The sequence below is a fragment of the Lacerta agilis genome, chromosome 17 (genome assembly GCF_009819535.1).
Source record: "Lacerta agilis isolate rLacAgi1 chromosome 17, rLacAgi1.pri, whole genome shotgun sequence".
In the NCBI taxonomy this organism is placed as follows: domain Eukaryota; kingdom Metazoa; phylum Chordata; class Lepidosauria; order Squamata; family Lacertidae; genus Lacerta; species Lacerta agilis.
In genome coordinates, this window is record NC_046328.1 from 31,444,221 (window position 1) to 31,682,601 (window position 238,381).

Genomic DNA, 238,381 nt, shown 5'->3' on the forward strand with positions numbered 1-238,381 from the left:
GCTGCAGTCCAATGATATATAGAGTAGCTTCTAGGCAGGAGAACAGGGAGGGGGACCCCATTGCCCTCTAGATGCTGTTAAGACAACAACTGCCATCAGCCTTGACCATTGGTTGTGCTGGTTGGGGGTTGATGGGAACTGTAACCCAACAATATCCGGAGGGCCACCAGAGTAGCTTCCAGGATGAGGGCCCCATTGCCCTCTGAATGCTGTTAAGTCTATGGCTCCTATCTTTCCTGACCATTGGCCATGCTGGCTGGCTGCTGGGAGATGGAACCCAAGAACTGAAAAAATAAACCTATGCTGCCAATATACCGGTCTACTACGGGAGATGGAATCCAGCAACATGTTCCCTTCTGGGCAGCCTTCCAGGGGCCACATGTCTGTGGTGGGTGGAGCCAGGGGCAAAAGTGGATGCTACCATCGTTCAGCAGGCTTGGTTTCTACACATATGCTCAAACGCCCCACTTCTCTAACCACTATCCTTAGAAGCAAGAGGCATGCTCAGAAACCAGCCAGGCAAAAACATAAGGGGCAGCTTGTGGGCTAAGATGGTCAAGCCAGGAGTATCCCAGACCCTGAGATTTCAGAGCCCAAACCTGAGACCTAGGGGTGGCCCCTGGTGATGTATTGTGGGGGGCTCTGAAGATTCTTCCTCTGTGCTTCCTCGCTCCACTGAGTCCTGGAGACAGAGGTTAATTGGGGGAGGGGAAGAAGGAGCGGACAAGAGCAGACCCCCCCCCCCCGAGAGTCTATGCAACAATTTGCAACCCATCCTGCCAAGCAGAAGCTTGCCAGCTCCATGCATAGTCTTCTTGATAAGAAATAATCATTAAAGGCACTCTCGCCCACCTGGAGATTCAAGCCCTCCCCCTGCCACCTGGAGGGGGAGTGAGGCAAACCTGGAGACTTCAGGTCAGTGTGTTGACACTCCGTCATTGTGGACAGTTTCAAAGGCCAAACAGAGTTGCCTGGAGGGTCCCTACCCTAGGTCCAAAAGGTGCCTTCGCTTTCCGGCTTAAACAAACTTCTATTCTCCTTCTATTCTCCCTCTCCTTCCAGGTTGGTGCCCTGCCCAAGAAACGCCAAGGCCACGTCTGCTGAGATGAGTAGCAACCTTTGGAATGAATTTCCTCTCTATTCACGGAATTATCACTGCCTGACACGCCCCTTTAAAAAAAATCATCTCAGTATCACACTCCTTAGGAAGGGGTGAGCATGTATGAATGGAAGGAGGGAGAGGAATTTTCTTTGTCTTTTTTATTACAGTGAAAGGACTCAATGGTGTTCCCACCCTTGTATTTGAGGATCAGGTCACTCAGCAGGAAAGAGGGCAGAGGACAGTCCTCCTTGTTCAAAACAGAGAGCTGGTTTAAAGGGGAGCACAGAAAGCTGCCTGACACAGAGACAGAGCCATTGGCCTGTCTAGCTCAGTACTGGCAACACTGACTGACAGCAGCTCTCAGGTTTGAATTATCAGCCTGTAAAACACTAGAGATGGGAACTGGGACATTCTGCACACAGAGCAGGTGCTCCACCACTGAACTGTGGCCCTTCCTCTAAATCATGGGTAGGAAAACTAAGGCCCGGGGGCCGGATCCGGCCCAATCGCCTTCTCAATCCGGCCCGTGGACGGTCTGGGAATCAACGTGTTTTTACGTGAGTAGAATGTGCCCTTTTATTTAAAATGCATCTCTGGGTTATTTGTGGGGCCTGCCTGGTGTTTTTACATGAGTAGAATGTGTGCTTTTATTCAAAATGGCTCTCTGGGTTATTTGTGGGGCATAGAATTCATTCATTCCCCCCCCCAAAAAAAAATATAGTCCGGCCCCCCACAAAGTCTGAGAGACAGTGGACCGGCCCCCTGCTGGAAAAGTTTGCTGACCCCTGCAATGTATGTGATCTCTGACTGGTTGGGACAAGTGTCAAGAAGATGCTACTGAACTACAACTCCCAGGAGCTCCAGACAGCATGATGATGGGAGCTGTATTTCCGCAACACCTGGGATGGCCAAAGGTTCCCCCACCTGCCTTACACAGTGCTTTACTTCACCCTCTGTGGATGAGTGACAACCATGGGATAAGTTGAGGCAGACATTTAGAGGCTCAGAAAGCAGAGAGGTGGAATCTGCAATCCGCCTTCGGCAACCGTCAGCTGTGGGGAGCTGACTTTGTACTTATCTGCCTCCATAGACCCTGCCATTTATTAGGACATAAAAATCCACCCTTGGTTCTGTGAGTGTGTTTGTGTGTGTGTTTTTAATCACATCAGAATATAACTTGGGCGGGGGTATAGTTGTGATATAATTTTTGACCCGGCAATATTTTGTAAATCATGCGATGTGCGTGCGCTATGCAAAAATGACAATGTGGGGAAAACTGTGAAGCCAGCCAACATTTCTACATAGCCCCATCCTTATTTCAGACATCGGGACATATCTGTATATTGCAATGTTTAGCTGGTGATACATCATGATGTTGAAAACCAGGTATCACCTGGCCCTAGAATCCAGATGTACCCGCATGCCTAAAAAAGCTGGCAACCCCCTGCCCTGGAAAGAAATAAACCCTCAGAACAGAAATCGTTGCAGATTCATTTCCCCTTGCTCTGTTGTCTCCTGTTGTGAGGTTTTCTAGACTGTAAGTGCCTCAGGACAGAGAACTGTCTCTCACTTCTTTCTTTCTTTCTATTTGTTTGTTTGTTTGGTATAGCGCCATGTATATAGATGGTGCAACAAAAGCCACAATAACAATCTGTATTTTTGGAACACTGTTTGTTCGTTCTGCATTTACAACATCTTACAATATCGCCACCTGATTTTGCGTAATTGTTCCTGAGATCAAGCAGCAGGTTTTTGTCTTTCTTTGGATACAACTGGGCACCATTTTGAATTAAGATGGTGGACTGACCCTTGCGCGGATTTTAAGCACTGATTTCAAAATTGCAATAATTTTTTGTTTGTTTGAATTGGCTGTGTTGGCTGATGGTAGTCCCATGAACATCTGGAGGGCCATCCCTGCTTTACACCTCTCTAAGTGCATTTCATATGTGATCCCTGATTGGTTGGGACATGTGTCAAGGACAGGGGTGGGGAACCTGTGGCCCTCCAGATGTTGAGGGGCTTCAGCGCCCATAAGAGCATCCCTGCTGGATCAAGCCAAAGGCCCATCTACCCCAGCATCCTGTTCTCACTGTGGCCAACAACCGCTGGCCACGCTGGCTGATGGGTGTTGGGAGTTCAAGCACATCTTGGGAGGGCCACAGGTTCCCTACAGGCCTGGTCTTATAGCTACTGAGCAGCAAAATGTGCATGCATGCTCACACACCAACACATGTGTAGGCGTGCATCAGGCATGGTTGGGGAAGGGCTGCTCACCTCTGCCCGCCCGCAGAAAGGTGGGTCGTGTGTTTGTGTCTATGCACGGATGGCTGGAAGTGAGTGAGGAGAGAGAGGCTGTTTAGATGCCTGTCAGTAGCCCCAGCTGGGAAGTGTGGTGGGGGGTGGGGAGTTGTGGGAAGGGAGGAGGCTGGTGAAACAAACGCGGAAAGACCAAAAAAAGCTTCAATTAATTATTCATCTGAGGAAGTGAAGTGTAGAAAATACAACATGGAAAAAAACAAGCTCTGAACGACTGGGCTGATGGTTGGAGCGGGCAGGGTGGCTGGGGGGGAGGTAGAGGAAGAGAGGAGGGGTGGAAGGTACAAAGGGAGGGGGCAAGGAGAGAACAGCAGTCCCAGAGGCTCTGTGTGAGTGAGAGAGAGAGAGAGAGAGAGAGAGATGGAGGCAGCTGGCCATTAACCCTTCGGGTGCTGACACTGCAAGCAGGGCTGTCAAATCCTTCAGGTGCTGCTGGATTCCCACCTCCTGTCACCCATGACCCTTAAGCCATGCTGGCTGCTCAGCCTGATGCATGTTTGGAAGTTCAGCAACAGCTGGGAGGGCTGCAGGGTTCCCCTCCCACCACACCCCTGTCCTAGACACATATCCCAACCAATTAGGGATCCCATATTAAATGCACTTGCAGAGGTGCAAAGCAAGGATGGGGAGGAGGGCTGGGCGATATCTGGTTTTCAACATCGCAATATATCACCAGCTAAACATCATGATATACCAACATATCACAATGTCTGGAATAAGGACGGAACTGTAGAGGCAAAAAGTAGGGCTGGGAGGTAACTGGTTTTCAACATCTCAATATATCACCGGCTAAACATTGTGATATACTGATATATCACAATGTCTGGAAAGAGAACAGAGCAATGTAGAGGCATTGGCTGGCCTCACACATCAAAATTATGAAACCAATATCATGATATGGACTTCAGACTGGTTTTGGACAATATATCACCCAGCCCTAATGGGGAGACCATAGACCTCCAGATATTCTTAGACTCCAACCCCTGTCAGCCCTAGCCAGCATGGCCAATAGTTCCATGCATGGCCAATAGCTGCTGGGTGACCTTGGGCTAGTCACACTTCTCTGAAGTCTCTCAGCCCCACTCACCTCACAGAGTGTTTGTTGTGGGGGAGGAAGGGAAAGGAGAATGTTAGCCGCTTTGAGACTCCTTCGGGTAGTGAAAAGCGGGATATCAAATCCAAACTCTTCTTCTTCTTCCAGGGAGGATGGGAGTTGTAGTTCAGCAACATTGGGAGGGGCACAGGTTCCCACCCCTGTCCTAGGCACATGCCCCAACCAATCAGGGATCACATATGAAATGAACTTACCCAGCCAATATAGCCAACCGTCAGGGAAGATGGGTGCTGGAAGTCCAATATCTGGAGGGCCATGAGCTCCCCAACTTGTGCTTTACACCTCCATAAGCGCATTGAACCTGTGAACCCTGGTTGGTTGGGACACGGGTAAAGGACAGGGGTGGGAAACACTGCGGCCCTCCAGATGTTGCTGGACTCCAACTCCCATCATCCCTGGCCAGGCTGGCTCAGAGGAGTCAGGAGTCCAGCAACATTTGGAGTTAAGCTCCAGCTGGAGGCCATGAAACACCCTGCGCACGCTCAGAGGCACTGCACTTTTAACCTCCTCACTTTTTCTGGATCTGAAGCAGGTATTCCGACCGCGTTTCTACAGCCACACGCCATGGCAAATAAAGCAGAGTGTTTTTAATGCCATTGCTGTTAGGGGAATCTGTATTTTGTTCTGTAAATCTTATTATTACAATTGTAATGATACAAATGTTCTGATCTTTATGTTGTATTGATATTATGCTACGTAGTGACATTTGCGTTGTATGTGGTGAAGCGCCCTGGGAACTTCTGTCGAAAGGCGGTATATAAATTTAATTAATAATACTAACAGTCTGGGGCTTAGGAACCTTTGAGACAGTTACAGAGGGAAGACTGAGAAGAGGTCTGTTTCCTCCTTAATCCAGTCCCCCTCCCAAAATGCAGGGATTCAGCTCTTTTGAGTCTCACCTCTGCCACAGACATGTTGCAGTTGCCAAAATAATTCTTTATACTGCCTCCACCCCGCCCCCCTCCAGCATGACGCAATTCATGATTTTGGCTGACATTGCAAGGTTGTCGTTTGCAAGATTGTTGCAAGGATTGCCAATCACTGATCCCCATTTCAGCCGCACCATTTCTACCCACAGAACAACCCAAGTGGAATAAATTAGGGTGAGAGAGAGAGCAAGTGGCCCAAGCTCACTCCATGAGCTTCGTGGCTGATTTGAACTCGGATCTTCCCAGTTTTCGCCTAACCACTGCCCCACACTGGAAGGTCAGGAACCGGCTTATACCTGTATAACAGATCTGAAGTAGGGTGAACCGACGCCTGGGAAATCTTGCAGACACCAGGATTATCAGGGAGCTTCAAACATCACCTAGTAAGCTGAATCTTGGCAGACAGATAGTCTGGGACACCCCAATTATTACAGAACAGTCTGAAAGCAGGATTATCTGTACACAGCTCCCTCAAAATGCTGGGGCTTGCATTTAAAGGACATTTCAAAGCACAGATTCACCCCCCAAAAAGAATCCTGGGAACTGTAGTTTGCCCCCCCCCCCCGGAGCTACATCTTCCAGTGCCTTTAAGAAATTACAGTTCCCAGGATTTGGGGGTGGGTGGGCAGTGGAAGTTATGTGCTTTAAAAGTATGGTGTGTACACAGCCAAAGGGTACCCCAAAACAGCTAAGTCATGTAAAAGCTAAAGAACACCACAGATATACGGTATTCCAAGACCTTCTGACCCCTAAAAAAAGAGAGCCCTAAAAAAATTTCCGCCTAAAAGTGGGGAGGGAGGGGAGAAGACCTGCCACCAAATTTGGCACACAGCAGTGAATGCTAGAAAAACAGAGAAAACGGAGCATTTCACTGTCAGAATGCAGGGCAAAGCATTCACCATGGAAGACGGTGTGGTGAGTGTCACTCTAGGACCTGTGAGTCCTGGGTTCGAAACCCTATTTAGTCATGGAACTCACTGGGTTGAACTTTGTGCCACTCGCCGCTTCCCAGCCTAACCTACCTCACAGGGTTTTTGCAGGGATTAAATTGGGGGGGGGGGAGCCACATACGTCACCTCGAGCTCCCCGGAGAAATATGTGGGATATGAATGCCGTAAAAAAAGAAGTATCTGAAGAAGAAGTGTGCATGCACAGGAAAGCTCATACCAAGAACAAACTTAGTTGGTCTCTTAAGGTGCTACTGGAAGGAATTTTTTTATTTTATTTTGTAAAAAAAAAGAAGGTAAGAAAAGCCCTGCTGGATCAGGCCCGTGGCCCATCTACTCCAGCATCCTGTTCTCAATGCGGCTAAACCAGGTACCCGTGGGAAACCACCAGGCAGTACCTGAGCACAAGACCATTCTCCTTGTGAGAGCCAGTGTGGTGTAGTGGTTAAGAGCGGTAGACTCGTAATCTGGGGAACCGGGTTCGCGTCTCCGCTCCTCCACATGCAGCTGCTGGGTGACCTTGGGCTAGTCACACTTCTCTGAAGTCTCTCAGCCCCACTCACCTCACAGAGTGTTTGTTGTGGGGGAGGAAGGGAAAGGAGAATGTTAGCCGCTTTGAGACTCCTTCGGGTAGTGATAAAGCGGGATATCAAATCCAAACTCCTCTTCTTCTTCTTCTCCTCTCTTGAGGTTCCTAGCAACTCATATTCAGAAACCACTGCTTCCTCCAGACACGGAGGTTGAGCACAGCCACTGTGGCTAGCTGCAGTCAATAGCCCTCTCCTCCATGAATCTGGATTTGTCTAATCCTCTTTTAATCCAGGTTGGTGGTAGTTTAACTAAATACTTTTGATAGATGATAGATAGATAGATGGAGGGATAGACAGACAGACCTCATAGGTCAGGGCTCCAGAACAGAGTCTGACACAGATGCGTATATATGGAACAGAATATTGGGATGGGAGAGGCTTCCACCAGTTTCGATTTGGAGTGAGTGGGGCACATGAACCCATAGTAGCCAGGAACTTGCATAACTTTGCAGAAAACAAGCTTCGCCAACGTATCTGCCCGAGTATAATTGTACATACAGATACGCACACACAACAAACCGCTGGTTTGTACCCCTTTGGAAAGCATGCTTGCACAAAGGATACAGAACATCCCCCCCGGTTTTAATTCAGCATGCCCGCCAGGGTACAGCATTTACCACCGCGGTGGAGCGATGTGACTGACGGGCGCTCCGGCAGCGGCGAGGCTGGCACCCTTCCTCTTGGCACCTCACCAGAGACAAGATTGAGGCACGCTGCCTGCAGAACCCCCCCACCCCACCCCCCTTGCGATCTCCCGCCCACAGCGCAGCCGTCAGGAACCGTGGCAGGTTGACGGCACAAGCAGTGCCGACAGCGAGAACGGGCAGTGCCAACGACGACGGTGGATGAGTTCGTTACAGGCAGTTTGGGGGGGGGGGAGGAGAGAGAGAGAGAGAGAGAGAGAGAGAGAGACAGAGGAATGGGATTCACAGCTGAAGCTCTGTAGCAGGGAGCTGCAAATGTGTTGGCTTTCTGTCTGCCTCTTTTGTGCCAGCCACCACCTTCTGCCACTCTGTGCCACCCTTGCGCAGCAGTGGGAATTTCTCTCTCCCTCCCCCCATCCGGCGATGTATGGAAATAACTCCCCCTACACAGCATTCTCCTGTGGATGAAAACACACATAAAAGGCACACAGACCTCCACATGCCGTTATAAACACACTACCGTCATGTGGAAGGGGAACACCAGGCCCAACACGGAGCCTGCATCATGAGTGCATTCCTGGGCCTTGGATCAGTGGCAGGGCATTACTATTATTATTATTATTATTATTATTATTATTACCCTGCCCATCTGACTGGTTGCTCCAGTCACTCTAGGTAGCTTCCAACAAACATAAAAGCACAATAAAACATCAAACATTAAAAACTTCCCAAAACAGGGCTGCCTTCAGGTGTCTTCAGAAAGTTGTGTGATTATTTATTTCCTTGGCACCTGATGGGAGGACATTCTACCGGACTGGTGTCATTACTGAGAAGGCCCTCGGCCTGGTTCCCTGTAGCTTCACTTCTCACAGTAAGGGAACCACCAGAAAGCCCTTGGAGCTGGACCCAGGCTGAACGATGGGGGTGAAGACGCTCCTTTGGGCACCTGCTCTGCGTGCAGAAGGTCTCAGGTCCAATCGCCAGCATCTCCAGGTATGGCTGGGAGAGAACGCTGCCCTAAAACCCTGGAGAGCAGCTGCCAGTCAGTGTAGTCAATACTAAGCTAGATGGACCAATGGGCTGAATCAGTATACAGTGGCTTCCTGTGTGCCTATCTCCTGATGAAGCTGAGGACATTCCCTGCCTGAAAAACCTCGAAAGAGTGCTGCTGCTGCCAGTCAGTGTATGCAATAGAGCGCTAGATGGACCAGTGGTCTGACTCAGAAGAAGGCAGCTTCCTAGGTTCGCTCTTCCTACAGCTCTGTGGAGTGAAGCAGCCTGCATTCCTAGGTCCATGTGGCACAAGGCACATGAAGGCGATTTCGGGAGACATGCCGGTTTCTTCCAGGGTGGCTGGGTTCTGGAGGTGCTCGAGATTGAACCTGTGACCTTCTGCATGCCAAGCAGAGGCTCTGCCACTGATCAGCAGCCGTTCCTCATGGGTAGGAAGGCGGCACACGCAGCCCAAAAGTGTCCCCTTGCCAGGTCCCGGAGGAACAACCCATGCCCGTTCCTTTGCTGACCAAGGGGGGAACAAATGCCATCACTCGGATTTGGCTCGGCTGAGCGCGAGGGGGTGGTTGTTTTTGTCGCTTTTTCGGCTCTGATTCATTTCCCCAAGCCGGTGGCAGGCGGCTCCGTTTCCACGTGCTGGCTCTGGGAGAACGCCAGGCTTACAACAACAACAACAAAATGGGGAGGGGGTGGGGTGGTCCGCCAACGGGTGGCAAGCTGCCGGCACTCGGCAGAGTTCGGCCCTGGGACGCCAGCAGCTAGAGAGAGCGAGCGCACACCGGGGACTAGGAGACTGACTGCTCAGGGAGGGGCAGCCAAAACGCTTCCCAAAGGCGTTTCGGAGGCACAATGGCACACATCACCAAAATGAAGGAGAAGGACCGGGTGCCTAGATGTGGTGGAAAGATTGAGGAGGACCTGCATCCAAATCTTGCCTCAGAGAAAAACTCCTGCAAGCCGGGCTCTCTCAGGCCACGTTCGCATCACACATTTAAAGCTGTATCATGTCACTCGAAACAGTCATGGCTTCCCCCCAAAGGATTCTGGGAGCTGTTGTTTGTCGAGGGCGCCAAGAGCTGTCTGCGGTCCGCCTGTGAGGGGAATCGGGGTCTCCGCACAACGGCACCCTTAACAAACAACCGTTTCCCAGGATTCTCCGGGGGGGAAGCCATGACTGGAACCACCACGCTTTAAATGCAGGGAGTGAACGTGGCCTGAATCTCTCCCTCGTGCGGCAGGGCCTGGATCCTGGACTCGGGTACTCTATACCTGCCAAGTGCCCCAGAGAAAACGGGCCGTCGCGATCTCGCATGCCCCTGTCTGGAAAAAGCCGTCATCTTGCATGTCACCAAAAAGCATGCGTTTTTGGGGTGCCACGCGAGATGCGCCCGAAGAAAAGTGTTTTTCGGCGGACGAGACTGCGGCGCGGGTCACATGACTTACCCCGGGAGCGCACCCCGGAAGACAAGCGTCCCTGTTTTTGATCAGAAAAAGAAGTATGGTACAGTACCCCTACCTCAGGGTTGGGGAACCGCTGGCTGGCATGTTTCCAAGGGGCATTAGGAGGAGGCCTGGGGTGTGTGTGTGTTTGCATCTTTGTGTGTGTGAACTGCCTCCTCCTGCCCTGGTTAATATTTAACTGTGGCTTCCTGTGACAGAACAGCTCCCAGTGTAGTGCATAGACAGTGTTCAATAAATCATTGCACAGGGCGGTGGAGGCAGGAGCAAAGGGGTGTGTGTGTGTGGGTTGGGGGGGTGCATTGCAGCTGGAGCGGGCGGTGGGCGATGGGGGGGGGCGCGTGATAATGGAGATTGCCGAGCAGAGAGCAGGATAAATTATTCATTAAATAAATAAACACGGAGCGAGCTTGCAAGGAGCAGGCGGGAGCGTCGCGGGGAAAGAGGCCTTGGCAAACAGGCCTGGCATGAAACCGTCACCCCCTCCGGGGACCCCCGGCGATGGAAACCTAGTCCACATAAAAGGGGGAGGGGTGAGGCACGCCCAAGGTGCTACGCGTGGCACCCGAGACGTGGAAGTCAAACCGCGGCTCCTCGCGATCCAGCCGTCGCCCGTTAAGTGCCGTGACCGGAGGAACGTGTCAAACAAATGTAGGACAAAAACCTGGAGTCTGTTGAACACATCGTACTTTTAAAGGACGTTTAAAGCACCTCCAAGGACCCTGGGAACTGTAGTTTACCCCCCCCACACAGCAACCTTTCTTAGCACACGTAACAAACCGCAGTTCCCGGGTTCCTTGGGGAGGAGGGGGTGTTTTAAATGCACACCCTACATTTAAAGCACACTTCCCTCCCGAAAGAGTCCTGGGAACTGTGGTTTTGGCCCCCACAGAGCTACGATTCTCAGCACCCCTAGTCAAACCACAGTTCCCAGGATTGTTGGAGGCGTGTGCTTTAAATGTATGGTATATGTGCAGCCATACTCTGCTTAATGGTATATGTCTTTGAATTAAAAAGCACATTTTTAAAAAATAAAGCGAAACCTAATTTTTCTAAATGTTAATCATTTTGATTCAAATAAAACGTCCCAAACAAAACTGGGTTTTAATTTTCTAAGCAGTTCCATAGTTTTATTTCAACCTAATACAAATAAAACACTGATAACCATAAAACATGAGTAACTGAGTAGACCAGGCTGAGCCCCACCCGCAGTGCCCCAGCCCAACTGCTATCACACCTCTGACTACAGTAGTCTCTCCACTGAAATGTGTGAGCACCAGAGAACCCCAAAAGAAAGTTGAATACATGCTTGCAGTTGGCAAATCATATTCAGGATGTTAAATGTCCAAATGTCAGCTTTTGATTTCAGCTGCGTCCACACCATATATTTAAAACACATTCCCCACTCAGAAGAATCCCGGGAACTATAGTTTCCCCCTTAGAACGCTACAATTCCCAGCACCCTTAACTACTGTTCCCAGGATTCTTTTCATGGGGTGTGCGATTTAAATGTATGGTGCTTATGCTGACTTTTTAAAAACCATTGTGGTCACATCCGCACCTTACATTTAAAGCAGTGTCATACCACTTTAAACCGCCATGGCTTTCCCCAAAGAATCCTGGGAACTGTAGTTTGTTAAGGGTGCTGAAAGTTGTTGGTAGGAGGCCCCTATTCCTAGAGCTGCAATTCCCAGATTTCGCTAGAAGGCAGGCTGATTGTTAAAACACTCTGAGAACTCTGAAAATCGCCTGGCATCCCTGCAGAACATTGGTCAATTGATTGATCAGTCCATTGGTCAATTGATTGCATTTCTATCCAGCTTTTTCTTCAAGGAGCTTAAAGTGGCATACATAATTCTACTCCCTCTCTTCATTTAATCCACAAGACAACACTGGAAGATGGACTAGCCCAGTGTTTTTCAACCTTTTTTGGGCAAAGGCACACTTGTTTCATGAAAAAAATCACGAGGCACACCACCATTACAAAATGTTAAAAAAATTAACTCTGTGCCTATACTGACTATATATAAAGTAATTCTCTTGAATTTTTCAATTTTTCCCACGGCACACCAGGCAACATCTCGCGGCACACTAGTGTGCCACGGAACAGTGGTTGAAAAACACTGGACTAGCCCAAGGTCACACCCAGTGAGCTTCAAGGCCAAGGAGGAAGTTGAACGCTGGTCCCTCCCAGGTCCTAGCCCGACACTCTACCACAATGGATAGACCTTGTTCTGTCATGCTGCCAGCCTGAATCTCCACCACAAACTCAGAAATGCTAGGACTGTATATCTCTGCACTGCAAAACCCAGACTTCCTTCCCACCGCCCAGCTTCAGAAGAGGGTGGCCGATGGGAGAGCACTGCGTCCCCACCCACCCCAGTTCACCCAGATCCCACGGTTAGGGGGTGGGTGCCTTTCTCCCTTCCCCTGCCCATTGTTCCATTTCCTGTTTCCTTTTTTAGCGCCACGGTGCCTATTAAAATTGAATGAGGCCCTCATGGCTCGTCGGGTTGAGTCAACGTCTCGCCAGCGCTGAGCCCGCTACGCTTCCCCGCCCTCCCAGCAAGGGTCCAGGGGGCTACGCTGAAGACGGTGGCAATACGGACCACCTCTCCCCAGGGCATCCATGGGGTTGCCAGCTGGCTATGGTGTTTTGCAAGCTCAAAACGGGGGGGGGGGGACTGTGTGTGGGCAGGAGGACATGCGAGGGTGTTAAGCCTCCAGGTGGGTTCTGAGAGGCTCCGCCTGCAAATCGCCAGGTATTGCATTAGCCCCACCCAGAGCCAACAGATCGCCCTGTGGCTCCACCCTTGGATTGGCTAACTTCAGCTCTCGCATTCTAGCTATTCAGCTGCTAGGTGGACCAAGAGTCAGACTCAGGATAAGGCAGCTCCTTCCTATGTTCCTTTGACCCGTGGCATAACATGGCATGAAACAGCCTCCCAGATTCCTTTTTGAATCAGCCTTTTTATTCAGAACCATGAGGACTAGCGTCTTGCTTTTTATTGGGCAGAAGGAGCCGCTGAGAAGAACAGGAGAGAGCACAAGAAGAGCTGCGGCTGGATGTCAAGGCGGGAGTCGGGAGCAAGTCGGCGATAACTCACAAGGTTGTCTGTGAAGTTAGCTCTTTATTCAAAGAAGCGAAACAGCGCAGGCCTAGTGAGCACAGCAACTCTTCCTGGCAGGTCTTGCCCGGGTGAGGCGGTTGTGAGGACGGAAAGTCCCCACCTTCCGCCGCTTTCTAAGGCTCCTCCGCTGCGCCCTTCCCCAGCAACCTGAGAGTCCTTTGTCTTGTCACTCTTTGCTCCACCCTCGTCATACCTCTTCTGGTTCTGGGAGACCAGGGGGGGAAGAGGAACTGGTCACACAGCAAGAGGGGGAGACTCCCTGGCTTCTTCAGCAGCCTGGCCACCCCCTCCTCTCCAGCCTCTCTGGACATCTCCTCCTCCCAGCCTGCTCCCTCTGACCACTCATCGCCATCCCAGCAACACTCCCCTGGCTCTGAGCCTACTTCCCTCCAGGGTTCACTTGCCTGAAAGCCTGGAGAGCTGCTGCCAGCCAGTGCAGACAATACTGAACTAGACAGACCAATGGTTGGACTCAGTGTAAGGCAACTTCCTACTCTATGTAGCACAAAACACCTCTCAGATCCAGGTTCTCCCTCTCTCCTCCATCCTCTTCTGAAATGATTCACACATGGATGGAGATTGAAGGTGGGGGTGGGGGGATATATAGACTCTATATTATATAGAGGGAAACAAGAGTATTGGGGAAGGGGGCGGGGGGGGGGCTTTACTCCTCCCCTTCCAGTCTACAGGCCACTAACTCAAAGGGGATTATGGAAAGCAGGGTAGGCTGGGGGGGGCTGAGGATTAAGCCCCCTCCCCTCATTGGGGCCACCTTTGGGTTTCAATAGCCCTGCAATCCTCAGGATCTGCATTTGAATAGGATCCAGCTACTTCCCATTCTCCTTGCAACTCCAAATCCATGGTCTTGGTGTATGGAGCCAGTGAGCTGGGGGGGTGGGGGAGTAGAGGGGGAATGAGGTGGCAGCCTCAGCAGTACATTCAGTTAATTTTAGATTCTGGACCAGGCTGAATGGTTTTTCCAAGTTGGGGGGGGGGGGGCGTGAAAACAAGCGGTTTTTATACCCCACCTGTCCTCCAAGGAGCTCAAGCTCTATTTTAATCCACAGAGCAGACCTGTAAGGTAGGTTACAGGTGGGTAGCCGTGCTGGTCTGCCATAGTCGAAACAAAATAGAAAATTCTTTCCAGTAGCACCTTAGAGACCAGCTGAGTTTGTTCTTGGTATGAGCTTTCGTGTGCATGCACACTTCTTCAGGGCTATTGAAGAAGTGTGCATGCACACGAAAGCTCATACCAAGAACAAACTCAGCTGGTCTCTAAGGTGCTACTGGAAAGAATTTTCTATTTTGTTTCGACTGTAAGGTAGGCTAAGCCTAGAGGCAGGGACTGGCCCAAGGCCACCGTAACCCTCTGTCTGGCAGGCTACACTTCCACCTTCATGGGTCCACCTAGCCTAGAAGACACGCTGCGGTGGTTAGAAGGCTGGGCTAGGGCCTGGGGGAGACCCAGGGGTTCAAATCCCTGCTCGGCCATGAAGTTCTTTCCCTATCACCAGTCTTGCGGCCTAACCTACCTCTCAGGGTTGTTGGGAGGGCGGAAAGGGGAGGAAGAGAACCACGGACGCCAGCCTGAGCCGCGTGGATTAAAAAGAAAAAAAGAAAGAGAGGTGGGAGATGAATGTCATAATAAAAGTAACGGATGCTGCAGCTAACGTGCGCTTTTTCTGCGGAGGCCGCAAGTCAGGGAAGGAAGGTGATAAGAGGCCTCCCTTGCTGCCTGTCTGAGCAGTGCATCCTCCTGGGGGGATTTGCCGGGGGGGGGGCGGCTGTGTGCCTTAACCCGCTCTTTGCCTCTGCCAGGCTGCCGGGCAGAAATAGAAAGAGAGACATCCAAGGATATGCCAGGCGAGGTGTGAAGAGAGATGGAGAAGGAGCCCCGGTGAAACCACGGATCTGGAGGGAGCGGCTAGACGGCAGGCGGCGGCAGGGAGGCGGCTGGCAAGACTCTCTGCAGGCTACCTAAGGGAGCCGACCTTTGGCCCTGCCTTGCCTGGCACGCGGGCAGAGATTCTTGCTTGCTAGGAGGAAGAGGAGGAGGAGAGGCCTTTTCTGCATGTGGAAAGTCAGGCGGGGAGGGAGGCTGGACGTTGCGCAGCGGTGGTTATAGCCACCTTTGCTAGCCTCTTCGTAGAAAATAAAAAAGGCTTCCCAAGCAACTAGCAGCGCGCCACAGATAAAAGGCCGTTTTAAAACGGGGGATTTCAAAAAAAACACCAAACAATAAAAATGGAGCGGCTTCTTCCGTGAAGGAAGGCTGCAGCGTTTGGGGGTTTTTAGAGAAAAGGCTGAATAACAGACACCGTGAAAGAATTTCAGAAAATGATGTGTGACGTGGAGAGAACGGAAAAAGTTGTTTTCCCTCTCATGTAATACAGCGGTACTTCGGTTTTGGGACATCTCCGTTGCCGAACGTCTCAGTTTTCGAACGTCGAAAACCAGGAAGTAAATGCTTCCGTTTTCGAACGCGCCGCAGACTTCCGCTGCGTGTATCTGTTGTTTTTCACAATTTTCTCTACTGAAATGGCAGACCGCCCTTTGTGCCTCGGTTTTCAAATGTTTCAGAAGTCGAACGGTCTTCTGGAACAGATTATGTTCTAAAATCAAGGTCCCATTGTAGTAGAAACAGTGGCCACCCAATGAGGCTGAATGTCTGAAGATTCAGGATAGATAAAAGAAAGTGCAGGCAAATCTCCGTTTACACGGGAATTGCGTTTCATTTAAGTGAAATCACGTATATTTGAAACACCGTTGGAAAAGCCTGCAAACACCCCATTCCGCCCCTTTTGGGGTCACTTCCAGGTTCAGTTCGGTGTGCGAATGTGCGGTTGTGAACATATTGAGCATGCGTAAATGGTGGGTTGCCTGCATTTTCTTTCTAAAAAGAAGGAAAACAAAGGGAAAAGTGGTGCGCACAGACAGAGCCATCTGACAGAGGTACCTCTTAACCCTTGTCCCACACAAAAGGTAGTGGACCCTCCCAGCCTCCCACCCTGGGAGACCTTCCCTTCCCTGCCTCTCACGCAGGGTCCTTCATCATCCACCCATCACCTTCCTGTATATATTCTCATTAAGTCTGAGTAAAGGTAAAGGGACCCCTGACCGTTAGGTCCAGTTGCGGACGACTCTGGGGTTGCAGCGCTCATCTCGCTTTACTGGCCGACGGAGCCGACATCCAGCTTCCGGGTCATGTGGCCAGCATGACTAAGCTGCTTCTGGCGAACCAGAGCAGCGCACGGAAACGGCGTTTACCTTCCCGCCGGAGCGGTACCTATTTATCTACTTGCACTTAGATGTGCTTTTGAACTGCGAGGTGGGCAGGAGCAGGGACCGAGCAACGGGAGCTCACCCCGTGGCGGGGATTCGAACCAACGACCTTCTGATCAACAAGCCCAAGGCTCAGTGGTTTAGACCACAGCGCCCCCCGCGTCCCTTAAGTCTGAGTAGAGGACATCAAAAAAACCGATCAAAACATGAGTATAGGTCGAGTTAACAGAAGAAGACAGAAGCTAGAAATAATAAAAAATAAAAACAAAAAGTGAGGCGATGACTGGATTTTTAGGTGTTGGCTTTTTTACACGTACGTAAGTGTAGCAACAAATGCATAAATAATGCCTGATCTCCAGCTTTTTCTGGATTTAATACAAGCTGAGACCTGGGTAGGAATGACCCAGGAATGTTAAACCCGTGGCCCTCCTAGATGTGTTGGACTTCCCCCATCCATCCTGATCTTTGGCAATTCTGGCTGGAGGGCTGATGGGAGATGGAGCCAAGCCACAGGTGGCCCCAGTCCCACCTTCAAAGAGCACAGCTCAGCCAGGGAGGTAGGGGTTTACAATGTCCTCTGCCCAGGTCTCTCATGTCTGAATGAGTCAGTGGGCAAAGCCAAGCAGTCTTTCTGGCCCAGGGGCAAGTTGCACCATTCAGTTGCTCAATGGCTGTCAATTGCTGATCTGGAGAGTCAGATAGCGGCAGCCACAAATCAAAGCTCATGGGAAGCTTTCCTGACTGTTAAGGTTCCCCTCACCTTTTCCTGGCAAACCACCCTTTCCCTTCCCGGTGCCAAGGAATCTGTAGCCAGTGCATTCCTGTAGGAAACATAACTCTGGGCTAAAAATTAAACCGGGAAATAAATTTACATGGTGCAGGTTTCTTGGCAAGGGCTGGTGAGAACTCGTGGGTGCCGAGATAGCAGCCCAGCAGGCAGAAATCCAACAGGAGGAGCATGGGAAGGAACAGAGGAAGCTGACATGTTGACCCATCTAGATCAATGTTGCCTGCGCTGACTGGCAGCAGCTCCCCATGGTTTTAGACGGGGAGGCTTTCCTTTGCTCTGCCTGTAGATACAGCTCTGTGAAGGGCAAACAACAGATCCCAGGATTCTTTGGGGAAGAGGGGAGAATGCTTCAAATGTACGATGTGTTCACTATAGTGTTGTCCCCTACTAAGTTATACTGTACTCAAGAGTCAATCCATCAAAATCAGTGGATCAAATAAAATAAAATAGATTTATTCAACTGTTTTTAGTTGGCAGCACAATGAGTCAGTGCACCTGGCTGTTAACCAGAAGGTTGGTGGTTCGAGCCCACCCAGGGATGGCTGTGGACAGGATTCCCGCACTGAGGGGGGGGTGGTCTAGATGACCCCTGGGGCCCCTTCCATCTCTACAATTCTGTGGTTCTATTTAATGTATTTATAGCTCGCCTTACCCCAAGCTGGGATTCAAGGCGGCTTCCAACATTTAAAAACATCGTTCTAGAATACAAAAATACAAATACACAAAAAAACCCAAACGAATTAAAAAGAATAGTGAAAACACACCAGAACACAACCAGAACCAAAAATTAAAATATGGTTTGCCCTGAGAGCAGCCCGGATTACTGGCACCTTAGTTTCCAAAGGCCTGTCTGAACAGGAAGGTTGGCCTGGTGGCGGAAGGATAACCAAGAGCAGAAGGATAGCCAATTTGATAGGCAATGCCGGTGGTGGAAGCATAGCCAATCTGACCTCTCTTGATAATTCCACAATATGGGAGCAGCCATGGGAAAGTCTCTGTCTCTGTCTCTGTCTCTCTCATCCCCACCGGCCATACTTCTGATGTCAATGGGAACTAGAGAAAGGTGCTCACCTGAAGATCTTAGCACCCAGGCAAGTTTGTATAGGGCAGGCATAGGCAACCTTCAGCTCTCCAGATGTTTCGGACTACAATTCCCATCATCCCTGACCACTGGTCCTGTTAGCTAGGTATCATGGGAGTTGTAGGCCAAAACATCTGGAGAGCCGAAGGTTGCCTATGCCTGGTATAGGGAGATACAATCTTTCAGTTAGCTGTATCTACCAATTTCAATGCCTCTGGTTCTGAGCAGGTCGAGTGTCGGGTACAACCCTTAATTACTTTCACTGCAATCTCTTGTCTGAAGTGAGCTGCCCTGGATGTGGGCCATAACAAACAATAAATGTGCTTTGCCGTGTTCTCGTGAACCTCGGCGCGGAGTGTGCTCCTTATATACATACGCACACACCCTTCCCTGTCAGAAACTGTGAGCACCCAGAAGCAGGCCAACCTATCAGCAATCCAAGTAATTCCCGACAGGAAGTACAAACAGGTGCCTCTGGGTTTGCTTGGTTTTCCCCTTTTTCTTTCCCCCTTTACTTTTTCCCGTCTTGATTTCCTCCCTGACTGCCGGCAGCAATGTCTGGGATCGGAGCCCTTGCTGCTAATTAGCCGGTGATTAATTGTGGCGGGACCAGGATATTGATGGCGCCTGCCATTCCCCAATCGGATTCATGTCGCTTAACGGGCTGACAACAGTGGTCGAAAGGCTGGATTGGAGAGACCCGCTAATGTTTCCTTTCCTAGGCTGGCCAGGTGCCTGTCAATCACACATGCATACCCACTCAGTGGTGTAGTGGTAATTTTGGAAATACCAGGGTCCCTTCCGGATGGTCACAGGAAGACCCCGCTCACAGCCATGCCCCTTCTTTTGTAAATATAGCGCATTATTGAGTTTTTGCTTATGTGTTACAAAAAAAGAAAAACATTGCACCATCAAAAGCTATTACTGCAAATAAGTAAACTTCCGAAAACGCCACCAACCAAGAGAGAATCAGGATCCACAACCCAAATCAAGGTGCAATATGAAATACGACAGTTTAATGAAAAGTCAAATTAATAAGTTGTCCATAGCAGTATTTGAATATTCAGGCGGTAGCTTTCGGATACCATTTTTTTTTTACAACGTTTCTGACCAGCATATACGGAAATATTAAAGATTTCCCCACGGGCTTCAGGATATCGGCACTGATTTATATATCGTCGGGACCACCCTGCCATGCACTCATGCATTTGTAAATTCAATAAAGGGAAACCAAATGGCCACAAATTGATCTCTTTCCCGTTGCCCCCTCATCACCTGTGGCTTGTTTCTCTAGCAAGGCGATGTGCCAAAGTTTATCACGCCGATTATTCAGACCTGTCAAATGCACACAATCCGTAGGTGCAGAGTCCCTTTGTGATCGTCACAGGCACCAACACCCATCGCAGCAAGGCCCCTTCTAAGATTACACAACAATCTCATAATTGTACAATAACAGGGAGGCTTTGCAGCGATCAATGCAGATCTCCATGTGTTGCCTTTCAGCCAGATCTACAATTTTCCGTGCACATGCAACAGCAAAGGATTTGGAGTGCTCCAGTATCTTATTTCAGAGCGACTTAAGTTGTGTTTCCCGCCTAGCTCCATTGTCTCATAGCAGAACTTGCACACCGTTCTCTTGAAACTGAAGCACCTTGAGTTTTCTGTGTTCTTAGACGCTTGGGTATGGAACATACAGAACATCTCCTCGCCTTTCTTCCCACACACCTTTTCCAGAGTGACCCGGAGAGCCCATCCTCAAGGGCTGACTCACCTGCTTTCATTCAAGATTGATTCCAATCAGCACAAAGACTGATAAGATTCTTCTTCAGAGGCTAAACGTCCCCCTTCCATGCTGGCTGGGCAGCTCTACGATGCTAGAGGCAGGGACCCTGCTGCAGAAGTAAAAATGGGACTCTGACCCCTGCAACCCAGAGCTCCTACACCATTGCATATGGAGAAGGAGAGGGTGCTGATTTCTGTATTCTAATTTCTGGATATAGATGCATTTAGAAATAGTAGCTGATAGGAACGTAAGAAGCTGCTTTAGCCCAGACCCTCCAAGTGTCCCTATTTTCCAAGGACAGTCCCATATTTACAGAAGCCGTCCCAGTTTCTGATTGGATCCCGGAATGTCCCACTTTTCCTTAAAGGTAAAGGGACCCCTGACCATTAGGTCCAGTCGTGTCCGACTCTGGGGTTGTGGTGGTCATCTCGCTTTACTGGCCGAGGGAGCCGGTGTACAGCTTCCAGGTCATGTGGCCAGCATGACTAAGCCGCTTCTGGAGCAGCGCACGGAAACGCCGTTTACCTTCCCGCTGGAGCGGTCCCTATTTATCTACTTGCACTTTGACGTGCTTTCGAACTGCTAGGTGGGCAGGAGCAAGGACCGAGCAACGGGAGCTCACCCCGTTGCAGGGATTCGAACTGCCAACCTTCTGATCAGCAAGCTCTAGGCTCTGTGGTTTAACCGACAGCGCCACTTTTCCTTAGGACGTCCCCATTTTCATCGGAGAAATGTTGGAGGGTATGGAATTATGTGACCCCTTGAGCCAAGGAGATAAGTAACTATACAACCTTTAGAAGACACCTGGAGGCAGCCCTGTCTAGGGAAGGCTTTTTTAAAAAATGTATAATGTTTTATTATGTTTTTATATATGTTGGAAGCCACCCAGAGTGGCTGGGGCAACCCAGTCAGATGGCTGGGGTACAAATATGGTGATGATGGAATAGGATGTGCCTATTTTTATCAGAGAAAGGTTGGAGGCTATGTTATATGAAGTCAGACCACTGGTCCATCTGGCTCTGTGTTGTCTGAACTGACTGGCAGAAGCTCCATCAGGCTGGGGGACACTCACACCCTCTAACTGGAGGTGCCTGGGATTGACCCCCCCCCCAGGGCCCTCTGCATGCAAAGCAGATGCTCTGCCATTGAAGTACAGCCTGTTCCTTCAACCGAGCTAGTTTGCCCCAAGCACTGGGGAAGTGCAGTGTGGACCAGCCTGGGGTGCATCGTGGGAGGAAGACTGTAACGCCAACTTCATCCGTGGATCTGAGCAAGCAATAATGTTCAGGTTGCAGTCCTTGTTCATTTTCTGCACATCCAGCTGTTGTTGAAAGCCACCAGAGCAGGCCAGACTGGTTTCCCCCCTGTAATTTGGCAACCCCTGTCCCATTGGACAATGCAGGCATGCAGGACGATCAGCTCCCCAGTCACCTGCGACCCAAAGGGCACCACAGGTACGTCTCCTGGCATTCAGCTCCCAAGATCCTAACATCTCCCTCTGTGGCCTCCCCAGGGTGGGGAATCTCAGGTGTCCAGGGACCACATGTGGCCCTCTGGGTCTTTCCATCTGGCCCTTGGCCCTCTCCTTCAGGCCACGCCCCTTGCTGGCCTTGCTTTGCACCTCCACACTACAAGGAGCTCATGCATGCAGAGCGGACACCCGACCGCTGAGCTTCATCCCTTCCCCCCAACGGAAAGCTGTCTTGTATCCAGTCAGGCCACTAGCCCATCTAGCGGTGTGTTGTCCGCACTGACTGGCAGCAGCTCTCCAGGATTGAAACTGGGGTCTTCCACACACCGCTGGGCAAACGCCAGCCAGGCAGAGGGTCACCCACCCAAATTGGGCCTCCCGCTCCTGCATGGCCATCGCCTTCAAAAAAAAAACATGGCCACCTTGGCCAGCTCCTTCGCCCTGCCACCTTCTCCTCCTCCCTGCTCTCTTTCAGCTTACTCCATCTAGCAATTTCAGCGGCCATGGGGAGAGCAGGCAAGGCGGGGGGGGGGGGGGTTTGGCTGGTTTGTTCCCTCAGCAGCCGGCGGCGCCAAGGAGAAAATGAGGCAATAAATAATCGGGGGATGGGAACGGATGAGCCCTGGCGCTGCGCTACGGTAATGCTGAAATATGGCTCCGCTGGGTTCAGGGGCGGTGCTTGCAAAGACTCTGTCGCAGAAAACCGAGGCGGGAGCCCGATGCTTCGTGCTAGCAAACTGGAATTGTGGGATGGTGCATAGGGTAGGGGGGACACAATGACATCAAATCTGGCCCGGAGAGAGAGAGAAATTTAGGGGCCTAACATCACCCTACAATCCCAGTTTCCTGGGTCAACCAACAACCGATGGCCATCGCAGCTAAAACGGAACCTCCAGGTCAGGGGCACTCTACCACGGAACAGCCATTGCTGGGTAGGGCGGGGGCAAAAGAGGCAGAGGGCTGCTGAATTCGTGCTCCACTTGCCAGCTTCCCAAGTGGAATACGGTTGGCCGCTGCAGTGGACAGGGCTGTTGGGCTAGCTGGGTCACAGAGTTGGAGGGGACCCAGCGGGTCATCTAGCCCAATCCCCACAATGCAGGAATCCCAGCTTTAAAATCCCTGGCAGAGGGCCTCCCAACATCTCTTTCAAAACTTCCAATAAAGGAGAGTCCACCACCTTCTAAGGGAGTCTGTTCCACTGGGTCTTTGGGGCTGACAAGGTCTCTATCCTTCAACCCATGACCCACCCTTCTGCTCCGTGGAGCAAATTTCCCCTGCTGAAGGAAGGTGCCTGTAACTGCTGGGACACCAGAAAAGCCCTTCAGGATCAGGCCCATGACCCATCTAGTCCAGCCTCTTGTTTTCACACAGTGGCCAACCAGGTGTCCCCTTAGCCAACCAGCTGCCTTTTGGGAAACCCCCTATCAGGACCTGAGTAGAAAAGTGCCCTCATACCCCACAACTTCCCCATTTTAAGTGGGACATCCCAGATCACAGAAGCCAATTCTGGCTTCTGTTTGGATCCTGGAATGTCCTGTTTAAGACAGGCACCTGTGCACAAGTCAGTAGGATTGTGTCCAACCGTGCTGATGAGTGCCAGGCCGCTGGGACCAGAAGGCGCTTTGGTGCGACCCTGCTGACAATTCTAGGATGGCACTTTGGGGATCGCCAAAGGGTCATGCCAAAGCACGCCTGGGAGGCTGCGCCTGCCACCACAGAAGGCTGCAGCGGAGGAGGAGGAGATGGGCAAACGAGGGGGTGAGTGGGTGGGCGGCAGTGGGAGGTGCCAGCGGGCACGCGATGGGGGCAGTGGATGGTGTATCCCAATTTGCTCTCCCAAAATGTTGGGGGGTTACGCACTTATGTACTCTCCCTTCCTTTGTTTTTCAGCAACTGGTATTCAGAAACAGCATCACTGCCTCCAACCAGGCATAGCCATTGTGGCCAGCAGCCACTGGTTGCCTTACCATTCTCCATTAGTTGGTCCAATCCTCTTTTAAAACCATCCAAGTGGAGTCACTGCCGAGTCCTGAATCTTCCCTCGAAATTATTAGCTGTGAGGATATGAGACTGTCCTTAAAACTTTTTACGTTTATTTTTTTTTTAAACTGTGTTGTTTTTTTTCCTGCTTTCCTGTTTGCATTTTGGAGGGAGGCAACGGCAGGACAGACATTTTTAGTAAATAAAGTAAAGACAACGGCGGCGGCCGTTACTTTGGAGTAAACACAGGGAGGATGGGGCCAGCAGTGTTTCTGGAAGTCTGCATTTTAATGTCAGCATATTGCGGAATGGATGGGTGGGGAATCTGCTCCATAAATGCGTTGCTGACCGGGCCCCTTTGGGGCCTGTGAATCTGTCACTGGGATGTGTCCATCTGCCCCCCACCACCAACTCCCCAACAGCCCCCTCTAAATTATTCACACCATCGATCCCGTTTCTTGCTGCTCAAGCGTCTGGCCTTGAGCTTGCCGGACCTGGCTGAGAAATGGTGTGTGTGTTTGTGTTGTTGAAAATCACAAACTAGCAAGAACTTCGCATTGCACCCCAACCAAGTGACACTCTCCGAGTAGGCCCACTGATATTAACAGATAATTTTGGGCAGGGCTTGGGGAACCTTTGGCCCTCCAGACATGGCTGAACTACAGCCCCCATCATCCCTGGCTGTTGGCCACACTTGCCGGGACTGATGGGAGTTGTAGTTCCAAAACGTCTGGAGGGCTACAGGTTCCTCCACATCTCATTTCATAGTAGCTCAGGGAGGGAACACCTGTTTAGCATGCGGAATGTCCCAGATTTAATCTTCAGCATCTCCAGGTAGGGCTGGGGGTGTCCCCTGCCCTGCCTGAAACCCTTGGGGAGCCACTGCTGGCCAGTGAAGACAATATTGAACTAGATGGATCGATGGCTTGATCCAGTTTGAGACAGCTTCCTATATTCCTATTTATTAAAGTAAAATTCCAGTCCTCGTGGTACCAAGTAAATAGGGTAGCTTCCTAAGTTCCTAATCATGTCCATGAATTTCAATGGACAAACCAATGCAGAAAGGTCTAGTGATGCCTAGAGGGTCATGGGCTCTTCCACCCACGCACCTTTGTGCATTTAATGTGTGATCCCTGATTGGCTGGGACATGTGCCTGGCAGAGGGGTGCGGGAACTGGTGGCCATTCAGATGTAGCTGGACTACAACTCCCATCATCACCCCTGACCACTGACCATGGCGGCTCTTCGGGCTCATGGGTGTTGGGAGTCTAGCCACAGGCATCTGGTTGGCCACTGTGAGAACAGGATGCTGGACTAGATGGGCCCACTGGCCTGCTCCAGCGAGCTCTTCCTAGGCTCTCCCGCAGGTTGAAGGAGGCTGCAGTTATGGGACAAAACACCACCCTAGTAGGCCATTGTTCCCTGGTTGTGCTGCAGCTAAAGCAGCACCTGTTGGATTTCTGCCTCCTTAAAGGCACACAGGTGCTAGGGCAGGAGGCCTGCTGCCCAAGCCAGAGACGACTTGAGGAGGCAGGCAGAAGTTGTGCCAGGGAAGGGGTTAACCCCCTGCTATCATTTGATCCAAGTAATTATTTTCCCTAATCCCCTGTGAGGCAGGCTCTGCTTTGAGGGGCTTATTCACAGATTGTCCCGGTGCCAGTGGGTAATTACCCTGCGATTACTCACCCGGTGACATGGCTGTGATTAAAGCCAATTAAACCAAGGGAAGGAGGGGTGGGCAGGGGAGTGGGTCTCAGGAGACCCCTTTCTTCCTTCCTCCTTACGAGGCTTGCGGGCGGGGTAGGGGTCCTTAGAAATAAACACACACACACACACACACACACACATATATGTTCTTCTTCTTTCTCATTCCTACATTACAGAAGCAGATATTTCTTTTTTATCATTCCTGAATCATCCTAACGTTTTTCTAACCTAATTATCCAACTTTGGTCCCCTGAAAGAAAAAACCAATGCGTCTCTTAAGTGATGGGGTAGTGCATGACTGCGCAAGCACCATGCATTCAAAGCTCATTTAAATCACACCAATAAGAATCCTGGGAAATGTAGTGTGTTAAGGGCACTGGGAATTGTAGCACTCCAATTAGTAAAGTACAGTTCCTAGGGTTCTTTGGGGAAAGCAATGGGCATAGATGTGATGTATGGTGTGTATGTGGCCTATATTGACTACCGTAAGTAGCTGAGCTTCGAATCGGGAAGTCCTGGGTTTGAATCTCAGTCTTGGATAAGCCGCATTCTCCCCCCAACTCCGTCTTTCAGATTCAACTCTGCAAAAGAGGGAAGGGCTGCAGATCAGAACGGTCTGTTGGCTCCAGATACTGGGGGGTCAGGGCTATCCAGGGATGGGGGATAAATTAGAGTCAGTTCGCATTCAACCTCACACTTTCCTAATTTGCAATTTCCAAAATAATCCAAGAACCAGAACCTTTGTATTTCATCCCTCCTACCTAATTCTGTCATGCAGTTGTCTAGCTAGCCAGCCCAAAAATGTGTACATAAATGCATGTACTAGGAGGGCAAAGCATGACTAACACGCATGTATTAGTGAACATAGAAATACGTGTTACATCAGGAGACTTGCTTTTCCAAAACACGTATACTGGCCAAAACTGTGTACGGAACTGTGTATTTCAGGAGAGATTTGCACAGGTGTCTTGACGCATTTTGATGAGTGTTATTTTGAAATGGCAAACTAGTGTGAAAATGACGACAAACTGAGACCACATTTACACTGTACATGAGACGACTTAAAGCAGAAATGGCTTCCTCCAAAGGATTCTGGTAGCTGCAGTTGGCTGAGGGTGCTGAGTGTTGTTAGGAGATAACCCTCCCCCCCAAAAAGAAATCCCTTCACAGAGCTATAATTCCCAGAGTTCTCTGAGAGGAGGGATTGATTCTTAAGCCACTCTGAAACTGTAGCTCTGTGAGAGGAATAGCAACTCTCGGCACCCTGAACGGTCATGGTTCCCGCTGAGGAATTCTGGGAGTTGTGGTTTGTTAAGGGTGCTGAGTGTTGTGAGGAGGCCCCTATTCCCCCCCCCCCAGAGCGACAACTTCCACAGCGGTTTAACAAATAAACCTTATTCACGCCGGACTCCGGGAACTGCAACCCTCTCGACGCCCTTAACGAACTATAGCTCCCAGAATCCTTTGGCGGAAACGGCGACTGTTCAGCGTGGCTTTGCTGCATAAGGTGTGAATGTGGCCTGATAGACTTTGCCACCCCCATCCCTAGGGCAAGGTGCCGTTCAAAGTGCTGAGGAGAAGGTCCCGGGTTCAAGCACAGCCCTGCCAGGCTTATCGGTAATTGCCGCAGAGAGGCCCGCAGCGAGACCTTCAGGATTGTACATGCTGGGCACATTAACACGGCAGGGCCCCAACCTAGAGGATAGCATCACTTCATTTCAGCAAACAAAGCCTTTCTGAGCACGCCGTCCTCAAAGCTCTGGAACTGCCGGCTTGGAAACAGCATGAGTTTTTGTCAGAGCAACTGATGAAGCCGGAACGTTTTGCCATACAAATAAGAAGGGGCCGGGGGGGGGGGGGACACACACCTCTGTTTTGTTAATCACAGCAACATTATTTTAGCGATTAACCAAGTCCTAAAAGGGACACAGAGAAAGTGGCGCTTGATGCTTTTGTAATGATACAGAATCACAGAACTGTAGAGTTGGAAGGGACCCAAGGGTCATCTAGACCAACCCCCTGCAATGCAGGAGTCTCAGAGGGTGGGTGTTTTTCTTCTAGGGGGGGGAATTGTGACAGAAAAAAATGATGGGCTATGCATCCCTCCCCTCTCCCTGGGTAGTTCCCACATAAGCACACTAAAGAGCCAGTGGTGGCCTAGCAGTTAGAGCAACCTTTATCAGCTGTGGGCCGGTCCACCGTCCCTCAGACCATGTGGTGGGCTGGACTATATTTTTTTTTGGGGGGGGGAATGAACGAATTCCTATGCCCCACAAATAACCCAGAGATGCATTTTAAATAAAAGGACACATTCTGCTCATGTAAAAACACCAGGCAGGCCCCACAAATAACCCAGAGATGCATTTTAAATAAAAGGACACATTCTACTCATGTAAAAACACGCTGATTCCCGGACTTTCCGCGGGCCGGATTGAGAAGGCGATTGGGTCGCATCCGGCCCCTGGGCCTTAGTTTGCCTACCCCTGGGTTAGAGAGTCAGGGTAGGAAATGGGTTCAAATTTCGACGCTCAACGGTCGTGAAGTTTGCTGGGTGGTGACCTTGAAATTCTCAGCCTTGCATACCTCGCAGGGTTGTTGTCTAGGTACACAGGAAGCAGCCTTATGCTGAGAGTCAGGACCTTGGTTCACCTGGCTCAGTACTGTATACACTGACAGACCCTCCAAGTGTCCCTGTTTTCCAGGGACACCCCTAATTTAGAGAAGCCGTCCCGGTTTATGATGTGATCCTGGAATGTCCTGTTTTCTCTTAGGATGTCCCTACTTTCATTGGAGAAATGTTGGATGGTGTGACGTTATCCAACCCCGAGCTGGCTGAAGGCAATCCTGTATAGCGAAGGATTTTTTAAAAAAAATATATTATATTTTTATATATGTTGGAAGCTGCCCAGAGTGGCAGGGGCAATCCAATAAGATGTGTGGGGTATAAACCAGTAAAATTAACATTATGGAATGCCAAGTCCCTATTTTCATCGGAGAAATGTTGGAAGCTATGCACTGACGGATAGCAGCTCTCCAGGGTTTCAGGCAGGGATCTCTTTCAGAACCTACTTGGAGATGTCACTGGAGACTGAATCTGGGGCAGATGCCCTATCACTGAGCTATGGATTTTCCCTATACAAAAACATAATAAAACTGCCTGCAAGGCAGCTCATGAAGTGGAATCTCATCTGAAACATCCTTAAAAAAAAAAAAAGTTGTCAACTATATATTCTATAGTAAAAAAACAGCAAAATCCCCCCCTTCCCAAATTCCTCCTCTGCTGCTTATCCTCACCTTCCAACAATAACCCAGGGCACTTCACTTGAAGAAGAGGGAGCTATTGACCCGCTCTGGTCAATATCACCTGCTGCAGGCATTGTGGTTGCCATTGTTTCTTAAGTGTTGGATAGGAGTGGGATTGCTTCAGAAGTCAGGGACAGAAGAAGCCTGGGCCCTGCCTTTTGATTCAGAGCTGGTCTCTTGCACACTCCCTCTCTGGCTGCTTGGACTCTTCTGGAGAGAGGCGGAGAGAAAGGAAGTCGCCTTCCTGCTTTCTATTCCCTTTACCCCCAGCTCTGGCCTGTGGTGGCTGCCCTGGGGCGAAGTCCTTTGAAGGCGGCTTGTGGCAGCTTTCTCCTCCAGGCCACATCTGCCCTTCGCTTCCACTCTGCATCCCGTCCGCCAGCGGGCTGGTCAAGGCGCGAGGCTAGCCTCCGTACGGAAAGGGGGAAGCGATGAGAAGGTGGGGACCGAGCCTCCAGGAAGACAGCACTTGCGAGGCTGCGTTAAACCCAAATCACCCATTAAAAGAGCATCGTAGCAGCTCAAGGCATTGCTGGCGTCCAGGGCGGATAGCTGCAAGGCACTCTGTGCGTGCTCACTCGACCGCTTTGGGCTGTGGAACAGGCACTGCAACCGGGGCCATACGATAGTTGTCCCGCAGCTATGCAAAATCAGTCACTTTGGAACTCCCTGCCTGTTGACACCAGGCAAGCGCCTTTGCTAAACTCTCCCCAGCGCCTGCTTAAAACATTATTTGTTCAGACAAGCCTATCCAGACAAGTAGCATGTTGCCAAGTTTCACTGAAGCATAGAATTGTAGAGTTGGAAGGGACCTCAAGTGTCTTATAATAATAATAATAATAACAACAACAACAACAACAACAACAACAACAACAATAATAATAATAATAATAATTTATTATGCATACATACATACATACATACATACATACATACCCCGCCCATCTGGCTGGCTATAAAAGCCAGCACTGGCCACTCTGGGAGGCTTCCAACAGAATATTAAAAACACAATACTGTAAAAGATCAAACATTAAAAACATCCCTAAACAGGGCTGCTTTCAGATGTCTTCTGAAAGTCAGATACAGTGGTACCTCGGGTTGCGGACACAATCTGTCCCAGGGTGCCATTCGCACCCCAAAAAGTCCGCATCCCGAGCGGGGATATCGCGCTTCTGCGAATGCGCAAACTGCGCATAACTCTTCTGCGCATGCGCAGACTGCACGGAGCGCTTCTGCGCATACGGCGAAACCTGGAAGTAAACACTTCCGGGGGTGCCACGTTTGCAACCTGCAAAAACGCAACCCGCAGCAGACGTAACCAGAGGTATGACTGTAGTTGTTTATTTCCTTGACATCTGATGAGAGGGTCTTCCACAGGGCGGGTGCCACTACCGAGAAGGCCCTCTGCTTGTTTCCCTGTAACCTCAATTAACGCAGTGAAGGAACCTCCAGAAGATCCTCAGGTTGAATGATGGGGGTGGAGACGCTCCTTCAGGTATACTGGACTGAGGCTGTTTAGGGCTTTAAATGTCAGTACCAACACTTTGAATAGTCCTTTCTGATTGATAATTTTAATACTTCTCATAAGCCGCTTAGAGGTTTAACTACAATCAAGTGGCATATACAATCAAGCAGTTTTGTTGACTCAATAAATAAAAATAAAATAAAATCGTTTGCAGCAGGGGTGGGGGATCTCAGGGGTTGGGACCTGTTGCGGCCTGCAATGATCCTCCTTAGGACACACTTTCTCACCAGCGTTAAGATTCCCCGTTTAAAAAAGAGTTAAAAACAGGCATTTCAAAATATTGAAAAGATGGGTTGAAATCAACGGTAGCTAAGAATTATTATTATGATTATTATTATCATTATCATTATTATCAACATCATCATCATCATCTTACTTTTCATCCCAAGGTCTCAGGGCAGGTTACAACAATTAAAACACAATGCTGAAAACAGTTTGGAACAGCTTGCAATCACAGAAATAAGGTTGGTCCTAAAAATACTCATCTCAGGTGTCAATAGCCAGGATGCTGCAGCACGATCGCTGACAGGAGTGAGGCCTTGTCAGCATGTAACATCTGTGCTCAGAGATGTGCCCTGGATTGCCAATTTGCTATCAGGCCAGGTTCAAGGTGTTACTCTCCGTATACAAAACCCTTTAACAAACTGGGCCAGTTTACCTGCAAAACTGTCTCGGCCCATATATCCCCACCCAACTGCTTTGATCAACAGAACTGGCGCAGCTATAGATGCCACACAGCACCCATTCTGCCTTTGCAAGAGCTTGAACTTTTGGTGCCTATTGGTGCCTTCGCTGCATTATTTTCGGCGCCTGCTAAAAACATTTTTGAAATATGGTCTGAAGCTCAACATCAAAAAAACTAAGATCATGGCCACTGGTCCCATCACCTCCTGGCAAATAGAAGGGGAAGAAATGGAGGCAGTGAGAGATTTCACTTTCTTGGGTTCCATGATCACTGCAGATGGTGACAGCAGTCACGAAATTAGAAGACGCCTGTTTCTTGGGAGAAAAGCAATGACAAACCTAGACAGCATCTTAAAAAGCAAAGACATCACCTTGCCGCCAAAGGTCCGTATAGTTAAAGCTATGGTTTTCCCAGTAGTAATGTATGGAAGTGAGAGCTGGACCATCAAGAAGGCTGATCGCCGAAGAATTGATGCTTTTGAATTATGGTGCTGGAGGAGACTCTTCAGAGTCCCATGGACTGCAAGAAGATCAAACCTATCCATTCTCAAAGAAATCAGCCCTGAGTGCTCACTAGAAGGACAGATCCTGAAGTTGAGGCTCCAGCAATTTGGCCACCTCATGAGAAGAGAAGACTCCCTAGAAAAGACCCTGATGTTGGGAAAGATGGAGGGCACAAGGAGAATGGGACGACAGAGGACGAGATGTTTGGACAGTGTTCTCGAAGCTACTAACATGAGTTTGGCCAAACTGCGAGAGGCAGTGAAGGATAGGCGTGCCTGGCGTGCTCTGGTCCATGGGGTCACGAAGAGTCAGACACGACCGAACGACTGAACAACAACAACACCCAGAAGCTTAGAAAGTTGGTGAGAGTTTTAATAAGTTTTTAGCCTATTGTTATTTAAACTTTTCGAATGTCTTAAATTATTGTTACTAATTCTTCTTGTTGTTTTATCTTTTCTTTTGTAAACCGCTTTGGGGGTTTATTTTACAACCAAGCAATGTACATTACATTTTCGGAAATAAATACAATAAATAAAAAGCCAGCATAACTTCCGTCTGTTTGGTTAGGCTTCTCTGAACAAAAGATAATGTTCTAAGTATGCGCCTCGTTCCCCTCGCTTCTGCTCCTCCTCCAGTATTGATGTTTCATATTGTAAGATCATCAGGGCAGGGACACTTCTCCTTCTACCCACATATTTGTGCTACTCTGTAAAAAAAATAAAAATAGTGCGTATTTACTGCACTGCCACAATCGCAACAAAGGCAGGCACATGCCTGAGGTTTTGTAAAAATTACAAATCTTCCAGAGGGAGAAGTGTTTGTCCTTTCTCCAAAATGCTAGATTAGAAGTTGGGGGCGGAGGAGATCCTGGAGGAAATCAATTGACAGTAAATCCCCAGCAGACGAGAGTTATAAGGACACTGTTCATACTGTAGAAAGGCAAGGCCTCACCAGCTCCACCAGCCCCCCGCCCCCAGGATTGATCTGCCCAGCCACCATCAGAAATCTTTCAAGATGGATCTATGCTCATACCGGAGAGAAGCAGAGTTGGTTCCATAGTCAATGTTGCTGTGTAATGTATGGCAATTAGCGCGGGGCTGTATCTCGGTTCCGATTACACCTATTGAAATTGATCAGCATGACAAACTGAGGTCCATTAATCTCAATGGGTCTACTCTATGTAGAATTTAGCTGGATGTCACCTACTGTACCCCAGGGAAGAGGAACCTCTTTTTTGTTTCTTTTAGCCTGAGGGCCGCATCCTATTCAAGGTAACCTTCCAAGGGCCATGTGCTAATAGTGGGTGGAGCCAGAGGTTAAGTGGGTGGAGCAACAAACAACAGTGAATTTTACCATTGTTACAGCAGGCTAGTTTCTACAGACACACCCTCTCTATCCTCCGTTCAAGCAAGCAAGAGCCCTGGCTCAGTTGGAAGAGCATGAGACTTTTAATCTCAAGCCACGTTGGGCGAAAGATTCCTGCATTGCAGGGGCTTGGACTAGATCAGTGGTTCCCAAAGTGGGGGGACTACCCCCTTGGAGCAGTGGGGGGGGGTACTGGAAATGTAAATGTCTGCCAGTCTTTGAAAAGATGGTAGTTCATCAGTTTTGCTGACTTTGGACTCAGCAAGATTGGTAAAGAAAAAGAGTTTTATATGTGTTGTATATGCATTATAGCACTGGGACACCAGATGGCGCTGCGGAGCTCCATTTTTGCCAAGGAGATTTCTCATACAAAGTTTTATATGTGTTGTATATGCATTATAGCACTGGGACACCAGATGGCGCTGCGGAGCTCCTTTTTTGCCAAGGAGATTTCTCATACAAAGTTTACAACACATTTTCCTGAAACGCTTATTTGATGTGTCTGGATCCAGCCCTAGTTAAGCTAAATAGTTTTAACTTGATTTTGAATACATGCACAATTAATTGTTATCATCTTAGCATTATTGTGTTATCATCTTAGTGAGTCGTGCAAAGTGCTATTCTGAATAGGGGGCGTTGGAGGTGAATTTATGGAAGCAAGGGGGCGCCCTCCCCCCAAAAAAGTTTGGGAACCACTGGACTAGATGACCCATGTGGTCCCGTCCAACTCTACAATTCTATGACATCATGGACACATTTCAGCCACGCAAAAACCCTCAAGGAGGGCATGAAGCAGAAACAGTGAAGCTCATGGTCTGCAGAGAAGGGGTGCAGTGCAAGGGAATCCCGAACCCCAGACAGAGAGGCTTAAAGCAAGATACAGATTTGGGTCTGAGCTTCCCCAACCCTGCTCTGTAGATCTATCACAGTCAATAGCTGTTGGGAGATCGTCAAATAATCTCTTTATCAGCAACCTTACTTCTTGTGACAGTGAGGTCCCCAAGTTAACCCAAAGTACAAATTAAGGGAGGGGCTGCAGCATCTACTCTGCGTGCAGAAGGTACCAGGTTCAATCCCCGGCATCTCCAGGGTAGAGCTAGGAGAGAATCCAGCCAGAAACCATGGCCAGCCACTGCTGCCAGTCAGTGTAGACAATATTGAACTAGGCAGACCAATGGTCTGTCTCGGCATAAGGCAGCTGCTTCCTGTACTCCTATTTATTGAGTACCATGAGGACTGGAATCTTACTTTAATTTTGGGGGAAAGATCATAGCTCAGCGGTACAGCACCAGCTCCTTAATGTTCCTTGCCTACAATACATGAATTAGTTTCACGAGCATCTCTCTTCCCAGGCATCCAACGCTCTCATTGGCCCTGCTGCAGTGATTCAAGAAAGGGAGCGTCCAAAATTTATTTCAGGAAGAGCTGGCAGCGGAGAGGAGGGGTTCAGTCCGCAATAAAAACCAGGTTGGTGTAAAGTTGAAAAGCTAATGCCGGGTTTTTTTTTCCGGGCGGAGGGGGGAAGAGAGAGAAATAAGAGGCCAATTTCTGCTGAATCGCCTCCCTCGCACAGCCCATTTCACGCCTCTAACAAAAACTGGGAGAGAGAGAGAGAGAAAAACTTTTGCCTACGAAAGCAGGCGCACCGCAATAAACCAGGCAGCCTCGAAAGCGCCGCAGAGTTTTTTGTCTCCCCCTCGGGGGCAATGAAAGGGGTTTAGCATGCGAGTGGCAGAAGAAGATGCGGCTGGATGCGGCCCTTGCAGCCACACTGGACAGCCCGGCACGTCCAGCCTGGCATAGCAGCAGGATTACCGTCCATCAGGCTTAGAAAACGGAGACAGGAGACAGGGGGGGCTTCGGTGGGGGGAGGCCAGACAGAAACGTGCTGAGGAATCAGGGGAGCCTGCTAGACACGGCCAGCGCTGGCTTCAAATGCCTCGTAGGCACCAAAAGGCCACAAGTTCCGCTTAATACATTTTTCCTGCCCTTTTTTCCACGTTTGTTCCCCCGCATTCCCCCGCTATTGGAAGAAATTCAGTAAGAGGCAACATGATTGAAGTTCATAAAAACTTTTTCCATGTAGAAACAGAACTTTCAGAATACATCCGAAGGCAGCCCCGTATCGGGAAGTTCTTAACATTTGACGTTTTATTGTGTTTTTATGTGGGTGTTGGAAGCTGCCCAGAGTGGCTGGGGGAACCCAGCCAGATGGGTGGGGTATAAATAATAAAATTATTGCTGTTATAGAGCAAAGTTCTTCTTTCTCTCTCAGGACACTAGAACGAGTGGACACTCCAGGAGGCTGAATGTTCGAAGATTCAGGACAGAGAAAAGAAACTGCTTCATGCGGCTCATAGTTAAACTATGGAACTCTCTCCCACTGGAGGCAGCGATGGCCTCCAATGGATGGGCTATGTTCGGCCTCAGCCGTCAGAGTAAGCAATGCTTTTGAATCCTAGCTGCTGGAAACCCCAGGAGGGGAGAGGGCTCTTGTGCTCAGGTCCTGCAGGTTTCTGTTTGGCCACTGTGGGAACAGGATGCTAGACTAGATGGGCCTCTGGCCTGTTGCAGCAGGGCCCTTCTTATGGGCTTGCCAATATATCTTTGAATTTTTTAACGCAGTTCTCCTGTTGAGTAATTGGGGGGGATACACAGACTGTGGTAAAGCACGTATCAAAAAGCATATAAAAATGCATCGTGTTGGGGGGGGGGAATCTGTTGCAGAAATCCGTACGGGTATATGAAAATGTTCCGATTGGGAGAAATTTGAAGTTAAAAATATGGATGAAAAACAGAGAAAGTGAAACTGACGGGTTCGTCCAGCCTTTCCACCCCCAGCCTTGCGTGCTTTAAAAACCACGTTCAGAGTCTAACATCTTTCCAGTTTAATCCTCAGTGGTTCCAAGGATGGCCAACCTACAAACATAAGCTTCCACGTCCCCCATCTGCCTGGCAGATCCTATTCACTTCCTGGTGAATAACAGGTGAGGAAGAGGCAACAGAAAACTATTTCTTTTAAGCTTAGCCCGCCTCCTTTCCATTAAAAAACTAAACAAGAAGAAGAAGAGTTTGGATTTGATACCCCGCTTTTCACTACCCGAAGGAGTCTCAAAGCGGCTAACATTCTCCTTTCCCTTCCTCCCCCACAACAAACACTCTGTGAGGTGAGTGGGGCTGAGAGACTTCAGAGAAGTGTGACTAGCCCAAGGTCACCCAGCAGCTGCATGTGGAGGAGTGGAGACACGAACCCGGTTCCCCAGATTACGAGTCTACCGCTCTTAACCACTACACCACACTGACTCTCAACAACAACAGCAACAACCCACCACTGTTCTCCACCAACACACACACATACCAGGGTCTCTGTACAACTGTCAAACTCTCTTTCGTGAGTGATATGCCCTACTAGGCCCCGTTGGCATGGCAACCCAATCCCCCAAGGAGGCTGCCACCTTTGCCACATACTCTTTCCTATTGGAACTGATGGGGCTAAAGTCCGGGGCCCTCATAAGACCATGAGAAGAGCTTTGCTGGATCAGGCCAGAGGGGCTCTTCTAAGTCCAGCGTCCTGTTCTCACAGTGGCCAGCCAGACGCCCCAGTGGGCAGCCCAAAAGCAGGGCCTCAGTGTGCCAGCAACTCTCCCCACCTGCGATTCCCAGCAACTTTTATTCAGAGGCACATTATTACAGTGGTACCTCGGGTTAAGAACTTAATTCGTTCCGGAGGTCCGTTCTTAACCTGAAACTGTTCTTAACCTGAAGCACCGCTTTAGCTAATGGGGCCTCCCGCTGCCGCTGCGCCGCCAGAGCACGATTTTTGTTCTTATCCTGAAGCAAAGTTCTTAACCTGAAGCGTTATTTCTGGGTTAGCGGAGTCTGTAACCTGAAGCGTATGTAACCCGAGGTACCACTGTACTGCCTTTGACAGTGGAGGTGGAAGACAGTCATCATGGTATATACAGCAATGCGGGGGGGGGGGGGGACACACACACCCCGTCTCAAAATGCAACCTCGCTGCGTTTTAAGCCACTAATGTGTACATATCCTACGTTTTTTTCTCACACACAAACTCCGATCTTGCAACCGCCAGGGGATGCTGGCGGAGGGGGAGGGAATGGAGGAAAGGAATTCCTAGTTCCTTAATAATCCCTAAGCCCAGGTCCTTCGTCCAATTAACCCACATTTAGAGGATTCGGCACCACACAGACTTCCTTGCAGGGGAGCCGGCATGCTACGGCAAAGTACATCCACAGGCGTGTCTGCATTCTCTGTGGAGGTCTAGAACCTTGCTGCATCAAGGCATGCTTGGGGATTTTGTTCCGCCTGTTCTTTTCCCTTTATTTTTTTAAGCAAACAGACCTGGTTTGCACCTCCCAGCTTGGATGGCTTTGAAAGGGGGATCAGGAAAATCCACGGAGGAGAAGGCTCTCTGTGGCCACAGTGGCGACGTCAAAGGCATTTGTAGGAAAACTAGAGACTTGGGAACAAACCCATCCAGATATTTGGATTAATTTGCAAAGGGTAACACTTGAGACACTTGGCAATTCCCAAATATTTATTTTGGAGAAAATGACCAAATCAAAAAGCCTTCCTTCCTCATCCCTTCTCCTCCCACATCCTCCAGGTGAAAAGAACTTTGAAATATTATTTTGAGCTTTGAAACACCTAGCCAGCAGTTTTGTGAATTCTGCCCAAGCTTAGTGCTAGTTTCACCAAGAAATGGAAACAAGGAGAGGCCTCTGCTGGAACAGACAAGTGCAGCTTAGAATGGTCCCTTTTGAGTTTCATATAAAACAGCAAATGATAGAGCTGGGGTAGCTCAGTCGGTAGGGCAAAAACTGTTCATCTCAGGGTCGTGAGTTTGAGCCCCACGTTGGGCAAAAGATTCCTGCATTGCGGGGGGCTGAACTAGAGGACCCTTGTGGTCCCTTCCAACTCTACAGTTCTATGATTCTATGAAGGCGGCACCCCTCTGAACCCCAGTTGCTGGGAACCGCAAGAGGGGAGAGCCGCTGTTTGCGGCCTTCCTGCTGAGGCCTCTGGTGGGCCACTGTGAGAACTGAGCGCTTGGTCAGATCCAGCTGGGCTCCTCTGTTGCCTCTGTTCTCCTCCAACCGACCTTCACCTATTGAAGGCCCAGCCTTTGAGGAAGCCTTCACCACAAAGGGGCCGAGAGTCTGCTCCCGCCAAGACCCGCTGCAGGGCTTAAGCCCCGTGTCCGTCAAGGTCGCTCCGCCACTCCGCAGCGGCCGGCAGCCTCTTGTTCGCCTGCCAGCTCCCATCTCGCGGTGTGTCGGCCGGAGAAAAGCCCCCCCGACACGCGGCATTAAGCACTCGACTGTGAGGCCTGTTCCGGGCCTGCGGGCAAAGCGCCTCAGGGGTCTGGCGGAAAATGCGCCCCGACAACCATGCCCGGCCTTGTGCAAAACACTAAAGTGTAGGGAATCTCTCTCCCCTTCCCAGTAGCCTGAGAAAGGGAGTTGAAAAGCTGTAGAAATATAGGGAGACTTTTGTGGGTTTGGGGAGGCAGGCAGGGGAAAAAGCGATTGTGAAACGACAATAATCCGTGGGACAAAAGGCCGCTTGGAAAAGAAACACACGGTTTCGCGCGCTTGGGTATGTGCACGGCTTAAGAGAAGGGACCCAAACCAATCGGCCCATTGTCCAGTGCGTCATTGCGGGAAAGAAGAAAGGAAAGCGGGCTCTGGGACAGATGAGTGACAGGGAGGAAAGTCCCTCGCCCAGCTCAAAGGAACCCTCTCCTGTGGTGGCGAATTCAGAAGGGCACAGTCCCTTCGTGATGGTCACAGCCACCTCATTTCCTAAGATTATACAACTTTCTGTGATTATACAATAATCATACAATTATAATCATTAGGGATGCATTGCAATGATCAATGCAGATCTCCACATGTTGCCTCTCAGCTAGATCTACTACTTTCGGTGCATGTACAAAGGATTTTGAGAGCTCCGTTATCTTAAGTTGTCTTTTCAGTGATGTTCCACTGGACATTACAAAACTTGCACCTCAATCTCTTGAAACTGATGCACCTTGTGCTTTCAGTGTTCCTAAATGCTTAGCTTTGGAGCAAACAGAACCAGAACTCCTCCTCGGTGTTCTTCCCGCACACGCCTTCTCCCGAGTGACCCCGGGAGCCCACTCTCAGTGGACAACTCGCCTCCTTTCACTCTGATTGCCTCCGATCAACACAAAGGGTGAAAAGTGCCCTGAAAGCTCCCCTTTTGTGCTGATTTGGTGTCTGTAGGATGCTGGAGGCAGGGACCCTGCTGCAGAAATAGTAAGGGGTCTTTGGCCCACTCCTGTGACCACGACATCACGGCTCCCATGCATATCCCAGACAGAGTGTGGCGGCTTTGCTTGGGATTGGACCAAAAATATCCATCTACTCTGCCATTCTGATTTTGCCAGTGTTCAGCCAGGTGCCTCTGGGAAGCCCACAATTAAGCATGAAAGCCACAAGCCTCTCCCCGTTGCTGTTGGTCACAGGAAAATATCACTGCCTGTGGGTACTTCCAAACAGCTATCGCAACTCACAACTGTTGCTAGCATGAATTTATCCACAATCTGATTCTTGTTGTCGTTCAGTCGTGTCCGACTCTTCGTGACCCCATGGACCAGAGCACGCCAGGCACGCCTATCCTCCACTGCCTCCCGTAGTTTGGCCAAACTCATGCTAGTCGCTTCGAGAACACTGTCCAACCATCTCATCCTCTGTCGTCCCCTTCTCCTTGTGCCCTCCATCTTTCCCAACATCAGGTTCTTTTCTAGGGAGTCTTTTCTTCTCATGAGGTGGCCAAAGTACTGGAGCCTCAACTTCAGGATCTGTCCTTCCAGTGAGCACTCAGGGCTGATTTCTTTAAGGATGGATAAGTTTGATCTTTTTGCAGTCCATGGGAGAGTCTCCTCCAGCACCATAATTCATTATTCTACTTTTCTTTCTTTCTTTCTTTCTTTCTTTCTTTCTTTCTTTTGAAAGCACTAAGAAGGAAGCCTTCGACTAGGGCATAGCTGTCAACTTTCCCTTTTTTGCGGGAAATTCCCTTATTTCCCATTGCAAAAAAGGGAAAATTGACAGCTATGGCCATTTCCCAATGCAAAAAAAGGAAAGTTGACGGCTCTGGACTAGGGTAGCCGGCCCCTGAAAATGGGAGGGCTCCTCCCACCTAGCTTCCCATACAGCTCTCCTCCTCCGCAAATTGTCCCTATCCCCTTTTAAAGCCTGTGATGGCCATCCCATCTTATAACAGCGTTCGGAGGTAGACTGCACCTGCACCAGCTGTTTTCAGTTAGCTGCAAAGGCTGGCAGCAGTCGCCGGACTTAACACTCCATGATCTTGCCTGTGATCTTTTCTGTCTTCAAGCACTAAGGAGGCAGCCTTTTGGTCCCCACCCGCTGCTTATTCAGAAGGTAGGCTGCACCTGAACAGGGAGGCTCCCCCTCCTGTGCACACACACACACATTCTGCACAGGGCTCCCTTCCTCTTCCGCAAATGCCTGCCATCCCCTTTTAAAGCCTGGGGCAGTCATCTCAGCAACGGAACAAAACAAAACCCTCTCTTTATTATATCCATGTACTTTGGTTCTTATGCATGCGCCAAACTTCAATGACACTGACTTTAATTCATCCCTCTCTCTCCCTCCGTGCGCCTCCCTCCCTAACACACACACCACAGGGAGCAGCGAGCCAAACGGAAGAAGAGATCTGGCTGACTCAGCACCTAATCCTGGCAGCCCCCTCAAGATGTACCAAAGCGGCCTGCTCTTTCTAGGTCAAGGCACTGCAGCGGGGAGGTGGGCCCGGGCACAATTTGCCGCCGCAAGGTGGGGCAGGGGGGGTGAAGGGTCAAGCAGCAGAGGCCCGGTCCCTCGCTTGGACAAGGCCGTAGAATATAAAGCACCATCTCGGCTGTGCTTGCATGTGGTACATTAACTCCACACAGAGTTGAGATTTAAAAAAATACGTTTGCTAGCTCAGAAATCTGTAGGAACGCAGTGAGTGCTTGCTGGATCAGGCCCATCGTGCAGCTTGTTCTCACAGTGGCCCTGCGGGAATCTCAGCTAAAGCATCCATGACAGACGGCCACCCAACCTCTGCTTTAAAACCACCACCTCCCGAGGTCCACCACCTCCCGAGGGAGTCCGTTCCACTGTCAAACAGCTCTGACGGTCAGAAAGTTCTTCTTGATATTTAGCCATAGATTAAGTGGGTTGGACTAATAGAGTTTGGATTTGGATTTGATATCCCGCTTTATCACTACCCGAAGGAGTCTCAAAGCGGCTAACATTCTCCTTTCCCTTCCTCCCCCACAACAAACACTCTGTGAGGGGAGTGGGGCTGAGAGACTTCAAAGAAGTGTGACTGGCCCAAGGTCACCCAGCAGCTGCATGTGGAGGAGCGGAGACGCGAACCCGGTTCCCCAGATTACGAGACTACCGCTCTTAACCACTACACCACACTGGCTCAATAGAGGAATGGGCTACCAGGATGGCTATGCTATGTCTCCATGGTCAAAGGCGACCATGCTTCCAGTTGATGGAAACCTAAGGAGAGGCCAGAGGGTTTCCCACAAGCATCCGGGTGGCCACAGTGAGAACAGGATGGCGGGATGGATGCGGCCACTGGCCTGATCCTGCAGGGTTCTTCTTGTGTTATGTTAAAATTCAATTAGGGGAAGATTTTTGGGGGGGAAATTCCCTCCGTTCGCTGAACACTGGCTGTGCTCCAACCACACACAGAGAAAAACAGTTATAAAAACAAGATGCTGTCATCCTCACTCAGTGAAGGGTAGGAGATGAATCTGCTTATTCATTTACTGCATTTACACCCCAATTCTCTTTCCAAGGAGCTCAAGTTGGCACACACGCATCTCCTTCTCTCTGTTTGATTCACAACAACCCTGCGAGGTGGGTTAGGCTGAGAGATTGCGGTTGGCCCAAAGTCACACTCAGTGAGCTTCATGGCTGAGCAGGGATTTGAACCCTGGTCTCCCAAGATCCTAGTCCGACACTCTAACCGCTATGCCATGTCTGGAACAGACACCAGTGAGCGGATAAAACCTGTATTTGCTGTTGTCTTTGCTTTCAGCCCACAAATGATATGCAAGCTAGATTACTCCCCCACCCCACACCCCCAGCATTTGCACTGGGTTCCCTCTGCAGAGTAACGTAAAGAAAATGGGATTTCGCCGCAGCGGACAGCAAGGCGAGTAACTGGGTTTTTGGCAGAAGGTGAACTGCGGCAGAATGGGGGCAACGCTGGATGCAATGAGCACAGGGAGGAAGGGAAAACCGCGGCTTCTTATATACCTACTCCATAGTGCAATGTGCAGAACTCAGGCAGACCCTCCCTAAATTTAAAACTGTCCCCAGTACGCTGGCTCTCAGGCCCACCTGTGGCGCTTTCTGTTTCCTTCCCTGTGAGGAAAGGGACTAAGAACTTGGACTAAGGTATTATTAGCTGCCAGAAGACCCCACAAATCAGAAGAGGAGATGCAACTGTGAATTGGCGTCCTTACCATCCGCCAGCCCTCACGCACACGCACACCCTACCAAGATCCACCTGCAGCTCCTTCTGGTCCCTAACAGAAATCTCTAATATTGGATTTTAATTGTTATAAGTTGCTTTGGGAACCGATTTTGACTGCAAGGCTGGAGCCTAAGTAAAAATAAAATCAAATATTGATGGCTGGAAATCAGGAGCCCTGAAACCCATTCCAATGCAGAGCTGAAAAGGATCCTATTTAAATTGTGTGTGTGTGTGTGTGTGAAGGGGTGGAGTGGGGGAGAAAGAGAAATATTGTAGAGATGAGTGTCAAAATCTGCCCTGGGGCTGGAGGGAGGGCAAACAGCTGCTTTAGAACAGCCTCAAAATGTGGGTCTGGGATTCTGGGTTTGCCAAACGAGAAATTAAAGATGCTTGTGCAGCATAGATCTGGTCAAAATACTTCTCATCCGGCTTCAAAGTCCTCGCCCTGATCCCAGGTGTGTGAGGTATGGCGGTGGTGATCAGTGGGGAGGGGGGACTACTCTGTACATGCTCAGCGAGTAGAGGTTGGTTCCCCTAACGTTTCAGAGCAAAACGCCAGCATTGAAAACCGGTTTCCAAGACTAAGCCCCTCTTCCTCCCCATTTCACCTTCACAACAACCCTGTGAGGTTGGTCGGGCTGAGGGTGGATGAGTGGCCTGAAGTCACCCAGTGAGCTCCATGGCCGAGTAAGGATTTAAACCCTGGTCTCCCGCAGGTCCTGGTCCGATGCTTTAACCACTGCACCACACTGCCCTCAACTCTCCTACGCTTGCCTTTGTCTGCCTGGTACGCAAGCCTGAGCCTCACCCTGTGTTCCACCTCGCCTCAGCACAGAGGCACCCTCCTCTCCCACTACGGCATGAAATAATGAGGCATGATTTCATGACAGATGGAAAGTCAGAGGCTTAGTCAGGGTAGGAGGTTAAGTGAGGAGGCGGAGGCGGGGGGGGGGGGGTGGCGGCAGGAAAGGCTGGCGCAGATGCTCACTGGCCCTTGTACCTGGAGTACAGCAAATCACGTCTGAATAGTGCTGGAGTGAGAAGAAGGAAGAAAACCAAGGAGGTACAAGAAAGGCCTCTTTTTTGTTATCAAACAACTTTGGGCAGGAGCAGTCTATCTGAATGCAACATTGGGACTAGGACCTAGGAGACCAGGGATCAAATACCTGCTCAGCTGCAAAGCTTGTTGAGTGACCTCGGGCCAATGGAGGCATCTCCTATTAACCTACCCCACAGGGTCGTTGTAAGGCTAGGAGAGAGCTGTTTTTGCCCCCTTGAGCTCCTTGGAGGAAAGGTGGGGTGTAATAAATGCAAAATTGTTTAAATCTGAGCAGTGTGAGAGCTTGTCACGACAGGATTGATGCCCTTCTAAAAGCCCGAAGCCGGACTTGAACTCAACCCAGTGGTACGACGAGGCCAGTCGGGAGGCTCGTCAGAATCCCAAAATCTGCCCTCTGCCCGCTGGTGTGTTTCGAATCCACACCTGGTTCGGCGCCCAAACAGGAGCTCCCCGCGCCACTGATATGAGCATGATGTAGCGATTAGCCCCAGTGCGCCTCTCTAATGAGGGAGCGAAGACGGGGCAGGTTACCACAGCGCAGCCGGTCCGGGGGAAAACTCACGGCCAGGCCTAATGCCTTACAAATGTCAGAGCCTCCCAGCGGCCAGAGAAAATGAGGGAGATTAACGGAGCTGTCAGGAGCCGGGCGGAATCGAGAGGAAGGGAAGACGAGAGGAGGGGGAGATGAGGCGGGTGCACTTGCTGACACAGATATGAAAAAGGGGCCCGGCGATACGCTTGACATAAATATGCACGCAGGGTATCTGTCTGCTGGGATCGACGCAGACCAGGAGGCAAAGGGCCCTGCTTCAAATGGCTTTTTAAAAAATGCGGCGATGATGAGAGGTCTGCCCTTGAGACAACTTGGAAACGTCAATGGGTCCAAAAGGCAGAGGCTAAATTACTGGCTGGGGTTGCTGTTTCCAGTCCAAGGAATTAGGGGTGTCCTTGCAACTTGGGCCTCTGAAATAACAGCTCCCAGGACTCAGGCCCCAACTATCCGAGAGGCCACCTCCTGCCCTACAGGAGGCAGGAGATCAGTAGAGGGGGGCCCTCTTGGTAGTTTCACCTCCCTCAGAAGCTCTGTGGGTGGTGGCAGCTCAGGACAGGACCTTCTCTGTGGCAGCCCCTCAGTTGTGGAATTCCCTCCCCAGAGAGGTCTGCCTGGCACCTTCACTATACAGCTTTCGGCACACCACTTTCCCCTGGCCTTTGAAGCCAGAGATGTGTATTTTCAGGATGTGTGACCGTAATCTGTTTTAACCTGCTGGTGAAGGGCAGGTAATAAATTTATTGTCAGTAATAATATTAATCTTAGCCACAGAACCTCCCTGTTCAAACGAAGTCTATCTCTGCACATCAGCTCTTGGGAGGCAAAGGAGGGGAGGGTTTACTGAGCTCAGTTCCTGCTTGAACAAAGGTGTGCCCGCCCTTATATAGACTTTTTAAATTGCCCACCCTCAAACTCCAGACCACCCCCAGAAACATCATACATACATCACAGGAGGGGGGGACTACAACAGAAATCTAAGTGTGTTGTTTTTTTCTCTTGTCTGCTAGGTTGCTTGATTGGATTACCTGGGCATTGTGGACACTCTTTTGTTACTCAATTCCTGAATCCAGGTCACAGGTCACAGGCTTACACCCTATTCATATCTTAAATGTGTCCTTAAGACAGGATTTGTGAAAGAGACAATGGGGAGATTTCCCATTTCCTTCGACCTTGCAGAGAAATATTTGAGGTCATTTTGGGAGAGAAAATGGTTTCAGGACTTTTTTGTGGGTTTCAGTTGTTGTTGTTGTTGTTCGGTCGTTCAGTCGTGTCCGACCCTTCGTGACCCCATGGACCAGAGCACGCCAGGCACGCCTATCCTTCACTGCCTCTCGCAGTTTGGCCAAACTCATGTTAGTAGCTTCAAGAACACTGTCCAACCATCTCATCCTCTGTCGTCCCCTTCTCCTTGTGCCCTCCATCTTTCCCAACATCAGGGTCTTTTCTAGGGAGTCTTCTCTTCTCATGAGGTGGCCAAAGTACTGGAGCCTCAACTTCAGGATCTGTCCTTCTAGTGAGCACTCGGGGCTGATTTCTTTGAGAATGGATAGGTTTGATCTTCTTGCAGTCCATGGGACTCTCAAGAGTCTCCTCCAGCACCATAATTCAAAAGCATCAATTCTTCGGCGATCAGCCTTCTTTATGGTCCAGCTCTCACATCCGTACATTACTACTGGGAAAACCATAGCTTTAACTATACGGACCTTTGTTGGCAAGGTGATGTCTTTGCTTTTTAAGATGCTGTCTAGGTTTGTCATTGCTTTTCTCCCAAGAAGCAGGCGTCTTCTAATTTCGTGACTGCTGTCACCATCTGCAGTGATCGTGGAACCCAAAAAAGTGAAATCTCTCACTGCTTCCATTTCTTCCCCTTCTATTTGCCAGGAGGTGATGGGACCAGTGGGTTTCAGACATGTGGTTTAAATACTTGTATGTGTTTGCTTGGTACATTTATGAACATCTATTTTATATATAAAGGTAAAGGTACCCCTGACCGTTAGGTCCAGTCGCAGACGACTCTGGGGTTGTGGCGTTCATCTCGCTCTATAGGCCGAGGAAGCCAGCGTTTGTCCGCAGACAGCTTCCAGGTCATGTGACCAGCATGAATAAGCCGCTTCTGGCGAATCAGAGCAGCGCATGAAAACGCCATTTACCTTCCCGCCGGAGTGGTACCTATTTATCTACTTGCACTTTGACGTGCTTTCGAACTGCTAGGTGGGCAGGAGCTGGGACTGAGCAACGGGAGCTCACTCACCCCGTTGCAGGGATTCAAACCGCCAACCTTCTGATGAGCAAGCCCTAGGCTCAGTGGTTTAACCTGCGTCCCTCCGTTTTATTTATATAAGACCTTAAAATTCTTATAACAAATGTTAAGAAGAGCCTTCTGGATCAGGCCAGTGGCCCATCTAGTCCAGCTTCCTGTTCTCTCAGTGGCTGACCAGATGCTCTGATGGGAAGCCCACAGCAACAACTCTCCGCACTTGTTACTCCCTGAAACTGGTACCCAGAGGCACATCCTGCCTTATTTCCACCAACTTGTCCAATCCTCATGCAAGTTGGAGCAAATTCCTAACTATACGCTGTGTGCATGTTACTTAGGAAGACGCTTTTAAAGACCACACTAAATTTTGCAGTTATTTTATTTCACCTTCCCGTGTCTGTTGCAAGAGAAGGGCCATATAAATGCTGTATGTATGTATCGGATGTGAAGTTTAGATTTGCATGGGAGAATTGCTCTTATATATGGAAATTGTGTGTAATTGTTTTTATCATTGGTGGATTTTTTGTGGGGGAGGGTACCGCAAAATGACCGAGAGACATTTTACGAGGAGCGGGTCTTAAAGATGAAATCAAATAAATAAGCTGACGTCGAAGTATAATTAAATCCACTGATTGCTTTAAAAGGCCCAACAGCTAAACCTCCATGTATAGGGGCAGTTTATCTCCGAACAGCAGGTGATGGGATGAATAAGTGGGGAAGAGCTGTTGCTTTTGCTCCCTGCTTGTGACAGCCTTTCTTTCTTTCTTTCTTTCTTTCTTTCTTTCTTTCTTTCTTTTACACACACACACACACACAGGCTTTTTAGTTGCTGTCACTGAATAGAGCCTCCAGAGGAAGAAGCAGTCTACCCCAGAAGTAGTAGCAGAAGGAGATAGGGATGAAAAACAAGGGTCTATCTTTGTGCCCAGAGGCTTCTGGGTGGCTGCTTCACAGCACAGGGGGCTCTTTGTCTGTGAGAGTACTCCCACCACACACACATATGCCACAACCGCCTTCCCCTTCTTTTCCTCCACAACCTGCCTTCCCTTTCTGTCTCATTTACAGATTCTGGGCCAGACGTCTCCCCAGGGTGGCATTAAGAGGAAGCCCCGAGGCAGAGAGAAAAAGGCGAGACGGAGGGGAGGAAGGAGTGGGGAGCGGGGAGGGAGCATCATGGCGTAATTTACCTTTAATAGATTCAATTTGGGAGGCCGCGGGCTGGTGGGGGCAAGCAGCCATCTTCCTGATTCGGGGGCCGAAGAATTCGATTTGCCAGGAGCTGCCGTCAATTAGCTTTTATTGAGGCCATTTCTCATCTGCGGCCGATGAGGGAAGGGGAGAGGAGGGGGGAAAGAAAGAGAAAGATTCCCTACCTTAAAAAAAAATAATCTCCCTAGGAAAATTCCTGGCCCTTTTTAACAGTTGGGTGCCAGGCAGGAACTCAACTGGTGAAGTTCACTTAACAGGGAGAGCGGTTAACTGACCTGGGGCGAGGAAGCCCCTTTTTGTGATCCAAGGGCCGCATTCCTTCACAGACAACCTTCCAGGGGCCACATCCCGGGGTGGGCAGGGCAAAACAAAAAGTGGGCGGAGCAACACCACCACCTCTTAATCTTTGTTATAGCAGGCTACATCGCAGCCATGCAAAAACCAGAGGTTTTTACACATGCACGCTCCTTCCGGGTAAGCAAGTAGCATTACTGGCTGGGTTGCCAGACCTCCAGGTCTTTCCTGAAGTCTCTAAATTTGCTGGCTTCCTCCAGCACCGTCTGACCTAGTGCTTCTGGTTTTGGACCTTTCAAGCCAAAAAGTAGCTTGGGAGCCACATTTGTACTGTACTAGGAGAATCCTGCTTCTCCAGGATGGCAAGATCGGGGAGGCATGCCCAGCATCTGAAAAGGGCACAATCCATGGCTGGCACGCTGCCTGTCCTTCTCCACGAGGCCAAGAGCTGCGCGCAACCCTGCTTTCAAATTTGCACATTAAGGCAGGAATGCCGCCAGTGACTCTCACCACTCAATAGAAAGATGCGACAGGAGGATTGCCCCCAAATCCACACTCTTGTTGGAGACAAAAAAGACCATTACAACAAAGCTGGATCGTGGGCAATCAGGGATGACTGGAGCTGAGGCCCTGATCCTCTTCTTCAACGTCAAGGTTTCAGCATCATGTGGGATATTTTAGTTTAGAGAGAAGGCAGGTAAGAGGTGACATGGTGGAGGTTTCTAAAATCATGCAAGGAATGGAAAGAGCAGGCCCTCTCTGAGCAGGGAGAGAAAGGTTTTTTTCTTCCCTCTCTCATAACAACAGAACTTGTGGACAACCAATGAAGTTGCACGCAGGAAGGTTCAGGACAGACAAACACAGCACATAGTTAAAATGGTGGCACTCAAGTTCATGGAAGAGACAGCTATTGAAGGTTGTGCTCTGCCTCCACGGTCAGAAGCAATAATTCTTCTGAATATCAGTTTCTGGAAACCACAGGAGGGGAGAGTGTTCTTGTCCTCAGGTCCTGCTTGTCGATTTCCCTCAGGCATCTGGTTGTTGTCCACTGTGAGAACAGGAGGCTGGACTAGGTTGGCCATTGGTCTGATCCAGCAGGTTTTAATTTATTCACCTCGGGATCTTGCTGAGGGTCTTCGGAACATGGGCAGAGTGCTCTTTGTTGGGAGTGGCTCGGGCAACCCAGTTAGATGGGTGGCATATAAATAAAATTATTATTGTTATTCAGCTTTGGGACAATCACATACAATTGTTATACAGTGGTACCTCGGGTTACATATACTTTGGGTTACAGACTCCACTAACCCGGAAGTAGTAACTCAGGTTAAGAACTTTACCTCATGGTGAAAACAGAAATTGCACGACGGTGGCACAGCAGAAGCAGCAGGAGGCTCCATTAGCTAAAGTGATACCTCAGTTTAAGAACTGTTTCAGGTTAAGAACGGACCTCCGGAACGAATTAAGTTCGTAACCAGAGGTACCATTGTATATCCAGGGGTTGCAACCAACCAGAAGAAATTCTCAGCTAAGCCTAAGCCCTTGGTTGCCATATTTTAGACATGATGCTCTCTGGCACAGGTGGGGAACCACAAATGCGGCTCTCGGAGCCTTGGCCCTCAGGACTCTCCCCCAGGCCTTCCCCTTCACCAGCCCTGCTTCACAGCTTCTCTAAGTGTTTCTGCCTGGATGGACTGTGCCCTTGAACTCTTATTTGCCTGGATGGAGATCAGAGGGGGGGGTGAGCATTTGTAGAAACTAGCCCACTGAACGAAGGTAAGATTCACACCCGTTGCCATGCCCACTTCGCCCTCTGTCCCTATGTGGCCCCCCCTAGAAGAAAATGCGGCCCTCAGGCTGGAAAAGATTATCCACACCTACTCTCCTGCTTCTGAAATAAATAAATAAATCTGGATTTACTATTTCCCGGTCTTAAAACCCTGTGCCGGTTCCTGAAATTGAGTCTCTTTTGCCTTACAGTATACAGTGGTTGGCGAGTTTCACCTGGCAAAAAAGGAAAAACCCAGACCAGGCAGCAACCTTGTATAGGAGGCTCGGGGGAAGAGCAAGGAGGAGGCGCTGCTGCTGCTGGGGCCTACGTCAGCCCGGCTGTGCAGCTTGCAGGCAAAACCATAAAAACTCTCCTCGGACGTGACTCGCTCACTGCAGCGGAAGGCAGCAGTGGCAGGCAGCAGTGCCAATGGCGGCAGCTCAGAGCTCTGGGGAGAGGCAGAAGCTGCTTGAGAGTAAACCAGGCATTCAGGCACAAACATGCCAAGATGGGAACAACCTGGGAAGCTGCCTTCTGGTGAGTCTGTCCGCCCAGCTCAGTGTTGTCTGCATTGACTGGCAGCGTCTCTCCAGGGTTTCAAATGGGGGAATCATTTGATCCACCATTCAGTGGATTTGTAACTGGCTGACTGACCGAACCCAAAGGGTGCTCATTAATGGCTCCTCTTCATCCTGGAGAGAAGTGACTAGTGTGGTGCCACAGGGTTCTGTCTTGGGCCCAGTCTTATTCAACATCTTTATCAATGACTTGGATGATGGGCTTGAGGGCATCCTGATCAAGTTTGCAGATGACACCAAATTGGGAGGGGTGGCCAATACCCCAGAGGACAGGATCCCACTTCAAAATGACCTTAACTGATTAGAGAACTGGGCCAAAGCAAACAACATGAATTTTAACAGGGAGAAATGTAAAGTACTACACTTGGGCAAAAAAAAGTGAAAGGCACAAATACAGGATGGGTGACACCTGGCTTGAGAGCAGTACATGTGAAAAGGATCTAGGAGTCTTGGTAGACCATAAACTTGACATGAGTCAACAGTGTGATGGAGCAGCTAAAAAAGCCAATGCAATTCTGGGCTGCATCAATAGGAGTATAGCATCTAGATCAGGGGTCTGCAACCTTTAAGACACAAAGAGCCACTTGGACCCGTTTCCAAAGGGAAAAACAACAACTGGGAGCCGCGACATTTAAAACAAATATAACGCTGCATATATTGTTTCTTACCTTAATGCAATAATAATAAATAACATATAGGAGCCAATGCAAAGTATAATTAGTAAAAACAACAAGAATAAGTTATTACTTTTTTGCATTGACTCAGGGGCGTACCCAGGATCAAAACTAGGGGGAGGGCAAGCCATGGTCGTTCAGGTTGTAACATTTCAGCACGGAAAGGCGAATGAAACCAAAATTTTAGGGAAATTATATATAATTATAGCAGTGCTTTATTACAGTAGTTATTACAATTATTTGCTTGGTTTTTTAAATTTTTTATTCTAGTTACATGTCTTATACCAGGGGTGGCCAACTCCCAAGAAACTGTGATCTACTTTCAGCAGTGATCTACCCCCGTTTTTTGGGGTTCAGCTCAAAGTTGTTTTTTGGGGGGTGTGGTGGGTGGGAGAGAGGGCTTCCCCCTCTAAGATAGGTTGGCAAGCGAACTAATAAAGAAAGAAAAAGGGGGGGATGGAAAAGTGGGGTGGAAAAATATAAATTGGGGGTGGGGTGGGGTGGGGAGAATATCTATTAAAAATATGTAGTAGTTTAAAAAATAAAAATAAAGGGGGGAAATCTTTTTCTTCTTTTTCCTTTTTTTGAAAACAAAAACAAAAGGGGAAGAGAAAAGAAAAAGGGGGGATAGAGGGAGAAAAGGGTAATAATAAAAATTCAAATAGAGTGGCTGCAGCAGCTGTGGGGGGTGTTTGTTTGTTTTTCGTTTGTTTTAAAAATGGGATTTCTCCCCTTGGATTAAAAAAGGAGGGGAGGAAGAAAAAGAGATGGGGGGTGGGAGAGCAAGGCAAAAAGCCAAAAAGCAAAAAACAGGTTTTTTTGGGGGGGGGGAATCACGCCAGGCACTGCAGCGCGCCGGCCTCGGGGCTCCGGGCCCCCGAGCCGCCCTTGGGGCCGTCTTGAGCATGTACACCGCCCGCAGCGAGCGCTGGCGAAGCACCGGTTGGCGGAGGTTTCAGAAGCAGCCCGGACGTTTTCGCCGCCGCCGCCCCAAAGCAGCTCTACTTCATCCTGTCGGCGACCATCACCGCCCTCCCGTCACGGCGACGCCTGGCCCGCCTGCTCCGCCCTCCGCGCGGCCGCTTTGAAAAGGATTCCGCCCGACAGGGGCCGCTCAGAACAGGGGCCGCTCCAATCGCCGCCGCCACCTCCCGCCGCCTTTATTATCCCGACTCTTTTCTCTCTCTCTCGATAACTCGCAAAGCCCAGCTCCTTCTTCTTCCCGCCCTAACACCACCGTCATTGGCATGTTCCCCTCAAACAGGAACAGGCATCCCGGCGGCTCATTGGCCGGACGAAGCATCGCTCTCCCGTGCCCGCCTCCCGCCTTCATCCTCAGTGGCTACCTCGGCGGTAAGGCCCCGGCTCCGAGCCTATGCGCCAAGGCGGGCGATCTGTCCTGCCATTCGGCACGCCGAGGTGGTAAAAGCTCAGCCCTCCCCACACGCTTATTGGTGTGAAGAAGTCGCTTCCTCTCTCTGGGAGTGGTCAAGGTGGACATCAATCTTGGGTCTGTCCTCGGGAACCCCGAGAGGGCTGAGAAAGACCGCCCAGCTGTTCAACGTTGATGCGGATTATTCATGGTTTTTTTGCCCTTTTTTTTGCCGATAACCATTTAATTATTATTGAAAGGGCATTGAAAGGGGGCATGCCGGAGCCGCGGGAGACCTGTCAGAGAGCCGCATGCGGCTCCAGAGCCGCAGGTTGCTGACCCCCGATCTAGATCAAGGGAAGTAATAGTACCACTGTATTCCGCTCTGGTCAGACCTCACCTGGAGTACTGTGTCCAGTTCTGGGCACCACAGTTCAAGAAGGATACTGACAAGCTGGAACGTGTCCAGAGGAGGGCAACCAAAATGGTCAAAGGCCTGGAAATGATGCCTTATGAGGAACGGCTTAGGGAGCTGGGTATGTTTAGCCTGGAGAAGAGAAGGTTAAGGGGTGATATGATAGCCATGTTCAAATATATAAAAGGATGTCATATAGAGGAGGGGAAAAGGTTGTTTTCTGCTGCTCCAGAGAAGCAGACATGGAGCAATGGATTCAAACTACAAGAAAGAAGAATCCACCTAAACATTAGGAAGAACTTCCTGACAGTAAGAGCTGTTCGGCAGTGGAATTTGCTGCCAAGGAGTGTGGTGGAGTCTCCTTCTTTGGAGGTCTTTAAGCAGAGGCTTGACAGCAATCTGTCAGGAATGCTTTGATGGTGTTTCCTGCTTGGCAGGGGGTTGGACTGGATGGCCCTTGTGGTGTCTTCCAACTCTATGAGTCATTTCCACAGTCCTACCTGGAGAGGCCAAGGATTCAACTTGGCACCGTCAGCATGCGAAGCAAATGCTCTCGCACTTAGCTATGGTCTTTCCCTTAAAATCAAGTAAGAGGCTAGTCCTCAAGGTTCTGAATGAAGCTGCCTTGGTCCATCTTGTTCTGTATTGTCCATGCTGACGGGCAGCAGCTCTCCCAGGTTTCAGACGAGGAGTCTGAAGGACACAAAGGATTGAACCTGGGAATTTCAGCATGCAAAGCAGGTGCTCTGCCAGTGGGCAACAGGCCTACAGCCCTTTCCCTAGAAATAGACATGGGGATGCAGATGGCGCTGTGATCTAAACCACTGAGCCTCTTAGGCTTGCCGATCAGAAGGCTGGTGGTTCAGATCCCCAGTGGTGAGCTCCTGTTGCTCTGTCCCAGCTCCTGCCAACCTAGCATTTCGAAAGCACACCAGTGCAAGTAGATAAACAAGTACCACTGCGGCGGGGAGGTAAACAGCATTTCCATGCGCTCTGGTTTCCGTCACGGTGTCCTGTTGCGCCAGAAGCAGTTTAGTCATGCTGGCCACATGACCCGGAAATCTGTCTGTGGACAAACGCCAGCTCCCTCGGCCTGAAAGTGAGATGAGCACCGCAACCCCATAGTCGCGTTTGACTGGACTTAACCATCCATGGGTCCTTTACTTTTTTAGAAACAGAGTCAGACCATCCAGTCCAGAATCTAAAATTCCCTAAATGCACTAAGGCTACCGCTGTTTTCCTCTACCCACCAGCTCTGGGACTGATGGTTTTATGAGGAGTGATGGGTGAAGGGGGTCTTTAAAGCCGCATTCACACCATATATTTTAAGCTCTAAATGTAGCACCATCACTATTTTTCTAGAAAAAGAGGTGCTGGAACTCACCATAAACACTTCTTGTTCTCTTAGAATGGCAATGGCGCCCACCTGAGAGGTGCCAGAACTGAGTTCCGGCTGAAAAAAAAGGCCTGGAACCACATCTTAACCATCAAACGCTACGTAAATTTTATGAAATAAGCAAAGTAAACTTTTAAAGTTATGGCTCCTCCCCTCCTCAAAAAAATTAAGGGAAATGTAGTTAGTTAAGGGTGCTGAAACTTGTTACGAGACACAAAAACATACACACCCAATTCCCCTTGCAGAGCCACAATTCCCAGAGTTCCTGGAAAGAGGGATTGATTGTTAAACCCCTCTGGTTTCAACGGTTTTACTCTGAGTGAGACATAATGCCACCCATAATGAATTTTGCAACATCATTAAAAAAACAAAAAAAGCACTTACCTAGAAATGTGGAGAACTGAAGGCTGAGAAAGTGAGAGCCACCCAAACTGACAAATTTATGCACCCTTGCTAGGGTTGCCATATGTCCTCTTTTTCCAGGACACGCCCTCTTTTTCCAGGGTCTGTAAAGTGAGTCTCGTCGTAGCGATCCTTAGTTAAAACTAGCAGTCGGCAAACGTGTCCTCTCTCTTTTTTTGCTCTTCAAAACATAGCAACCCAAGCTACCTGTTGCTTGCTTTGAAACGGTCTGCTAGGAGCTCCGCCCTCGGGTCTTTCAGGCTCCTCCCCTTCTGCAACCAAGCCCCTCCCCTGCTCCGTTTTGCACCACCAGGCTCCGCCCTCCTGGACAATCTCAGGTTTTGCCAATTGCATCGGCGAGTGTCCCAGACCTGAGCAGAATCAGGTTCCAACTGTTGGAGGAAGAGCAAAGAGCAGATAGTATGGCAATTCCAGCAAGACTAAAAGGATATCGCAGGCCAGGGTAGGCCGAGAGGAAGCTTAATAGAGATCCACTCTGAGAGACTCTCATAACATCCTCCTCCAACCACCAAAGCACCCTGAACTGAGGTGAGCAACAAGTCCTGGAACTTTATAGCAGTCCGTGGCATGGGATTGGCCACCCTTGGTCACCTGACACCTAGGAACCAGAGGATTCTGGGCCACGATGCCGGCACTTCCTGCTCAAGCCCTCTGCAGTTCCCTTTGCTGACCAGCGGCGGCACTAAGGAGCGGAAATCTGTGGCTGGATTGGGAGTGTTACCTGTTCAAAGCCTCCCAGAGCACCTTGATGGAAAGTTTGTACCACATCCGAGATGCTAGAATCCCTCTAGAACAAGTCCAAGTGTTGTAAGCCAAGCTACTTTGGCTTTGGCACAGACGGAAGAGATGCCTTAAAAAAACAAAACAAAACAAAAAACCCAGCTCCCCTGTTACTCCATCTTTAAAGGTCACATACACACTATACATTTAAAACGCTATGGCTTCCTCCCCCAAAGAATTCTGGGAGATGTACAGGTGAAACTCGAAAAATTAGAATATCGTGGAAACGTCCATTTATGTAAGCAATTGTTTCCATTAGCTACTGGAGTTCAATATATGAGATACACTCATGACATGCAAAGTGAGGTATGTCAAGCCTTTGCTTGTTATAATTGTGATGATTATGGCGTACAGCTGATGAGAACCCCAAAGTTGAAATTGTTAATTTGGGGTTCTCATCAGCTGTACGCCATAATCATCACAATTATAACAAATAAAGGCTTGACATATCTCGCTTTGCATGTCATGAGTCTATCTCATATATTAGTTTCACCTTTTAAGTTGAATTACTGAAAGAAATGAACCTTTCCATGATATTCTGATTTTTTGAGTTTCACCTGTAGATTGTTAATCCCTATCGCCCTCAGAGAGCTACAATTCAGAGTCCCCTGCGAAGAGGGACTGACTATTAAACTGCTCCAGGAAGAGACTAGGGGTTTTCCCGACAGCTCTCAACATCCTCAACAAACTAGAGTTCCCAGGATTCTTTGGGCAGAGGCTATGATTGCCTAAAGTGGTGTCATAATTCTGTGCATATATCATGTGAATGTGGCCTAAGAACAATTTGATGTGCAGGAACTGAAAAATTATCCTGGTTAACAACTTCACCTGCTAATAATCCCAGTACTTTGGCCACCTCATGAGAAGAGAAGACTCCCTGGAAAAGACCCTGATGTTGGGAAAGATGGAGGGCACAAGGAGAAGGGGACGACAGAGGATGAGATGGTTGGACAGTATTCTCGAAGCTACTAACATGAGTTTGGCCAAACTGCGGGAGGCAGTGAAGGATAGGCGTGCCTGGCGTGCTCTGGTCCATGGGGTCACGAAGAGTCGGACACGACTGAACAACAACAACAAATAATCCCAGCATGTAAGCATGTCTGATAAAAAGAGACACCACCTGCCTTAGGGTATCAGTTGGTCTTTGGATGGGGTGGCAATGGGTTGTTGATTATCCAAAGCACTTGGAATATGCGTCACACTTACCTTTCAGCACAGGGATGTTCAAATATGATCATCTTTTTTTTTTAAAGAGCACACCAAGTGAGAACAGAAATCTGGAAGAGTAGCATTGGCTGGGCCTATAGGAAGAGCGCAGGGCAGGCTGGTTTTGGGTGAGTTGCACCCAATTATTTATGCTCTCGGTCAGAGCCTTGCACCATCCAAAGGTGAGCAACTTAGGGCCCAAGGGCCTCAGCCTAATGTGAGATGCTGTACTAAAGATCTGACAGAGACCTGAGTTCAAGTTCCTCTCCCCCTCTTCAGATATGAAGCTTGCTGTGTGAATTTGGGCCAGTCACCTGGTTGCTCGGACTAACCTACTTCACAAGGTTCTTGCGAGAGCAGGGGGGAAATGGCAAGAGAATCATATTTTGAATGCGCCTCGGAAGTCGAACGGCTTCCGCTGCGTGTTTTTTCAATTCTCTCAACTGAATTTTCAGACAGCCCTTCGTGCCTCGGTTTTCAAACGTTTCGGAACTCGAACGGTCTTCCGGAATGGATTATGTTCAAGAACTGAGGTACTACTGTATGTCGCATCACGCTCATCAGAGTAAAGGTTGGGGTATCAATGCAATAATTAAATAATTTCACGTCGATGGGAAGTGACACACAAAACCAATGAGGTGGTGGAAGGAAGCGGAGACTCTTCTGCAAGTGATCAGCTCTAATCTTTTGGGGGAAGCCCGGGGGGGGGGGTGAGGGAGGAAAAGGCGAATGTGTGAGACAGAAAGGAAAGGGTGTCAGAAAGAAAGTGAATGGAAGGGGCAGCAGAGAGAGGGGGACCACCCAGCGCCCCAACAATTACCCCCAAGGAAATGCAGCCCTTAGCAGGAAAAGTCCCCCCACCCTGACTCCTAGCAAGTCTAGTTTATTACAGGCATGGGGGAACCTCTGGATGTTGCTGGCTTCTGGCTCCCTTCACCCTCAGCCAGCATGGCCAATGGTCACAGACGGCGAAACACTGTGGAGGGTGGGTTCTGCAGGGGGATACGGTCTTCATCCCTGCCATATTGCACGGTGGGGAAATGAAATGGGGAGGAACTTTTGGGCCAGGAGGAAAACCCAGGGGGCCACATAAGCACCCCTATGATTTATATCCTCCTGGACAAGGGCCCACCTCGTCCAGCATCCTGTTCCCACAGTGGCCAAGCAGACAGCCCCTCGGAGAATCCCACAAGCAGAATCCCGGCCAGGGCCAGATTTAGGTTTGATGAGGCCCTAAGCTTCTGAAGGTAATGGGGCCCTTTATATGTCCAGCTGTCCTTTGTCAACAACAAATTGTTGCTGTTTTCTGTGTTGAATATATGCTGTATGGTAATTTATGGACCTAATAGGTATCTAAAGCCAGTTGCACATAACAAAATATGTATTTTATCAAAGTAATTGTTTTTTATCTTATATTTTGGTAATGTACATCCAGTTGTTGTTTTTTTACATTTTTTGCCCCCCCCCCCAAGAGAGTGGAGCCCTAAGCCACAGCTTGTCTAGCTTATACATAAATCCGGCACCGATCCTGCCACAAGAGCCCTCTCGCAATTGCTCTCTTATCCTCCACGTGGCCCAGCTGTGGAGATGGAACTTTCCTAGTGCTTCTTTGATTGGCAGGCGTTTGCCGGAGACCTGACGGGCGAGATCCTGGCCCGGAGTTACCTGTTGCATCTTCGGCGGGGTGGGGAGTGGGCAGCTGGGAACGGGGACGACTTGCGGCGGCAGCCAAGCTCCTCCAAAGCCGCTTGGAGCGGGATCAGAGGAAACCGAGCCGCATTTGTACATAAAGGTCCGTGAAATCAACATGCCGCGGCAGGCCTTGGCTGCTGCAGCTGCATAACACTCGGCAACGCACCCCCCCTTCTCCTGTGCCCCCCCCCCCGGAACACGCATCCAGTGCTTAGGCTGCCACGCTCCACTGCAGGCAGAACCGATCGGGGGGGGGGGGAGGAAAGTGAAGCAGGGTCTAACACAGGACCAAAACAGGAAGACAGGATTGAGTCAGACCATTGTCAATACTGTCTGCACTGGCTGGTAGTGTCTCTCCAAAGCTTTCAGGTCCACATAACACCGGTCCTGAGAGATCTACATTGGCTCCCAGTACGTTTCCGAGCACAATTCAAAGTGTTGGTGCTGACCTTTAAAGCCCTAAATGGCCTCGGTCCTGTATACCTGAAGGAGCGTCTCCACCCCCATCATTCAGCCCGGACACTGAGATCCAGCGCCGAGGGCCTTCTGGCGGTTCCCTCACTGCGAGAAGCAAAGCTACAGGGAACCAGGCAGAGGGCCTTCTCGGTAGTGGCGCCCGCCCTGTGGAACGCCCTCCCATCACAGGTCAGGGAAATAAACAACTACCGTGTTTCTCCTAAAACAAGACACCGTCTTATATTTTTTTTCGCTCAACAAAACACAGTATGGCTTATTTTCAGGGGATGTCTTATTTTAACCGCGTCGCATCAGTACGCTGCATAGCCATGCCTCTCCAGGCTGTTTAATGGGAGGTACCACGTCACTATGGCTTATTTTCGGGGTATGGCTTATTTTTGGGGAACGGCTTATATTTCGCAAATGCATAGAAATCCTGCTATGGCTTATTTTATGGCCATGTCTTATTTTAGGAGAAACAGGGTACCTGACATTCAGAAAAAACCTGAAGGCAGCCCTTTTCAGGGAAGTTTTTAATGTGTGATATTTTTGTATCTGATTTTTGTTGGAAGCCGCCCAGAGTGGCTGGGGAAATCCAGCCAGATGGGCGGGGTACAAATAATAAATATTATTATTATTATTATTATTATTATTATTATTATTATTATTATTCAGGGAGCAGTCTCCCACAGCCTAGATGAACTGCATCCCATCTTACCAAGAGAGCCGCCAGGAAACACCGAAATTCTCTTGCACAGGGCTCCATTGGACTGAATGGGGCTGCCATCATTTACTGTAGCCCCCAGCGCCCCCTAGAGGACCGAGGACGTTGCGGTCCTTATTCCTCTCCTGCTGACCTTTTCCCTACGAAGCAGGTTTATGGGGGATCCGGTTTTCTAATCAGGGGGCAGTAAAAAAAGAAAAGGGAAGGAAAAGCCACGCACACAAATCTGTCCCCGCACCCACATTTCTGCGGCGCAGGCCCCCCCTTTCCGTTGATTTGCAGGCTTCTGCCGGCAATTGCCCGGGCTCCGAGCGATGCCACCTGCCGCCGTTTTACGGCCGACACTAATTCTGCAGCCTTGATTTGCGGCGGGGGTTCTAATTGCCTCGTTTAGGCGTGGCGTTGGTGCAGGGGCCGTTAACGTCAGCCAGAGTTATACCGCGCTGCGCCGAGGGCGCCGGGGGAGGGGGGGGCGAGGAGGGATAAATCCAACAAGCGTGCGAGCCGGGGAGTGAGGGGGGGGGCACGGCTGTCTGCGGCGAGAAGGGGGAGGCGAATGCGGCTGGCGGCTCGCCGCTTTTGTGCCGTGCGTGGGCGCAAACGGCCTCTCCAGCCCCCTCCGCAATCCAATTGAGGATCAGCAGGCAAGAAGCGCTCGGGAGATCGATCCCGGTTTAAAAAAATCAGGGGAAGCTTCCTGTCGGGGAGAGCTGATCAGGCAATAGAATTAATGCACTATTGGGGAAGCGGTAAAATCACCTGCATTACAGGTTGCCGGGATGGATATCGGCTCCGAGGTGCGTGTTCACAGGATTAAGTAAATTATTAACATTCAGCCGGGGGGTGGGTGGTTGGGAGGGGTTCGAATTCTGCAGAAAGAAAGGAAAAATGGATTACACAACCTGCGTACAGAACAGGAAGCTGCCTTATACAGAGTCAGGCCACCAGGACACATCTAGCTCAATAATGTCCACACTGACTGGCAGTTTCAGGCAGGGGAGAGACCCTACACCTACCTGGAGATGCTGGGGGGTCAAAGCTGGGGCCTTCATCATGCAAGGCATGTGCTCTGCAGCTGACCTATGGTCCTTTCCTTAAATACAATGGTTGAGAGTCTAGTCCTCATGGCTTTGAATAAAAAGGGATGATTTAAATAGAATGTTGCCTCAAAATCAGACCATTGGGATTGATGCCTTCTGCAGAAGCTCCACCACAGGGTTACGGCCGTTCCCCATGGGCTACACACCCCAGAGCAGACACAGGGGAAATTATGCAAATGGGAACCCAATTTCCTACTAATTTCGCTCACCATGCATGGAAGAGGGGGCTACACAGGTCACGGAAGCCCCTGAAACTCGACAGGGCCCAGTGTTGCTGATAAATGGCATTTTTATGTTGTGAACTGCCCTGAGATCTATGGCGGTATTCAGCTTTAATAAATAATAATAAAATAATGAACTCGAACTCTTGCTCAGCTTTGGAGGGTTAAGCTAAGTTTCGTCCAAATTCAATTCTTTGCAACAATATGGTCATGCTCATAAAAGAAAAAGATGTAGAATAACAGCGTATGCGTAATGGCACATGGTTCACGTCAACTGGGATTTGTGCAGGAGATCTTCCTGGTGGATGGGGCCCCGTGGGTCAGACCTGCCTGACTTCCACTCGTAGTTCACATTCGAAATCTGCCACCGCAGGTGGGCCGCCTCGTTGCGTCTGACCAGTGGGCAGCCTTCGCCCAGAGTCCTTCGCCCCCCAAAAAGTGGGCTTTCCATTGTCCCCCAGAAGCTGGGACCTCCCCATTGCCCCTGCGAGGAGGCACACGAAACAGATTGGCATAGGCTGGGTCACCCGTTGCCACGGTGCCGGCGCCGTTCTCCCCACCGGGCCCGGCTCGCCGCGGCGTCTACACTAATTGCTGGCAGGCGGTCCGTAATTAAAACTTCCATCGTGACATTTCCTGACATCTCAATATCAAACACTGCAATTAATCCCACCCGCCTGGAAGGTCGCGGTACCGAGCGGCTGGGGGAAAAGAGGCGGAAGAGAACAAAAGGGAGCCAAACGAAGCAAAAAGGCGTCAGAGAGCTCTTTTTTTCTGCCCCGCACGGAGTTCTGGGCCTGATTTCAGAAGTTGGCATCATTGGTGCCTGCCTTAAAGGAGGGGGCGTCCTCTTCCAAGACCCCCCCTGCAACCGCTGCTGGGATAGAGGCAGGCACTGCATGCACCGGCCTTCGCGCCACCGCCAACCGGTTCTCCATAAATTGCTGAACTACAACTCCCATAATCTCTGAAAAACTAACCATGCTGGTTAGGGCTGGTGGTAGTCGTAGAATTGCAGAATTGTAAAGTTGGAAGGGGCCCCCCGCAATCCAGTCCAACCCCCTGCAATGCGAGAGTTTTATAGTTTGGCACCTTCAGATGTGGCTGGACTCCAGCACCCACCACTCTTGGCCACTGGCTGATGGGAGCCGGAGTCCAGCAATGTTTTAGGGTCCCCAATCCAGCTCTAGGCCCAACCTAGCGAGGCAGAGAACCATCTGCAATCGCCACTGCCACTGATGCTGAGCTAAACCATTGGGTCTAGCTCGGTAATGCCTACACCGACCGGCAGCGGCCTCCAGGGTTTCAGACAGTAGGGACCAGGGCCGGCTCAAGTCATTTTGCTGCCTGGGGTGAAGAACAAAATGACGCCCTCCCCCAAGACACATACAGAAGCTAGTTTGACCGGGAGTTGAATCTTACTCCGACACGGGTGAGAAGAAAGTGTCTTCTACTGCACTGGAGGGCAGCAGACCACATGGCACTTGCAGCTCTGTCCCCTCCCAGCATCTTAGCACCTGCCTCAATCTGCCTCATCGTAGGACCGGCCCTGGATTGAGGGAGGAGACAATCCCAGCCTTACCTGAAGACGCTGGGGATTGAACCTGCGACCTTCTGCACACAAAGGAGATGTTCTGCGACTGAGCTATGGCCCTTCCTCCTCTGGTTACAGGGGGTCCAGTCCCCTTCAGATGATCTCTGTTTGCTACTTCCATATTTTTTAAGGCTACCGGACAGGAGCAGGGAAGAGATCTGGCTACAACTGGAAGGAGAAAACGGTGGATTTCATGATGAAAGAGCCCTTAAGCTTCCCAGCTGCCACCATTCTGTGCAACTGAGTGGGAAAGAGCAGCCGAAGGAGAGAAACACTCCCATGAATTCGCCCTCCCCAGACTTAAAATCGAAGGGACCCATGTTCAGATCTCTTGCCTAACGCACCCCATGAATTTCTGGAATCAGCCCCTGTACATCAGGGGTGGGGAATATTTATCAGCCCTGGGGGCCGCATTCCCTTCTAGGAAACTTTTCGGGGGCCGCACGGTGGGCGGGCCAGCGGCCAAAGTGGGTGGGGCAACAAACGCTAATTGTGGCTTTGTTCAGCAGGCTGCCTTTAGCACACACCGACACAAAACCCTCTCTTATCCTGCAACCGAAGGGGCGTGATCAGAATCCAAGGGATATTCAGTTCAGGCAAAAACACCCAAAAGAGGGTGCGATGGCAGGGCACTGAGGGGCATGGGCCGGGGAGAGTTCTGAGGGCCAGAGGGAGATCCCCCAAAGGGCCGCATCCAGCTCACGGGCCTGAGGTTCCCTACCCCTCCCATACGAAATCTCAGCTGATGCTCCTGCACCCCCCAACCCAACCCAGCAGACGGAGACTTCCACATCTGCCAAAGGCACCCACCAGCCACACAGCTCTCCCAGCCCCCCCCCATCCCGATATCCTAGGTTTCCCCCATGCCCCTTCTGACTCTTCGATAGGGTGGAGGAATAGGGAGACACATCCCGGGGACAGAAAGAAAGGGGGCCAGGTTTCCGAAACAATTTTATCATTTGGCTCAGTCACTGACAATTAATGGCGGCGGCGGGGGGGGGGAGACCCCCAACATATTTAAAACGAAGAAGTCGCAAACCAGGAATCGGTGACGCCGAGGAAGCGTCTTCATAGAAGACAAAAGCGCAGGCGTCATCATCGCCGTTCTCGCCGAGAACACAAGGGGGGGGGGGCGCTGACAGAGTCCAGTTTTTTGCTTCCGGGCAGGGGAGGAAGGGAAGCCGAGCTCGACAGACATAAAACAGGGGCAAAGTGGGGGGGAGAAGTCAATGCCCCCCTCTCTTTTAAAGCAGCTGAGCTTCGAGTGTCAGGGACTGCAAAGTGTCTCTCCCCATCTTTGGCATATCAACAGTCCTGGACACAAATCTTGGGAGTCCTTTGCTGTGCTGCGGAAGAGATATTTCAGTCTCTTCCGCACTCCCCCCCCCCTCCCAATTCCATGCCACTTCCCCAAAAAACCAAAATCTGAGTCTTTTTGGCGAGCTGGAAAATCCCTTTCCCAACACCATCGCTGTCACCAGAAACGGTCAACCTGACCTCCGGCAGGAATGTCACCGTGGAGAATCCACTCCTGTAGGGAAGAGAAGAAGAGAGATCCTGTTAAGAAACAGACTGGGGGGCGGTGCTCAACTACCAAGCCCTTTCCCCACAACCTGGCTTCAGACCGACCCCCCCCCCCCTCCCAGAACACATGACATGACCATTAACGCAAAGGCTGCCTTGGAGCATGTGCAGAGTTCCTTCCTCTCCCTACTGAGGAATGTACAGACATTAAGAAGGGTCCGATCATTCATTCTGTTGGAAGACTGCTTCTGAACATGGGTGCTCTGTTTAGCTCCCCACATTAGCACACGGCCAGAGATTTGCCCCCTCAAATTCAATTTATCTGATTGTCACCAGCAGGTTGACAAATATATTATTGCTTCCTTACACCAAGAGTCTATCTAGCTCCATACTGTCTACACTGACTGGCAGCGGCTCTCCAGGTTTCCGGGCAGGGGACAATTCTCAGCCTCACCTGGGGACTTACCCTGGGACCTTCAGCATTCAAAGCAGCTGCTCTGTCCCTGAGCTGAGGCCAATAAACAGACAATACCCATGTTTTTAGTGCCCTTTGCTGACACAAATGGTCACGCCTCCTCCCGGTCTTTCATATTGGCTTCTGACATTTTCATGGTTCTGTTATTTGATTTTGATCTGCCTCCGCAGATTATGTGATTTGTTCTGTAATTTTCTGCCTTGTCCCTTCCCTCCTAATGTCCTGTTGCCAGTAGCTCAGCAGTTCCGCGGCTGTTTGGTCGGCCACTTGTTTTAATCTCCCTTTATCTCCCCCCCCCCAGCTACCCACTGGCTCTTTCCAAAGTTCAGAGGTGAGTGCTGGTCCCTACACACAGTCAAAACAGCACCGTCGAACAAGAAGAGGGAGAGATTGCCAAGAGGCATGGGGTGGAACCTCAGTTCTTGCAGGGATACAAAAAAAATATTTAGGAAGGGGGGGAAAAACCCAGGGCAGGGGAGGAGAATCGACAGCTTGCAGGCCAATCAGGACCCACCTGTGAAGCCATTCCCCCAAAATCCTTATATCCCTGCCCGATCACAGAGGTCTTTGAGGAGCCTCTGTTAGCAGGCCTCTATGGCTCAGGTGCACAGTTTGCATCCATCGGGAGCTGAGCGTTCCGTACTGTGGACCCCAGTTCTACAGAACCCCCTCCCGGCCGAGATCAGACAGGCCTCCTTCCCCTGTTGACGTTCCTGAAGCCTCTTTTATTTAAAAAAAAAAAAACGAAACAAAACCCAGCAAGCGTTTTAACCGAATTCTGATCTTACGGTTTTAAGCTGCCTTTCGGGGAAATGTTTATCATATTGCTGAGTTACCTGTGCGCCCCCCGAAGGCGGTTGCAATTAAGCCGTATCTAAACGGCAGAAATAAACGAGTTAAATGTCCTAACGTACAAGAGACGTCGGACAGTGGAGCAGGCCAAGTCTAGAGGCGGTAAGCTCGCCTTCCCTGGATTTATTTAAGCAGAGGGTGGGTGGACGGCCGCTGGGAATGCTGAACGTTGCAAGATCCCTGTGCCAAGCGTAAGATCAGGAGAGATGGCCTCTCAAGACCTCTCCCAACTCTGAAATCCTACTCTTCTTGTTCACCCCTTAAGGCACTCTGTATATCAAAGACGGGCGACCTGTGGCCCTCCCGGAGATTGCTGGACTCCAACTCCCATCAGCCCCAGCCAGCACGGCCTTTGTTCAAGGATGGTGGACTGTCAAGCTCAATACAGTCTGCTCTGACTGGCAGCAACCCTCCAGGGTTTCAGGCAGGGCTCCACCCAGAAACCCTGCAAAGCAAATGCACTGAGCTAACTCAATTCCTCCCGGGAAAAGTAAGATTCCAGTCCTCTTGGTTCTATTTCAAGTGTGGGGAACCTAAGGCCCACCCCGAGGTTGCTGGGCTCCCAACATCCCTGTCGATTGGCTATGCTGGAACTGCTGGGAGTCAAGAGTCCAGCATCCTCTGGGAAGGCTGAAGGATCTCCCATCCATGCTGTAGCTATAGCTTGCATTGTAGATCCTGCGTTAATGAGGGGGCTAGAGTCAATATCCTTCATGGTCCTACTGTTATGGATTTATTTAAACTCTTTATTTCTTTATATGATTTCTCCCCTACCCTTCCTCCCAAAGGAACCCAGGGCAGTAAGCAGCAAGGGATAAAACAAGACAAAACATAAAGATTGCAAACAATTTCAATACAGATGCAGGCTAGGATCTTTACATCTGTAACAGGAAGGCCTTCAGAAGGTGCCGATAAGACAACAGCGCCTGGCACCTGCCCTAATATTCACCGGGAGGGAATTCCAAAGAGTTGGGAACACATCTCCTAATAAGATGATATCTACAGGAGGCCTTCACTTGGAAAGCACAGCGATCCACTGGTTATATAAGGGGCGAGACGATCCTTCAGGCATCCTGGTCCCATGCCATAGATGGCTTTCTGCACCAGAACCAGCACACTGAATTTAGCCACATCGCCAATCGGCAGCCAGGGCAATTCTTTCAACAGTGGGGTAATGTGTTGCTGATATCCTTCCCCAGGGAGCAGTTGAGCCGCCGCATAGCGCACCAGTTGCAGCTTCTGGACCAACATCAAGGGCAGCCCCACATAGAGAGCATTGTAGTAGTATAGCCAGAAGGCTTTCCCCCCCTTGGCCCACCACCACCTCGCCTGCTCCAAGCCTTACCTCCAGGCCAAAGGTCTTCCTCTTGCCTCAGCGGATCCAAACGGAGAAGGGGGTGGGCATACTGAGACTTATGGGGGTGCCCTGCCCCCTTTTAGCTGGGTTGATGCAGCAACTGGGAGTTCAGCTCATCTCTGGGGAGCAAGGGGGTCCGGCTGTGAAGGAGGGCCACCAGTACATCGCCTCTGAGTTCTAAAGTGCCAAGTGAGGAATCCAGCATCCTTGCGAGTGGGGGACGAGGAGGACCAAGTGCCGGCCTCGCTCCTCACCCCGGCCTGGAGGCCCGTAAGAGTCCCCGGCCCTGCGGGTGGGGGTGGGGTCAGAGCCACAGGAAGGGTAAGAGAGCCAGCCCCAAACAGGCCCTGTTGGACCAGGAAGGGGCAGAGCTACGTCCGGGGGCTACAGCGGCATCTGTGTGGGGAGAACAGAGGAAAAAACGGGTCGTTGTTGTTGTTATGACCATTTGACTTGAGTTGCCTCAACCACTCTTGGCAGCTCCCAGCAAAATATTAAGAACACAATAAAACATCAAACATTGAAAACTTCCCTATACAGAGCTGCCTTCAGGTGTCTTCTAAAAGTCAGATACAGTGGAACCTCAGTTGTCAAAGTAATCCGTCCTGGAAGACCGTCCGACTTCCAAAACATTCAACAACCGAGGCGCAATTGCCGGTTGGCAAATGTACTTTGGCCACCTCATGAGAAGAGAAGACTCCCTAGAAAAGACCCAGATGTTGGGAAAGATGGAGGGCACAAGGAGAAGGGGACGACAGAGGATGAGATGGCTGGAAAGTGTTCTCGAAGCGACTAGCATGAGTTTGGCCAAACTGCAGTGAAAGAGAGGCGTGCTCTGGTCCATGGGGTCACAAAGAGTTGGACACGACTGAACGACAGAACAGCAACAACAAATGCCTTTTAAAAAATGGAGAAACATGCCTCGGAAGCCGTTAAGACTTCCAAAGCGCGTTCGAAAACGGAAGCATTCACTTCCGGGTTGTCTGCGTTCAGGTTCCAAAGCGTTTGACAACCGAGGTTCCACTGTAGTTGTTTATTTCCTTGACATCTGGTGGGAGAGCGTTCCACAGGGCGGGCGGCACCACCGAGAAGGCCCTCTGCCTGGTTCCCTGTGACTTCACTTTTCACAGTGAGGGAACTGCCAGAAGGCCCTTGGCTGGATGATGGGAGGTAATAATAATAATAATAATAATAATAATAATAATAATAATAATAATAATAATAATTTATTTATACCCCGCCCATCTGGCCGGGTCTCCCCAGCCACTCTGGGGTACCAGTAGGTAACAAATAGGCAGAGATGTGGAGAACCTTTGGCCCAACCAATGGCCCAACCAATCAGGGACCATATTAAATGCACTTACAAAGGTATAAAGCGGGAATCCATGAACCTCCAGATATCCTTAAACACCTAGATATTTTCAGATGCCAACTCCCACCATCCACAGCTGCAATTGCCTGGTGGTCAGGGATGATGGGAGTCCCTCGCTACCCCTTATCCGTGGCAACTCCACCATCAAAGTCCTGCCTAGTTCTAATTTCCTTTCCCCTTTTCCCCCAGTTTTCTTAAACTGAACTCTAATAACAAACAGGTTTCAAGAAATGAAGAAACATTATTTGTTTAAAAAAAGGTACATTGTCACAATTGCCAATAAAAAAGCATAGCATACAGCGGTGTGATTTACTGCGTCAATAATAACACATGCCAAGAGGAAAAGAGTGTGTGGCCGATAATTGCAAAGGGCTCCGTGGTCTGAATCAAAACAGGTACATGTTTTTATTTCCAAAAGGGAGATAAGGAATAACTTCAGACAGCAGTAGATCGAGACAATTGCATAGACCTGTGGGTACCTGGTGCTCAAGAGCCTTGTGATTGTATTTAAAATAAAATTGGACCAAATGGCAAGGAGGCCATCTCGAGCCTTTTTTGGTTCCTGCAAACGTCCGGCTTGTGCAATATTTTATTTCCAAAAAGGGTGATTTGCCAAATCTTGGAATACCAATGATTGATGCTAATCTTCTACAGGTGAAACTCGAAAAATTAGAATATTGTGGAAAAGTCCATTTATGTAAGCAATTGTTTTCATTAGCTACTGGAGTTTAATATATGAGATAGACTCGAAAAATTAGAAAATTGTGGAAAGGTTCATGCCTTTCAGTAATTCAACTTAAAAGGTGAAACTAATACATGAGATAGACTCATGACATGCAAAGCGAGGTATGTCAAGCCTTTGTTTGTTATAATTGTGATGATTGTGGCGTTCAGCTGATTGGGGTTTTCATCAGCTGAACGCCACAATCATCACAATTATAACAAACAAAGGCTTGACATACCTCGCTTTGCATGTCATGAGTCTATCTCATGTATTAGTTTCACCTTTTAAGTTGAATTACTGAAAGGCATGAACCTTTCCACGATAATCTAATTTTTCGAGTTTCACCTGTATTTTTCTGTCTCTGTCTTCCCCAGATCCCTCCTTCCTCAAAACTGTCTCCCACGTGTGTGAACTCTTTGGCAAAACACCTGAGTGGGTTGCCAACTTTCCTGTAAGTTTTAACAACACCTATTAACACCAGATTGAGCCACGCTGCACACACTTTTAGCCTGAGGGGACAAGCTCCAGCTCCGTGCTGGGAAAATAGCCGGTGTGGTGAAAAAGTCAAGAGTGTTTGTCTAGGACCTCGGAGGCCAGGGTTCGAATCCCCAACCAACCATGAAACTCACTAGGTGACCTTGGGTGAGTGCTTGCCTCTCAGGCTAACCTACCTCACAGGACTGTTGTGAGGATAAAATGGGGAGGGGGAAGATTCATACATATGCCACCTCGAACTCCTTGGGGGAAAAGGTGAGATATAAATGAAACAAATAACAATAGTAAATAAAAGCTTCGCTGGCCAGTTGGAGCTCCCCCCATTTTGCTCAAGGCACAAGAGCGGTCAGGCTGGTTTTTAAGGGTCAGTTGGCAACCTTTTCGCTGTCATAGCTGACTGGATTGAAGCCTAAGAACACATCAGCTACATCTCCTCAGTCAGTGTACATTTCAGCTGCCTTCCCATCACCTCCTCTGTCTTTGTCATGGACATAGAAATGTGTGATTGAACAGAGGCCTTCCTTTTGAGCATGTATAACCATGAAATACCCAGTCAGGATAGAGTGTTTTTTATGTATGCCACAACAGCTGCTAGAATTCTACTCGCAAGAAACTGGAAAGGTGAGGAGATCCCGACAGTCGAAGAATGGCAGATGAAATTAATGGACTTTATGGAACTCGCTGAACTGACCGCGAGACTCCGAGACCAGAGGGAGGAGAAGGTGCAACAGGATTGGAAGAAATTTAAGGACTATTTAAAAAATCGTGAAAAGTTAGATATCTGAAGCAGAATCTGTTTGTTTATATGGCTTTAGCTAGTTGATGTTAGAGAAAAATAATACATAAGAAGTAATGTTATGAATGCTGTAAAATGTTTAGAAATATCTAAGGATATATTGTTTAAGTGATGATTTATAAATGGTAAGTGAGTATCTTTATGATCATTAAGAATAGTGGTAAATGTTAAGAAATTAGTTACAAAGTTACCAAAGTATATTGATATTGAATGCGGCTGAGAGCACGGGGGAAGTCCCCTTTAAAGAAGAGAGGAACTAGAATTTAACAATGAATTATATGTTCTGGTTTGGGTATGTATGGGTTTTATCTTCGTTATTTCTATATTGTTTAATGTGCTTATGTTTGCTTTTTTCTTCTTGTTTTATTCTTTGTAAATTATTTTTGTTTAAGTGTTTAAGTGTTGGATTTAATAATAATAAAATCTGTTTTAAAAAAAAGAAATGTGTGATTGAAAGCTCTTTGGGGCAGAGAACTGTCCTCTATTTGTCATATTCCTCAGTAATGCACAAGGCACACCGAGGATGCCTTTTTTAAAAATTGTGCACCCCTGTGCTTTAAATGCAACAAACCTTGCTGCCACCCCCTTGCCCGATCCCCACTCACCCTCAGAGCTGCCTCTACCACGTGGTTGAGATTTGGGACCCTCCGTCACAGGCTCTACGGCTGGAAGCAAAATGAACGGGTCAGTTCAGAAGGCACAGACAGGGCCAAACTTCCTCTCCCAGTCCTTGATGAGTTTTCCCCTCAGCACTGTATATATTTACATTTAAGGAAAGCCGATCTAGCTAAAGTGGAACACCCGTTATCTAAATCAGGGGCAGGGAAACTTGCAGAGATGGGAGGGCCGCATTCCATTCTGCACAAGCTTCCGGGGGCCGCACACCAGTAGAGGGCAGGGCCACAGGGAAAGGAGGCAGGGCAATAAATGCAAATTTTACCTTGGTACACTAGACTAGTTTCTACACACAGAGATCAAAGGCATATTCCAGCCAGGCAAAAACATTCAGGGAGGATTGGGCCACTGAAGGGGCGTGGCTTGGGAAGAGTCTCAGGGGCCAGAGAGTGAGGTCTCGAAGGCCACATGTGGCTTGAGGTTTTCCTATCCCTGATCTCAACTCCAGGTTGGCTGTTCAGAATTTTCTCCCGGTCCTTATTGAAGAAGCGATTGCAGAACAATTCAGGTGTTCATAGGTCAGTTTATTTCTCTGTCTGGATTATTTACTTGGTTCCCTGTACCTGGGGGGGGGGGGAATCCCTGCAAATGCCTATTGTTCCCCCCACCAGCTGAACGAGACGGACAGATGATAGGCGGACTCACTGGTTGTCTTGCAGCAAACTGAAACCCGCAGTTTCAAGCAGCGTCCGGGACTCTCTGCGGTGGGGATAGCTAAGGGGAGGGAAAGGACCCAGAGATAAGAGGGGGGGGTTAGAATGCAAGAAAGTCAAACCTCCCAGCACCAAACTACAGCTCCCATAACCCTTTGGGGGAAGCACATGGTTAAATGATGGCACTCGCCCCTACAGGAGGCAGTGATGGCCACCAATTTGGATGGTTTTTACAAGAGGACTGGAAAAATTCATGGAGAAGGCTGTCGATGGTTACTGGCTGCGATGGCTGAGCTCTGACTCTGCAGTTGGAGGCTTCTGAATACCATTTGCTGGAAACCACAAGACGGGAAAGGGATCCTGTGTTCGAATCCTGATTGCAGGTTTCCCAGAGGCATCTGGTTGGACAGTATGCTGGCCTAGATGGGTCACTGGCCTGATCCAGCTCTCCTTATGTTCTTCTAAGGAGCTCAAGGTAGGGAACCTTCCTCCCCCCCCAACAAACACTCTGTGAGGTGAGTGGGGCTGAGAGACTTCAGAGAAGTGTGACTAGCCCAAGGTCACCCAGCAGCTGCATGTGGAGGAGCGGAGACGCGAACCCGGTTCCCCAGATAACGAGTCTACCGCTCTTAACCATTACACCACACTGGCTCAGGGTTCAGATGAGCACCCAAAGCTCAGCCGCTGTCCAAACAGGGCTATTATTTCTGAATACTGGTGCCACTTTGCGCTCCCAGGAGAAAAAGGTGGGATATAAATGAAACAGGTAAACACACCATATCTTAAATCCTCCCTGCAGCCTTTGGATCGAGAGCGCCAATACAAATTTACTAAATCAATAAATACATTTGAATACAAATAAATACGTTAAAAAAAAACCTTCCCCCTCCAAAAAAAAAGTTACACACACAATGTAAAAGAGAAAATGCTGCTTCACCCCTATCTTCTGCTGCAAAACCCAGCCCAAAACTTGTAAATTAAAAGTTTGCCGAAATGGCAAAATTAACTGGGAAGTTCAGGGACCAAGAAGACAAGATCTTTAAAAAAAAGAACGGGAAAAGTTTATAATGTATATACAAGATTCTTGTACGGAGGTTAAAACATTGGCAGGATTTTAAGCACGCTTGTAATGTAACAGTATGTATGGATAATTTAGAAAGATTAAAAAATGGAGAAGTAGTGATATGCAGTTGAAAATAGAATCAACAGGGCCCATGGAAGGGATGGGGGTGGGAATTGTCAAGAGATTCAAATTTTGACATTTGGATTCGGAATTGGTTTTGAGGTCTGTTTATATTTTTGAAAATCAAATAGAAATTTATTTCAAAAAAATAAAAGTTCGATGCAGCACTAAAATCCCATTCATAACTCTCTCTCAAGAGAAAATCTTGTACAATTTGGCCCTCAAGTCGACTCAGAACCATCCCATGCCTCCCAAAGGCCCAACTCACAGATATAGTAGTAGTCGTGGCCTAGCTGAAACTCGAAGCCCAGCGAGAAAGGGGTGAACCTCTGTATCTTCTCCGAGAAGCGGACCGGCCCGTAAGGAGCGTAGGGCCGGTTACACTCCCAGCGTTTGAAGGCTCCCGGCGTCTCGTAGCAGCCCCGGTAGCCCTCAATGTCCACCATGAGCAAAGTGAAGGATTCTGGGCTCCCCGTGGCCAGTGGCTGCTCATAGTGCGGGCAGTAGATATCCAGGTAATCGTTGATGGAGACCTGGACGGCATAGTCTTCTTCGAGGAATCTGCGAATGGGGAGAAGCAAATCAAGTCAGCGGCCAAAGCGATCAGGGGACAGGGAGATGTTTTGAGTCAGGAGGGCCGCATTCCCTGCAGGGCAACTTTCTGGGGGGCCGTGTGGCAAGACCACAGTCAAAAGTCAAAGCAGCAACGGCGGTAAATATTACCTTTGGGCAGTAGGCTGGTGAATTGCTACGCACACACTTGCACATGCCCCTGTTCCCTACATCCTGGCAAGGAAGAGGCACGATCAGATTTCGAGGACAAATTCCAGCCAGGCAAAAGCACTAAAGAGTGGCCAAAGCAAAGTCAATGAGAGATGTGGCCTGGGTAGAGTCTCGAGGGCAAGATGGAGAGAATATGTTTTGTTTTGTTTTCCTTTCTGTGCCCCTTCCTAGATGGAGCACTTTCTGGAAGGAGAAGAACCCGGATTAAAATGAGCCTGGCGTCTGAAAAACAGCAACGACAACAGAAGGGTGTGTAGTAATGGGTGCAAAAGGAAGCTCCCTAAGAATCAGCTTTCTTTTTTTAAAAAAACAACAACACCCATCAGCAAGTAAGTTTCTAGTTCTCATGGCCAAAATAGGCCAAAACCACACAGTGAAAAGAAGCCAGGGGAGCTGCTGCAAAAGGAGGAGGAGAAGATTATCAGAGAGCTCGTTGGAGACACGTCAGAAATTCCATCGGTTGGAGAACACCACGACTCTCCTTTGAGCTAAGACCGGATGCTGAGAACACGAATGCCAAGCCTTTCCTAATCCGCGTTGGCATCCAGTTTGCTCCCAGGCCCTTATTTAAGGTGTGGCCCATGACTCCTTAAGTTTCCACATCAAAGGCCGGGAACCTGGCAACCTGAACTACAACTCCCACTGCCCCTGACCACTGGGCCATTCTGGCTGTGGGACTGATGGGAGTCGGAGGACAACATCTGGCTCAGGGTGCAGAAATCTTGGGTTTGAGTGTTGCATTACATCTGCAGCAGGGATGTGAACCTGTCTCTCTTCTGGCGTTGCTGGACTACAACTCCCATCATCCCCCCACTGTTGGCCATGCTGGCTGGGGCTGATGGGAGTCGGAGTGCAACAACATCCGGAGGGCCACAGGTTCCCCGCCCCTGCGTTAGGCACAGAGGTGCCTCTTGGATTGGAGGTCAAGGATGATGGGAGTTGTAGTTCAACACTGTTCCCTCCACCCCTGCCTTACATAAATGTCTCCAGACGCCGCATTCTGAGCAACATACCATTGAAAAAAAAAAAAAGCATTTTGCCCGTTCTGAAAAAGAAAGCATTTCACAGGTTTGCTGTGGTTTACATGTTTGAAAAGTCCCTGGGGGAAAATGCTGGGATTTTCCCAAAGTTAATTAAATATAATTCACAGCTCCCATGAGGCAGAAAACACCCACTCGTGGAAAGAAGATTCCTGTAGTCTCTCCCCCCCCCCCGACCTCCTTCAACATGTTTACCTCTCATCCAACACAGAAATGTGGTAGAATTACTCCCTCTATCGCTTTAGCAGTGCCTGACTGAAAGCAGCCAAAAAGCACAGCAGGCACTCGTGCAGAGAGGCAACCAGCATCCTCCTCCAAGAGCAAGTACTTTATAGCGGCATTGGGCATGACTAAACAGGCCAGCCACATCTGATTTCAGCACTAAGAAAGCATTGCCTGCCTCAGAAGGATGTTAGGCTAGAGCAGGGAGTCACACAGGGGGGAAGCGGGCACCCTCATTCTGCAAAAGGGTGCTTGCTATCACTCTCAGGGGAGTTGTGAGGGATTTCTGGACTATATTGCTGCAAGTTCTTTCTGAGCTTGCCCCACAGATTTTATGCAGCTAGACGCTCTTAAACCTGTGGTTTATTTTACCTCCCCTTTTTTCCAATCGCAGCAGTGTCATCCTGTTTCTTTCGCATTCTTGACCAAAATCATCTGTCTGTAGAAGACTCTTCACAACAGAAACCTGCATCTAGCAATCCTGAAGATGTTTCTCTCTTAACACACAGATCCTGCCCTCATGGACTTCTCTTCATCCTAGTATAAAGCCCAAGGTTTGATGATGTACAGGAAAGGACTCTCTCCAAAAGCCCAACCCCCCAAAAGTGAGGGGGCACAGACTTTGCAGGCGCCCCCCACCCACTGCTTCGATCCAGCTGCCCAGCTCTGCTAAACAAGCAGATGTCAGCTCCAATTAATTCACGTGACTGGAAGCAAAAAGGGTCAGCGGGGAGCCCCCAGGGCAACGGGCCGACAGCCCAGCCCCAAGACAAAGGACCCCCGACCAGGAGTGATGCATCGTCGGGGAATGTGGCACATGACCCCCTTGCAATGCACCACTGGGAAGTAACGGGCACGTTTGGCGGGGATGGTTTCGGTATGCCAAAAACACGTTCACAGGCAGCCTCAGGAACATAGGAGTCAGTACTTTGGTCCGTCTAGCTCTGACTGGCAGCTGTCCTCCAGGGTTTGCGGCAGGAGATTCCACGGCTCTAGCTGGAGACACCAGGATCTGAACCTGGGACCTTTCCAGTATGCAAGGCAGATGCTCTGCACCTGAGCTATAGTCAATCTGCATGAAACAAAGTAAGATTCTAGTCCTCATGATGCTAAACAAAGGGCTGATTTTTAAAAGGAACAGACAAAGCTGCCTTATACCAGCTCAACATTGTCTACATGGACTGGCAGCAGCTGTTGAGGAAGTTCCCAGCCCTTCCTGGAGATGCCAGGGATTGAAACCTGGGTGCCTAGGTGCTCTGTCAGTGACCTCAAAGCATCTTTCCCTAAAGGAAAAGTTGCTAGGTTTCATGCTTGCCCGAAGGAACCCAAAGTGTCAGAACTCGAACTCAAGGCATGAACCAAACTGAGGGGTATGAAGGGATGCTCAAGTCAAGAGCGCTTCAGCACTCCCAATCTGCATCCAAAAAGCACATGGCCGCCCGTGACAAGGAAACCACAGTAGGCCAGAAAAGGTCATCCAACCTCCCGGCCTCTCCTAGAAAAGCTCCTCAGCCCTGGCACCGGCACACAACACTCTTGCTCTGGTTGCCCCTTAAAAAGAAAGGTTTCAAGCACACCTTGGGTGACGCCATTTTAAATTCCCCACAATGCCTCAGGGCGATACTGCCATGGCCACTTGGCGAAGAAACCAAAACACACCAGGAGCCACAACCAGAGCTCCTCCTGGCTCCCATCCGTTCTTCATCTGCTCCTTTGCCCGCTCTCCTCAGCACAAACCTGCAAAGCGGGAGACACCATGAGACACCATGATGGGTCTGAGGTCACCCAGCATGCTTCACAGTTCAAATCCCCCACACTGTCGCGAAGCCTAGCCTAGCCTACCCAACAGGGTTGCCGCGAGGGTAAAATGGGGGGAGCCATGTATGTCTCCTCATAAACTCCTTGGAGGGTGCGATAAAATAAATAATAAATCCTCAAGCAGGTGGGAGGCCATCTCGCCCGCTCCATTTCAAACCACAAGCCTGTGATGCCCTCCAGATGTTGCTGGACTACAACTCCCATCACCCCTGGGGCTTTTTTCCAGATGTTGCTGGACTATAACTCCCATCACCCCCAAGTCCTGAGCCACTGGTTTCCTGGAATATCATAACCAAAGTTCTGTGGTCTTTTGAGGCAGGGCTATAGCCCTCCAGAGGTGGTTGGACTACAACTCCCATCACCCCCTGGGGCTATTCCACCATGGTAGCTGGGCCCCATGGAAGCCGTAGTCCAGCCACCCCTAGAGGGCCATGGACCTGCCCCAAAGACCACCTCTTAGGATATTCTAGCAAACCCAGGCCCTGTAGCAAATTTTGCTCCTGTTTTGAAACAGATAAACGGCTTTTTTAAAAAACACATTAAGCAACAACGTTCCCAGTTTATCATTTGGATTGACCTGTTTTGTCAAAAGCTCTTATTACATTTGAGTTTTGGCTTCTTTGAGAGGTGGACGCTTTTGACAGAAGTTGATTTCGTTTCCTCAGGTTTGACTCCCCGTTTTAATATCCTGCCGCATAAGGGCCTCCCGTTATTACAGCACTGCACAGCCAAACAGATTAATCTGAATCTAATATGCAAACGCCTGAAACAAACAAAAACAGGAAGGAGACATGTCTTTTAAACGTGACAGGCCTTATTCATCGGTACATTGTCCAGAACCGGTTTGAGGGCCAGCACAATGGTGCCTTCACCCGGCGGTAAATCGCAGGTGGGGCTTGCCTTCCTCCCTGAGCCAGGAGCTGGTGATGGCAGCGGTTGCACCCCAGTGCCTCGCAGGACGAGGGCAAATGCTCCTTCCCTTTCAACATCACGATGCAACGCTCTATCGCCATGGCGATATATCGCAATGGTAGAAAGCGGGTATCGCCCAGCCGTAGACAGAACGCAGCCATGGTGGATTTCCACAAGGCCTACTGTTGTTTTTTTTGGCCATTTTTGAGCTATTTTTTACGGAAATCGGCAGTCTCCCGTGGAGGCGTGGGTCCGCATCCCACTTCTGACACCATGTAATGTCTCTGAGGAAACCCTGGACTTCGGCAATGAGGAAACAACACTGCCAAAGCAGTCTTTACTAAACTGCAGCCATTGTTTATTAGACGATCATACACAGCGACGGGATCCCCCACAAGGAGGGAGTAAAACACTAAAATGAATGCATGGGAGGGGAACAGATTACAACTTAAATACCTGTATCCCAGCTAATAGGATTCAGGTGTACACAATAAGATTCCACACTTAAAGACACATACATCACAACGATTTCGACCCAGACAACCCTTCCGACTTCAGTATTCCAGGAATGTCCGGGAAATTCCAGACATATGGCAACCCTAAGATTATCCTTTTTGAGGTGAGGTGATCAGAACAGTACACGGTATTCCAAAATATGGTTGCGCCATAGACGTCACTCTTCACAACCTTTAACAACAACCACAACAAAAAAGCACAAGTGGAATTTGGGCATTCAGGAACAGCTTCCAACTTTCCCCTACTGTAAATACAGGCCCGGGTACATAGCAAATCATTACCGACAGCGGATATGACATCTGAATGGGCTGGAATGGCATTTAACCCCACCCATGCGTCCAAAATATTGCAGATTAGACGCGTGGCGGACGAGGAATCCCCACAAGAAAACCACAACTCCTTGATGCGTGGGGAGTGCACTGCTGCCGTTGTGCACCGATTGTGCAAAAAAACCGGACGGATCGGAAATGGCCAGGGTGGAGATCCTGGAAAAAGCAAGGATCGCCGCTCGTTAATTAGGAGCACCAATGACCTATTTTTTACTGCTGCGAAGATCGATGAGATTAGATACTGCTTGCCGTCCTGGAGGAATTAAGGGCTCAAGTGAGCGAGTTGCGGGAAAACACGTGGGCTGTCTCTTGGCAGCTTCTGTTTTCGCTTCATTGCTGGAGTTTCTGAACTGGGTTCTTAACTTAGCAAAGAGTTAAAACTGTGGAACTCACAGCCGCAGGAGGCAGCGATGGTCACCAACTTGGATAGCCATAAAAGAGGAATGGGCAGATTCATGGAGGACACAGCTAGGGCTGGCCAATATATCGGTAGATCATCCCAAACCGGTTTGAAGCCCATAAAATGATATTGGTTTCATGATTTTTGACCTGGCAATATATCGCGAACCATGATGTTTGCTTGTTTGTGTGCTATGCAAAAATCACAACATGGGAAGAACCGAGAGCCAGCTAATTATTATTGTACTTGTTATTTTTTTTAATCATTTATACATCACCCATCTGACTGGGTTGCCCCAGCCACTCTGGTTGGCTTCCAACATATATAAAAACAGAATTAAACATTAAAAGACTTCCCTACTCTCATATCAGACATTGTGATAAATCAGTTTATCGCAATGTTTAGCTGGTGATATATCAAAAAGTTGAAAACCAGCTCTATCCGTATTTCCGACATTGTGACATATCGACACATCGCAATGTTTAGCTGGTGATACACCGTGATGTTGAAAACCAGGTACGGTCAAACCTCGGTTCTCAAACGGCTCTGTTTTCGAACGTTTCGGCTCCCGAACGCTGAAAACAGGGAAGTAAATGTTCCAGTTTTCGAACGTTTTTCAGAACCCGAATGTCTGATGCGGCTTCCATTTTGAGTTTCCCTATTGCAGCGGTGGCCAACTCCCAAGAGACTGTGATCTACTCACAGAGTTAAAAACTGGCAGTGAACTACCCCCTTTTTGGGGGGGTTCAGGTCAAATGTTGTTGAGCTTTTTTTAGGAAGGAGGAAGGCCCATTTTGGGGGGTTTGGGTCAAAGTTGTTGAGTTTTTTCAGGGAGGAGGTAAAATGCTGAGCTTTTTTTAGGGGAGCCACAGTAGTTCAGCATCTTTGGGGGGAGCCAATGATCTACCAGTGATCTACCGCTGATGTCTGGTGATCTACCAGTAGGTCACGATCTACCTGTTGGACATGCCTGCCCTATTGAATTTGAGGCTTCCACTTTCAGTTCTCAAACGTTTCGGAAGTCGAACGGTGTTCCGGAACAGATTACGTTTGAAAACCGAGGTTCCACTGTATTGGCCAGCCCTGGATGCAGCTATCAATGGCTACCAGCCATGATGCCTATTATCTGCTGCCTCCATGGTTGGAAGCAAGAGTGTTTCTGAAAGCACAGGAGCGCAGAGGGCCCTTCTTGTGCTTGGGTCCCGCTTACAATCATAAAATCGTAGACTTGGAAGGGATCCAACCCTCTGCAATGCAGGAACCCTGCGCACAGCCATCCCTGGGTGCGCTCGAACCACCAACCTTCTGGTTAACAGCAAAATGCACAGACCCGTTGTGGCACAGGATGCTGGGCTAGATGTGCCATTGGCCCGATCCACCGGGTCCTTCTTATGATTGGAGGAATGGACCCAGCGGGAGGAGGTGTTGACAATTTGCCAGCTTTGTTGGAGTGGGGGGGGATAATCACCCCCATTTGCTTTTCTCCCACTATAGGGAAAAGATAGAGGACATCAGTATCTTTTCCCCAACAGGTGGAAAAGCAACTGGGGGATAGCGGAGCTTCAACGAAAAGGACTCTGTCTTATCAATGCAACTCTGATTAAATTTGGATCTGGCGGCAGCATTTGAGAAAAATACCCCTCCCCCCCCAAAAAAATAAATGGAACAGCCCACATCTCATTTGACTCAACCGTGAACTGCTATGTAATCAGCGTGTGGAGAGGACAAACTTCACACAGTCAAATATTTATATAACCAGATTTTTTTTTTTAAAAAAAAGTCTACACAACCTTGATTTTCACCAATTAGCCCAGAGGACCCGCAGACACTCAAAACAAGCTAGGTCTGTGTTACTTGTTTCGATTATTGGAAATTTAGCCACCCAACTGTCCCCACATCCCACGAGGATCCTAATATCCAGGGTGGATCATATCAATGGTGTGATTTCGGAAGTTGGCTGTCCGCTTTGCACTCGGAAACCTCTTACGAGAGCGGAACCAAATTTTGCGCAATGGTCTTTGAGATCCAGAACTGAGTTTTCTACATGTCCGGATACGGTTGGGCACCATTTTGAATCAAGATGGCAGGCGGACCCTTCCAAAAATGCACTGACATCTTAGGGTTTCTTATCATTCCCAAGCAACTCGGGTCTACGGCTGCCGGTGTATTTTAACTCGGAGGAAAGTCCCACTAACTGCAATGGGACTTACTCCCCTGTAAGCGAAGGGTAGCATTGCAAAAACCATCCACATGTAAAATGTTCTATCTAAAAAGCATGGATGGGCAACTGGTGGGTCTGGAGCTATTTCCAAAAGACCTCTGGGAAGCAACGAGTTCTATAGGTTTGCATTGCACCAAAGTTTCCCCGTGTTAAACCCCAGTGGAAAGCCTCCTGTTTGAAACCCAGGAGGGCAGCTGCTGCCGGTCAGTGTAGACAGCACAGAGCTAGATAGATCACTGGTCTGACTTTCAGTAGAAGGCAGCTTCCTTTTATATTCCTAAGAACTGTCCGTTTCAAACACTGCCGGACTAAGAGGAGGAGAGGGAGGAGGTGGTCACATCCCCCCCACCCAAGAATCACGGGAACTGTAGTTTACCCCTTCACTGAGCTACAGTTCCTGGCCCCCTTTAAAAAACCACAATTCCCGGGATTCTATGGGGAGCAGCTTTGTGCTTTAACTGGATCGAGGCAAAGAGAGAGAAAGGTGGAACAGAAACCGAGGGAAAGGGAACCCCAGGTTGGGGTCTGGGCCTCCCCCACTGGCTTCAGGCCTGCCTGCTGCTGCTGGCATGGGTCCACCACGCCACAGACAACCCACAAGGGAATGTAGTTTGACCAGCAAAAAGCTTGCCCCACTGCTCTGCAGCCCAAAAAGTCTGGCTAGGATTCTCAGCTACTAATGTTTGGCGAGATGCAAGACAGCCGAGGTGTCAAATTTCCAGATACGGGAAACTTTTCCCCAAATCTCAGCCTTGGTTTCAAGAGCCAAGGAAAGACGCTTCACAGAGAACCTTGTCTAGTGTTTCTTCCAGAGTTCTGCAGCTTTAGAGCTAGGGGTTTTTTGGGGGGGGGGGAGGCAGAGTTACGCCTTCGCCCTCACCAGGTTAACGGCACCTCTGGAGTTGTTGTTGTTGTTGTTGTTTTACCTACATGAGAAGTTTTGTAAAACAACAGCAGCCACCTCACAATGACTAAACAGAAGAGCACTCAAACCCCAGATTAAGAGCGGAGCCAAGGCTGCGAGGGTTTTGCAAGAGAGGGTACAAAGTTCGGAAGCGGGCAAATAATAGGGCCCTTTTAAAACAGACGTGAAAAACAGGCTGTGCTGTTTGCCTCTTATCCAGAATCCTCAACCTAGATGTTGGTGGGGTAAGAGAGCAAAAGGAGGGGAGGGAAGGGTTGCAACATTCACTCATCACATAGAAGCCACCCAAAATGTAGACATGTACATGATTGCTGGGTGAGAAGGAAGAAGAAGAAAGTGGGTGAGAAAGTGTGCTTGTGCGTACGAAGAGAAGTGTGTGAGAGTGCGCGTGTTTGCTTCAAATAGCATGGGTGTGCGCATGCAAGCACATGGGTGCTGTGAATTCTTCAAAGAACCAGGGTCTGCACATGCATGCAAGTGGGCATGGTGCCCGCCAGACGTTGTTTGTCTACTCCAAACCCTATCACCCTTGATCATTGGCCATGCTGTTTGGACCGTCTAGAGCAGGGGTCAGCAAAAATTTTCAGCAGGGGCCAAGGGGCCTGTCCACTGTCCCTCAGACCTTGTGGGGGGGTGGCAGATGTTTTGAAAAAACAAAATGAACAAATTCCTATGCCCCACAAATAACCCAGAGATGCATTTTAAATAAAAGCACACATTCTACTCATGTAAAAACACGCTGATTTCCGAACCGTCCGCGGGCCAGACTGAGAAGGCGATTGGGCCAAATCCGGCCCCCAGGCCTCAGTTTGCCTACCCATGGTCTAGAGGGGTTGGGAGCTGGGGGCACTGCTATACAGTGGTTCCGCTCCTTCCTCCTGGGCCGTGTTCAGAAAGTGGTGGTGGGGTGTTCAGACCCCTGGGCTCTCACTTGTGGGGTGACTCAGGGTTGCGTCCTCTCCCCCATGCTTTTTAACATCTACATGTAGCCACTGGGAGAAATCATCAGAAGGTTTGGATTGGGTGTTCATCAGTATGCGGATGACACCCAGCTCTACCTCTCTTTCAAATCGGAACCAGTGAAGGCAGTGAAGGTCCTGTGTGAGTGTCTGGAGGCAGTTGGAGGATGGATGGAGGCTAACAGATTGAGGTTGAATCCTGACAAGACAGAAGTACTGTTTTGGGGGGGACAGGGGGCGGACAGGACTCCCTGGTCCTGAATGGGGTAACTGTGCCCCTGAAGGACCAGGTGCGCAGCCTGGGAGTCATTTTGGACCCACAGCTGTCCATGGAGGTGCAGGTCAGTTCTGTGCCCGGGGCGGCTGTCTACCAGCTCCATCTGGTACGGAGGCTGAGACCCTCCCTGCCCACAGGCTGTCTCACCAGAGTGGTGCATGCTCTGGTTATCTCCCGCATGGACTACTGCAATGCGCTCTACATGGGGCTACCTTTGAAGGTGACCCGGAAACTACAACTAATCCAGAAAGCGGCAGCTAGTCTGGTGACTGGGAGCGGCCGCCGAGACCACATAACACCGGTCTTGAAAGACCTACATTGGCTCCCAGTACGTTTCCGAGCACAATTCAAAGTGTTGGTGCTGACCTTTCAAGCCCTAAACAGCCTCGGTCCTGTATACCTCAAGGAGCGTCTCCATCCCCATCGTTCAGCCCAGACACTGAGGTCCAGCTCCGAGGGCCTTCTGGCGGTTCCTTCCCTACGAGAAGTGAGGTTACAGGGAACCAGGCAGAGGGCTTTCTCAGTAGTGGCACCCACCCTGTGGATCGCCCTCCCATCAGATGTCAAGGAAATAAACAACTGTCTGACTTTTAGAAGACATCTGAAGGCAGCCCTGTTTAGGGAGGTTTTTAATGTTTAATGCTTTATTGTATTTTAAATATTTTGTTGCAACCGCCCAGAGCGGCTGGGGAAACCCAGCCAGATGGATGGGGTATAAATAAATTATTATTATTATTATTATTATTATTATTATTATTATTATTTGAAGTTTGGAGGGGACCAGGGTTTGAGGCTCTGCTTCAGAGAGGGTGCATGTGAGAGTTGAAAGGAATTTTCTTTGGGGGGGGGGGAGGCAGTGAGAAAGGACACATAAGTTTTTGGGAAGAGACCCATAACGCAACTACGTACTTTTGGTCCTCGCGACCATGGGCGGAGCTGGCCAGAGAGGGATTTTCGAACTGCATTTTTAGCACAAACACACACACACAATCTCAACCAAGAGGTTCTTCAACATTAAAGCCTTAGAAGCAAATAGCTGGCTGTTTTGGAAGATGAAGATGTATCAACAGGGGCAACAGAGACTGAAGTGGAGTAAAAAGGCACGAGGAACAGAGGGAATTCTTTATGGGAATTTTCCCCGTGCAAATCCGCTTGCAAAAAAACCCACCACTAATTTATATACTCCCTTTCTCTCTCCCCCCCTCTACCTTTTCATTCAAAGATTAAAAATGAAACCTATGTCAGTAAAAGGAATATTTAAAAAAATGTACATATATCAATATTGCACTTACACACACACACACACACACACACACCAAAAAATCCAAAAATTTTCAAGTTTTCTACAAAAGCGTTCTGGATGATCCCTTCCACTTTTTAGTACTGCTCAGAACTAAATCTCACTGAGTTTAATGGGCCTTACTCCCAAGTAAGTGTGAACAGGACTGCAGTCAAACCACACCACCTCAGCTGGGATCCATGGGTTGGACCCGACCTACCGGTAAATTCAAGCCTAGAATAAGCCCATACAGAGGAAGCATGCATAGGGCCCTCCAGATATTTGCTGGACTACAACTTTATACTTTCTATAATTATGCTCGGCTCAGGGAATGTGAAGGGCTTTTCTCCCTCTCTCCCAACACTAGAACTCATGGACCTCCAACGCTTCGGGACAGATAAAAGAAACGACTTTTTCACATGGTACATAGTTAAACTGTGGAACTCCCTGCCACAGGAGGCAGTGACGGCGAGCAGCCTGAATCCTGCTGGCTGGTTTTCCGCAGGCATCTGGTTGGCCACTATGAGAACAGGATACTGTACTGGACTAGATGGGCCATCTAAGGATAATTAAATCTCGAAGCAATCCACAGTTTGCAGATTTATATTCCTTTCTTAAGAATAAAGAAATAGTTTTTTAAAAAAAACACACACACACAATCTCAAATAATGAATTCTCAAAGCCTCTGCCTAGGGCACAAATGAATTTAGTGAGTCTAAAACTGAAATAGGTTGCAGCCCAAGAATTCTTGGTTTGAAGGAGTAATTCTGAAGTAAATCCCACTGAATTCAACAGGACTTACTCTCAAGTAAGCATGGGTTCCCAAGGAAACGTGCACAGAATCTCAGCAAAGCAAGGAATCTCCTGGAATGTAAACCGATCAGCAAATTTTAGTTGCTTCTTTCTTAGGCAGGCAGTAAAATGTTAACATCCAGAACTCTGAACGCAAAAGAAACACAAGGAGACTCCACCCAACGCCAGCAATTTCAATCCCAAAAGCAGTCAACCCGAGGCTTTCAGAGGTAGACTACTCCAAAACATGTAGGCTCCATTGAGGCAAAAAGCCAGTCAAATTATCTTCGCCCAAACTTCAGACCTGTACAAATTTACATCCAAGAGTTTCAAGCTGTACCTGTTAGAACAGTTACTCAGAAGGAAGTTCAGTGAGTTTGGTGAGGTTTATCTCCAGGTAACTGGGTGATAGTCTGATATAGGAGAGAGAGGTGTCTTTTCAGGCTGGGGAGGTGGTACGCACGCCTGATTGAACATTCTTTGGTACAAAACTATCCCGGTACTTAGAAAGCTAGCATCTCAGGGGGGAAGGGCAGTCTCGGAGGTCTCTGCATGACACACTACATTTCTAAGTGCAAGGGGTTTAAAATAAATATTACACATTCCCTAAGGCCACATTCTCCACACACTTAAAGCGCTAACACAACATTTGGGGGGTGGGGGGGGGAAGTCCCTGCCAAAAATAAAAATAAAAAATCATGGGTACTGTACTGTATTTTGTTAAGGTTAATTAATGAGAGGAAACACTATTCCCCTCCCTGAGCTACAACTCCCAGAGCTCCTTGACGGTGAAACCACTCTGGGAATTGTAGCTCTGGGAATATAGCAGCTCCTCTCGGCGCCCTGAGCAAACTACAGCTCCCAGAATCCTTTGCAGGAAGCCATGACTGGCACCACAGGGCTTCCAATGAATGGTGACCTAACTCAGGCCCAGCCGTTTCCAATGGCTCTACTCTCCGAATACAATTTAGTTTTGATACAAGCCGCGGATAAAATATACATATACATCTTGGCTGGGGGGGGGGGGAGAGGGCAGAGATAGATTGTGGACAGACGAAAGGAAGTGCCTCTTCTTCGCATGGCTCAGAGTTAAGCTACGGCATTAGCTATCCCAAGATGCGGTGAAAGCCACCAACTTAGACAGCTTTAAAAGGGGATTAGACGAAATCCTCGGAGGAGAAGTCTATATCGATGGCTACGAGAACAACCCCCGGGATTGGAGACAGGGTGGCTCTCAAGACCCGTTTGCAACAAGCAAGCAAGGCTTTCTGCCACATTCGTGTTTGGCCCCCCCCCCCCCCGGGACTTCCCAGAGACATCCAGCTGGCCACTGCAGAAACAAGGATACCGAACCAGCCGGGAAGCTGCCATACAGAGTTGGAACACTGGGTCACCTGATAGCTCCATACTGCCTACACTGACTGGCAGCGGCTCTGCGGGATTTCATAGAATCGGAAGGGAACAGAAGGGTCATCTAGTCCCCAAGCAATGCAGGAATCTCTGACACAACGTGGGCCTCGAACCCGTGGCCCTGAGATTTAGAGACTCATGCTCTACTGCAGGGGTCAGCAAACCTTTTCAGCAGGGGGCCGGTCCACTGTCCCTCAGACCTTGTAGGGGGCCAGACTATATACTCTCTGTGTGTGTGTGTGTGTGTGTGTGTGTGTGTGAACGAATTCCTATGCCCCACAAATAACCCAGAGGTGCATTTTAAATAAAAGGGCACATTCTAACTCATGTAAAAACACGCTGATTCCCGGACCGTCCGCAGGCTGGATTCAGAAGGTGATTGGGCCGGATCTGGCCCCCGGGCCTTAGTTTGCCTACCTATGGTCTACTGACTTGAGCTATCAGTTCAGGCAGGGCTCTCTCTCTCTCTCTCCCAGCCCTACTTGGAGATTCCAGGGATGAAGCTTGAGCCCTTCTGCAGGAAAAGCAGGCGCTTTATCGCTGACACACTCTGTCGCATTTCTTCTAAAACTTACTCAATATTCTAGTCCTCATGACTAGCTAGAAATTGGCGTCATGCTGAGTCAGAGCATTAGGTCCACCCAGTTCAGTATTGTCAACACCAGGGTTTCCACAAACTTGGCTCTCTGGCTGGTATTTTTTGGGGGGGGGGGGACACTACAGTTTCCACCATCCCTGTCCACTGCTCCTGATAGCTGGGGATGATGGGAGTTGTAGTTGAAAAAAAAACAGCTGCCCTACCTGGAGATATCAGAGGTTATACCTGGCATGCAAAGCAGAGACTCCAACCACTGAGCTACAGCCCTTCTTCCTCCTCCCATCTGATCCAGCATACAGGCCCCTATGGGACGTTCACACCAGTGTCCAAAACTAGCCGGGCTCTAGGCACGTTTTGCTACTGGCACGGGTCCAACTGCAACTACGTGGAGATTTCTGGGCGCCAGGTTGGCGACCAAGTTTAAAAGCGTCTGCCTTAGTCCACAGCTAATTCCGTCTCCCATTTGCCTTTCTCCTCCTTGCACACTGGGACCAGCGAATCGTTGCAAGGGCAAGCACTGTAGTCGAGGTCACAGAATCACAGCGTTGGAAGGGACCCCATGGGTCATCCAGCCCAACCCCCTGGCGAAAAGACATCCCGTTATGGCAACCGCAACCTAGGTTGAAGGTGGCGCCTAGCTTACGAGCCCGAGTTTCTAACACTGGTTGGCCTCTGAACGGCCACTGGGAGGACAGGATGTGGGCCTGGATGGGCCTTATCCTGCGGGACTCCCCTTAGGAGTAACCAGTGAGGGAAGGCTGCTGCCTCCAGTCTTCCCATTGTGGCATCTGGCTGGCCAACGTGGGAACAGGATGCTGGGCGAGATAAGGCCTTTGCCCTGATCCAGCAAGGGGGGGGGGCGCAAGCCTCCACCTGCAGGCCAGACTTAAGTTGACCCCCATTCTTGCGAAAATGAGTGATGGGGGTGGGCGAGAGGAATAAAAGTGCAGATTCAGATTGCACAAGCTGGCACGGTCGGGTGGGGGGGGGGCCTTTCCCAGCCTCCCAAACTTCCTTCGGAGCTCCCTATCAACCTGCCATCCTTCCTCGGGATTTATAATTTCGATTGGGCCAGCAGCCAGCTCCCCCCTCCATGGCACTCCCAAGGCCGCTCTGGCTAGGCCCAAGACCCGAGCGCCAACTAACCTGACTCTCCCACGCCAGGGAAAACAAAACAAGCAGCAATGTTCCCGTGTAACTCTTGAGCTCCCACCCTCCTTCTCCGTGTCCCGTCCCCCCCACCCCACCCTGCCAGCCAGACTCGCCCCGACTCGCCCCCTCCACCTCCCCGGGTGGGCCCCACCGAGGAAGAAAAATGGAGGATAAGCTCGAGAACAGTAAAAGGGAAAGAGAGAGAGAGAAAAGGAGATTAGTACCAGGGCCTGGGCATTGCCACACAGCACAGAGTGCTTAAAATTGTGCTAAGCTGAGGTTCCCCATTCACAAGGCCCAAGCTCGACCCTGGGATTGATGGCGGGCGGGCAGGAGTGGCTCCTGTGCATGTGCGGAGTGCACAGCAGAAAAGCAAGGGGAAAGCCTTCCAGAAAGAGTTAGCATTGCTTTGGAGAGGGAACTCAAATGTGCTGAAAAGCCAGATTTTTCCAATCTCAGTTTTTATTTATCTGATGTTGTTGTTTTTCCAATTTGTTGCTTCTCTCTCTCTCTCAAGGAAAAATGTGACACGGGTACCATTCCTTAGAGACATCCAGAGTTGGCTCTTCCCCTTTCTCATTCGTGGGATTGTAAGAAGTTGGTCCATCTAGGTCAGTATTGTCCACACTGGCTGGCAGCAGCTTTCCAGGGTTTCGGGCAAGGGATATTCCCAGCCCGACCTGAAGATGCCGGGGATTGAACCTGGCAACTTCTGAATGCCAACCATTTGCTTTGCCGCTAGACTCCAGGCCTACGAGCCCTTGCCATAAAATAAAGATCCCAGTCCTCAAGGTTTTAAACAAGAACATAGGAAACGACCTTCTATGAAGTCAGGCCATTGTTGTAGTTAGCTCAGTATTGCCCGCACTGACTGGCAGAGGCTCACCAGGGTTTAGGGCAAGGGGGAGAGTGCCCTTTCCCATCCCTACCTGGAGATGCTGAGGACTGAACCTGGGAACCTTTGCGGGCTCAAAGACAGAGCTCTGGCCCGTCCCCTAAAAATAAATCAAGATTCCAGCCCTCATTGTTCCAGTTAAAGCGCTAATTCACAGAGGAGCATAGGAAGCCATGTTACTCCAAGTCGGACCCTTGTTCCATTTAGGGCAATACTGTCTACAATGATTGGCAGCAGCTCTCTAGGGCTGGAAGGGATCCGAGGGTCTTATCTAGTCCAACCCTCTGCAATGCAGGAATCTTTCGCCCAACATGGGGCTCGAACCCACACAATCCTATGAGTCTCATGCTCTCCTGACTGAGCTAAGAGCCTTAAACTACCCCAGGCTGGGGGAAAGAGGCGGACCGATCCTGGCATTGCCAGAGCCCACGCATGGCGAATGCCTGTTTAGGGGTCACTTTTGATCCCAGAAAGCTCTCCCCCAAGCAACTGTCGGCAGGAGCAGGGGCAAACATCACCCACAAGAAAGGCCCAACAAGCAAGGACAGGCACCCAAGCCTCCGGGCACCTGTAGGGCACAAGACCGGGCAAGACTCTCTGGGAAGAGAGAGAAAACAGAGGCCAAGGCAGCAGTCAGGCCTAAAGAGGTTCCGCCAACCCAGCCAAACTCTGCCACCAATGCCACGCCAACATAAGAAAATGTGTCTTTCAAGGCTGGCAGACTCTCCTGCTAGGTAGTTCAAGGGGGAGACAACCCCTTCCCTCCCCACATTAACTGGATGAGCAACACCCCCTCCAACGGCCAGCTGGGGGGCGGGGAAGAGAAGAAGGGGGGGCAGAGGCAAATTTTTCAGGGAGGGAGATGTGGGGAAAGGGGGGCGGCACCTGGGAGGCCGCCAGACAAAGAGATGCTGAGCGCGCAACATGAAGCCAGCTCGGAAAGGGGAGGTGGGGGAGGAGAGGCAAGCCCCTCACCCCTTTCTCTCTCTCCCCCCCCCCCCCCAAGTCCCACCCCACCGGCCTCTTTAACCAAATCCTGCCCGGGGGAGAACGAGTTTAAGAAGGGCCTGGGGCGCGCGGCGGCGGCGAAGCCTTGCAGGATCTGAACCCCATTTTTGGGGGGCGGGGGAAATAAGAGGCAAGAAGGAACAAAGTAGGGAATCTGCACCTCTCTATCTCTCTCTCTCCAGTCGAGCAACAAAACAAGAGTCCCGTCCAACAAACCGCAAGCAAAGACCCAGAAAACTTGAGGATCTAGGTTGTGGGAGGAGGGGGCGCACGGCGGCAAAGGCCCCCGAGGGGCGCAGGGGCCTGGAGGTGGGGCAGGCGGATGCGTTTCTGGGAGGGATCGGGGCGCAGGTGAGGCCTAAACGGGGAATCGACCCAGATCCTCGAGCAGGGATGGGAGCCGCTGGATCCCTCCCTCCCTCCCTCCCCATCTTTCTTTTCTTTTCAATACTTTTGGTGCGCTCGCGTTACCTGTGGTTGCTGGAGTTCCAGTAGACGCTGTGTCGGAGGCCCCGCACCTGCTGGCCCAGCAGGGCCCCCCAAAGAACCAGCAGCAGCCCCCAGGGGAGCGCCCCAGCCGGGCGCATCGCTCCGCCGCCGCCCCTGCCGAGCCCCCCGTCGGGGCAACTGGACGGACTGAGCGCGCTCGATCGGCCGGAGGGAAGCCGAGCGAGGGGAGGGCAAGCGAGCGGGGGAGAAAGTGGTGCCGCCGCGGCCACGCCCCCAATCACGGCCAGCTCTAACTTTCCACCAATCAGCGGCCGGGGCTCGGCGCGAGCGGGAGGGGGGAGGCGCGGAAAGTAGCAACTCGGAGCAAAGGAAGAATGAAAAGAAGAAAGAAAGGCGGGGGGGGGGAGGGAAGTTCGGAGTTAACCCCTCGAGGCCCGCGGCGCTCCGAGAAAGCCCCCTTTTCTCTATCTCTCGCTTCATTCACCCGGCGGAAGTCTAGATGGATGGATGGATGGATGGATGGGAGGGAGGGGTTGCCAACGTTGTCGGCTCGCCCCTGCTCCGGTGCTTTCGTGCTCGACGGGTAGATATTCACGAGCGTGGCACCTCTTTGGAGGGGGTGTATGGTGCGGAGGGAGAGGGGAGAACGCGATTTCGGGACTACACCCCCATATACACACATACAGGGGTGCCAACTTGAATTTTTAAAAAAATTGGTGGGCCAGGTCTCACGTAATCGATCACAAGACGTGGCACACGAGCACCATTTGAATGGCAATGCCCATCAACGTGGGGGGGGGCCCCGACGTACCCCTCAAATATTTTAGGAGGGGCGAAGGGGCCTCTTTCCCTAGGAGTTGGCTGCTGTGCCCAGAAGGCGGTGCAACCTCAGAAGCCAGGACCACTCCGAAAACGAAGGGCTGTGAGAACGGGACACTGGACGAGATGGGCTATCGGCCTGATCCAGCAGGGGTCTTCGTATTCCTCCATCCCTTATTTAAATCGTAATACACCTCACCTCGGGCAGATGGGGCTGGTCCACCTGGGAAGGGACCCCATTTGGAGGAAAATTCTGGTCCTAAACCCTTGCTGCCTTTTCGGCTATACTGATTCACGAGTAAAAAGCTTTGGGAGTAAACCCGGGAGGCGGGGGCGGATCCATACCTGCTCCCTTGCAGGATATTTCTAGAGAAGAAAAGGCTAAGGGGTAAAGTCTGCATAAATCCGGAGTGGAGCCCCTAAGAGACGGTTGGACGGCGCCTTGCACGCCTCCTTCCTGCAACTCTTGCAGCCAAGCTGGTGCCAAACCTCTTGCTCTGCTTTCCTTCGGGCCACATCAGTGACACCGAGATGGGGGTCTTGTTGTCTGGGCAGCCCAGGACCTTCATACACATAAACCATGTGCATAAACTTCCATAAACCAGGCCGCAGGGACACCTTTCCTCGCCCCCCCCCCCCCAAACCCAACTGTCCTCATCAAATCATCATTTTATCATCACCGGCTCACGTGCGTAGTTAATCCTCCAGGCCAAGCAGAAAATTTGTGGTGGTTTTGAGACTGGTCCTGAGCACAACATATTGAAGTGTTTAGTGTGATTAAAGTTTCTTTTGTCTTCCACAGGTCCAAACTCTTTGCAATAATAGAGTCTCGTGTCTCTCTGTGTGTGTGTTTGTGCGCTCTTTTCCCTTCTTCCTCGACTCCATTATAGCATGCAGTAACCCCATATTCTGTTACTGGGGCAGCCGGGCTGGGGTCTCCTTCCTCCCATAAGAAAGTAAGAAGAGCCTACTGGATGAGGCCCAAGGCCCATCTAACCCAGCATCCCATTCTCACATGAAGCTCACAAGCTGGTCCTGAGCTCAGCAGCAAATGTCTACATGCTCGCAATCACCAGGCATCGTTTTATAAACGTCGATCATGTTGCGACTTATTTGCCTTTTCTCTCAATTAAAAAGTCTCGAATGCTGCTGCCTTTTTCCTAATATGGGAGTCGCTCCTTGATCGTCTTGCTCCCCTTTTTCTGAACCTCTCCCTGCAACGCATAACTCGTGCCCCCCCTCCGTCTTATATACAGGTAATTTGCTGATCTTGCCCACACGATTGCAGGTTTGTACGGGTGGCAGGAAATAAAGAAATGGGGAGCGGGGGGAGGGAGGGAATTCACCATTCCCCTCTCCCCATTTATTCCCAACTACCCATATGGGGTTTCCTTGCGGGGATGGCCTGTTCCAGGGATTCCTGGCTCTATGAGTTTTTGCACTTAGGTGTGGAACCCCAGAACAGAACCCCTGCATAAGAGGAGAGTTATCTGTGTTCACAAAGCAAGAAAGACATATACTCTCATTAGGAGTTATGGCAAAGATGGAGGACCTGTCCCCCCCCCCCAGATGTTATGCTGCACTCCAGCTCCCATCAGCCCCAGACCCTGATCATTGGCAGTGCTGGTAAGAGCCCAGCAGCAAATTATAGTTCACAGCTATGCACCAGCTATGCACCCCTTCATGGATCACTGCCTTGTTGTGGCGAAGGGGCTTGAATTACTCAGGGAACCTATGAGCTATGCCGTGCAGGGCCACCCAAGATGGACAGGTCATAGTGGAGAGTTTGGACCAAACGTGATCCACCTGGAGGAGGAACTGGCAACCCACTCCAGTATCCCTGCCAAGAAAACTCCATGGACAAAGACAACAGGCATATAAAAGATATGATGCTGGAAGATGAGCCCCTCAGGTCGGAAGGCGTCCAACATGCTACTGGGGAAGAGCGGAGGACAAGTACAAGTAGATCCAGAGCTGATGAAGCGGCTGGGCCAAAGCCGAAAGGACGCTCAGTTGCGGATATGCCTGGAAGCGAAAGGAAAGTCCAATGCTGTAAGGAAATCGGCCCTGAGTGCTCACTAGAAGGACAGATCCTGAAGTTGAGGCTCCAGTACTTTGGCCACCTCATGAGAAGAGAAGACTCCCTGGAAAAGACCCTGATGTTGGGAAAGATGGAGGGCAGAAGGAGAAGGGGACGACAGAGGATGAGATGGTTGGACAGTATTCTCGAAGCTACTAACATGAGTTTGGCCAAACTGCGGGAGGCGGTGAAGGATAGGCGTGCTCTGGTCCATGGGGTCACGAAGAGTTGGACACGACTGAACGACTGAACAACAACAATGCACCAGAACATAAATTGTACAGTGTTCGGTTATAATCCTCCATGTACGTTCCTTATTTCATCTGGAGCAGGGGAAGACTACCTCTCTAGATCCGTCCATTAGGGGCAAACTGAACCTCCAGGGTGACACACAGTCTCTCTCCATATATATCTGCAAGACGTTTCTTTACGCCTACGCTGGCTGGCAGCGGCTCTCGTGGGTTGCAGGCAGGAGACGTTCCCAGCCAGACCTGGAGCTGCTAGGGATTGAAGCTGGGACCTTCTGCACTCAGAGCAGATGCCCTGCTGCTTCCCAGTGGCTGAATGGAGAAAACAGCAGGCGTGGGCTTAGAATCTCCATATCCTTCTTGTAGGATTTCCCCAAGACAACTGTACTGTGCAGCCAGGGGGGGGGGGGAGGGACTCCAGCCTTGTTCCTGTAAGCTATCCAGGACTCTCAAACTTCCCTACACCCATGCCACAACCTTCACCTCGACTTCTTCAGGTGCTTTAAGCCAGGGTAGAAGGTGTCTTTCAAGTGTGATGACAATGCTTGATTTTCTGGATGGAGGACAGGAGTGTGTGTGTGTGTGTGTTTGTGTGTGTGTTGCAGTGTTGCAACTTCACAATGCCGCCTCCTGCAGAAAAGGGCGTTTCCCCTTACGGCATCTGGCTGGCCACTGTGAGAACAGGATGCTGAACTAGACGGGCCAGCAGGATTGTATTACTGTATTTTCCTATGAGTTGAAGCCCCTATAAGGCAGGAATCTTTTTTTTTGCCCAGCATGGGGCTCGAACCCACAACCCTGCAATGAAGAGGCTCGTGCTCTACCAGCCTCGTCCATATTTTGTTTGGCGGTTCAAAGTTGGGATCGATTATGATCGGCACGTCCCGCGGGACCTGGAACACAGCCCGGCGGCCCATAGAAATTCCAGGTGTTGGAGGATGCCCTGTTATTAAAACAACAACAAAACCCTTCTGATAGTTTTCCCACGTGGAGATCATGTAAGGAGGCTAAGGAGCCGGGTGCGAAACACGGTGTGCTCCATCACCAAGACACGCACAAGCCTTTTCGATGGGCAACCTGTCCCTCCCTTCATCCCCCAAATATACCCCACCCCATCCCAATCCAGAGGCTTCAGCAGTGCCTTTCCAGCGCCAGCCGTGCCAACGGCCTTCTTCCCAAGCTAGCCAGCACATGATGTGGACTGGCAGCCGGGGGCTCCTGTTGAGAGTCACGTACCTGGTGAAATTACAGGGTTGGGAAGCCCCATAAACATGGATCCGCGTGGCTGGGCAGGACAAGGAACCTTTGTTCTCACGGGGGGGGGGGGGGATGAGAAGGTGCTTGAACCGTGGGACACACACACACACACACACAGAGAACTTGTACCAAAGTGCAAGGTCAGCATGCAATTGCAGTGTGGGCAGCAGGCCCCGATCCCTAGCGATTTCAATTTCAGCAGGGGAAGCGTGGCGGAGCAATCCCCCTTGCCGTCTCCTTCCGAAACTCTTGCACGTCTCGTGAAACGCCGCCCGTGACTCAACTTTCCACGTTTCGCCACAGGATGTGTCCTGGGAGGTGAACTCGGCGGGCGATGGCAGCCAGGAAGACGCCACCCACCAACAGCAGCAGCCTAAGACAAGGGTGAGGGAGCCTCAGGCCCTCCAGGGCTCTCTGTCCGGCCCTCGGAACTCTCCCCAGGCCACACCCCTTTCCCCCTCAAGCCACACGCCTCTCTGGCTCTGCCTTGCTTCCTCTCCTTGAGTGACCATGCTTGCCTGGGGTTATGCCTTTGCTGGCCTGGTTGGGGGATAGAGGGGGGTGGGAGCTAGCCCACGGACGCGACTCCCCCTGCAAGATAGGGCGGCAACCCTTGGGAGCTCTCGAGTTTAGAGAAAAAGCAGGCAAGAGGTGGCATGGCAGAAGTTATAAAAACAGGGCCTAGTTGAACTGCGGAACTCACTGCCACAGTGATGGCCACTGACTTGGATGGCTTTTAAAGAGGATTATGGGCACCTATCCATGTGATGCACTCATATACTAAGTAAAGAAGGAAGGTTTACTGTCTCCCTCACCTCCCACCCTTCTTCTTTCTCTATTTTCACCTCCCTCCCCCCACCTCTCTGCCCCCCTCAACCCCTCAATGCCTACAACAAAAGGTCTGAGAACAACTGTAATTGGCCTGTATTCTACAATTCGAAAACAGACTTGAATGTATCTTGATTACTTATGGAAAGTCTGTTAATATAAATGTTGTTGTTGTTTTAATTAATTAAAAAAAAAGATTAGGCAAATTCGTGGAGGACGATATGGCTGCACCGTGTTGGCTATGTTCTCACTCCTTTTCTCTCCCCAAGCAAAGAACTCAGTGTTACCATCAAACACATTACGCCCCAACAGAGGTCCTTGCAACAGAAGCCTCGGCTACTACCTGCACTGCCCTGTCTCGAAATCTCTAGGAACAAACCAGGCAACTGTATGGATATTTAAAACCTTAGCTGGGGGCTGATGGACTCCTAGGCTGGGCTGCCACCTAGTGGCATAGCAAAGCAACCACAACTTGCCTGCCAAAAAGTGGAGGAGGACACAGAACTAGGGACACACAGAATTATCCAAGGTAAAACATAGGTGGCCATTCTGAGATTGGGGGGGGGGGGAGATGGGGGGCTTCTGGATCCATCTTTGTGCCTCCTTCTGGCATTTGCAGGACTCAGACTCCTTTATCAACCCCTGCCAGAATGCACAATCGTCAGGGATGATAGGAGTCGGGGGTCCGAATATCTACGGACGGATTAATCTGTTAGTTTCACTTTCTCCAACTCTGTTTTCTGGCTGTCTACGGCAAAAAGAGACGCTGGACTAAATGGGCCCTTGGCCTGATCCAGCAGCCAAACGGTTCTTATGCTCTATAGCTAGATGTTGGTATTGTGGTAAATTTTGCATCACTGGCGTTTGTTGTTCCGTTTGTTGTTCTGTTTTTATCTGAATCTTTTAACTTTTCTTTACATAAACTGCTCAAGAGGATTTCATTGATCAGGCAATATGTAAATCTTAGAATCACGGAATTGTAAAATAAATGTCTAAATCTTGTTAAAGGAATGAATAATAATCATCAAGATCAGACCCGGAGAGTCCCCCTTTCCTATCAAGACAATTGAGTCAAACTCCACCGCTGCGTATCTCACAATCATTTCAAATCTGGGAACATTTTATCTAAACACGAGCGGCCTCACCGTGACATGGGCACCCCACATGGCTCCGGAGCAAGCCCAAATATGATCACATACGCCTGATTCAGAGCAGAGCTCTTTCACCTCCTCTCCCCAAAGGCCTCACCTTTACCAGAAACGCATCAATAACACCTTCATCACCTGGAGACATGCGGGAAGGAGGCCCTGGGGAGAAATTCCACCTGGACTTCATCAACTTCCCCCCTGCTCCATCCACCTGAGCCTGGGTCCTGAGTCCACAAAACAGCTTGCTTTCTTGACAACACCGTGGAGCTATGGGACAGGCACATAAAGCTTGGTCACACCAGCTCATGCACACTGGTTAATTCAAGACTGGATTGCTACAATGCACCCTATGCAGGGCTTCCCTTACGCTTGATCTGGAAGCAGCAGCTACCGCAGAATGCTGCAGCACGACTGCTGGCAGGGACCCCTGTCAGCATTTAACTCCTGTGCTCAAGAGATCTGCTTCGGCTGCTGTTTTGCTACTGGGCCGAATTCAACATGTTCCTATCAGTTATAAAAAGCCCTTACCAGCTTGGAACCAGTTAACCCCCTTACACCATCTACGCCACTTCTATCTGCAGAACTGGCCCTGCTACAGGTCCCGCATAATACCCATTCTGCATTTGTAAGCAATTGATCTTTCAGTGTGGCACCAGATAACTTTGGAACTCCCCGCTGATTGATATCACGCAGGCATCTTCCCTGTACGGTGGTACGTCGGAAGCTGAACGGAAGCCGTTCCGGAAGTCCATTCGACTTCCAAAACATTTGGAAATCAAGGCGCGGCTTCCGATTGGCTGCAGGAAGCTCCCGCAGCCAATCAGAAGCCCCGTCAGACTTTCAAGTTCCAAAGAATGTTTGCAAACCGGAACACTCACTTCCGGGTTTGCAGTATTTGGGAGCTAAAACATTAGACTCCCAAGGCGTTCGGCTTCCAATGTACGACTGTACTCTTTTTGGTGCCTGCTGAAATATTTTTTGTTCAGACAAGCCAACCCAGGCATGTAAAATATACTTGGCCTATGTTTTAACCAGGTTTTTTTTAGCTTATTGCTGATTTTAATTATTTTTTGTACATTCAGAACTTTTGCTTTCTATTGTTTCTTATTGGCAATTTCATTGCTTTCTTTTCATCAACCGTTCCGAAGGTTCCGCTTCCCCCACCCCCATTAAGTGGTGTAAAATTTTACTAAATGAATAAATTAATATAATTTGGCACTTCATACCAGAAATTCACAGATAAGCTATGTGTTATGTCCAAGCTAGACCACCCAAAGCTCTGGCCCACAAACTGAGATCCGCAATTCCTGTTTGAACAAGGCTCTTAAGGTTCCAGAAAAGCACGATGCCTTGTGCCAAGACAAACGCAACCATGAGGCAAGACCCACAAATACGAAAATATACTAATGTACTCCAAAGAAACAAACATAATACGAAAGGACAATGGGCAACAAAAACTACAGAACAATCGGTTACAGATCCGTTTCTGCTCTTAAGGCTTTTGCAAATATGTACCAATTAGTCCCTGGGAAAGGTTTTCTAAACCATCTTCTTTGGGGAACGTGTCCAAATGATTCCTCATGTGCATCAGCAGATGGCAAGAATTGTCTTTCAGCTTCCCAGGACAAAAGGAGAGTCTTGGTGAATGACCAATTTTTTGTCGAAAAGGGTGAAAAAAACCCAACCTGCCTCTCAGAGAACAGCCTCTCTGCAAGAAGAAAATGGTTCGCCCAAACAGGCTTCCAATCAGCCGCTTGATGTGCAAGAATAATTATTTGAACACATTCCCCCCAAAGAAAACTGAACGCAAAATGAATTCTGAATGCAAAATAAAATTTCTCACTACAGCTACACAGAAAGCAGGCGGGTCGCCTACGTTGCGCCAAAGGCAATGAGGAAAGGTTACGGCATTTGGGAATTTTTCGTGGCACGCAACAGGTGACACGATAGAAGTTTATACAATTATGCATTTCACGGAGAAAGTGGATTTAAAAAAACGCTTTCCTCCCTCTCTCATAACACAAGAACTTCTGGGCATCCAACATTCAGTTCCACTGGAAGATTCAAGGCAGGCTTCTTTATGCGGCACACAGTTTAACTGTGGAACTCCCTGCCACAGGAGGCAGTGATGGCCACCAGCTTGGATGGCTTTAGAAGATGATTAGGCCAATTAATGGTGGAGGACACGGCTATGGATAGCTATGCTTTGCCTCTACAGTCGTGCTTGAGTCCTGCTTGCCGGTTTCCTACTGAAGCATCTGGTTGGGCACTGCGAGAACAGGATGCTGGACTAGGTGGGCCATTGGTCTGATCCAGTATGGCTTTTCTTATGTTCTTAAGTAAAGACAACAGCAACCAGGGATGCAGAGGTGTTTTTTAGGAGGTGAGACCGTGGGACTCGGGCTCTTTTCTGCCGGGGCACCAGATCTCCTACCACTTCCCAACCCCCGCCCCTTAAAAAAACACCACCACTTACAAGGCCGCCAGGCACAAACTGCATCCTAACACAAGCTGGCGATTTGTGGCCCGAGTACCCAACACCACAGCTGCTCCAACAGAACGGGACGGGGTAGCAACTCCCCTGCCCCGTGGGTACATTTGCTAAAAGATAGTGGCACCTTCAGATGGAGCCTGAGGCAGGCCTTCCCTGGTGGACAGCCCAACCTGGATAAAGAGGCGCTGAAAGAAATAAGTGGAACCAGTCCGTTTTTATTACGAAGAAAAGAAACGGGCGATTTCCAGCCGAGATTTGTGAGGGGAGGATTCCCTTAGGGAATGACATCCCTCATAAACTCAGAATGTCACACACACAAACACACACACAAAAGTTCTCTCTTTCTGTCTCTCACACACACCTTCGCCCTCCTTTTTCACCAGTGCAAAGACTTGTTCCCTTTCCCCCCCAGAGTTCCTTGTGTCCGGGTTCCGAAACCAAAAGCAGGGACTTTTGAGCCAAAATGGCGCCAAAACAGCGGAGGTTTCCAGCCAAGCTAGGAGTGCGACTTCTGGGCAAAGGGCAGGGGGGAACAAAACGAAACACAGCCCTGCCTTCGCAAGGGTGCAAAGCCGCCTTCCTGTAAATCCGAAGCAGCCAGCGAAGCGAGTGCCAGGATGGGGCTGGGTTTGTCGTCCTCATCGCCCGTTTCGGCCAGAGAGGGGCGCCGCAGGAAGAGTCCGTGGGCCTGGCCAGGCCCGGGTTAGATATTGTGGATGTGTAATGATGGGCTGGACACCATGGGAGGAGGAGGAGGAGCTGGCCTGCGTGGGAAGCAGAGAAAGAAGGAAAGGTTTGCGCTGAGGCGTACGTGTCGGAACAAGTTCGTTTTTTAAGTAACTTCACTAGAGCAGAGCTAAGGAACCTTCCAGATGTCGCCGGACTACAACTCCCATCATCCCTGACCATTGCCCATGGTGACTGGGGGCTGATGGGAGCCGGAATCCAATAACGTTAAGTTACAACATCCCTGACCACGGGCCAGCACATACAATTGGACGCCATTTTGAATCACTGCACCTTTCAAAACTAGTGGGGGGTGTTTTGTTTTGTTTTGTTTCTAACTATTTATTTGTGCTTTTATCTTGTGAACTGCCCTGAGCTCTTTCAATGAAGGGTGGTATATGAATCCCAATGATGGTAATAGAATTCCCAAGCAACGTTGGGTACTATGAAATGAACCCTTATTGCCGCATTTACGCAAATCTAATGCGCCATCAAATCTAACGCGCACCCTAATTTTCGCAACTGGCCGAAAAAGGTGCACGTTACATTTGAGTAAATATGGTAATGAGAACATCGAACATCGAAAACCAGCAGCAGCACCGCTTCCCAAACTTGGGTCTCCAGCTGTTGTTGGACTACAACTCCCATCATCCCTAGCTAGCAGGACCAGTGTTCAGGGATGATGGGAACCGTAGTCCAAAAACAGCTGGAGACCCAAGTTTGGGAAGCCCTGGTTTAAGCAGCTTGTCTTGCCCACCACCCCTCTCCTCCAATTCCCCGCACCTAGAAAAGAAGCAGCCGCCTCCCTCTCGGCCTCTCCCACCCCAGCCGCCTCCCGTTCTTCCACTCACCTCGATGGCAGCATCTGGACCCGAGGGTCATAATTGGGAACAGCGCACAGCTCGGCCCGGGGAGGATCCGAAGGGAGCGGCTTCTGGGGAGGCGGAGGCTTGGCAGGGGGCTGAGAGGGAAACAGAGGGAGCCTGAGTTAGGGGGGGCAGGTTGCGATGCGTGCTCAAACGCTTACGCACCACCTCACGCTAGCAAGGGGGCGGAGGCCGGAGAGGTGCGAAACATTTATTTTTAGACTCCTCATTAAGTGCGTGGGTGCGACACCACACACACACACACACACACACACAATGCAAAAATAACACGTGTGTATAAACAATTTTTTTCTGAAATTTTTGCAAGGGGGCTGCTGCTCACTTTAATTAACCTTACAAAATAGCAAAGGATTCTCTCATTTTTCTGCTTGCTTTGACGTCAACTTTGACGCCATGTTCAAATATATAAAAGGATGTCATATAGAGGAGGGTGAAAGGTTGTTTTCTGCTGCTCCAGAGAAGCGGACACGGGGCAATGGATTCAAACTACAAGAAAGAAGATTCCACCTAAACATTAGGAAGAACTTCCTGACAGTAAGAGCTGTTGGACAGTGGAATTTGCTGCCAAGGAGTGTGGTGGAGTCTCCTTCTTTGGAGGTCTTTTAGCGGAGGCTTGACAGCCATCTGTCAGGAATGCTTTGATGGTGTTTCCTGCTTGGCAGGGGGTTGGACTGGATGGCCCTTGTGGTCTCTTCCAACTCTAGGATTCTATGATTCTAAGTACGTAAGAAGACTGGATCCGGCCAATGGCCCATCCAGCCCAGCGTCCTTTTCCCACAGTAGCCAACCAGATGCCCCTTAAACAAATATATCTAGATTTCCATGGCTGGTATCAAGCTAAATTATGCTCAGAGAGTGGAACCACGTAAATGAGCTCTTCTGTGGGCCTCACTTCACTTGTGGGCCTCAGCAGCTGAATAGTGTCGAGCTCTGCGCCCTTACAAGTTTTCACTTCTTTCCCCTGGGAAAAAGGGATTGTTTGTTACCCCACTCCGGGTGTGGAATAGAAAGGCCTGCTAGCAACTCTCAGCACCCTTGACAAGAAAACAGCTCCCAGAATTCTTTGGGGAAAGCCATGGCTGTTCAAAGTGGTACACAGGGTTTTAAACACCACCGACTGGATGTTGTGTCCCGTGCCTAAAATTTGCCTCAGGCCACATTCGCACCATGGACGCGGGTGGTGCTGTGGGTTAAACCACTGAGCCTAGGGCTTGCCGATCAGAAGGTCAGAGGTTCGAATCCCCATTAAGGGGTGAGCTCCCGTTGCTCGGTCCCTGCTCCTGCCAACCTAGCAGTTCGAAAGGACGTCAAAGTGCAAGTAGATAAATAGGTACCGCTCCGGCGGGAAGGTAAACGGCGTTTCCGTGCGCTGCTCTGGTTTCGCCGGAATCGGCTTAGTCATGCTGGCCACATGACCCGGAAGCTGTACGCCGGCTCCCTCGGCCAATAAACCGAGATGAGCGCCGCAACCCCAGAGTCGTCCGCAACTGGAGCTAATGGTCAGGGGTCCCTTTACCCTTCACCTTTACATTCACACCATACATTTAAAGCAACGGGATAGCCCATTCAACAGCCATGGCTTCTCTCAAAGAATTCTGGGAGCTGTAGTTTGTTATGGGTGCTGAGAGTGGTTAAGAGACCTACAGAGCTACAATCCGGTGGGTGGTTTAACAATTAATCCCTCTTCCTGGGGAAACTCTGGGAATTGTAGATCTGTGATTGGAACAGCTTTCTTCTCCATCCATCCGTCTAATCCTCTTTTGAAGCCGCCCATGTCGGTGGCCCTCTCTGCCTCCTGTGGGAGTGAGTTCCACAGTTCAACCATGACTTTCCTTTTGTCTGCTCCGAACCTCTCGACATTTGGCGTCCCTGGATGGCTGCTACCTTCCAGTATGACATGAGATGCTAAAGAAGGCTGCATCCCACTCACAGCAACGCTAGGCTCCCTTGGGAGCTTCCCATCGGCCGCACTTCCCAGAATGCCTTTGGTATGACATCACACTGCTCTGCTCCAAGAAGCGCCAGGACCCTTCTCCAGCAGCTTTCTGCTTGGCCCACACCAGGATGACAGCCAGGTAAGGTGAAAATTATGGGATAAAAATCCTTCCCCATCAGACGGGGAGGAATAGGTCTGGCATACGTCTGGAATTTCCCGGACAACTGGGATTCATCCTTGAAAATGGATTTCGGGTGGAATTTATCGATATTCAGATAAAATGTTCGGGGGAAACCCAGGCGTATGGAGAAGAGGGATCTCTCCCTGTTTTCGGAGGGGAACTGGGGGAGGGCATTCCCCCAGCCTGAACCGAGACCTTCCCATTAACTCCCACAGCTGTTTCCCATCCACCTTCCACCCTCCCCAGACAGACCACCCTCCTCCCTCTCCGGGAAAAAACACCACCACCTGGGATGGCACCACGGTGCCAGTTACCTGAGCATCTTTAGGAATGGGGTCAGCAGGCAACGGGCGCGTTGGGGGCGCTGGCCTGTCCTGGACCGAGGCCTGGGCAGAAAGAGGAGGTACAGCAACAGACAAGACATGCTCGGGTGAAAGAAAAAGATTGGGGGGGTTGTTGGGGGAGCAGCTCTGGGAGAAGCATGGGAGGGCCTTGCTGTTTACTAAAGGCAGGCAGATCTGGATTAAGGGAAGGGATGTAGCTGAGAGATAGAGCATCTGCTTGCATGCAGAGAGTCCCAGGTTCAATCCCCAGCATCTCCAAGCAGGGCTGGATGGCCTTACTCAGCAGCAGGCAGCTTCCTATATTTGTATTTGTTCAGAACCATGAGGACTGGAACCTTACATTTGTTTTTAAGGTTAACAGATCATGCCGAAGGACTCCATTTCTGCCTCCAGCACCTCTCAAGGTAGGGCTGGGAAAGGCTCTCTTGTCTGAAAACCTGGACGGGCCCTGCCAGTCAGCTTAGACCGGGGATGAGGGAACCTGTGGTTGGATTTTGCTGGATTCTAGTCCTCATGGTTCTTTTCTTGTTTAAATTATTATTATTTTTATTACAGATTTTCTTGTGCTACAAAACAAACGAATAAACAAGGAAAAGTACATATAGTACCTCCAGTTTCTATTATTATTTTATTATATTATTATTATTATTATTATTATTATTATTATTATTATTTTATACCGCCCTATACCTGAAGGTCTTAGGGCAGTTCACAGAATTCATAGGGACTTTTTTCACAGTTCGTTGACATTCAGTATGAGACACTGTTGTCAGACATTGTGCAGATGGGGGGGAAGAGAGGCGAGAGAGAGAAATAGGGAGAATAATGACCTTTCATTCTATTTCAGTGTTTGGGCAGGGATTTTGTGCCAGCGTCACGCAGGTAGCTCTATCTATCTATCTATCTATCTATCTATCTATTTATTTTTATTGGTGCTGCGAGAGATTGGAGGGTCCAGAGCTATCTATCTATCTATCTATCTATCTATTTATTTTCATTGGTGCTGCGAGAGATTGGAGGGTCCAGAGCTTGGTTTGTTGCATTCAGCTGGTTGCAGTGTCGTTTGTTGGTGAAGGGGGGGGGGCGTTGATGGGTCAGATAAGTCATATTGATTTGTATGCTGGGTGGGGGGAATAGGTCACTATCTTGTTGTGCTGTGTATGTAATAAAGGGGAGTCACACCGCGGATGGGGAAAGCATTCTCCTTTGCTTGTCCTCCCCACGCTAGTTTAACTTTTTTAGTAGGGTGGTTAGTCCTCATGGTTCTGCATAAAGCTCCGATTTAAAGAGGAACCCAGGAAGCGGTTTAATAAATAATAATAATAATAATAATAATAATAATAATAATAATAATACAAAAGTTAGTCCATTGTGTCTAGCTAGCTCAACACTGTCCACACGGATTGGCAGCCTCTCTGCCGGGTTTCAGGCAACACTTAGCTGGAGATGCCATCAGGCACTGAATCTGGGACACCTGCACACAAACACTGCACACTGCCATTGACTGACAGCTTTTCCTCCCGTCGCAGAAGACCATGCAATGGGGTCAAGGAACAAGCTGCCCCTGCCCCCTCCTTCCTCCCGCTTCGTTACCTGTTGACCCTTTGGGATCGGGTCAGGCGGAAGAGGCTTGGATGGTGGGTCAGGTCGAGAGGCATCGGGGGCAGCAGGCTGCAGAGAGACGGAAGGGAGCGCCACAAGGAAACCAGAGAGCAGATTGGTAGAGACGGAGAGAAAGAGAAAGAGAAAGAGAAAGAGAAAGAGAGAGAGAGAAGAGAGAAGAGAGAGAGAGAAGAGAGAGAGAGATGAGAAGAGAGAAGAGGAAGAGAGAGAGGGTGTTATCGTTCCGGCCTGTGGCATGCACGGCTAGGGGTACATGAGATGCGCACACATTCATGCAAATGCAACCATGCAAGGAGAAAAGAAAGAGAGACAGAGAGAGAAACAAACAGGCACCCCAAAATTTATCATCCATTTAGGGATTAAATTCTGAGTCTTAGATCGGTCCCGGAACATGTTGCAGAGGCTCTGCTGCAAACAGGGGTGTCTCGGAGCATGTACAGAGTGCCTCGAGCTCCACTGGGTTAAACTGCCACCAGCCAGCCTGAGGCTGGTTTGGGAGGCTTAGGAAGGAGAAACTAAAAGGCGTTCCAAAATTAAGGAAGGGGGTCTTCTCCTTGTCACAATTTAAAGAATCCCACTGATCATCGGGAATAAAAATAATAATAATAAAAACCAAGCATTTAGAGGTCATATCCAGCCATGTTCTACTCAGAACAAACCCACTCAAATTAATGAACCTAAGTGAGTCACGTCTATTCTGGCTTAGAACCAGGTTTCTACAAATATGGCACAGGATTTTGGTGAATTATAGAGTATTTAAGTCCAGTAACGGCAGGGCTGGGGAAGATGCGGCCCTCCAGATGTGGATGGACTATGACCCCCATCATCAATAGACGCCGGCGCTGATGGGATTCGGAGTCCCACCTTTGCAGTAAGCCTTTATTAAGGAGGTAGCACAAGCTGTAGTAACACCCTCCAGCCACTTGAGGGTGCTGTGGGACTTTCTCCTTAGCCAGTCCTATCTACACTTCTACCTGCTCTTTCATAATACCATAGTCTGACCGGGCAACACCTCCCCCTTTTTCTGGGGAAATTGTTCCATTCTGAAGGTTTGCCTTTTATTCAGGGCCATGTTCACAGGGAAAGGGGGCCTGTAGGCGATTCAGCTCCCTTATGGATGCGCCAGGCCACCTCTTCCAACTTAAAAATTAAATAAAGGGGTTGCGCAGCAACAAAAATGTTGCAGCGCATCCCCAGCTCCTAAGAAAGAGCGCTCCTGTTCAGGGCTCCTAGCCAGCCAGCCACACCTTTGCTTCTGGGACACTCCATTCCATGCCCTCTAACAGGATACTCCATTGCAAAGCACCCCCCCCAAAAAAAACCATTCCTTTTCTCATTTTTAACCCCATACTCGGCATTTGGAGAGCAGGCCTGGAAAGTTAAGCCCTGTTGGCATTTCAAACCTGAGACGGCCCTTCATGATTAAATCAGTCTTCAGTGTATGCAGCTGAGTTTATATTAAAATATTACATTTAGCATCAAATGCTTCCGGGCTAGTGGGGTGGAAGGGAACTTCTCTCTCTTGGTGCAAAGGGTAATTGCTTCTCTTTTCCCACTAATTCCCCCCCCCCCTCCCAAAAAAACCCCAAAAACCCACAAAAAACCAAGGCAACGGGATGTAACAGGATGGAATGATCTGTAAGCCCCGCCTTCCAACAGTAACTGACCACTCCCACAGCCAGCCACAGCAACAGTTTCTAAGCCCCGCCACCTGTCAGCAACAATTCAGCCAATCACCCGTGGCAACAGCCCAACAGCCCCACCACCATCCATGACCGATAGCAGCAGCCTAGGAGACAGGCCCCAAGCCTCTAGTTCCCATGGCAACCAACACACAACGGACGATTATAATCAGTGAAAACTTCAGAGCAACCTGCAACTGATCTAGACAGATATAGATATCCATATCTATCTGTATAGATCTAAACATGCACACACGTGGTACACAAATTTACTAAACACAAATTTACTAAACATTTCATCTGCAACCTTGGATTTTAAAAGTTTGCAATGTCCATAAGGATGAATAGTACAACTAACAAGTTATCACCAGGAAACAAAATCTGACAACTGGGTGTGTGGAGAGTATGCGTAAAAGAAGATTATAAGATTCTGGTTTTCTTCAGACTCTGCCACAACTGCCTGCTCCCCAGTGGGATCCATCATCGTATTCAATAAGTTAATTTTTTAAAATAAAATGTAATAAATATAATAAAGAAGAACTGGGAGAGGTAATTTTTGTTAATGCTAAAATAAAACAAAATTGTTGCTATTGGGGGGGTGGGTGGAGGGAGAGAGTGATTCAGTTCGGTAACACACACTAAATTTTTTCCTATTCTTTCCAAGTTCCTTTTGCGGCACTAAAACAGATTCTTCTCATCCAACAAAAATGTAATTATCATATGACTACATCATACACACGTAGCCGAGAGCCTGCATGGTGCGGTGGTTGTCAGCTGTGTGTCGGACTAGGACCTGGGTTCAAATCCCCACTCAGCCATGAAGTTCACTGGGTGACCCTGGGCCAGCCACTGCCTCTCAGCCTAGCCTACCTCACAGGGTTGTGGTGAGGGTTAAATGATGACGGCTGAGAATCATGTATTCCACACCCTGAGCTCCTTGAAGAAAAAGGTGGAATTATAAATGCACTAAATAAACAAAATATCCCACCCTAGCCCTGGAGATGGAAGTTTAGGCCTTACATCCAAAAGAACATCCAAAGAACATACGTTCTATGCATTAGTGTGGAAGGTAATACACAGTTTGCGTTAACCAAAAGGTTTTATAGTGTCAGAAGAGCCCTCTTTCATTTTTAGCCATGTCCATAAAAGGGGGTATATCGATTCGTGGCAAAAAGGTCTTTGTGCTTCAAACCTTGGGCCAAGTTTAGTCAGTCAGTCCCCACCCCCCAAACAAGTGCTTATCTGCCAGACTTTATTGTACCACTTTGTCAAAGCAGCACCCTTCCAAATTCTTCTGGTATCTCATTATTACGAGTACATACCCTCCAACATTTCTCCGATGAAAATCGGGACGTCCCATTCCATAATGATATAAGTTTACTATTTATAGCCTGACGAGCTGACTGGGTTGCCCCAGCCACTCTGGGCAGCTTCCAACACATATAAAAACATAATGCAACATTAAACATTTTTTAAAAAAACTTCCCTATAAAGTGCGGCCCATGGACAGTCTGGGAATCAGCATGTTTTTACATGAGTAGAATATGTGCTTTTATTTAAAATGCATCTCTGGGGTATTTGTGGGGCATAAGAATTTGTTCATTCTTTCTTCAAAATATAGTCCGGCCCCCTACAAGGTCTGAGGGATGGTGGACCGGCCCCCAGCTGAAAAAGTTTGCTGACCCCTGGCTTGGAGGGTCGGATAACTCCATACCCTCCAACATTTCCCTGAGGAAAAGTGGGACATTCCTGGATCGAATCAGAAACCGGGATGGCTTCTCCAAATCAGGAATGTCCCTGGAAAATAGGGACCCTTGGAGGGGCTGCGAGTAAGGGGTTTGAACCATAATATGATATTGTAATAATCTAACAAATTAGTAAATGAAAGAAATGCAGTGATCCCAGGTGGCACAGCCAGGCGCCATCCACGGACGAAGGTGGGAATTCATCACTTACCTTGGAAGTCGGCATGAGCTGGAGCTCAGTGTTCTGCCTGAACTGTGGGGGTCGGGGGCGCTCTGGGGGGGCTTGGCTGTAACTTCGAGGCTCCGGGTGCGTGATCCTGATGGGGAGAAGAGGAAGGCTGAGCCCTCGGTCTTAGGGGACATATTACAGGCCAATGCAGAAATACACACACACACACACACACAGAGAGAGAGAGAGAGAGAGAGAGAGAGAGAGAGAGAAATGGCCTCAAAGCCACTCAACACGCTTTTGACTCTGGCACCGCCCAGCGCTGGAATGCGGCCCCCATTAGGTCATCCAGAAGGGAACGCGGCCCTCGGGATTTAAAAGGTTCTAGAGTCCAAAGGCAGCCCTCAGGCCCCCAGGGACTTGGATTTCGCCCCAAAGGAGAGGAGAGAGAGAGAAATATATTTGTGTAGAAGCACCAAACCCAGGCAAAGCACCCAACCAGCACCAGATAGGAAGGGGGTAGCCTCCACCGTTTCATTTGCACCCAAAAGGACACCAAAGCTCAGCTGTTGCAGGATCAGCCGTATTACCCTCTTTGTTCAGCTGGGCGGATGAATCGCACCCGGGACTCTGCCTCAGTGCTGCAGGGTGAGGGGAGCAGAGTTAGGGTTGCACAGCAGTGTGTGACATTGGGGAGAGGGCGGGGGACAGAGGTCCCTTTGTGGGGCACGAGATGGGTGCGTGGGGAGAGAAACAGCCAAGTGTCAACACAGTGTGAGGAAAGAGATGGAGGTAGCAGGAATTATTATTGGATGGCATCCAATTACGCTCGAAGTAGGCCCATTGAAATTAATGGACCTAAGTTAGTCATGTTGATTAAGGAGCCTGCGGGGGTGTGGTGGTTAGAGTATTGGACGAAGACCTGGGAGATCAGGGTTCAAATCCTCCGCCCAGTCGTGAAGCTCACTGGGTGGCCTGTCTCTCAGCTTAAGCTACCTCGCAGGGTTGTTGCAAGGATAAAATGGGGAGAAGGGGGAACTGTGCAATGTGTGCATGCCACCTTGAGCCGCTTGGAGGAAATGTGGGATAAAAACGTAATAAACAAATAATGTCAACGGGTCTACTCCGACTAGGGCTAAAACGGGACACAAACCATCTCCACAAACAGTTATTTGACTTTTCCATTGCTTGCTGCAGACAAGTCTCCAAGCAACTTCCAAAAGGTCCAGAACATTAAAATAAATAAATCGTAAAAAATAATACATTCCGATAGAGCCATTGCAGATAGCTCATAAAGAAACCCAATAAAAAACATTTCTGCAGCAAGAATATATTCCCACCATGTAGGCCACCGGTGCCAACAGAACACACTTCACTAAGAGACCTGGAAGGAGAGGGGAGTTTCAGCCTGATGCCAATGAAAGGGGAACAATGGCAGCAGGCAGACCTTGGCCGGAAAGAGCACTCCACAGACAACTGAAAAGGCCCCCGTTCCTTGGCCGCCACCCTCCAAAACTCCTTCAGAGTGAGGAGACCTAGAAAAAGGACTCAAATGAAGACCAAGGTGGGAGAGGGGGAGGAATCCAGATAGGGTCGTATCGGCAGAGGTGATATGAAAGATATTGTGGCCTCTGAAGTTGAAACCAGCACTGGGAAGGAGATCCTGGCATGATGGGCTTTGACCCGCCTCGGTGGCACATTTTGGCCTTTAATGGGACGGAGGGAGGGAGGAAGGAAGGAAGGTCCACATCTTTGCTAGGGCAGCCGTTTGGAGGGGATGTTGGAGGGGAAGTGGGGGAGTCATTTCACGGGGACACCGGTGGAAAGCAGGGCAGGGGACAAAGGTTGCGGGGAAAGGAGGGTGTGCAGCCCGTTACCTGTACTGGCAGCTGGTGCCCTTGCCGATCTGCCAGAGGCGCTTGTGGAGGCCGACCCGCTTGGTGCAGCAGATCCCGAGGCAGAGGACCAAGACGAGTAAGAGGGCTGTCAGCACTAAGGCGGTCGAGGTGGCGCTGCCCCCTAGGAAGGAGGGGGGGAGAGGAGACAGTGTGTTATTCAGTGCCAGGCAGATGCAGGGTCCACAATGCCACATGCCAGGCTGTTTATTCCCCCCCACCCCCGCATTCCCACTAACAAAAGAGACCTTGTTCCCAACTCAGTCACCAGCTCTGAACGCCCCACGCTGTTATATACAGTACAATACGGAGCTATCCACCCACCCGGCAGGAGGAGGAGAGGGGCTGGGGGCTTAATCCTCCCTTCCCAATAGGCTTGAAGCGACTCTCCTGCAGCGTTTGGGACTTCTTTAAGCTGAGAGAAAAGACAAGTAAGAGGTGGCACGATGGGAATCTATAAAATTATGCGTGGGTGGAGACAGTTGTTCTCCCTCTCTCAGCATACGAGAGCTGGCGGGCGTCCATGGGTGCCGAATGTTGGAAGATTCGGGACAGATCAACGGAAAGCCTTTCTTCACGTGGAGCAGTTAAACTATGGAACTCTCTGCCACAGGAGGCGGGGATGGACACCGACTTGGATGGCTCTGAAAGCGGATTGGATGAATTTGTTTGAGGACAAAGCTGTCGGTGGCTAGGCTTGGCTGCTAGCCACAATGGCTATTGCTCTACCTCCGCTGTCAAAGGCTGGGTGTGCCTCTGAATCCTGGGAGTTCCTGGGAGTCACAAATGGAGAGAGCTGCTCTCGCACTCGGGTCCTGCTCGCAGGCTTCCCAAAGGCATTTGGTCGGCCACTGTGAGGGCAAGATCCTGGATCAGATGGCCCTCCTTTGGCCTGATCCAGCTGCACAGCTGTTCTTAAGTTCCCATGAGCAACAGTGGGCTCTTTCTTTTACACCCTGCCTGTGTTCTTCCCTGCAGGCATCCAATTGGCCACTGTGAGAACATGATATTGGAGTAGATGGGTCCCTGGCCTGATCCAGCAGGCACTTCCGAGGATCTTATGGCTGCTCTCTTTCCCTAGAATCTGGCCTGGATACTGATCTCCTCTTGCAATGATGCACTAGGGGTTCCTCCAGACTGGGGTTTGCATCCAATGCTAGTCCTTAGAGCAGGCATAGGAAACCTTTGGCCCTCCAGATGTTTTGGACTACAATTCCCATCATCCCTGACCACTGGTCCCGTTAGCTAGGGATCATGGGAGTTGTAGGCCAAAACATCTGGAGGGCCGAAGATTGCCCATGCCTGCCTTAGAGTAAACCCATTGAAGTTAAGTGACGCGACCAATTTAGACAGATTTATTTAAAGGGGTCTACTCTATGTAGGACTTTGCTCGGGACAACGCTGGGCTGCTAAGAATGCGAGGCAAGCCTGCTTGGATCTCCTTACGGTCTTCTTGTCGATGAAAGAAGCATGCATTCATGGCGGATTTTTAACCGCCCCCCACGCCATCCTGCTTCTATGAGCAGTTCTGCAATGGTTGCCCAATGCTATCAACATTATTGCCGCCTGGAGGGGGTGGCCCTCATGCTATTATGGCGTTAACAAAAGCGGGACAGAAAAGAGACGCAAATGGTATCAAGAGCAGGATCGCATACAGAACCGTCCTGATGTCATCAGGAGCACAAATTGTCAGGAATGCAAGATAGAAAGGATGTCTGGAAGGGATGCTGGGGAGAGATAACGACTGTGTGGCTGGTTTGTATATGCATGAGTGTCCTTCAAGGCTGTTACAGGTGGGTAGCCATGTTGGTCTGCCATAGTCAAAAAATAATAATAATAAAAAATCTTTCCAGTAGCACCTTAGAGACCAACTAAGTTTGTTCTTGGTATGAGCTTTCGTGTGCATGCACACGAAAGCTCATACCAAGAACAAACTTAGTTGGTCTCTAAGGTGCTACTGGAAAGAATTTTTTATTTTGTTTTGTTTCTTCAAGGCTGTGTGACCTTTCACTGGGAGGTCCTGCTTTCTGGGTCTAAGAATTATGTGCACCTTCAAGTTTTTTAATTTGGAAAAGGAAAGGGGAAAAAAGCCCGCCTCAGGCTACAGCACGTTTGGGAAATCACTGTTGTAAAAGAAAGCAGAAGAGAAGAGCAATTGTCTGCCTCCTTTTAGGGTAGTTTCCATTGCTGTTACTGATGTTTTATTTTTAAAATTGTCTTGCCTCGCAACTTTTACGGCTTCCAGAAGAGGTTTCGAAAACATGCGTTTCAACACATGAATATGATTTAAATAATGATGATTAGGTATATAATAAACAGTAAGTAATAAAATAAAATAGAAAGTAAGTAATAGAAATAAGACTCCTTGCTAACCATGCCTTTCTTGAGCCGACTGAGTTGTTAACAGGCCCAGAACGGGTGTCAGACAGGAACGTGAAAACAGCATGGCTGCTGGATCAGGCCAAAGGGACACCTGCTTCAGGATCCTGTTCTCCCAGTGATGCCCCTATGGGATGCCCCAGAAGCAGGACCTGAAAGCAGGTTACCAATGGCAGCAATGGAAGCTAACGGCTAGAAAAATAGCTGAAGGCCTTTTCAAAGGTTTTGAATGAGAGAATTTTGTCGAGTCTCATTTAAAGCACTGTGATGCCACTATAAACAATCATGGCTTCTCCCAAAGACCCCCAGGATAAAGGGTTTGTTAAGGGTGACGAGAGTTGTTAGGAGCAACTCCTATCCCCCCACCCACCCAGAGAGCTACAACTGACCGTTCAGCTGATCCCCTCCCACTGGGCCCCACGGCTACTTACTTGACTCCATAGCAGCCGACCCGCTGTCTATGCTGCCCCCCGACCCACTGCTCAGGCAGTTCGGAGGGGCCCAGCCAGACTGACAATGGCAGTGTCCTTTGTTGTTACATACCTGCAAACAGGGAAGAAGGACCCACAGAAGGAGGTGACTTGGCAGAATCGGAAAAGGCCAGAGCGCTATCTTTTCCCCCCTTCACTTCCGCCACATCGTGGCCCATGAGCATCCATCAACGGGCTACCCTCAAAGGCCCCAATCCACCTCTATAGGAGACGGGGCTGCTGAAACTCAGCCTCCATCCATGAAATACGATTAAATCAGTATCATACCACTTTAAATAGGTCAAGGTTTCCCTCAAAGAATCTTGGGAAACTGTAGTTTGTTAAGGGGACTGAGAGTTGTTAGGCAACATCCCTCCATCCCAATTCCCCTCAGGGGTTTAGCAATTGGTCATCGCAGGGGACTCTGGGAATTGTAGTTCTGGGAGGGGAATGGGGGGTGGACCTCCAGGCTCCTAACTCTGTGGCAGGTACAGAGGTGCATGTGCCTTCACAATAGTCAGTGCCACACCCTTTACCAAGATTGTACAATAATCTTACAATTCTACTCTGGGTGGTTTCCAACAGAATAAAAACACAGCAAAACATCAAACACTAAAAACTTCCCGATACAGGTCTGCCTTCTGATGTCTTCTAAAAGTCATATAGTTATTTATCTCCTTGGCATCTTATGGGAGGGGGTTCCGCAGGGCGGGTGCCACTGCCAAGAAGGCCCTGTGTCTGGTTCCCTGTAGCTTCACTTCTCACAGTGAGGGAACCGCCAGAAAACCCTCGGAGCTGGACTTCAGTGTCTGGGCTGAACAATGAGGATGGAGATGCTCCTTCAGGTATACAGTCATACCTTGGAAGTCGAACGGAATCCGTTCCAGAAGTCCATTCGACTTCCAAAACCAAAGTGCGGCTCCTGCAGCCAATCAGAAGCCGTGGAAGCCCCGTCGGACATTCGGCTTCCAAAAATAGTTTGCAAACCGGAACAGTCACTTCTGGATTTGCGACGTTCGGGAGCCAAAACATTTGAGAACTAAGCTGTTGAAAATCCAAGGTACGACTGTACTGAGCCGAGACATTGCAACATTCAATGAAAACCTCCCTGTGTGGCCTTTCAGCCAGATCTACCATTTTCTGTGCACATTCATGGGCAGATAATTTGGAGTGCTCCGATATCTTCTTTCAGAATAACTAAAGTTGCGCTTTCCCTGAAAGTCCCATTGTCCACAACAGAACTTGCACGCCGTTCTCTTGAAACTGAAGCGCCTTGTGATTTCAATGGGTTCCTAAACGCTTAGCTTTGGAGCATGTACAGAACAAACTCCCCCTTGGTGCTCTCCCTGAGCACTTCCCCCCCAGAGTGACCCTGGGAGCCCATCCTCAGAGGCCGACTCCCCTCCCTTCACTCCGATTGCCTCCAGCCAGCACAAAGGGCGAGAAGACATCTTCTCAGCGGCTAAAAAGCTCTCCTTTCATGCTGATTGGCTGGCTCTAGGATGCTGGAGGTGAGGACTGGGCTGCAGAAATCGCAATGGGTGTTCAACAGACACACACACACAAACCCTGCAACCCTGGAACCGCTACGGCTCTGCTCCCCCAAGTCCTTCCACTTACCCCATGGCCGTTGCACTGGCACCCTGGCAGCTTGAGCGAGGAGAGATCTCGACACCGTTGGTCAACACACACCTGGAACCAGAGAGGGAACAAACTGACCATCTCAGAGGAGGATTGCTCACCTGCCTTGGCATTCTGAGCAGCGGTTCGTGGGGGGGGGGAACCTAGCAAGACGCACCCCCTGCGCCCGCATGATGCCCACTCACCTTGCCAGCCCCACAGCTTGTGCCGGGCAACACCATGGCCAGATCCAGGATGTCATCAACAGGAGTCGGGGTGTGATGTGGGCATTCGGGAGCCCTGGTCGTTCTGTTCTGTTTTCTAGCATTGGTGCTGCTGGGTTGGCACTGCAGCCGCCCACACAAGGCATCCCTGCCAGAAAGGGATTGCAAGTCTTTGACACACTGGTTGCTCTTTACTCTCTCCATGCCAAGTCTCTAGCCCTCAAGTTTTTTTTAAGTAAATGAAGCAAGACTTCTAGTGGGGGGCTTCGACCACTGCAGAGAAAATAACTCCTATATCCCACGTGTTTCTATAGGTAAGGAAGACTTGGGGACGTTTCTACGCCGTTCAAGTGGGATTTCATTTCTTAACTGGCAAACTCAAGACGTAAGAAAACTCTCTCCCTCTCATGGAAAGCTTCCATAATGTCTTTTGTGGTTTTGTTTTTATTACGGTATCTCCTCTCTGTTTGGAAAATACAACCTCTGTACTGCTCCCATGTTTGGTAACTTCAATTCTGCTTTTGTTTGTCTATACCTTTGAGCTTACATTATTACTACATTTTTAAAATATCATTTTTTAATTAAATTTTCCACTTTAACAAACCAACCGAATCACATTAAATATTCCAAATTATACATAAACATATCAAATAGTCCAAATATTCTGCCAAATTATAAACTTTTTGTACTTCCCATGCTTCAAACTTGGAGAGATCTGATCAATGTCAAATTTCTGTTGCTTTCCATAGTCCTTTCCGATGATTCCCTTGATTCTTCCTGATATTATCCTTATTACTGCATTTTTTTTAAGGGCTTTGGGTTAGACATGCAGCATTTCCAGGTAGAGCTAGGAAAGTTATACCTGCCTAAAACCAGGGAAGCTAGTCTTCCCTGCCAGTACAAGGGGTGGTGAGCCTCAGGCCTGGGGGACAGAATCTGCCCCCCCCCCCAGCTTGATCTGGTCCTTGGAACTCTTATCAGGACACGCCCCTTCCAACAGGCCACGCCCCCTCACTGGCCCCCACCCTCACAGGGAAAGCACTCACTTCTCTGAACACGGCAAATAGGAACCATCGGCTTGCTGACCACAGTGCCCTTCCAGGTCACCTCTGCCATTCAAAGAGACTACACAGGAGCCCGAGACAGGGACCGAACCTGCCAGGGGGAGAAAGAGAGAGACAGTCAGGACAGCCAACGACAGCAGCACCATGAGGCCATTTTAATAGTCACGGCTTGAGAATAAATGGAAAAAAATTAACAGGCAAAAGAACCGTATAAATCTTTGTTAGCAACTACTAGGGAACGTTCACTAAAAATTGTGTATGTGTGGTTATTTAACACTGAGGAACCCATCGTATAGCTGGATAGCTCAGCTGGTTAGAGCGTGGTGCTGGCAATGCCAAGGTTGCAGGTTCGATTCCCGAATGGGACACAGCCCTGCACTGCAGGAGGGCTGGGCTAGATGACCCTCAGGGTCCCTTCCAAATCTGTGATCCCGTGAGAATAACGAGGGGAGCGGAACAGAAGCACGCAGAAGCAGTTTGAGACCGTTTGGGAAACATCCAGGAGAGAAGGAGCCTTAGAAAGGGCGGAAGGCAAGGACTTTCAGTCCCGGCAACTGCTCCACGAGGGCGGGGGGGAGCAAGGCCTACTGGGAAGGGTTGAAGAGTTGGACGTTTGTTTCCTTGGATAAAAAGTGAACTTCACTGAAAACTGGCTCTGCTTCTTTGTGCTGACCTGCAGCATCTGACTCCAGCCCTGAAAAAAATGGAGAGAGCTGGTGTGCTTGGATCCTGCCTGCAGTTTCCCCAGTTGATCACTGTGTGAACAGGATGCCGGCTATTAGATGGGCCATTGGCCTCATCCAGGAGGCCCTTCTTATATTCTTAATTGTTCTAAATTATGGATCTTATTGGAAACAAGAGGAATTACTGACAAAGGAAGAACAAACAAAATGAAAAAATTCCTTCCAGTAGCACCTTAGAGACCAACTAAGTTTCTCTAAGGTGCTACTGGAAGGAATTTTTTTAATTTTTTATTTTGTTTTGACTATGGCAGACCAACACGGCTACCTACCTGTAACTGGAACAAAGGAAGAATATATATTGAAGTTAACGGAGTATGCGGAACTGGCTAAAATGACGGGAAGAATCCGAGAACAGTGGGACCAAAAGTTCATCAAAGATCGGACAAAATTCGTAAATTATTGGAAAGGCAATTGTAGTCAATTAAATACGTTGGTAGGGGATTGCATGAAGCTTTGTAAGTTAAAATACAAAATCATTGCAGAGATGAAATCTTAGTGATATCTTTTGGATGTTATGGTTTGGAAGCAACGGTTAAGTAAGGAAAATGCAAAAACTGGAAATGAAAAATAGAAAATCGTAAGGAAGGTTTGATGGAAGTCACCGCACTAAAAAGCCAAAATGTATACTATTAAGAGGAGAAAATGTAATGAAAATTATTACTTTATTATTGTAAAATGAATAAAAATGATTTGGCAAAAGAATTATGGATCTTAAAGTGGTGTAAGCGTGCTTTGAATGCGTGGTGTGGATGAGGCCAAGAAGCAGACCAGGCCTTCTTAGGAGCTCGCCCCACCAAACCCTTGGAAAAAAAAACTCCCCCCCTGCACAGAGCCCCAAACACCAGCTCACCTGGGCCCCAGAGTTCTTGGCACTGGCTCAAGTAATTGGGGCAGACCCCGCCATAGCAGACGGCCTTCTCGTCCCCACACGGCGTCCCATCTTGCTTGTGGACGTTGGACCGGCAACGCGGGGAGGTACCGTCACAGTATTCGGGGAGGTCGCATTCGTTCTGGGCTTCCCGGCAGAGAAATCCTGCGCTGCGGAGCTGCCAAAGGAAGAAGACGGCGGGAAGAGGGACACAGGTGTTGGCAGAGCCTGCGAGGGGGGAGGGGGTGCGCCACGCCTCTGGCCCCAGCCGCACCCAACATTTAAAGCGCTATGAACAGTCATGGTTTCCACCCAAATAATTAGTTAAGGGGGCTGAGAGGTGTCAGGAGACCCCCTCATCCCTCTCCCAGAACTACAGTCCCCGGAGCAATTTAACAATCTATCCCTCTTCACAGGGAACTCTGGGAATTGTAGCTCTGTGAGGAGAAGCAGAGTTATGTGGTGAACTGCTCTGAGATCTGTGGATGAAGGGCAGTATACAATTATTATTATTACTATTATTATTATTAGAAATAGTAGTAGTAGTAGTAGTAGTAATAAGCCAGGAAAACAAAAATGTTATTTCTCGTCGCAACTGATTTTCATACTTGCAAACTGCTTGGAAGCCTATTGCAACATTAACCAGTAAAATAAATAAAGTGCAATAAAACAAGTTTCTGGCCATCAAGGAGGTGGACAAATCACAAAAGCGCCTGTTAGGAGTTGCCTGCTGCAAACACACCCCTAAATTATTATAATTCATAAAACTTATTCGTCACAAAAAGCAACTCACAACAACGTACCAATCAAATAATATTCACGTCAAAACCATCAAAAGAGAAAAATCTGGAACACGTCCACATTTTTAAAAGGCAGGGTTAGAACATCGCGTGCACACAAAGAGGCTACCGAGAATTAAAAGCTGAAGGCCTGGCGGAAAAATAAATGTTTTTGTCTGGGGTCTAAATGTATGTATTGATGGCACCAGGCAGGCCTCTCTGGCGAGAGCATTCTACAAGCGGGCAGCCACCACTGAAAAGGTCCTGCTGTTGTGTTGCCACCCATGGGACCTCTCAGGGAGGGGGCACCCAGGGAAGGGCCTCAGATAACTATTGCAAGATCAGAGTTGGGGGCTCAAAAGGGGGCCCAAGAGAGACTTGGGGCCAACATGCCATGTCAGTCATAGGCCAGCAGGTCTCCCGCACGGGTCAACGACATATACAGATCTTTAGGTGGAACATGCAACAGTGCGCTTTCACTTAAAAGTCATATTAGCAAAGGGCTTGTGTGAATGAGAATGCAACACCCCTTCAAGGCAGGACTGAGAAACCACTGGCGGAGAGCTGGAGAGCCAGTGTGGTGTAGTGGTTAAGAGCGGTAGACTCGTAATCTGGTGAACCGGGTTCGCGTCTCCGCTCCTCCACATGCAGCTGCTGGGTGACCTTGGGCTAGTCACACTTCTCTGAAGTCTCTCAGCCCCACTCACCTCACAGAGTGTTTGTTGTGGGGGAGGAAGGGAAAGGAGAATGTTAGCCGCTTTGAGACTCCTTCGGGTAGTGATAAAGCGGGATATCAAATCCAAACTCCTCCTTCTCCTCCTCCTCTTCTTCTTCTTCTTCTTCCCTCCCCACTCCTCTGCTGTGACAACTTACCTTGCACTCGTGGCAACAGGCTCCTCCCGTGGCGCACTGGGCTCCGGGCACCAGCTTGCATGAGCTTGCATTGCAACATGGGTCTGTACACTCCTGAAAAAGGAGAAAGGCATAAGTTCAGTGAAAAACCCACTAGGCTGCCCCAGATCCTCGCTTAGGCTTAACATGCACAGCTATACTGGGCCGCAGTGAGATGATCAAAGTCAAAGCAGGCTCTCGGCAAAACGTAGAGGATGCACACCAACTCCAGCTTTCTCACCAGCGGTAGCTTACTTCTCCGCCAATTACACAGGCGAACTCTCCACTTCAAGGGGGCCCTTTTCGGCCTAGGCTGCTGTGCTGAGGCCTCTATATGGACGAGTCATACATGAGAGGACTTAAACTCAATGCGCCTTGCCTCGAAATACAACCCTCTCGTAAATGGGGCAACCCAGTCAGACAGATGGGGTACAAATAATAAAACTAATTATTATTATTATTATTATTATTATTATTATTATTATTATTATTACACAGCAAGGGCATCTGGAAGCTGCATGGAGCAAAGGTACTGACCTTAAAAGCCCTAAACAGCCTCGGCCCGGTATACCTGAAGGAGCGTCTCCACCCCCATTGTTCAGCCCGGACACTGAGGTCCAGTTCCGAGGGCCTTCTGCCGTTTCCCTCCTTGCGAAAAGTGAGGTTACAGGGAACCAGGCGGAGAGCCTTCTCGGTAGTGGCACCCGCCCTGTGGAACACCCTCCCATCAGATGTCAAGGAAATAAACAACTATCCAACATTTAGAAGACATCTGAAGGCAGCCCTGCTTAGGGAAGTTTTTAATGTTTGATTATTTATTGCTCGATGATGATGATGATGTTGGGAGCTGCCCAGAGTGGCGGGGAAACCCAGCCAGATGGGTGGGGTATAAATAAATAAATAAATAAATAAATAGGAGGAGGAGGAGGAGGAAGAAGATGGGGAGAGAGGTGCCCTTCGTACCACCAGGAGGCCACAATCGCACTCCTCCTTGCCCTCCACAAGGAAGTTCCCGCAGCGGGAATCCACCAGGCGCCCTGGATCCGGCACGTCGAGGAGGCACCACACCCGGTCGCTCTGCAGGATCTGCTGGAGCTTCCGGTGGCTGCAGCCGCTGAAGGTTAAACCGGGCATGATGCTGGCAGAGAAGAGGGAAACGGTCAGAGGCGGGGTGTCCTCGAACCCCCTGTGTTTCAGCAATCCACCCAGCCACCCGGGGGGGGGGGACCCCAGGCGAGTGCAGCGGCTCACCCCGTCAGTGGCTCCATGATGCAGCTGCGACCAGGGGTTAAGTTAGGGCCGGAGCCGTCACAGCTGCAGCCAGCGCCGTCGTGTTCGAGGCCCAGGTTGTGGCCTAGTTGGTGGGAAAGAGTCGAGGCGATCATCAAGGGGCTGACTGAGTGGTCCTGGAAGAGGGGGAAAAGACAGCTGGAGATTGTTCTGCGACTCTTGAGATCCAGTGTGATGTAGTGGTTAAGAGTGGTAGACTCATAATCTGGTGAACCGGGTTCGCGTCTCCGCTCCTCCACACGCAGCTGCTGGGTGACCTTGGGCTAGTCACACTTCTCTGAAGTCTCTCAGCCCCACTCACCTCACAGAGTGTTTGTTGTGGGGGAGGAAGGGAAAGGAGAATGTTAGCCGCTTTGAGACTCCTTTGGGTAGTGATAAAGCGGGATATCAAATCCAAACTCTTCTTCTCCCTTTGGTTCGCATTTTTAAGCAAGCCAACCTAATTCGCACTCCTCCTTTATTCATTCATTAAAAAAAAAACACTTGCATATACCGCTAACTCATAAAGAATAAAGATCCTTAGTTAAGGGCCGCAAAAAAAACCCATGGGAAAGGAAATGGAAGGACACAGATTCACCATCTCTTCAGGAATGTGTGGAGGTGGCAGTGATGGATAAAACGACAGATGTAATCCGGAAAAAGAGAAAACACATGAGATGGGACATATAATCCGTGATGAGAGATGGAACTGTTTTGTGGTCTATTGGAAGGAGCGTTGTGTGGAGAGACTAGAAAGAGATTTGTTCAACTCGATTATGTACTTGTTTTTCTCTCCCCTCCCCCTTCCCTTTCTGTAGTTCAATGAACAAGTAAAAAAAATATTAATGTGCAAACCACAGAAAGTTACCTTATATATGTAAAAAAACATAAAAAGCATACAATAAAATAGAATTACATAAATGTTGTGGAAAGGCGTCTTGTTAATGGCCTGCATGAGCTTGATGAAACAGAAAAGTTTTCAGCAGGCGTTTAAAAGCTGAATGGCTATTTATTTATATTTTAAAAAATTATATACTTCCTTTATTCTTTGTTTTTACTTTTATTCTATTCTTCCCAGAATGCTACTTCTGCTAAGCAGATCAGGACTGTGACCCTTTCTGTTTTGTTCCACTTCTCCATGATTCACCCCAAAACCCAAAAGCATATCCATCCATTACGGTCAGTAGGCCAAAAGAAACACACCATACGAAACAATCTCGGAGCAAAACAGATTGTAAAGTACTGCACAATATAAGAACCATCATATACAGCTACAATAATTGCACATTAGTCCCTGAAAAAAGGGCCCTTACAGTTTCAGGCGGCGAGATGTTCTCTTGCTCCCAGTGTTACTGGCAGAAATTTAGCCACTGCCAGCGATACCTTGGGGTTTTTCCTCCCATTAAATATCTAACATAAAACTGAACTGGCCTTCCCAGAAGTTTGGCCAGCAAAAGGCCAATCGTCTCCTGCTGAGCTCCAGCATCTAAGTCACTTAAACAGAAGGACAGCCGTCTATAGATCCCAGCTCCTGATTATTACAGACCATAATACCCTTAAGGAAAGAGGAGCGCCAGCATCCCAGCCCCAAAGCACTTGGGTCGGGAGGATATTAAATCTGGCTGGAACAAAAAGTTCTGCAAAATTTAACAACACAAATGAACATAAAAATGCAAACTCTAGGTCAGGGGTCAGCAAACTTTTTCAGACCATGTGGGGGGGGGGGCGGACTATATTTTTTTTGGGTGGGGGGAATGAACGAATTCCTATGCCCCACAAATAACCCAGATATGCATTTTAAATAAAAGCACACATTCCACTCATGTAAAAACACGCTGATTCCTGGACCGTCCGCGGGCCGGATTTAGAAGGCGCTTGGGCCAGATCCGGCCCACGGGCCTTAGGTTGCCTACCCCTGCTCTAGGTTCTACACAAATGCAGAACCCCAATACTCCTGGTGGGTCAGTCCCCCCAAAAAATATCAGAAGCTCCACAGCATCTCCAAGCAAGGCTTTCAATGAGGCTGCCCTGGTTCTGTGGAACAGATACAGTGGTACCTCGGTTACAAGTAGGTAGTCGTGTTGGTCTGACATACGCTTCAGAAGAAGAAGAAGAGTTTGGATTTGATATCCCGCTTTATCACTACCCGAAGGAGTCTCAAAGCGGCTAACATTCTCCTTTCCCTTCCTCCCCCACAACAAACACTCTGTGAGGTGAGTGGGGCTGAGAGACTTCAGAGAAGTGTGACTAGCCCAAGGTCACCGAGCAGCTGCATGTGGAGGAGCGGAGACGCGAACCTGGTTCCCCAGATTACTAGTCTACCACTCTTAACCACTACACCACACTGGCTCTTCAGGTTACAGACTCCGCTAACCCAGAAATAACGCTTCAGGTTAAGAACTTTGCTTCAGGATAAGAACAGAAATCGTGCTCTGGCGGCGCAGCGGCAGCGGGAGGTCCCATTAGCTAAAGTGGTGCTTCAGGTTAAGAACAGTTTCAGGTTAAGAACGGACCACCGGAACGAATTAAAGTACGTAACCAGAGGCACCACTGTAATAATACAACGGGCACCCGCTTACCTGGGCTTTCCAGAAACACGCCGCTACCCCGGTCCCTGAGAAAGCAAGGGGCACAAGCACTCACCATGCTGACCCCGCCGGAGCGATGGGAGCAAATCGAACCCTGCGTGGCCGTTCCTATTGAGCCCCCGGTGAACGGAGATCCCCTATGGGGCAGGCAGGAGAAAGAAGTGTGAGAGAAGATCACCAAAACGGGGCGTGGGGGGGGAGAGATAAGGTTTTGCACAGGACAGAGCCAAGTACACATTGGGAATCCTGCCACAGCTGTGTGGGCAGGCACGAAGGGGGCAGGCTTCGGGATAGCCCCGCCCATCATGTTTCCAGGCCCCACCCACAGCCCCAGTAGTGTCAATTCCTGCCCATCAACAGTGCAGTAAACAAACAAACCCCTGTGTTGCAAAATGCGAGTCAGGAAAAGTTTATGGAATGATTCAGAACATCAAAACTAACAAACTGAAGTCTCTGAAAGTCCTTAAATGAATCACGGTGCCAGACTTTACCCGGCGGAGAACCGAGCTGTGAAGCTTTGTATTATCAGCAAATGTCCAATACTGATGTCCAACTCTGAACAGTGTTTCCGGATAACAACTACTGTTTCGCTGAATTCTTCACCAGCGAATTAGTTCAACACTCGTTAGCAGAAAGAGATGTAATTTCTTCATTAACTGAAAACAAAATTTTCAAACGATGACCCGCACCTGCATAGCAACAACTTCAAATAGCGTAGAAATTGTAAACAGTAATATAAAGAAGTTACATACCCAACTCTTTTTTTTAATAGATATAATATACATGAAAATGAAAAATGCTCTGGAACAGTGCTCATGCTGTTCTGATGTTCTGAATCGTTCCATAAAGTTTTTCATATTGTATTTGTTTCTGGTCATCGTGTACCTCAGGTTACGGACTCCGCTAACCCAGAAATAGTACCTCGGGTTAAGAACTTTGCTTCAGGATGAGAACAGAAATTGCACGGCGGTGGCACAGCGGCAGCAGGAGGCCCCATTAGCTAAAGTGGTGCTTCAGGTTAAGAACAGTTTCAGGTTAAGAACGGACCTCCAGAACGTATTAAGTTATTAACCTGAGGTACCACTGTAATAATAATAATAATAAACAACTTTTATTTCTATCCCGCCTTCCCTGGCCGAGACTGGGCTCAGGGCGGCTAACCCTCGGGCTCCTTACATGATAAGCTGGACGCTGTCGTGTGGGATCCGTGGAAGCAGTTCCTCCTGCCTCCACCGCAAGAGCCGCTCCAGAACCGCCCGGGGGGAACCGTCCACAGAAACGCGGTTCCCCTGGTTCCAGACTTCGAGGCCGACGAGAGCCACCCGCAGACCAACCGTCCGGTAAAACTGGGCATGGGAGGGGTAGGAAATGAGAGAGAGAGGGTTTTTTAAAAGGAAAGGAAAGGAGAAGGTCAGAGGGCAAAATAGAAAAGGGGTGAGTGCTTTTATTCATTCATTCGAAAGGCCATGTCCAAATAATCCAGGATGTTTTTTTTAGAAGACATCCAAATACCAAGCAGAGATGATTCCTGTCGAAACTCTAGTGGAAGAGGTTTCCACAGGTCGGGACCCTGCCACACAAAAGGCTCTGCCCCTGGCAAAGTCCAGCCAGCCCTCAGGAGTGTCGGCCATCAAAGTGTCCCCTCAGAAGACCTCAGCCCAGAAGGCAGAGCCGAAGGAATCGGCAACCCTTTAAGGTTCTTGGGCCGCAAGCTGCCAATTTCCTGCCAAGCTCTCCCCAAAATTACTCTCCGTGCGAGATAAACACTGAAGTATTTGGAGAACTGTATTTTGAAAGCAAAAGCAAAGACAGTTCCCCAATATGTATGAAGCTGCCTGGCATCAGGCGAGACCACTGGGCGACTTAACACAGAATTGCCTAGCCAACCTCCCCTAACCTGGAGGAGGATTTGGACTACAACTCCCATCATCCCTGACAATCAGCAACGCTGGCTAGGGGCCTGATGGGAGCTGGAGTCCAAGGATGTCGTCGAACTACAATTCCCACGTGCGCCACCCACATCCGTCTAGGGCACCCACTCACCCCGTCCATGTGGCTGGCGATCTCTAGCATCCGTGTCTGCGTCCAGTTAAGGTCAGGGTTCAGATTGAACTGAAAAGGAAACATAAGCGGAGGTGGTGGGAAGGGACTTCAGACGCTGAGGGCCAAGCTCAGCCCTCCCCATCTCTCTGTCTGGCCCTCGGAACTCTTCGCAGGCCACGCCCCTCCTCCTCCAGGCCACACCCCTCCTCCCCCAGGCCACACCCCTCCTCCTCCAGGCCACGCCCCTCCTCAAACACTTCTGCCTGGCAGCAATGTGCGCATGAACTCTGATCATGCCTCCTGTTTCTCTGCACAGAAGTTGGAAGTGTGCAAGTACAAAGAAAAATCTCAGATTTCCTGCACAACAAAGTTAAGGCCCTGTCCTGTACCACATGTTTAAAGCCCAGATGCCTGAACAGGTTTGGGTTCGCTATGGAATTCCTGTATTTAAATACAGTGGCACCTTGGTTGTCAAAGTTTTTTAAAGTTTTAAAGTTTTCCAAACATTTTCACAATAACCTTCAAATCAAATAATTGCATTCCTTCGTAAATTTACTTTCCCCACCCTCACCTCCGCAGCGTTCTTACTCAAACCTTTTTCTACTGCATTATATCTTCATTGGAATTCCCGTCTTTTTATATATTTTTTAAGATTTGCACACCACTTTTATTTAAAAATAAAACAAACACCAACAACAACCCACCTCAAAGCGGTTTACGGAGAGAATAAAACGATGGAATCATCAGCTAAAAGCAACGATTTGAAGCACAGAAATAAAACCCGCAATATACAGGGTAAAACATACGGTACACCCAAAAACTCCAGGTGTTTGGGTAGGCATGACTTAAGCAGAAATGTTTTTAGCAGCCACTGAGAAGAGTCCGGCGAAAGTGCCTGCCTGATGTCAAGAGGCAGGGAGTTCCAAAGTGCCGGTAAGATCAATTTCTTACAGATGTGGAGCGGGTATTATGCGGGACTTGTAGCCATCCCAGTTACATAGCTTGGTCAAGCGGGTATGTCTGGGGCAAAGCAATCTCACAGGCAAACTGGCCCCAGTTGTTAAGGGCTTTATAGCTTGAACTTCAGTTGGCAGGAAATCGACAACCAGCCCAGTTCTCTGAGAACATGTGTTTTATATGGTGACAAGGCCTCACTCCTGCAATTTTGCAGATTCCTCCCTTCAGGGGCTACCGTATTTTCCGGCGTATAAGACGACTGGGCATATAAGACGACCCCCAACTTTTCCAGTTAAAATATAGAGTTTGAGATATACTCGACCACAGATTCTCCACCCGGCGTATAAGACGACCCCCGACTTTTGAGAAGATTTTCCTGGATTAAAAAGTAGTCTTATACCCCAGAATATATAATACTTGTTTGATGAGCAGATTATGTACCGAGGATTTACTTTCTTCCTGCTTCTCCTCCCTGTTTAGCCAGTGCTGAGTTAGCATGCGCTTGTGTCAACTTCTTAGCTCCATTCTGGCCACACGTAAAAAACTATACAGTCGTACCTTGGTTTTCGAACCGCTTAGTTCTCGGACGTTTTGGCTCCTGAACATCACAAACCCGGAAGTGACTGTTCCAGTTTGCGAACTATTTTTGGAAGCCCAACGTCCGGTGGGACTTCCGTGACTTCCGATTGGCTGCAGGGGCTTCCTACAGCCAATCAGAAGCCGCACCTTGGTTTCCAAACGTTTTGGAAGTCGAACGGATTTCCGGAACGGATTCTGTTCGACTTCCGAGGTACGACTGTACTTAGAGCAGCTCTGTATGCCACGACTTAGAGACCTGAAGATTTCTTTACCCTTCCAGTCATCTTACCAGACTTACTCCTTTCTGCGTACCACGGCTGCGATAGATTTACCAAACGGCAACAGATTTAACCATCGGAAACCTTCAGCACAGATTTCCCCGGGGATTTGGTTTCCGATGGGGACAGTGAGGGAACGAGGAGAAACAGGGAAACCTCTCCTCGTTGAGATCTGGCAACTTGAGGAATCGGCCCATTGGGAAATGTCCCTCACTGGGTAAAACTGCACATTTGCGATCCGTTTTAGAAGAGACGCCATTGCGCTTTCTTTCTGGGAAGCTACGAGGAATGTGTTTGCTTTTGTGTTAAGGGCTTTGCCACGGAGGGCCAAGGGGCGGTAGGAGCATCGCCTCACCTCTGCCTGGTCAGCCACCATCACTAGCTCCACGAATCCACGTTCAGGCTCCACCTCTCGCTTTGCCTGGGAGACGGGGCAAAAAACACTGTTAAGCACCTGGATTGCTACTGCCGCTCAGAGTAAGCAGGACAGGGCCGGCTGGGCCGATGCTCTGGCCCAGATGTTCAAAAACGTACCCTTTTTAGCCAGCTGCGCTCGGGCTGCGGCCGCGGGTGGAACTGTCCCCGGGACAGAGAGACCAGCACACATTCCCCCGTCTCTTGCCTGACCGACTCAAGTCTGTAGGCTCTCGTACCCTGATACTCTTCTGCGCTGGACTCCAGGCTGTAGCTCCTGTCGCTGGACACAACCAGCAGACCACTGGGAGGGCGGAAAGGGGAAAAAAACATTCAACTTCCAACCACATTTATGCCCATGGAAAACCGCAAGAGTGAAAGGAATCTGCTCAGGCGTGATCCCTCCATCCTCCCACAGAGCTTCACCTCGTCCAGCCTCTCCTCATACCTTAGCCCAGAGCAAACGCAGACATTGGCCCAGGAGTCTCGGTAGCCCTGGATCTTCCCTCGATAGCAGCAATTGCCCTGGAAGACAGAGAAAGCAGCAGAATAAGCACAGCCTCCCAGGTTTGGCGTTATCGCTGCCACACACCCACACCCCACCCTGCTCCCTGCTTTTCTCACTGGAGATTTGCCCCATCCCCTTGACCACTGTGGCCACATGACCTGGGATAGCTCAGTCGGTACAGCAAGAGACTCTTCATCTTAGGGTCGTGGGTTCGAGCCCCGCGTTTGGGCAAAGGATTCCTGCACTGCCGGGGGTCGGACCCGATGACCCGTGTGGTCCCTTCCATCTCTGCAAGTCTATAAACACCTGCACCTTTACATTGTAAAGCACTGTGATGCCGTTCTATGGCTTCCCCCGACGAATTCTGGGACCTGGAGTTTGCTAAGGGTGCCGAGCGTTGTCAGGAGGCCTCCCTACTTCCCTGAAGGAGCTGCAATTCCTGGAATGGTTTAACAACAGATTCCTCATCTTCATAGGAAACTCTGGGAACTGTAGCTCTGTGTAGGGATTCAGGGGTCTCCTAACAACTCTCAGCGCCCTTCACAAACTACACCTCCCAGAATTCTTTGGGGGAAGCCTGACAGCTTAAAGAGCTTTAAATATAACCCATAATCCTTCCCAGCTCCACAACAACCTTTTTGAGATACAACCACCAGAACGGTACACAGTGTGGTTGGACTGTGAAATGCCTGAGGCAGCTGCCTTTTCCCCAACATAAAATCTGCCTTTTTCAGAGTATCCGCCCACAGGCTGGACCTCTTTCCCGTGAACCCTCTGCTGCCGTGACCCCAATCTCTCTTTCCTGGCCAATGGCTGCCCACTCAGATCCCAGCCTGCTTCTCCAGCCCTGGAGCTGGCACCTCCGCTGAAACATCTGCATCGTGGCAGAGTCCCAGCTGGCAGAGGAGGTGGGCCCAGGAATAAACATTCCCTAGGCCCCGGATCTCAGCGGGGATGGGTGCCAGCGGAAGAATGGGCTGCGCAGAGCCAGAAAAAAACAGGTGCCCACCTCTGAGCTCGTCGGATGCGTCGCCCTCTCCCCGTTGGAAAGGTAATAGACGAGTCCTTGGGTGCCTGCCAGCAGCTCCCTACGAGATGGAAGACATACAAATCAGCAGGGACAGACTGTGGATTTGGAGGACGCAGGAAGGTTGCAGGGAAAAGATGGCAGCAAAGCTCCTTTTTAAAATTCGCCCCTTGAATCAGAACCACGAGGACTAGAAGCTTAATTGATTTTTAGGCGAGGGACCCTAGCAGAGAACTTGCATGCAGAAGGTCTCGGGTTCAACCCCCAATAGCATCTAATTATTATTATTATTATTATTATTATTATTATTATTATTATTATACCCTGCCCATCTGGCTGGGCTTCCCCAGCCACTCTGGACAGCTTCCAACAAAATATTAAAATACAATAAATAATCAAACATTAAAAGCTTCCCTAAACAGGGCTGCCTTCAGATGTCTTCTAAAAGTCTGGTAGTTTTTGTTCTCTTTGACATCTGGTGGGAGGGCGTTCCACAGGGTGGGTGCCACTACCGAGAAGGCCCTCTGCCTGGCTCCCTGTAACTTAGCTTCTCGCAGGGAGGGAACCACCAGAAGGCCCTCGGAGCTGGACCTCAGTGTCCGGATAGATCGGTGGGGGCGGAGACGCTCATTCAGACAGGGCTGGGAATATTCCTTCTCTGAAACCCTGGAGCCCCACAGGCAGATCAGACTGAGCTTAGATGGCCCTTTGGCCTGATCCTGCAGGGATCTTGGGTTACTGTGGCTCTCAAACTCTTTTCTCTATGTCACACTTTCAGAATAAACATTTGCTCGCGCCACACGGAATTTTTCAACGGTAAGAAATGCAATGGAAAACAAAAAGATCGCAACAGGGATTGCCCTCAGCGTTGCTTGATACCCTTTGCTCTCAGTTTGAGAAGATATCTAGCCATATTCCTCAATTTTTATTTTATTTTTGATACTATACAGGCAACGGCCGTTTTGCACAGGGGTTATGTTCCTGACCCATGCATGTGTTGGAGGAGCGCCGACCTTTTCCGGCCGCTTCTATTTGTTGTGATGTGTGGATGTGCAGTCACACACATACTGGACCAGCAAAAAAAAAACAGCCATCGCCTTTACTACAGTGAAATTTTTAAACGTTTCTCTAGATTCTCCTCCCATCTCCCTGCCACGCTTGCCATCTTCTGCGCGACACCCTTGGAGAACCGCTGGATCACACTAAGATTCGGGGAAGAGGTTAGGATAAAATGGTGGACATGGCCCCCTGCTTCATTTCCCGTGGGTTGTTTTAATAATGTGATGGTCAGGCTGCGGAGTATCGAAGCAGGAGCCAAAATAATTCTAGGGGGGGAAGCTAAAGATTTCTCGTTAGAAGGCCCTCGTCACTTCTGCCCATGATGCAAACTCGAACTCACCGATTCTGTACCAAGTCCAGGAGGAGGCGATCTCCCTCGACCTCCAGCACAACCCTCAGCCGAGCCGGGAAGCCCTGAGACCCCTGAAAAGGAGGGACGCCCGAAGAGGCGATGGTTGGCAAAAGGAGACAAGAGAGCCCATCATGTTTTCTGTGTGGACAGATCCCACCCGCCCCTGCTAAGCAGGCAGAACAAGTGGCTGAGACCACCCCCTTGGGCCAGATCTCTGCCCGTTACCATGCAGGCTAAACTCTTTCCAAAAGTGGCCCCTTCAACAAGGCCAAACCTAGGGCAGGGGGGAAAGCTCCCTTCGTCCCCTTGATGGCAGGAAGCGCCTCGCCCAGCTTAGCTCATTGTCCTGCAGGCATGAAGGGGAGCCGGGGGGGGGGGTTGTGCGTGACCGAGCATGCCGCGCAGGGGTGTCTGCTTCTCCCCCCCCCCCCCGGCATCCCCACCCAGCGTTTCCTGCCTAGGAGTAATACACGGAAATGCTTGGAGGCTCCCAGCATCTGTGGGTCAAGGCATAGGATTGGGAGGGCAGGCTGAAGGCTTGGGGAGAGGCGGAGCCGAGTGGCACCGGTTGCAGAGCGTGATGAGCTCATTTGGCCAGCTCAGCTCGAGGTCACGGCGTCATCGCAGCTGCTCCACTTGCCCCTTTTCCGGCCGCCTCTAGCTTTCTCCCGGTTAACAGATCTCTCTCCAGCCGGAAAGCCGGCAGGGAAACTCACCAACGCTGCCTCCTTCAGGCTGATGGGCTGCCCGCCCCGCAGGATCGTTGGCGAGATGGGCCACGAACAGGTCCTGTTGTCCCACGGCCGCTGGATCCCAGCATCTGGAATTGGGAATGGGCAAAAGCTGTCAATTCCGGTTACTCTCAGTTGCATGTTTTCCTGCAATCTTTTAAATTTTGGCTCACCGCTCCAATCTACAATCTATTTTTTGCAAGCTTTTCAGTGTCAATTTCTCACCCACCTACCCTGCAAACGAGGTTTTGTTTCGCTATATAACACATGTAAAACCACAGGGACTTAACAACAAGTGAAAAATAGGCACGTAGAATGAATCCTGTAGCACATGGGTTAAAATGCAACAATCAAGGGTATCAGCGTTATCTGACTATCAAGTCTAGTTCCAGATTTGCCAGGCTTTAAAATGATGCGTTTTGCTGCATACATGATAAAGGGATGCCATATCACATAAAAAGTGTCTGGAGGTTCTCATCCTTGTTGATTTTAGTGCTAATTTCTCATGCCCATTTTTTGGTATGCGATTTCACCTATTATTTCTGCAAAATAGCCATTTCCTAGACACAGTGCACAGCTGCATGCCTTTTTGACTAATGCATGCATTTTGACGCACACAATGTCCTGGTATATGTATTTGAAGACCCCCTCAGTCAGCTGGAGGACGGATTTGCAAAATTTGGAGAACTGCACATTTCAAAGGAGGGCGTTCTGGTTTGCAGATTGTTCCGGGAAGGGCAGATATAGCAAGTTCCCCTTTAAATGCAAACGGAAACAGAAACAGATTTCTTCTCCGGTGCCACATGGAATGCCAAAAAAACAAAGCATTCGCTGCCACCCCTTCCCTCTCTGCTCCATCCACTTGAAAGGCCTTTCCACCCCACCAGCTTTTATGCCCAGCCATGTATTAAATCAGTATCTTGGGAAGTCTGGATTCCCCATGGAGAAAGCTTGCTATGGCGTCACCTCAATGAATAATGCAAATGGACTCTGTTATAAACAGTTGCAAGGCCTAATTGGTTCAGCTTCTGAAAGGCATGGAAACAGTCGCGGACAGAACCTCGGCCCTCCAGATATTGCTGGCCTCCCCAACTCCCACCATCTCTAACCACTAGCTATACTGGCTGGGAGGCCGATGGGAGGCAGAGCCCTATACACCACCTGGAGTGCTGGCGGTCCGACCTTTGGAGGGGCCACAGGTCCCCTAGATCTGCACTACCTTCTGAGTCCCTCTCCACCCACCTCAGACTTCGAAGATCTTATGGACTAGAAACCTGTGTAGTATTGTGCACAGGTTTTTATTATTACAGTCGTCCCTTGCATCCCGAACGCCCTGAAACTCGGACGTTTCGGCTCCCAAACGCAGCAAACCTGGAAGTGATTGTTCCGGAGCTTCCGGCAGCCCATCAGAAGCCGCAATTTGGTTTTGGAAGTCGAACCGACTTCCAGAACGGATTCCATTTGACTTCCAAAGGTACGACTGCATTATTCTTTTGCACACGAACAGAATTTCAGCCCTAGGACTGAAATGCAAGCAGGATTATACCACAATACACTTCTCCCTCCCCTCCTTCCAAGGAACTAAAGAAAAGACTTCCTTTCTTTGTGGGGTTCTGCTGAATCACTGACACATTGCATTGTGAGCCGAGATGCGCAGCAAATGAGCCTTTGCTCAAACAGGCTTAAGGGCTTAAATGGTGCTGGAAAGGGGAGAGTGGTGAGCTTAAAGCGGGGAGTGGGGGGGGGGCAGAAAAGGTGACTAACATTACAAGCCCATGCATGTTTATTCAGAACCATCCCCTGCCTCTGTTCGATGGGGCTCATTCCCTGGTAAAGAAGCACCTGATTGCTGTTTGACCTGACATGTATGTGCACAGATAAAGGGAAACGTCTTTCTAAATCAGTCTTTGGTCCATCAACATCAGGACTGATCACGCTGGCCTGCAGCAGCATCCTGGGAAGTTGGGTGGACTAAGGTCCTTCCTACCATCTATGAAGCTGTCTTATGCAGATCCAGTCCATCAAGTGCAGTATTTTCTACACTGGCTGGCAGCAGCTCTCTGCGATTTCAGACAAGAATCACCCCCCCCCCTAGAAATAACGCAAGACCCCAGCCCCCATCGTTCAAAACATATGGCTGATTGGGACAGGAACCTTGGAAGCCGCCTTCTGCAGTCAGAACGTTGGTCCTTCTAGCTGAGTGCTGCGTACACGGGCTGGCAGCAGCTCAATTGGTATTTCAGACAAGTGCCTCATCCCACCCTACCTGGAGATCCTGGGAACAGAACCTGGCACCTTCTGCATGCAAAGCAAGCGCTCTACCAGTGAGCTACTGCCTGTTTGCTACACCATTTAAGAACTGTGAAGACTGTCTTGAGTGAAGGTTAATAAAATAGTTCAGTTGGTGAGAGCATAGTGCTGACAACACCAAGGCTGCAGGTTCGATCCCAGTAAGGGACAGCTGCATATTCCTGCACTGCAGGGGGATTGGACTAGATGACCCTCACAGTTCCCTTCCAACCCTACGGTTCCGTGAAAAGCACATCAGAAGGGCCCAGCTGGATCAGGCTAAAGGCCCACATCCTGTTTTCACAGTGGCTGCTAGCCAGATGGAAGCCCGCATTCCTCTGCTCACTTTGACATCTGGCCCTGCCCACCCCGGCATCTGGCCCCCAGAAGGTTTCTTGGAAGGCAATGCAGCCCAGGAGCTCAAGAAGGGCAAAGCCTAAATCCATTGTGGAGGCACCAATTTAAAAATTTAGCAGGTGGCCAAGGAGAAACCACATGGATTTCTGTGCAGCACTTAGGATAAGTTGAAAGCCAGAGTGAGGATCCTCTTGGAAGATTGCATCCGATCGAGGAGAGCACAGTAACGTAAACGGAGCGTTGTTATTGGAGAGGCACTAGAAGCTGAGTGTGCAGACACACAATGCCCCCATCACTTCCAGGAGGGCTGAGTAGATTTTAAGGAGTACATACAGTAAAAACCTCTACCAGCTCCCCCCGATTTCTTAGCTGCCCAAACCATAGATGTTGGTTGGACTCCAACTCCCATCAGCCAGTGCAGCCAATGGTCAGGGATGATGGGAGTTGCAGTCCAACACCTTTAAGAAGGTCTCTGGATATATAACGAGGATAGCAGATAACGGAGCCTCCAGGTTCAGAGGCAGCCTACCTGCCGACAGAGCAGCCACACCCAACCTTGGTCCCCAGATGTTGCTGGGACTACAACCCCCATAATTCCCGGCCATCGTTGCCCATGGTCAGAAGATGGGGAGCTGTAGTCCAACAATGTCTGAAGTAACCAAGGATGGGCTAGACCCAGCTTCCTAAACCTTGGCCCTCCAGATGTTTTGAGACTACAATTCCCATCATCCCTGACCACTGGTCCTGCTAGCTAGGGATCATGGGAGTTGTAGGCCAAAAACATCTGGAGGGCCGAGGTTGAGGAAGCCTGGGCTAGAGAGATTAATGGTGAGGAGAGGAAGAGGGCTCTTGGCTTCATAAACCTGTTGAAAAACAAACTCATGGATGTTTGGTCTAGGGTTGCCAACTTCTGCAGCTGCGCCTTTAACAGCAATTTGACCTGCAGCAGTGAACAGGTGATCGTATTCCTTTCCATGTCATGGAAAGTACACCTGCCGATTTCTCCGTCTCAAACCACAGCTAAAAAAATGGAGGGACACCCCCAGGTCCTCCTCACCTGCCTTCTCCGGCTATCACCAGCAACCTCCACCCAAGATGGGGAGAGAACCTAGGAATATACTGTATGCAGCTGCCTTCTTCCGAGTCAGGCCCATCAAAGCTCTCAGTACTGTCTACACACTGACTGGCAGCAGCTCTGCAGGGTTTTCAGAGACGGAGTCTCTCGTAGCCCTACCTGGAGATGCCAGGGATGAAACCTGAGACCTCCTGTGAGCAATGCAGTCGCTTCGCCACTGAACTATGGCAAAAACTGGCTCTTTTCAGCTGCTGATTCAGAGGGCAAGAGTAGAGCACACACCATACAGGAAGCCCAGACTCACACAACCAAGAGTGCCGGCCAGAAAACAGTGCCAACCCCGGCTTTCTAGATGAGCAAGACACGTTTTCAAAGAGGCACCTGTCTATAGTGTTTACTGTACTTCAGTTATCTTCCAGGGCAGGCCAGTTAAGGGCTGCAATCTTATTGTCATACTTACTTGAGAGCAATCCCATTGAACGCAATGGTGAATAATGCCTAAACAACTCAGTGCTTAATTCTGTTAGCAGCAACTCCCCTCCACCTCCATTTTGGAAATTTTCCCTCTAATATTTGATATGGGTCTATTTACTGCGTGATAATGCAAATGCCCTCTGAACATGCTTAGGGGCACCTTCATCTTGTCTGACAATCACATACTCCAATGAAGAGGGTTGGAATTACATCCTGGGCCAATGGCTCCATGGTGGGATAAATTAACCACAGGCAGAGATGGGGAAGCTGTCACACTCGAGGTGTTGTTTGGCTCACATCAGTCCCAGCCAGTTTGGCCAATGGTCAGGGGCATAGGTGTCAACTCCCTGGGGCACTGGGTGACTGAGCACCCTCAAAATTTCCTATGAAGGGGCTGGGCACCCACAAATTTCAGTGCCGGGGTCATGCACACTTCATGGCACCCACGGTCAGGGATGATGGGAGCTGTAGTCCAGCAACATCTGCAGGTCTACAGGTTTTCCACTCCTGCCCTGGACCAATCATGTCCTAACCAATCAGGGATCACATATAAACACATTTACAGAGGTCAAAAGGATGTGGCCCTCCAAATGACGTTGGACTCCAGCTCCCATCAGCTCCAGCCAGCATGGGATAATGGGACCTGGAGTCCACAAACATTTGGCGAGAGACAGATGATATGCAGGTTTCCTAACCCTGGTATAACAGCTTAGAAGAGAGAGGCTGCAATTCTAATGACACTTATCATCGGATCCAACGGGATTTACTTCTTTGCAGGTATGAATAGAACTGCAATTTGAGTCACCAGGAAATTCCGCTCCTACCTCTCCCATCTCACTACTGACAAGCTGCTGTTTTCTCTGCAACATGCAATAATGCTGCCCTGATTTATTATTGTGAACACCTGCTCTGCATGCAAAGGGCTCCTGGTTAAATCCCCAACATCTCCAGGTAAGCCTGGCAATAAAAACACCTTTGCTGAGAGCTGCTGCTGCTAGGCAGCCAGTGTGAACATACAGAAGACACACCAATGAACTGACTTGAAATAAGGAAGCTTCACAATAACCCACCTACCTTGCAGGGTTGTTGTAGAGGATCAAAACAAGCCAAGCTGTGCTTCCATTTTTTTTTTTTAATGCTGCAAATCTTCATGCGTGTTTACTCAGAATTCCCAACACCGCCGCGGGTTTCTCGTTTCCCGGGTCAGCCTGCGTGGTAGCTGACTGCAAACGGACCCGCGCTTGGGAAGAAGTAACGTGTGAAGGCGGCCGCAAGGGGTGGCGGGGAAAGGGGTAAACGGCATACGCCTCTCTGACTCACCGTCCTTCCGTGCTCTCGAAGTGCCTTCGCGCCGCTGCGGCGCCGGTCCGGGGAGAAAGCCGCCAACCCCGAAGGGAGCGCAGGATGCCAGAAGTACGCCAACCCCCAAAAGCAGCGCCATGCGTCCCTCGCAGCCGCCGGGGAGTCGCGGGAAGAGGCGCCCCGACGGTGCGCCCTAGCGCGCAACAACCGCCGGCTCCTTGGAGAGGTCCGTGCGCCCTTGGCGGCGCTTTCGGGGCGCTCGCTTGGAGAGCAGCCGGAGATCGGGGCGGCCGGGAAGGGGAGCAGGTTGGCTCCGGAGCAGCAGCGAGGGCAGCAGCCAAGGCTCCGGCTAAATCCCTCCCCGGGGCCGGGCTGCAACGGATGAGGGGCCGCCTCCTCGGCCCCGCCGCCTCCGCCCGCCCTCCCGCCTCGCATTGCAGCGCAGCTGCTGGGCCCGCCCGAGAACGGGAACTTCCTGCCCAAGCGACCTTCAGCCTCCGCCCGGCTGCGCCTTGCCAAAGCCCGGCCCGAGAAGCCGCGGCGCGCCCGCCCTGCGTAGCTCACCCTCCTTCCCGGCTGGCGCAGTGCCTGGACGCGCCCAATGAGGGCGCAACGGGCGGGCGGAATGCCAGCTTCTCCGCCCGGCCGAAGAAGGGGTTCCGTTCCGAGGCTGGAAAGCGGCGGCGCTTCCGAAAAGGGATTGGCACCGAGCAGCAGCGGGGAAGGGGGGCGGTGGAGAGCTTCGGGATTTCCCTGCCCCAGAGGGAAGGGCGAGCGAGGCATGGCATTTTGGACCTGACAGGACTTGCCAAACAGAATAATAATAATAATAATAATAATAATAATAATAATATATCATCATCTTACATGCGTAATCGCCTTACCCCAAACCGCCCACTCCGCTGCTCCAGTCTGCAGAACTGGCCCTGTTGCAATCCGCGCTTAACACCCGCATAGTCGTCGTTCCGCATTTGTAAGAAGTCGTCACCCTTTGGAACTCCCTGCCTATTGATGTCAGGTCTTTTTCGGAAACTGCTAAAAACATTTTTGTTTAAGCAAACCTACCCAGATATGTAGAATGTTGGCCGATTTTTTAAAAAAAAAAAAAGCTTAATTTTTTTAATAACTTAATTTTTACTGATGATTTTATTTCATTCTTTTTGTAAATTGCTTTATGATGGGCAAACAGAGTAGAAATCTTTGAAATGAGTACATTAAATAAATAAATAAATAAATAAATAAATAAATAAATATTAAAAATCATAGTCAAAACAAAATAAAAAATAAAAAAATCCTTCCAGTAGAACCTTAGAGACCAACTAAGTTTGTTCTTGGTATGAGCTTTCATATGCATGCATACTTCTTCAGATACACTGAAGTATCTGAAGAAGTGTGCATGCACACGAAAGCTCATACCAAGAACAAACTTAGTTGGTCTCTAAGGTGCTCCTGGAAGGATTTTTTTTTTTTTACTATGGCAGACCAACACGGCTACCTACCTGTAACTAAAAATCATAGGTAAAGGTAAAGGACCCCTGGATAGTTAAGTCCAGTCAAAGGCGACTATGGGGTTGCAGCACTCATCTCACTTTCAGGCCAAGGGAGCCAGCATTTGTCCACAGACAGCTTTCTGGGTCATGTGGCCTGCAAAGAGGCGTGGCCTGGGGAGAATCTTGAGGTCCAAACAGAGCAGTCTGGAGGGCCACATTCAGCCCACAGGCTGGAGGTTCCCACACCCCTGTGTTAAGAAAAATCAAGATTAGCCCATAATATCCAACTTCAAGATTGGGAAAGGTTATGGAAAACTGATTTGAAATTCTCTGCGTGCTGTACGTTGAAAGAAAACTATATGAAAATGATGTACCAATGGTATTTGACTCCCAGTAAGTTAGCAAAAATGTATAAGACAGGTACAAACATCTGCTGGAAATGTAAAGAAAAAGAAGGCACCTTTTATCATATGTGGGGGTCTTGTAATAAAAGCATTCTGGGAAATGATACATAATGAGTTGGAAAAAATGTTCAAATTAACTTTTATTAAAAAAAAAAAAAACAACCCTGAGGCTGTTTCTATTAGAAATTGTAGATGCTGAAATTCCAAGGGAGCAGAAAAGACTTTTTATGTATGCGACGACAGCCGCATTGATGCTATTAGCCCAGAAGTGGAAAGAAGATAAAGTCCCTACCAGGGAAGAATGGCAAATTAAACTGTTGGACTATGCCGAAATGGCGAAACTGACCGGAAAGCTCAGGAACCAAGAAGACCAAACTTTAACAAAGAATGGATTTTTTAAAAAATAATTTATCTTGGAGACTACTGTAAGCAGATGAAAACATTAGCAGGATTGCAATAACACTTGTAATGTGTAGCAAGTACTATGGAGATAATGGAGATATATAAAATATGGACTACTGAAAAAGATGCAGTAGAAAAGGTTTAATAATAGGACCCACGGAGGGGATGGTGGGAAGGTCCAGAGATTCGGGGAAAAATCCTTAAATGTGGATGTGTATGGTTGTATAGTTATAATTTTATATTTGTAAAATCGAATGAAAATTATTTTTAAAAAAAGAAAAATCAAGATTAGGAAAATGAACAACCAAACCAATCATTTAATAACAAAAAAGTGGGGTGGGTGCCGTTTTGACTGCCTCAATCTGCGTATCCCGTCTGGTCCTCGCTGCTGTCGTCGGAGGACAGGAACTCCTCGGGGCTGCAGGCAAAGCAGACCCGCCCCATGTCCTGCCAGCACATCCGGCAGTAGAGGGTCCCGCACTCCGGGTCTGGGCACAATTTGGAGTTGCTGGATTGGGGCAGGCCACAGAGGATGCAGTACTTGCGGAGAAACCGCTGGAGGAACGGGAGCCAGCGGCCCAGCCTGTCCAGAAAGGGCTTCTCCTGCAGCGGGAGGAGAGAAGGGAGGGGAGGTGCTCAGCCCCGGCCAGAAAGGGAGCTATCCGCCTACGTTATATCATAGAATCAGAGTTGGAAGGGAACCCAATGGTCATCTAGTCCAACCCCTTGCAATGCAGGCATTTCCACTGAAGGGAAAGTTGTTTTGTGTGTTCGCCACACGTTTCCGGATGCCTCTTAATGATATCCTTGCTAAGGATTTCACATGGCAGTTCCTGCGATCAAAGGAGTGAGTGTTCATCTATGTTTGGATACAACTGGGCGCCATTTTGAAACAAGATGGCAGACTGAACCGTTCAAAACGGCCCTGATTTTAACCACCAGTTTCAGAACAGCACAGATTTTTGGGGGTGTATTTCTTAGAATCTTTCAACGAACACCTGGGGAAGTAAGGAGACTGCTGGTTGGAAATATATCCAAGTCGAGAGGGTGCTGGGGAGGGACATCAACATTAAATTACATAGCAAAATCGACAACCTTCACCAAAATAAAAATTGAACAACCCATTTCAAAAAGTTGGCATTCGACAGTCTCTTTTTGGGATCCAGATTCCAGAGCCATTTAAAATGGCATTCCCCCCACCCCACCCCACCCCTGCAACCTGAAGTGGTACAATCCATGTTGAGTTTGCTTTCCCCCTCTTCCCTCCCTGCGCCTTTTCCTTTGTGTGCCTTGTTTTTAGATTGTAAGCCTACAGGCAGGGACAATCTTGTTTCCACTGCTTGCATGTAAGCTGTCCTAGGAGCCTCTGGCTGAAAAACGGGGTGCAAATGCTATAATAATAATAATAATAATAATAATAATAATAATAATAATAATAATGCCACCCCTACATTCCCCTGCAGGTAGAGGGATTGGCCCAGGGCCAACTGAATCAGCATTTTGTACAGTCACAGTTCAGAAACAGGGCCTGAATGTGCCTTGTTTTTCAGCCAAGCTCCTAGAATGAAACTGTCCAACCCTTGCCCTGCTAAATCATCAGGTGCTTAAAAGCGCCCGGCTAGGCTGCTGGTTTACTCAGTGGTCCCCAGTGGGAGGGAATGGGCGGAGGCCCATCAGCTGAGCCAACAGGAAGCCTTGCCCTGAGGTCCCCGTGCAGCAGGGGAGGTGGGAAGGTAGGAGGCTCAAGTGGGCAGGAAACAGGGTGTTGCCTTCGTGCACAGATTTAATGGATTGCACAGAACTGCCCAAACACTCATGCACTGGGGGCAGAGAACAGGTGCACATAAGCAAATGTGCACTGGGAGCAAGCATGTTTGGGGGAAATACTTCCTTTTATCCAGTCAAAAACATATTATTCAATAGCACGTTGAAATAAAGAAGAAACGAGATAATGTGAGGAACGGCGGATGGAGCTGGGTGTGTTTAACCTGGAGTAGAGAAGCATGATGGGTGACACGGGAGCCATATCTAAAGGGTTGTCACATGGAAGATGGAGCAAGCTTCTTTTCTGCTGCTCCGGAAGGGAGGACCCGAACCAATTGGCTTCAAACTGCAAGAAAGGAGATTCCGACTAAACGTCGGGAATGATTTCCTGACAGCGAGAGCCGTTCAACGGTGGAACGGACTTCCAGGGAAGGACTCTCCTTCCTTGGACATTTTGAAGCGGAGGTTGGATGGCTATCTGTTTGGGATTCTTCAGCTGTGATGGCTGCAGTGCAGGGGGCTGGACTAGATGACTCCTGGGGCTCCCTTCCAATTCCACAATTTGGCGAAGCTGGCCTGCGTTCTTCCACTCACCAGTCTTTTGCGCTGCCGCACACGCAGGATGATGCGCTTCCGCTGCACGATGATGAAAGCCATCCTCTGCCGGAGCATCTCGTTGTAGAGGAAGAGAATGCGCTTCTTCTCCCTCTGAGAGAGAGAGAGAGGGTGGCAAGGAGAGCGTGAGGCTGGATAGAAAGTGTTGTTATTATGCCGTCCGACCCCCACCCTGGTAGCCAGGGCCAGATTTAGGTTTGATGAGGCCCTAAGCTACTGAAGGTAATGGGGCCCTTTATTTTATTTTTATTTTTTTGGTAATGGGGCCCTTTAAATGTCCAGCTATCTTTTGTCAGCAACAAACTATCGCTGTTTTAGGGGTTGTTTTTAAAAGTCTGGAACGGATTAATCCGTTTTGCATTACTTTCTATGGGAAAGCGCGCCTTGGTTTTGGGACACTTTGGTTTTAGAACGGACTTCCGGAATGGATTAAGTTTGAGAACCAAGGTACCACTGTATATAGAAATGAGGAAACCTGTGATATTTTAGGGAGCAGGCTAGCAGGCGGGGACCATTACTTACACCATAGGAGCCTACACAACACAAAACACTGTTGCTGTATGTAGGTTTTATTTTATTTGTTTTTTATCTTATATTTTGGGGGGGGTTCTTTAATATTTTTGGGGGGGTCCCCCAAGAGTGTGGGGCCCTAAGCTATATTTTATACATAAATCTGGCACTGCTGGTCACCCTCACAGTGCAACGGAGAACATTTCTCGTGTTGGGCAGGGTGGTGTATGCATTTAGCCTGGGGCCTGGGGTCCCAACCTTGGGGAAGAAGAAGGCGGCGATGACGCGGCGGATGCGGAAGACGTAGACCTGCGCGAAGCAGAGCAGGACCAGGGCGGCCAGTGGGGTGACGCAGCTCACGTACTGTTCCTTGCTCATTCCATGTGCTTCTGGCAAGCAGTCTGTGGAAGAGAGAGAAAGAGAGAGGCATGCAGGAAGGGCAACCTTTCACAGAGTGAACAGACATCACCTTGCCGACAAAGGTCCTTATAGTTAAAGCTATGGTTTTCCCAGTAGTAATGTATGGAAGTGAGAGCTGGACCATAAAGAAGGCTGATCGCCGAAGAATTGATGCTTTTGAATTATGGTGCTGGAGGAGACTCTTGAGAGTCCCATGGACTGCAAGAAGATCAAACCTATCCATTCTGAAGGAAATCAGCCCTGAGTGCTCCCTGGAAGGACTGATCCTGAAGCTGAGGCTCCAATACTTTGGCCACCTCATGAGAAGAGAAGACTCCCTAGAAAAGACCTTAATGTTGGGAAAGATTGAGGGCACAAGGAGAAGGGGACGACAGAGGATGAGATGGTTGGACAGTGTTCTCGAAGCAACTAGCATGAGTCTGACCAAACTGCGGGAGGCAGTGGAAGACGGGAGTGCCTAGCGTGCTCTGGTCCATGGGGTCACGAAGAGTCAGACATGACTAAACGACTAAACAACAACAAAAATAGCCATGGTCTTGTTCAATCCCGAGTGGAGGTGTGGAGGGAGCCTCTCTCAGCCCAAAGGCCGCATTGCCTTCTGGGAAGACTTCCGCTGGGCAGGGGCAGGGCCCAAAGTGGACAGGCCTCTCAGGACCAACCTGCCGCTAGATATTTAGACCCATATGCAAGTGCTTCATAGGCAGCTGCTCTGGAAGTTAACCCGTGGACCGTGGGGCCTTATCCCTCCCCACTTCCAGGAAGACCGCACAGAAAATATCCCGCCCCTCCATCTTATGGTCTCCATCCTCTGCACGGGGCCCTTGCCTGGACTCCTCCCCAACTTACGCAGGTTGTTTGTCTCCATCACCATCTCCGAGGAGGTGTTCAGGGCCCCGATGGTGCTGCGCAGGAGACGAGCCATCATGGTGTTCCCTCCGACTATGACTTCCAAGTGGTGGCTGCCTGCGGAAAGGGGCAGGAGAAGGGAATTAGCTAGTTAGCTATCACCCACTCTTCACCCCAGCTGTCCCAGGGGCGGCTAACAACATTAAAACACGATGTTAAAAAAAAAAAAAAAGTTAAAACAGCGGGCGACCACAAAAATTGTAAGTGTCAAACGCGGGGGTGAAAAGGGGTGTCCTCAACATTTGCCAGAAGCCGCGTAATGAAGGCGCGAGGCATGTCTCTGTGTGGAGGGAGTTTGGGGGGCCACCAGAGAGCAAGCCCTCTTGCAGCCCACCACCACCCCAGGGCTCTGCGGGCGGAGCAACGACCAAGAGGGGCCCCTCTGTCTATCACAGCAGTCTTTCAAGGTATTTGGGTCGTGAGCCATATCGGGCTTTAAACACCAACATAAACACATTGAATCAGTGGCATAGCGTGGGTAGCAAGCGTCCGGGGCAAGGCGGGGACGGTGTGAGAGAGAGGGAAACGGATGGAGTACACATGCGCATTCAGCTGCCCAGCGGCATCCGTGTCTCCCAGGAGATTGCAGCCACAGGAAAAAGAAGAAGAGTTGTTTCGCTGTCTGGAGGGGTCACTTCCTGCTTCACATGGAGAAGCCATTTTCAACAGAGCCCAGTGACAGAAGCACACAGCTGTATGGAGGCAGCACCAGGTGCTGAAATTTTGTGACCCTAAGAATTTTGTGCCCTGGGCAATTGCCTCTGTGCCGCCGCCCCCGCCCCCCCATGCTACACCACTGCCTTGAACTGGACCTAGAAATGAACTGGCAACTGGTGCAGGGGTTATACGAGATCTAAACGCAACCCCAGCCAGGAATCTGGTTGCTGCCTTTTGGACCAACTGAAGTTTTCGAGTCGTCTTTGATGGCAGACCCACGTAGAGCACATTGCAATAGGGCTGTTGATTTGTATTCCGCTTTTCCAACAACAAATGTTGCGCTCATAAAACCTTCCTGCTCTTAAAATGACTCTGCGCCATCTTGCTGGTGCCTGGGAGTGGTGCTGGATTGCCATACAGACATGGGCTCAGGGGACCAGCTGAGCAATACCCCCCCCCCCCGAAAAAAGTTAGAATGGTGTTTCTTTTAAAGCATAAAAGTAGGGGGTGTCCCACCAACACAGATCAAAATAAGGCAAGAAAATCAGATCCTGTTTTGCGTTGCAATGAACCTATGATACATTCTTTTGAGTTATACGCATTTGATTCTTTTCTTTCGTTCTTGTATATGCATGAAAATAGCGCACGTTGTGCAATTTGCTGTTTTATTTCAGATAACTGAGATAAGAGGCAGGATGAAACGTAACCAATTTTATTTTATGGTTCAGCACAGAGGCGGCAGCAGCAGAGAACTGCCGGTTCTCGGGTCACCGCAGGTTTGCCTTGTAGTACGAGAACGGTTCTCCCATCCTTGTACTAAAACAAAGGAAATTAATAAATATTTGCCCGTTTGATGTTTTCCAAATATCCAGCTGATGTTTAAGGCAGGGCTGGAGAGGAGGGGGGAAGGGGGAACCTCCCTTCCGGGGGTCATATAACTTACTGCGGAAAGAATACTCCACAAAGGAGTGGTGTTTGATGGTGCTGAATATGGTATACAGCAGGAAGTCAAGGACACAGGCGATTATCACGAAGAGTGATGCGGGCAAACAGCCCAGTAATTCTGACATCTGGAAAGAAGCAGGGTGTGTGTGCGGGAGGAATAAGTGCGGGTCAGTGAGCGACACATATAGGGCTGATTAGCCCCCGGATAGAGGACATCGCCCATGTTTTACAGTAAACAGCATGAAACACCTACGCGAAAAACGTTCAGAGAAATCTCGAGGGGAGGAGGCTACCCCCAGCGATAGGAGTCAGGTTAAAGAACTTGTTGTCCGGCTTGGGCAACAATTAATGACAGCTAAATCTATTTACTTGTTTACATTAATATTCCACCTTTCCCCACCACCCTGGGAGCTCAAGGTGAGGTGCACATTTATATTATTATTATTATTATTATTATTATTATTATTATTATTATTATTAATTCAACTTATACACCAACCTATACTTGGAGGTCTCAGGGCAGTTCACAACAAGACCACAACATATAAAATCAAATTGAAAGCAGCAACCTAATTAACCCCCCCAAAAAAGCCATATTCTAAAAGGGTGTTGGGGTGTCAATAAGATCAACCAAAGGCCTGATTAAAAAGGAACGTTTTTGCCTTCCTCCCCATTTCTCTTCCTCCCCGTTTTATCTGCAAAACAACCCCGTGAGATAGGTTGGGCTGAGACGCAGTGACTGGCTGAAGGTCACACCCAGTGAGATTCATGGCGGAGTGGGGGATTTGAACCCTGGTCTTAGCCCGGCACTCTAACCACTATTCCACCACTGCCTCTCCGAAGAAAGAGGGCACCACTGGACATATAGAACTCACAGGGAAAGCTGATCAACTTAGACAAGGTCATGTGGCCTCCCTCGAGATTTAAGATTCTGGATTTTTATGCCTGTACAGTACAAGATTCGAGGGGTTTCAGGCGCAACTTATGCATCACCTGTGTTTCTCTTTGGAAAGGAGGCGTAGTGCAGACTGTGGCGTCTCTATGATATATGGTTTATTTACATGTATATACAACCTGATCCCAAGAGGGTCTTGTTTCCCCCATAGCTGCAGCCCTGGATTCCTACAGGCAACAGACACGGATCTGACCCTCTCTCTAGCTTGCCGCCTTTACCAAACTGAAACCTTTTCTCTCCCAATCACATTCCAGCCTAAGCTAAAACTCCAAACCCTGGTTTTCGTTCTTCTAACTAGCTCTGAACTGAAGGAGGGGCCCCACTCACCCGAGTCTGGCACAGAGCCTTCTAAATTGCTTTCTTAATGGCCCATTACTTTCCCTTTGTTTTCTTAATGGCTCATCTCCCAGGCGATTACCTCATCAGGAGACTGGCCAGGGTTATATGTTAACCCTTGCTGGATCCAGGGGTTCAGGAGACTTGGTTAAATTCTAACATCTACTTGATCCAGGAATTTAGGGGAGTCTGGTACCCAAAAATGCATAATGATATATTGTATAGGTCACACTTTTGTTTTTGTTTTGTATAATTCCTATGAATATTTTTATGTTAGTATGATTCTGCTTGGCTACAACCTTTATTTGGTTGCCTTATTAATAAATCTGAAATTGGCATGAAAACAGCAGTCAGGGTGCGGGGGGTAGGCAACCTCACAGGGCCAACCCCAGGATGAGAACTGTAGCTGTGTGAGGGGAATAGAGTGGTACCTCAGGTTACAGACGCTTCAGGTTAAGAACTTTGCTTCAGTATAAGAATAGAAATCGTGCTCTGGCGGTGCAGCGGCAGCAGGAGGCCCCAGTAGCTAAAGTGGTGCTTCAGGTTAAGAACAGTTTCAGGAATTACCAACAGTGGAAGATTGGCAGATGAAGTTGATTGAATATATGGAACTCGCAGAACTGACCGCGAAACTCCGAGACCAGAGGGAAGAAACGGTGCAGGAAGATTGGAAGAAATTTAAAGACTATTTGAAACGACGTGAAAAGATAGATATTTGAAATTGAAATCAGAAGGGGATTTTAGGCTACAGTATTCTTAGAAGTTAGCTGAAAATAGGATATAAGAAGTAGTTAGAATTATATTATGTGGATTTTATTGGGATTATAATAGAGTTAAATGTTGATCAAGGTTTACAATGATAAGAATGAGAAAGAAGATTTTATAATGTTACAAAGTTACTAAAGAAGAGTTGAAATGAACGCAGAAGAGAGGACGTGAGGCGGTCCCAATATTATGTTATGATTATGATTAAGATAGTTAGAATTTTTGTATTTTTGTAGTTTTTCTTTTTTGTTTGTGGTTGTTGTTGTTTGTTTTATTGTATTTTGTATGGTTTGTTTTATTGGAAAATTTAATAATTTCTTTACAAAAAAAAGAACAGTTTCAGGTTAACAACGGACCTCCAGAACGAATTAAGTTCTTAACCCGAGGTACCACTGTACAGGGGTCTCCTAGCAGTTATCAGCACCCTTGACAAACTAGAGCTCCCAGAATGCTTTGGGGGAGAAGCCATGACTGTTCAAAGTGATATCGTAGTGCTTCAAAGTTATGGTGCGAATGTGGCCTAAGATAATTGAAATGGACAGATCCTGCGATCCCTACTAAGAATAGACCCACTGACATTAATGGACCTAAGTGAGTCATGTAATTGACTTCCACGCGCCTACTCTGAGTAAGGCTGGCACTGGATACACAGCTCACAATTATTAAAGCATAGCAGGATCCCAATCCTTCGGTTTCCTGCCTCGGTGCCTCCCTCTAACTCCCACCACCCCCATCTCTGTAGGTCTCTGCCCCCAAAGCCCATCCACTTACCATATTTTTGGTCTCGGGCGGCTGGAAAGCGAGGCGGAGGGGGTCGATGAGACTGCTTTGCTCAGCACGCCGCAAGGGCAGAAGTGTCCGCTTCTTCTGCAAGGTTCGCAGGGCGGGAGGAAGCAGTAGGAGTGGGGAAGAGTTGTCATCATCCTGTTGCCTGTTGCCATCACCCAGCACATTACATCCAGAGGTAAACTGCCTCTGGGTGTGGAGGTTCCACTTCAGCTACTGTGACTAAAAGGTTGCTGAGGGACGTATCCTTTATGGGCCTGAGAACCCCACAGGGGCTCTGCTTCCTTCCCCCGAATGCCCTTTGACCTCTTCCGTCTGCAACCACAACCCCCCCCCCCCGGCTCTGGCTGTGACTGCTGACCGTCACCACCCGGTCATCTAGCCAAGCCGCAAACTCTGGCCACTCCTACCTGCTTCCGACGTCGGGCGTCTATCTGCCGGAAGTAGCGGGATATGTAAATATTGTCAAAGCGGATGTCCTGAGTGTAGCTGTTTGTGTAGGAGAACGCCCTGAGGGAAAGGAGAATGGAGATGGGGCTGGGGAAAATGTGGCAAGGTGTGGGGAGACACTCCAACCTTGTCTGCTTAACTCACCGAGCTCCACTCCCAACCCATCATAGCCCACTGCGAAAGCTCCTGCCAAGGCCTGTGATGCAGCCTTTTTGTTTTTTTTTAAAAAAACAAATCACAGCATGCAACTAGTCCTCAACATTCAGGTCACAGCTGCCAAAGGCCGCAAAGCTCTGGGTCAGGGCTGCTGGTGGTTGTCAGCTTTGTTGTCCAACCCACCATCGGTAGAAATTCAAAATCCATCCCCGTTGCACACCTGCTTATAGTCCCAGAGCTGATGTGGTGCACCAAAATAATTCCTCTTGCACAAGAGCGGAAGAGGGGAACTTGACGCCTTCTGGGTGGTGTTGGAACTCCAACTCCCACCCACCAGTCCTCCCTGCCAGCGTGGCTAATGGGCCGGGGAGGATGATTCTAATCGAGCAGCTTCTGGAGGGCCACAGGTTCTCCACCCTTGTCTTGGGCACACATCCCAACCAATCAGGGATGACGTTAAATGCTCTTGCAGAGGTGTGAAGCAAGGATGGGGGCCCTGCAGCCCTCCGGTTGTTTGTTGGTAGTAGAACTCCCATCAGGGATGATGAGAACTATAGACCAGCCACACCCAGAGGGCCACAGATTCCCCTTCCTCGGCTTCTTTTATTTCCACGCACGGAATAATGAGAGAACACGTTTTCATGCTGCAGTCAACGAAAAGCCAGGTGTCGAAAGCTCGCCCAGAGGCTTAGGAAGGGCAGGGCAGGGCATAGTTTCTGTTAGTATTGGCTCCTGCTTCTACAGCAGGGGGGTAGGCCCTGCGGCCCTCAAGACGTTTGCTGGGGGCTCCGGTCCCCATCGGCTCCAGCCAGCATGACCAATGGTCAGAGATGCTGGGAACTGTAGTCCAACAAAATCCATGAAGGTTGCCAATGTGCCGAAGGGTGAGGTGATCAAATCCTGGGCCTCAGGCTTGCGAAGCGTTTGCTTGGCACAACCCAAATAGGTTCCCTGCCCCCACCCAGGAGCCGCCGCCGCGCCCCCAGCCCAACTCACGAGGCAAAGACGATGATGAACATGCAGGAGAGGAGGACCCGAAGCACAGACATGGAGGTGCTCAGGCGCTCGCCCTGTTTGGCCACCTCTTCGTTGACTTCATCCACCAGATGTCTGTGGGAGAGGTTGGCACCAACCAGCATGGCCTGGTGTTCTTCCTGGGTGGGTGGGGGGAGGGTGGGGGAGAAGAAAGGAAAGGAAGGTACCTAAACACTGGTCCCAAAAGATCTACACTGGTTGCCGGTACATTTCTGAGCTCAGTTCAAAGCGCTGGGGCTGACCTTTAAAGCCCTAAACGGCCTCGGTCCTGTATACCCAAAGGAGCGTCTCCACCCCCATCGTTCAGCCCGGACACTGAAGTCCAGCTCTGAGGGCCTTCTGGCGGTTCCCTCCCTGTGAGAGGTGAGGTTACAGGGGACCAGGCAGAACAGGGCCTTCTCGGTAGTGGCACCTGCCCTGTAGAATGGCCTCCCGTCAGATGTCAAGGAGATAAAAGAGTTATATGACATTCAGAATACAGCTGAAGGCAGCCCTGTATAGGGAAATCTTTAACATTTGTCATTTTATTGTCTGTTTGATATTTTCTTAGGCGCTTCCCAGAGTGGCTGGGGCAACCTAGCCAGATGGGTGGGGTATTATTATTATTATTAGTAGTAGTAGTAGTAGTAGTAGTAGTAGTATCAAATGTCTGGGGTTGGTTTGTTTATTTTTAATTGTTTGGTTTTTAATTGATCTGTAAGCCTTGCTAGGGGTCTTTTCAGCTGAACAACAGGGCATAAGTGCTTTAAATAAATAAACAGACCCGCCTACTGCTCCTGCCACACACACCTTGACTGTTAAACTGGCTGTAAAGTCCTGGTTTAAACTGTCCACAGAATCATTAACCCGGTCGTAGGTTTGGCCAAAGTTCCCTTCCACAGGAATCTTGTCCCGGCACCAAGTGTGCATAACTGCAGAGGAGGAGAAGGCGGAAGAGGTGGAAGAAAGAAGCTGCGTTTGGAGAGTTAGGTGCTCAGCAAGGATGTGGCAGGGATGTACCACTTCAGACAGGCAGGTGGGCGGGGGGATGTACCACTGCTGGTGGCAGGTGGGGACTCACAGGATGGGATGCCCAGCCTCGGGGACCCTCTACTGGAAAGCACGTGGTTTGGATCGGGGTTTGCGTCTGACACGCTGGTCTGGTTCACACGGTGTGCAAAGCCAAACCTTGCTTTAGGGAGGTCCAGCGTGGCTTCCCCTGTCCACCAAAGATCCCTGGGAACTGTAGTTCACCCTAGGTAGCAGGGCTGTTATCAAGAGGCTTAAAAACAGCCCGTCAGCCACACAACAAGCAGCAGCCCCTACTAGAGCAGCAACGGGCTCACGGCGGCTTCTCTTCTCTCATCCTCGGCTGGAACTCACTCTTGGCAAAGTGGCAGAGGAAGCTGAACTTCATAGGAATGCAAAGCAGGTGGTTGATGAAGGGAACGGCAATTGTCCGCATGCAAGATGCATGTTTAACTGCAAACCAGCTTTGGCAGCGCTTGATGGCTTGGTCTATAATTTCTAGAAGGGGGGGGGGAGGAAAGCGTTGACATTGTTGTTGTTGTTGTTGTTGTTACTATTTTATTCGCTAAATGTCTTTGAAAATGCAAATTGAAAATAAATCAAACAAAACAGATGCAAAGGGCAAGTCATCAATTGAAAAGGTTTAAGACTTCCTTTCTCCTTTATAGCTTCTGTAACAGGGTTTTCCTTGCTGGATTTTTCTTTGCAGGTTCCGAGACGGAGAGATGACTTTAAAGGTTTTTGAGATTTTGATCCTTCAAAGTCATCTCTTCAAAATCTCAAGCAAGAATGGAGATGTGTAGTAAACGAATCTATATATATAAATGTTCCCATTGTGTGTACGCCGGAAACCTATGTTCTCCGTAACCGCTGCACCAAACAGCATCAAATTAGGACAAAGCGTAACTTGACCATCAAGGAAGGATCTGGCATCATAAAAATTCAAAAAAACCACACCTGTCATGCCTAAAATATAGAATAAAGGCAAAAAAGTGGCACGCCTATTATACATCACCAGCAAAAGGAATGAAGACTCCAACAGCATCCAGTAGAAAGGCGGATCACCCGTCAACATCATCAGACCTGGCCAGAGCAATAATGCCTGTGCCCTCACCTAAAATGGCCGCCGCAGCTTCGCATGCGCCAAGGGGGAAAAAAACATGGAGCAGGAGGCATGCCTGAGAGGTCGCACTGAGTAAGACCAGCTCTGAGGGGATTGTGTCACTGGGGTGCGTGATTTTGGGACTGGGGTGAGGGAGAATGCTCTTTAAGGTTGCCAGTGCCCTCACCTAAAATGGCCGCCGCAGCTTTGCATGCGCAAAAAAAAAAAAGACGGAGCAGGAGGCATGCCTGAGAGGTCGCACTGAGTAAGACCGACTCTGAGGGGATTGTGTCGCTGGGGTGCGTAATTTTGGGACTAGGGTGGGGGAGAATGCTCTTTAAGGTCCCCAGTGCCCTCACTTAAAATGGCCGCCGTGCTGTTTTTACATGAGTAGAATGTGTCCTTTTATTTAAAATGCATCTCTGGGTTATTTGTGGGGCATAGGAATTAGTTCATCCCCCCCCCCCAAAAAAAAGTATAGTCCGGCCTACCACATAGTCTGAGGGAAAGTGGACCGGCCCACGGCTGAAAAAGGTTGCTGACCCCTACTCTAAAGGGACAGGGAAGAATGAAAACAGGAGCTTCCAGAATACTCTCGGGGTCAGGAGAATTTTTAAAAGGAAAACACACACACACACACACACACACACCAGCACGTGGCCGGGCCAGCTAGTGCTCTATATATTTTTACATTTTCTGGGTGGCATCAACTAAGTTTTACTTACGATAGCCCCATTGAAATGAATGAACAAAGACGGCTTAGAGATACATTTGGGAAAGCCATGACTGTTGAAGTGGAATAAGAGTGATTTAAATGGATGGTGTGAATGTGATATTAAATGCAGGTTTGAATGCAGAGTCAAATGTGGGTTTAAATGCATGATGATGATAATAATAATAATAATAATAATAATAATAATAATAATAATAATAATAATAGCTCTGACAAAGGTGGAAACGGGACAGAACTGATGGATGGTGAACAGAAGCAAAAGTGATGCTGACCAGATGTTTGATCCTCATGCCCACTCTTAGAAAAATCTGTGCTCACAACCCCATGTGTCCCTTTCCCATACACTTACGGGTGCAGCGCATCCGGGTCTTGGCCTCGTAGATCTCCTGTGTGGAAGGGTTGGCTTTGTGCACCGCCGACCTCACCGAGCGAACCCCAAGGCCTGCGTTGCTGGCCACCTGCTCGTTCAGCTCCGAGAAGGAACGTGAGACGTCCCTGGTTTCGGACCTCAGGGTCTTGCCGCTCCTCTGGTGCAGAAAACAGGGGTGGGGGAGGGATGGGGGCAGAGGAGGGTGGACTAGAGATGGCAGCCCCACAGATGGAAAAGATTGCTTCGTATATATTTTTCCCAAGCAGCAAGGACAGCTACCATGATGGGCAAATTCCAGGGCTCCCATTCCACCATTCTCACGTCGCATGAGCACAGGAAGTGAACCCTGATGGACGGGACCAGTGGTCCATGTAATTTAGGGAAGAGGGGATCTGTGGCCCCCCCAGGTGTTGCCAGACCACATATCCCATTATTCCTGGCCATTGGTCATACTGGCTGGGGCTGATTGGAGTCCAGCAACACCCAATGGCCAGTCAGACGCTCCAAGAGAACTAGTAGCACTCCAGCTTGGAGAGCCAAGCCATTCCTGGAAAACTATCCCCTCTGTGTTGAGCTTTCTTTCTTAAGCCTCTCCTAGACTCCTTAAAAGGCTTAAACATCTCAAGACCGCAATACCTCAAGGACCACCTCTCCCCATATGAACTGTCCCGGACCCAGAAATCATCCTTTGAGGCCCTTCTTTGTGTGCCTCCTTCCACATGAGGTCTGGAGGGTGGAAACACGAAAAGGGCCTTCTCCACAGTGGCTCCCTGTTTGTGGAATGGCTTTCCCCGAGGGATGTTCATCTGGCGCCTTCATTCTATTTTGCCCGGTGAAAAGCTTCCTTTACAACCAGGCCTTTGGCTGATTAACCTCCTATATCCTTTTAAATGTATTTGCGGGGGGCGGGGGCGGGGCTATAGTTTTGTTCTGTTCTTGTTTATATGATGAGTTTTGTGTTTTTATCCTGCATTTTTACACTGTGAACCACCCAGAGATCTTCGGATGAAGGACGGTATACAAATTTAATAGATAATAAAGGTCCAGTCGCGGATGACTCTGGGGTTGCGGTGCTCATCTCGCTTTACTGACCGAGGGAGCTGGCGTACAGCTTCTGGGTCATGTGCCAGCATGACTAAGCCGCTTCTGGCAAACCAGAGCAACGCACAGAAATACCATTAACCTTCCCGCCAAAGCGGTACCTATTTATCTACTTGCACTTTGACGTGCTTTCAAACTGCTAGGTGGGCAGGAGCTGGGACCGAGCAACGGGAGCTCATCCCGTTGCGGGAATTTAAACCGCCGACCTTCTGACCGGCAAGCCCTAGGCTCAGTGGTTTAACCCACAGCGCCACCTGCGTCCCCTTAATAGATAATAACATATTATTAATCAATCACACCAGGATTTCTCCCTGCCAGAAGCTCCCATGATGAATGCCCAGGGACCTTCGGGGGCACTAGCAGTACTGCCAAACCCCACCCCACCCCGCTTGGCAACCTAGTAAACTGCTTCTCACCACCATGTCCTTGAGAATCTTGCGTAGAGGGGATAGCGACACCTTCCAGGCACGCTTGGCATTGTCGATCTGCATCTCCACGGTGCAGCTGATGGAACGCACCACTTCGCCCAGGTTGTGCCGGGTATTTGCCACGGGGCCTGGTAGGGAGGAGGGAGTGTGGCAGGAGGATGGAGACAAACATCATGCAAGAAAGAGGACTGCTACCCTTTGTGCCAAACCATCCAGGAATGGGGCAGAGGCCTCTGCTGCGGCTTTTTTCGGCACCGGCAGCATAGTTGGCACCCCTCTGTGGGTAGCCCTATGGTTCAGCCAGAAAGAAAAAACTAGGGGTGGTCAAACTTTGCCCCTGTTAATAATATTTATTGGTCACATTCACTCCATACATTTTTTCTTTTTTTCTTTTTTTAATACTATCAGCAGCCACACAAACTGCAGCATGACGACATCCTTACAATCTTATTATATAGTAAGTTGTATTATATACACACAAGCGCACACACATTATCCTGCTGGATAGAGGCTTATCAAATCATATTCCGTACAAAATGCACTGAAAACAACAATCAATAGCAACTAAACACTGCAGCCCAGCTACTGCAAAAACCCTCAAAAATTTATACAGTGTTACATTATTCCTTTCCCTTTCTCTTATCCTGTACAAAACAGGGCCCTCAAAACCCAGTAAGATCACAGCATGCATTTAAAGCGCTCTTCTTTCACAGGCGTGGCTGCTTCCCCTCAAAGAATCCTGGGAACTGTAGCTTGTGAAGGGTACTGGGAACTGTAGCTCTGTCAGAGGTCAGCTCTCTGCACCCTTAACAAACTATAGTTCCCAGGATACTTTGGGAGCAGCCATGATTCTTAAAAGAGTGCTTTAAATGTATGACGTGAGCATGACTATTGTATTGTATTTTTTTCTGACAGCCCAGATAGAAAGGACTGGGGGGGGGGCACATTAGGCCCTGGTGCCTGAGGTTTCCTAAACCTGCGCTAATAGAAACACCCCGTTAAAAATTTGCTGACGAAGGATCCAATGACAGACCAGGGCAGGAGGATGAGAGTTCCATGGTGGGAACAGGAAAAACGAGGTGCGAATGGCAGTAAGACTCTAAGGAACATACGGAGACACTGCCTAGATCAGGTCAACGGCCCATCCTAGTCCAGCATCCTAGAATCCAATGATTGTAGAGTGGGAAGGGACCACGAGGGTCATCTAGCCCGAACCCCTGCAATGCAGGAATATGGGGCTTGAAACCCACAAACCCGAGATTAAGAGTTTCTTTTAAAGTTAATACCTGTCACTGCCTCTTGTGGGAGTACTTTCCATAAACTATACACTGGGACCTCGGTTTAAGAACCCTGTTTAAGAACGATTCGGTTTACGAACTCCGCCAAACCAGAAGTAGCGTCCTGGTTTGCGAACTTTACCTCGGTCTAAGAACAGAATCCGAACGGTGGAAGGGCACCGGCGGCAGGAGGCCTCATTAGGGAAAGCACGCCTCAGTTTAAGAAGAACGGTTTCAGTTTAAGAACGGACTTCCGGAACAGATTAAGTTCATAAACCGAAGTACCATACCACAGTACTGTACACACTGGATATCCCCAAGTTTTATAGTGTTACGAAAATTCTCCATTCGTTTTCTCCATATATCAAGCTTAATTTTACACATTTCTCTCATGCAGTCATAGACATGAGTATTTATTGTACCATCAAAGACCCTTGCCAAGACATAGGTGAGGATGTAAATCCGTCCTTCTTTCCCCAGGAATTTGGGTACCACCAAGAGGCTGGCACAGCGGAAGTGTGGGGACGTGCCCCAGCCCAGGGCAGCCACACCTAGGGGAGGGAGATGGGGGGAGACAGTCAGTTTCTATGCTGTGGGACTGCCCCATGCTCTTATCAGCGCTGGGGAGGAATTAGCTCAATTTTAGTTGCATACACATTGCACTTCTGAAGAAAGATGGGTTGTTTAAACCACTTTTGGAATTTCAACCCCCCCCCCCAATGGCATGTTCATTTATTTATCTTAAATTTATCACCTGCCCTTCACCAGCAGATCCCAGTGGAGGTTCAGCAATTAAAAAACTAAAAAGTTAGGGACAGTAAAAGCAGATTACAATAACGGGAACAGAGTGGGCCCTGAAAAAATACACACACATATTTATTTGAAAACCATTGAAAGTACTGAGTCAACTGTGGTTATGCCCCCTGGAGAAGCCTGTCCCAAGTAATATCCTCTTTTGGGGGTATATATTTACCCATAATTTCCCCACAAAAGGCTCAATAACTTGGGGGGGGGAGAATCTCCTTTAAAAAGCTCAAGAACTTCGGCTGCCCCTCCTCTAACAAAAACCCTGGCTGCGCCCATGCCACGCGCCCTGTGGCAGCCAATTTGTGTCATGCCCCGTCCCCGTGGGAAACATTGTGTGAAAGTATCATTGAATTTAATACCTGCCCTTCACCAGCAAGTCCCATGGGCGGGGAGTGGGGGGGGGTACAACTCAAAATTCAAAACCAAAAACAGTTGGAAAGATTACAACCGCAGGGACCGCGTAGGCCTTGCAAACATGCACCTCAGGTGTCATGCCACAACCCCCATGGCGCTTTCTCAAATCTCCAAATATGCCCACTGGTTTTCGGTTACAGGGGTATTTGCAGAAAGCCAATGGGAACCAGGGGGCTCTGCTAAAAGGTCTCCCAGGATGGTGGGCCCTTCGCTGCCCAAACCCTTTACGAATCCTTCCGCCGCCGTGGCACCCCCTCTTTCTCCCCAGAGTCTCCGCCGCCCCTCCTCACCAGCCATTCCACACATCAGGTCGATCTTGTGCTCTTCGGAGATAGTCATGGGGAGAATCAGCATCCTGGAAAGGCCTGGAAATCAAGACAGGCGCCTGTGTGACACCTGCAGCTTCTCTTGCTTAGGGTTCCCCAAAGTGAAAATCCTGATTTATTTATTTTTAAAGCATTTTTGTAAAAAAATAAAAATAAAAATGGCCCTACTTGACATAGGGCTGGGTTTCCCCAGACATTCTGCAGATTCAGCAAAAATCTGCCTGGATGCCATTTTGACAGCCCAATTCCCATATGTGTCTGGGAAAACATATGGCAGCCCTACTCTTGCTTCTATCCCTTGAACGAACAGTGCATCATCTTTTCTGCCCCCCCCCCCCGGAAACCATCTTTTATTTGGTCCCACCATTCTCCACCATTGGCCACATTCACACCATGCATATAAAGCATTATGAGACTGCTTCCAAAACCCATGGCTGTCCCCATGAAAATCCAGTTTTGCCCAAAGTTGTTGAGCTGAGTATCCCCACAGCTGACACTCTGTAAGGGTCTATCCCAGCCCCCCCCCCCAGGCCCTATAAACTCCTAGCCTCAGAATATGCTTGTCTGATAGGAGACAGGCATCTTCCTCATACCAAGTCAGAGCACCGGTCCATCTACCGTACCTTAGGACTGTCAATACTTAAAGCTCTGCTACTGTGGTACTGTGTGTCTAAAAATCAAGTCCTCATGGTTTTGAATAAAGGAGGTGATGTTTAAAAGGTGCACAGGAGCTGCCCTATACCAAGTCAGACCAACTGTTAATAATAATAATAATAATAATAATAATAATAATAATAATAATAATTTATTATTTGTACCCCGCCCACTCTGGGCGGCTTCCAACAAAGATTAAAAATACATTAAAATGTCACACATTAAAAACTTCCCTAAACAGGGCTGCCTGTTCTATCTAGATCAGTCCTGTCTGTGCCAAGCACGGTTTTAGACAGGTGCTCTACCTCTGAGCTATGGCGTTGATTATAAACATACCAGTCCTCATGGTTCTGGAAAAAGGGGTGACTTACCAGTAAATGGGAACATACAAAGCTACCATATACTGTCTACCTTTTGTGTGGCAGAAGCTCTCCGGGGTTTCAAACAGGGAGTTTCCCTCTGGAGATTATTATTATTCTTATTTACTGAATATCTATACTGTAGCACCCTATACCCAGATGTCTCAGATGATGTCAGGGATTGAACACGGGACCTTCTGCAAGCAAAGCAGGTGCTCTACCACTGAGTTATTGCTTTTCTTTGCTTCTCTAGAACGCAACGTTTGCCTCTTGTGGACTACCCACCTGCTTCCAAACTGCTGTGAGCTCCTCCAGGTTCATGGGACCCTGATAGTTTGGGACCTGATGCAGGTCGAGACCAATTCAAAATGCACACATTTCTACCTCCGTCTGCATTCACGTTTCCAGCCCTTGCTTACTAGATCAAAGTGGACTCACCCAGAGCATACAAACTCCCGATTCCAGCCCCCAGGAAAAACTTGGCAGCCCAGAATTCGTCTGGCTGGCTCCAAAGGAACGTGATGCAGAAGCGAGGCAGGAGGAAGCTGAGAGCACGTTTCAGAGCTGCAATAGAAGTTTATAAAACGATGCTTGGCACGGAGAGAGTGGATAGAACGCTAGAACTCATGGATGTACAATGAAGCTGAATGTTGGAAGATTTGGGACAGATAACAGAAAAGACTTCTTCACACAGTGCAGAGTTCAACTATGGAACTCACATCCGCAGGAAGCCGGGATGGGCACCAATCTAAAAGGTAAAGGTAAAGGTAAAGGGACCCCTGACCGTTAGTACCAGTCGCGGATGACTCTGGGGTTGCGGTGCTCATCTCGCTTTACTGGCCGAGGGAGCCGGGTCATGTAGCCAGCATGTCTAAGCCGCTTCTGGCGAACCAGAGCAGCACGGAAACGCCGTTTAGCTTCCCGCCGGAGCGGTACCTATTTATCTACTTCAGTGTTTTTCAACCTTTTTTGGGCAAAGGCACACTTGTTTCATGAAAAAAATCACGAGGCACACCACCATTAGAAAATGTTAAAAAATTTAACTCTGTGCCTATATTGACTATATATAAAGTAATTCTCTTGAATTTTTCAATTTTTCCCACGGCACACCAGGCAACATCTCGCGGCACACTAGTGTGCCGCGGAACAGTGGTTGAAAAACACTGATCTACTTGCACTTTGACGTGCTTTTGAACTGCTAGGTGGGCAGGAGCAGGGACCAAGAACGGGAGCTCACCCTGTTGCGGGGATTCGAACCGCCAACCTTCTGATCGACAAGCCCTAGGCTCTGTGGTTTAACCCACAGCGCCTGCCACCATTCTAGACAGGTTTAAAAGAGGATCGGACATATTAATGGAGAAGTCTGCCAATGGCTACTAGCCCTGGTTCACGTGTTCTTCCTCCACTGTCAGAACCAGTGAAATGCATGGCTTGGGGGAAAGGGAGCGTGGCCAGGGGACAGTCACTAAGGGCCGGACAGGGACGCTTGGAGGACAATGTTTTGACCCTTGGGTGTGGGCACCCCAGCTCTCCTCCGATGCTTGAGTGGAGGCAGGGGCTCAAAGGGGGGAGACTCACTGGTGTTGGGGGGCTTTTGCTTCCAGCCCTTCTGCTTCTTCACTCTTTGGTACTTTCCTTTGCCGTCTGAGTGCCCCATAGCACCTGTCTCCCGATGCAAGAAAAGGGCAGGACGTTGTATTTAAAAAAAAAAAAAAAAAAACTAGACCTCCGAAGCACGGATTCACCGGCAAGGAAAATTAGAATGGTTTGGGTGTTGTTGTTGTTTGTTAATTATATGCAAGAACCTTGTGCACAGTAATTAACTCCAACAGGTATATCCTTCCACTGTCATCTATCAGCAGTTGAGGAACAGCCGTAGCTGCAGAAAGTCCCACTAGCCTAGCCTTCTTCCTGACAGGCTAGATTTCTAAGTGCAGCGATTCTTTTATCTTATTTGTGCAGGTGAGCATTCCACTGAAGGGAAAACCCCTCCCCCAACACACACCAACAAGTAACCTGAAGCGGAAGAGCTCCAAACACAGCCTGACCCCTTCCGTGAGAATTGTGTCATCACAATCTGGGTTCTACGTTGCCGTGCAAAGCGTGTTTACAAGGGACAGGGAAGATGCATTGCCTTCTCTCTCAGAATTTCAGCTCTGCTGAGTGATCTATTGAGATCATTGGGTGAATTGAAGCAATGTTGATTAAGTTGCAAGAGCAGAATTGATTTGAGTTGATTAAGCTGGGTTAATGCGGCAGCCAGACTGGTGACTGGGAGTGGCCGCCAAGACCATATTACACCAGTCCTTAAAAGACCTACATTGGCTCCCAGTACGTTTCCGAGCACAATTCAAAGTGTTGGTGCTGACCTTTAAAGCCCTAAATGGCCTTAGCCCAGTATACCTGAAGGAGCGTCTCCACTCCCATCGTTCAGCCCAGATGCTGAGGTCCAGCTCCGAGGGCCTTCTGGCAGTTCCCTCACTGCGAGAAGCAAAGCTACAGGGAACCAGGCAGAGGGCGTTCTCAGTAGTGATGCCCAATCTATCAGATGTCAAGGAAATAAACAACTATCTAACTTTTAGAAGACATCTGAAGGCAGCCCTGTTTAGGGAAGTTTTTAATGTTTGAAGTTTTATTCTGTTGTTAGTGTTCTGTTGGGAGCCACCCAGAGCGGCTGGGGAAACCCAGCCAGATGGGCGAGGTATAAATAATAAAATTGTTGTTGTTGTTGTTGTTGTTGTTGTTGTTGTTGTTGTTGTTGTTGTTGTTGTTGTTTTAAGCAATGCCCTTTCAAAGGACATCCTCTGAAGTTCTAGAGCAATTCCTGGCTTGTCCCTCTGATTTAAGTTGCCAAACACTGATTTCACAAATTTCATATCCTCTGTGTAATGCTGGGGGTTGGGCTAGGGAGGGAGCCCAAATCAGGGCAGGGCTTAAATAAATGGATAGGAATAAACTTGCTGTGGAATCTGAGAAGAGTATTTAGCGAGTGATGAGAGGAGCCAGGGCAGAAAATGGGTGGGGCTAGGGGCAAGAATTTGGTAAGGAGGAGTTTGGTTTGGGAGGAGCTAGTGTGGAATGTGGGCGTGGCTAGCGTGGAGTCAATAGAGGATCCAGCAAGGGATGGGAGGAGCTACTGTAGAAGGTGGGTGGGGCTAGGGACAGAATCTGACATGTGATGTGTGGAGCCTAGCAGAAAATCCAGTTTACTGGTTTTTCAGAACTCTAATAGGAACGTTGGTGTAGTTGTTGGGACAATAACATTCTGACTGGAGACTTTCTCCTTTCCTGGCTCCCCTATTCCAAATATCTTACTACCTCACAAGTTTTTAACAAAGGTTTCTCTTGGTTTGTGATTTTACCAGACAAACTTCCAAACCCATTACAGACACAGAGACCAAGAAGCACCCCCTGCTCTGGTCCATGCAGTAGTCTGTTGGGTAGCCTCCCTGAAGCCATCACCGCCATGGGTCTCCTGTCTATTTTCTCACCGCGTGGGGGTCGAAACAGGAAGAGAAAGAAGCCACAGGTCCCACGGGTGGTCGAGGACACCCTGGGCCGGTCCGTGACCCGTAGCGTGGGTGGCTTTGCCCTGGGCATGATCCTCGCCACAGCCTATGGGGCAATGGTCATTTTCGTGCAGGGCTACAACATCTGGTACTGCCTTCTGTCAACCATCACCCTGGCCCTTGGCCTTGGCCTTGGTATGGCCTTCTCATGCAAAGTTCGTGTCACCGTCCTCCTCATGCTGCCCCAGATCTTCTCAAGTAAGTGTGGGAAAACCCAAGACAAGTGAAAATAATGCAGCCCCCATACAGAATTGGAGGCAGGCGTCATGAGCCAAACAGAATCCACTATTTGGGGACCCACAGCGAAAGCTGCTATTCTTTGGGGGCTATTCCTACCCCTAATACAGGTTACTTGAGAGAACAAGGGCTTTAGCTCGCTGGGAGAGCACCTGCCTTGCATACACAAGGTCCCAGTTTCGATGCCTGGCATCTCCAGGTAGGCCTGAGAGGAGAGAGCTGCAAACAGCCACACACTCCGCACTGCAACGTTTTGTTGAAGCGCCTCACTCAGTGCTGTTGGCAGGGCCTAAGAACTGGCTGGCGACATCCAGCTGCGGCTAAGGGGCAGGAGGAGAAAGGCTTCCGTGAGAGGGACCCCCACTCAGCCCCTGACGCTTTTCTATTCCGTCTCCCATCTCTATCTCCCCCTACAGAAGAAGGCAAGACCATGCTGTTGATCCTGGCATTCGGCTTGGCCATGGAGGGCCCCTTCGCCAACATCATCCGCAACTTCACCCGGTGCGCCGATGCCGTGTCGTGTGGCGCTGAGCTCGCCCTCAACCAGACGGCAGAAATGCTGCAGAGGGCCCGCGAGCCCCTGATCAGTGAGATGACGGGATTTCGTTGCTGCTGTGCTTGCACCAGCCTTGCGCTTTTATTCCTGGCTGGGTGGGAAGTGTATTTTTTGAAAGGCAGGGGTTGGAAGACCACAGGAGTTGACCACAGGACCTCTGGGCCTCTGTGTCTGGTGCTCTGAATTCTCCCCAGGCCACGCCATCTCCCCCCAGGCCTTGCCCCCTCAGCAGCCCAGGCCATACCTCCTCCCCTAGACCATGCCCCTCAGCAGCCCAACTTCACACCCTCCTCAAGTGTTTTATCCTGACATGCTCCCTTGAAGAAGAAGAACGCCTGTTGCTTGCTTTACTTGCTCTCTGCAAAGGCAATATTTACCTCCCTGGCCCCACCCACTTTTTGTCTCTGACACCGCCCACCGCTAGCATGTGATTCCGCACATGTTTCCGGAGGAAAGAAGACCTTGCGCTCTACCCTGAAATCTCGTGATGAAGGGCGGTAGTAAATCCAATAAATAAACAAAATAATATTCAAATCAACCAATCGTAGTATCACAGAATTGTACAGGGGGCACCTGGGCCAACCCCCTGGAGTGCAGGAATCCTGCCCGCAGCCATCCCTACGTGGGCTCGAACCACCAACCTTCTGGTTAACGGTCAGACACGCAATCAAACAACCCCCAGATGCATCTGGTAAACCCCAAAGCAAGACAGAGTGCAGCAGCACTCCCACCAAACTGGTAATTCAGAGGCACATGAATGCTTCTGACATTGGAGGTAGAACATCTCTACTATGGCTGGCAGCCATTGCTAGACTCGGTGAATTTGCTGAATCCACTTTTAAAGCCATCTAAGTTGGTTGCCATCACTGCCTTCTTTTGGAGCACATTCCTTAGTTTCTGTGCTGTGTGGACATCCGTTTATCTGTCCCCAGTTTCCAAACATTCAGCTTCCTTGGGTGCCCAACGGCGTGGATGAGGCAGCCTATCTGCTTTCTCCATGCCAAGCATCCTCATTAACCATTAACTGTCCTAACAGGGCTGGTGTAGTAGACTTGCCATACATCAGGAAAATTCCTGACATGTCTTGGTTTTCGGGTGTAAAAATGGCGTCGGCGGGAGGGGGGGGATTTGCTGAATTGGCAAAATGTCAGAGAAAGCCCAGATGTATGGTAACATGATGGAAAAAGCAGCGGAAACAGCTCAAAAAGCTTAGAATCACTTTTTTTGGGTTAGGTTCCCCCCCCCCCAAAAAAGCTCAGGAATTTTACTTTCTGAAATCTGGCAACCCTAGCTGATGGGAATCAGAGTCTAGCAACTCTAGAACAGCACCAACACTGCCTACTGTTTCAGTCCTGGCACTGTTCTTAGTTCTTAGTAGACACTGACCATAATTAAGGTGGGCTCTCTCTCTCTCTCTCTCCCAACATCTTCTGCCTAGATGCGCTACGAAAAATCAAGGACATCGCCCAGAAGGCAAAAGTGGTTGGTGACCGCGTCCGAAAGCTTTTCCGGTCTGTCATGGACTCTGTACGGCACGTGGGTGAGTTTGCAGGGGCGCAGAATGGGTTGGGATAGAGGGGGGGTGCGAGAAGCCAAGGAGATGGACAAAAGGGGTTGCACCCTATAATAATAATTTTTTATTTATACCCTGCCCATCTGGCTGGGTTTCCTATGGTGTCACCCGTGGGATCAAAGGAGAAGAGAGCTTTTGGCTAACTCCAGCCTATCACAAGACAGCTAGTTTACCCACAGAGACTGTCTGTCATTATTACGATCATCACCCTTATCATCTTTGAATTACTAATCACCTTCCAAACCAATTTACAGGTAATAAAAATTAAATGTAATAATAATAATAATAATAATAATAATAATAATAATAATAATAATATGTGTTTGTTTGTTTATATACCAAAAGTCGCTTTGAGTTGCCTTGGTAAAAAAAGAGCAATCAATAAATTTAATAATAATAATAATAATAATAATAATAATAATAATAATAATAATAAATGCATCTATAACTCAAAGCGACCTAGGTATATAAACAAGCAAACAAACACATCCATTAAAGCTGGCACAAAACGAGAAAAACCTAAAGCACAATCCACTTTTAAGAAGGCAGGAAACCGTGCGCTGCTCTGGTTTCGCCAGAAGCAGCTTAGTCATGCTGGCCACATGACCCGGAAAAACTGTCTACAGACAAACGTCGGCTCCCTCGGCCAGTAAAGCGAGATGAGCAACCCCAGAGTCGTTCCCGACTGGACTTAACTGTCAGGGGTCCTCTACCTTTTTTTTTTTTAAGATGGTGTCAGGCGGGTCTCTCTGGGGAGAGCTTTCTGCAAGCAGAATTAAAAACAGAAAAGCAAAGTGTACACTTGTGGTAAAGACCCATTTATCCAGCTGGAAAAACCTGCCAGAACAAAAATATATTCAGTTGTTTCCAGGAAGTGCAGCTAGTGGGAGGGGGGGCTGTCATGGACAGGGATACTGTTCCACAGAACAGGTATAGGCCCCCTAAAAGCCCTGAGCTGGAGAAGGACATCTTATACCTTGAACTTGGCCTAGCAGAAGACTTGCTGCGAGTTCAAATCCTGCCAGCTGAGTGTTCTTAGCCTGCAGCCGCAAGCAGCCTAGCTGTTGCGCTCTGCACGTGCTCCAGACAGTCAGTTTCTCATTTTTCTCTTCCGCCCCTTCCTTCCGTGCAGCTCACTGCCTGCGCAATGTGTGGTACTTTCTCCTCAACTTGGGCGAGGTCTGCAATGAGGAGATGGGCACCCCCTACCGGAAGTGCGCCCGTCTCTTTGACAACGCCAAGGACACTTGCGAGCGGGCCGTTCCCTTCCTCTACTTCCTCTGCTCCGTCGTCCTGCTCTTCAAGTACCTCTGCGGCCTGGCTAACGGTGAGCATGAACTTTGACCCCTTGACCCCTCCAGTGGCTGCACTTGACCTCTGACACCAGGGCAGCGGTCAGTGGGATTCCGTTGTCTCCAGCCCTTCATCCCCATACTTCTGACCCTTTGCTGGCTTAGTCACTGCTTAGCGTGACCCCTGACCTCTCGTCAACCTACTCACTGCTTACTGTGACCTCTGACCTCTTCCTAGGCTAATCCTGTTTAGCATGACCTATGGCCGCTCTTTAGTCCCTGCCCAGTGTGAATCCTGACCTCTGACCCCTGGTTCACTTAGTTTCTGCTTAGCATGACCTTTGACCTATGACCTCTTCTGACTTTTCACTGCTTAGCATGACTCCACATTAGTCTAATCCAGGGGTCAGCAACTTTTTTCAGCCGTGGGCCGGTCCACTGTCCCTCAGACCTTGTGGGGGGCCAGACTATATTTTGAAGGGGGGGAAATGAACGACTTCCTATGCCCCACAAATAACCCAGAGATGCATTTTAAATAAAAGCACACATTCTACTCTTGTAAAAACACCAGGCAGGCCCCACAAATAACCCAGAGATGCATTTTAAATAAAAGGACACATTCTACTCATGTAAAAAAAAAACGCTGATTCCTGGACCGTCTGCGGGCCGGATTGAGAAGGTGATTGGGCCGGATCCAGCCCCTGGGTCTTAGGTTGCCAACCCCTGGTCTAGTCACTGTTTGTGACTTAACCAGCACAAACTATGCTTATTCTTGATAGACAAGGCATAGCTCCTCTAGCTCCTACAAGCCTGGTCACTATTTAGGATGACCTCTGGCCCCTGGTAAGCTTCATTTCTGCCTTCCGTGACCCCTGGCCTTAATCAAAGTCCATGAACTGGCCTCTGAGCCCCTCGTCCACCCACTTAACGTTACCCTTGACCTCTCATAAGCCTTGTCACTGCTTTGTGCAACCTCTGACCTCTGACCCGTCATCCTAGTGTGAGCCTTGACCTCTGGTGTCTGTGGCAAATAGCTGGCATGACTCAGGTGCTTCTGCACGGCCCCAGCCTCAAACACCGCCAGAGCTCAGCCCCGGAGTCCGACCAGGCCAGACAGAGGTGGAATCTAGACAGATTTAAAAAAAATGCCGTGATTTTTTTTTTTAAGTTGAAAAATATATGGTATGTTGAATTTGCCAATAGCTCACCATTGCCATCTAGTGTCACATTTGTATAATGCACTTAAAATGCACCTAAAACGTTGTGTTTGCAGCTGTATAGCTGAATCCAGAGAGATTCACAGAAATCAGCCATTTAATAATATATTGTCGGGAACTATAGGGGCGGGGGAGACTGGTGTGTTATGTGCTGGCAAGATTTATGGTAGCTGCAGTTCATTGGTTTTTCAGGCCCCGGTTAACTGACAAAAGAAGGGATAGTAATACAAGCCTACCTTAGAGGGCTGTTGTATGTGGATGAATGAGTTAATGTGTTGAACATGCTTTGACCTCACTGAATCACTATATTATTGCTGAGGAGTAGCAGTATTGCTGTGACTGAGGCCAGCCAATGAATGTGTGTGCGGCTGGGAACTAGACCACCGTGCCCTGCCCTCCTAATGGTCTTGTCTTTTTCCCCACAGTCCTCCTGGTCTTCTGCACAATCCCACAGTACATAGCACCGTTCCTGCGCCGCAAGGTTGTTGAGCGTGAGTGTGGAGAAAGGTTGGGGGATAAAACACCTGTAGAGTTCAGGTGGGCCTGAACCGGTGTCTGATCCAGCAGGGCTTTCCCTAGGATTTTAAGTGGACACCTTTACTTATACATAGCATCTGGTACCCCAAAAGACTTCCAGAGCAGCCTACATACAATCATGGCAAGGCAATCCCTACTTCTAGGCTTGCATTCTTAAAAAAAAAAAAAAGACACGCAAGGTAAAAGGCACAGGGAGGGCAGAGGAAAACTAAAACTAAAACCAATACCCAGACACTGGTTTCAAAACCAGTGTTCTCTAATGACCAAACGTGGGTGCAGTTCAGGGGCAGGTGGTGCCTGGTGGAGCTGGGCCTCCAACAAAGCTGAAGGAATAAGCCTTCTGCTTTGTTTCTCTCGATGGGACGGGAAGGTAGGCCAGATGAGGCTGTGGTGCCACAGCAGAGCCAGTGGGGTGAATCCTGCTTTCCATCTCTCGTATGGAGAGGTGGAATATTCATTGCAGAGCTTAATAGTGCGCGCCATGAAACAACTGGATGCATAAAAACTGACTCCTTTTGGAATAAAAATTGCCCAGACCTATCAATATGATTCAAAGCTTTACTAACCATAACTCCTTCAAAACAGGTACAAAAACGATCAATGAAATCAATACTACACCCAGAAAGTAGTATAAAGCATATGCATATTCATGCAGAGGTTCTTCTTCTTAAATATATAATATAATTACGGTCAGAGCAAAAATCAAAGCCCTGTCTCTGCCATAGCTGCATCCAGCATAAGGTTATTTGCTGCTGGAGAAACATCATTACCACATCCTTTGCTCCCTGTGGCTTCCAGAGAAAGATTAACAGGCAACTCCCTTCAAGGTGGAGATTTGCAATCCAATACCCCTCACATGATCTAAGGTTAAACACTCACAATAAAACTAGCAGAGAACACCAGCAGTTAATTATCAACCTATTAGAGCTCAGGGAGCTTCAGTATGCTTCAGTGGAATATTCCAATGTTAAACCCTTAGCAATATACATACAGGCATTCTCCATTTCACTGTGCAATTAAACAATTATGCTTAACAGCCTTGTGGTGCTGTGAGTCGCCAAAACGTGACCTTTTAACAAAGTGATTCAAGCCCCCGCTAAAGTTGTAGTATAGACGTAGCCACCCTTGTTCTCACAACCTCTCCTCTCCCCCAATATGCACCACCAGCGGTCGTGGATGTGCTGAACCGCGTGCGACATGAGTTCGAGTTCAACATCACAGCTGTGCACCACTATGATGTGACCGTCAATGCCAGCAAGAGCCTGTCCCAAGTCGCCTTTGACATCATGGAGGACGTCTCCGCACGCCTGCAGCCTGCGAAGGAGGCTGTAGGGCTTTTTGGCTATATGTCTACCTTGGTCATTCTGTACCTCTACATCAAGTGAGTCACAGCAAGGAGGCCAAGAGGAGCGAGGAGCTTCTTTGCCATTCCTAAGACAGGGCTAAGGAACCAGGCGGTGGTGGACTACAACTCCCATCATCTCTCACCATTGGCCTTACTAGCTAGGGCTGATGGGAGATGGAGTCCAACAACCTCTGGAGGTTCACCTCTGTAAGTTCCATTTGGCTAAACACCACTGCTAAGTTCAATTTGATATGTGATCCCTGATTGGTTGGGAGGACATTTAGACCAGGCGCTGGAAACTGCAGGAGAACAGAGTGCTTTTGTGTTTGGGTCCCACTGTGAGAGCAGGGTGTTGGGCTAGATGGGCCATTCGCCTGATCCAGCAGGGATCTTCTGAAACTTGCTGAGCTAACCTATCAGCCTTTCTCATGTGAAAGCAACATGGAAATGTCAGCTGCTTGGCTTTAACAGGGCTCTGCTTTACCGGAAGCATTATTTGCACGAGGACAGTTTTGACAACATCTTCATCACCAAGCCGTTCCTGGAGATGGACGCGATGCGGAGGAGGAACAAGAAGCCCACTGTCCTGCCATTGTCTGCGAAGGAGTGTACCAAGTATATCCGCCCAAGTAAGGCAGCAGCTCCAGAAAGACCCAGCCTGGATATTCTGGCTTCCAGAGATTATTCACTAAAATTAGAGGTGTTGGGTGGAAACATGCATATGTATGCTGCAGGGAACTGGGCAGAGGGCCTTATCGGTAGTGGCGCCTTCCCTGTGGAACGTCCTCCCATCAGATAAATAGGAGAACTACCCAACTTTTAGAAGACATCTGAAGGTCGCCCTGTATCGGGAAGTTTTTAATGTTTGACATTTCATTACATTTTTATATGTGTTGGAAGCCACCAATAGTGGCTGGGGCAACTGAACCAGATGGCAGGATTTAACTGTTGTTGTTAATAATAATAATAATAATAATAATAATAATAATAATAATATTGCATTACACACCAAGGCCCCGTCTGCACTGTACATTTAAAGCAGTACCATACCACCTTAAACAGCATGGCTCCGCCCCCAAAAGAATCATGGGAAATGTAGTGTGTTAAGGGTGCTACATACAATGGCAATTTCCAAAGTTTAGCTCAGTGAGGGGAATAGGGAGGTCTCTTAATCATTCTCAGCACCCCAGACAGACTACAGCTCCCAGAATTCCTTGGGGGAAAGGATGGTGGTTTAAAGGGGCATCGTAGTGCTTTGTTGTTTAGTCGTTTAGTCATGTCCAACTCTACGTGACCCCATGGACCAGAGCACGCCAGGCACTCCTGTCTTCCACTGCCTCCCGCAGTTTGGTCAAACTCATGTTGGTAGCTTCGAGAACACTCTCCAACCATCTCGTCCTCTGTCATCCCCTTCTCCTTGTGCCCTCCATCTTTCCCAACATCAGGGTCTTTTCCAGGGAGTCTTCTCTTCTCATGAGGTGGCCAAAGTACTGGAGCCTCAGCTTCAGGATCTGTCCTTCCAGTTTAAATCGTGTGAATGTGGCCTGAGAGATGTAGATTCTTCCTAGCCCTGAGCCCACCCAACCGCTATTGCTTCTTCCTCTGCAGCCTCGCTCATATTGCCCCGCAAAGAGCAACTCCGCTACACGCTGGCCATTGTCTCCCTCTTCCGCCAACTGACTCTTGCTGTCCTGCTGATCATCGCCGACTTTTCGGTCTTCTGGCTGTTGGACTTGGTGCGGTATCTGCTGCATGGAGAAATTGTTGCAAGAGGTGACCACAACTGGTGGGGTGGTGGTCTACTGTGCAGCCCGCCAAAAGGAGTACAAGGGTGGATCTGTTTTTGCACTAATTATGGGTGGAGATTCAGATTCAGACATAACGGCTACCGTTCAGATCAGGGACTGAGCCGCGTCTCCCCGCAGCCCCCGTGACGATGAGCGTCAGTGTCAACGGGACGGGCTACACCGGCGAGGTGTACCGCGACATGGTCTCGGCCTTCGAGGTCCTTCAGCGGGGCAACGTCAGCGTGCTGTCCCGGAAATGTCGCCTGCGCCCGGCGGAGCCCGATTACGACGGCTACATCGTCATTGGTAAATGGGTGGGGTGGGGGGCTGGGAAAGGCTTCCTCCCCAGTGGTGGCTAGTGCTGCCTTGGGGGATTGGTTGGGCTGGAGGTCCAACAGTAGGTGGAGCCAGAGCCAATGGCAGGCAGAGATAACGAATGCCAGCTTTGTCCCCATCTTCTTCCTGGAAGTGCCATCCCATTGGATGCTTCCAGAGAGCCTATCAGATGGGCAGGACATGAATAGCCCCCTCCTGCTTTCATTCCTGCCTCCGTCCTGTAGAGCAACGGTTTTCAACCAGTGTGCCGTGGCACCCTGGGGTGCCTTGAGTGATGGTCAGGGGTGCCGTGGGCAACACGGGCCTCTGACCCTCTTTCTTTCTTTCCTTCCCTCCCTCTTGTGCCTCTGCCTCCCAAAGGCTTGCACAGCTATTTGTTGCAGCAGCTCTGGCTACAAGCTCCGCAGGTGAATGGTGCCTCTGGGGCTGGCCAGGGGGTGCTTCCCAGGCCCCTGTGGGGCAGTGTGAGGAGGCACCTCTCTTTGGGGTGGGGTGGCGGCTGTGGCTGCCCAGAGGACTCCCAAGCAGAGGGGAGAGGAGGCTGAGGGGACACCCCACAAGGGAGGGTATTTGAAAAAGGGTGAGAGGCTACCAGCTCTGCAGGCAAGGGGGGACATAACTGGGCTCCTGAGCCCCACAGGATTGCCTCAGAAAGAATGTAGTTGGTCAAGGGAGCCGTGGACCCCAAAAGGTTGAGATCCTCTGCTGTAGCGTGATTGCTGGTGGGCATGGGGAGGCCAGCAGTAGGTGGCACCAGAAACAGTGACAGGAACAGCCACTCCATGACTGGAGGGAAAGCCTTCAGGTTGTGGCCAGGTCATTGTGGACTACAACTCCCATCAGTCAATAGCCACGCTGCCCAGGGCTGATGGGGAGTTTTTTTTGGGGAGGGGCTGATGGGGAGTTGTAGTCCAAAACATCTGCAGGGTGCCAGGTTGGTGAGAGGCGGACTTGAAAGGTCCCTAAGTCAACTTGAAAGGTCCCTAAGTGGCAAAAAGTCTAACTGCAAGCTAGACTCGGCAACCAGCATCAGGGAAGAAACTAGATTGGGGGGGGGGGGAATACAGATATCTAAGCAGCATCGCTCAGAAGAAAGCGCACCAGGAACTTCCTATCAGTGGCAAAGTGGGGGAGAGGGAGATTCCCTGAACTGCTGGACTGCTGTGGTCCATGGAATCGCCCATTAAAAGCGCAAAGCTCTCCACCAGCCTCTTGTGGCAGCTTCTGGAATTGCGCAGTGCAGGAAATGTTCCGCAAGGGTACCACAGTGCACGGGGTGTTAGGGGAGGGGATAGTACCTCTGGTGGGGGACACGTCGTGCTCCTTCTGGGCTAGTTTGTCCACCTTGGGTCCCCACCCTGCACCCAGCTCTCACCTTGTGGCTCTTTGAAGCTGTCAGCATGGGACAGCAACCACAATCCGGGAAACGTATTTGACTGGCCGGCTAAACCAAGTGAGGGGAGCCGATGGGTCACAAACCCTCGGTGAATTAGGGAATGCCCCTGCACAAATGCGGAGTGGAGTCCCTGAAATGGTTGGCTGGTGCCTTGTAAGCCTCCTTCCGGCAAGCTGGCTTAACAAACTACAGTTCCCAGCATTCTCCATATGATATCAGAGTGTGGGGCAGTGGTTAGTGTGTCAGGCTAGGACCGGGGGGGAGATCAGGGTTCAAATCCCTCCTTGGCCATGAAGCTCACTGGGGGACCTTGGGGCAGTCGCTGCCTCTCAGCCTAACCTGCCTCGCAGGGTTGTTGTGGGGATTAACTGAAGAGAACCATGTACGCCACATCAAGTTCCGGGGGTGGGGGAGGATGGATCTAAATGCGCCAAATAAGTAGATAATTAAGTGGTGTTGCTCCTTCAAACCTCTCACCCACCCATCTCCCAGGTCTCATGTACGGCGTCTGTTTCTTCATCGCCATCTTCGGCACCTACATACAGCGCCTGCGGCGGGTGGTGTGTGCTTGGTACTATCCCTCCCGTGAACAGGTGAGTGACTCTACACACACACACGCCCTTGGATCGGGGAGGAATTTAGCTTCAGGTAGGCTAGGGTGGCGCTAGGGATGTGGGTGGCACTGTGGGTTAAACCACTGAGCCTAGGGCTTGCCGATCAGAAGGTCGGCGGTTCGAATCCCCGTGATGGGGTGAGCTCCCGTTGCTCGGTCCCTGCTCATGCCAACCTAGCAGTTCAAAAGCACCTCAAAGTGCAAGTAGATAAATAGGTACCGCTCTGGCGGGAAGGTAAATGGCTTAGTCATGCTGGCCACATGACCCGGAGACTGTACGCCAGCTCCCACGGCCAGTAAAGTGAGATGAACGCCGCAACCCCAGAGTCGTCCACAACTGGGCCTAATGGTCAGGGGTCCCTTTACTTTTACCTAGGCTAATAAGCCAATGATTGAGTATGGGATGGCGGCGTTTGTTTCTCTTCCCTTTCCTCTGCAATCAATAACTTTGGCTTCAAGTAACAACAAAGGAGATTCCGACTTAACATCAGGAAGCACTTTCTGGCAGCAAGAGCTTCTCAACAGTGGAAAAGGCTCCTTCCTTGGAAGGTTTTGTTTTTAAAGCAGAGGTTGGATGACCATCCCTCGTCGCGGATGCTTTAGTTGAAATTCCTGCATTGGAGGGGCTACACTAAATGGGGGTTCCTCGCAACTCTGTGATTCTAACCACAGCACCACCCTGAGCCACCTGACCACCTCAACTCCGGTTTTTTCTGCATGCAGCCTTCACCCCAACTAATTCCCTGGGCGCCTGGTCTCCTGCTCAACCCAGTGATCTTATTTCCCCGCAACAATTCTCTAGGAGCGCACCTGTTACCTCTACAACACCATCCTGACACGAAGGACGGGACTGGCCCAAGCCGTGCTAAAGGCCGTGAGGAATCGCTCAGCAGATGGGGGCCACACCAACATTTTGCTGGTCCTCGCAGCTAAGTAAGCCCTTTACTTTATACTGGTGTAACCTGCCCAGGGACCTTCTGGTGAAAGGCAGGTGGTAATAATAGGGTTGCGGGTTGCAGGTGGCGCTGTGGGTTAAACCACAGAGCCTAGGGCTTGCTGATCAGAAGGTAGGCGGTTCGAATCCCCGAGACGGGGTGAGCTCCCGTTGCTCGGTCCCTGCTCCTGCCAACCTTGCAGTTCGAAAGCACGTCAAGGTGCAAGTAGATAAATAGGTACCGCTCCAGTGGGAAGGTAAACGGCATTTCCGTGCGCTGCTCTGGTTCGCCAGAAGCGGCTTAGTCATGCTGGCCACATGACCCGGAAGCTGTACGCCGCTCCCTCGGCCAGTAAAGCCAGATGAGCGCCACAACCCCAGAGTCATCCGCGACTGGACCTAATGGTCAGGGGTCCTTTTACCTTTAATAATAGGGTTGAGGAAGCTGTGACCAGTAGCAGAGCCAGTGTGGTGTAGTGATTAAGAGCGGTAGACTCGTTATCTGGGGAACCGGGTTCGCGTCTCCACTCCTCCACATATGCAGCTGCTGGGTGACCTTGGGCTAGTCACACTTCTTGAAGTCTCTCAGCCCCACTCACCTCACAGAGTGTGTGTTGTGGGGGAGGAAGGGAAAGGAGAATGTTAGCTGCTTTGAGACTCCTTTGGGTAGTGAAAAGCGGGATATCAAATCCAAACTCTTCTTCTTCTTCTTCTTCATGCCCTGGGATCTTTGGATAAGGGTGGTATATTAGTAAAAGCAATGACGTTTCACCTGCACACAGATAAAAACAGAGACTGATGGTGCTTTTGCAGAATCTTGACACGCAGTGTGTTGTGTCTATGTTTGTGTGTGTGAGAGAAAGAGAGACATCCCTCGTGGGTCTCCTCCGCAGGTCTCGACTGTGCTCGTGGCTGGTCAAGAAACTGGGCGTGCATGAGTCCTACTGCATGGGCTGCGGGAAGATCCGCAAGGACACAGACAGCGTGGACTTTGTCACCTGCAGTACGCAGGGATGCCGAGGTTGGAAGCTGGGGCGGGGCAAGGGAGGCTGTGGGGCAAAGGAGAGGCCCAGAAAGGCTGTAAATGGGGGTGGGGTGGGGTGGAGTTGATAATATTCTGCAGGATGCAGTTACTGGCAGCTGCTGCAGGAGTAGGCACCCTCAGGCCCAGAGGGCTATTGCAGCCTTACAAGCCTCTCTATCTGGAGCGCTCCCCAGGCCTCAGCCTTCACCAAGCCTGCTCCCGACCCTCCTTGCATGTTCTTGCCTGGCCAGACTGGGTCCTTGAATTCTGATCCTGTTTCTCACTTGCTTGGAGGGAGACTAGAGAGCCGGGGTGGAGGGTGTGCATGGCAGCGAGGGTAGGAACTAGCTTGCTGTTAACAGGTGAAATTTATACCCTTTGCTCTGTCCACTTTTAGTTAAGTATTTTTATTTATTTATGAGATTTTGGCGGTGGCCGGGGAGGGGGGGGGGGGCAGCGGGCTACGCCCATGTCTTGAGCTGAAAAAGTTTCCTTATGTACCCTTGGGATTCTCCCGCAGAAAATCTGTACGGCAGTGGTGGGGAAGCACAGTCCAGGAGGCCAAATGCGGCCCTCCAAGCCTGTCTGCCTGGCCCTCAGGACTCACCCCATCCTTGGACACACCCCTTCTCTCCAAGCCACACCCCTCACCAGTCTTGCCTTTACACCCTGATCTTGCCTGGATAAGAGTACAGAGAGGGGTGTGTGGAAATTGAACCACCTTATAATGCTCCTCCCACTCTGCCATTGCTCTTCCTACCTTTGTCTCCGGGCCCCTCCCACTCAGAGGGTTGATAAAGGTACCCCAACCTGGCTCCCCTTACGTCACGCGACTCTCCCCCATTTCGTCTCCGCAGGTATCTACTGTCCGGACTGCTACAAACTCCTGGACAACACGTGCTCCATTTGCATGGCGCCCTTAACCTACCAGGGAGACATGGACGAGGAGGTGTGAGTGAGAAACTTCGTGTTTCCATTGCCCTCACTTTGGGGGGGGGGTGCCCTACTAAATAATGCCAGCCTCTCTAGAAGCTAACTCTACAGCGCCTCTCCTGCAGCGTCCATGCATGCATGCATGCATGCATCCATGCAAAGAGTGATGAAATGATTTTCATTGAGAGCTGTTCGGCAGTGGAATTTGCTACCAAGGAGTGTGGTGGAGTCTCCTTCTTTGGAGGTCTTTAAGCAGAGGCTTGACAGCCATCTGTCAGGAATGCTTTGATGGTGTTTCCTGCTTGGCAGAGGGTTGGACTGGATGGCCCTTGGGGTCTCTTCCAACTCTATGATTCTATGATTTAGAGCTTACAGTTCGTTGGTGCTGAAACCAGGGCAAAGGAAATGTGGTGTAGTGGTTAGAGCAATGGGGTAGGACCTGGCAGTGGAGTAGTGGGGGCAGTAGGGCTGTTGCCCTGGGTGCAAAATTGGAGGGGATTTCAAAAGAAAAAAAACCATATTGAGGGGTTTTTATAAAAAGAAAAAATCAAGCAGTGTAAAATTTTCATGAAACTAATAATAACAGCAAAATAAATCGCCTCTGCTGCTCCTGTCCCTTCCCCAGATTCCTTCTCCCTGCTGGGAAGACCCTTCTCTGCCACCACTGCTGCTGCTGCCTGGCCCTGACAGGAACCATGGGTTACGGGGCGCAATACTTGCATTGCCCCAGGTACTGGCAACCATCGCTACACTACTGGGACCTGGGAGACCAGGGTTCAAATCCCCACTCTGCCAGGATGTTCCCTGGGTGTTCCCTGGGCCAGTCACCGCCTCTCAGCCTAACCTACCTTGTAGATCGCAGAATCCCAGAGTTGGAAGGGACCACGAGGGTCATCTAGTGAAGTCCAACCCCCTGCAATGCAGGAATCCTTCGTCCAACGTGGGGCTCGAACCCACGTTTCTGAGGTTGTGAGTCTCATGCTCTACCAACTGAGCTATTGGGGAGTGTATGCCGCCTCGAACTCCCTCTCATTTTTACATATGGATGTTAAAATAAGTGATAATTTTTTTAAAAAAATACCTGCCCATCATAGAAAGTCATTTCACACCAAGTGAGACCGCTGGTCCCTCTTGGCCAGTATTGAGACTGGCAGCAGCTCTCGAGACTTTGAGGCAGGGTGCCTTCCCCTGCCCTACCTGGAGATGCCAGGGGGCCAAACCTGAGACCCCCTTGCATGCAGAGCAGGTGCTCCACTCACTGAGCCACACAGCCCTTCGCTTTCATCCAGGGATTCCAGTGACGAAGAAGCCATGGCTCTGTGGACCAAGGCAGTGCAGGCGCTCAGCGGGTCGCCGGACAAGGAACGCCAGAAGAAGCGGCGACTGCTGAGGGCAAGGATCGAGCGGGCCGTGAAAGGGCACGGGGGCTGCCGCCGCTTACCCCCCGAACTGGCCAAGAAGATCCTGGAGCAGCTGAAGGAGCAGGAAGGGAGCAGCAGCAGCAGCAGTGAAGACGACACATCTAGCAGCTCTGAAGAAGACGGCTCCTCGGGGTCTACATCCAGGTATGGGCAAGGCATCGTGGGAAGGTGCCTTCTCCTGGGAGTCACACCGTTGGGGCCATCTAGCTCAATACTGTCTACACTGACTGGCAGCAGTTCTCTTGCAGCCCACTGGGGGGCTGGCACCTGGAAGCTCCCATGAGCTGGAGCTCTGGGGCCCTGTCCCTAGAAATAAAACGAAGATCCCAATCCTCAGGGTTCTGGGCTGATCGAAACAGTAACACAGGAAGCTGCCTTCTGCACAGCCAGACCGTTGCTTCACCCAGCTCAGGATGCCCCGCACTGGCAAGCAGTGGCTTTTCAGGGGTTCAGATAGGGAGTCTATCCTAGCCTGGCTTGGAGATGCCAGGGAATGAAGTTGGGACATTCTGAACCCAAAGCAGAGCCGCCATTGTTCACCCCAAACACTGTTTTGTGCCATTAGCAGTTGTGGGACAGACAGGCAGTCAACCGGCGTCACTGTGGCCCAGCCACGAAGTGGCGTGCCGAAGCCACAACTGTGCCTGTTGAATTCCTGCCTGCTGGAGAGCTCGTAACAGCAGAGAATACACCAGGGATGGGGAGCTTCGGCGCTTCCAGATGTTGCTGGATGCCATGAGGAGAAGTGTGCATAGTTGTAGCAACCTCTGACATTTGCACAACTGGAATGATCCGCCCAATGTGCCTCTGGCTCTGCCCCCCCCCCAAGCAGTTGGTGTGGGAGGCAAACCTTGACCCTACAGAGTTTTTTTTAAAACAAACTCATCAAGCCCGTGCTTCTCCCTTGTCTTTTGTCTATTTCTTAAAATTATTCTGCAGAGATTGCCTCATTTTTAAAATGTCCCTTTGCGAGCAGCTTCGAGCACCTCAGGCGAGCGGGAAACGTGAGGCTATGAAACCATTTAAAATTAAATGAGATCTCTTATATCACCCCCCCTTCCCCCCCCCGGCCTTCCAGCAGCCTCGATTTCAGCTACCAGAAAGAAGTGGAGACCAGCAGCGGTGAGGAGCTGGAGGAGGTGAAAAGCGAAAAGAGGTCCGCCCCAAAAAAGTAGGGAGGGAGACAGAGAATGAGGTTTTTGTCACCTCCCTTAAAGAGAGGAAGTATGTATGGCAATAAATTAGGTATCAGTGCCTTCTATTTTCAATATACAGCCAGGGCGTGCTGGTCCTTAAGCAGCCAGAACTGCACCACCCACCCGCAAGCAGGAGGGAATCGGCGGGCTGCAGAGGGGAATCCTGAGGTTTGCCAAAATGTCACACACACCCCCAAAAGGTATTTAGGAAAAGCCTAAGGGACGTGGGGGAATACCCTAAAATCAGTCCAGTGAGGGCTGAGCATTCTCAGTGGCTGCACAGTGCAGGAATCGCGGTTAAAGAATCCGAAAGGTGACTGTCCAGGCTCCGTTTGAAAACGGAGAGAGTCCACCAGCTTCCGAGGTGCTCCGTCCCCGCTGTGAAAAAAGTTCTTCCTAAGGTTTAGTCAGAATCTCCTTTCTCGCCATTCGAATCCACCACTTCGCTTCCTCCCCTCTGGATCCTGCGAACCTTGGAGGTGCTACGTGGATATAATTATTACCCCTTGGTAGAGGAAGGAGGAGTTTTGCTCACCGCATATTTTCCCTTACAGTGCAGGAATTTGTGCAAGACACCGTGTTTTTCTTCTGGGGGGGACATAGGAGTACGCATACCCCTAAACATTTGTGAATCTTTGTACTTTTGTCCATTTACTTATTTATTTCCCCCGTTTTGGACTATAAAGTGTCCAGTGGCACCTCCTGGCACACGTAATGCAGACCCTTGCGCAGCAGATAATGCAAGCCACTTTGCCCCACCTTTTCTGGGAGAATTTTTGTCCATGAAGGCAAGCCCCCCCCCTTACAGACACCAACGCAAACCCAAAATTTCCCCTGCTTTCCTTTTTTATTGTCAAGCAGCCTCAACGGACAACAGTCACCGGGAATACCAGCACATTAATAATAATTAAAAAAAACAAACCCAAATGAAATGGCGGGGAGGGGGTGAACACCCCACCCGTCTTTTCCACATACCCGCCCCCCCCGCCAGCCATCCAGGAAAATATGCACATTTTTGCTAGCGCTCCCAGAGAAAGGCAATGAGGAGCAAGAGTGTTTTTCTCATTCATCTCCAGCTGTTCCCCCCCCCCCAATAACCAAATCGCTGCTGCAGGAAGAGTCTAAGAGGAGGGGGGGTCTTCAAGACAGGGAAGACAGGGTGAGGTGTAGCTGAGGTATTGCAGGGTAAGGTGGAACAAGCGTTTTTTTGCACTTCAAGTAGGCTAAAGATTCAAGTTTAAACATACAGGCACTTTAAAAAAAAGTCAGGGAAGACAACATGGGGCTCTCACCAGAGACCCCGCCCTCCCTCTTTTCATCCGCTGAGAGGCTCCCCCAAAAAAACACCTGCGGGGAGGGTGGGGGATGATTGGGAAAGGGTTGGGGGTGGAAGGGAAAGCAGAGTTTGGGGAGGGGGGAAATAATATATTACATCATCTCTTAAATATAGATTAAACTCTGTGCTAATACTCTAGGGACGGACTTCTCCCTGCAGTCCCCAAACGCTGCCTCTTTCCAGCCCAACCCACCGGCTGTTTTGCCCCCTCCAGAGAGGTGAGGGCCCCCACCCCGGAAATCTAAGGAATGTGCAAATGGGGGTGAGGGGCAACGAGTTAGACCTGATCCCTAACCACCACCGAGGAGTGTGCCAGTCCGAACCCTCTCCACCCTCAAATTGCAGGCCAAAACCCTAGTGCAATGGTGGAGGAGGAAAATTAAAAGGGGGGTGTCAACACAACGGGGTCATTGCCTTTTTGTGCACCTGACACCTGTTGCTGTGGAATGAAACTTCTGTGGGGAGGGGCTTTTTTGGGGGGGAAGGAAACCCCAAGTTGATGGTCCACCCCCCGCCAAGTGCTAAAACCTATCTTCTTGCAATGAGTTCTGGGTCTTGGTGTGGAAGAGCTATGGGAATGTGGGTCAGAAGCCTTGTTTCGGGGGCATCCTCCTACCCCAAACAAACAAGCTGGGGTGGGGGTGGGGGGACGGGTTGCTGCAGGGACCAGCCCATTGCACTGTGCAAGGACGCCACCAGGAAGCGTCGAAGGCCGAGCGGGGTTCTCTGTGCAAAAAAGGAGGTGCAGTTGATATAGGGTGCAGGGACCGTCCCTGGGTGGTGTGGAAAAAACACCCCCTGCTTTCCCTTCCCAAACCATGCAAAAGAAAGGTTGTGGGCCCCCCCCCACTTGCCCCCCTCTCAAAAAGCAGCTGCCAGTCTCAGGGCCCAGAATAATATAAAGATCTTCTTTTCTTTCGTCTGCCTTCTCAGAAATAAAATTCTCTGGAAAGCCAGAGGCAGGGATCAAACCCAGGAAACCCGGCACACTCCTATAAAGCTCCTCAACATCTTCGCCTTAAGAAAAATAAATAAATCTAGTCGTCCCCTCCTAGCCTCCCTAACATGGGGGTCAGAGCAGCCCCCAAAAGTGCAGGGTCTGGGGGCCACCAACCACTCCCCCTTCCCCAAAGTTATATAATTCTTGTTTTCTTAGGGGGAAAAAAATCAGGATTCCCTCCCACGCCACCCCCCTCCCAAAAAGCACTACCCCTATTTAATTGCTTATTTCATTGATCCTGAGCATATGAACCCTCTCCCTTGCGTTTCTGCCCTCCCACCACCCCAACCCCACCTGCTTTGGTTCATAACTGCCCCGTACCCCTTTGAGGGGTTGCTAAAGGCACCAAATCAGTGCGCCAGGGTGGGGCGGGTCATAGTGCATCTCTTCTCGGTTGCCGCGGCAACTGAAAGGGTGGGGAAATAGTGCATCTCGGCCTGGACCACGGCCTAGTCCCCGGAGTCGCCATGGCAACGGCCAAAGCAAAGAAGGCCTGAGGCCTAGTCTGGGGGGGGGTGAGGCCCTACGCCGTTTCAGCCGCAGCCTCTGCCTCCGCCGCCGGCCCGTCATCCGTCGCCATTCCCTCCTCGCGGCCTTCCTCCTCGTCTTCGTCCTCGTCCTCCTCTTCTTTGATGTGAGGAGACAGGGCTTGCTGGGCACGGGCCGGATCCCAGTAGCCGCGGGCGAGCGAGAGGCACAGCCCCTCCGCCTGCCCATTGGTCAAGTCGTGGTCGACCGAGGGCATCCCCGCGGCAGACAAGGAGTTGGGCTCGGGATCGGGGCCGCGGCGCCGGCGCCTGGTGCGTACCTCCAGGCAGTTCTGGCCCTTGAGGTGGCGCTGCAGGTGGTCGTCCTTGGCGAAGGCCTTGTGGCATAGGCAGCACTCGTAGGGACGGGCGCCCGTGTGCAGGTGCAGGTGGTTCTTCAGGTCGTAGCTATGCAGGAAGCGGGCCGTGCAGTGCGGGCAGGAGTAGGGGCGCTCTCCCGTGTGCTTCCGCATGTGAATCTTGAGCTTGTCGTTCCTGCAAGGGAGGAGACAGGAGATTTGCATCAGCAAGAGCTTAGGGACACCTCTGCCCGTGGCCCAGCAGCATCTTCCTTGCTTGTGGGCAACCTCCGTTTCAAACAAGAGGGCTGCTAGTCCTTATGAAGCGGAGAGGAACCCAGTGGACCACACAGAATTAAGGCTGGGCGATATATTGTCCGAAACTGGTTTGAAGTCCACATTGTGATACTGTACTTATTTTATAATTTTTGACCTGGCAATATATCAGACCCTATTTTCAAGGGACAGTCTCGGATTTTACAAGAAGCCATCCTGGTTTCCGATTTGATTCCAGAATGTCCTGCTTTTCCATAGGTAAAGGTACCCTTGACCGTAAGGTCCAGTCGCGAACGACTCTGGGGTTGTGGCGCTCATCTCGCTCTTTAGGCCGAGGGAGCAGGCGTTTGTCTGCAGACAGCTTCCGGGTCATGTGGCCAGCATGACTAAGCCGCTTCTGGCAAACCAGAGCAGCGCACGGAAACGCCGTTTACCTTCCCGCCGGAGCGGTACCTATTTATCTACTTGCACTTTGACATGCTTTCGAACAGCTAGGTTGGCAGGAGCTGGGACCGAGTAATGGGAGCTCACACCGTCGCGGAGATTAGAACTGCCGACCTTCTGATCGGCAAGCCCTAGGTTCTGTGGTTTAACCCACAGCGCCACCGGTGTCCCTTTTCCTCAGGAAGTTCCTATTTTCATTGGGGAAATTTTAAGAGGATATGGAGTTATCCAACCCCCGAGCCATCTAAAAGCAGGCCTGTATAGTTTAAAAATGTTTAATGTTTTATTATGTTTGGGGCATCATAGTCAGATGGGTGGGGTATAAACAGTAAATAATAATAATAATAATAATAATAATAATAATAATAATAATAATACATCCCCATTTTCATCAGAGAAATGTTGGAGGATATGATATTTTGAAAATCATGATTTGTGTGTCTGTGCGCTATGCAAAAATTGCAATGCCTGAGCATTGGCCTTGCTAGCAGGGGCTGGTGACAAATGGGGTCCAAAAGCAGCCAGAAGGGTGCAGTAATTGTTCAGTTACCGCTAGATAAATGCAGAATGGCCTCTAGAGGGAGGTCTAGGACAGGAGAAGCCTCTGAAGTTTGGCTATATAGGCAGGCTCCCTTGACTGCTACAGATGGTACAGTCCTCGCTGCCTGTCTCTTCACTGCTGACAGTTCTAGGAGAGGGAGCACCACTTTGTGCAGGGTTAAAAGGTACCGTTTATTTTAAACTTCTGTTCCCCTTCTGCACAGCTGGGGGGACGGAGGACGGACCAAGACAGACATCTGGGATAGCTCAGTCTGTAGAGCATGAGACTCAGGGTCGTAGGTTTGAGCCCCATGTTGTGCAAAATATTCCAGCATTGTAGGGAATTGGACCAGATATCCCTCGTGGCCCCTTCCAACTCTACAAATTCTACAATTCGAATAAAACCAAGCCAGCATGGCTTAAAAAAATACTGGGCCGGATTCAGTAGAAGCCATGGACCTGAGTCACTTTAAGCCTGCTGATTTCAATGGGTCTTTTCAGAGGGTGACTAATGGCCCATTTACAAACAAAAGCTGGGGCCAAGCTTTTCAGCAGAAATGGGAGTGATAAGGTTTTGCCCCAGGCCCCATCTGCACTAGCCATTTAAAGCACTATGATACCACTTTCAACAGCTGTGGCTTCCCGCAAAGAATCATGGGAAGTGTAGTTTGCTAGGAGCGCTGAGAGTTCTTAAGAATCATGGAATGGCAGAGTTGGAAGGGACCACGAGGGCTGCATCTAGTCCAACCCCCGGAAATGCAGGAGTCTTTTGCCCAAGTTGAGATTAAGAGCCTCATGCTCTTAAGAGCTGTTAGGAGACACACACCCCCCGTTCCTCCCCCTGAATGGTTTAACAACCAATTCCCTTTCCCGGGGGAAATTTGGGGTGTCTGGGTGGAGAGATGTAGGTTGTGCACATATTAAAAAAAAAAAAAACCCTCGGATGTAGCCTCCCGAACAAAGATCCAGAGTTACATCCATTAATTCCACCTGCTCATTGTCTCTTGCTATATCTACCCCTGGGCATGCCAGCCCCCAGAAGGTTCCCCGCAAAGCAATGGGGCCTTTGGACAGAAAAAGCCCCCTCCCCCTCTGATCTAGAACCTCTTCCTCCTCCTTTGCAAGGAGCTGTGTTTTCAACAACATGGCCAACATCAAAAGGAGGAAGTTGTGGCATTCCCCCCGCCCCACCTACACTCCCATGTGGTACAGTCTGTTCTCTCGCACCTGCCTCACCCTGCTGCCGGCGCCAAGCCAAGCTGCAGCGGGCAGGCGGGCACAGGGAGCCAGTTTTGAAAGAAGGGGGGGGGGAAAGGCTCACCGCGTGAAGCGGACCCCGCAGACCTCGCAGGCGAACGGCTTCTCCCCGGTGTGGGTGCGCATGTGGCGAGGCAGCTTGCCCGCGCCGTGGATGACCTTGTGGCAGACCGGGCACTCCTGGGGCACCTGCGAGCGCCGCTTGCGCACCAGCTTGTCCGGGGGGTCGAGGCCCAGGGACGGCCCTTCCGGGTTGAGCGCACGCATGTAGGTCATGATGTCATGTTCGGTGGCCTCTTCGTCCGAGCCCAGGTCTTCCGGCGAGAGGCCGGGGGCGTACGGGTACGGGAAGGCGCGAGAGGGCGCCAGCACCTCGTCCTCGTGGGGGTGCACGAGGACTGGCACCGGAGAGGCCTGGCTGGGGGGGCTCGGCCGCTCCTGCGTCCCCGTCGAGGAGGGGGACGGCGACGGCGACAGCTCGGCGAGGTGGTTGTTGAGGCGGGAGCCCTTGGCCTGTAGGAATTTGCGGATCTTCTTGCTGCGGCGGGGGGCCGGGTAGACGGGTGGCTCTGGCAGGTCGCCCTCGGCGTTGGGTAGGGTGGCAAAGGCCTCCAGGTAGCGGTGGGCGCGCTCGCGGGAGGCATCATCGGGGACGGGGGCTTCCAAGCCGTTTCCTTGCAGGATCTCGATGCAGGCCTTGATGACGCAGGGGATCTCGAGGATGCGGGCAGCCCGCAGCACCTCTGCCAGGCTGCCCGTGCTGATGGTCAGGGTGGCAGTGTAGGCAAAGTCCAGCAGGGCGCCCAGCGCCTCGGCCCCCACAAAATCCAGCTCGCAGACGCCCATGCCGGGCCCCGCGAAGAGCCGCCGGAAGTAGCGGCTGGACGCTGCCAGCACGGCCCGGTGGGTCCGGTACTCCGATCCCTGGGCCCGCAAGGTCACGTCGCAGAGAACCCCCCTCCGGCGTTGCTCGTTGAGGCTGCCCAGCAGGTCGCTGCTGTGTTCTGGGAAAGGGATCCCAATCAAGTCGTCTTCAGGGCTGCCCATTGCCTCACCTGCATGGAAAAGAGAGTGGGGTGGGGCGGGGAGCAGGGATGTTAGCACCAGCCAATACAGACAGCATTTAGGTTTTGTATTTAAAAGGCATTCAAAGCAAGGTGTTTGGCGACAGACAAATCATTTATTTTGAGAAGAGAAGTTCTGATCAATTCATCCCTCAAGTTGCAATCAATTCCTTAAACTCACAATCATTTACTAAGGCTAACAGAGGGTTGCGTTAGTCCTGTTTATTATACATTTCTTGCATTTAAATCCCACCATTTCCCCCCCACCCCAGGTGGTGTACATGGTTCTCCTCCTCAAACGGATCCCCACAATAACCCAGTGAGATAGGCTGGGCTGAACAGCAGTGGCTGGGCCTAGGTCACCCACAGTGAGCTTTGTGGCCAAGGGGGAGGGCCGTGACGGCTGCACCTCCAAGATGGAGGTGAGATTTGAAGAAAGGCCTTCTTAGTGCAGGGTTCACCTTTCCCGCCTGCCTCCCCTCCAAGCCTAAATCAAAAAAGGGTTGTGTTTCGCTCGCTTTCCTCTTCCTTCCACATGCCTTTTCCCTTTGCGCCATGTCTTCCAGAGTGCAATCAGGCGGGTCGCATTGCGGTTGTCGTTTTCTTAACTGATCTTACATAAACTCTTAGAACCTTTATCATAGAACTCTTAGAACCTTTATCATAGAATCACGGAATAGCAGAAGGAATCTCGAGCCCAACCCCCTGAAATGCAGGAAGAATTTGGCCCGACACGGGGCTCGAACCCACCACCCTGAGATTAAGAGTCTTACGCTCTCTACCCAATTTGGTGGGGGGGGGGAGAGAAGACAACATAGAAGCTTCAGTTAAATAAAGCAATAAAACCCAGGCCGCCTTCAGGGAAGATGGCAGGTGTACGTGAAGAAACTCAAAAAAGAACAGACACACACGGAAAGGAAGTGTGCAGACTCCGAGAGAGCACAGCACTGGCTTCATCTCAGAGCGGGAGGAAGTCCCTCGCCCCCAGACGGTGCAAAGAAGATCAGGGGCCTGATAGAGACAGGGTTAGAGGCAGATTCCTAGGAAAGATAGGGCAGTTCCCTCCTGCCACCCACGACCCATGGCATTTGCGAGCCTCAAACCCTCCGCTCTCAGGGCGCCCGAGGAGAGAGAGGGGACCCAGAGCGAAAGCTACAGGGGGAAGGAGGGGGAGAGGTCTCAGGTGGCCCTTAAGGCCTCTCAGCCTGACCTCTGGCCCCGCCCACCACTGGCATGTGGCCCCCCACAAAGGGAATGTGGCCCTCAGCATAGCCTCTTCAGCCAAGCCGTTCCCTAGACCGGCCTCCTGGCCTCCACAGGTTGTGAATGACAGCTCCCAACCTCTGGAGGAGATTGGCTGCCCTAGATGTTCCTAACAAGACTCCATGGGGCTTCCCAGGTAAAAATTCTGATTGTATGTTGTATGCGCTTAAGAGGCTGTGCTGGAATCATTTCATATGTGATCCCTGATAGGTTGGGACACAATCCAGGACAGGAGAGGGAGGCCTGTGGCTCTCCAGAAGTTGCTGGACTACAACTCCCATCATTCTCTGAGCCCTGGGTCATGCTGACTGGGGGCTGACAGGAGTCTAGAAACCTCCAGTAGAACTATAAAGATCCTTAGTGCTGTCAGGGAGGTCCCAGGTGCAGTTCCTCAAGAAAGGGGGAGCATTTCCATTCAGTTCACATTTTAAGGCAACCCTACCTAATTGAGAGATTTTACTTTCTTGGGCTCCATGATCACTGCAGATGGTGACAGCAGTCATGAAATTAAAAGACGCCTGCTTCTTGGGAGGAAAGCAATGACAAACCTAGACAGCATCTTAAAAAGCAGTGACATCACCTTGCCAGCAAAGGTCCGTATAGTTAAAGCTATGGTTTTCCCAGTACAGTAGTAAGGTATGGAAGTGAGAGCTGGATCATAAAGAAGACTGATTGCCGAAGAATTGATGCTTTTGAATTATGGTGCTGGAGGAGACTCTTGAGAGTCCCATGGACTGCAAGAAGATCAAACTTATCCATCCTTAAAGAAATCAGCCCTGAGTGCTCACTGGAAGGGCAGATCCTGAAGTTGAGGCTCCAGTACTTTGGCCACCTCATGAGAAGAGAAGACTCCCTGGAAAAGACCCTGATGTTGGGAAAGATGGAGGGCACAAGGAGAAGGGGACGACAGAGGATGAGATGGTTGGACAGTGTTCTCGAAGCGACTGGTATGAGTTTGGCCAAACTGCGGGAGGCAGTGGAGGATAGGCGTGCCTGGCGTGCTCTGGTCCATGGGGTCACGAAGAGTCAAACACGACTGAACAACTAAACAACAACAACCTAATTTTTGCACTTTCCAAAATGATGTGAGAACTGAAACACAGCCTGCGTTCAAAATTTGCACTCCCCTGAATTTTATGATGCAGTTTCTCCAGCATATTCTAGGCCACAGCCTTCTTCAGCTTTGGCTCCTCCCCAAGCTGATGTCGGACTACAACTCCCATTGTCCCCAGCCAGCTCAGGCAATGGTCAAAGATGCTAGGAGTTATAGTCCAACAACTTCTAGGGTGTGGGGAAAGGATGATGGCGCAAACACTGTTGAGGGTAAATTGTGCTTTGGGTGCAAGTATTCGTGAAAACACCCTACCCAAACATGCATTATATTAGGGGGAAATGCTCTGCAAAGAAAATGTGCCTCTCTGGCAAACTGCATACGAAAAATTGGCACAGTAGGAAAAATTCACAGCGAACGAATTTTCATTTTTTTGCGGGGGGGGGGGCGGGACGGACGGACGGACAAAAAAATCAAACAGTGGTAGAAATGAGAAACTGAAATGAAAAGGGTTAGCTTGCCCCCTACCCAATATTACTTAAAAGACGTTAATTTTTAAGAGAGCGCCAGTGGTGGCGAGAGCGTCAGACTAGGACCTGGGAGTGACCAGGGTTCGAATCCCAACTTGGCCACAAAGCTCACTGGGTGATCTTCGGAGCCAGTCACTGCTTCACAGCCTAACCTACCTTGCAGGGTTGTTGTGGGAAGGGGGGGGGGAGAGCAATGTATGCTACTTTAGGCTGCTTGGCTAAAAACGTGATATACAAATGAAAGTAAAATAATAATATCCACTGTCCTCCAAACTCCCTCTGGCACCCTCTAATAATGTTTCCCCTGCTGCATCCTGTTCTCCCACCCACCTTTCACCCAGATAACCTGGGTGCCAGCTGGGCAAAGATGGTGGGGGGGGGGGGAGAGAGAGAGTCGTTGTCGTGCCTCGCCTTGTTCTCAGAAGTCGGAACGGGGCTGCCTTGTGGCCGCTCCCTGCCTGCTTTGGGTGCCAGCCAGCTGGGCTGTGTGTTTGCCTTCGATGGGGCAAGGGTGGGTGGGAAGGGGACGGGCTCCAAGCAGGGGCAGCCGCTCCCCTCTCTGCCAAGCAGGCTCAACCGGCCGGGCAAGGGGATGGGCAGGCAGGCGGGCAGGCTGGCTCTGCGGGGAGGGGAAGAAGAGCGGTGGGAAGGCGCGCAGGGGGGGGACGACGACCTGCCAGGCAGGCGTGGCTTTTCTTCCTGCAGGAGCACTCTGACCCAGGAGCTGGGCGCGGTCCGCGTCATGGCAACGCCCGGGGGATGCCAGCTCAGGCAGAACTTTGCCAGCCCCTGCCTGGCATGGAGCAGCGTGGGGGGAGAAGGAGAGAGAGAGAGAGAGAGAGGCTGGCTTTGATTGCCTTCCCTCAGGGAGGGGCGCAATGGGGCAAAATGCCCAGGCCAGGCCTTGCTTGGTCTCCTCTCCGCGGTCTCTCCAAGTCCCAGCTAGCAGCCGCCCTAGCTCTCCCAGCGCCCCACTCCTTTCCCACACCGCACGCCCGGCCCTCTTCCCAGCCCCCACCCCAAGCCTCGTGCTCCGATTCCTCGTGTCTAAGTGCCACTGCCTTTGCCCCCTTCCCTGCAGGGTGTCACGATGTCAGGCGTGTGTGTGTGTGTGTGAGAGAGAGAGAGAGAGAGCTTTTCCTGTTGAATTTCTGCCTGACAGCTCTGAGGACAGGCAGAAGCTGAGCAATCGCAGGTCACCTGCTGCACACAGTGTCTGTGTGGCACTTCGCCTGTTGAGTTTCTGCCTGGCTGCTGTGAAAGAGGGCAGAAATCGAGCAGTTGTGTGATCTTTGCAGCAGGGACCAGGTGTGGGGAAGAGGGAGAGCTGTGTTTTCCCTGTTGGATTTCTGCCTGGCTGCTGTGCAGGAAAAGAAACTGAGCAGCTGCACGGCCCTTCCCACTGCAGAGAAAGGTGACCAAACAGCACTTTGCCTGTGGAATTTCTGCCTGGCTGCTGCTGCAAAAAAAGCAGGGGGAACAAAACAAGGCAGCAAACCATTGCTGAGAACACAGAAACCTCCGCTCTCGATTCCCCTCCCCTCCCAGGGCTGGGAATAGAACCCAGGAGTCCTGAGATTACCCACGAGGCCTTCTCCACCTGCCCCTGCGGGCACAGGTGGGAGGCAGAGGGACAGGCTGAGCTGCAATTAAGCCATCATGCCCCTCTGGGTTGACAAACCCTGACAAACGCCAATCAGATTAGGAGGGATTAGCAGGAGGAGCAATCGGCTGGGATTAGAGGTGGTGGTTGTGGCACAGGCGGAAGCCATCAGGGTTGGGAAGAGAGCTGGGGGGGAGACTGGCAGCGTCCAGACGCAATCAGCTATAAGGGCTTTGCAGGCAGAGGGCCCTAAAAAACTGCACAGCGGGCAGAAATTTAACTGGTGCAGCCACTTCTGGGAAAGCTTCACCCGGTGAACTGCTGCCTGCTAGGCAGTTTATTGAAAGCATGGAGCTTTTATCAGAAAAAGCAGGAGGAGGGCGTGACTCTGCATCTGCGGCAGAGCCGGCGCAAGGTCAAATCCTCTGTTCACTCCCGAAGAGTGGCATTGGGTTGGCTCCCCTTACTCTAGCCTAACCTACCTCGCAGGGTTCTTGCAAAGACTGCGAGAGGGGGTGGCCCTCCTGCTGAGCCCCTAGAGAGGGCAAAAACGAGAAAGCGCTAAAAATGAGTGGTAGCATTTGGGACTTTTTAGTTTAAATGCAGCGCAGTTAATCTACAGAACTCCCTGCCACAGGAGGCAGAGATGGCCAACAATCTAAAAGAGGTTTAGACAAATTCGTGGAGGGGGAGGAGGGCTATTGCTGGCTTCTAGAGGGCGACAGGCTCCTCACACCGATGTAAATAAAAGCATGTTCAGTACCCAGGATCCCCTCTACAGTATTGTATAGTCAGGGTGAGCACAACCCACTTTTATCGCCCGCACATCCGTACATGCTATGGAGAGTGCCCTTGAGCATGTCAAGAGCATCGCCACGCTGCAGAAACAACAGACAACATGCCCAGTAGATAGGAAAACAGGGCCGCTTCAAGGTGTAAAGCAGAAAGCATGGACTGGGGGTCCCCAACAGTTTGGGGGGGCAGGGGCATATAGAGAAACACCCATTTCAAAGGAACACCCCCTGAGCAAAAGTCAAAATGCCCACACCCAGCCAAAACAAATAGAAAGCAGCAGGCACACCTATTTGCAGGACTCAACCCCCCAACCAGTCAGTGTAGACAACGGCAAGGTATAAGTCAACTCCCCTATGTTCCCATGGAAGAATCATTCCCATAATACCATGAATGCCATCGTCTGAAATACTACTAAACTGCATCATCTATGACCCAAACTCACCATCTGCTTAATATTTCATGGAGGAAAAAAACATGGGGACAATCGTCCAACACCCTGATTCTCCCATTATTACTTTTTGCCTTCACACTGTTCCCACAATGTGTCTCAGTGGGCAGAGCATCTCCCAGTTCAATCCCCATCCTCTCCCAGAAGAGCTGTTCCCATAGATCAGGGGGTCAGCAACCTTTTTTCAGCCGTGGGCCGGTCCACCATCCCTCAGACCATGTGGAGGGCCGGACTATATTTTTTTGGGGGGGGGGGGAATGAATGGATTCCTATGCCCCACAAATAACCCAGAGATGCTTTTAAAATAAAAAGCACACATTCTACTCATGTAAAAGCACCGGGCAGGCCCCACAAATAACCCAGAGATGCATTTTAAATAAAAGGGCACATTGTACTCATGTAAAAACACACTGATTCCCGGACCGTCCGCAGGCCGGATTTAGAAGGCGATTGGGCCGCATCCGGCCCACGGGCCTTAGGTTGCCTACCCCTGCCATAGATTATCATGAGGACTAGAATTTTATGTGTTTCAGTGAACGCCAGAGCTCCTAGGAGGTGGGATTGATTCTTAAAGCACTCTGGGAACTGTAGCTCTGGGAGGAGAATGGGGGGTGGGGTGCGGTCCACCTAACAACTCTCGGCACCCGTAACAAACTACAGCTCCCAGGATTCTTTGGCTGTTTAAAGCGCTGTCATAGTGCTTTTAACTTATGGTGTGACTGTGGCCTCAGTGAACAACAGATGCAGCGGAGTCTATTTTGCATGTCCTTCTCTATTAGTTTTTATCAAGAAGTGAGGAAAGGTTTAATATATCCCATAATACAGTCCCTCCCTGGTCCCTCCAGAGTTTGTATAAATTGGCAAAGTTTTTGGGCACAGCTATCCTTAATAGACTTCTTAGGATTGCCTGAAAATATTGCCTGGAGTGTCTAATATTTTAATTCTGATTTTCAGTTGCATTCATGTGCATTCAGTTGTTATAAAATGTTTTAATGGTCTGTTGGCTGCTGATAAAGTAAACTTCACTTTCAGTAAGATTTCCGTTCAGTGTATTTGGCACCCCAAAATCTTCATCCAGATGTTCTAGACAATATCTGCCATCACCTTCAATGTTCAGGGACGTTAGGAGTTGTAGCCCATCTGCACCTGGAGGATCTGTGGTTTAGGAAATGCTGCTCAGGAAATGCACCTGTGCCTTAAGAGGCAGTGTTGTATAGTGGTTAGAGAGCTAGAAGATCCGGGTTCGAATCCCCACTCAGCCACTAGGCTAACTGGTTGGCCTTGGGCCAGTCAATCCCCTCTCTCAGCCTTGTCTACCTTACAGGGTTGGTGAGATAACAGAAAGGGCGGGGTGTAGAATAATGTACGTAGGGCCCCTTGAAAGTTTAGGGCAGGGTACACATTTAACAACCCAAATAATGTACCGGTAAATAAAAATTGCCTAAACGCAGGAATATCCAGCTCAATTCCAAATAACTTGGTTGACAAAGGTTTGGGGTAATTTATTCCGGTTTAACTGTGCATTTGATGCAAGATTTAAAGATAAATCAGAACTGCAGTGTATTTATTTTTAAAATAACATGCCCTTTTGCAGCTCGCTGGCAGAGATAAAATGGAAATGGAAACTAGAGAATGTGGAGATGTTGTGTTCAGATGTTTTTGCCCAAGTTGTTCTGGATTCATTGCTAGTAGTAGTAGTAGTCCAGATTGGAAGGCTGTGGAACATGAGGAATCGAGAACTAGGCTTTCAAAGATGAAGGGACAAGCCAGTATCCAAAAGGTGTAAAAACCAGAGGAATAAAGCTCATCTCAGAAACTATCTTAAAATGATGGTCCAGGTTAGTCATCACAGTCACTCAGAGCACTGCCGATTCCATTTCACAGGTGGGGAAAACTAAGTCAGAACAAGTCCACTTATTCCTTGGATGAGCAGGCATTCAAATCAGGCTTTCATCATCCAAAATAAGAATTCTTATCACCACATGTTCTGATATTTGTTTGCCTTGTTATATATGAGAAGTCCTTGGGCCCCAAACCTGCAATTCCAGCAAGGCGTCGGTGCCAAGAGAAAGGCACTCTGTGCATGCTTGCTGGCATTCTAGCCTTACACACTCATCCAAAAAAGGGAGGTGATCGTGAACTAATCTAAACGATGGTGTGTCGTGTCGCCTTACCCCACTCCGAACAGTAAACTCCAGCTACCTGCTCTGCTCGAATCATTTCCCCACCTATGGCAGAGAGTTTACACCCCAAGATCTGATACAGCAGCCATTTGGCTCAGGCTGGGGCGATGAAGCAATCTTGCCCTGAGCCCGTCCCACCTGTGAGCTTGTGACTGCACCCTTTTGTAATGCAGGATGGAGGTGTATTGCGAGCTGCCCTGGGGGAGGGGGGGCGCCCCAGCTCAGTGGGAGAGCACCTGCTTTGCATGCAGAAGGTCCCGGGTTCAATCCCTGGCATTTCCAGGTGGGGCTGGAAACGTCCCCTACCTGAAATCCCAGAGAGCCCCTGCCAGCCTGTGTCGACAGTCCTAAGCTAGATGGGGAAGCGGTCTAGACAACTCAGTGTAAGGCAGCTTCCTGTGTTCCTATTCAAATCTATCTTCTAGAATCATGAGGACCAGAACCTTAACTTATTTCTAGGGGAAAGGCCATGACTCAGTGGTAGGAGAAGGCCCTACATTTCAATCCTCGGCATCTCCAAGTAGGCCTGGGAATCTCCTATCGGATGCCCTGGAAAGTTTGGATTTGATATCCCGCTTTATCACTACCCGAAGGAGTCTCAAAGCGGCTCACATTCTCCTTTCCCTTCCTCCCCCACAACAAACACTCTGTGAGGTAAGTGGGGCTGAGAGACTTCAGAGAAGTGTGACTAGCCCAAGGTCACCCAGCAGCTGCATGTGGAGGAGCGGAGACGCGAACCCTGTTCACCAGATTATGAGTCTACTGCTCCTAACCACTACACCACACTGGCTCTGCAAGTCCGTGTGGACAATCGCAGAATCACAGAGTGGGGTCATTTAGTCCAACCTTCTGCAATGCAGGGATTTTTTTGTCCAACGTGGGGCTCGGAGGCTGAGCTAGACGGCAGCTTCCCATCACGAATGCCCCGGGTGCGATCAAGCTCTCATTCTCGGCCGAAAGACTGTCTACAAGGGGAAGATTCGGCAACAAATCTAGCGACACCCAAGCTAGATTTACGGAGCAACCCCCCCCCCTCCACCACCCTGCACCTTTGACGTGGGAGCTCTGGGGTTTGACACCTTTTCCTGTTTTCAGCAAAAGATTTTTTTGCTGCGGCAGGCCATGGGGAGGGGGGGGGGGTCTGTGAGAATCGCACGCCTGGCGGCTCATCACACCCACGGCCTCCCAACCACTCGAAAGCTGTCTCCTCCGTCACCCAAGAGGGAGATTTCGGAGCCCAGCCTTCAGAAACTATCCCCTCCAACATCTGATGGGGGACAAATTACAGGGGCCTTTTCGGGGCCCTCGGAGCATGGCCGAGCGAGCAAGCCGAATGCCTCCTCTGCGGGGTTCGGCGTCGCCATGCCACGCCAAACACTCAGAACTTATCAGTTGGGTTTGGCTACTTGTTCAGACTGGCCGTGAAAGGAACCAGAGGTTCCCAACTTCAAAGTCAACCTGGCTAGCAGATCCGCACAAAACAGCCCCTTAAGAGGCTCAATAACCCCCTGGGATAGACAATGGATCCGAACCCGTAGCAGGCAGTGTTAGAAATTAGCCAGGCGCCAGGCGCGTTTTGCTACTGCCACAGGTCCAATTGCGACCACCTGCAGATTTCTGGGTACCACAGTTTAAAAAACCTCTGCCTCGCTCCATAGTTAATTCCATTTCCATTTCCCCTGTGCGTGCTTCTTCTTCTTGGGGCAAGTGAATTGCTGTAAGGGCAAGCAATGTAGTCGAGATCATGGAAACGCAGCATTGGATGGGACCCCGACGGTTATCTAGTCCAACCCCCCCCCCGGGCAAATCGACATTCTGTTGCGTATACCGCAACCTAGATCCAAGGTGCCATTTGGCACATAGCTTATATACTTGAGTTTCTATCACTGGGAGCCAGCCACGGTCTAGGCTGCGAAGTTATACAGGCCCACTCCTCTTTTCAAGCCATCTAGGTTGGTGGTCTTCACTGATGGGGGCTCCCGGCCACCGCTGACCTCCCCACACATACAGCCTATGCTCGGGGATGATGGGAGTTGTAGTCCCTCAGTGCCTGGAGGGTGTCAGGATTGAGGGAAGGCCAGGGTGCAGAGAGTTGGGGGGTGGGGGAATGTAGCTTCCAGGCAGTTGTTCGCCTCCGTTTTAAGAAGAATTTAAAAAGTGGGCGGGTGGCGGATGTTGCAGCAGGGCTGAGCTATCCCGGCGGTGACTGGAGGAGGGGTTTTTCCACCTCCGCCGCTCTCGCAGGGGAGATGCTGAGAGATAAGGGCCAGGGGGCCAGGGCCAAAAGTGCACATCTATGGGCGCTGGGGCTCTGCGCATTTACGGGAAGCCTTGAATATGGAGGGTGACCAGATGCAAAAAGGGGGGGGGAGAGGATGAATGCAGTGAAAGGGGAATTTGGAAAGTGCAGCTTGCCGCACAGGGTTAGAGAAAAGCTGCGTCAACTAGAATTCCCCCGAAGTGTGTGACTCTCGAAAAAGAGACACTAAGCCCTGCGGTTCCCCTTGCATTTGTGACGGCCCTCCTGGGCATCAGCCCCAGATCCAGCAGACAGCAGAAGTAACAGAGACGTGCAAGGGGCGGAGCCTGGATGGGAAGGCGGGGCTTGGTGGGGTGGAGGCGGGGCCTAAGAGAATTTTCAGCTAGGACAGAATCCCAGGCATGGTGGGGGCGGAGCCTAGAGGGATTTGGCAGGTCACAGAGGATCAGGTCGGAGGCGGAGCCAGGTGGGACAAGGGGCGGGGTCAAGAGTTTTAAAATTTGCACATTTTTCAGTCCTGCTTGGAATTGCATTGGGTTTTCAGTTTTTTGTTCCAGTTGCCTACCTGGGATTTACTGGAGTTGCATTGGATATTTAGCAAATTCGGCACCTTAGGCCTCTAGTCCTCAAGAGGCGCTGGCAAACACACACATCCGAGCCAAATTTAACGCAAAGAAGAAGCTTAGAAAAACCAAAGCTTTTGTTGCCGAATGTTCACACTTAGCACTCTGCTTTGCAAGTATGGAAGAGCTAATTAAGGCAGAAGCAAAGCACCGAGCGTGGAAGCGATCTCGAGTCTCAGGAACCTCGGGTGCGAGTTGGATAGTCTCAAGATTCGAATCTCACACCAGCCAACGCATGACACGGCTCGGGGGCAAAGCTGCCCTGTTCTCGGTCTCCGCCGCCCCATAAAGGGGACAGCCTACCTCACAGGGCTGCAGCCAAGATTGGCCAGATAAGTTCAGAGAGAGCTTTGAACTCTCCAAAGCATCTTATAATTAATCATCTTTATGTCGTAACGGAGGGCACACACACACACATCCAAACAATTGAACAAGTCCTTGAAAAACAATTCCAATCCTAAAGCAGCATTAAAGGATCTGAGAGTCCGGAGACAACAAAGCCTCTCTTGTGCGGTTATAAAATTACTGGTTCTCACACCCAGGGTTGTTTGTAAGCCATGCACCCTGCTGCCCGTTGTATATTTGTTGTACATACACACAACTTCAGACTTGCAATATCTACTTAGTTTTTTTGTTTCAAATCCACTAACTGAAGCCAAGCGTATGTTCTCAGAACTGAAATACCGTAATTCTGCGCTTGTCTGGAAGTGGAACTCACAGTCCTTCCACACACAAAAATCCTGGTTTCCCTGCCCAACCCACCCATATTTCTTTATTTGATTTATTTCAGCAATATAATAGAGAGGGGGGAGAGAAAACAGTGTTTCTTGTTGCCATTGCTAAGACAAGTGCATTCCTGCATTGCAGGGGATTGGACTAGATGACCCTCAGGGGTCCCTTCCAACTCTGCAATTCTACGATTGTCCACACAGACCCTCCAGGGTATCCGATAGGAGATTCCCAGGCCTACTTGGAGATGCTGGGGATTGAAATGTAGAGCCTTCTCCTACCACTGAGTCATGGCCTTTCCCTTAGAAACAAGCTAAGGTTCTGGTCCTCATGATTCTAGAAGATGGATTTGAATAGGAACACAGGAAGCTGCCTTACACTGTCGTCTAGACCGCAGCCCCATCTAGCTCAGGCCTGTCGACACGGGAATCCCAGTGGGAGTCAGGTCACAACACTGCAATTAAAGTGCATGGCTTCCAGCAAAGGATTCTGGGAACTGTGGTTTGTTAAGGATGCTGGGAATTGTAGCTCTGTGGTGGGGGAAACTACAGATCCCAGGATTCTTTGGTGGGGTGGAAGCCATGATTGCCGAAGTGGTACAGGTGTGTTTTTGATGTATGTTATGGGTGTGACTTCAGGCATCCTGGCCCAGGGGTCAGCAACCTTTTTCAGCCGTGGGCTGGTCCACCGTCCCTCAGACCATGTGGTGGGCCAGACTATATTTTGAAAAAAAATAATAATGAACGAATTTCTATGCCCCACAAATAACCCAGAGATGCATTTTAAATAAAAGTACACATTCTACCCATGTAAAAACACGCTGATTCCCGGACCGCCCGCGGGCTGGATTGAGAAGTCGATTGGGCCGCATCCGGCCCACGGGCCTTAGTTTGCCTACCCATGTCCTAGCCAATTGGCACATCACAGTCATCGTCGACATGACATGATCCAAGATCTGCGCCAACTTCTCCTACGATGGGATGCAAAGTAAGATGGCCAAAATGCAAAAAGTCTCCTTTTTAACTTAAAACAAAACAACACCTAACAGAACCGGTGGGGTTCAACTTATTACAGACGAGACACGTTTGCCAAAGTTTCACCAACTCGGGCAAGCAGCTCCGGGTGCTGGACGTTAGGGAATTAAGACACAGCCATAGTACAGGCTTGGGATTTCAAAGCGCGTTTGCAGGTGGGGGTTGGCTTGGCTGCTTAGACATGCTCAAGAACCTGACCGGCTTAAGAAACTCAAGAGACTTTGCTTCTGGCTCAAGGGATGGGGGCTGAAAGCGAAAGAATTGTAGCATTCACGGCAAAGGCATTAAATAAAAAAAAATCAGGATGCTATCTTGCCAAAGAAGAACATTCCTTAAGTTGATTGGGACGGTTAGACGCATGCACTACGTTCCTGTCTTAAGCTTCATCCAGAGGAGTCTATAGCCTTTCCTCCAAACAGCCCTGCAAGGTAGGCGAGCCTGAGAGATACTGCCCAGCCCAAGGTCACCCAACACCGATACTTTTTATGGATTCGAACCCAGGTTTCTGTGCTCCGAGTCTGACACTCTAGCCCACAGCTGGGGGAGCCTTGCAGCCCTCTGGAGGTTGCGGGACTCCCCAACCAGCCCCAACTCCTGGCCCTGCTGGCTGGGGCTGGGGGAGCTGGGAGTCTGGGCACAGGTTCTCTGTCCGTGAGCTACCCTGCTTGCAGTGGGTCTCCAGTATAGTCATACCTTGGAAGTTGGACGTTTTGGCTCCTGAATGATCGAAACCCGGAATTGACCCTGGGACCTTCTGCAGCCAAATAAGGAAGCTTTGTGTAAGGTGGCACACTGCCCCTCTTCCAAATGTCTCCCTCCCAAACCAAGAACACCCTTGATCGCTGTCCCCAAGGGAACCCAGTGACGTCTCAGGGAGCGTCTTAGAAACACCTGTGTTGCGAGAAGCCGCAGTGAAAAGACTGGGCAGCAAAAGGCAACTCGGTAGCTCCTGCAATCCCCAAATATTAGCTGTGTGAGTTATTAGCTGTATGCGTCTATTAGTCATTTCCAAACTTGTGTGTTGCAAAATTGCTTCAAGAAGCAACGCCTATGCATCGAGGAGGAACGCAGGAAGCCGCCATCTATGTTGTCAACATAGTGCAGGATACCCTACACTGACTGGCAGCAGCTCTGTAGGATTTCAGGCAAGGAGTCTCTCCCAGCCTTACCGGGAGACGCAACTGGGGGTTGAACCTTCTGCCTGAAAAGATCTACCACTGAGCTACAGGAAGAGGAGGGGGCCCTGTTGTGTCTCTGCATGAGTTTGCTGTTCCACCTTCTCCCATCTGATCCTGCCATGCCTCTTACAGGAGGCTGCCCATTGCTGCTCTGCATGAGTTGCTGTTCTGCATCGCCCTCTGCCTCCCTAGTGCACCCAGCTGACACAGGCTCTGCCCAGCTGAGTCAGGCCAAAGCCCCACGCGGCCCAGCATACGCCTCGCACACTGGCCAACCAGATGCCCCTCTGGGAAACCCGCAAGCGAGAGGGAACAAGATGGAACAACCCTTTTCTGCCAGAGAGAGTTGTCGCCAAACAGAGGAGCCAGCACTGGGAGTGATGAACCAAGAGTCTGAGCGGGATCAAGGCAGATTCCTAGGAAGCTTAAAAAGCAGAGATGCAGGACCTGCGGGCCTTAGATGTTGCTGGACTACAACTCCCATCATCCCTGGTCATTGGTGCTGCCTGGTGCGAGCTGATGGGAGTTGGAGTCCTGCAATGTGAAAAGAACCTGCTGGATCCAGCCCATCTAGCACACCTGGAGGAGGATAGCACAGGTAGCTCTCTCCTGGTTTGAACCCCACCCCATCCCAAAAGCAGGGAGGGGGAAGGAGGATTAAGGGGGAAGAATTAAGACCTTTAGAGGCCCCATAGCACTTAAAATATTTTGGTGCCCCCCATATATATCCAATTCAAACTATAAACAATAATAAACCGTAGAACAAAATTGTATTTTTCGAAACCAAACCAAACCTGTAGTAAGATGGAAAATAATGTTTGTTTCTGAATACTTCCAACTTTATTTACATTTGGAAAACCTTCCTCCTTTTTCTCATTGAAAAGTCTTTGATCAGATCCTTACGTAGCCCACCTGCTTCAATACTTAGTAGAGATAAGGCACCCAAGTCCACTTTGCCGCAAAAGTTGTTCTGTTGCGATTTTTTTTCATATACTTCAGCTGAGAAAATGAACGCTCAGCTGAGCAGTTTGTGACCATTAATTTGGTTAAAATCGAAAATTTTTGTGGTGCCCCCCTTCGCTTGATGCCCTAAGGCACATGCTTAGAATCACAGAATTGGAGAGTTGGAAGGGACCCCAAAGGTCATCCAGCCCAACCCCCTGCAATGCAGGAATCTTCAGCTCTAAAGCATCCACCACAGACGGCCATCAACCTCTGCTTTAAAAAAAACACCTCCAAGGAAGGAGAGTCCACAACCATCAAGTTTATTTTGCTTAATGGTTAATCCAGCCCTGCTTGAGCACGGGAAAAAATAAAAATAAAATTGAAAGAGGCACGGTTGTCAGGCTAACTCAACCATTTCCCAGTGGGGCATCTAGAGAACAGCAGGACCGACTAGCTGGGTCACTGGCCTGATTCAGATAACCAGGCTCCTCTTATCAGAAATTCCCAACTCGGGTGTGGCGCCGGGCTCCTGCCGTGGGCGCCGGGATACTCTCATCTGCCTAAGTCAAGGAAGCGGACTGCAGGGCAGGGAAGACAAGGGTGGCAACACCTGGGCACTGGCAGGCAGCCTCAGGAACCGGCTGTACTTTTTCCTGCCCAACGCCCATTAATCCCTCTGTTGCAAGCCGGCCCCGAAGGACGGAAGGAGGGGGGGGCCTTTGCGCCAGTTCCCGAGCGGTGCCAGGCAGGCGATGGGTGGGAAGGGGACATGCCCAAACAGGTTCTGGGAACGGCCCCCGGTACACGCAGCGCCTCTCCCCTGGGTCAGGAGGACCCTGGCAAGGAAAGGAACCCGCCTGCCAGAGAGCTGGGAGCAAGCGGGAGAGAGCAAGGCTTTCGTACCATAAAACACACACACACACAACACAACGCAAAACCACACAGCCGCCCTGATGTGACTTTGCTGCTAGCGAGTTCCCAGGGGAAGGGAGTGGCTCAGATGGGTGGGAGGATTCCCAGCCCCTAAACAACATGGTCTCTTTAAGGAAAAGGGGGGGGGGGAGAGACTGAAATAGTCATACAATTCAGGAACCTATTAAAAAAAATTTAAAAATTGTCCAGTGGCACAGTTGTTGAAGCTTGCAGGAAGAGGAGCGCTGGTTTAGACTTGGACAGGCGCAGCCACCAGGCCAAAAGAGAGAGAGAGCATGTTTAGTTGGGCTAGCGGAGAGGTGGTGGTGAATCGGGTCCGAAACAGATCAGGCGCTGAAAGTAGAAGAAAGCAAGTTTCTGTGGTGCAAGGCCACAGTCCATGAGGCTAGTCCTCAGCGTCTCAAGAACACCAGTGGCCTATCTAGTCCAGCCTCCCGTTTTCTCAAGTGGCCAACCAGTGGGGAACCAGCAAGCAGGACCCGAGCACAGGAGCGACCCTCTCCTCTTGCGGTTTCCAGGTCGGTACCCAGAAGCATCGCTGCGTCCTACTGTGGCAGCAGAGCACAACCCCTATGGCTAGTATCCATGGGTAGCGTTCACCCCCAGGAATCTGTCTAACCCTCTTTTAAAGCCATCCAAGATGGTGCCCATCGCTGCCTCCTGTCTCAGGGAGTTCCACAGTTTAACCCCGCCAGGCACTGCTGCCTCTAGCTGTGGAGGCAGAGTATAGCTAGTAGCCAATCGAGAGCCTTATCCTCCATGAATCTGAAGAAGTGTGCATGCCCATGAAAGCTCATACCAAGAACAAACTTAGTTGGTCTCTAAGGTGCCACTGGAAGGAATTTATTTTTTTTGACTATGGCAGACCAACACGGCTACCTACCTGTAATTGGGAGAACAAAAGAGAGAGAAAAGGCTTCTGTTTCCCTCTCCTTCCGCCTTCCCACTTTACCCCTCCTCCTGCCTCCAAATCCTCACTTCCAGGATCTGTAGGACCCCACTTCTCACAGCCTGAGAAGAGGGAAGCTGTGACCTGCTAGATTTTTCTGAATTTCATCTCCCATCCCTCCTGACCATTGGCCATGCTGACTGGGGTTGATGGGAGCTGTGGCCCACCTTGCTTTACACCTCTGTAAATGCCTTTAACACTGATTGGCTGGGCCATGTGATCCCTGATTGGCTGGGCCATGTGTCCAAGGCTGGGGTGGAGGACCTGTAGCCCTCTAGATTCCCGCAAACTTCATCCCCCATCCCCCCTGACTATTGGCCGTGCTGGCTGGGGATGGATGGCATCTGTGGTCCAACAAGGTCTGAAAGCATCCTGAATAAGGACGACAGTTCTGTCTTTAGGAGACAGTCTCTGGGTGTGTGTGTTTTTTGAATAAAAAATAAATAAAACCCCACGCTGACTATTTGGATTGTCTATTTTTTTATAAAAGAAAATTAGATAAAAGTTCCTTTCATTGCCATCACTGTGTTTGCTGACGCTTTGAAGTGCTACTTTCTGAGACAACGGAAGCCAATGGTGCTTCTGTTTTGGTCTCCAAGTGAGACAGAGATCATTATTTTTTTTTCCTTTCCAGTCGCAACCTCAAAACACACCAGTTGGCAAAATGCAAACGTAGCTTCTCCCCCCCCCACAGGAGGCAGTGCGGTGTAGTGGCTAGAGGGTTGGACCAAGACTGGCCGGGTTTGAGTTGAACACCTCCCCATCTGCCCACTTGGCCACAAATCTCTGAGGCTCACCTACCTCGCAAGGTTGTTGTGAAGATGAAAAGGTGGTGGTGGGGACTATGTAAGCCACTTTGACCTGGTCTTCCCAAGGAGATGGAGGCGCACAGAGACAGCACATGTTGCCAAATTCCAAAAACCCAGTAAACCGAAAGTCCCGGTAGCCAAGGTGCACTGAATTTTGCCCAGTTTTTAAATGGTGAAAGAAACAAAATGATCATCTGTCGAAGGAGCCCATGTCACTGGGCCCTGGGTGCACCAGGGAGAAAGAGGGAGGCTGAGGACAGCGACTCATACAGTAAGAGGCAGGCAAGGGTTAAAGTTGGGTCATAATGCTCCGTAGGGCTGGGTGGTATCTGGTTTTCAACTTCGTGATATATCACCAGCTGAACATCGCAACATATATATACTGATATATTACAATGCCTGAAATAAGGACGGAGCTAGGCTTCATGGTTTCCCCCCACATTGTGGTTTTTGCAAAGCACACGTCATGATTCGCAATATATTGCGAGGTCAAAAACTATGATACTGATATCACAATATGGACTTCAAACCGGTTTTGGACGATACAGTGGTGGTACCTTCTTGGCTTCCAAACAAATCGGCTCCCAAACGCCGCAAACCCAGAAGTGAGCATTGCAGTTTGCGAATGTTGTTCAGAAGCCGGACGTCCAAAGCGGCTTCCGATTGAGTGCAGGAAGCTCCTGCAGCCAATCTGAAGCTGCGCCTTGATTTTAGAACGGTTTCGAGAGTCGAATGGACTCCCGGAACGGATTATGTTCGACAACCAAGGCACCGCTGTATATCGATACATCGCCTGGTCCTAATGGGAGAGCTTGCGGGACCACAAACTCATGCAGAGACACAACAGGCCTCCCTCTTCTTCTTCCTCCTTTGGGAGAAGTGCCATAGCTCAGTGGTAGAGCCTTGCAGGCAAAAGGTCCCAGGTTCAGCCACCAGTTGCGTCTCCAGGTAGGGCTGCGAGAGATTCCCTGCCCGAAATCCTAGAGAGCTGCTGCCAGTCAGTGCAGGGAATCCTGCGCTAGGTGGACTCACTCTACTGCAGCTTCCTGTATTCCTTCCTGGGTGTCACTTCTTGAAGCAATTTTGCAACACACGAGTTTGGAAATGACTGGGTGAAAGCACACACAGGCCCACACAGCCAATATTTGGGGACTGCAGGACCCGCCGAGTTTCCAATTCCTGTCCAAACTTCCCCGGATGCTCCCCCCCAGCTTCTCACACGGCGAACGACTCAGGGGCTTCCCTACTGCTACCTGTGACGGCACCAAGATCTCATTGGGGGCACCAATCCATTGCAAATGGGTTCCTGGGTCTTTGGTAAGAGGGGGAGAAATTTGGAAGAGGGGGAGAATGCCGTCTTATACGCAAGTCCATGCAGAGTAGTCTATCCAAAGGCTCTGAGCTTGCTCCCACTGGAGTTAAGAAATAGCCACTAACGGATGGCATTAAAAGAGGGGGGGGGGGTGTCAGAGAAATCCAGGAAAGCAAAGGCCACTGACAGCTGCAAGCCACAACCGCTGTTTCCCCTCATCTGTTGGAGGCAGCGATGTGCCTCTGAATACCAGTTGCTCAGGTTTAGTGTTAGAAACTCGGACATATAAAGCTAGATGGCCAAATGGCACCTTGAATCTAGGTTGCGGTCGCCACAACAGAATGTCCACTCGCAAAAGGGGGTTGGAGTAGATGACCCACGGGGGCCCCTCTTCCATTGCTCTTAGAACAATTCGCTTGTCCCAAGAAGCGAGGAGGAGAAAAGCACACAGGTGGGAAAATGGAAATGATATTCCATATGGAGAGTCCCGTGGACTGCAAGAAGATCAAACCTATCCATTCTCAAAGAAATCAGCCCTGAGTACTCACTAGAAGGACAGATCCTGAAGTTGAGGCTCCAGTACTTTGGCCACCTCATGAGAAGAGAAGAATCCCTAGAAAAGACCCTGATGTTGGGAAAGATGGAGGGCACAAGGAGAAGGGGACGACAGAGGATGAGATGGTTGGACAGTGTTCTTGAAGCTACTAACATGAGTTTGGCCAAACTGCGAGAGGCAGTGAAGGATAGGCGTGCCTGGCGTACTCTGGTCCATGGGGTCACGAAGAGTCGGACACGACTGAACGACTGAACAACAACAACAACAATTCCATATGGAAGCAAGGCAGAGGTTTTTAAACTGCGGTCGCCAAACCTGGTACCCAAAAACCTCTGCGCAGAATCAAGAGAATGGTAGAGGACAATCTCGCCCAACCCTCTGCAATGCAGGAATATGCAGCTGTCCCAGACAGGGATCAAACCTGCAACGGTGGCCACTGTCTCAGGTGGCTTTAAAGGAGGACTGGACAAACTGGATCATTTGTTGCTAGCTACAGGTAAGGACAGGTGCACAGCTGCCCCGTCAGCAGTCACAATATTGAGCTTGACGGACCGAGGCCCCGATTCTGTACAAGGCAGCTTCCTATACACTCTGACAAAGCCTCTTTTGAGAAAATAAAAACCGACATCCTTTTGCGGCGTGGGTCGGGTGGCAAAGCAGCGGAGGAAAGTGGTTATGTCGTCTCTTCCTCCTCCTCTCCTTCCCCCAAGCTTTGCTACACTGCACACTTCCAGGTGCTCAGAGTGGTAGAAACAGGATTGGTCCCCTGAGCACTACGAACGGGCTCCCAACCTGCGAACTGCAGTGCTGAGAGATGGGCAGCAAAATTAGCAGCTACCCCCCCCACACACACACACCTTTCCTGGGACAATGAGACCTAACTTCAACCTAGGATGGGTTTCCCATCATTTCCCAGCGACATCTCTGACAAGTTGTAAAAAAAACATATTTGCACAGATGCGGAAATCAGCACTGACTGCCCGTTTAAGGCCCGATTTCAACTGCGTCTGGAAAATTTCAGTTTCCGGGCCCGATTCAAGGTGCTAGATGACTTAGGCTCCAAATATCTGAGAGGCCTCCTCCTTCCCTACAGACCCTCCTTGGGGGCCACCTTGGTAGTTCCACCTCCCTCAGATGTTTGGGGTGGCAGTGGAAAACGACAGGGCCTTTTCCGTGGCAGCCCCTCAGTTGCGGGGCTCCCTCCCCACAGAGGTATGCCTGGCTTCTCCACTGCACAGCTTTCTGGGGATGCTGAAGGCACACCTCTTTAGTTGAGATTCCTGCAATGCGGGGGGTTGGACTAGATCTCCCTCGGGGTCCCTTCCAACTCCACAATTCTGTGGTTCAACTCTGGCCTACAACATCTGAGATGTGTGCTTTCAGGGCCCACCCTGTTCCTGAGACTATAATCGGTTTAAACTATTTTTAATACCAGATTTGAAATCGTCGTAACATCCCCTTGGACCAGCCGGTGAAGGGCTGGCTGCTTGCTGGTGGTGGTTGGTAATAAATTAATAATAATAATAATAATAATAGTAATACGAAAATTCTGAACTTGGACTCATCCACCCTAATAGCAATCTGGTTGTCCCTCAAAAGTTTTTGAGATTACTTGTCCAGTTGGGAGGTGGAGAAGGAGAGTTTGGGAGTGGGAAAGGGGACGTATTGAAACAGAAATACTGGAGTTGTGCGAAATGGGTTTATGTTGAAGTAACTTTGCTGATAGAATCTACGTATATTAAAAAAAAAAAAATCTGCCAACTTGCCATTTAATAAAGAAAGAAGGAAACTGAACTACAGAATGTGGAGTTCCCCTCGCAAAACATGATGATGGCACCTTCCCTGCTTCTTCCGGAAAAGCTTTTCACAGCTTTCTCTGTAGTTTCTCCCCCGCAAACACACACAGAGGACTAGAAGCATGGTTGAGGTGTCAAACTAAATCCAGAGGATTTCAAGGAAGCAAGCAAGCAAAACCTGAGCCGCAACACCGGAGATATGAAAGTCCTGCCAGAGCGCATTCTAAAGCCTCTCCAAGGGTGAATCAGTTTGTCCCAAATTTCAATTATGGAAGGAGACGGTGGATCCCAGTTACCGAAGGGATCCTTCCGACAGCAGGAGACAGAGGAAGGGAAAGCACCCCACAGAAAGAGCACAACACACACACACCCCACTCGATCTGGGAGTGGGGTGGGGAGAGAATTCCAAGGGGATGCGGCAATTGTCACATTTTGGAAAACTACCCAGGCGGAAATCATATATTACGAAATGAGGAGGGAATGAAAACGTGGGGGGCTAGGATACACACAGGGCGGCTCAGTTACGGATACGACAGGGCGGTTAAAGGATGCAAAAAACAGCTACTTGCCTAGTTTGTGTTTGATACTGAAACACACACACACACACAAAACACAATTTCATCATCTTCGGAATGTAAAAACAAAGCCAGTTTAAATGCTCCCCCTTCACATCCAAACAGCCAGGCTCCACAGCTGGGGGGCAGAAACCCCTTGCCAAAAGAAGGTAAGCAAGGGGCAGGGAGAGGCCCCCCCTTTGGCACCACCTGAACCCAGCACCTATAGCTTCCGGAAAGAGCTAAAATTGCAGCCTCCGACACTTTTGCAGGGCCTTCGACCAGCTCTGCTTGTTTCTGGAACCTCTCCGGAGAACCCTGCCAGGCGGGCACCCATTTCGGGCGGAGAGGCCGGCGAACCCTCAAAGGCTGATCTTGGGGTGGGACCTGGCACCTGGAGCCCCCCCCCCAGCTCCCCTTGCCCAAACACATCCCTCAGCCACCCCTGGCAATTAATCCTCCCCACTTACCTCTCTCCCCCTCTCACTCTCTCGAAGGAGCAAACAGTTCTGAGCCGTGCAGGCAGGCAGGATCCCACCTCGAACGGGAGGCAACGCCCACACCCCAGGTTGTGAGCACCCCACCCTTGAATCTTCTTAACCCTTTGCCCAGCTCTCCAGCCTCGAACAGAGAGCCCGGCAGGGGGGGTTAACCCTGCTTTCTCCCTGCTCCCCGGAAAGGCACCCGCCTGGAAAAAAAACCCCACACCAGCCACCACCAGCAAGCAGCCAGCCAAGTGCGGCGAAGGCTACAAGTCAGGAAACAGTCCCCGGTTCGAATCTCGCCACGCGCATCCCTCACAGGCCTCAGCGTTTCCCACCTGCCCTACGGGGGGGGGGGGATTACACCACGTGCCTGCCTCGCAGGGTCGTTGGGACGCAAGGCAAGAGGTGCGGGGACCACTCGGAAGCCGGAAGCCTCTGAAAATGTGAAAGGGTGGCTTGTGACATTTATTGGGAAGTCGCGCCGGTTCGAAGGCCTCGCCTCTAAACCCACTCACCCACCCAGGTGCCGGAGAAGCAGTTGTGGTGAGCACAGAAGCTACCTGGGGCTGATCAGCAAGCAGATAATTTAGAGAAGCTTGTAAGAAAAGCGAGGCGGAGATTCCTCAGTCCTCTGGCATTCACATGCGCACACAAGCTGCTGGTAAACTCTGTGCTCCATCTGTATAGACACAAAGCAGGGGTTGCCAACTGTCCTGGAAGGCATGGCTTGGGCAGCTCCTGTGCTTCAATCAGTGTGTGAGAGAGACTGCGTGGCGTCCCAAGGCGCATGGATCAAAGCACAAATACGTGGCTACAGGTCATCCTGTTCCCCAAAAGGCACAGCTGCGGAGGCCGTTTCGGAAGTTGGCAAGCCTAGGCCACGGAGCCTTCCGAAAGGCATATGAAAGGAAGAGCCGCCCTCCTCCGCTGCCTCTCCTTCTGGCATGCACCTAGCAGCTGGCACTCGGAGGTAGACTGCCTCTGAAGTGGGAGGTTCCATTAAAGGCTAGCCAACTCCAGAAGCGGCAAGCTGTACAACTCACAAACAGACACATGCATACAAAAGTCAGTGGAGGCCTCTGAGCTCAGGGGGGGGGGAGCCCCGGGCTCAGGGGTTGAATGTGGCCCTCTTGATATCGCTATCTGGCCCTCAGGACTCTCCCCAGGCAACACCGCCCCCCTCACTGGCCTTTCGCTTCACACACTGCTTGAGTGTTTCTGCCTGGCCAGAATGTGCCTTTTAGCTCTGATCATAGAATTGGAAGGGGTCCTCGAGGGTCATCTAGTCCAACCCCCTGCAATGCAGGAATGTCGAGTAAAGCATGCCTTATTTGCTTGCCTGGAGAGAGAGGGGGGGGGCATGTGAGCAAGTGTAGAAATTAGCTCCATGCTCAAAGGCAAAAATTTATATTTGCTGCCCCGCCCACTTTTGCCTCTGGCCCCGCCCACCGCCAACACACGGCCCTCGGGAGCCTGCCCAGAACAGAATGCGGCCCTCCGCTTCCCCACACCCAACTTTGCAGAGTGACAAAAATAAAGTTGCCATCCGCGTGACATCCTCAAAGTAGAGCCACCTGACCTTGAAGCCCTCTCTCCAGCTCTTCCCTATCATGGGTGATGTGATGGTTAAGATGGATAAGGACGGGAAAGACCTGGGTTCAAATCTGCACTCAGCCATGAAGCTCACTGGGGTCACCATGGGCCAGTCACCATCTTCCAGCCTAACCAACCTTGCAGGGTTAATGTGGGGGGGGGCGGGACTCTGTACATTGCTTTGAGCTCCTTGGAGGAGAAGGTCGGAGGATTAAATGTTATGACCATACAACACCGGTCCTGAAAGACCTACATTGGCTCCCAGTACGTTTCCGAGCACAATTCAAAGTGTTGGTGCTGACCTTGAAAGCCCTAAACGGCCTCAGCCCAGGATACCTGAAGGAGCGTCTCCACCCCCATCATTCAGCCCAGACACTGAGGTCCAGCGCCGATGGCCTTCTGGTGGTTCCCTCCATGCGAGAAGTGATGCTACAGGGAACCAGGCAGAGGGCCTTCTCGGTAGTGGCACCCGCCCTGTGGAACGCCCTCCCATCAGATGTCAAAGAGATAAAAAACTACCTGACATTTAGAAAACATCTGAAGGCAGCCCTGTTTAGGGAAGTTTCTAATGTGTGACATTTTAATGTATTTTAATCTTTGTTGGAAGCCGCCCAGAGTGGCTGGGGAAACCCAGCCGGATGGGCGGGGTACAAATAATAATAATAATAATAATAATAATAATAATAATAATAATAATAATAATTTTCTGGTTTTTTATGGGGGGTGTCCTGTTCAGATTTTGCTATGTGTGACTTCCTGCTTCAAGGCTCCAGCTCTTTGCCATGCTCTCTGGGAGTTAACATCTCAGAAGTGGGCGGGCCTCGTCTCCAGGACACATGCGTGTTAAGACACACACAAGAGCACCATTGCACAGCTAGTCACATCACACAATGCCCGGGCTCGTCCTGGCAGCAGACAATTGCGTTTTTTGGTTTGTTTCAAACCCTCAAGGAAGTGGCAGCAAAGACCCTCTGGGCTTTTTGAACAGAGTAGGGCGGTTACCGCAGGATAAATCTATGCAGCGGAGGCGCCAAGCAGGAGGACTCTAGTTCCTATCAGCCCCCCAAGGATGCTGGGAGTTGTAGTTCGACAATGTTCTTGGACTCCAGCTCCCACGAGCTGCCCCCCCCCGCCAATATGGGCAATGGCATGGGATGCTGGGAATTGTAGTCTGACCAATGTTCTTGGACTCCCAACAGCCCCCAGCTAGCCTGGTGGCCAATGGTCAGGGATGATGGGATTTGTAGTCCAGCAAAACATCCGGAAGGCTGCCAGTTCCCCATCCCTGGTCAACAGTATACAGAAAGGGGAAGAGAGCCTTCAGCCACATTGTCGCTGGCTGGGCATGCAGATGGTCTGAACAAGAATCTCAGACGAGAAGGATTTTACAACATTGATCGTATTTCCACCTGAGAAACATCAGGGTAGGTGAGGGGGGGGGGACACAAGCAGGAATGACCCCTCCACACAGACACTTTTATCAAGCACCAACCACACAGAGGCTAACAAATGGGCGCTTTGCAGTGTCGAAAGTACACTCTGCACATGCTCCAGAGTCCCCTCCAAACCTTTGGAGAGAAGAAGAGGGAGGGAATCTCTCAATATCCTGCCTCAAATCACAAACCTGGTCACCCTTTTTTTTCTCCCAAATCTCCCTTGGGGAGGAAAAATGGACCGCAAGGGGGGGGGGGGGAGAAAGATACAAGCAAAAACGAGAGCACACTTGCCTCCACTGACTTCCCCACCACGTTGCTGTTGCGCTCAATCCTGCTTCCAGGCACCCCGTTCCCCACTGTGAGAACAGGATGTTGGACAAGACGGGCCTTTGGCCCAGCTGGGCTCTTCTTATCTGCGCATGTTCTCTTTCCCAGCACCCACTATCCACAGATACACTGCCTTTGAATATGGAGGCTCTGCTTAGAATTCCCCTGTGGAACTCTCTGCCACAAGGTGTAGAGAACGCCACCCACTTGGGCGGCTTTAGAAGGGGAGCAGCCAGGAGACGGACGGCTGCCAGCCACGATGGCGACGCTCTCCCTCCAGGAGCGCCAACATGCCTCTGAATACCAGCCACCGGGAATCACGGGGGGGGGGGGAGAGACACTCTCCTGCCATCATTACGACACCTGTCCCAAGCGACCCAGAAAGGGTGTCCACCGCCAGCCTCGATCCTCGCCCTACTTCCTTGCCTCATGCCCCACTTCTCCGAGCCGCGTTGTGTCACCTGCCGGGGCTGAGCCGAGCCGGCGTGCCCCAACCTGCCCTGCCGAGCGGCCAGGCAAGGTGGGCGCTGCCCCTGCTGAGCCAAGCCGCGCCCCCACCCGGGTCACTCCCCGAAAGTGCTGGCTTGACTCAGCCTGCAGGGTAGCAACGGCGCCAGCAGAAAAGGGCTTCTTCCTTCCTGCTGTGCCCTGAACAGATGGGGCAGGCAGGCAGGCACAGAGCTGCGCCAGGCGGGGGGGGGGGGGAGAGGCCTGGCACCAGACGGGGCTGGGATATATAAACAGGCAGACCACCGGTCCATAGAGCTCAGTGTTGCCTGCACGGACTGGCAGCAACTGTAAGATTTCGGGCAGGGGACATCCTCATCCCTACCTGGAGATGCCGGGGACTTGAACTCAGGACCTCCTGCATGCCAGGCCTCTGAGCTCTGGTTTCCCAGCAGGGCTCTTCCTGTGTCCTTATGTTTTTTTCCAGCAACTCCCTCTGCCAAATTAGAAGTTCCTAGTCCTCATGGTTTTGCATAAAGGGGTGATTTAAACTAGAACCTAGGAAGTTTTGACCATTAGTCAAAATAACATAGGTAGTTAGTTGCCTTCTGCTGAGTCAGAATCTGGTCCATCTACCTCAGGACTGTCATCAATGACTGATAGCGACTCTCCAGGGTTTGTGGCAGGGGACAAGCTCTGGAAGACACTCCCTGCCTGGTTTCGTCAAATCAAAATTTTGTTGGAAGTTGTAAATAAAATAAAATAAAATAAAATAAAATCTTCCTTCCCTTGTCCTGGCAAGTCCTAGGTGGGTAATTCTGTAAAGGTGCTCGTGTTGAGAGTTTCCTAGGAGAAATGCCCAGACCCCTCACAGGCAGGATGTGGCATTTGAACTCTTAACATGCTCAGAAACACATCACTTCACAGCCTGGCATTGAAAGTGGGCTCCGATTAGGCCCCTCAAAGGAGATGCTCTGGTCATAGCCTTCTGCAGATCTGGTTTGCGGACGGTCGCAAGAAACTAAGATGAGCCCAGCAGGATCAGGCCACGGGCCTGTCTAGTCCCAGCATCCTGTTCTCACAGAGGTCGAGCAGATGTTCCTCTGGGAAGCCTGAAAAGAGGACCTTGAGCTCAAGCAACTCTCCTCACTTGCAACTGAGAATGAGGTAGACTGCTCCTGAAACAGGAGGCTCTAGACAGCCCTTGCGGCTATTCACTCTTCAAAATAATCTGAGCTGGTTTCTGCCTGTATCAGAACGTAAGGAGAGGCTTCCAGATCAGGCCAGCCTAGCATCCTGCTCTCACAATTGCCAACCAGATGCTCTGAGTTCTGGTTTGTCTGCCGGCAGTACCTGACCAGATGCAGGTTGTGAGTCTGTGAGATATGGAAAAAGCAGTGGCTTCATATGTTTTCATTTCTATTCCACCTTTCCCCCCAGGAGCTGCTTCCCACTCTCGTTTTATCTTCACAACAACCCTATGAGGTAGGTCAAAAGGCAAGAGTCGGCCCGAAGTCCCTCAATTGGATAAGTGAGGATTTGAACCTGGGTCTCCCTAGTCCCAGTCCAACACTCCCTCTCTCTCTCTGTGTGTGTGTGCATTTAATCAGCTCCATACCACTTTAAACAGCCACGGCTTCCCCCAAAGAATCCAGGGGAACTATAGTTTGCTACGGGTGCCGAGAGTTCTTAGGAGACCACCCATTCCCCTCACAGAGCTACAGTTCCCAGAGTCCCCTAGGATGAGGGATTGACTCTTCAAACCACTCTGGGAACTGTAGGTCCTAACAGGCCTCAGCACCCTTTCACAAACTACAGTTCCCAGGATTCCTTGGGCAAAGCCGTGGCCCTGCCTTAAATGTTCACTGCAGTGTGTGGGTGGGAGTGGGGAGGGAAGTCCCTTAATCTGCTCACCACCAAAGAGGTGCCTCCGCCCGGACACCTGGGTTCCCCAGGCAGGCTCCCGATTCTTCTTTCGGCCACAGCTGCAGCGTGGGGAGCCAAACCACTTCCCTCCCACCCCCCAACCCCGGTGAGGGGGGAAATGAACAAGCCAGCTGGACAAGAAGAGCCCACCCAGGTGGGGGAAGAAAGAGAGAACGAAAGGGAGAGAGAGCAAGGGAACGAGGAAATAAGATTGTCCGTTTACTACCCACTTAAGAAGAGCAGCTGATATGAAAGAGGAACTGCTGCGTGGCGGCTTGCAAAAGGGGGGTGGGTTCCTAACAGTGCCCAAGGTGGGACTCGAACCCACAGCCCTGAGATTAAGAGTCTCATGCTCTACCAGCTGAGGTATCCCAGGGGTAACATTTATTTCCTGCCTTTTCCTCCAAGGAAGTGGCGTACGTGGCTCCCCACCCCCCTGGGTTTAATTTCCACAACAACCTTGTGAGGTGGCATATGCAAGAGAGAGCGACTGACACCGCCCCCCCCAAGGCCACCCCCAGTTAGCTTCATGGCCAGGGTGGGATTTGAACCCTGGTCTCTTCCCAGGTCCTTGTCCAGAACTCTTAACCACTACTACACCAATATGTCCCGAGTGTGGGGACATGCAAGACTCCAGGCCCGATGGCTCCAAAATGGCGTCCTAAGGTTCATAGCCAATGGTGGTGCTACTCGAGAGTCAACACCCATTAAGGTGAATGCACACGGCTACCTGAGGCCCGTTCCTTTCAATGGGTTTATTCCGAGGAGGGTTACCGGAGGAGATGGCCGCATGCCCAACGAGGGCACAGGGGCGAAAGCAAATTGCCGCCTCCCATCCAACAGGCTCGGCTCTCTCCCACCCTCCCCGTTCCAACTGCGGCCTAGAGATATCGCCAGTCCGTTCTGGAGGGCCGCTGTGTGGCCCGCTGAGATAAGGGGCCCCAAACAGCTTTAAATAAGGTTAATTTAGAAGTGGGAGAGCTGCTTTCAAAAAATGAAAGTGAAAGGTTCCTATACTATACCCCTAGGCTGGAAGGGAATGGCACTCTGCCTTTGGTATGGCCTAGGCCGGCGCAAGGCTACCTCGCAGGAGTGTTGTGAAGGATAACCACGCCCGCCACTTTGAGCTCCTGGGAATATATAATGGGGTATAAATGAAAGAATAAACAATGAATAAATAAACCCTTTCCCCAAGCTAACGACAGGCTCTCTTCAAGACTCTCTTCAAGTTTATTTCTCGAAGGAGATGCGATCAAGTCGAGGGACCATAGCGGGGTTTTTAAAATACTAATAATAATTTTATTATTTATACCCCGCTCATCTGGCAGGGTTGCCCCAGCGACTCTGCACAGTGTTTGCTTTGCTAATGTAGACAAATAATGAGCTTGATGCACGACGGCCTGATCTGGAGTAAGGCAGCTTCCTATTTAAATCAGCCTTTTATTCAGAAACCTGAGGACTAGAACCTTACTTTATATGGAAAGGCCCCAGTGGCCTGACTCTCTCCATATAAGGCAATTTCTCCCTCCCACCAGCACCCAAGGACCTCTCCCTATGTGCTTCAAATGCGCTTGAGCATTAGTCTCGGCAGCGAGGGTGAGCCCAGGACACAAGGGTGTAGCCCCCAAAAGGGGCACGGCGGTGGAAAGGGAAGAAGAGGTGGTTGCCGGCTTGCGCTGCAACTCCCTTGCGCAACAACGCCTAAGATGGCAACAGGACGGCCGAGGCCGTCTCAAGGACCGGCTAGCGGCGCATAGCCACAAACCACGACAACCCACACCTCCCTGTCCCTCTGTGCAACAATTAGGCTTGGGAAGTGCCTCCGAAGTGGATCAGGGCCACCGAGTCCCGTTCCAGACAGAAGCCGGTCTAGGTGTCTCTGGGATGGGGCAGAAAGAGGAGAAGCCTTTGTTTCTGTCCCTGCTGGCATTCCAGGGTAGGCTGCCCCCATCCATGGAGGCTCTGCGTAGTCACCCTGAGGCATCCAGCTTTCAGAGGAGCTCTTATGCACCATGGGCTTTGACCCAACATTTTGCCCCAAAGCACAAAGGGCAATGACAGCCATCTCCTGTTTTATCCCTGCCCACCTGCTAATCAGGGGGTATACTGCCCTGGCAACCAGAGGCTCCATATTTAGCAACACTAGCCAACAGCTTGCTTCTTCATTCCTATCCATCTGCTACTTGGAGGTGGCATATACTATCCCTGCAATAATAATAATAATAATAATAATAATAATAATAATAATTTTATTTTTACCCCGCCCTCCCCGGCTGGAGCTAGGCTCAGAGCAGCTAACATCATATAAATAATACAACATGCATTAAAAACAAGACGTCAATTGATTAAAATGCATTGCAAAATTAATTCAAATAAATTAAAATTAAAGTTAAAACTGGACAAATGACAATCCTCAGGTTAAAATTGAAAGCAGTTAATACTCGCCGGGACCAACTGTTTCGGTAAAGATAGATATAGAATCATAGAGCTGGAAGGGACCCTGAGGGTCATCTAGTCCAACCCCCTGCAATACAGGAATATGCGGCTGTCCCATACAGGGATCAAACCTGCAACCTTGGAATTAGTTTCCACTGATATTATAAGGACCTGTGAGCGGGCTGGGAAACATTTGTGCTTGTTCTTATACAAAGAGAAAATGTGTCAGACTGAACCCTGCCCAAAGGCCTGGCGGAACAGCCCCATCTTGCAGGCCCTGCAGAAGGATGTCAAATCTCGCGGGGTCCTGGTCTCTTGTGAGAGAGCATTCCACTAGGCTGGGGCCACGGTGGAAAAGGCCCTGGCTCTGGTCGAGGCCAGTCTAATCTCCCCGGGGCCTGGGATCTTCAGGGTGTTGTTATTTGCAGACTGTAAGGTCCTCCATGGGACATACCAGGAGAGGCGGTCCCGTAGGTACGAGGGTCCTAGGCCATATAGTAGTAGTAATATTATTATTAATTATTATTATTATTATTATTATTAATACCCCGCCCATCTGGCTGGGTTTTCCCAGCCACTCTGGGCGGCTTCCAACAGAATGTTAAAATACAACAATTGATATAATAATAATAATAATAATAATAATAATAATAATAGGGCTTTAAAGGTTAAAACCAGCACCTTAAACCTGATCCTGTACTCCACCGGGAGCCAGTGTAGCTGGTACAGTATGGCACTGGGTGAATGTGATCTCGCCACGGCATTCTGCTCGATTCCTCTCTGCTAGCCAGCAGCTTCCTGTTTTTTCCACAGCCTCCTGCTATTCAAGGAGTACACTACTCTTGCAACTGGAGGCTCTATTATTATTGTGGTTGTTATGATGGCAACGATGATGCAAACCACCCTTCATCTGAAGATCACAGGGCGGTTCGCAACATGAAACTACAAGATGAGAACATAAAATACACAATAAAACTAACAACAGCCACAATCCCCCTTCCTGCAAACACATCTAAAAGTGAATTGGACGCCAATCAACCCAAGGCCTGGCTGAAGAGGAACTTTTTTTTTTGCCTAGTTACAGGTTAGTTGGTCTCTAAGGTGCTACTGGAAGGAATTTTTTAATTTGTTTTTTTCCCCCTGGCGCCTAAATGAAGGCGCCAGCTGAACCTCCCCGGGGAGAGCGTTCCACAAACGGGGAGCCACTGCAAAAAAGGCCCCGTTCTCATGCTGCCCCGTTCTCATGCTGCCACGCTCAGGAGGCACACGAAGAAGGGCCTCAGAAGATGATCTCAAGGTCCCAGGTAGGTTCATACTGGGGAGTGACAGTCCTTGAGGTATCGCGGTCCACAAACCCAGCCTCTCCTCTGCTTCGGGGAAAATCTTTTAAAAGACATTTGTAAAGCAGCCACGAAAGCCGGGCAGCACAACCACTCCCTCTCCTTTTGCCCAATGCGGCTTCCCCCCCACACACACAGCTGCCACCCCCCACTCTGGTCGCCGCCGTCACCAGCCAGGTCGTTGCACTTCCTGGAAATCCAGGTGAGGCAAGCAGGGAGATAAGGAGGGCGAAGCAGGCAAGGGAGAGGCCCAAGCACCTTGTGTGGCAAGGAGGGTTCAGGGTGGTACCATGGGGGGGGGGGGAGACCTCCTGGAGAGGCCCGTGACTCAGCCTGGGTGGGAGCTGCTGTCGCAAGCGATCTCTCTCTCTCTCTCTCCTTCTCTGTCGCAAACCAGAAGTGGTTATTAAGAGAAGAGAACGTCCGGGGACCCCACCCTGGCCTTAGACTCAGGCCTCATTCAGACACGCAGTCCGTTGCCTTCGCTTCCCTGGTTTTAAAGCCACTGCTTCCGTCCCAATTTCATATTTTTACGCTGCAGAACCTTGCTGTGTTATGGGGCTTTTTGATCAGAAACACACCCCCATGCCAGGCTAAATTTCAAATGGCCGGCCCCAGGGCTGCATTTAGGTTTGATGAGACCCTAGGCTACTGAAGGTAATGGGGCCCTTTACATGTCCGGCTGTCCTTTGTCGACAACAAATTGTCGCTGTTTTTGGTATGTGTTGAATATATGCTATATTTAATTTATGGACCTAATAGGTATCTAAAGCCGTTTGCGCATGTTGCCATGCAACCAGTCCATGCAGAATGTAGGCACCCTATGTATAGAAAGGAGCAAACCAGTGATATTTTAGGGAGCAGGCTAGCAGGCGGGGCCCATCACTTACATCATAGGAGCCTACACAACACAAAACACTGTTGCTGTATTTAGGTTTTATTTTATTTGTTTTTTATCTTAGATTTTGGAAATGTACATCCAGTTTTGTTTCCTTTGAATTTTTGGGGCCCCCCCAAGAGAGTGGGGCCCTAAGCTACAGCTTGTTTAGCTTATACGTAAATCCGGCACTGGACGGCCCACCTGACAGAAGACTGGTGGTGTGTGTTGCTGCACTGGGAGCAGCTCTTCTGGGTTTCCAGTGGGGGGGGTCTGTTTTCTCACCTGGAGTTGCAGAGGGGCTGGGACCTTCCGCACAGCAATGAGCTGCAGCCCTCCCCATAAAAATAAAATAAGATTCTCGTCCTCAAGGTTATGAATAAAGGGCTGGCTTAAAGAGGAAGATGCCTTAGAACAGTGTTTCCCAACCTTGGGGGGGTGGGTCTCCAGCTGTTTTTTGGACTACAAATCCCATCATCCCTAGCTAGCAAGACCAGCGGGCAGGGATGGTGGGAATTGTAGTCCCAAAACAGCTGAAGACCCCCAAGGTTGCCTTGGAATCAGCACAGAATTGTAGCATCAGATGGGACCACAACTGTCGTCCAACCCAGTGTGTCGCAGAAATCTTTTGCCCAATGTGGGACTCGAACCCAGGACCCTGAGATTAAGAGTCTCATGCTCTACTGAGTGAGATAGTGACTGACTTCACTATCCGTCAGGCCTATTGCTTGCACTGGCTGGCAGCAGCTCGAGACAGCCGGGCAATCTACACACAGAGAGTACTTTTTAATAAAAAAAATATTATTTATACCCTGCCCATCTGGCTGGGTTTCCCCAGCCACTCTTTTTGCAGTCCCAGGTAAAATATAAGAGTTGTCAAGCAGGGGGTAAGGAGCCCCAGGTCCAGGGGGCATTGATGGCCCTCCCAGTCCCTCTCTCTGGCCCTTAGGACTCTCCCCATAACCTCCTCCCCACACCATGCCCCTCCCCAGCCTTGCTTCGCAACCTCCTTGCTGGATTTTGCCGTTCTAGAACTCTGACATATGCCTCTTCCTTGCTTGGAAATGGAGGACAGAGTGGGGCGTACAGGACTTTGCGCACATAGAAAATACGCTAAGTCTATTTCACAAAGGTAGAATCTATGCTGGTCTCTCCCCGTCTTTTTGCGACTGGCCCTACCCTCTCCCAGAGCTACAATTCCCAAAGTTCCCTGGGAAGAGGGATTGATTGTGGAACTAATCTGGGAATTGTAGTTCTAGGAGGGGACTAGGGGTGTCTCCTAACAACTCTCAGCACCTCTAACGAACTACAGCTCCCAGAATTCTTTGGGGGGAGACGTGAGTGTTCAAAGAGGCCTCCTGGTGTGGCGCCTTCATTACTCGCATGATGCCATCCTACAAACCACCACCGCTGTATTTTGTCTTGACTTAAAAAATCTATACCGGGGAGCTCCCAAACTGCGCTCCATTTCAGGTGGCCCACCCAAGCCGTTTCTTCGGCTACGTCGTGAAAGACAGGAGACGGCGTTTTCACCACATTAAATATCCATTTTTTTATTGCTTTGTTTATTTCTTATATTTTGTAATGCCGTTAAACGCAATACGGAAGAAAGAATAAAAATTCGAAATCATACAGCGTCTACAATTGCTACGATGGGAACGGAAACCATAAAGTGGTCCAGTAAGAACTCCCCCCCCCCCCCAGCAATTATCAAAGAGTTTGGTGGGAGGAGAAAACTGGAACCAATGATACATACAGTAAATATCCATCTTCTTTTCTTAAATAAATAGATGAATTATCTCTAAAATAGCAATACCGAATATTTAAACGTTTGCTTGTAAAAACATGAAAATATGCTTAAATTCATTTCCATTCAAAGGGCAAACATTCTGACCCGTTACCTCTTATTATCTGTGTGGTGTGTGTGTGTGTGTGTGTGTAGATAGATGATAGACACACATTTGTTGACTTCCATTTAATCATTTCCTCCCTTATAATCTTATTTGGACGTATCATCCCAGTTGTAATTTCCAGCTGTTCCCAAATCTTGCAATCACTTCTTGGAACCCGATGTCTGACCTACCTTACAGGGCTGGCGCAAGGAGCCAATGACAATGGGGAATCCCACAGTTGCACCCCACAGCCACACACCCCCACACACATACCTGCAGCCTGAAGTGGCCACCACTCCCAGCTCCTCTCCAAACACTGTGGAATTATTCCTATTTTCACCACCTCGTTCTGCTATCGGGGCTGATCAGGCCCCCCCCCCAGCCGACCTTACAACACCCTTGTAAGGTAGGACAGAATCACGATTACCTCGAGCCATGTCCCCACCTCACCCTTCCAGGTGCCCCTAAACTCTTTGCAGAGAATCGGCTGCTTCCTGGGTTTGCGTAGCAAGAACGAGCGCCGCCAATCTTCAGGTCAGCAGCAATGAGATATTGGCACCATCTGAATACCTTAAGTTGTTTTGCAGAGATACTTTTTTTTTTTTTAAAGAGGTGGTTAGGAGAAGCAGAGGTTTTCATGAACTGACCCAGATCGTCCCCTGAGGCCTTTCTCAGTGTGCTCCTTCCAGCAGGAGGGTGGCAACACAAGAACGGGGCCTTTTCGGTGGTGGCTCCCTGCTCTTGGAATGCTCTCCCCAGAGAGGCTCGGCTGGCACCACCACTACATATCTTTAGGCATAAGGCAAAAACTCTTATTTCCCTTCAAGCTTTCATTTAATCTGCAACCTCCTTTTTAGTCCTGCCTTTTAAAAATATGAACAATTTTTTAGTTTTCTCCCATTTTAGATTTCTGCTGGTTTTAACATGCACTGTTTGTTTATTGCCTGAAACCACTTTGAGCTATTTTTTTTTGTAAAAAAAAAAAGTGGGTGGGTGGGTGGGAACCCAACCAACAAGTTAAAGTAAATAATAATTTGGGGTTTTTGCAAGGACATAGAAATCAGCGCGGCTTTAGAGATACGCACCATGCGCTGCTGTCACACACACCCCTCCGAGCCTTCTCAAAAAAGGAAAAGGCACAAGGAGAAAAACGGAAGGCATGGCTGGAGGAGGAGAGAAAGGAAGGAGCTGGTGAAACAGAACTCAAGTCTAGGAAACAGGAAGGACAAATTTGACTGGCCACAAGCCATCCCCCCCAGGGGGTGGAGAGAGAAAGGGGGGGAATGTATTTCCCACTTTCTTCCTCTTGTGCACAAAGACCTCAGTGTTGCATTCCTGAGGAGGCCAGAAAAATTATAGCTGTCCTGCTGTTGCAGGCAGTTAAAAAGGGCAGAGGATTCTCTGAACATGCTCAGAGGAACACTCCACTTCCCTGGTTTCTGCGTGAGGGACTGGCTAGCACCTTGAGGTCGTACCTGGCTAAGTCCCGCTCGGAGCAGACCCCGCTGAAATCTAGCCACGTCCATTCGTTTCAGCGGGGTCTACTCCGAGTAGGAAGCACGCGTGATGCAATGCTGGCTGGTTTGCCCTACCGGGCAAAGGTTTCCCCCACCCGCTCCGCACGCTCAGGGCACAGCTGGAGGGAGAGATTGCAAAGTGTTTCGTGAGCCAGGAGGCTCCGGAGAGAAGGAGGGGAGCAATAAGAAGGTGGAGTCATTCAGGGAACATTACAGGGTGGGACTTGGCCCCAAGGGACTCGGGAGAGGCGGCTGGGTGGGGTCCGCTGCAGAGTGGGCGTAGAGCCGGGTGCAGAAAGGGGCAGTCTGGAACAACACGGTGTGCCTCTGTTGTCGTGCGCATCTCTGCAGGACAAGGGTAGCCAGCCCTGCTGGACTCCAACTCCTAGCAGCCCCAGGGAATTATGGGAGCTGGAGTCCATCAACATCTGGAATAGTAAAGACAAGCGTCTGAGGACTTAGAAGCAGTTGCAGGGGGTGGGGGAAATATCCTCAGGTTCAGCAGCTCTCCGAAATTCCCCATCTCCACAGAGCAGCTGGAAACTACAAAAAATGTTGTTGTTATTAAAATTTGCATGCCCACCCTGTATCCGCAGATTTCAGAGTAAAATTGCAATATAAAAAAGTCAGCTGGGATGACAGGCTCCTATAAAAGGATAAGGGAGGCCACGAAGAACTGGAATTGGACACCCATAACTATGTATATCAATTTGAATAAACAAATAAATATCAGGGGGGGAAAGGTCAGAATGTTTGCTGCCATAAAGGAAAAGGATTCTCACTTCTTCACAAGCAAACGTTTACATATTTGATACGGAGATTTCAAAGGTAACTCGTTCATTCATTTCTGAAAAATAGATTGATATTTCATACATACATACACACATACCTCACAGACGCACAGTGTGTCAGACCAAGGTTCAAATTCACACGTGACCCTGAAGCTCCCTGGGCGTGACCCCGGCCTTCTCAGCCTAATCTGCCTCGCAGGGTTGTTGTGGGGATTAAATGAGGAGGCGGGGACTGCTTTGAGCTCCTTGGAGAAGAATCTGGGATAGCGACATGGGCGTAGGCTGGCTTTATTTTAGTGGGCCGAGCAGACTTTATGTTGGGGGGGGGGGAGAGAACAGAGATACCTGCAATGCAATTGGTCAGTTAGTTAAGTATTTCTATTTATTTACTTGGTTTAGAGGGGGGCAGCTGCTGCCCCTGCACCCCCTTGGCTATACCCAAGGATAGCAATGGGCTAAATAAATCAATAAATACATTCCTCCCTAACCTCATCCACCCAAACAGACCGCTGGAAAAAATTGCTGAGGGTTTCGGCCGACCACTCCATGATTTCCCCCCTCACCTGGTGTAGCAATTGTCATGCGCTGTTTTCCATTGCATTTTTTAAATCTGTGAGATCCAAATTGTGAGACGAGAAAACACGATATAAGAAATTTTTTAAAAAGGAAATCAAAATCAATTTTAAAAACCAGCAAGAATCGTTAATGCAAACATCTGGATGAAGCTATTGAGCCAAGAATGGTCCACAGACCACAGTTTGAGAAACTGGCACCCCTGCTTTGCATTTTTTGGGGGGGGGGGCAGAATAGTGGAAACCTACTTAAAATTAATATACAGTATATTTACCTACTGCGGGGTTTGTGCGGGAGAATGGTAGTGCCCCCAATACTTCAAGGTTAGACTCATACCTTTGTGCATCCCTAGTGGGCAGTGCCAAGGCAAGTGTGACCGTCCCACTGCAAGACTGCCAACTCTTTTAGGGCTGAGCTCTTTGGGGCTCGGACAGTGGCATCTCAGGCAGGCATCCCACAGGCGAAGCTATCCTTATCACCACACGTCCTTGCCTAGGGTGGGGAAAGTTTACCTGTTGGATTTCTGCCCATTACACTGCTGTTAGAAAGCAATTCACCTTGTGCCAGGAAAAAAGGTGAGACTGACTCCCACCCAGGAAACAGGAATAAGGTCAAAAGTGCCTCCCTATAAGATTCTCCCCATATAAGTTCCTCCAAGGTCCGAAGGAACAGGAAGTCTCAAGCGGTTTCTTCCAAGTGGGGCAACTATATATAGGACTAAATTTAGGAACCCTTTTCTATGCACTTCTCTCTCACACACAAAATAATAACCAAGAGTGCATCTGAGCATGCAAAGAGTTCCTTCCACACTGAGGAGTAACCACAGCCTGGGAATAGGAGACACAGCTCTCAGTCAACCAAGCTGTGCTTTCAAAACAACACTGAGGGGGGGGACCCAACCCCAGAGCCCCACATTTTTTGAAATCCAGCACCCAAAACAAACAGGTGGGGTTTTTAAAAGGCTTTCCCCCAAACCAGCACCCAAAACACCTTGACCGCTTGGCACCCAGGTTTTTCTCAACTTCTGGTGTGGAGCGGGAAGTAGACAGAGCCCTCGTCCCAACCTACGATGCCGCCCCAGCACCTCACAAAGTCACCCCCAAAAACAGCCGTGATTCCGCCCCTCCTGGCACTCTCTCCCTCTCTCACACACGAGAGTTAAAATCTGAGCCAGCCAGAGGGAAAATTGCAATGCTAATCCCACGGCCTACACCAACCCTGAGTCCCACCCACGGCCACAGCTTACAGACACCCACTGAGTGCGCACACTCAGCCAGGCCCCAAGCAAAGCCTCCTTTTCCCAGCAAGGGAGTCCCAGTCCTGACCCCACAACAAAGGCCACACTCTCACTTTGTCCAGTTTAAACCACAATTATACTGCTTTAACCGCTGTAGCTTCCCTTAAAAGAATCACGGGAACAGTGTCATATACAATCTAATGGCCAAACGGCGCCATCAACCTGGGTCGCGGTCTCCACAGTGGAAGATCTCGGCGCCATTTTCTTTTACAGCGGGGTTTTATTATTACTGTTGTCGTTCATTTCATTTCCATACCACTTGGCAGTTTCGTGAAGAAATCTCAAAGCGGCTCACAGTGTGTCGAAAGCATTGAATTAAACAATCCAGAATATACCAAAGCAAGTTTCAAGGAAACTATTTCAGATAAGGGGCGTTTTGCTTTCTCCAGTCGCCAACCCGGCAACCACAGATCTCCACCTGGTCGCAACTGGACTTGCGGCTGGGGCCTGGTTGGTTGCTAACACAGCCTGGGAACTGTAGTTTTTATTAAGGGTGCTGAGAGTTCTTACAAGCCCTCTATTCCCCTCACAGAACTACAGTTCTCAGAGCTCCGACTGCTAAATCATTCAGGGAACTGTAGCTCTGAGAGGGAAAATATGGGTTCCCTAACAACTCTTGGCACCCTTCCCAAACGACAGACCCCAAGAATCTTGGGGGGAGGAAGCCATGACTGCTTCTTTGCCACGCAAAAGCCACAAGTGGAGGGTCCACATGTCTCCTTTGTTGTACACACACCCCTGCAGTGCGGTCCTAAGGGCGCCCACAGCCTAGAACCAGGGCACAGCAGGGCACCACAGGTGAATGCCAAAATATTGGTGAGTGGGGAGGGGGAGGCAATCACCCCACCCCCCCAAAGCCGCACATCCATGCTACACTGCCTTTGCACACGTCCTCAAATACCAGGGAATTATAGTGCCTGCTCCCATCAGCCTCGCACGCAATACTGTTAACTGATATTTGTGTATGTATGAATATTAATTTGGCGAGTTAGGCCAAGCCGAAAGGAGCAGCGAGTTCCCTGGAAAGGAGAGGGAACCATGCAAGCTCCCTCTCTTTCACACACACACCCTCTCTGCCCCACCCGTACCCACAGCCGTGACCTGAAGAACAAGGCTAAGGGGTGCAATAATCTGTAGCAGCAGTGGGAATGTGGCACTCAGCATTGGGAGGGCCGCAGATTCCCGACCCCATCCTATATGTCCCAGCCAATCAGGGATCCCATACCAAATGCATTTACAGAGGATGAGGAAGCAGGGACGAGGAACGAGCATGTTGGACTCCAACTCCCATCAGCCCCTGCCAGCATGGCCAACGGTCGGGGAACATGGGAGATGGAGTCCAACATGCACCAGCAGGACCTTTAGTTCCCCCGCCCTCAGTCGGCCTGGCACTCCACCACCCAGCCATTGACACCTCTCATGCCAGGGATGATCGACTCTGCACGCTAATGATCAGGAACAGGCACCCGGATCGGAGTTCGAATCCCCCCACCCCACGTTGTGTGTCATGAGGTGGAGCGAGAAAAACCAACCCGGGGCAGATGGCAACTAGAGGTTCGTCTAAAAAGTTTAAAGGCTAAAAATTAAGTCAGAGTGCTCATGGGAGCCCCTGGGGGGGGGCAGCCCAAAAGGCAAGAAGTCCTCCTTTACTCACCCACCCCCCAAAAAAACCCTGGGCTCTCCAATTCTTACCCCATGTGGCTGGTGAAAAAGCAGCTGAAGAGTCAGGAGGGTTGTGGCAACGGTGCCCGCCGAGCCCTGCCCGGCCCCGGCACAGCAGCAAGGCCTGATCCACTTCTGCTTCCGACTCGTCACCTGCTCTCTCCCCCCACCCCACCCCACCCCACCCGCCACCCCGGGGAGGGGAACTTTGCCAAGTCATACCAACTGTTGCCGGGGAGGATACCCACTTTCTTTGCGCACAGAGAGAGACTAGCGCCCCCTCAAATATCAGCTTGCAAGTGGGATTCTCCCCCTTGCCTTTCCATTGCCTCCTTCAGCCGGTCACCGGGCACCAGCGCCAAGTACTGGCAACCGGTACTTTTCCCTTCGCCAAGTCGCCTTGGCACCGGTGCCAGGGGCGGGGCATGGGGGGGGTTAGCACCAGCAGCGGCAGCAGGCAAACTGTTTGGTGCTCCCAAGGAAGCTGCAGGAAAAAAAGAAAGGGAAAGGTTGGTGGGCGAACCCTCCTCGCCCTCCCTCGGCTCGGCTGTGCCAACCGGTTGGCACCGCGCCCGGCTCGTCGCAGGTTTCCCCCTGCCAAGCCAGGCTCCTGTTACAGGCCTCGCCTGGGGTACGGCAGCCAGGCCGGGGATGTGTGCCACGCAGGGTTGCCATGGAGCGCGGAGGAGCTCAGGGGCAGCGTCGTCCCCCACCCTGGGGCGGCGAGGGAGGGGGGCACCTCCAGCAGAGTACAGGGCGCGGCACACGGAGGGAGATTTCTCCACGGTTTCATCAGCCTCCCCCTGAGGAGGCTGGCTGCTGGTTGGCGGCATGGCTGCTCCTGCCTCGCAGCAGCCGAGGCTCCCACGGCAACCGGGCCACGTTTGGCGCAGCCGGCCCAACTAGGCCACAGCTCTGAAACCAAGAGCAGAAAGCGGAGCACAAGACAGGCCGGAGAGCGAGCAGCAGCCGTTGTGGCTGACCCTGTTGCACCACTGACTGTCCCTCAGGCCTCCGAAACCCCAACCTCCTCGCCCGTCAGCCGTTTCAAACCTGGCATTTGGGGTCACAAGCCAAACCCCACCACCACCACTTTTAACAGATAGAAAAAGCAATACTTTCAGGAAGGACATGGGTCAGTGGGGAGAGGAATGCTGCACCTGTTGAATTTCCGCCCAGGCTGCAGGAGCGAGAAGCAGGAAAGGAGTCCCCAAAGACTCAACCCACGAGACCACCCAGCCAAGCGAAAAGCAGGGCCAGAAATAGGCCAAAGTGTAAACCCCCCCTCCCACAACCCAGAGCTTTTTTCTTCTTTTTATTAGAAAAATAATAATAAGTGCGAGCCTTAAGCAGTGATGCAGCTGGAAAACTGGGTTTCGACACAGCTGTTTCAAAACCATGCTTAGTCGACACCCACTCTTTATCAGAGAATAAAGGAAGGGAACTTAGCGCATGCTCTGAGGTTCATTTTAAAATCTGCATTTCCCTCAACGACTTGATGCATGCAAATGAACTGAGGACTTTACAGCAAAATACCCTGCAAGTGAGCTGGTGGACATCAGAATATTCTCATATATTGGTAGCAATTTTATCTGCTTAGTTGTGCTTATAGGTGCACATCTTCGCACACGAACAGGCTGGAGGCTGAGGCAAATAAGTATCTGATATTCCGCACATGCTCAGAGGAAAGCCTAACCCTTCGTCAGCCAGCACAAAACACCATCATCATGAAAAAGCTGGTGACACTCAGTTACGTTTTTCTCGCAAGCACCCACTTAAATTAATGAGCCTTAATCTCGCATATCACTTTTAATGGATAAAGCACAGCTGAATACCACCCAGCGTCCTGTCATTCTAATTTAATTTTTTTTAAAAAAAAATTAAATGTTTTAAATCATTGTCGTTAATCGGTCTTCTCAATCATTGAACTGTTTTTGTAAACCGTTTTGAGGCTTTCTTTATAAAAAAAAACAATCGAGCAGTGCACAAATATTACCAAACAAACAAACAAACAGACCAAAAGTGAGAGGGGAGAGTTAAAAACAAGACCGGCTGCCAAAGAGGTGCTTGGGGGGGGGGGGGCTCAGTTTAATTTTTGGATGCCTTAATCCCAGCATTTACCTTCTCAGTCGCCCTCACGTCTCCTTGCCTGCTATTTATTGCTCTTCCCCATCCACACACACACCAACCTACAATCCACTTTGTTGCCTCACAAGCCCCCCCCCTTCCCCCACCTCCAGCACATGAGGAGGACACCTGGGGACATGGCGCAGGTGTATTCTTAGCTTCCTCCCCACCTTGCTCACCCTTGCGCTGCCGGTTCAGAGCCCTCGGGGAGGTGGGTCTGCGCAAACAGGCGGGTGAGGCTGGCTCGCCTCGCAGCCGCTCCGCAGGCCGCCTCCAGGAACCGTCACCCTTCCTCCTCTGACACGCAGGTGGGCAAAGAACTGTGCGTCCACCTTTACACAGGAGAAGAGCTTGCGATCCATATTCTCGTGCCAGATGGGCGGGGTACAAATAATAAATTATTATTATTATTTTTACTTCAGCAGCTATGGCTGCTTCCCCCAAATAATCATGGGAAACCGTAGCTTGCTAAGGGGGCTGAAAGTCATTCGGTCACTGAGCTACAGTTCCCAGAGTTCCCTGGGAAGGGAGATTGCTTGTTAATCCTGGGAACTGTAGTTTGCTCAGGGGGGCAGAGAGTTGTTCGGTGACCCCTCCTCATTGTCCTCACAGATCTACAATTCTCAGAGCTCCCTGGGAAGCAGGATTGGCTGTCAATCCTAGAAACTGTGGTTCTCACCTTCACAAAGCTACAGTTCCCGTGACAGCTTCCAGGATCCTTTGGGGCAGGGGTCAAGTGGCATGAGTGCTTTAAATGTATGGTATGGATGTGACCCACATCCCGACTGGGCAGTGAGTGTTGTGTGGGTGCAGAGGACAGAACGCCGAGACGGAACGGCTGGTTACGAGGTTGCATCCAAGCTTAATCATACCCGGAGCAGACACAGCGAAACGGACAGACATGATTAACATTGGGCTAGTGGGTCTACTTTGAGTATAACTTAGTTGGATACGGCACACCACTTGTTCTCTGGTTTTCTGGGCAGTGTCCAACTGAAGCATTTAGAACAATTAAGAGCATCCTATTTGTGAAACAGAAATCACAATATATATACTTAGACAAGATAATGTAAACACAGAAGTCAAAATCAGAGCGATAAAATAATCTAGCTGGGGGAGACACCTCACAGCCGGCATAAGAAGCAGAGACTTATAGGAACATAGCAAGCGGCTTTTTTTGGTACATCCAGTTCTGTACACCAGGGTTTCCCAAACTTGGGTCCCCCAATATTTTTTTGGACTACAGTTCCCATCATCCCTGACCACTGGTCCTGCTAGCTGGGGATGATGGGAGTTGTAGTCCAAAAACAGCTAGTTTGGAAAAACATTGGTAGCAGCCCAGGTTTGAAGTAGAGAGCATTCTCGGCCCTATCAGGAGATGCCAAAGAACTGAACCCGAGACCTTCTCCATGCAAAGTAGATACACGACCACTGAGCTATCCATATTTCGATCATGTTTAAAAAAATTATTAAGATGTCGTGATAAGGGAGAAGAGAACGTCGGATCCACACACAAACAAAACCCGTCAAAGACCCCACAAAATCCTGATGCCACACAGGCAAGAGCACACCCTGCGTTCTGCCTCCAGGAGCAACCACCACTTCCAAGTTCTGGGTTCCCAGTTGCTAATCTGGGTCATTAACCGGACTCACCAGCCTAGGAGAGATTGCCAGTCAACAAAAAGGACCTTTCTACATTGGAACATAATTGCTTATACTCATCAGTCTTATCAATCAGACCCGTTTGGCCATAAGGACTGTCTATATTATTCTGTACGCTGAAATAAGACGGATGGAATAGTTTTATTGTCAAAGGGGCAGAGGACGATGTCTCTTTCTTGTGGGCTGTATTTGCAAGAAACAAAAAGTGGGAAAGGGCCGGGAAACCACCACAGATATGACGGTAGATTCCTTAATTTAAGTTACAGGCAGGTAGCCGTGTTGGTCTGCCATAGTCAAAATAAAAAATAATCCTTCCAGTAGCACCTTAGAGACCAACTAAGTTTGTTCTTGGTATGAGCTTTCGTGTGCATCTGAAGAAGTGTGCATGCACACGAAAGCTCATACCAAGAACAAACTCAGTTGGTCTCTAAGGTGCTACTGGAAAGAATTTTCTATTTTGTTATAAAAATATACATAAGGGATTAACAGGAAGTCCAAATTGTGGTAGTATATATATATGATTTTGGAATATTTTGGAATATAATTTCGTAAAACCTTTCTTGGGGGTGTTCAGTCGGTGTGTATATTATTAATAAATGTGTGGGGAAAGACAAAGAGCAACAAGCCATGATGAGTGATATAATGATGTTTCTGAAGAAGTGTGCATGCACACGAAAGCTCATACCAAGAACAAACTTAGTTGGTCTCTAAGGTGCTACTGGAAGGATTTTTTTGTTTTTGTTTTTCCTTAATTTACAATATATTAACTAAGGAATCTTCCATTGTCATATCATGATCGATTTGAAAGTTTTACTGGGTGAGCCATTAAAAATATATACCGTATTTTCCGGCGTATAAGACGACTGGGCGTATAAGACGACCCCCAACTTTTCCAGTTAAAATATAGAGTTTGAGATATACTCGACTGCAGATTCTCCACCCAGCGTATAAGACGACCCCCGGCTTTTGAGAAGATTTTCCTGGATTGAAAAGCAGTCTTATATGCCAGAATATACAGTATGTACTTCAGTAAAGAAAATAAAACATTTATTGGATTCAAATTATCACATTTTTCTTCCTTTTTCTCCCCGTCCTTGTAACTCTCACTCATCGACTTCGATGTTAAGCAGGCTTCCTAAAAGTAAGAAGTACTCCACCTTATTTTAATATGTGTGAAGCCCTTTCTTTGTAGTGCTACCAATAATATTGCTTTTTTCTTTTAACCATCTGGACCATAAGCTGCCTTTCATTCCACTGAAAGTGGAGGAGGGAGAGAAGGAAGGTCCCCCCTTTGTCATAACTTTACAAACTTGTTTCAGGACACCGAGGGTAGAGCCGAAAGGTCAGGAGAAATCCCGAGCAGAAGTCCCATCCCAAGAATCAAGACTCCCAATAAGAACAGAAGAGGAAGCCGGCTGCCGGATCAGGCCAATGGCCCATCTAGTCCAGCATCCTGTTCTCACAGCGGCCAAACAGTTGCCTGTAGGAAACTCACAAGGGTGCTGCCAGGCTTGCTAAGGTGAGCACACCTATATACACACAGCCCTGTCAGGGAAGGGAGGGTAATCAGTGGGGCTGGGTGTAACTTGGGAGGGCAGAGTCCAACAAGTAAAGTTTGCCCAAAAGGAAAGGGGGGGGGGAGAAGAAGCCACCCACTCAATTCTTACCAACACAACACCCAAGCAAAACGGGCACCATAAGAATCATACCCTTTGGATTCCAAAGGGCACTTCGGCATTTGAGACAAGGCCTGTTTTCACCGCTCGTGTGCCAGGCGGGTAAAACAGCTTTCTGCTTACTTGCTGCCATCCATTCCCTGCTTGCGAGTGGTAGAGACAAGATCCCAGTTGGGCCCCTCCCTCCCTGGCAGCGCTGAAGCCACAGATGCCATCCCTGCTCCTTCTTGCAAGGAATCCTGCAGCAGCAGCAGCAAGGTGAAAAGCAAGCCTGACAGCAACTCTAGCTAACAAGGAAGCTCACGTCCTAATAAAGTCCCTCCCCAGGTTACAGTCCAGCAACTGGGCAATTGCGGGGCACTGCCCGTTCTCCTCCAGCCATGCCCACCTGCCCTTAGCACCATCCCCAGCTCATACGAGGAGGACGGCAATCCATGGTCATGTCTCACCCCTATTCAAACCTAACAGCTCCAGCAATTAAAACCGGCTCCACCATTATTTGAACGACACCTTCTTGGCGGGCACATGCTGCCCACCCCTGGCAAGGAGTCAATTCCTGCCTGCCTGGACAAGAAGATTTTCTGATGGGGGGTGTGCGGGTGGCATATGATTGGGGGGGGGGGAACTAACATGCCCACAGTTTATGCCAGGGCAGTGTCAACCCACGGTGCAGAGAGGGCAATGGATAAACAGTGGAGAGGACCCAGACGTGGCAGGAATGCCCCGACACCAGCCACGTTGAGAACCAAGCACCCCCTAAGTCCATTCTTCAATGCACTGGATGTCTACAAGCTTAGCAATTGGTAAAAATAGCCCCCCCAGCTGGGAATCTTCAAACTCAAGAAGGCAGGGGGGGGGACTAACCAGGGAACCTGTCAAAGGCGGGACAGAGTTCATCCACTTTCAAAAAGGCCTGGAATGGTGGAGTAATCCCCCCCAAAAGAGGGGAACACCCCCCTTCCCCAGAAACATAACTCTCAATCCACAGAAACAAATGGAGCAATATACAGTACCCATACAAACAAACGGCTCCAATCATTGGTATGGAGTCGGGGAGAGGAAAAAAACGGGCGTGACTTCCAAAAGATTGCCCCCCCCCCCGACAAAATCAGGTTTTAAAAAAACCGGGATAGGGAAACGGCTCAGTCCAGCCCTGATCTCATCCCCAACGTGCCTTTTTGCGTCCTAACATCAACACTTATTGGGAAGTGGGGGAGGGGGGGGGAGAAGGGATCTGGGGAAAGCAGGTGATGGGGGGGGGGGTAGAGGAGGATTTTGGGGAAGGGGAGAGGAAAAAGAGCCACCCAGAAATACCCACCCAGCCACCCCACGCTGCTTGCTATGTGGGGCTCGACTTCTGCTCTCGGGGTCCCCGCGTGCGTGTTTAAATCTCCGGGAAGCAGAGGGGAAGTTTCGAAGGATAAATTGGGGGGGGGGGGAGGGTGGATTTCCAAATTCCTGGTGAGGGTCAGTTTTGGGACTCAGCCAACTAGTCAGAACCCCCATCTCCGGAGGATCGGCGCCCCGCCGCGGAGGATCGGACTCACCCCAATTTTTCCCTCTCCCGGCTGGGTTCTCGGGACGCTCCGTGGACACTTTTCAATAGATACCGAGATCTCTCTTGCGCGCGTGCCTGCGCTGGCCGGTGTCGGCGGCGGAGTGTCGCGCACGATCCCCTCTGCCTCTCTGTGCCCCCTCCCGGCTCACCTGTCCTGGCCACGCCCCCGGCTCACCTGTCCTTCCTCCCCCGCCCCCCCTCCAGCTTAGCAACCCAGCTGCGCCAGGCGACCTTAGCCTCCCACAACCCGGAAAAGGAGGCCAGCCCTCCCCGGCTCTCCCTCTCTCCAACCCCCACCCCACCCCAACCACGACATTGCGCGCCAGTGTACCCCCCCCACACCCCACCTGCGCCAAGCCCCGCCCCCACCTGCGCCAGGCCCCGCCCCCGAGCCTCCCGGCGCCCCGCCTTCTCCGCACCTGGCTCGCGCAGTTCCACTCGCCATCTCATCCTCTCGCTCTCGCGTCCTATTTTTTCCCTCCTCTTCCCAAGGCAGCGGGGACGGTCCCGCCTGCGCCGCCTCGCCATTGGACGGAGCGGACGATCCCTCGCCTCCCACTGGCGGGACCCGCCGCCCTTCATCCCTCCGCACCCGCCTCCTAAGCGCCTGGGTGGGTTGGGTGAGGGGAGAGGGTTATTTCAGGTCGTAAAAGCTGGCGGCCATCAGATCCCTTTCTCTCCTTTTTTTTTTTTTTTCCTTTATCCTCCGGACGCCTGGGTTCTTTGCAAATGCTTTTTCCCTCTCCTCCCCTTTGCTGGGAATCCTTGCAAGGGTTAACGGGCTTCTGCAAACTCGGGGTGAGGGTGGACTGAAGATCCGGCCTGGGTAGGTTTGGGGGGGGCCGTCATTTCGGTCACTTGAGGAGAGTACTAGGAACAGCTGAATCATCCGAGGCTGCGGAAGAGAAGTTTGCAAGCGGAAAGGATGATTTAATCCTCAGGCGGTGGGGCAGGGGAAAGTGGAGGGGGGGACTTCCCACTTGGGGAGGGGGGAGGATTGGTCACCCCCTTCTTCTCCCCCCCCCCTTGCGCCGCAGTGCTTGGCCTGGATGAGGCAGCCCGCAGCGAAGCCATCTGGCTCCGGATCAGCCCAAAGCGCGCACACGCCCTAAGCACCATCTACAGGCCAGGCCACGTGGAGGCCCACCGCTGCCTCCTCCTGTTGTATTTATGCAGCCATTCCTTTGGAGCAATAGCCTAGCCTGGCCTTCGAAAAGCCTCCCCAGAGCTGCTTCTTGCAAATCAATAATAATGATGAAATAACCCTGTGCGAAGCTTGCTGCCTTTGGAAAGGCATGGCACTAAAGGAAAAAGGGAGGGGGAGGGCAGAGGTGAACAAGCCAGCTCAGCAGGCCCTGGATTCCTCGTGCGAGAAAGTGAATAAAGTGACCTCTACGGAGCCCACTCAACCTAGCGAGATTAGGCAGTGCCAGCATTGGCATGCGTAGCCGGACCGTTAGAACTGGAGCGGATGGTTTTGCCACATGGAAAGGCGGTCATACCCACAAACCATCTTCAAGATTTGCTTGCTATACGATTCTAGAGTGCAAGGCTATGGGATCCTGGGGACTGTAGTTTGTTAAAGGGTGCTGTGAGGGGTGAACTACAGTTCTCAGGTTCCTATCGGGGGAAGCCATGTGCATTCAATGTGTGTAGGCAGCCATTTAGATTATGCAATGTGAAATAGGCCCAGGCTCCGGAGTGCAAGGCCTGCTTTGAATGAACCACGGACCCTGCCCCACAGCTGGTTGTGGGGTGCAGATGGGGGGGTTTGATCCAGCAAAGTGCCCAGGCTCGGATCCATGCAAAGGAAACTTTCCAGCCATACTGGGCAGGGTGGTGTAGGCTCCCTTATCCCTGCTCAACGAGCCCCCCCCCCTTGCAGGTAACTGGGTGGGGTCACACACACAGGCCCAACCTGTTTGGCTGCCGCCTGACGGGCGGGAGAAGAGCTCACCGTGTTCCTCCTCGCTTCACACTCACCTGGCCTCACCTGAACAGACCCTCCCGCCCCACCCAGTGTGCAGCCAGCAGCTTCGTCCTCCCCCCATGGAAAAATTCCTGGCTCTGTGCTTCCAAATCCTGTTCCCTTCCTTCTCTGCCTGAGTCAGAAACAGCCACACGCAGGAGAGCATTTTAAGCTGAGCTGGGCGGAAAGCTTGGAGGAAGCTCACAGACCCCTTGCCAAGGCAAATAGGTCCCTTTGCACAGACATTATCTCACTTGAAGCAGCTGAGCCCAAGGCCCATAGCAGTGGGGAAGAGCCCATTCCAAGAGGGATGCAGGATCTTGGCCCAGCAAGGCTCGGGTGCGTGGTGAGGGATCGCAAGAGCCCAGCCCTGGCAGTTGTTTCCCCCCCCCCCCAAGCGCACACACCTCTCGGGGTTGCAGCTCAGGCTGTATTGTTCTATTGCTCTGGCATGGTGTAACCAAAGCAGCTCCCTGCCCCGAGGAGCTTACAATCTGTGTTGCAAACGGACAGAAAGGGAGAGGAGCTTGCAATGCAATTGCGTGCGTTTCTCGGCGTACAATTTCCTTGCTGAAATTTGGCAGGGGCAGAGTAAATTTGAATGTAGAAATGGACACATACAGAGGGTGCATTTCAAAAGGGAGAGATTAAAGTACTTACATAGCAGTAAGAAGCACTGGGCATGCCTCTGAGCATGTACAGAGTGCGTTTCAGTAAGGGCAGGTTAAAGTGTCCCCTGAGCACATGCAGAGTGTTGTTCGGGTAAGGAGAGGTGAAAGTTCTCCTGAGCATGTACAGTGTGTTTCAGTGGGTGCAAGTCGTGACCATATACCTCCCTGAATCTTTCGGACTTCTCTGTTTACCCAGCCCTTTCCATAAATGATGTCATCAGGGTCTATCCCTGCACTTTAACTTTGGAGCCTGGCGAATCACGGAAATGTAGAGTTGGGAGGGACCACGCGGGTCATCTAGTCCAACCCCCTGCAATGCAGGAATCTTTTGCCTAACGTGGGTCTCGAACCCATGGCCCTGAGATCAAGAGTTTACTGACAGAGCTATCCATCGGGAGCCACCTCGAAGTATGTTTGTTTTGTATCTCCAGAACTTTTGACTCGATGGTTTTATGTCTTGTTGTTGTTTAGTCGTGTCCGACCCCTCGTGACCCCATGGACCAGAGCACGCCAGGCACTCCTGTCTTCCACTGCCTCCTGCAGTTTGGCCAAACTCATGTTGGTAGCTGTCCAACCATCTTGTCCTCTGTCGTCCCCTTCTCCTTGTGCCCTCCATCTTTCCCAACATCAGGGTCTTTTGCAGGGAGTCTTCTCTTATCATGAGGTGGCCAAAGTATTGGAGCCTCAGCTTCAGGATCTGTCCTTCTAGTGAGCACTCAGCGCTGATTTCTTTAAGAATGGATAGGTTTGATCTTCTTGCAGTCCATGGGACTCTCAAGAGTCTCCTCCAGCACCATAATTCAAAAGCATCAATTCTTCGGTGATCAGCCTTCTTGATGGTCCAGCTCTCACTTCCATACATCACTACTGGGAAAACCATAGCTTTAACTATACGAACCTTTGTCGGCAAGGTGATGTCTCTGCTTTTTAAGATGCTGTCTAGGTTTGTCATTGCTTTCCTCCCAAGAAGCAGGCATCTTTTAATTTCGGGACTGCTGTCACCATCTGCACTGATCATGGAACCCAATAAAGTGAAATATCTCACTGCCTCCATTTCTTCCCCTTCTATTTGCCAGGAGGTGTTTGTTTGTTTGTTTGTTTAGTTGTTTGTTTGTTTGTTTTATGTCTTATTTTCTGTTTATTTGGTAATTGAGGTTTTGTTCTGCTTTCTTTTTCTTTTTCTACTTGTTTATTATACGCCACCCAGCCCGAGCTCAGGAGAATGCACTCTGCACATGCCCAAAGCCATGTTTATTTTTTTTATATTCACAACATGTTTATGCTTCCACTGACCTGGGAGAGAACAGGTTTCAAATCCCCACTTAACCTCTGAAGCTCATTCTCAGTCAAACCTACCTCACAGGGTTGTTGTGGGGACAAGAAGTGGAGGGGAAAGAACTACCCGCACCACCTTGAGTTCTTTGGAGGGAATATGTTATAACAGTAATAATTATTAGAAGTATATACTACGTGAGGTGATCACAGTATTGTGCCCCGGCTCTCAGAGAATTACTGAGTCCTAGGCACACTAGATTTCAAGCTGATTTTACATATGAAAGTGTTTTTAATTGTTGTTTTGTAAAAAAAATATGTTATAATTGTTTTTAATATATGAAATGGCATACAAGTAATTGTTTTGATGGCCGTTTTCATTGTGAGACCGCTTGGAGATGTTTTTATGGGAAGTGATTCATGAATGGAATGAATGAATGAATGAATATCTTGAGTTATTTGAATTTGCTGTTTCTATACGTTCATTGCCCAGCTATCCACAACTTTGCTTTTAGTACACAGAACGTAAACAAAGCAAAAAATGAACAAATAATCAAACAAGCTGGGTAAACCAGTGGAAGAAGCGGTCTGACAAAGCATCGCTGTTGCTGCCTGCACACCATCAATTTACAGCATGCCCGCTAAAAGGATACAGTACTGGGAAATGTCGTTTGTTCAGGGTGCTGGAACTGTAGCTCCAGTTAGGAGTAAACTACAGTTCCCAAGATTGGTGGCTGGGGATGTGCTTTCAACGTGCTTTAAATACATGGTGTGTACACAGCCAGGGTGATTTTCTGGGGGACGCCCCACCTTCCCAAATTGCTTCTCTGCACATTTCCTGGTTGTGTGACCGTCCTGCACAGTCAGCCCCGCCCTCAAAAGTTTACTCCAAAGTAAGCCCTACTCTCATCATCTTAGTCGGATTTGAGATTGCAATTATTTAAACTGTTTTCATATGCACAATTGGTTTTAATATGTTTATACTGCATTGCACTTTGGCCACCTCATGAGAAGAGAAGACTCCCCCACCTTCCGATTCCCAGTACGCTGCCTCCGACAGCGGAGGGAGGCCTTGAAGCCGCCGACTCCCCTTTATGGCGTGCACTGATTTGAAAAACCCCACTGAAGGGATCTAGCGGCGCTCACTGGGGAGGGGGGCGTCAGCCTCGGGTGGAGGGGAAGCTTTCCTGTGTCAACCACTTCAGAGGGGCCCGGCGGGCTCAGGAGAGGCATGAAAGACAAACCACACTCGGAGGCGTATGTAAACCAATTCTGCGCCCCCAGAAACCGACCCTGCCACCTGATTTCTAATTTTAGGCCTCGTCAGAGAGGAACAGTTTCTGCAAGGGGGAGATGGGTGGGAGCCTCTGCACTTTGTATGCATTCACCTCTTCCTCCCCTGGGCCAAGACTATTGGTGGCATTATAGAAAAAAATGGGGTTGGCTGACAGCCTTAACTCCCCATCAAGAGACTCTGTGTCCCCTAAGTCCAGCGTCAGTCGGAGGAGGCAGGATCCAGCAAAAGCAAGGGAGATCTCCCCCCCCCCCGTTGCAACAGAGTCCCCTCTGCTCCTTACAAGGAGGCGAGAGGCCCAGAACAAAGGTGTACAAGGACCTTAAAAGACTTCAGAAATTGCCAAACCCCTTAGTCCAGGGGTCAGCAACCTTTTTCAGCCGTGGGCCGGTCCACCATCCCTCAGAGCATGTGGTGGGCCAGACTATATTTTGAAGGGGGGGGGGGAAATGAACGAATTCCTATGCCCCACAAATAACCCAGAGATGCATTTTAAATAAAAGGGCACATTCTACTCATGTAAAAACACGCTGATTCCCGGACCGTCCGTGGGCCAGATTGAGAAGGGGATTGGGCCGCATCCAGGCCCCCCCCCCCGGGCCTTAGGTTGTTTACCCCTGCCTTAGTCGAAGACCACCCATACATCACAGAAAGACAACACAAATTTGAGTGTGTGGCTTCTCTCCTGTCTGTCAAGATACATGATAAAAGCATTACATGATCTAGGCCTTTCTTTTGAGATGGTAAATACTTCAGTTCTTGAATCCAGGTCACAGGCCTACCCTATCCCTACACAAAACACGCCCTTAAGACAGGATTTGTAGGACTTGTAAGTGAAAGAAGCATTGGGGAAAAGTTTCTCCCTTACTTTTCCTCCTGTCAAGGAAATGTTTTAGAGTCATTAGGAGTCAAGGTGGCTTCAGGATTGCTCTCCTGTATGGGAAAAACTGGGCGAGAACATGCTGGAGAGATGTTGCCAGTCAGTGTAGACAATATTGTGGCACTCAGGGCCTGCTTGTGGGCTTGCCGCAGGCATGTTGCTGGCTACTGTGAGAACAGGATGCTGGATTAACTAGATATGTCATTGGTTTGATTCAGTATGATGCTTGCATCTCTCAGGGCCACACTTAATAGGGGGGTCCATACCTGCCACAACACACCCTTTGCCTGACAGTAGAGCCGGCTACCTCGGGTGGCGAGGAGACTCCTGCAGTTAGAAGGATCTATCCATTATTAAAGAAATCAGCCCTGAGTGCTCACTTGAAGGACAGATCCTGAAGTTGAGGCTCCAGTACTTTGGCCACCTCATGAGAAGAGAAGACTCTCTAGAAAAGACCCTGATGTTGGGAAAGATGGAGGGCACAAGGAGAAGGGAACGACAGACGACGAGATGGTTGGACAGTGTTCTCAAAGCGACTGGCATGAGCTTGGCCAAACTGCGGGAGGCAGTGGAGGATAGGGGTCCCTGGCCTGCTCTGGTCCATGGGGTCACGAAGAGTCGGACACGACTGAACAACAACAACAATAAAGGGATAGCTCAGTCAGTGGAGCACGGGACTCTTTTAATTTCAGGGTTGTGG

General features: G+C 50.0%; 5 protein-coding genes and 1 long non-coding RNA gene across 7 annotated transcripts; 2 read left to right on the forward strand and 4 right to left on the reverse strand.

Annotated features, from left to right (window-relative positions):
* Positions 1-62,981: 62,981 nt before the first annotated feature.
* EFNA4 (ephrin A4) lies at positions 62,982-90,365 on the reverse strand. The gene is made up of 6 exons (XM_033135842.1): positions 90,158-90,365; positions 72,419-72,711; positions 70,960-71,028; positions 70,245-70,304; positions 66,241-66,648; positions 62,982-63,575 (listed from the first exon to the last, which is right to left on the reverse strand). Exons 1-5 carry the CDS (start codon positions 90,271-90,273, stop codon positions 66,557-66,559), a joined length of 630 nt encoding a protein of 209 aa, XP_032991733.1. The 5' UTR covers positions 90,274-90,365; the 3' UTR covers positions 62,982-63,575; positions 66,241-66,556.
* A 9,252-nt stretch (positions 90,366-99,617) lies between these two features.
* ADAM15 (ADAM metallopeptidase domain 15) lies at positions 99,618-136,791 on the reverse strand. 2 transcript variants are annotated; one of them, XM_033174701.1, is made up of 25 exons: positions 136,557-136,791; positions 131,027-131,130; positions 130,299-130,381; positions 128,882-128,960; positions 127,813-127,889; positions 127,485-127,668; positions 127,306-127,371; positions 125,137-125,205; positions 124,270-124,439; positions 123,149-123,230; positions 120,488-120,642; positions 120,200-120,374; positions 119,219-119,311; positions 117,549-117,744; positions 115,938-116,046; positions 114,874-115,039; positions 114,668-114,739; positions 113,009-113,120; positions 110,181-110,322; positions 108,894-108,944; positions 108,346-108,451; positions 104,678-104,755; positions 103,055-103,126; positions 100,588-100,697; positions 99,618-99,774 (listed from the first exon to the last, which is right to left on the reverse strand). In XM_033174701.1, the coding sequence occupies exons 1-25, from the start codon at positions 136,675-136,677 to the stop codon at positions 99,714-99,716; spliced, it is 2,733 nt and encodes a 910-aa protein (XP_033030592.1). In that variant the 5' UTR covers positions 136,678-136,791; the 3' UTR covers positions 99,618-99,713. The 2 variants fall into 2 exon arrangements, with proteins under 2 accessions (XP_033030592.1, XP_033030593.1); XM_033174702.1 differs by lacking the exons at positions 103,055-103,126; positions 104,678-104,755.
* A 2,345-nt stretch (positions 136,792-139,136) lies between these two features.
* DCST1 (DC-STAMP domain containing 1) lies at positions 139,137-159,401 on the reverse strand. Its single transcript, XM_033136227.1, has 16 exons — positions 159,292-159,401; positions 158,152-158,277; positions 156,665-156,739; positions 155,576-155,704; positions 153,865-154,004; positions 152,327-152,504; positions 150,497-150,640; positions 149,924-150,045; positions 149,096-149,253; positions 147,904-148,003; positions 147,479-147,574; positions 144,650-144,776; positions 142,990-143,106; positions 141,982-142,124; positions 141,193-141,306; positions 139,137-139,437 (listed from the first exon to the last, which is right to left on the reverse strand). The coding sequence occupies exons 1-16, from the start codon at positions 159,368-159,370 to the stop codon at positions 139,192-139,194; spliced, it is 2,094 nt and encodes a 697-aa protein (XP_032992118.1). The 5' UTR covers positions 159,371-159,401; the 3' UTR covers positions 139,137-139,191.
* Positions 159,402-161,122: 1,721 nt separating this feature from the next.
* Positions 161,123-177,658, forward strand: DCST2 (DC-STAMP domain containing 2). The gene is made up of 15 exons (XM_033136228.1): positions 161,123-161,480; positions 161,936-162,106; positions 163,514-163,615; positions 164,781-164,975; positions 166,583-166,648; positions 167,862-168,075; positions 168,511-168,668; positions 169,648-169,812; positions 169,965-170,132; positions 172,051-172,151; positions 172,974-173,104; positions 173,999-174,126; positions 174,987-175,080; positions 176,352-176,627; positions 177,562-177,658. Exons 1-15 carry the CDS (start codon positions 161,180-161,182, stop codon positions 177,656-177,658), a joined length of 2,367 nt encoding a protein of 788 aa, XP_032992119.1. The 5' UTR covers positions 161,123-161,179.
* Positions 176,575-177,757, forward strand: LOC117039254. Its single transcript, XR_004425740.1, has 2 exons — positions 176,575-176,627; positions 177,562-177,757. It is a non-coding gene; the product is annotated as an uncharacterized LOC117039254 (long non-coding RNA).
* Positions 177,758-180,205: 2,448 nt separating this feature from the next.
* Positions 180,206-232,207, reverse strand: ZBTB7B (zinc finger and BTB domain containing 7B). The gene is made up of 3 exons (XM_033135993.1): positions 232,015-232,207; positions 183,423-184,413; positions 180,206-181,037 (listed from the first exon to the last, which is right to left on the reverse strand). The coding sequence occupies exons 1-3, from the start codon at positions 232,175-232,177 to the stop codon at positions 180,539-180,541; spliced, it is 1,653 nt and encodes a 550-aa protein (XP_032991884.1). The 5' UTR covers positions 232,178-232,207; the 3' UTR covers positions 180,206-180,538.
* Between the last annotated feature and the right edge of the window lie 6,174 nt (positions 232,208-238,381).

Coding starts and splice junctions, on each gene's coding strand:
- EFNA4 (XM_033135842.1), bottom strand. CDS start 90,273: ATGCGCCCGGCTGGGGCGCTCCCCTGGGGGCTGCTGCTGGTTCTTTGG. Junction 71,029..72,418: donor CCACGACTACTACTATATCT/GTGAGTTGGGCC, acceptor CCCTCCCCTTAG/CTATCCCCACCGCAGAGAGT. Junction 70,305..70,959: donor AGTTTGCTGCAAGACAACCA/GTGAGTCCGCCT, acceptor TTTTGCTTCCAG/CCGTAGAGCCTGTGACGGAG.
- ADAM15 (XM_033174701.1), bottom strand. CDS start 136,677: ATGGCGCTGCTTTTGGGGGTTGGCGTACTTCTGGCATCCTGCGCTCCC. Junction 120,375..120,487: donor ATCATGGAGCCACTGACGGG/GTGAGCCGCTGC, acceptor CTTCTCTGCCAG/CATCATGCCCGGTTTAACCT. Junction 99,775..100,587: donor GTCCAGATGCTGCCATCGAG/GTGAGTGGAAGA, acceptor CTTCCCACGCAG/GCCAGCTCCTCCTCCTCCTC.
- DCST1 (XM_033136227.1), bottom strand. CDS start 159,370: ATGGGGCACTCAGACGGCAAAGGAAAGTACCAAAGAGTGAAGAAGCAG. Junction 150,046..150,496: donor CCTCTGCCACTTTGCCAAGA/GTGAGTTCCAGC, acceptor CCTCCTCTGCAG/TTATGCACACTTGGTGCCGG. Junction 144,777..147,478: donor CGCCCGAGACCAAAAATATG/GTAAGTGGATGG, acceptor GCTTCTTTCCAG/ATGTCAGAATTACTGGGCTG.
- DCST2 (XM_033136228.1), top strand. CDS start 161,180: ATGGGTCTCCTGTCTATTTTCTCACCGCGTGGGGGTCGAAACAGGAAG. Junction 166,649..167,861: donor GCGCCGCAAGGTTGTTGAGC/GTGAGTGTGGAG, acceptor ATGCACCACCAG/CGGTCGTGGATGTGCTGAAC. Junction 172,152..172,973: donor ACTATCCCTCCCGTGAACAG/GTGAGTGACTCT, acceptor ACAATTCTCTAG/GAGCGCACCTGTTACCTCTA.
- ZBTB7B (XM_033135993.1), bottom strand. CDS start 232,177: ATGAAGGGCGGCGGGTCCCGCCAGTGGGAGGCGAGGGATCGTCCGCTC. Junction 184,414..232,014: donor AGTGGAACTGCGCGAGCCAG/GTGCGGAGAAGG, acceptor TTTTCCATGCAG/GTGAGGCAATGGGCAGCCCT. Junction 181,038..183,422: donor TGCGGGGTCCGCTTCACGCG/GTGAGCCTTTCC, acceptor CCTCCCTTGCAG/GAACGACAAGCTCAAGATTC.